Below are 236,781 nucleotides of genomic sequence, written 5' to 3' on the forward strand. Positions count from 1 at the left end.
ATTCCAATGTATGTGTACCATACGTCGGAATGAATAATATTCAAATCCTTTCTTCAAGATTATAGAATGAATCTAGCATAAGTTCTAGTCATATGTTTTACTTACGTTTATTCAGTATTAGTATTGGTTTAGTTGTTTTGTTTTTTTGAAATAGGCAAGTATAAAGCGTAGCATACACAAATAAAGCAATTTAAGGGTCAAATCTGATAACAAATACTTTTTGGGCCCACTGTAAGTTAAACCCACTCCATATAGTATTGTGGCATTATTTTTATGGAGCATTTCACTTGTTGAGCCGCGAAATTTGCAAACAAAATGAGCAAAATATTCATTGAGTCATTTAGCCGATCTTAAAATAAGCCGATCTTAAGCTAAAATAAGCCGAACTGCACTTAGAATTTGGACACATTATTTAATCTGGATAGCAATTTGTTGGGAAAATACACGTTAATCAGTGCTGACAGTTTCACCTCGATTCGTGCCCGTCTTCAAAATGTGCGATATGGAAGACGAGGAAAGAAATTAATCCTGCAGACTTACTTCGAAAACTGAGGGACTGGCCTGTCAACCCCAGCGGCATGTTGTTCAAACATCGAGCTATTGGTGCAGCGTCTTCAGTCGTTTTTCCAGTTTTCATTAATTTCAGCTTGATGAATGCCCAATTCTTTTCGATTGCGGACAATTGGGTGGATTAAAATCTTTGCGGACGAAACGAAAAAATCTTTATTATCACGGCACCACTATTTAGCACTTCCCAGTTGTATTGGCAGCTTGCCAAATCCAACCAGAACTTCAATAAGCCTTCTCCAGGCACTTCTGCTTATACAGCTTCGAGTCCATCGTTTTCTTGGGGATGAAAAGTTTGGTTTTGAGTCCGCGGCTACTAAGTTCTTGTCAGATCATCAGTTGCCGGGAAACAACCTCGTGCTGTAGCCAGATAAAACTTTTGTTCGGCAGCTTGCAGAAACGGATTTTACGTAGGTGTGTGAAGGTTTAAGAGGGGGGGGGGGGGAGCGTCTGGTGTAAAGTACTCAAACCGAAAGATATTTTGTTTTACGATTTTGAAGGTAAGGCAACAATGGATTTTTTGTATAATGTTAAGATCATAGCGTTCATTCGTTGTTCGACTTGCGCTCGGATAAGACGTGTGCTAGTGCTTTCGCAGTTGCCTTCCCCAGCTCTGTTTTTATTGTGTCCAGTGATCAGTGCAGTATCAAAGCCAGTTGTGATTGCTAGGCCTATGTTTCGAAAACAAAGTGTGTCGTGCTGGTATTGTTAGCCAGTCCCAACGGAGGTCATCGGCATGGAAGTGATAAGTACCAGTCTCTCTTCTACTATTATTTTCTGTTTTGCCCTTGATACATTCCGTTAGTGCTCTTTTTACCCTTCTTTGAGCGAAGTGCTGATCTCGCGCTAAAATGTCCCTCGATGGTCAGCCCACCGATGATAATATGGATGATGAAACATCCCCCGATAAGCCTCCTACCAAACCTCCTCGCCTAAAAGCATACCCAGAAAACTCGACGGGTCCATTGGTGGTCTACTTCCGGACCACAAATAAATCATTCGATATTTTGAAAATATCACGTGATCTGACAGAGTATTACTCGGCCGTGACCCAGATTACAAGGGTTCGCGCGAACAAGTTAAAAATTGTTGTTAGCGACCTCGCACAGGCAAACGGGATTGCTTCCTGTACCCGCTTTACGCAGCACTATAGGGTGTATGTACCGTGTGTGGATGTAGAGATCGACGGGGTCATAACCGAGGCGAGTTTGACATGCGAGGACATGCTGAAGTATGGGGCTGGCTGTTTTAAAAACCCCCTACTAAAGCCGGCGAAAATATTAGACTGCAAGAAATTGCACACGCTCGTTGGAGATAAAGAACCCTATATAACATCAGCCTCGCTTCGTGTGACTTTCGCCGGATCGTCCCTTTCAAATTACGTCCTTCTGGATAGGGTTCGCCTGTACGCCTGTTTGTACCGCGGGTAATGAACGGCAGCAACTGCAAACAGTTGGGCCACACAGCCACGATGTGGCAAGTGCGGTGGAGAGCATGAGGATGACTCTTGTGACAAAGACACTGAAAAGTGTGTTTACTGCGGGGGCCCTTCGCATGCTCTTAAATCATGCCCTGCGTACAAACAGCGCGGGGATAAAATTAAGCGCTCCCTCAAGCAACGCTCGAAGCGCTCTTATGCAGAAATGTTAAAGAATGCTTCGCCATCTGTCCTTTCCGAAAACTCCTTTGCTCGTTTGGTTCCTGTTGAGCAAGAATCTGATAATCCACAAGAGAGAACATCTTTTGTTAACCCGGGGGAGTCCAGGAAGCGGAGAAATCTTGCCTCCCCTAGACTACCTCGTAAGGGTCCCAAGGTGTCCTCCTCTGAGAGTGCGCCAAGCACATCTAATAAATCCCACGGAAGCGATACCTTAAAGCCGAAGCAATTTGCTCCCGGACTTGGAAATTTGAATTCTAACAAGGAGTACCCACCACTTCCAGGGACACCAAAAACCCCAAGTGTCCCCTTTTTCCAAACAGACACTCAGTCCTGTAGCGGACTAATGAAATTTTCTGAGCTCGTGGACTTAATTTTCACAGCTTTCAATATTACTCATCCACTTAAAAGCCTTCTGGTACGTTTCCTTCCCATAGTGCAAACATTTTTGAAGCAGTTGACTGCTAAATTGCCCCTCCTTGCAGCGATCGTATCCTTTGATTGCTAATTCATCGAACGTAGTCACCGATTCGATCACTGTGTTACAGTGGAATTGCAGAAGTATACTCCCGAAGATCTATTCCTTCAAAATTGTCCTAAACAGTTTAAAATGCGATGCCTTCGCCTTATGCGAAACTTGGTTAACTTCCGAAATAGATATCAACTTTCACGACTTTAATATAATCCGTCTGGATCGAGAAAACCCCAACGGAGGAGTACTTTTGGGGATTAAAAAGTGCTATTCTTTCAATCGAATTAACCTCCCTTCGACACTAGGCATTGAAGTTGTCGCTTGTCAAACAAAGACCTTGGCATTGCTTCCATCTACATTCCCCCTAGAGCGTCGGTAGGGAACCGAACGCTTTATAATATCACGGAATTCCTACCGGCACCGCGGCTAGTTCTAGGATACTTTAACTCGCACTGTACGGTATAGGGTGGTCTTCACGATGATAACAGATCAACATTAATCCAAAATCTTTGCGACAATTTCAACATGACCATCTTAAACACGGGAGAAATGACATGGATTCCTACACCACCAGCACGCGCAAGCGCGTTGGATTTATCTCTATGCTCGACTTCGCTACAGTTAGATTGCACGTGTAAGGTGATTCCTGATCCCCACGGTAGCGACCATTTGCCTATCGTAATTTCAATTGCCAACGGTTCAAGACCATCAGAAACAATCAATGTCTCATATGACCTCACACGGAACATTGATTGAAAGAGTTACGCGACCGCGATATCCGCTAAAATCGAATCCATTGAAGAACTTCCTCTGGAGGAGAGTACAGGTTGTTGGCTGGCTTGATTCTCGACAGTACGAATCAAGCTCAGACTAAACAAGTACCGGGCGCGAACACCCACGGAGATCTCCCACCCCTTGGTGGGACAAAGAGTGCTCAGAACTGTACGCGGAAAAGTCCACTGCGTATAAAGCCTTTCGGAACAACGGGTTACCCGATAGCTATCGACAATACGCGGTGCTAGAAAAGCGAATGAAGTGTTTGATGAAAGCCAAGAAACGTATTTATTGGCGCCGGTTCGTCGACGGGTTAACGAGAGAAACAGCGATGAAAACTCTTTGGGGTACGGCTCGACGTATGCGTAACCGAAACAGTATCAACGAGAACGTGGAATATTCAAACCGCTGGATATTCACCTTCGCCAAGAAGATGTGTCCGGACTCTGTCCCGGTACAGAAAACATGCCACGCCGCGTCTCCTCACGATACCGCGAACGAAACACCGTTTTCGATGGTGGAGTTCTCACTTGCCCTCTTATCGTGCAACAATAACGCCCCGGGGTTAGACAGAATCAAATTCAACTTGTTGAAGAATCTGCCTGATTCTGCGAAAAGGCGTTTGATGAATTTATTTAACAAGTTCCTTGAGGGTTACATTGTTCCTCATGACTGGAGGCAAGTGAAGGTCATCGCCATCGCAAAATCGGGAAAACCAACCTCCGACCACAACTCGCACCGACCGATTGCAATGCTTTCCTGTATCTGGAAGTTGTTCGAGAAAATGATCTTGTTTCGCCTCGACGATTGGGTCGAAGCAAATGGCTTACTGTCAGATACACAATTTGGCTCCGCAAAGGCAAAGGGACGAACGATTGCCTTGCGTTGCTCTCAACAGAAATTCAAATGGCCTATGCTAGTAAAAAGTAGATGGCATCAGTTTTCCTGGATATTAAGGGGGCTTTTGACTCAGTGTCTATCAATGTTCTTTCAGAGAAGCTGCATCAGCATGGTCTTTCGCCGATTTTAAATAACTTTTTGCTAAACCTGTTGTCTGAGAAGCATATGCATTTTTTGCATGGCGACTTAACAACATCGCGATTTAGCTACATGGGTCTTCCCCAGGGCTCATGTCTAAGTCCCCTACTCTACAATTTTTATGTGAATGACATTGACAATTGTCTTGCCAATTCATGCACGTTAAGGCAACTTGCAGACGACGGGGTGGTCTCTGTTACAGGGCCCAAAGCTGCCGATTTGCAAGGACCATTACAAGATACTTTGGACAATTTGTCTGCTTGGGCTCTTCAGCTGGGTCTCGAGTTCTCCACGGAGAAAACTGAGCTGGTCGTCTTTTTCAGGAAGCGTGAGCTTGCGCAACTCCAGCTTCTACTCATGGGTGTAACGATCAATCAGGTCTTCACATTTAAATATCTCGGGGTCTGGTTCGACTCTTAAGGTACCTGGGGATGTCACATTAGGTATCTGAAACAGAAATGCCAACAAAGGATAAATTTTCTCCGGACAATAACTGGAACATGGTGGAGTGCCCACCCAAGAGACCTGATCAGGTTATACCAAACAACGATATTGTCGGTGATGGAGTACGGGTGTTTCTGTTTCCGCTCCGCTGCGAACATACACTTCATCAAACTGGAGAGAATCCAGTATCGTTGCTTGCGCATTGCCTTGGGTTGCATGCAATCGACCCATCCGATGAGTCTCGAAGTGCTGGCGGGCGTTCTTCCGCTGAAAAATCGATTTTGGGAACTCTCCAAGGGCGTAGTAAGAAAATTTTTCGGGGGGGGGGATATGAAATTTTTTTGTACATGAAAAAATGTTCAAAAACATTCTGAGCAGGAAAAAATGTTCAAAACCAACAACTCAGGGAACGGGTTTGGGTAGTCAAGGTAGGAAAGCTAGCTGTTGGTCTAGAATTAATACTCTTCCCCTACGAGGACAATCTGGGCGGCAAACTTCATACTGTCTAATTTACTGAGCCCTTCAGTTTCCTTGTGCAATTCAGTACCACTTCCTCGTTGAGCTTCCGAGTGGTTCGCGAACTACTCGGTATAGTCCCCGACGATAGATATAGCCTACTCCGACGAAAAGTTCCCCGGCGAGAGAAGTTCGAAAGCTAGCCAACCAGCCAGGTGCTGCGGTCAGTTCGGCGATTCCGGTAGAGTAGGACATCCGGTTTGCTGGAGCCCCGGCGCGGCTGGTGGTGTATCGTCGCGATTTACGCGATCTCGTTCCCGGCGGTGAATCTGACTGTACGCTGACGGAGAGGTCCCAGACGAAAGAAGCTCTAGAAGAACTACAACTTCTTGAGCCCTTTGGTTCCGTGACTGGTACCTTTTAGCACCGCAACTCCTTTAAGCCCTTTAGTTCTCTTCTTGGGCCATTTAGCACTACTTCCTTGATGATCCGTTCAGCTCCTTGACTTGTTCGCGAACAACTCGGTCTATTCCCCGATGATGGACCTTACCTACTCCGACAGAAAATTCCCCGGCGAGAGAAGTTCTCCAGAGATCGAGCTACTCAGCTAGGTGCCGAGGTCAGTTCGGCGATTCTGATGAAGCAGGGTGTCCGGTGCACTGGTGCGTCGATGACCCGCGACTAGTGGTGTCTCGTCGCTGTCTACTCAGTCTAGTCCCCAGTGGTGAATCTAGCTTACGCTAACGGAGAGTTCTCTGGCGAAAAAAGTTCTCCCAATATCGATTCTTCTTTGGTTTTCGCTATTTTTCTACCGGAACAACCGGTGGGGTGCCGTGGTCGGTCTGACGAATCCGCATGGAGCGTGACGTCCGGTTCGCTGGCGTTTTGACGACTCATACTCGCTGCTCTGTTGCAGTCTACTCGACTAGTCCTCGGCGGTGAATCTAGCTTATTCCTGCGGAGAGTTCCCTGGCGGTGATTGCTCTCCCGAAACCGTTGTTCGATGTCCATTCCGTTGTAAGACTGCGGACCCCCATAGATAAACATCAATTTTATATGCTATCAATATGTTATTTTCAATTTGTTAGGAAACATGACTTGAAATTTCAATATGCACTCGGAAAATATATTTTTCTTCGCGGACTCCCAGCAATGACTTCGCGGGCCCCTAGGGGTCCGCGGACCCCAGGTTGAGAATCACTGATCTACATCATATCTCTGTTTACTGCGTTCCACGTCTTTACGTCGCTTGTCATTCTATAGGCTACATTATCCGGGTTGATGTCCAGTCCTCCCGTTTTAAGTAGCTCCCTGCACGTCACTTCAAACCTAGGACATTCAAAGACGTCAAACCTCGGACATTCAAAGACGCTCCGGTGTCTCCTCGACGATCTCACACTCCAAGCACAGTGTTGCCGTTGCGTACCCACACCGATGAAGATACTCCTTAAGCAGCCGTGGCTCGGTAGGACCTGTTTCAGATGGAAGGTCATCTCTCCGTGCTTTCTATTGACCCACGCCGACAGGTTTGGATGAGCCGGTAGGTCCACTTTCCTTTCTCCATATTGTCCCATTCCTGCTGCCACGTCACCATCGAATCGATTCTCATCATCTTCCTCACGTTTCTGGCGTTTCATTGTTTGTAGCACTTGATATCCTCCGTCAGGATAATGCAGATGGGGATCATCTCGGCGACAAGGCATACTGCCTCCGGTACGCAATCGCAACTCGTACGACCAGCAGTCGAAGCGTCCTGTTCAGCTTTTCGCGGTTTCATTGTCTCCATCACCGACACCTCCATTTCTTCAAGTGTCTCACCGTTGGTGACACATCGTCCACGAAACCAACGATTTTCACTTTCCTGGGAAGCCGCAGTGTTAAGACCTCATCGTACATCCCATTCCAAAGTGTTGGACAGAGAATGGAGCCCTGAGGAACACCCACTGTGACTCGCATTGCCTATTGCCCGTTTGTTCGTCTGGTACAGCTGTGCTCTACTCTGGCAGTAGCTCTTCAGGATCTGGATCATTCTTTTATGCCACGCTGCGGCATTGGTCTATTCGAGGCTGGATGGCTCGGTGACTTCCCACACTTTGGCAGCAACGTCAGTTTCTGCACCTTCCTCATTTCGGGGAGTACCATCGTCTAAAGACTTCAGCAGTAGCATCCTGAACATGTCCGAATATGCCAGGATTGCAGCTTTCAGCTCCACGGTTGGTATTCCATCCGGACCGGAGGTTTTCTTTGATTTTAGTCACATCGATGCTTCTTTGAGCTCGTCGTTAGTCACTTACCACTCGGCTGTGTTACCTCCTTCTTCTTCACCGCACGGTGTCGATGACCAGGTAGTTGAATCGTGATTCGAGAAGAGACCCTCAACGATTATCTTTAGCTTACCCGGGTATATTTCAGCTGGTGTCGACGGACCCTCGTCTTCGTCATGATGACTCAGTACGCGTCCCCCAGGGATTGGCGTTTATTTCTCAGCACAGCTACTTATGGCAATTGGCTTGCTAAGCTTGATCTCCCGTTTTAAAGAGTCCCTACCTTCTCTAAACGTTGCTTGCGCTCCTCTCTCACTCTCCGATCTTACGCTCTGAGCCCGCCTTCTGAATCTAAGACAAGCAGCGTGTAGCGTACTGAGCTACTCATTTAACCCATAAGCTGCACGCCGTCTACTGCATGGCCCTAGTTTTCGTGACATTGTAACGTCACAAGCCGTCACAATCCTTCTTGTTAGATCAGCCGCATCAACGTACTTGATTCCGTTGTTCGCCGAAGTAACTCAACAAAGAGGTTTTCGTTAAAGGCTTTCGTCTTACACTTTAGTTTGCGGCCCGTCCTTCTTCGTGCTGCAGCAGGGTTCCATTGGCCGATGCGGTAGCGAATCGCCTGGTGCTCTCTATGGGGATACTTCTCTCCAGTCCATGTTCGCCGTCAGTCAAGGACTACAGAATGTGATGAAATTTCTCTCGGTACCGATATCCGTTTCGTGAACCAATAAGCTCCCAGCTCCTCGCTTCGCCGCGATCTACTTGTTATAGTCCTCGGCGGTTGAGTAACTTTTGCAAATGAAACTTTGAGAATTTTATTTAAAATTTTAGGCATATTTTTGTTTAACATATTGAATTTTTTCAAAATTCTCCAAAATATTTCGAGGGGGGGGGGTTTCGTCCCCAAACCCTCCCCCCCCCCGCTACTACGCCACTGAAACTCTCATATCAATTGCTCATCCGATGCGACATCTTGAACCCGTTGGTGATTGAAAACTTCGAAAGGCTCGTCGAGCTTAATTCTCAAACCCGTTTTATGTCCTTGTATTTCGACTACATGGCACAGAGCATCAATCCTTCTTCGTATAATCCCAACCGTGTCCGTTTCCTAAATACTTCTGATTCTACTGTATTCTTCGACACATCCATGAAGGAAGAGATTCGTGGAATACTGGATCACATACTCCCACAAGTGATCTCCAATATATTTTATAATAAATTCCGAGAAGTCGATTGTGACAAAATGTTCTACACTGACGGATCAAATCTCGATGGGTCCACTAGCTTCGGTATCTTCAATAATACTATCACCGCTTCATTCAAGCTCAATGATCCCGCTTCAGTTTACGTCGCAGAATTAGCTGCTATTCAGTACACCCTTGGGATCATCGACACTCTGCCCACAGATCACTACTTCATCATCTCGGACAGCCTCAGCTCGATCGAGGCTCTTCGTGCGATGAAGCCTAAAAAACAATTCCCGTATTTTCTGGGGAAGATACGGGAGTCCTTGTATACGTTATTTGACAAATCTTACTAAATTACCTTTGTTTGGGTTCCCTCTCATTGCTCTATCCCGGAGAATGAAAAGGCCGACTCTTAAGCAAAGGTGGGCGCATTAGAAGGTGACATCTATGAAAGACCAATTTGATTCAACGAATTTTTCAGCATCTGTCGTCAGAGGACACGCAACAGTTGACAAACCTCGTGGAGCAATGAGGAACTTGGACGATGGTTACATTCTATTATCCCGAAGGTATCAACGAAGCCCTGGTTCAGGGGGATGGATGTGGGTCGGGACTTCATTCGTGTAATGTCCCAGCTCATGTCTAACCACTACACCTTGCATGCACATTTGCGTCGTATTGGGCTTGCGGAGAGTAGTCTGTGCGCGTGTGACGAGGGTTATCACGACATCGACCACGTTGTCTGGGTTTGTGCCGAGTATTGTGACGCCAGGTCTCTGCTAAAGGATTCCCTTCGGGCCCGAGGTAGACCACCCAATGTCCCAGTCCGGGATATGCTAGCAAATCGCGATCTCCCCTATATGTCCCTTATTTACAATTTCATTAAAACGATAAATATCCCAATTTAGCCCCTCTCTTTTATTTCTCATTTTTAGAAGTTCCCTGTCCTGCCTTGTGGGGCCGACCAGCACCAGAGTGCCATTATGTGACCACAGTCGTTCTTACTTGTACTTGTAGCGAGAGTGACCCGATTCCCCGTGGGCCCGATGAATTTCACCTATCAACCCAGTTCTTGACGTCATGGAAACCTGTGGCTCTAAGTCATGTCGCTGATCTCCCGTTTGCCTGAAAGTTTGCTCTTCTTTCTCTGTCATCAAGTCCTGTCCCTGACACAACTGCTGCTACACCGATGTTGTAAATAAATCAAATTTGTATTCTGTATTACTAGTTTTAAGATAGCTGTAAAATTTCTCATACACACTTGTTCCCCTTCCTGTATATCAAATTGTATTCTTAGTTCTAAGATAGCTGTAAAAAAACTTATGTTCTCTTGAGTATCAAACTGAATTCCTAGTTTTAAGATTGATGAAAATTTGCCTATAAAACACTATTGTTCCCACTCTTGTATATTGAATTGTATTTCTAGTTGTACGATAGCTGTAAATTTTTTCCTCTTTATATGAAAAACATGCTTTAACATTGTAAGCTCCTAGTTTTAAGATATCCAAAATGTTAAAAAAAAAGGAATCTGGCACCGCCAAGCTAACGCATTTGTGCCTAATAAATAAAAGAACTGAATAAAAAAAGAGCCACACATACGTGCCTTCCAAGAGTAGACGTCCAACCATTTCTAGGTCGAGGAGCGTCGCGACGAACACGATAACTTTTGATAAAATTGTCTGACACAGGAGATTCAATAAGATTTGTGAAGCTTAGATTTGTAGTTACTCGATGAATCAGAAAAATTAGAAAAAAGTTCGAGTTTTGGAAAATGGTTTCATGAAAACCGAAAAATCGTATATTTTACTGTAAAATTCGCTCACTTTTCTTGAAAACATTTATTCAGTTTTCTGTGGTTCAACGACAGGTTACACATATTGTACATTCTCACAAAAAATCAAGTCGATTCGTTGATTGGTTTTTGTGCTATTGGTTTCGAGAAAAACGCTACTAAAGGGTGTCCGCATCAAATTGCATCGCGGAAAAAAGCTGTAGAAAATGACCAATTGGGTATTTTCACTTGAAAAATTGGCTAGAAGTATTTTAGAACGTATTGTTTACACGGTATTTTTGTCGCTGTCAGTTTTTCGAAAACTGTTGCCGATAGATTGAAATCTGCGTATATTATAGCAAATGCGCACGAGAAATGCAAGGCTGTTTAAAACAAATGAACTTCAGCGTGGCCACCGAGATTGTGGGATACTATTCTAGAGGTTAAATACAAACAATTAAGCGGATATAAAAGAAGTCGAATATTTTTGCCCACTATACCAGACGCCCCCCTTAATTTTCTCATCTTCGATTTAGCACAACTTTTTACTGATCGTAGCAAGATGAAACTGTCACCACTGAAGCACTTGTATCTTCCAAAAAAATCGCTGTTAAAACTTTACAAGCTCGACCACTACAGGTGCTGCTACATAATTAATAGTGTATCCGAATTCTAAGTGCATTTAATATTAAATTAATTGTATCCTTAATTTGCTCTCAGCCAATTTGGTATCCTTATAGTCGTAAGCAAGTTTTACGAAGCAACTCGTATCAAATCATCAGCAGAAAACCACAATATCAGCATAAAATAAGCCGATACCATCTCCTTTACACTACACAACAACCAGAGCTAATCAAATCGTCAATCGCACCCTCACTGCCGCTTGCTAGAAAAATAAACGAACAAAAAGCATACGACACATAGCGGCGGGTTTTCGAACATTCCATACGTTGTTATCCACCTCTTTTCTATTAGTAGAATGACATATTTATGATCAATCTTGTTTATTGATTAGTTACATCAATAACAACATAATATTTGGATAAAACTACTTTAAATCTCTTTATAAAATGTTTGTTTGCGTTTGATTCACTTGTTATTTTGCGCTAATCACAATGGGTCTCCAAACCAGCAAGAAAGATGGTTCTGTTTTTTTCTGTGGTGTGTGATCAGTGTATCCTCAGTATATGTAAGAAACTGGCACGCCACACAGTGGCACCTCTCCATACAAAGTTGTGACAAAATAATAAAAATTGGATACTGATATAAGTTTCTGCTGATGGTTTAATACTCGGGGCAAACTGGAAAACGTTTTATATATGCTGCTATCAATACAGTTTTATAACGATCCGTAGAACCAGATTAATTGTATAACATGTGCATGCATGACAGGATTTGTACATCCACATTAAGACCGGTTTATTTTATGTTCGGCTAGGCGACTCAATGTTCATTTTCCTTTTTTTGCGAATTTCGCTGCTTAATAAGTGAAATGCTCCGTTAAAAGTGATATGTGGTACTGCATTCGTTGTCGGTTATTATCATACGTAACAATTGTAAGGTTATTGCGAAAATTCCACACAAAGAAACCTGGTTGGTTGAGGTTTGAAGATTTTATTATTTAAAGGGCATTCGCCTCAACTCTCTAATACTGATATTCCACGCGCAAATACCCTTTCACTGACATTTAACTTTTGAATTTTGCAACGTGTGTGTCTGGGTACATAATACGCACGTTTGAAATTTTCAAGATAGGACCACGATTCCATTTGCACAAACGCATCGCAAATGATTTATGTGAATGTAATGCAAGCGTGTGTACTGAGAAAAGGCGACGTATTCTTCCCACGCTTATCTTACAACCTAGTCGGGCTAAAAGTGTGACGCCGCCTCTGTCAATAATCGTAAGCAAAACACATATGACTAAAACTTTCGCTAAATTCATTCTATAGTTTTGAAGAAAGCCATAGATGTTTCAATATTTTCCACTCCAATGTACGTGTACCATTATATAGGGATTTTCTCCAGAAAGGCCAGAAATATCTGATAGCTGATTTTGATGCAACCATGCAAAAAATAGTTAAAATTGCAACATTAGAATTGCCAGCCTAAGTGTATTCTACTTCACTTTGGTTATGTCCCTGACATTACCTACTCATCTTTCTTTTAAATTTCACAGAAATTTGGCTTTAACCCATTATTGCCCAATCTACTATATATAGTAGGTGCTAAGAATAACTCCTATTACTAAGGGGAATGTCGTAGAACATGCATTATCAATGAGTTAATATTTTTTCTATACTCTTGCAGAATACGTTTAGAGAAGTTAGAGTTGTTAAACCGGTGATTATGTTTTGTTTTTATTCAATTTTCCCTTAAGGGGTTACACATTTTTGTCAGGATGAAATAAACCGTTTTTTTGTAAATTAGATATTCTGAAATTACATACGCTGAGGAAAATTTTTTCAAAATTTTATTAAGATCGGAATAGTGCACCTTGAGTTACAGCTATTCATAGACCGCTACCCATTGAGCACTCGTAAACGGTGCATGGTGTTTGATACACTGGACCTTTGACTCGCTGCACCGACATTCAAATTCGATTTTCTCGGAGTTGTATTTTGTTAAAAAGTTCATTCGAGGCGATCACGATATCTCAGGAACTAATTAATCGATCAATCTGAAATTTTCACTAGTTGTTTCTTATTATGTCAGTTGTGTACAAAAAGAATTTTACTCAAATGACCACATCATTTTTTTCCGATCGAAAAACTCAATTAGTGATGCGCATGAACAATAAGTTGGGCAATAATGGGTTAAACTATGAAGTCCCGTTCCAATTTTTTTTCAAAAATTTCTTCGCCAATCCCTGGGACCCCAAACTTTTGCAATTTTTTTTATTCTGCTTCCAATTTTTTTTATTTTGTTTTGCAGTGTTTTATGACAAAGGGGCAGTCCTAGCAGCACTCGCTCGCTCGGTCGAATAGTGCGGGCCAATCATGGCGCAGATAATTACTGCTTTCACAGAATTTATTATTTCAATTACATCTTACGGACTCGAATACAACTTAGATGCCAGTAGCGGATCCAGAGGGAGGGTCCTGGGGGCCGGACCCCATCCGAAGTTTTTTTGCTTGTTGAGAAATTTTAAAGTTTGTATTAATTTAAAACTCAAAATCTTTTCAAATCAAATTTAACCAACAAAACTTATATCCAACAAATAAGGTTATTAAGTATTACGAATTGTACAATGTTCATTTTAAAATTGAAATTTCAGCCCCCCCCCCTGGATCCGCCCCTGTTAGATGCATATATTTGCGATCAGATAGTGCAAAACACTAGAGATTTCATTCAGTACAGCAAAAGATATCGCATTCAAAGACTGGGAAATTTTTCGAGCAGAAATGTATGAAACCATTGGCGGATCCAGGGGACGGGTCTTGGGGGTCCGGACCCCCCCTCGAAAATTTTTAACTTCTTGAGAAATTTAAAAATAGTTTCTATTTTAAATTCATTCTAAGTTCAAAATCATTCCAAACCACATTCGATTACCAAAACTGATTTTAATTAAATGAGGGTATTACATATAACATATTGTACAATGGACATTTCAAAGTCGAAATTTTTGACCCCCTCCGAGATTTTTTTCTGGATCCTCTCCTGTATGAAACGTTAAAAGTATTCTTCTTCCAAAAACCTTTTTTGCAATTTTTTAGATTAACGATTACGAAATTCTTATGCCTTTTAATTATTTAACAAAAAATAACAAACTGTCTATTTTTCGTCCAAAATTTTTTTTAAAGAACCACCACTTAAATAGTAGCGAGTCAAGTATGTTGCTTAGCAAAAGACTTGAGATAGCATTTCTATGCCATCAGAATCGGGTAAGACGTGCATGCTATCATAAATAAACAGTAGGTTGTGGGTTTCGACAATTTGGATGAAAGAGAGAGGCAAATTTAATATCAAATAACCGAATTAACCCCTAATGCAACATTGTCTCGCGACACTACACTATTAGCAGAGTGACCGTCACACTATGTCACTAAATACGGTTATACACTTTCCTACCGTTATTAGAAGAATTTGAGAAAAGTGCAAATCGAAAGCTTACAATAAGCTTATATTATGTTTTTTTTTTCTCAACAGATGGAGCTTTGCCTTATGGCCAAGCTACGGTAAAGCTTATGGAACGAGAAAAGCTCCATAGCAGCTAACGTTGTTTAGGTATCATTCATTAAATACGTAATGCACTTTTGGTTGCCTTGGAAAGTAAGGGTAAAGCATTGTTTCATTTTGTGTTAAATGCTGGTGTGATATTTTAAACCTAGTGTGGACTGGATCAGGTTTCATTTTAGCTTGAAAGTTTTAGTTAACATTACAATGTTTTGTTTCTGTGGGCTCCGAATTTGTGGGAACTCGCACACTTTTTATATGCAACGGTGAAATCACACACGAATCAAGCAGCAAAAATCTCTAAGTGTTCTAATTTTCTGTGAACATTTTCATTCGTTTACCCATTGTGTGGTAGCGGAGAAACTTTGTATTGCATTTGATGGATACGTCCGAAGCTTTGGCTCCCGTTTAAACTGATTTTCAGCTCTTATGTAATACACGCAGAAAAGATTTTTAAACCAAAAATATATGTTATTGAATCCTATCATTTATTGTTTTCAACTTCAAACAACAAATATATTTCTTTATTGCAATGACAATAATTTTTTGCTTTTAATAAAAACATTTTTAATTTCAGTAATTTTGTTTTAATTTCAATAAAATATTTATTAAAAAATGGAACAATAACTTTTTTTATTGAAACTGTTGAAATTATCAACAGAAAAAGAGTGTTCCAGTTTTTGTTAATCCTCTTTAATTCGGTATGCGAGTTAGCTTATTTTTCCCAATCGATTATCAAATGTATGATCTTACGTTCCTTTCTGACTTCGAACATCGGTTACTGGATTAATATAGAGTCGTAATTCTGCGGCCGGAGACATAATATTCAGTTATACAAATCTTCTAAACTATTACGCTGAAGCTTACCGTTAAGAGAAGCTGTTCTAGATTGTGAATTCACGGCTACCTGGCGCAAATCGCGTTTCGTGTCAGCTGAAAGAACTGATCGAAAAATTGTACTGCACTAGACATAATTTTCTTATCACATCTTACCGTCAGCCAACCAAATAATGAATTAATAAATATCCGTTCTTCGGATCAAATAAATTTTAGAAAATAAGTTAGGAATAAGATTATTGTCGCATATGTTTCACACGTTGCTATTCTGTATTCTCTAATTCATTCTGTGCCTATGACGTCTATAGTTGAAGTTCATACGTCAGACAGTAATAGTGATGCGAGGGGTTCAACAACCGAGAGTTGTTAACAGAAACAATAAATAAACTTTATTGCATTCAATAAATTTATTTTATTTATTGCATTTAATACATATTTTTATTGAACCTACAAATCTTTTTTCTGCGTGTAAGCATATCCATTGTGTTGGCAGCAGTTATCAGGCTACTGCGCTATTTCGCAAAATTCCCCGCGGCAAATTGTAGCGTTAATTAATATCAAAATCTTTCTATCCATGGAAAGTGTTAAATATTGTTTATGGCCGATGCGGAATTTCCCCATGGGACGTGATAGAAAATAAACGACAAACAATTCACAATTTGTAAATAACTTATATTTCCACTTTCATATAAATAATAATCAAAAATACGTTTAGCATACACTTACACAATGTTTCATTATGCTTAACCTTATTGGTTGGTTTATGCTCCATAGCGCCCATCATGGGGTCGATTATCATTTTTGTTCGAACGTACTCATGTATGCTGCCGCCAATTTGATTATTTCTTCATTTGTTATATGCTGTTGGTTTTTCTTCTCTTTTATTGAATCCCTTTTCTGATGCCATTTAAAGTTTCTGGTGCTAATCTCTTCGCTAATAATGACTTGGATTTTTATTTTCTGGATGTTGACCGCGTCTGACGAAGTGCTTTTTTAACAGTGATACAGTTTGGTTGAAATACTTTTACTGTTTTTTTAATGTTTCATCCCCAAATGACTGAAGATTTTACAGCTTAGTTATGACTGTTGTTTGTATAAAAGTGTAAGATTGTGTGTTTTGGTATTCTCAAACACGGAGGGACATTAGTATGCTTTAGTTAGTTTAGAGCTTTTTGAACCGAAGTTACGATTCGTTTCAAATGATAACACATTTATTGTTTCGGGTCGAGGTTGCTGGATACTTTCAATTGGATTGGCTTGCTATTAGATGCATTAGTTGTTTTAATGTTAGATAAAGCTTTCTGTGTTTATTCTTTGTGTGGGATTAATTGGTAGGTTTGATGCTTAGGGATATCCCGTGGATCTTCTTGTTGGTTATTCTAGACACATAAGCATTTGTTTACAGGACGTGGTTGTGTTATAGCGTGTTTGGTAAAGTAACGCACTCTAAATTATTAGGAATTATTACGGCTGGCATAGTGCATTTGATATGAAAGTATGTCAAAAGTATACATTAGTCGCCAAAATGTTACCTATCTTAAAGCGTTGTTATTTAAATAGTATGAATTACACTTCAGGGAAATAATATTGTATTTATGATAAATCGTTGGAAACGGATTGTGAATTTTTTTTTATAGCAAAGAAATTGTGGCATAACTAGTTCAACTAGTAATATATTCATATTGTTCATTCGAAATTTTGAATGTAGCTTATTTAAAATAATTCTATTGGTTTAATATATGTTTAAGGGATAAAAAGCTATCGATAGCAGTATATTGAATTAATATTTGTCCGCTAATAAACTGCTTTTTACTGGCAATGGCCTATCCCTTCTGCAAGTTGAGTAATTGTATCTATCGATACGCTATTGTCACAAAGTCTTTCAAACATAAAATATCTAGTGCTGGAATCTTGAAATCGTAAAGGCTCTATTGCTCAAATTTGAAGAGTATTCATACTAATTATAATTTATGTATACGATTCTTACCGTTTGAATACAAAATGGAGTTATAAGCGATTTTGAGTTTTTTGCCACTTCCAACAAAGCAGTGAAACCGTATGCGGCCAGCACACACATAGATTCAACAAAGAATAGCATTTGGCGGCATAATTTCTAGCTGCAGCAACACTGCTCGTTTATTATTATAATAATAATTATTAGATTTCTTTACGTTTAAGATGAATTTGGCTTGAACTATTCAACAATAAGATGAAAAATAAATCTGATATGTGTTTAGTAAATTGTTTGCAATAGTTTGAAGTAGTAATTAAAAAAGGCAAATCGAAGAAAACTTTAACGACAGTGTATTTCCATAGAAGCTCGAATTGCTCGTAAAAAGCTCAACACTTTAAATAATGATTTAATTCAAACACACTGTCGCTATTAGGCAAAATGACATTACGAGGAAAGGCTGCTTGTGAATTCCGATTTGATGTATCCCGAAGTCGATGAGATCTGGATACTACTGTAAAGCTACTCTAAAATTATGTTTATGCCAAACGGTTGTGTAAAACGTGGAGCAATAATTTGTGCATATCTTGATGTTCCATAGGCGTCTTATTGATATTCATGTTATACAGACTTTATAAGACGAAATAAGATGAATTGCATTCCGATATACTGCGTTTGTTCATGTAGTAGGCCGGGTGTTCACCCATATCTATAACTAACAAAAATACAAAAGTAATTTCCTGTCAAACTTTATATCTGAACAACTTTATTTTGCCTTTCTAATGAATATATAAGTTGGACAGCTTTCCCTGGGACATACTTTGATATGCAAAAATTGGTGCATCTCATCTTGCTCAACATTTTTAGCTGGCCAAGTTAACTAAGTTTACGGCTAGCTAAACATCCGGAAAATTATTTAAAAATTGGCGAATCTTCTATGGCTGGGGCTTTTCAGCATGGTTAACACTTGAACGATTCTAAACCAAACCCTCGCCGAGCAGTTATTATTTTACTTGCAACCAAGTCCTAAACTTCCATCCTATTGTTGAGCACTATATTCAGCTCCTACTATAACCGATAATTTACAATGCTATTCTATGTACGATTGCTATATTTCACGAGTTACATTCCCATGTTACTTTCCTGCGACATCGCGATTTTAGTATTATTGGGTTAGTGTGTGAGAAAGTGTATTTTAGTGTAGTGTGGGTCCTACTGCGTTGCGCGAATTTATGTTTATAATTAATAACTGAAAACATACCCCATCCTAAACATGAATTTCAACAGCGGCACATCTAGATATGATGATAGATACGAGGGTATTTAAAGTAGTAATAGCCTGCTTCGGATTTACATGGCTGAATTTTTTTTCTAGTGTAAAACAAATGTAGACTAAAACTTCCCACGGTTAGTGTTATTGCCTTGTTTTTCCGTGTTGGATCATTTCGATTATTGTAAAGTGTAATATTTTTAACATTTCTTGTAAGGTTATGAGCCTTTTCGAAAGTTTGATTAACTCATATAGACTAAGCTAATATGACATACGAGTTAAATCTTCTTCAAATTCAAGGCAGTCAAGACGTCTAAAGCGTTTACATGTGTCATTTCAACTGTTTGGATTTTTTGTGTCTATTGTGCTAATTTAAGTTCTAGTTTAGATACATCGTCTAACTAGACACCCAGTTGGTGCTAGTTACTGACGAGATGAATTCGAATTACAAAAATCAAACTTAAAAAATATTTTTCGTTCAGAATTTTTCGGAAGCATCGAGTACTTTTAATTCAAGTGGTCTTATTGTGTGTAGTAATAATATGGAAAAATCGTCGTATCGGAAACTGCAGGACTCTTTTCGGAATATCTGGCAATACAGCTGACTATTAAATCCGGGACGTCTGACTACTTTTAATAATGAAGCTATTGTATGGAATATCTTAATTGGGTAACAAAATTCTCTACAACTGCAGCTATTTTAAATAGACACGTCCTTTATGAACAGATGAGTTGGGTAGCTAGATTTTTTTTTATTTTTTCTAGTATTTTTCATGTTAAAATGCATGTTTAGATAACTTACCATTAACAAAGTAAGTTAAGGAACACTTATTTGCTTTCGTTTGCTATTAGTGTTTCCAAAAATAAATAGATATGGGTGTTGCTAGTGCTATGTTGCATGCTATAGCGTTTTTAGAGCATGTGTCTCAAAATGGCGCTTGATTCTCGTGGGCTTAACACAGACTGACTGGAATTTTACATTTGAAAATGGAATTCGCATCGCTGGCAGTCGCTGTTCACATCAACGTTTTCAAATGGGAATGGGGGGAATAATAGGAACAGGGTGAATCTAGGCTCATTACCTTGTCTAATTCTAGGAGAATGTGAAAAGGTCGTGTATTACAACTATTGAGAGTAGAGAACTTCAGCTAGAGTGTGAACAAAATAAAGTTGACATATCCAAACGAGCAGAAATCCGATCTTTCCAAAAGAGCACAGCATCTTGTTTTAAAACTAATAGAATGAAGTATTGTGATCTTAATGGATAATATTTTCAATTTTTACGAACAATACCATCATTCCGTGTGTGCACTTGAGTGAACCTGAGTCCCTCGTTCAATTACCACATCTATTACGGCGGCGGCGAGAAGGCGGAACATGTGTGAGTTTTTTAGTACTTGAAAGCAAACCCTAGACGGCAAAAGAGGAATTCCACGAAGATCCGTCCGAAAATAATTAAAATCCTGACCGACCATCTTAGATTCTTATGAAACTTTACACGTTTCATCGGCATGGAAGAAGAAACAGTTTTCACAATCAGTAAGATTATTTTGACTCAAGAGCAACTTTTCAAAAGGGCGTAAAGATTTCTACGTACATTAATTTCAATTTTTTTGTTCGGTTACTGTGTTTTATACAGCAAAACTTTATGTACGAAAAATATATACGCTGAAATAAATGTTGTCATTTTTTACAAAAACAAAAATTTGTGCTAAAATTTAAATTGTAGAAAAACCCATTTTTCTAATTTTTTATATTTTGTCAACATAAATCTCAAGAGAAAATAAACATTTTGAATGTGATTGTATGAAGGAAAAAAAAGTTTTTCTAACAATAAATTTATACATTTTGAATTTCATACTAATTGACACACAAAATTGTAATTTTATTACAGAATATAATTCTAAGCCTCATTTTAAATCAAAATGTATTTAACAAAAATCTTCCAGAATGCGATAGTTTTCGAGATATTTGGAATTTTGTTTCAACAAAAACAGTTAATTTGTGTGATTATGCCTTTTTTAAAAGTTATTCGCGTTACCCCATCAAGAAATGTCAAATATCTAATGTTTATCGTTTTAAAGACGCAAAAGAAACTTTTTCAGTGTATTTGGATCATGGAGAAGATTTCAATAAAAAAGTTGTCCTAACGACAACTTTTGACATATTTTTATAATTCATACTATTTGCACTTAAAAATAAAATTTTCTTTTTGAATATGATGCTAAACGCTATTTTAAATCAAAATTCCAGTAATGGTTTACAATATCACCTTGATGTCAAAGAGAAAGTTACAGGAAATATTATGGGCCTTTTGAAAAACTTATTCATGTTGATGGAGAAACGCAAAATCATTCTGAAAAGGTCGTAATAAAACAAAAGAATTGTGTTTTTAAAACGAAATTTGAAATATCTCGATTTAAAATAGCGTTTAGAATCATATTCAAAAATAAAATTGTATTTTTGACTGCAAATAGTATGAATTATAAAAATATGTCAAAAGTTGTTGTTAGGAAAACTTTTTTGTTGAAAGCTTCTCCAAGATCCAAATACACTGAAAAAGTTTCTTTTCCGTCTTTAAAACGATAAACATTAGATTTTTGACATTTTATGATGGGGTAACGCGAATAACTTTTAAAAAGGGCATTAACACACGAATTAACTGTTTTTGTTGGCTCAAAATTCCAAATATCTCGAAAACTATAACATTTTGGAAAATTTTTGTTAAATACATTTTGATTTAAAATGAGACTTAGAATTATATTCTGTAATAAAATTATAGTTTTGTGTGTCAATTAGTATGAAATTTAAAAACATGTATAAAGTTGTTAGAAAAACTTTTTTACCGATAAGTTCTATATCATACAATCACATTCAAAATGTTTCGCTTGAGGTTTATGCTGACAAAATATAAAAAATTGTTTTTTTCTACAATTTAATTTTTAACATAAATTTTTGTTTTTGTGAAAAGCGACACATTTTTTTCAGTGTATATATTTTTCGTACATAAATATTCTCTGAACCTCGTTCTCAGAAAGTTTTGCTATATAACATACAGTAACCGAACAAAAAAATTTTGAAATTAATGCACGTACAAATCTTTGCGCCCTTTTGAAAAGTTGCTCTTGTATCAAAATATTGCAATTGTCACAGAAAATAATGGAGATTCATAAACCGAACACAACTTTAAAGTTTCGCTCGAATCGACGATGATCATATTTTGTGGTTGGCAGGTTTCTCATGGAATCCCTCAAAAGTAAAAATAAAACGATTAATGATCAATATAGTGATGGCGCAAAACCATTTTGAAAATATTGATTTTGAAGTATTTAAATGGGATTGACATATAGAAGCAGTCTTATCAATATTTTTATTGATAATATTCTTGTCCAGTGTTGGGTCCGGTGGTAAGCACCAGCGACGGGTCTTTAGACGAATGCCAATGAGTTAATATCTGCATGTTAAGGCAAACGTTACTAATTCTTCAACTACAGCTTGATCAATGCCTACGCGTTCAAAACATGATGTAAAACTCATCATTCGGCATGTAAGCGCACAGAACGGGAGGGAAGAATTGTTTCGTTCAGTTATTTGGGTAGCTTCCAATTAACGACCAACGCAGCCAGAGACATGGCTGGATGAATAGTCGGAAGCACACCTGGAGACACCCAGTATAATATCACGAAACTCGGATGAAAAATGTTAATGTTGTGAAACACCAAATGAAAATTGAAACCTTCGCCTTTTCTCATCGTTTCGATCTGCAATGTTATTTCACAATAGTTGATTTTCAATTGATGCAATATCCTGATGGATTTTTTTTTGTATTGTTTATAACTCTGCCCGAAAAGACAAATCGTGGACGTGTCCTTCACAAAGCAACAATCTTCAAGATTTGAAAAACATTCGTAAGCAGAACCATGGTACTGTTTGTACATACCAATAACTTGAGTTTTTTAATTATGAAATTATGTTGTTTCTCAGGAATCCATCTACCATGCTTCAAAAAACCGTGAAAATACTACCGCTTTACATTGGTGAAGTGTTGGTAAATCGATTGCCTTGTACGCAGGACAAATAAGTTTCACATTTAATTGTGCCACGATGACATTTTTCTTATCTACAAAGGATATCCGAAAAAACCGTGGAAAAGAGTTCCCGCCCGCACTGGCAAATTTCGATGGACACATATTGAGGTTAGCCTACTTTTCCTCGCCACTTATTTTTTTGTTAACTAGCGTTATCGAGCAAAAATTCATTGAACATAGGTTATCCAGCTCACTTGCACTGGAAAACTAAGAGAGGCCTTTTTCTGACTTCAATATGTCGACATATTGAAAATGAATGCTTTGGTTGGTGAATGAAATTTTATATACGAATGAACTGAAATTATTCGATTCTTTGTGTGAAGTAAATGAAAGAGGGAGGCTATGAAATTGGTTGTTGGTTGCGATAAGTTCACGGGAAAATACACATACAAAGTAGATATTTTGTCCCTCTAGGAGAGAAAAGTAGCACGCAAATTGTATTGCACACTTTTTAATAGTGAGATGAAAATGCACAAACTGGTCGAATCGAATTTTGCTGTACTTGTCTCTTAGTTTATTATAAATAAATGCATTGAATAGTCTTAGGCGATTCGACGTACTATTATCACATGTTACAGGAAATTGCGTTTGTGATAGTACAATTTGGTGTGAAATGCTCAATATGAAATATGTTATTTACGATACGCAGACTGCTAGAACGACATTTGTCTATCTTTGCTTAACCTTTACAGTACCAACCTAAAATTTTTCTGAAAATTTTGTTTAAATTTTGCTCTCATTTCGTCAATTTTTGACCGAATTGGATGGAACTGGCTTTAAAAGATCTGGAATTTAGTCTAGTTTCTATATACCGAGTAGTGTTCAAATCCGTGGACCGGTTCCGGAACTAATCCGAATTCCCTTGGGGTATATCCGGCATCCTAGTGGGGTGACGGACGAGTTTTGAAGAAACATCCCATAAATTTAAGTAATTGTATTTTGAAATGTGCTACTTATCACTATTTCCCATTGATCCTTCACAATAGACATGAATTGGACCAATCTTGGCCACCGGAGAACTGTTCCGGGAGAACCTAAGAAAATGTATATATTTTTCTATCATTCCAGCGATTTCGGTTCATAGCTTTATACGAAATGCGAAGTTCTTCCAATCATACGGTTCTACAGCTCCCTCAAGGCCATTCCGGCACCGGTTCCGTACGGATGGACATTTGACGCCATTTTGAAAACCAAGATGGCAGCTTCCGGTTACCACAAAATAGTGAAAACCACCATCAATATGGGTGTTATTTGAAAGAGAACGGCCAGCAAAAGCCGGAAATTGATAATGACGCCATTTTGAAAAGCAAAATGGCGATTTCCGGTTACCACAAAACAGTGAAAAGCATCATCAATATGGGTGTCATTCGAAAGGGAGTGGTCAATAGAAGACAGAAATTGATTTTTGACGCATTTTCAAAACCAAGATGGCGGCTTCCGGTTATCACAGTGCAGTGCAAACCGCCACCAATAATGGCGTCATTGTAAAGCGCTAGCGATCAGCAAAAGTCGGAAAATGATTTTTGACGCCAATTCGAAAACCAAAATGGCGGGTTCCTGTTCCAAAGAAACAGTGAAAACCGTCATCAATATGGGTGTCATTAGAAAAGAGATTGTCACTTGAAAACTAAGATGGTAGCTTCCGGTTACCACAAAACAGTGAAAACAACCATCAATATGGGTGTTATTTGAAGGAGGAAATTTATAATTGACGCCATTTTCAAAACCAAGATGGCGGTTTCCGGTTACCACAACAGTCAAAAGTATTGTCAATATGAGTGTCATTCAAAAGGGGGGGGGGGTCAATAGAAGACAGAAATTGATATTTTCGCCATTTTCTAAGCAAAGATAGCGGCTTCCGGTTTCCACAAGGCAGTGAAAACCACCGTCAGTAATGGTGTCATTGTAAAGCGGGTGGTCAGCAAAAGACGAAAATTGATTGTTTACGCCATTTTGAAAACCAAGATGGTGGCTTCCTGTTCCAAGGAAACAATGAAAACCATTGTCAGTATGGGTGGCATTTGAAACGGGGTGATCAGTAGAAGACGGGAATTGATGATTGACGCCATTTTGAAAACCAAAATAGCGGCTTCCGGTTTCCACAAAACAGTGAAGACTGTCATCAAGATGGAAGTCATTTGCGAGTGGATGGTCGGCAGATACGGATATTGATTGACGCCATTTTGGAAAGCAAGATGGTGGTACCACAAAATAGTCAAAATCATCATCGGTATGGGTTTTATTTAGAAATGAATGGTCACCCAAGCAGCAATTTTTCACACCAACAATAAGTATGTGCTGTTGTGACAGACAACTAAGTTTCTTCGTGACTCAAAAGGTACAGATTTGGACTAATTTTCAATATAGTTCAGCGAAACTTTTAAAACTTGCTCCCATTTCGTAGTCATTACTATGCGAGAATAACCGAATTAAATCATATTGTTGTCAATATGTTGAACGCAGATCTCAACAAGATTAGTTCATTCTAGCCGATGTTCACATGGACTGTCCATCGGCAATATTATTATAATAATAATTTTCGATTTGGACATGTGTATTTCCTCGTTCAATACTGCGGATCGTGATCGTGCGTTGCATTGGAGATGTATTTGTTGATTCACGCGTTCGTGGTTGGTGTCGGTGTCGGCTTCAAAGTGTGGTATACGTGCAGGTGTGTGGGGCTTCTTCGATGACTTAATCGTTTATGGAGTGATTGCTGGCCTCAATTAAAGCAGTGGATGATATCAAGAAGTTTTGACTCGTGAGCCGCTGCTGAATAATGTGCTGGGGGAACGACGGCGACTGAGATGCCACGGTTGCCTACTTTTTTCTTTACTTTGTAAGTAAGGGTTTTCCACTATTCGGGTTCTTGTTTGCACGGCGTACCCTTCTTTTCAGGGCGGCCTAGGTGTTTTTACAGAATTACGGATTTTCGTTTCACAACAAAAAAAGGTAAATAAACTAATAGATTTACCGACTTTTATTCCACCAAATCTCCTCTTTGCTGCACTCTGTCGATGAAGTTGATCAGCTGCTTCTGACGATGGCGGGAAGGCGGGCGGTTTCTTCCGACCGGCCGAGAACACAACGGCCGCGTTCTCCTGCTGGTGTCGTTGGCTGCGCCGGCAGCGGTCCTTGACTTTTAGCTAGGGATGTGAGCTTGGCTCCTTTGTTGGAACCTCCCTAGCGACGATGGCGAATTATCACCGGATCTACTCGCTCCCCGCGAGAGATCCCAGAAGTCACCGCAGTGTACTTCCCAGGGAGCACCTTTGGCCACCCTGCTTCGCTCTCCTTGAAGCTTAGCTGTGAAGCAGAGCTAGGCTTGTTCGGCTGATCCTTCACAGCGAGAGCGTAAAGGCGTCTTCTGGGTCCTTTATACTTAGCCGGGGAAGCGAGTTGCTCCTTGGCGCTTAGCTTCCTTTTCCGGCGACCCGACACCAAAACACTTGAGTACCCGAACCACGGGTCGGCACTTTTCGAACGGGATTGTCATCGTCGCACACGCGCACTTCACCGCACTGGTTATTGTGGCTGGAAACTGTCCCGGAAAAACAAAAAAACTCGGGGCGTCTGTTCGATGCCGTGGTCCGTCACTATCTAAAAACCTCGATGGCCGCCTTCTCCACGACACGAAAAAACAAACACCAACACCAAAAAACCGTACCGCCGCATAGCTATGTGTAGCATATCGTGCACACTTATTGCAGCAAGAGGAGAGCGGTTGCCTATCGAAGCCCTATGTTTCTTGTATACAAACATAAAACAAAAATTAGTACACCTATCTGATTACACAAAACCGTTCGACGATTGTAAGGACGTGACCCCTATCGGCCTACCTCTGAGTCGATTCCTAGTCCCACCAGGAGTACTTGCTCTAAATTTGAAGCAAATCGGACAAGTCTAGCTACCGGACCAACGTGCCTGAAGTTTGTATGGGATTTTTCGACAATTTATATGAAGAAAACCCACTAGCTCGCATTTTCACCGCTAGGTGGCACAGTATGCATCGAATTATGACTGTAAATGAAAATAAGAAATATAATTTAATTGTGTACAACTTTGTCGAAGACTGCTAGTCAATTCGGCTTTGTTAAAAGAAGTTATTAAACTTTTAGCGAAGTGGTGTCTGAGTCAGTTTTGCATGGGGCCTAGCAGTGCGTGGTAGTGTATCGGTACTAGGTTCTAACAAACTAAACATTTTTGTAGAATAATGGTTAGATTTAGCTGAATAGTATGTTCGGAAGAATTGCAATACATAATACGAGTTATGTCTTGGTTAGAAAATTTTAGTGCCACCTGTGACCGCATAGATGGCGCCAACACTAACTTTTCAACGGAGAGAGATAGAAATTAGGTGTCTTCTACAAATATCACCGGTTCTATTTACTATAGAATCCATTCGAAAAATGGTTTTTGAAGAAAATTGCTCAAGGAGCTTAACTTTTCGTGGCAGTGATGCCAACTATGCGATTTTTTTCAGTTAAATATTAAAAGTTTTTTTTCTTATAACAAATATTTTAATTTTGAAGATTCTAATGCCATCGTGTTCTGTAGATATTTTTACATAAAAAACACTTATAATGTCAATATAATTTGAGCACATCCTGAGATGCACTGTTTTGAAGGGAAGAACTCGAATTTTCTCATATAAAAATCCATTTTTATTGGCCAAAATTGAGAAAATCTTCAAACAGTCATAAAAATTGACCCTGATCTGCTAAAAAGCAACCAAAAACGTAATTTTTCATAATTTCTCGTCTACTTCACGATAAATTATGTGTGAACTTAGAATACTCAAGTTAGTTTTTTTTATAGTTGTGCGCCTGAGATTTTATATGGGAAATAGCGTTTTTTGCTTCAAAATATCGCTGATTTGCTATCTGGCTGAAAAAATCGGATAGTTGGCAGCACTGCCGCCAATAACTAATATATTTTCTAAACTCCTTGAACAATTTTCTTCAAAACCCATCTTACAGTTTGGTTCTAGAGTAAATAGAACCGGAAATATGTTCAAAAGGAAATGAAGGGTTTTGACAATTTGCCAAAACGGGGGGGGGGGAGGGGTGCTCCCATTGCCCGAGGGATGATTTAATAGACACAAAAATTTGGGTTTTATATATTGGCCCTAGATGAGCAATTCCTCCAAATTTGATTCAAATCCGTGAAGGTCGATTACACGTGCCTTGATCACAGCGCGTGGAATGACCCTTACATAGAATAGTCAGGAGTAGCCAGATTCTTGTTGCTAACATTTCGTGAACATTGCGCAGGATTTTCTCCCCACCTATTGAGGCTACTTTTTGTAACAATGGCTTGCATTGTAATTGGCTTATATGGTCTTGTTATTGGAAGCAAAAGCTTCCGTAGTACATGTAAGCGAAGTCACTTTCCGACCACGCAATTCCTTTTTGGCCCTTCGTACAGTAGCATGCTGAGTATGGTCAGAGAGTAATGCTTGAACACGTCATGCTTGTCGTGTAAAGATTGCTCAGTGCTATGGAGAGTGTTCCTGTTACAAACGTGGTAGTACCACCGCCACCACTACATCTACTGACCACCCCTTTCAAATGACACCCATACTTATGGTTTTCACTGTTGTTTGTAGTAACCGGAAGCCACCATATTGGTTTTCGAAAATGGCGTCAAAAATAACTTTATGACTACCCCTTTCTGATACCTATACTGATGATAGTTTTCGCTGTTTTGCAGTAACAGGAAACCGCAAACTTGGTTTTCAAAACTGCATAAACAATCAATTTCGTACTTCTTCTCACAAATCCCTTTCAAATAACACCTATAATGATGGTAGTTTTCACTGGTTTTTGGAAACCGGCAGCCGCCATCTTGGTTTTCAAAATGGCGTCAATCATCAATTTCCGTCTCCTGCTGACACACCCCTTTCAAATGACACCCATATTGATGACGGTTTTCACTGTTTCTTTGGATCATGAACCCGCCATTTTGGTTTTCGAATTGGCGTCAAAAACCAATTTCCGGCTTTTGCTGATCGCTAGCGCTTTACAATGACGCCATTATTGGTGGTGGTTTGCACTGCACTGTGACAACCGGAAACCGCCATCTTGGTTTTGAAAATGGCGTCAAAATCAATTTCTGTCTTCTATTGATCACTCCCTTTCGAATGACACCCATATTGATGATGCTTTTCACTGTTTTGTGGTAACCGGAAATCGCCATTTTGCTTTTCAAAATGGCGTCAATTATCAATTTCCGGCTTTTGCTGGCCGTTCTCTTTCAAATAACACCCATATTGATGGTGGTTTTCACTATTTTGTGGTAACCGGAAGCTGCCATCTTGGTTTTCGAAATGGCGTCAAATGTCCATCCGTACGGAACCGGTGCCGGAATGGCCTTGAGGGAGCTGTAGAACCGTATGATTGGAAGAACTTCGCATTTCGTATAAAGCTATGAACCGAAATCGCTGGAATGATAGAAAAATATATGTATTTTCTTAGGTTCTCCCGGAACAGTTCTCCGGTGGCCAAGATTGGTCCAATTCATGTCTATTGTGAAGGATCAATGGGAAATAGTCATATGTAGCACATTTCAAAATACAATTACTTAAATTTATGGGATGTTTCTTCAAAACTCGTTCGTCACCCCACTGGGATGCCGGATATACCCCAAGGGAATTCGGATTAGTTCCGGAACCGGTCCACGGATTTGAACACTACTCGGTATATAGAAACTGGACTAAATTCCAGATCTTTCAAAGCCAGTTCCATCCAATTCGGTCAAAAATTGACGAAATGAGAGCAAAATTTAAACAAAATTTTCAGAAAAATTTTAGCTTGGTACTGTAAAGGTTAAACTAGAAATCTTTCAATCAAAACTATTAAATTAGAAAAATCAGCCATGGAAATCACATGCAGGCATTTGATTTGTTCGGAAGATCAAACAATTTGACAAGTGTTTTGATCATATCGGCTCAAAAATCAAAAAAGTAACTCTTGCTTCTACTCTAAATCTTTTACGGGTATTTGTTGGTATATTCAATACGGACAGGAAAAAACTGCTTACACTATTCTTGAAAAACTGTAGTTGAATCAACTCGTAACAGTAACTGATGTAACTTTTTGATTTGACTTCCTCTAGCAATCAAAAACCCCTTGTTTTAAAGAACCACTATGAACAGGTTCTAGTCTATTCTACGATACAATTTATTTTATCGTTTCATATACCTAATATCTATTATAGTTTTGTTATTCGGTAGCAGCCAATAAGCTTCCATTTTGTTTATTTAAATTGGCAACTGACAAGTAAAACATTTACGAACTAAGTACCTCATCGTAGGGTTAAACTAACGCATAAGTTGATGCATTTCATACGTTCTTGAACAATATTTTAAATGTGTAACTTTTAGAATTACCTATGGGCTTTGGAGATCGTTTTCGTGGAATAGTGAATGAGGTGTTGGGCCTGGATATGAACTGAGGCTGTTTTCTAAGATTACTATTTGTGTAAATTTGTCGCGTTTTGTTACAATTTTATTATGTATTACTAACTACTTTGTTGTTTACTTTTCTTCAACATGGCCGCTTCTCCACAAAAACGAAAGCCATCACTTTTGAGTCCTTGTTACTAAACGATTGAAAATAGATCCTTAAAAGCAACTGTTTCATCATTAATCTAACGCTGTTTTATAGTGTTGTTGTTTGTGTTCTGCCCATTCGTCCAGAACTGGAAAACCAAAGCGTGCCCCTCTTTCGCACCCGGGCGTGTTATTCTAATGTTTATTCCTAATGTTTCAGTGTTTCCATTCTATTATGGTACAAGAAAAGCGTTTACCAGATAAATGCGTCGACTCTGTGTTACATCTTTTTGTCGCTATGAATTTGTTTAATTATTTTGTTTTATTTCTTGTTTTGTCTAGACGTAGCTAATATTGGTCTTTTTCGTGTTATTCAGATTATTACGATGACTCTCTGCTCCAGCAATATGGTAAAGTCTGTAGTGTTATTAGTGTGTGTTCATTTTGGTTTTCCTGAAGTGTTTGGAACAAAAATAATACGTTTGCTTCCTTGAATCATTTTCGTGTGTAAATATTATTTCATAATATACTTATTCGTGTCACATCGAAAGGTGGGATGTTTCGAAATTTTGTTATCGCGATGATTCGATTTGTTGAATTTTTTATAACATTAGTTATACTTTTAAAGTGTATAGATAAAGATAGTTTTGATGGGGTGGGATGTTTGTGGTTTTGTGATTAGTCATCGCATTTTGCACAAAAATGAGCCAAGCTTTGTTTTCATTCGACTTTGCTATTTAGATTACAACTGAACCGTATGTTGGCTTAAACTAATGCATGTTATCCTTCAAATACGCAATGCGGCAGACTAAATATCCAGTGTTTGCATGGCTACTGTGTTATACCAATAACCGGGGTAACTGAAGGAATAGGAGTATTTCACAGCCTACTGTGTACCATCGCTTCATTAGTAGTCGCGAGCGAAGTGGACAGCTTTGACTTACTCGACTTCATGTACGCTATAGAGGAGGTAATATTAAAAAAGAGATCGAGAAAAATGCAATTAAATGTAGTACTTCAGATACGTTTTTTTTCTATTTCAAGAAGGGTTTTCCATCAACACTGCACGATTCGGTGAATACATCTAGCTTGTTATACTTATTTTGTATGCACAACTTTTCCATCCGTATTGTTGAACCCCATCCAAGACTGTCGTTAATTTATATTCATCGCAATCGAAAGTACCCCCACGGTGGAAAGTTTTGTATAGGGACGAACTATGCTCGAGTGTCCTAGTTTTTGCAACATGCCGGCAGCATAGATAAGCACTCAGGCAGAAGAAGAAAAAAAACGAGACCGGAAAGGGAAAATTGTCATTCGAACAAAAAGTGAAAAGACACAAAAGTGCAACGTACTAAAATGCTTGGATGGCAGTTTGTCGGGCGCTATTGTTTGGCCCAATTATTACTCATTTAGATTGTGCACCATCAATATAGTGTAGTTTTTATCAGATCGATGTCGACATGCATCAAGTTACGTTAGGGTAACATGAAATTTGGTTACTAGTATTAAAGAGAGTAGATTTATTCGACCGTTCGACTTTTGTTTTAATTTTGTCAGTTCTTTTGTTTTGTCTCACAATTTGACACAATCCAATAATAAATAAAATTAATTCACGCTAAACACATAATCAAAATCTAGCACACTATCATACAACTGATACACAGTTTCGCTCGAAACGGTGCATCAGTAATTTTATTTGCTCCATAGTAGCCAGTAGCCAGGACATACATTTAATTTTGAGTGAAATTTTGTAATAACAGGCCTACTTTTTCTTTGTACCTAAAGTTGTTAAAAGTTTACTACATACACATTTTTATCATTGAAATGAGAGCTTATTTATAGCTCTGCTGATGCTTGTTGAAAAATAGGCTTTATTTACCTATAAGAGTGATTTTTGGATTGAAACCATTCCTTCAATCAGAATATATTGGCTTAAATGGCACGTTCCCCGTATGTAGTCGGGGAGTTGTGTCTGTAACTCGAAGCCACGCTTGAGCCATTAGATTACTCATACTTGGAACACCCGGCTTTCTTCTTGTTATGCATCATTCACTGCGTGTTTTAGGACGTTTAGCTCCTCTGCGTTCTTAAGCTGTGGACTTTTACTTGGATAGTTCAGCTTTAGTCACTAGTACATTGCTTTCTCTTTAATTTTTCTCTACAGATCCACTAGTACCGCACAGTGGGACGGAATCTTCGGAAAGGTTTCTTTATTTTTAAAATAGTTTTTATTAATGTTGGAAAATTTTGATTTAAGGGGTATATACGCAGATAAAAAAATAACTTCACAAGTTGTTGCCAAAATTGATAGTCATGTATGGAAAGTTTGTAGACAAAATGATTTTATGAAACATTGTTGAAGTAGGGAAATGGCTATCTGTTAAGCGAAAAAAGTTATTGAATGAAATTGAAGTACATGTCGGAATACCCCCTTAAAAAGTGTTTTTTCATTGTAACTTTTTTATTTGATTTTTTACAGTTTTTCGATGTTCTAGATAGCTGTAGATGCTTTTAAAACACACCTTTTTGCGGAATAGAACAACTCGCTATCTCTTCGTTTTTAGGATGTATGCCTGTTTTTTTTTTGTTTTTTTGGGGCTAACTTAAAGGGGCTGTGGTTTGTAGAGTAGCAGGTAGTAGCAGCTAAATTTATTTTTTTGTTCAGCAAGAAATACCCTATTGATACATATATAAATCATAGGGAGATCTAATGAGACCCTTGGAATAATGTGGGGTAAAATAGACTAGCGTTTCAATAAATTATTTGTATAAATAAATAAATAAATTATGAAAAATCAACTATTATGCGAAATTAATAAACATTTGAAATATTATAGTTCATTCCATATATTCCGACATTCAAAGTTAATTATTTGTTATTAACATGCTCATAAGTCATCAGTGTCCTGCCATATAGCTTCTTCGTCATTGGATGAACAGGGTATTAATATAACCGAGTATTTTAAGTAACGCAATACCTTGTTCATCCAGTGTGTGTTGCAAGCAACAATAGAATCGTTTTGGTTGCGTTTGGTTGCGCCGGCTCTTCACTTCACATCACTACTATGTCCTCGTGGATAGAGTTCGTCTACCTGTTCGCCTGTTTGTGTTGCAGGTAGTGAACGACATCAATTGCAAAACAAGTTTGAATACACAGCTACCTATTGTGGAAATAGGAAGCGATGCGGTAAATTCGGTGCACAGCATGAGAATAATATTTGCGGCAAAGATACTGAAAACCCATTTACAAGAGCGGACTCCCCATGATCATGTCTGGTATACAAGACATGCGGGAATAAAATTAAGGGCTCCCTTAAGGCATACTCGAAGCGGTCTTACAAACCATTGATCATTTGCGTAATTTGAATATTTGACACAATTCTCGACAAACATATGATTACGGCCTAAAAGCCAACTGTCAAAATTCTCTTTGAAAGGAAATTCCGGACAAATAGTTAATGGCCAAACACAGTTCGTAGCAGTTAATGAAAGAGAAAACTTTTCTCTTTTGTTTACTACCAACACCTGGGATTGGCGATCAACGGTTTGTCCGGAATTTCCACTCAAAGCGAATTTTGACAGTTGGCTTTTAGGCCCTAATCATATGTTTGTCGAGAATTTAGCAAAATCTTAACTTCGAAATGGTGACATATAATTGTGTCCCATTCAATTTTATACTAAAAATACGGTAAGCATATTCTTTTCGAATTGCAGTGATCTAAAATAAACGTTAAAATACTCGTCATTAATAATTTAAATTTAAAATTTAAATTTACGATTTAAAATTCGTAGTTCAAGAAACTCAATGCCATGTTCAATTAAAATCAAGTTTAAAAGTATGTCACTTTTAATGCTCTTATATGTCAGGTTCAGGATATCTAAATTTACATGATTGTTTTATTGAACTCTTTTCAAATTTTGTATAAAGCAGGATATTAAACTTACGAAGAATTCATTTTTATTTTATTTGCTTGATATTCTACAAATTATTATATATTTTTTCCAAAACTATTATATTTATTCCCAATGCAATGGTTGAACTCTCATAAACACCGAAAAATTTGTTTTATAAAATATCTCACCGAAATTCGTGTGGAGTTGTCTACCGTTCTTTTTATGAAAATTCCAGCCGTAAATCTGTTGAACTTAGCTTCGATTTGAATTAACAGTTCCAATTGATATCACGACACTCCGAATATGGTCTAGACGTTGTCCACTTATCTTTTTCCCACAAGGCTGTCTAATACTTAAGCGGGTAAATTATTCCCATTGTGAAATATAATCTTGAATCACAAGACTAAACATCTATCTTATGTTCTAGTGAGGTTTTCCACTGTAACTTTTTAACGGTAAGTCCCAATGACTTGGTGTTTTCGGCAAAGTTGTTAAACAATAGTTTCCAAGTTATATATATTATTTAATCCCAAAAATGTGTCATTTTGTTCTTAGAAGTTTCAAAAATTCACAAAATGCAATTTAAGGCACTAAAAACATTTGGGTTGAAATCTGTTTTGGGAAAATTTGGTACTGCAATAAAGTGGAACTTTTTCATTCAATTTTAGCTTTTCGTAAATGATACATTCTATTACTCTAATTATAATATTTGATTTTTGTAAGTACAATATACAGGATTCCACGGAATTGTACTATCAAGTGCCGTCTTAATTGAAAAAAAATAAATGTGTATCCTTAATCGCGAACATTAACCAGGTTTATGAAGGAATAAACTTGGTTAATGTTAGCTAAAATATTTCTAAATAAAAGTTGCTGCAACTGGAAACCATCAAAACAGAAAGTGAGAAAGTGCAGCAGTCTGTTTTTAATCAATTGAAGAAAATTGACTAAAAACAGATGTAATTGTTTTAGGAATACATCTGATTGATTTGAGAAGAAACGGTTTGATGGATCTTGAAGATGGCTGGGAATATTTTGGGTTACAACGAATAATTTTGGATTTACCAAAAAAAAAAAATTGCTTTGTTGTATCGTAACGACCAAAGTTGAATTTCTTTATATCGAGGTATGACTGTATATCGACAACAAATTTAACGTATGTAAATATGCTACACATTGTGAGACCATTAGGTGCTTGAGGAAGGATTTTCGTTTCAATGAAGTGATTAAAATTCAGCTAGGTTCAATAATCTGCGAGAACGACTCTAGGGTAACGCTCGACCATGCTAATAACCATATTTTCGAAAAAATGCATAAAAGATAATATCAAATCGATAGTTTATGTAGGCAGTGTTGATAGAACAAACCTACGTTGCAAAGCAAGCTTGAAAATATAGGTAGGAAAAACGAGCGAAATGAAAAGAAAATCGCTTGCTCAGCCTGGAATAGATTGTCACTTGTTAGAGTTTTCACTTTATATCAGATATTCACCTCATGGCAAACTTCCATGTAGTCTGGGTCGTGCATGATATCCTTGATCATATCTTTTAGCATCGTGTATCGCGGAAAGATTGGGTAGATTTTGGAATTCCCGTACTCAGACTGTGAACAGGATAGAAGGTTTTAGCATCTTTTGTTGAAATCTGTAGTCACGTATTAAATTTACCTTTAGTTCGCGGATTAGGTTTCTCAAACCGGTGTATTTTTTCAGCAAGCGATACAAATCATTGATCATTTGCGTGTTCTCCTGCTCAACCTGCGCGGTCGTCATCACTGTGAAAACAAACATTAGTAGCGACACCGTGGGAGAATAATAACAAATAAAAATCAACATGCATGAGCGATTTAATGATTTAACTTACTTTCCAGACGTTCCATTCGTTCTCGCTTCTCTGCCGCTTCTTCCGCAAGCTTGGCAGACGTCTTCACTCCTTCACCCGATTTTTGTGACTTTTCCATGATGCTGCATGCACGCAGAACGAAGGCAGGGACTGTTTCGAGCTTTTCTTGCTTGGGGATTTCCACTAGCGTCCAGTATTGAGTTTCCAAACGAATGACGTCCTACAGGGTGAAACAAGGGCAACGAGATGTCAAGTTTTAATTTTTAGATTCCATCTATCTGGCATTGCCGCCGGTGTGGTGCAGAGCGTTTCGTGCTAATTGAACGAGAACTGTTAAACAGTCTAAAGCTATTGCGAAACGGATGATGATTCTGCAAAGCTTTTAACGAAGCGGATACAAGACAATATTTTAGTTTCATCGCTGATAGTACTATGGTAGACGAGCCCTTATTCATCTCATTAGTCAGGATGTCGCACTGTTTCCTTGATAGCTCGGTCAACTGTCACTGGATTACGCTTAAAGAGGTTTTAACATCTTTGCTTCGTTACTAAGAAGTATTACAATAATCATCATTTTACCAGCTAATAAATAATATTCACACTCACAAAAACGCGACGTGAGACAGGACACAACACTTATTGGACAATAAGTGTTGTGTCCTGTCTCGCGTCGCGTTTTTGTGAGTGTGAATCGAGTCCTTACGTTGGCACAGCCCCAAAAACAAAAATAATATTCAGTTTCTTCTTTTTAATGATATAATTTATTTTCAGTCATTCATTTTATTCATTTCATCCAAATTATTAGTTCGACGCAATTTAATCCTCTACAGCATAAATTTTTGTTTTGCCTAAAAAGGTTATGATGCATTGATTTTGTAATGAGAAAACCAAAAAACATATTGCCACTTAACGAAAGTTACGGATTTTGTAATTATTCCTCAAAAATTATTAACATTGCCATTTGAAGGGGGAGGATTTTTCGCTAATAACTATAACTTTCAGTGAATGCACAACAAAATTTTACAGCTGCAGTGGAGTACTATCAGATTGCAACTTACTCTTTTTTTCATTTTCTCAGAAAATTTTCAAAATGTGAATATTTCCATACATTCACAAAATAATTTTTTTCTTCAAATCTTCAGATTTCAACATAGAAATTTCTGAGTATAATGATTTCGACGTACAAACAATGTGCATGTATGCTTGGTGGGAAAGTGGCGAAGAGATTTTCGTAGTAGTGGCACTAAACAATCGTGTTTTGTACATTCTACAATGAATAGCTTGTAGAGGAGCCCGGGGCTAGTTGGCGATTGGGGTAAGTTGGCAGAATCCCTTTTTCTCTGTTTCTATTGGACATATAGCGCTGCCCCTTTTTGTTTATCTCAAGTTATGTGAAACCCGTTATCCAATGTGGTTTTGTTGCAAAACGATTTGTTTGGTGGAAATTGTGGGTGATATTGTGTTTTCGAGCATACCAAGTAAATTTTCTAAATTTTAAATACTTTGCGTTATTTAGGGTAATTTGCAATCTATTTCCCGAATGATTATATTTTTCAATAGCGGCGAAAAGATCTTTCAGTATCCGTATAGATATTACATCTATTCACAAACAAAAGTTATTTTTTAAATGGTTTTTTATAAAATATGCGGTTGGGGTAAGTTGGCGGTGCCGCTCGCGGGGCAAGTTGGCGGTAGTATTTACGGTGCAAAAATAGTCATCAAAAATTTTTATTTCTGGAATTCACACCAAAGTAAGGAAATCTCTTTCTTGTGTATCTCGTCAATGCAGGAAACATTTACTTCGGCCAATCGCCTGAATAATTTCGAAAATTTGCTTTTGAATATGAATTACGCGTCAAAGTCAATATTCCGGGGTATTGAGAATGAAATATAATAGCGAATGTCGGTTAATATACAGTTTTCTTGAAAAAACATTCAGCACGTTCCAAAAAGACCCATGTAGTATTTGATTTTCCATTTGATTGCTTATTTTTTGGCGTATCCATACATACCGCCAACTTACCTTGGGGCCGGGGTAAGTTGGCGGGTTTTCCGCGTCACATATTTTTGTCTCTAAAAATCGAGACAATGCATCAAACTTTTTAATAAAATTCAGAGATGTTGCCCACAGTCTGTCCTTCCATGCCACGTGTTCTATTTTGCGAAATCTTCCTACATCAAAGCGGTAAAAAATGAAAACTGAAAACACCGCCAACTAGCCCCGGTCTCCGCTACTCCATCAAAAGGCGGGATTGGGTAGCAGACGGTTAATTTATTCTATTAATTGTATAACTTTTTTATTCTGTTTATTTTTTCTTATTTTTTATTCATTTTCAATTATTCTCATTTTGTTTATTTTATTGATGTCGCTATATTATTCATATTATTTATTTTCGTTATTTTACCTATTTTATTCTATCATTTATTTCATTCCTTTCACTCTTTCCATTTACTCCATTTATTGCATTCTTTTCATTCATGCGCAGTGTATCCCAATTCTAGTTGAGTACCTAAGTCGCATGAGTTCTGCAAACTAATGCACGATCCAACAATGATATGTATAACAAATGTCTCATCTCACTGCTAGGTGGATTAAGTAGGTTTTTGGTGTCAACTTTGCATTACAAAATTTTCTCCTTAGTTAGAGATGTAACAAAGCTGTATTGTTAACGTTAATGTTCTGACTAAAACTTCGTTATGTATGCACTTATGAGCTAGGTATCACTGAAATGGTTTGCTCTATGACTCAAAAGTAAACTGTCATAATTTGGATATAGGGTAATTTGGGGAGAGATGCCGAACATTTTTAAAAATCGACCCTGCGTCAAAGTAAACCATTCAATAATTGAAGAAATCATTTTTATCAATTGCGACAAGTTTTTAAAATACTGTGAAATGGTTTTTGTAATGAAAAAAAAATTCATCAAATTTCCATGAACATTTTACAAAAAAAGGTCACTGCGGGAGAGATGCCGCATGTGCGGGAGAGACGCCGCACCGTGGTCACGAACTGAAAAATGGTGAACAAAAGTATTTTTTGGTCTTTGGTCTTCAGCTGAGTTTCATGAAGTTTGATTACACCTATAAATTAGCTAGCACCTTCACTTTTCTTAAGGGGGTACTACCATTTCCAGAAACATTTAAGTTGGAGTAACTTAATTCAGGGCACTATTTATCTATATGCTTGTACGAGCGATATACATATCTATGTGTTGGTAGCAGTTCCTTAAAAGCACTGTTTGGCTGTTTCTCCTAATGAATTTATACAACTTAGGTTAGTTCTTGAAAGATTCGTCTTGAAAAAGCATCAATTCGTCGAAATTTTTATTTTTATCCCAAGATTGACATCACTACAAATAAATTCGTTTACTAAAATTAGTGCATGAAACTTTAAAGAATAAACCGAAGTAACAAATACTTAGATACATATCGCCCGTTTAAATATAAGGATAAATAGACTCATAATCCTATATGTCTCTGTGTTAGGTCCGTTAGTTTGTGGATATACCTTATTAAGAACCTATACCTGACGCAAACGATAATTTAATGACATTCCGAGGTGAAAAAAATACATTTTAGCTATGCATCCTCTTTCATTGATTGCGGCATCTCACCCGCAATTTTGATGCGGCATCTCTCCCAATTGTATGGGAGAGATGCCGCACGACGGCATTTTCCTCTAATATTATGGATGATCGTGCTCATGATCAGAATGCCTTCTAAAATGTCTCAACTATTCAACCGATACATGATTTACCAAAAAAAAATTGAACAATTTAAAAAAAAAAACGAAATTTTAATGTGGGGCTGAAAAATTTTCGGCACTCCGTGATGCAACTGAACGCACAAAATCATTTATAAAATTTTCGTGAGTAATTAAAAAGGATTATTTTACATCTCTAGAGTTATAATTCTTCGAAAGACAAACTCACAATATCATATTACCGTATAAAAGTGACCCCATATACGAGGTATAGATAGTGCGGAATCTCTCCTGACGCGGCATCTCTCCCGAAATTACCCTATAGTTTCATCAAACGTTCACAAGCAAAAACAGCCTTAGCGTGCACGCAAGAAGAATATTTATTTATTTTCTTTTGTTTTATCCTGTCCAAACTAGTCTTTCAAAGCTGAGTTGGGCACTTTCGAAGATGAATTTAATTGTAAAGTCAATGTGGTAAAAATTGCGACAAAAATGAAATGATGCAAGCCTTATAAAGAAGCCATTTATTCGAGTCCAGGTCGCAAAAAATCTTTCATTCATTATGTCCCATGTAGGGGTACTTTGTATTGAAGCCAAATCTACCTATCGAACATGTCAGCGGCTACTTAACCTTAGGGGAACCGGGGGCAAGTCCGACACCTTAAGCGCAATCATTTTTTCTAAAATACCGCGAAGCTCCAAAAACTGTATATTCTGTGCATAATCCTTGTTTAGATGGTTCTCAACAAGATATAATTTTTTCAGCTTTTCAAAAAAAAAAATGGATTCATTAAAAAATTATTGCTTGCCAAAAATGGAGAAAAATAACATTTTAAAAAGGCTGCGGGTAAGACCGACACCCCGAAGTGGCAAGAGCGACACTGTTAGCTTTCGTTTTGTCCATTTTTTTCATTAAAAATGTGTTGTGTAGGTGTGATAAAGTGTTATTATGTGTATATGAGTATGTGTGATGCAAATGCGTGCTTTCTGAAATTTCATCACGTAGCAAGAGGAAGAGCATACGAATGTGTGTTGTGAATAAATAATGTTCTACACTTGGTTTGTATTATGGTAAAGATTTTCCCCTTCAATCTTTCGGAACTCTGTTGATCAACAATCTGGCAGTCGATGGAAATCGTTCTTCAATATCATTTTAGAATCTCATATTTGATTATCCTTTTCCTTTCCTTTTATAACAAAACTATGAATCGCGCTCAATTTAATTTTTAATTTTTTAGTCGGTTTGAGACATTATTGACAAGGAATAAATGTAAATACCAGAGTTTCCGTGTATTTCAAATATTAAAATGTTGTTATAATAGTGTAATTGAATACCATAAACAACTCCCAGTCGTTCGCATTGAATCAAAAATGAACTCAACCATCTAAACAGCGTGTCAATCTTACCCCTCATAAAACTGTCGGTCTTACCCCAACAGTGCACATTTTTGTTAAATGCCCAATAAACAGTGTTGGAATACTCAAACTTATCCTCAACGCAGATAAATAATGATATGGAGAGTAGAATAGAATGTGCGGCAAAAATACTGGTGATTTTCAAAGCTTTTGTTCTGTTAAAATCTTAAAATGTTTCAACTAAAAATAACATATAAGTGCGCATCAACTTTCCTTTCGCATGTTTTGTTTATTTTGTGCCGTTGGTTAAATCTATATGGAATCTATGTGTCTCGAAAAGCTCAAATCAAATCATCGTACCGTAAAACGGGGTAACAATCAATTTTTCTACATTTTTTCGAATAATTTTCCTCAAATTAGGTAGATGTAACTGTTTGCATTTTTAAAACAAGTACTGGTACCCATAGCTTGGAAACGTCCAAATTGTTTGGTAATTTATTTCGTTTTACTATAAAAATAAAATGACTTTGTTGTAAATTTTGATCCGTTGTTTTCGGGGTAACTTTGATCAGCAAAATATGTCTATCGAAATAAGATATAACGCTCCAAATGTTGTATAAATTGCATATCTGCAAGCGATTTCATGGCCCTATATTGTGTCGTCTCGTAAGAAAAAATTTCCTGGAAGGATACGGCCGACTTTTATCAAACTTTTTCGGGAAAATAGTCGAAATAAAAGAGTTAGCAATAAAAATCACGGATTTTTAAAATAGATTATTGGACAAAAATATTTTCGGTTTCTAAAAAGGGTGATCAGTTCAGTTGAAGTTGTTTGATTTCATTAATATACAAGGAATTGTTTGAACAGATTGGAACGATGCATGAAAGTTGAATCATTTTAAATTTAAATTTGTTTTCATAAAAGGTACATCAAATGACAAAATAATCGTTGCCGGTAGATGCTGAACATGTTCAGAATATGGTTTGTATTTTGTTCCGATGATTGTGTTCAGGAATCAGAATATATTGGCTCAAATGGCACGTTCCCCGGACGTAGTTCAGAATATGGTTTGTATTTTGTTTCGATGATTGTGTTAGAGGGAATCATCTTATCATACGTTAATGAAAAAAGTCTCAATTGATCAAACTTACTCCGGTGATCAAAGATACCCCGTTTTACGGTAATAATGAAATCCTGTTATTGTATGATTCAAAATTTGATATTTGGGAAAAGTCGTGGGGTGTCGGGCGTACCCATGGTGACAGACTTGCCCACAGTTCCCCTACAAATTAAACAAATATTCTACTTTTGATGAATATGCGAGAAAAGTATTGGTATAGATAAAAATAGCAAGTCATATGTAGTAATTTTACAAATCACTACAATTCAATTTATTGTGTGATCTGGTCGAAGTCACTCAAAGTTACAGTGTAAACTGTGATTGCCAGAAAAAGAAAAACAGGCATCATTCTATGCAGTGTTGCGCATTCCTCTGTGCGGGTCTCTTAAAATATACAGACACATGGCACGTGCCGGTCAACTATCAAAGTTCAATTGTCATGCTACTGACATCTGTTTGTTGCGACCATAAGCGAATCTTTACGGTATACCGACGCGTGCAGAAAAGTTTTTGTGCTCTCTGACGATTGTTAAAATTTTCGAGTGATTTTCTCAATTGCTTTCTTTCTCTCTCTCTCTCTCACACACACACATCACACATCGATTTTTTACCGATTTTGAAAATGAATCTATTGTAAGTAGGACTCAAAAGTATTCTCTATAGTCTTCCGTTTATTAATGCAAATGAATTTCGTGTCATTTGTGCATTGGATGGATAAAAAATATAGTAAAGGGGTAAAACAAGAAATATCAAAAACGCTAATTAGGCGTCATTTGCATTCAAATGTTATCAATTAGGTAGTTCATGTCATTCCACCCCACTTACTAGCTACCACCTGTACCGATGGGTCCGAAAGCCCCGGCGGAAGTATCCGTGCTCCCAATTAATGTCACTTCGGGTTTGTGGAGGTGGCTGAACAGATTTTATCAAACTTAGTCTCAAATGAAAGATGTTTCATCCCCCTGCTATTATTTTCCTCTCGATCCGTTTCCGGAGTTACGAGGAATTTCCACGAGTTTCAATTTTGGTAATTTTAAACATGATCAGTTGGAGCTTGGTAAGTCTTGGAAAGATAAATAATAGCTTAATTGAATCTTTTAACTGTAGAAAGTTTAATCATGAAAAATAATTAGTTATAAGGAGCTACAGGAAACGTTTCCTACTTTACCCAACTTACCCCTAATACTTTCACTTCGTAAATACTTCCGAGCGCACTTTAGGTAATTTGAAGACTAATGCAACTGATTGAAACTTTTTTGCTGATCAAAATATGTAAAATAACGTCTTATTTATGAAAGTTATACCATCGGACTATGATAAATAATTGAGAAAATTCAAATGGCACATCTGATGAGTAGAATCAAATTGGTTCAATATCATCTCACTGTTAGGTGAATTAAACCAATATTTTCGTTCTTCTAAGTAGGTTTTGAGACCAAGTCTTCGCGATGAAAACATTTTGGAGTATTTAATTTAGATGTTTGATTTTTGGTGATAAAGTTTCAATGTTGACAGAATCAAATTGAAATATATTGCTTTATTATTTTTTTCAAGATTGCAGCAATATAGTTTATTCAGTCAATAAAATAAAGAGTGCACAGAAAAAAATATTTTGTTATTTTACATTTATTTTCATGCACATATTTGGAGCTTGTCGTGTTTTCTTCAACGAATTTTATTATATAATTTCACACGTTGATTGTAAATTACGGTTTCATTAAACATTGCACATTCATTGCACTTTAAGGTAATTTGGGGAGAGATGCCGCATATTTCTAAAAATCGATCCTGCATCAAAGTAAACCATTCAATAATTGATGAAATCATTTTTATTAATTGCGACAAGTTTCTAAAATACTGTGAAATGGTTTTTGTCATGAAAAAAAAAATCATCAAATTTCCACGAACATTTCACAAAAAAGGTCATTGCGGGAGAGATGCCGCATGTGCGGGTGAGACGCCGCACCATGGCCACGAACTGCAAAATGGTGAACAAAAGTATTTTTTTAGCTCTCCTTTATGTTTTTGTGATTAAGTTTCTTCAGCTGAGTTTCATGAAGTTTGGTTACACCTATAAATCGGCTAGCACCTTCACTTTTTTAAGGGGGTGCTACCATTTCTAGAAATATTTTTTTATTCAACATTTTAAAAATGTTTTTCTTTCGCAATCTTATGTAACGGTTAAGTTGGAGTAACTTAATTAAGGGTGCTATTTATCTATATATTTGTACGAGTGTTATATATCTATGTGTTGGTAGCGGTTCTTTAAAATCAGTGTTTGGCTGTTTCTCCCAACAATGAATTTATATAACTTAGGTTTGTTCATTTTGAAAAAGAATCAATTCGTTTTTATCGCAATACAGTAATGTTTCGATTATATCACTATGCGGTTATGTCAATACTCGTTTATATCACCCTCGATTATATCACGGTTTTGTCTCGATTATATCACGCTTTTTCAAAAACGGACAAGACACTACGTTTTGATCCAATTAAGCCACATGTTGTGTCCTGGTACTTTCAGGATTTTTTTACAATTGATTTGCTTATTTACAAGTAGGGTAATGAGCCTATTATTGGCTTTCGGATTATATATGATGAGGTCGGTCAAAAATCGATCTTTCATATTCGTTTATCTTAAAGTACAGATTCTTAAGAAAGTATCTGAAAATCGGTATGTTTATAGATGTTTAAGCAGTAGAAGCAAAGTTGTAGCGCAGTTCCTTTACATGAGCGTGGCGCGAAACTTTAAACGTGAATAATCTCTAAATCACGTTTTACCAAAAACTTTGTTGCAGTGAATAGGATTGCCGAAATATCTATCGACCGATTCCAATTTTAGTTTTAAATTCTTCGTAACTTATTTGCCGTGTCCTCAACGGGCCGTCTGGTATAACGAGTAAACAAATTGACTTCTTTTTATTCACTTAATTGTTATCCACAAGAAAATCTACCAAAAATAATGAGAAAACCAAAATACGCGATATGGTAGGTATGACGAGACATGCATTACTCTTGAATTAATGTGAATACTTTTCTTTTGAAAGGACAACATCAACAATTGGAGATGGGACTATCTCTATGGAAGTTGAAACAACGAAAACTGAATCGTAGTCTCTTCGAATAAACTGATTTTAATATTCAAGATATTTGTCCAAAACCTTAGCGTGCCAGATTCCTTCAAGTTTAGTTTTGGGTGGTTCAACAATTTTAAGAAACGGTACGGGATAGGTAAAGTGAAGCTGTGTGGAGAAAAATTATCTGCTGATGCCATACCGTTTGACCCAATGCGTTGAACAAAGATGGCAGACGCTGCTCTAATCAACGGTTTTAAATGGGTATTATGATAATATAAATATGGCAAAAATAGGCTCGTTACCCTACTATGATTGATTATTTTTTACTCTTTTTAACTTTTTATTACTATTTGTTTATATACATACATGGGTTAATGCTTGAATGTAATTTTTTGTTTTGTTTTGAATATATCATGCCTCAAATATATCACACTAAAATACAGACCGACCGTGATATAATCGAAACATTACTGTATTGATATCACTACAAATCAAGGCGTTCACGAAAATTAGTGCCTGAAACTTACTTAGAATAAACCGAAGCAATGTATAGATAAATAGACTCATAATCCTATATATTGCTGTGTTAGGTCCGTTAGTTTGTGGATATACCTTATTAAGCACCTATACTTGACGCAAAACGAGAGGTGAAAAAATACATTTTAGCTACGCATCCTCCTCCATCGAGTGCGGCATCTCACCCGCAATTTTAATGCGGCATCTCTCCCAATTGTAGGGGAGTGATGCCGCACGACGACATTTCTTCTGCAATCATGAATGACCGTGCTCGCGATCAGAATCTCTTCTAAAAGGTCCTAGCTATTCAACCGGTACATGATCTACGAAAAAAATCGACCACCTTAAAAAAACGAAATTTTAATGTGGTGCTGACAAATGTTCGGCATTCCGTGATTCAACTGGAAGCACAAAATCATTAATAAAATTTTCGTATGTTAATAATAAGGGTTATTTTACATCTCCAGTGTTGTATTTCTTCGAAAGACAATCACACAATATCATATTAATAATCGTATAACAGTGACCCCATATACGAGATATAGAGAGTGCGGCATCTATCCTGACGCGGCATCTCTCCCGAAATTACCCTTAAATATTTTTAATCCAATATTGCCGTAAAATAAATGACATGATGCATGCACTTGTAAAATTTTATTTTATTTAAGAGATTTATTTCGTATTTCTTTTGACAATTATGAACTGCTTCAGTTTCGATCTTCCTCTGAGCGCAGCTGATAACACGTTATCGCCCATCATCGCAAACGACGAATAATGCTTGTCAGGAATCGGTACTCCTCAATGATTTATTGGTTCTTGGTATCCTTACGCACATTGTCGTCACATCACAAGTGCCGAGTCCAGCATGCCATCCATGCTGGCTGTCCGTACCTTTCAAGGCTGCTTCTTTGCGGTGCCCTTTTTATCATCAAACAAATTAATCTTGGTCCAGAGCAATTTTAATATTTAATGATTACTTAGACTAAGTATTCATCGAACAATTATCAAATTTAATTACAATTTTGTTACTTATTCCTGAATTCGAAACCATCTTCAAATCATTAGTTGTTTAGTTTCCAACCTGTTGTAACTTCTGCCTTCAAATCAACAACAACGTTACGTCTCAATTGATGGATTGATTCATATGGTGGTTTCGACTAAAATAATGTAGTTTCAGACGTTTGTGACACAAACATGAAAATGACAGATTACAGAAACAGCAATTATTTAGCTGTACCAAAATAGAACTAATCTACTTCAGGTATATTACTTTTAATTTTGTTGTTATGCGATCGAGGGGGTTTCCGTGCGAGATTATGTATGATGATATATGAACTTCAAATTTAGGCTATTTTCAGCTTAAAAATTCTACAAGCAGTAATATTTAAATGCTTAAGCTGTTAACATAAGCACCATCCAAAAATTATAGTATCTGTGTAAAATGCTACATTTCATCAACAATTTCCCCGGTATTACTGAAACACTCCACAGTTTGTAAATTACCTTTATCATCAATTTCAGCATCGGATATCGGTTGAAAACATTCCGCTGGCTCTTGGAGTCTCCGTACTTGTTCATTAGGGTAACTAATGCCTTTTTCGCCGTGTCGTATGATTCTTCCAGTCGAATACGAACCGCTCGCAGCCGCTCGTTGGTTTCGATTAGCTCCTCACGGCTCATGCCACCTAAACAAATCGAAATAAAATCGAAACAAGGGAAACGGATGGTTAATCACTATTCCGTGCCTTGACGGAGCGTTCAGCGCCGAACGCTCCGTCACGCGGAGGGAAACACTAGACCTACTTGGCGATCCTTCATCTTTGACATCTTGCACGATCCGTCGTACACTTTGAGTGAATTTTCCAACCAAATTGGACGACGCTGAACCTGTGGAGTTATTTGGGGTTTCGCGCACCGTCCCACAGCACCGGTGTCGACATTGGGAGAGGGGAAGAACCAAAATGATTGAATGAACAAATTTTATACAGGGTATCATAAATCAATTATGCAATTTGATAGAAGGATGTAATAAAATTTTTCACTCATCAAAAATGCAATTTGCCATGCGATCGTTATACCAAGGATTTCGCGACTACATAGGCAACGAGATTAGTTAGATAATAAAGCTTAGCACGTCAGAATTCTAGCAATTTAAAAATAAATTATAAGCCAATAGATTGAATTGTTATACCACGCCTTGCGCGGTTGCTCTCATTTTGTATTTCTCTGTTTATACTGCGGCAACGTATCTGGTAGAATAGCAATTGATCAATTATTTTATACGTTTTCCAATAACCGTTGTCACTACAAGAAGGCTGTATCCGATACAACCCTCTATGCAAAACGGTCGTAAATTATTCGATGCAAACTTACTCATTTTACGACATATTTTATCTTTTCCATGCTGTAGTCCGTCATCTGTTGGAAGTCAATCGATACTCACCGTAATGCTTGGGGGAGTCTGGAAGAGTGCAAGAAGCAACAGTTTAATAGCTTGTCTATGGAATGCATCCAACGAGGAATTAACATTGAATTGCGGAAACGACCGAAAGGGTATTGTTTTCACGCTAACGCACTAATTGCGGTATGCAGCATTGGTTATAACTATGGCGCTCGATGCTGCTTGACTCATTGATGCATACCGCAGAAAGGATACACTTACTACTTGTCAATGTGTTTGGATTTTGTCTGTGTGTGGATTGTTGTGTGGCATGCACTCAGGGTTAAAGCTAGATGTGTATCGTTTTGGTGCAATGTAGTGCGGTGTTTCGTGCCTTTTTCTAGAATGTCAGAATTGATAACCCAAATTGTTGACCAGTTATTTTCTTTGTGAGGGATATACACTTCCCTGCCGAATAATTAATTACTGCTGATTCGAGACATCAAAATTTATATACGCATTAGGGTGGCAGTTATATTTAGAATGTTGGAATAGTAATCATTGCCGGTCAATGAGGATTTATGAGGTATTTATTTATTGTGCAATATTTGAAATTGAAAATTAACATGCGCTCCAAGACTATTGAAGTTTTATATGGGAAATACTTGTATTTTTTGCACGTATCGTATGGAAATGGATTCCTTTTTCCCAAATGCCAGAAAAAATTATCTTAAATTAAAATTAAAAATAACCGGAAATTGTGCATCCTCAAAAAAAATTTTTTTTTTCGTTTGTTTGAAACCCTGCATCATATGCTCGAAAACTACTAAGGTTTAAGTTATCAATTGCTTTGGAGCTCATGTAAAAATGGTCCAATTTCGGTCGAGTTTTGCACAAATTTTCATTCCGTCATTGATATTATTATTTACATGTATGTAAAAGTCATGTAGAATCACCACTGGTAACCTTTTTGACCTATTCTCCTATAGAAAGGCTATGCAATCACTCTGAAAATCGACTTTCCAAGCGAGGTCCGGAGGGTTGAGTTGCTTATACCATTCGACTCAGTTCGTCGAGTTCGGTAAATGTCTGTGTGTGCGTATTTTTTATAGTAAGGTTTAAAAAGTTTCAAAAGCCTGCCTGTAGTGTATTGGCACTGTATGGGACTCACAACTCACGTTTATGCCCAGCCACTAAAACACTGCTTACTCTTTTGACGCTCTTATTCACGAATCTACACCGAAGTATTAGTTTGTTGGGGGTTCTTTGTACTTTCGTCCCACCTCTTTCTTCTGCTCCGAGATAGGGAGCCTCTCTTGGTTCATGAAATGGCTCGACCTTTGAGCTTTGATTTAATTCGACTCTTCCATTGCTTGTTGTCTCCATCCATTACGTTGGCTCCTGTTTCCGTGAGTCATTCCGTTCTCGGCCTTATCACGATCAACTTGGATTGTCCCCGACGGTGGCTTAGCTATTCGACGCGGTCTACTCGGTGTAATCCCCGGCGATGGATCTAGCCTACTCAAGAGCTACCCGATAGGGTGTCGAGGTCGATCTAGCGATTCCTGTGAAGTCTGACGTCCGGTACACTGGTGCTCTGATGACTTGAACCCGGTGCTACATCGCGCAATACTCAACTGGTTTCCGGCGGTGAACCTAGTCTATACCGGTGTAGAGTTTCCCAGCGATGGATTTTCTCCCGATACCCGATTTGTGTTTTCACAATGGCGTTCTAGCCAATGGCGCTACTTTGTTAGTCTTTTCGCTACTTCCTCTGCAGCTCGGAGAGTACGCTCGTAACCACTCTGTTGACCGCATCCCATATATGCTTATCGTGGCATATATCTTCGATGATATTGTCAATTGTCATACCAGGCGAACTTCTTCAAACCGATGGCATTCGAAGAGCACGTATTTCGGTGTCTCCTACACGTTCACACACTCCGATTCAGGTACTTTCGGAAGTAACCGTGTCCGGACAAAACTGCGCCATATGGAAGTTCACCTTGCCATGCTTCCTGTGCACCCACACCGAAACATTTGGGATGAGTCGGTTAGTCCACCTTCCTTTCTCCACTTTGTCCCACTCTTGCTGCCACTTAGCCAACGAGTTCGTTATATCCAGTCTCATTGCATTTCGAGTGTTCCCCCACTGGTAGCGTTCCACGTCATCCCGCCAATGACGCATACCGCCTCTGGTGATAACGTTCTGTATGGGCTAGCGACACGAACAGCCACTAGGCGAAACGTGCTTGTCAACTTCGTCCGGTTCCGCTTTGAGTTCAGTGCAGCAGCGTAGGTCGGTACGCCATAGCACAGTATAGAGAATGACACTCGCGCCAGGAGATGTCTCGTGCTGCATCTTGCTCCTCCGATGTTCGGAATGATCTTTGCCAATACAGTAGTTGTCCTCGTAGGTTTCACGCATACATAGCCGACATGGTTATTGTAATTTAACCGATCATCGACTGTCACAGCCAGGTGCTTAAGCGAACCAGTTGCAACTTGACATTAGCCATCCAGGTTTCCAGGAGACCTATTATCTCTGCAGTCAACATCTCCACTTCCTCGAGGGTCTCGCCGGTTATAGGCAGGATAACGTCATCTGCAAACCCGGTGATCTCGACTCTCCTGGGTAGTTGCAGTGTTAAAACTCCGTTGTATATTATATTCCCGAGCGTTGATTATGCCCTGGGGTACTCTCACCGTGACCCTAATCGGCTTCTGCCTCATGTTCGTCTCGTAGACCTAAAAAGTAGCTTTTCAGAACCTTGTATAAATCGTCCGGGACTTGCATTCTGTGCAGCACTATGGCGATAGCCACTCTCTTGTTCTCCGCGCTCGCGATGACTGTGCTGATGGCTTCCACTATCGAGATCTCTTTACGGAATCCAAACTGCCTCTGCGATAGTCCAATCTCACTTTCAGCGTAGTTCGTCAGCCAGTTGAAGATGACCCTTTCCAGAAGTTTACCAAGAGTATCCTGCAGGCATTTAGATGCTGGATCTCCTGGTAGCTTCCTTAGTTTTAGAAGCAACATCAGCTTCTGGATTTTCCATGTATCCGGGAAGTAGTATTTATCCAGGCGTTTTTGTATAACTATCCTGAATGCGTCCGAAAACGCCAAGACAGGCAGCACGGAAGATGCTGAGTCTCGCGCTCCACCAATACGATCCATATATTATCTATAATCCATATTTTCGCAACGAGAATTCCGAATGAAAAGTTATAAGGATGACTGGAAATAGACTGTATTGTAATCGACTAAATCCACAGCTTTTACGCTATCGACAATAACATGATCACCTACATATCCAAGACACTTCACACTCTCTGCTATTTATTTCAATGCAAATGAACATTTTGAAATATCCACCTGTTTCATTTACGAATCGCATTCTCTGTTTAAAAGGCTAGAAAGCACATGTGACCTTATCTCAATTTATGCTGCAAAATACTGGACCTGAATTTTTTATTCTTTGCAAAATTCTATTTATTCGAATTCCGAGACCAAAAGACATATTTGAATTCCAAAACGAATCCAATGTTCCTGTTTCTTGAAAGAGATAATCATTAAAGTAGAAACGCCAGATGATCTTATACTTATCATTCAACTTATTTTATGAATTTGATTACTTTTTTCATTTTTACATTTCTTACAAAAGAAATGTATAGGATTCGCTCAAACTTTGAAAACTTTTTCCGAGGCCCGGAGGGCCGAGTCTCATATACCAATCGACTCAGCTCGACAAATTGAGACAATGTCTGTATGTGTGTGTATGTGTGTATGTATGTATGTACAAAATGTCATGTAATTATCTCAGCAATGGCTGAACCGATCTTAATGAAATTAGTTTCAAATGAAAGGCCTAACGTTCCCATTTGACACTATTATTTTTGATTTTCGATATGTTGTTTACTTTCTGAGATATGGGCGATTTTGTCAAAACGCGGCAGGTTTTTTGCAAATAACTTTCGAACAATACAATATTGTAATTGCCAATAAATTGCCAAAATCCGTGCACCAGCGGCGGAGATATTAAACATTTTGTATTTTTAGTCCTCGCTTACCAATTTCCACTAATTAAAAATGAGATTGTTTCATATAGAGTATTGCTTTACTGGTGTTTTTTTGGGGGCAAAGCTAAACCGATTTTGAATGTCGGGGTATGAAAACACATCTACGTGATTCAAGGAATTCGATGCTGAGAACATTTTGTGAATTACCTTTATAATAAATTAACTATTTCTCGAAAATCAATATATAAGTTCACTTCAAAGACAAAATAATGTGTTGATAAAGAAACAGTGAGTTCTAGTATTTATTCCTTGGATTAGGCATTGCGTTCAATCATGAGGTATATGTTGGGCGGTATATCAATACACAGATCAACAAGTAATTCACCTAGTAGTGAGATAAAAGATTTCTAATATAATTATACTGGTGGCGTCACCGAATGCAACTGTAACAAGCCCAAAAATCTAGCGAAAATTTAGCTCTTTTGCAAGATTTAGGTTATACTGGTTATGGCGCAAAAATTACTACTTACATTATTTATGATAAGAATGTAAGAAATCAATATATCATAATAATATACCTATAAAAATAATGTCACTGCATTAACCATCATTTGCCATTCCTCACACGCCCCCCCATCTCTCTCTATCCCTCTCTCTCTCTCTCTCTCTCTCTCTCTCTCTCTCTCTCTCTCTCTCTCTCTTTTCTCTCTCTCTCTCTCTGTCTCTCTTCTATCGCATCTATCTAGCTATTTCTGTATCCATTTCTAAGTTGCGTGATAAGATCTTCTGCCAATCTGAAATATTTATTAATTGTAATTGCGAAGGTTTGAGAAAACAAAACTATTTCTGTTGCTACATCAATTAAACTTTAATTCAATTGTATTCAAAGCCTGTATCTACACTATAATTAAGGAAATTCATGGCTATATCAGAAAAATATTTGGCTTAACTGGGAATATGAAAGTTTGACGATGGAAATTTTCAAAAGAGACATTCCACGTGCGATATTTAAACTCTTCGTATCTCTATTGAATTTTGAATGAAATATATGCTCAAAGACTGAAAGCTGAAGCCAGCAGGATTGGACTTGCCATCAACGTTTCGAAGACAAAATACATGAGAGGAAGAGGTTCTTGAGACGACAATGTGAACCTCCCACCCGAGTTCGGATTGATGGTGACGAAATCGAGATGGTCGACGAATTCGTGTATTTGGGCTCACTGGTAACCGACGACAATGATAACAGCAGAGAAATTCAGAAACGGATCTTAGTGGGAAATCGCGCCTACTTTGGACTCCAGAGGACGCTCCGGTCGAACAAAATTCGTTGCCGCACGAAGTTGATTATCTTCAAGACGCTGATTAGATCGGTGGTCCTCTACGCCACGAGACCTGGACTATGCTCGTGGAGGACTAACGCGCCCTTGGAGTTTTCGAACGAAAGGTGTTGCGTACCATCTATGGTGGCGTGCAGATGGAAGACAGAACGTGGCGCAGGCGAATGAACCATGAGTTGTATCAGCTGCACATTCGTTGTATTGGTACGAACTTTCATGAAAAATAACGGATCAAAGACCAAAAATATTCACAAATTATATCTAGGAAAAGAAGTCTCCCAAAGTACCCACTCTCGACGGGGGATGTAACTACAATGTGTCTTCTAACTTATCGTCGTCCATATTTGGATATACTGAGTAGTTTGAACCATTTCTTTTTCACAGTATTGGTCTGTATAGGACTTATTTATCCATATTTCCTGCACGAGAATTCCGAACGAAACAATATGAAAGCTATAAGGATGAATGGAAAGAGACTGCATTGCAATCAACTGAATGCACGGCTTTTATGCTATCGACATAGCCTAGACATTTCACACTATTTACTTCAATGCAAATGAAAACTTTGAAATATCTACCTGTCTCATTCACGAATCGCATTCTCCCTGTCGTTCTCTGTTCAAGGGGCTTGAAAGCACATGTGACCTTGTCTCACTTTACTATATTCAACTAGCTAATACCCATCGCGCGTTGCTGCGACACTCTGCGAAATAGGAGGAAAACACAATTTGTTCCAAAGCGCCATCTGGCGGGCAGATAATCTCCAACTAATAGCACACAAACACGCCCCATACCAAATAGCTACTGTGTGCAAATTTTTACGGAAATCGGTTAAGCCGTTTGGGAGTCTATAAATCATATACATACAAACTTTGACTTTTATATATATAGACTAGCTAATACCCATCGCGCGTTGCTGCGACACTCTGCGAAATAGGAGGAAAACACAATTTGTTCCAAAGCGCCATCTGGCGGGCAGATAAACTCCAACTAATAGCACACAAACACGCCCCATACCAAATACCTACTGTGTGCAAATTTTTACGGAAAGCGGTTAAGCCGTTTGGGAGTCTATAAATCATATACATACAAACTACAAACGCGCGTTGCTGCGATTTTCAACGAAATAGGAGGAAAACACAATTTGTTCCAAAGCGCCATCTGGCGGGCAGATAATGTCCAACTAATAGCACAAAAACACGCCCCATAACAAATAACTACTGTGTGTAAATTTTTACGGAAATCGGTTAAGCCGTTTCGGAGTCTATAAATCATATACATACAAACATTGACTTTTATATATAGATAGATAGATAGATAGATAGATAGATAGATAGATAGATAGATAGATAGATAGATAGATAGATAGATAGATAGATAGATAGATAGATAGATAGATAGATAGATAGATAGATAGATAGATAGATAGATAGATAGATAGATAGATAGATAGATAGATAGATAGATAGATAGATAGATAGATAGATAGATAGATAGATAGATAGATAGATAGATAGATAGATAGATAGATAGATAGATAGATAGATAGATAGATAGATAGATAGATAGATAGATAGATAGATAGATAGATAGATAGATAGATAGATAGATATATAATATATATAGATAGATAGATAGATAGATAGATAGATAGATTGCGCGTTAAAATACTGGACCAGTAAATTCAATTCTGTACATAAATCTTTTATTCAGGAATATGTGACCAAAAAGTAAACTTCGAATTCCAAAGCAAATTGAACGTTCCAGGTTCCTGATAACTAATTAAGGTCCAACAATAAAGTAGAAACACCAGATAATATTAAAACGACGCCGTCAAGTAAAGAAGCATGAAAACAAAAAGAATAGAACCAAAAAAATGAAAGCCATAGAAAGTCCATTGCATATTTATTAGCCTTTTCTCAGAAGATGGGATTTTCAAAAACATTTCAAAACTTTCTGTTGTAATGGTTCTCAAATTCGTACAATCCGGTTTAATAATTTTCTTTATTCAAACATGTTTTTAGCTTCAAATATATGACCATTTCATTTTAATTAAGTATTTCATTCCGCATCTTTTTATTCGTTTTGTTCATCTGCGTTCATTTTACTTATTTTATTCGTTTCATTCTTTGGATTCACTCTGATCAGTTTATTCTTTTTGTGCATTTTACTCATATTATTCATTGTTTTCATTGTATGCATTTTATTCATTTTGTTCAGTTTCTTCATTTTAATAATCCGACTGCTTTTTCAGCTTTAATCATTTCATCCAAATAATTTATTTGATTCAATTTATCTCTTTATATTAATTTATAACCTTTTACCATTGTTCAATTTTTCATTTTAATCAATGCATTTAATTCTGCTCATTTTCTTCTTTTTATTCATTTTATCACTTCAGCTCATTTCGTTTATTTGATTCGTTTGTTTTATTTATGCATTTCATTTATTTTTTACTTTATTCATTTTGTTCATCCATTCTTTTTATTCATTTGATCCATTTCATTAATTTGATTCATTGTATTCACTGGATGAATTAAATCAATTCGATTCATTTAATTAATTTGATTCATTTAATTAATTTGATTAATTTGATTCATGTGATTCATTGATTCATTGATTCATGTGATTCATTTGATTCATTTGATTCATATGATTCATTTGAATCATTTAATTCATTTGATTCATTTGATTCATTTGATTCGTGTGGTTCATTTGATTCATTTGATTCATTTGATTCATTTGATTCATTTGATTCATTTGATTCATTTGATTCATTTGATTCATTTGATTCATTTGATTCATTTGATTCATTTGATTCATTTGATTCATTTGATTCATTTGATTCATTTGATTCATTTGATTTATTTGATTCATTTGATTCATTTGATTCATTTGATTCATTTGATTCATTTGATTCATTTGATTCATTTGATTCATTTGATTCATTTGATTCATTTGATTCATTTGATTTATTTGATTCATTTGATTCATTTGATTCGTTTGATTCATTTGATTCATTTGATTCGTTTGATTCATTTGATTCATTTGATTCATTTGATTCATTTGATTCATTTGATTCATTTGATTCATTTGATTCATATGATTCATTTGATTCATTTGATTCATTTGATTCATTTGATTCATTTGAATCATTTGATTCGCTTGATTCGCTTGATTCATTTATTTTATTTGATTCATTTGATTCATTTCATTCATATCTTTATTTTTATGCATTTCATGTTCAGTCATTCGTTTTATTTCATTCAATTTGTTTGTATGAATCAATTTAATCTATTATTCTTATAACTATTTCTAAATATAATCTTAATTTTTATGTAATAACCTAATCTAATTTGATTCGTGTATATTATAATTTATGCATTTAAAAACCTATTGTTTCATTTTTTGCTTTACTTTTTTATTTCGGTCGTTTTGTTGATTTCTATAATTTATTCAGTTTATTCGAGATTTTATTCGTGCAAGACTAGAAACTGTTTTCATCCCACCTCTAGTTGGGTGCCTACTTCTCGTGAGTTCTGCAAACTAATCCAATAGTGAAATGTGTAAGAAATGTCTCATCTCACTGCTAGGTGGATTAAATCGGTTTTTCTCTATTATTTTTATTTTTATTTGTGCTATTGACTTTTCATAATTTATTCAGTTTATTCTTGGTTTTATTCGTGTGGGACTACCGTGTTCATCCCATCTCTAGTTGGGTGCCTACTTCGCATAAGTTCTGCAAACGAGTGAATCATTAAACACTGATATGTGTAAAAAATATTTCATCACTCTGTTAGGTGGATTAAGTCGGTTTCTTACTTTTTAACGACATTCGATTAGCTAAAGATTATTTAGTAGGGAAAGTTATGAAAATTTAGAACCATAGTGCCAAGTGACAGGAAGGATGTGAAATATACAGATCGGAAAACTAGAAGCGGCAGAGTCATTACGAACAGGCTTAAAATCTTACGGACTAATCTTTTTTCTTTCGCTGATTGAAATCGAGCTTAGGTAGAGTTGCTACAAAGCCCACAAGTTTACTAACATTTCTCACGGTAAAAGTAGCTTGAGCTACCTAAGCTCGACTGGTTTCCATCATGTGTGCATCATGTTGATAATAGTTTATATGGGAATATGATGTACGACCCCACTCTTTAACTCGTAACTCCGGAAGTCTGACTAGCAAAAAATCAATGGCAGCTAATAGGGGTGTTATGCCGTTTATTTGAAACTATCGGTCCAGCCATTCTGAGAATAGACAGTGACATTATAAAATACACACGCATGTTTTTTGCCGATCTGGACGAACTGAATTGAATGGCTCGGTTATAAAATCGATTTTCTTAGTGATTGCATATCCTTTTTATATGAGAAATAGATAATTGTGTTTTGTTAAATCTTTCGAAAACGGCTCGTAAGGAAATTATTGCGGCTGTTGGATTGCGATTCAATTAGTATGTGTCGTTCCTTGCTACTAGTAGATGCCATTATTTTTATTTCTGATGGTTGAAAAGTGACGTACACAAAAAAAAATTAAAACATCTCACTGTTCCAGATTATTCCCCGCCAATTTGCGCATCGAGTCGCAAATCTTGCAAAATTGCACACAACGACTAATGAATTCGTGCATTGTATGATATTTTTCGTTTTATTTACGAATTTATGACAAATTATTTGGATGCGGCCGCCTCCGTGTGGTCTGACTGCAGTATTTAGTCTGTTCAGTTGCGTACTAGTAGCTGGGGCTATTATTTTTATGCCTGATGGTTGGGAAATAACTTTAACGATTCTTTAACATCTGACTGAAACTCGAGCCGCAAATCTTGTATTTAATAAATTGTGAAATCAGTCATAGGCTGTGGTGGTGATGTTGCAATTTTACAAAGAACCACCGCACAGTGGGAAAAAAGTATCGAAAACGCGACTTTAGTCAATAGCGTGATAGATCGCTAAGTGCGTTTATCGAAAATATGTAAAAATGTCTGGGGAATCCATTGCATCGGTATTTAAAATGACTGAAAAATACACTTTCATGCTTGTTTTGCCCTAATTCCCCTTTTTGTTAGTGTTTATTTTTATAATGCGGGCTACCATAGTTAGTGATTTTTATGCAAAAAAGTCCAATGATTCTATAGAAGATAGTAGGATTGTCTACGTAAAACCTTTTAATTCGTTTTACCCCAATTCCCCCCAAAATTTGGGTTTTTAGTTCAACTTTATTCAATATCTTGAAAGCAGGCCTAATGTCGCTAATCAAAATTAGTGTTTCTTTTACAAAAAGGTTCAAGAATTCGAGAGAGGATAGATAGAATCATCGTACGGAACAAGTGAACCGTTTTACTCAATTTTCCTTAAACTCTAGACGGAAATTGAACATGGCAATATATTTAAGAATGAATCTAAATGCAGTTGAATAGTTGAATTGCTTATGTAAAAAGGTCCTGCGAATCGATTGGAGATAATCAGAATGTCGGCATGAAATGTGTGAACTCGTTTCACCCCGTTTTATTCCTATAATTTGAGTTTGAAGCCGAACCCAGTTTTACATTTAGGGAAGAGGTCAAATACGGCTCATCCAAAGTAGAAATTTTTATATAAAGACCGGGGAAATAATTGAAGATAGTTCGAACGACCGCAAGAAACATGTGTATCCGTTTTACATCAGTTCCTCTCAATACTCAACTATGAAGTTAAATCTAGCCCTTCATTTCAGAAAGAGGCTGATTAATTTTTATTCTTATATGAAAAGGTCCGGGGAATCGGTTGAAGATAACTAAAACGACCAATCATGTGTATCCGTTTTACCCCAGTTTCCAGAACTTTGAAGTTAATCCTTACTCCACATTTACGAAAAAGGCTGAGTGTGAGATATCAAAAGTAATCAAAACTAATTAACTCGAGAAATCGATTATAGATAGTTAAAATGGTCGTACGAATGTGATCACGTTATACTACAATTCTTATGAGAAGAAGTGTGTGTTTTCAGTTAAAACTGACTACATTTCAGATACAAGCTGAACGCGATATTTTGTACATAACAATTATTCCTTTTCATCAACTGCATTCAGCCTCTCTCCGAGAAGTACAGCCAGGTTGAATCCCACACTTGGGTTATGAGAGGTAGTTAGGGTAAAACGGGTACACATTTGCGGACATTTTAGCTACATTCAATTTGTTCCCTGGGCTATTTAACATAAAAAATACTTTTACTGTCTATGTCTGAGAAGTGGGGTAAATAGAATTTCACACTTTCATAAAGAAAAAAATGGGGTAAAACGAGCAAACACGTTTCAGGCTGTTATTTTAAGTATGTTGAATCGATTATCTGAACTGTGTTACTATTGGGATGTTATTGGTTGAATCACAGTTTCAACAGTTTCGGTGACTTTATTTAATTTTTATCAAGAAATCGTTCGTTACTGTGGTCCGTTTGTCTGTGATATTTTTGTACTTACAGAAACGGTTCGTTTTTTTGTTTAGTGTGTTTGTGTCCAACATATGTATTTTCGTAGTGGCGTCCAGTAGCTAATATTGTATATTGTAATTATTGTAGAATATTTTGAAACTTGTTGCATAAATAATATCTACTACTCACTGTCCATGTGTATATTTTTAGTAAACACACTGTAAAACTTCTCTAGTTTTACACCCAAAACGCGAACCGCATGAATTACATGTGAATAAGCATGATTCTAATGAGAATATTGCATTGCAACTAGTATAATGCATATAAAGCGATATTGGTCCGGGACAAAAATGCATTAAGGCTCAAGTTACCTCAAGGCTTAGTAGTATGCGTAAGAAAAATTGTGTTCAGCTTTCCCACCAGATTATCCATTTAAACCTTTTCAAAACTCTAAAAGAAGAATATCAGTCGATTTATTAGATCATCACGATTCAATTCATGCAAAATACCTGCTGGAAAAACCATCAGCTTAGCTGGATGGTGCTTTTGAAAAAGTGGCTGTGATTTTTTATCACACTACCACACCGAGCTGGGGTACGCACCACAACTGCGCAATGAAAAAACCACAGCCACTTTTTCAAAAGCACCGTTTAGCTAAGCCGATAGTTTTTCCAGCAGGTATTTTGCATGAATTGAATCATGATGATCTAATAAATCGACTGATATTCTTCTTTTAGAGTTTTAAAAAGGTTTAAATGGATAATCCGGTGTCAAAGCTGAACACAAATTTTCCTACCCACACTACCAAGCGTTCAATTCTAACACATGCTTAAAAAAGGTAACTTGAACCTTAATTTTACTAATACTGTGTGATGTTACATTTCTTGTCATGTTACTGGTCGTAGTACCATTGTGGTTGTGGAGCTATATTGAGTGTCAATTTCTGTTTGGTATGGTTCTCGTTATGTGTATACACAATTCATACACGTGTATGAATTACTCCAGTATAGATAATATTAAATCTTTCTGTGTCCGTCCGTTTGTTGATATTGTTTTGGCTGGTAATAAGACTTCTACGTACGGTAGTGCTTGTGGCTTGCAGTGTTTTTTCAAGAATTTTGGTGTTTTCTAGGTTGGCACTGTGGTTATATGTGATGCTGTGATCAATAAGTGTTGTTTTTCCTTGAGAGTGGTGTTTCTGTTTTGTTTTATCCTTGTTGTAAACGTTTGTCCCTGATATTGTAATGTGTCCAATGTCCGCATATTCTTGTTTTTAACTTGTTTCTCGTCATCCCAACATAGCATGCTGTACATGTGTCGCAGGAATGCTATCAATTACATTGCTGTGATGGACGGCTGGTTTTTTTTTATTCAATTCGCTTATTTGATAAGGCACGTTTGCGTTAGCTTAAAGGTGCCAATTTTGTTTTGTTTTGCATTTTAAATTACTTAAACTAGGGGATTACATATTGATTTTTTTTAATGAAACTAAGGAGATTTTATAGCTATCTTATACTATTCGCAAGGAGGTAATTTAATTTTCGCTAGATTAGGGGGGTTATTTAGTTTTTATGGCTATATGGTTTGACATTTTAAGCAGTGAGATTATTGGAGCAAATAATTTTTAACTAAGAGGGTCAATTTTACAACTATCTTAAAAGTAGGGATAACTAAAGGGCGCGATTGAATTTTGTAAAGATTCGGAGAGATTAATTATAGTTAGTTTTATGTGGTATTAGATTTGGGCATTTTCAACACGAAGATATCTGGTGGGGGGGTGGGTAGGGGCTATACTTCTGGGTGTAAGAGTCAGGGAAGGGAGGATGGACAGGGGGGAATTATGAAGTTTCAGTTTCAAGCATCGGGAGAACAACGGCATAGATTACAGGCTCGGATGGCCTTCATCAGGAAGAATGCAGAGGCAGAGGTTTCGATTTCGTAGTACGGCTCAGATGTGGATTGGCAACACTTCGAGTTGCGCGTGTGATGTTCGTACTATAGGTCCCGTGTTTGTTGGCTCATTCGACAGAGATGTTTTGTGACGCCTTGGTGTCGCATCATACCTTCGTGGGTGTATGGTACAGGTAGAAGAGAGCGTTTCTGAGAATGATAGGAAATAAGAAGGGGCAGTTAAATTTTTATATTGATGGTTTTAAGAAGGTGTAAACGAGGGACATATAGAGGACATCGTGGCTTGCCAGCACATCTCGAACCGGGACGTTGGTTGGTCTTCCTCGGGCCCGCAGAGTATCCATTAGCCGAGACCTGGCGGAACTGTACTCGGTGCACGCCCAGACAATGTGCTCGATGTCGTGGTAGCCGTCACGGCGACGCAGATACCGCAGATACCACTATCCACGAGCCCAATACGCCGGAGATGTGCATCCAGCGTATAATGGTTTTCCATGAGTCGGGACATCACTCGAATGAAGTCACGACCCACATCCATCCCCTTGCACCAAGGTTTCGTTGATACCTTGGGGACTATCGAATGTAGCCACCTTACCAGCTCCCCATTGCTCCACGAGTTTTGCCAGCTTTGAAGGGTTCTCTGATGAGTAAAACTGAAAAATTCGCTGAAGCAAATTGGTCTTTCATAAACATCAACTTCCAGGGCGCCCACCTTAGCTATGAATGGAGCAATGAGAAGGGACCCATACCAAGGTAATCTGGAAAGAGTTGTCAGATAAAGCACTCAGTAGCTCCCGTATTTCCCCAAAAAAATACGAGGAGTGCTTTCCATGTTTCATCGAGCGAATAGCGTCAATGGAACTGAGGCTATCCGAAACGATGAAGTAATGGCCTGCGGGTAATGTTTCAATGACTCCAAGGATATACTGAATGGCAGCTAGTTCTGCGGCGTAAACTGAAGCTGGGTCACTGAGTTTGTAGGAGACGGTGAACTTTTGATTGAAAATACCGAAGCCAGTGAACCCTTCGAAGTTTGATCCGTCAGTATAAAACATCTTAGAGCCCTCGACTTCTCGGAATTTATTATAAAAATGTTTGGAACCACTTGTGGGCGTATGTGGTTCGGAATTCCACAGATCTCGTCTTTCATGGATGTGTCGAAGAAAATAGTAGATTCAGAAGTATTTATGAAATGCACACGGTTTGGATTGTAAGAAGAAGGTTTAATATTCTGCGTCATGTAGTCAAAGTACAGGGACATGAAACGGGTCTGAGAATTGAGCTCAACAAGCCTTTCTAAATTTTCAATCACCACCGGTTTCAAGATATCGCATCGAATGAGTAATCGATATGAGAGTTCCCATCGTATGGGTCGACTGCATGCACCCTAAGGCGATACGCAAACAACGATACTTAATTCATTCGAGTTTGATGAAATGTATGTTCGCGGCGGAGCGAAAGCAGAAGCATCCGTATTCCATTACCGATAGTATCGTTGTTTGATACAACCTACACACCTATAAAAATAGTGTAAATTTACGTCTCCTGACCCTGACATATACGAGCATCAAAAATGACTTAGTTTTACGTTTGATTTTAATTTTACATGACGTTTAATTTCGTAAATCATGTAATTTTATTCCACATACAGCGTTTGTTCTGAATGGTAGGAAGTGTAATTTTATGTCATTGCGCATGTAAAGTATATGTTTCATGTAAAATTGAATGGAACACGGTAATGTTCCGTCATTTCGTAAATTACGGTTTGTTGAATTGTGTCATGTTTTCAATTACGTCAACGATAAAATTCAGATTTTTTTGGTGTGTAATTAGGTCTCCTGGGTGGGCACCCCATAACGTTCCGGTTATTGTACGAAGAAAGTTGATCCTTTGTTGGCATTTTTATTTCAGATACCTAATGTGGCATTCCCAAGTACCTTTCGAGTCGAATCAGACCCCCAAATATTTTACTGTGAAGACCTGAGCTATAGTTTGACCCATTAGTAGAAGCTGTAATTATGCTGGTTCACACCTCCTAGAAAATACAACTAGTTCAGTTTTCTCCGTGGAGAATTCGATACCCAGCTTAATAGCCCAAGCAGACAAATTGTCCAAGGTATTCTGCAATGGTCCTTGTAGATCGACAGCTTTGGATCCCGTAACAGACACCACGCCATCGTCTGCAAGTTGCCTTAACGTGCAGGAATTGTCAAGACATTCATCAATGTCGTTGACATAGAAATTGTATAACAGAGGGCTTAGACATGATGTCGTGATGTCGATAAGTCACCATGCGAAAAATACATGTGCTTTTCCGACAACAAGTTTAGTAAAAAGTTGTTTAAAGTTGCTGAAAGACCATGCTGGTGCAGCTTCTCTGAAAGAATGTTGATAGGGACCGTTCATAAACCACGTAGACCGAAATTTGAGAATTTTTAAACCCCCCCCCCCCCCCCCCTCCCCCCTAGTAGACCTTAGTAGACTTTTACCAACCCCCCTCCCCCTCACCAAAAGTCTACGTAGACTTTTAATTTTTTTTTATTCGCAGGAAATGTGAATTTAGCAAGAAGCACATTATAATGTTTAATTGAAAATAAGCGTTCAGATTTATTTCAAGCTTTTTAAATATTAAGAAAAAAAATTTCACATTGGTTTTTTGTCTATGATTGAACAAATCAATTAATATCGATTCAAGGTGCTTTCCAACGTTTGTGTAGCGGAATACTTCTTTTCAAGGTTAGTCACTCAAATATATGTAAAAAGATACATTGCTATAACTAGCTTAAATTTTGGCCGAAGTGCGACCTACACCAACAATGCAGAATTGCTAAAAACTTTTTGAGCCTTACTGGTGCATTCAAAATTGTTAAATTATAAGAAACAATTACAAATTAATACTGTCGATGTGTACTATCATCTAGACTAAAATAATAAACCAAACATGCACACAAATTTCACTTTTCGTGAACAAATTTCAATATTTCTAACTATGCTATATATCACGTTTGATCAGTCGTTTGATTGAAACACATAGATAATCTAAATTGCCTTATTTCATTAAGGGAACGAAGCTATTTAAATCTTCCCAAAAATATTTATATTTCTTATGTAATTAATAGCCGTATCATTAGAGTATTATCGCAAAGTATCAAAGTTTAACTCCGAATATTTTCGAAGATAAATATAGTAGAGCCGGTTTGCACAGAGTTGCATAGGGTCAAGACGTAAAATTTAATGGGTGTTTAAAGATTTTGAAATCAGTGTAAATGATTGCAAGAGAAACTGATTAACTCGAGTAAACACTTTGTTGTAGAAGTTTAACTACACTACTGCTTTAACCACCGAAATTATTAAATAAAAATAAAAAAAATAATCTACTTTTTGTTAAAAATCGGGTGTTTTGTTGTTACAATGCTTAACTTTGAACATTTTTTAACTTTTTATGGTTCATGCATTTAATGGTCCATGCATGTCTGTTAACTAGTGGTGCTTCAGATGATTTCACAGTCAAAATCTTCCGACGAGAGGAATTTTTGGCGATCGTCTTTGGAACTGTCATTTTGTATTATTCCCAGATCAAAACTATATCAAAAAATACGCAAGAAACAAAAACGTGTGAGGTTGTCCAAAAAAAAAATCGTGGGTTCTGGGTTGAGTGGTCGCTTAACGAGTAGTTACCTCAATAGTGTACTAGCTCTGAAGTTTCAGCATAAATACTGAATAGACCGATATTTTGAGTACAACTCTCTTTAAATCCCATTCATAATTAGTAATACGAGAATAACAAAAAATAAAAGTCTACGTAGACTTTTTCAAAGACCCCCCCTCCCCCCTCGTAGACAAACGTAGACTTTTGCCAGACCCCCCGTCCCCCCTATGAGTCTACGTGGTTTATGAACGGCCCCATAGTAATTGATTCAATAGCCCCATTTATATCTAGGAACACTGATGCCATCTGCTCTAGGGGATTAGAATGTAATGTATTTGCTAGCAAAGGCCATTTGAATTTCGGTTGAGAGCAACGCAAGACAATCGTTCGTTTCTTTGCCTTTGCGAAAGCCAAATTGTGTATCTGACAGTAAGCCATTTGCTTCAACCCAATTGTCGAGGCGGGATAGGATCATTTTCTCGAACACAGGATACAGGACAGTATTGCGATCGGTCGATACGAATTGTGATCGGAGACTGGTTTTCCTGGTTTTTGGATGGCGATGATTTTCACTTGTCTCCAATCCTGTGGGACAATGTTAGCCTCAAGAAACTTATTAAATAAGTTCAACAAGCGTCTCTTGGCAGAGTCTGGCAGATTCTTCAACAAGTTAAATTTGATTCTGTCGGGCCCTGGAGCTTTATTGTTACACGACCAGAGAGCAAGTGAGAACTCCACCATCGAAAAAGGTGTTTCGTTCGCGCTATCGTGATATCGTATATCTTCTGTGCCGGGGCGGAATCCGAACAAACCTTCTTGGCGAAATCGAATATCCAACGGTTTGAATATTCCACGCACTCATTAGTACTGTTTCGACGAACCGGCGCCAATAACCGCGTTTCTTGGCTTTTATCAAATTCTTTATTCGCTTGTCTAACGTCGCGTACTGTCGAAAACTAGTGGGTAACCCGTCGTTCCGGAAGGTCTTAAACGCGGCGGCCTTCTCCGTGTACACGTCAGAGCACTCCCACCAGGGATTGGGAGGACATTTTTGTATGTTCGCGCTGGGTACTAGCTTAGTCTGAGCTTGATTCGCGCTGTCGAGAATTAAGCCAGCCAAAAAGCTGTACTTTTCCTCTGGAGGAATCTCTTGGGTAGATTCGATGTTGTCGGATATCGCGGCCGCACAGCTCTTCCAATCGATATTTCGTGTGAGGTCATACGAAATATTGATTGATTCCAATGGTCTTGAGCTGTTGGTGGTCGAGACTACGATCGGCAGATGGTCGCAACCGTGGGGATCAGGGATTACCTTCCACGCGCAATCTAACTGTACCGAGGTCGAGCAAAGAGATAAATCTAATGCACTTGGGCGCGCTGGTGGGGGAGGGATCCGTGTCATTTCACCCGTGTTTAGAATTGTCATATTGAAGTTGTCGCAAATATTGTGAATTAAAGAAGAACAGTTATCATCATAAAGGTAACCCCATTCCGCACCGTGAGAGTTAAAGTCTCCTAAAAGAAGTCGCGGTGCAGGCAAGGATTCTATGATGTCATGTAGCCGAGTGTACCCAATCGGAGTGTTGCACAGTGGGACGGAATCGAAAAAAGCCGGACATTGATATTTGCGACGAACCTATTGGTTATGGCACTTTGAAGTCTTCGGAAAGGTTTCTTTATTTTTTAAGTAGTTTAATATAATGTTGGAAAATTTTTGTTTAAGGGGGTATATACGCAGATAAAAAATAACTTTGCAAGTTGTTGCCAAAATTGATAGTCATATATGGAAAGTTTGTAGACGAAATGATTTTATGAAACTTTGTTGAAGTAGCGAAATGGCTATCTGTTAAGCGAAAAAAGTTATTGGGTGAAATTGAAGTATATGTCGGAATACCCCCTTAAAAGTGTTTTTTCATTGTAACTTTTTTATTTGATTTTTTACAGTTTCTCGATGTTCTAGAAAGTTGTAGATGCTTTCAAAATACACCTTTTTGCGGAATAGATATACTCGCTATCTCTTCGTTTTTAGGGTGTATGTCTGTTTTTTGGTTTTTTTGGGCTAACTTTAAGGGGCTATGGTTTGTAAAGTAGCAGGTAGTAGCAGCTAAATTTAGGCACAAATCCCCGACTATGTACGGGGAACGTGCCATTTGAGCTAATATATTTTGATTCCTGATGCGAACAAAAAGGCTGAGGAATGGGGCATAACGGTTAACAAACGCACAAAAGAAGAAAAAAAATCCAAAACCTCGAGAGGTAGAGAATGTGCAAGATAACTTTGAACGCGGATTAGTACGATTCTTTATTTAACACTGACGGACTAGAAAAAAACACTTGTTTTTCGATACACCGCTCGTAAACGAATGATGGTCGGCTGGTATAGGATCCTTAAGTTTTGTGAAAAATTGTCCTACTGTTATGATGTTTCTATGTGCAAGTCATATGTGTTTGCATTCTTTTTTCAGATTTTTGTCGATTTGGTTCGACAGAAAAGGAATGTACGAATGAACGGTAAGTTATTTGCAGGTTTTCGTCATTGGATTGTGTGGGAGGTATACTGCGTGCGTGCATCCGATTGATGAGTCTTCTTCTAAGACTTTTTGAGTAGTTGTTTTGGCTCAATTGTTCATCTATGCGATATTTTTCATCTATGTTAGATTAGTTGAAAAATAGTTTTTGGCCATGTTTATTTTTTGGTGGAGTGGATGGAAAGAATTGTAGTCCAGCAAACTGCCGCTGGCTATTGATTTTATGTACCATTCAGATTAGGAAATGCTGCTTATTCGACAGGACAACCAACAATTCAAGTTCTGCAATTCTAGAACAGTTTAACATAAGAAAAACTAGTTTGGTGAGCCACTTTTAGCAATGATGCGTAAGATATATCTCTACATATACATTATGTGAAGAATTAGGATTAAACGGGTATAAACGTTTAATGCGGTCATTTTAACTATCTTCAATCGAGTCCCGGATTTTTGTTAACATAAGAACTGCTGCTTTTCATCAGCCGCATTCAGCCTGTTTCGGAGAAGCACAGCCAGGTTTAACTTTGCATTTGAATTATGGAAAGAATTGGAGTAAAACGGATACACAAGTTTCGAGCGATTATTCTATCTTCAATAGTTTCCCCTATTTTTTTTATATAAGAATTCCTACTTTTTTATCAGCCGCTTTCAGCCTCTTTCTGAAATGTTGAGTAAGGTATAACTCCACACTTGTATTAAGTAAAGAATAGGGGTAAAACGGATACAAACGTTTCATACGGTCACTCTTACTATCTTTGATCGATTCCCCAGATTTTCTTTATATAAGGATTACTACTCATCAGCCGCATTCAGCCTCTTTCCTGGAAGCACAGCCAGGTTTAACTTCATACTTGAGTAATGGGAAGAATTGGGGTAAAACGGGTATTCACGTTTCGTGCGGTGATTCCAACTATTTTCAATCGATTACCTGGTATTTTGTACATAAGAATTACTACTTTTCATCAGCCGCATTTAGCCTCATTCCAAGAAGTGCAGCCAGGTTTAACTTCATACTTGAGTTATCGGAGGAATTTGAGGTGTTTCACACATGTGTTGTCCGGTCATTCTAACTATATCGATTCGATTGCCTGGACTACTTACCACAAAAAAATATTTTTGATCGGCCGTTTATAGCCCGTTTTTGAAATGTTGAGTAAGGTATATCTCCAAAAATGTATTATGTGAAGAATAAGGATAAAACAGATACAAACATTTCGTGCGGTCATTCTTACTATCTTCAATCGATTCCTAGAATTTTTCCACATAGGAATTACTACATTCCATCAGCCCCATTCAGCCTCTTTTCGAGAAGCACATCCAGGTTTAACTTCACACTTGAGATATGGAAAGAGTTGAGGGTAAAACGGGTACACGCGTTTCGTGCGGTCATTCTTCAATCGATTCCCCTGAATTTTTGGCATACTACTTTTGTTCAACCGCATTCAGCCTCTTTCTAAAATGTCGAGCCAGGATTAGCTTTACACTTGAGTTATGGAAAGTATAGGGGTAAAACTGCTACACACGCTTCGGGCGATCAGTCTAATTTTATTCCAACGATAACCTGGACTTTTATACATAAAAATTACCACTTTTGATCAGCCGCATATAGCCATTCACCGAACTATAAAACCAGGATTAACCTCAGACTTTAGTTGTGCGGAGAATTGCGATGAAATGGGTGTATACCTTTCGTAAGATTATTCCCACTTTCGATCAAATCCGATTTGTTCACCATACCTACTGAGTGTCCGTCTTTCCCCCATTGTTGGCCACACACGAGAGTCAAATTTATAAATCGAAACATGGTATTTTTCACTATGATATATTCGTCACTAGTGGATAAAAATTTAGGTAAAAACTATGTTTTCGCCATTATTTTCTTTGTGCGAAAAAAGCACAAAACCTATAACAAAATTCGTTATTACTGACAGGACTAAGCTAGTGCCGGATTGACGCAAGTTTCAAAAAACGAAAACACTATTTGTGTACTTCTAGTCATGCGTGATGTTCAATTTTAATATTTTTTTTATTTTTTCTCTGGTATTTAGATTATGACGAGTAAGATAATAAATATTTTAAAGTGAACAAAACTGGTTGAATAATTTTCAACATAACCATAATTGATCTCTTTTCTAGTGTGATATCACTTGACTCTTTTGTAGTAAGATTCGTAACCTGGGGTTAGACTGTACGCACGTACTAATAAATCGCATCTGGAACCAGGTGTACTGAATGTTTTCCATAAATTAAACTAACTTCGAATCACATTAATAATTCAGGCATGCCACACGATTTACAAAAGGCACTCTAAACATTAACACGCATGAAAAGATGAACTGCGTTGCGCATTTGTTCACATTTTGATGTATTCCATGATATTGCATTACCGATTGTACCTTTCAAAACATTATATTTTATTTTTCAAGGCAAAATGGTGTGTGGAGCTATAGCAGTTACTGGAGTGATGTAGAATGCATTGAATGATGATTAATTGCAAGTTAGATTTAGGAAATTTAAGAATTAATTAATTGCAAGTTAGATTTAAGATTTAAGAAGTTTAACATATTTATAATAGTCATCAAAATAAAAAATAAATTAGGCTTTTAACATGAAAACTTTTTTTAAACCACGATTCAGTATGACTTTGACTGTCCCCTTAGGGAGTCCAGAGAGGCTAGTGACAAACAGCCTTGGACTGAGCGAAATGGAGACGGCTTCTTGAAACAGTTAAATACACTGAAGTTTAAAACGTGTAAAACCGCGTAAAATGATTTATGTGTACCTCACAGACCAATGTTGCATGGTGAACTGTTCAATATTTACACACACACGCTTATCGATACTATTTACATGGATTTTTCGTTATCGGATTGGAATAACTTTTAGATAATTTGAAATTTGTTCCATAAGCTTCGCCTTTAATATGAACTCTCATTTTTAGTATCAGCTTTATTAATTTTGGTTGAGTTTTTATGTAAAGATATATAGGAAAACATGCATAGAAACTATTTAGGGGTGGCTTGTTTTTGGAGATCAAAAGTGGATATCCACCGATTTGTGTATATTTGAATAGCTCACAATTTCACGTTGAATAATATCCCAAAATGGCGGAACTATGGATAATATGTATAATTGGCAAGAAAAGTGCAGATCGTCATACTTATTTAAAACAAACTAACCACAACAATTTTCAACTAACATAAGTTTCTCTCATATATGAATTTGAAAAAGAAAAAAAAACTAATTCATAGTCCGGTTTTTAATGACTTTTACTAAACTATGCAAAATAGTAAAAATGCAAGCAAGGTAACGATTTACGTTTATTCAATCCTACTGAATACTGAACGTTGGTTCAATTAAATCAGTAAATAACTTTTTTTTATATTTTTCGACCCTTCAGGCAGAAAATTTCCTTTATGACAATATCAATCTGTATATCCGAAAAATTTACTTGTAGTTTGTTATATGACAACAAAAGCTTATTCACAATAGCAATAAGGAGTTATAAACGTTAGGCCAATGTCACACAACTTGATGTAGTTGTTTTCTATGACATAATGGTGAAATTCTCTTCCAGATTTGATAAGTCAAAAATAATTAGTTCGATGATTTTCCAGTTCTAATTACCTCTACATAAAAACTCTATAAAATTATTAAGAGTAAAACAGAAGTAATAAAATGAGCATACATATTATAGGTTTAAGCTTATGTACCCCACTACCGTTCGAATTTTACAAACCGTGCCGGATATGGATACAAAAGGCATACGAATCGTTCAGGGAGAACTTCTGGATTTTGGAGAATAGTTGTCGAAATTAAATGAACAATGTACCAACATGTGCTTTTGATCAGTTCCAAAAGTGGTACTCCCACAGTACCTGTTGAAATGGATATAGAGTTATAATATGCATAAATCTGGAGAAAATTTTGATCAAGTCGTAAGTAAAATTGAAAGTCTCTCTTTCAATTATTATGATGTCACTATAACCTTTTGCACTAATTTTCCAATAATGAACAAAAGAGAAAGACCCCAAAGAGAATCTCATTATTACTTGCGACTTAACTTAATTTTCTCAAGAATATTCTAATTTGTTTGCTTGAACAATATTTTACAAAAAATCCAAATGTGTGCGCGTGTATTTCGGTGAGTTGAGTTAAAGAAATTGTTCGGTCTTACCAGCTATTTGATAAACATGTTGAGAAGTTTACCTGAAACTAAAAAAGAAGATATATATGTAGCAATCGTCCAACTGGTGAGGTAGCTTGAACCACATATATAATTAATCTACTAAAACCATGCTCACCACGAACTGATCTGATCTACTGATGAATCAACTTGCTAAATTGAATGAATTGCTAATGAAACAGTGAAGAATAATGTCATACCACTTTCGAACATGCATGTTAATAACGTATTTATTTAGTGGGAGTGCACCGCGTGTGTGAAAAATAAAACAAGTTGAAACTCGCCAACATTTAAATTTTAAGTGTAGTCAGTGTTATCATATACACATTTTCCCACTCACACCGCAGTCAAATGTGAAAACAACGGAACGACTATTACAAATTTCTGAATAACTGGAACGCGAGCACAGTTTACTGAGTGACAATATAAACTCTATATTGATGAGCTTGTTTAGAACCATCTATTCTGAAAATAAAACAAGTAATTTTCGACAAAATGAAATAAAGGTTATATATGAATGGTCCAAGTGTAAAGAAAAGCGACGAATTTGCGAGCGACTTGTGTATCGCGTGAATTGTATATGTAAATAATACATTTCTTACTCAAGGATACTAGTGTTTGCGCTATGAATAATAAGACAATCGAAATCCAAGTATGAAAAAGGAATTACCCGTGAGATCACACAGATGTCATTGATCCCCAAAAACAAATATATGGTGCTGTCATAGAATGTGTTGAAATATACTGTAGAAACGACAATTCTTATTTTTATTGTCCCAACTTTTCAAAAACGCTATTATCTCAAAAAATCAAATAAACTACATTGTTATTTTTAGGTGGGTCGATTACTCTTCATTATTTTACAGCACTATTTTCATAGGGGTATTACTAAATGTTTTAAGCGGTAACAATGTTGAAATTTATTGTGGGTTCCACTAGTATTTCTTCTACAACTTTTATGAAAAAGAAATATCATCAAATCATAATAATGGTAAAAGCAGCTTTCGAGAAAAACTAGGTACACGTTGTGATTTGATTCCAAATATTTGAACACCTCTGAAAAATAGTGATAACCCCTTATTTTGGCGGAGTAAGCAAAATGCCTTCGCTTTCTTGACTTCATGGGGGCACTTTTTATTGTAAAATTGTAACCGAACAGGAAGACTGTTGCGTACCAGTATGTAGATAGTATTATTGAATTTAATTATTGAAAATTTTTATTGCAATAAAATTATAAAAAAGGTTGGCGTAATAACATGACTAATCAATCAGAAGGCCGCAGCATATAATAATTCGCATCATTGTTCCTGTATATATAATTACACTGTAAAATGAATGCATCCATCGCATCTTTCTAAGATGTGCATTTAGCACCTTTTAATTGTCTGCACGTGCAAATGAAACGCATCTGACACCAGGCATAGTGAATGTTCCCCATAATTATAACTAACCTCGAGTCACATTCATTATTCAGGTATGTCACACGGTTTACAAAAGGCACTCTAAATAATAACACGCGTGAAAAGATGGTCTGCGTTGCGAGTTCTGATTGATCTGTTCTCGTTTTATGCATTTTGGGCAGCGTTGCCAATTTGACCTTTCACAATATTACAACAGGGCAAGGAGGTTTTCACGGATATTCCAGGTGCAATGTAGAATATACTGAATGCAATGATTTCTTTTTAAACATGTAGCTGAGCTGGACACGACATCTGAATGGTGGACGACAAACTGTTAAAAATAGTTCTCGAAACTAATTCGACAGGTATAAGGAGTAAAGTGGATGGACCAAGGTGAAGCGAACCTGAAAAGGTTGGCTGCAAACAGCTCTTGACCAAGCGAACTGGAGACGGATTTCAGATACAGCAAAGAACATCAAGAATTTAGACTGAATTTTCAACCATATTTGACGGCCCAGAGAATAAATAATTTCTGATAATCACCAGCCTCGCATCAGTATGCATTGAATCATAACGTTAGCCCCCAAAAAGGCAAGCTAAAATAGTGACTTCAAGAAGCGTCGTCTCGAAGACCCAATGAAATCAAAAGTCTCTTTTTTGTCGTTTTGTCAGTGAGAGAATCGAAAGCCCGAAAATGTTCGATACTTTGTATTTCAAATTTTAAGTTCATTGAAACTAGAAAACTGTAACTAGCTCGGCCTCTGAGACACCTTGCCTTTTCGAGGGTTAAATTTCTCATCGAAATGCTTTACTTGCCAGACATTCTGTACCTGTGGAGAGAGTTTTGAGGCATTTTCGTCACACAGGTGCCAAGTTTGCTAAATAGCTATTTATCATAAAAGGTTACAAGAGTAGCAAGGATTTCAATAAGGTTTGAAATTAGTTATACTTTACGTTTTGCCTTTCTCATATAGAATCGCTCCAAACATAGACTGTGTATGTATGTATGTATGTATGTGTGTATGAGGCAAAAACGTCACTTCTGTTTCTCAGAGACGGCTGGACCGATTTGCACAAACGTAGTCTCAAATGAAAGGTATTACCTTCCCATCGGCTACTATTTTTATTTACCGTATTTTGAGTGATGATCAATCCAAAGAGATGTAAAAGCTAACACCTTATCCATTTGAAAACAAAGATTTGGTGTGGATTATGGGCCAGTGGTATCATTGGTCCGTATTTCTTCGAAAATGAAGATGGGCGTAATGTTGCTGTCTCCCGTTATTGTGCCATTTTAACAGACTGGTTACTGCCGACCTTGAAGCCTGTAATCTTCACAACATTTGCTTCCAACAGGACGATGCCATCTGCCACACAAGCAATGTAATAATAGAATGTTTACGTGAGAAATTCGGCGAAAGTTTAATTTCTCGCCATGGACCTCTTAATTGACTGCCTAAATCATGCAGATTAAAAAAATGGCAAAGAATGATCTTTCGAGTGATAATAAAGATTTAGCGATTTAATTAATTTTTTAATTTTTTTTACTGGTTTAACCGTTGTCCAACAAAAAACACCTTTAACGGGCCAACGAGGGTACCCGAGTACCAAAAAATTGAAATGCTCATAACTATGTCTTCATTAAACCGATTTGGACACTTTTAAATGTTTTGGATTCAGGAACACGTACCGGATGAATGGATATGGTTCTTAGTAATCCGGATTTTCCGGAGTAATGTTCCAGTACTAGGGCATGATTTGAAATTTTTTTTTTGTCCTAGCAATATGAGTATAAAAACTCTTCAAATTGTCTCGGAAGTCTGTTATTTGTTGTTACAGGAACTTTTGGCAGTTTGAAAAATGGAATTAGAATAGAATAGCAATTCACGGCCCCACGGGTACCTGCTCCGGAATGTCTAATCACCGAATGGTTCCAAAACAACGAGATATAGCCTACTGAAGCCAAGAATTTTGATACCCTTATTGCTAGTATTCCATTGAAATTCACAAATGGTATCCCAGCACTGAAACATGGTTCCGGAAATCCGGATTACCGGGAACCGAATGAAGTAACCCAATTAATTTCTACTAAGTCTAAAAGTGTATGATTTCCCGAATCCAAAACACCAAAAAGTATTAAAATCGGGTAGAAATTACCTAAGTTATTATTATTTCAGTTTTGTGGGGGGTATGTCGGCCTGTGACGTAGTAAAAAAAATCAGGAGCACCTCCTCACTCCCGCTTACTATATCAACAATATTATTAGCCCAAAAACTTGACTTAGTGAAGTGTCACTAAGTTTCAATTTCCAGCTATGGATAAAATATTGGAATTTCATTAATTGAAACCTAAAAAGGTACCCGGGTACCGCGTGGGACACATAACGGTTAAAAAACCTCATGATGAATTAGTCTGTACATTCCCCTATTCGCCCAATTAAGGTTCAACTGAGAAAGCTTCGAATAGCAGCCATTTTGAAAAAAGAAAAAAGCAATTTTTTCACACCGTTGGGAAAATCTTCGTGAAATTTAATCAGCATTACTGTACCAACGCCCCGAATACGTTGATTAATTTTCATGAAGATTTTTCCAACGGTGTGAGAAAAAACTGCTTTTTCGTTTTCCGAAATGAGAACGCCACCTCAGTTCAACCTTAACACCATGGTAAAGTGTCAAAAATGAACGAAAAAATAAAATAAACTATAAAATAACTGATTGACAGCTTTCGGATGAAACTTTCTGTGAAATTTCCGCTACCATCGGGTTTCCTGAATCATCTTTCCAGTTTATTTTTTTAGTTTATTCGTATATTTGACATGGCTTAAGCGTTAGTTTTGCGGAGCCGTGGATATTTTATAAATTTTAAAGATATAAAAAATAAAAATAAAAGACAATTAATAGTGACTGTCCAATTCTATTCGCGCGACGGAAATATTCGCACTCTCGACTACTATATCTTTGTGTTTTTCATACCCCTCTCGTCATCGTCCGCGCCCGTGTCATCATCGAGGTTATTGCTTTGATGTGCGCGATCAGGTGTTCTTCATACCTACTTTCCCTTCTGGATCACGTGATTGCTTGAGCAGCAGCCCCAAATTTGGTAACCGTTTGTTGTTCAGATAATGATATTGGAAACTATGTGTTGGCATTTCTTTCTGTAGATGAGCTTTCCTCGATGGTTTCTGACCAGTGTTGCCCGTAATGTGCCCTCTGTTCAATGAACTTTCGGCTTGGATAAAAGACTAACTACTAAAGAACTGGCGTAACGTAGTAGGCGCTCGACAAGTTAAGAAATTAGTGTATCCAGATTCAACGAGAGCCAAAACACTAAAACGAAAAGAATCACAGGTATATTTACGCTACATTTTTCTGCTAAGTATTGTCTGAAAAAAATGGCAACAGTCAAGATGACATTTGTCGCTTCGATTAATTACGAGCCCGAGAGCTCGGAATATATTCTCTGCCTATTCATACTATGTACTACTTCTTAGAAAAGAGCGATACTTCGGAAAGTATCTTAAGACGCCTCACGAGGCATGGCATACCTGTCCAAAAACGAATCCTCATCTACATTAATAATATATTACCGGGTTGGGACGACTCAAACAAACAAATCGTTTCCAAGTACATTGGATTCGGGCAATTTGTAACATGTAGAGCAAACAGGGGCAGCCACAAAAGAGAACCTGAATAGTGGTCGCACTGGCAAAGTTTCCCCTAACAAAAAAACTGCGTCATTAAGTTAGTGTCATATTCTGATGAGACGAATTCGAAATGCAATTTTCCATAACTAATTTGGTTATAGGTTTTATGACTTTAAAGCGCAATGTGGTTTAAAACGATCTTCTGCTTTGTAGAGAAAAATAAGATTTTGTCTAACTTTTTCTCCATTAAGATGAAATACAGCATAATGCAAATTGCATTGGCTTGCTAAGCCAAACCAAGTTTAGACATTCATTCTCATCAGCTTAACCAGGACTTCTTTTCTTGCAGGACTGGGGGTTTGCTCTGTAACACAAATAGTGTTTTCGTTTTTGGAGCTAGCGTGAAACCGGCGCTAGCTCAGTCCTGTCACTAAATTAGTGACGGATTCTGATGATACAAAATCGAAGCGCAAATTCCATAACCAATTTAAAAGCCTTCTTGATTGCTGAAACTGCGGTCATGAGGGTGAATGGTTATATTTGTCGACGAAATCAATGTTATTATCGCGGTACAATTGTAACACCTTTCAGCTGTAGGATCAGTTTGCCTAATCTGATCAGAACTTCATCTTTCTGAGCCCTATTGAAAGATAGTACACATTTATCCACGTCTTAATATTAAGCTTCGAGACTATCGTTTTCTTAATGATGATGAAACGCTTGGTTTTTGCTAGATCAGCAATTTCCGGGAGAATTTATGGACGAAACAAATTTGAATTTGCTGGAGATATCACCCCGTACTGTGGCCAGTTACAAGTTTTGTCCTGGAACTTCCCGCATTACTTCAGAATTAGAGGTCCTGAAAGACGTGCACAGACAATAGATTTTCATTATACGTACCACAGTAGATACTGAAAATAATCCATTCTGACGCTATAAATAATATTGTTTCGAATGCCTGGAATGATCTAGCACAATTAACAATTCCGGCACAATATCTGTTTATCTGTTGGATTAATAAATAAAACAAAGATTCTAGGTAAATTGAGCATTGGCATCACTGATGACGACTAGGTATACACACCGACCGCAGATTTGGCTTCAGTTGGGAAAGACGTTGCCTGTTGTTATTGTTCTCCATCCGCAACGTAACCGTCGTTTGGTGAGTTAGTATGAATTTAAGTTCTTCTTTATTCTTTTTTGTGCTCAGTTTATGTGGCGCGAACGGAGATGAATGCTCGAACGCGACAGCTAGCAAGCAGCGTGCTCTGAAATCGCGTCCAGGAGTTGCCGCAATGACGGCATGACAGTGCGGTGTTCGCTGCGTTTGCTATGAATAGTGCCCGCACGGCGGTATTCTCGTTGGGTGAACTTGATTTTTACAGTCTGATATCGGCTTCTCACGCGCGGCACGACAACCTTGTCCACGGTCAGTGCCAAAACGGCTTGCCGGTTCGGTTGGTTCTGGCGATGGCAATATTGTTCTTGCTCAGATCACTATGCCATTTGACACTCCGGTTCCCTGTTGCAGCTAGAAATTTAAATGATTAAATAAAAAGAAAGGTTTTTTGAACTTTTGAGAAAATGAATATATTGGCGTATCACCTGGTCAATGGCTGTTGAGAGACTGTGTTACTTCAGAATTAGAATTTCAATATAAAATTTCAAAATTTATTCTGTGATATTGAAATTCTAATTAATGTATTCTTTTTCTGTAAACTCACGACATCAGAACTAGCAGATTTAATCTGCTAATTCTGATGTCATGATTTTGCAAAAAGGGTACTTGATTCGTTGTTCTTTTGTTCTGCGATTGTTGTTTTTCGAAAGGTCAGAGAATGTCAAGTGCTGATTTTATTTCATTTAATATGTACCATTCACGATAACTGAAGTTTTCAGCAGCTTATGAGGTGTTATATCAATATGATTCTAAGAGGGTAAGCTTAAATCCGTTCTTCGATTGCAGCTTATAATTAAGAACCTTATATTCTCACGTCCTCAACAAAATGTATTTTACGATTACGAACACTTTATACAGTTCAATGTTACTAATTGTTTCCCATGAGTGGATTGGCGTGAACTGTATTTATTCACCATTGTTCTGGCATCGATTGATGACTACGCACGATCATTGGATCACGACACGAGAACGATACTAGCTCAAAATTTAAATGCCCTCGTAGCATTAGGCAGTGGATAAAGTGTAAAATTGAAGGAAAACTAAACAAAGTAAGTGCACGGATGTTTATTTTCTTTGTGAGTCCATTGGTACACCGACACCCTTTCTAACCTCCATAAAACTCTAGGTCAAGGTCGACTAGGATGTATCAAATGCATATTAAGGACTATTCTTAAATTACGTAACGCTTTTAGGGTGAAGGTGGTACGACAAATTGGGGCATGTTGTGACGTATGGAGGAGGGGAGTAAGCAGGAACGTTACGTAACATGTTTTTACTGAAGAAAGAAAAAAGATATAAAAACCTTGGTTTCGTAATAGGAGGGGGGATAGAGAAATTTGTGATAAATTGTTACATGCGCGGAGGGGTGCGGGTCAATTCGCAAGCGATTCTTGCGTTAAGTAATTTATGAATGGTCTCTTATGCGATTACACGTTACATCCTTGAAATTACCCAAATGATTATTATTATTACAGTCGTTCAAAAGCCTCTTTTGTGGAATGAAATACTAACAGAACCATACACGCAGAAAAAAATTAGTAAAAATAAACAAATTTTGGTTTAAAATAACAATTTTGCCGTTTGATATAGTGACAAACAAGATTCAGATTTGATTTAATCAATACTGTTGGTTGAAATTACCAACAAATTCATTTGTTGGCTTTTCAGTAGTTTCAACAAATATTTCGTTTGAAACAACAAAATCATGATAAATTCAACCGAACAAACAAGCTCGAAGAAACAAAAACAAATCTTTTGGATTAACCAAAGAAGAGAACAACTCAAATTTAATTCAAATTAAACAAAGATTCTGTTGTTTAAAAAAAAGGGATCAGTTAGATGTAACAAATTTTATTTTGATTCAACAATGTTTCTATTTAAAATGTAAACAGAAGTATTTGTTGAACTAAACCAAATACATGCTTTCGAAAAACGCCCATTTCAGTTTGAAACAGTCATTCGCCACGTTTTAGATTCAACTAAACGTTTTGTTGATTCAAAAAGGTCTGATTCTTCTGCGTGTAATTAACAATAGTGAAAATAGTAATATATAGAATGGTTATGAATTCAAAAATATATGAATGCGCCATTTTGATAATATTTTCTAATCTCATATATCAATTTTTAATACTTTACTTTGAAGATTATTTGTACATCGACTCTAACATTCTAGTTATTTCTGTTCAATTGAGACACTCAGACTACATAGACGTGACGTAGTTGTATTCGTAAATTGATAACTTTTCTCTACCGGATGCACAGTTCTTAACGTAACATTTTACAGTTTAATCCGCAGGAGGTGTTTCACTGCACAATCAAACCATTGCACGCCTCTGGGAATTCCATATTCGTGCAAGAATCAATCCTGAGCCAGTTATAAGTAATAAGCAGGCAACACCTGAGAGGTCAACCGATCAGATGTCATTCGTTTCGTACGTTCGTACTCCTACTCACTTATACACCGTTTGAACGCTGTCACATGCCTGTGTAGATAACGGAAGATATTGTAATTCTCTCCAAACGAATCCGATTCGTCAGGGTTTGAGTTGTCAAGCTTTGCGAACCAGACACTGCGATTCCTGCTGTGGGCCAGTTGGAGAGAATCAGTTAAAAAAGCTAGTTTATAGAAATATATAAAAAGATTGTTTTAATTATGAAAAACACCTATCTTATTGTATCTATTGATGTGAAAATGATATCATATTTCGCATAATGAAAATATACCAAAATATACTAGGTGGGGTGCATCAAAATATATTTTTACAGTTCATCATCTACGAAATTTGAAATCGGTGCACAGTGACCAAATTGTGTAAATTCATGACTTTAATCATTTTGCGGCTAAACCATCAGCTTTTGAGTTTTGGTGGGTTCAGAAAAGTTAGACGGCCATGTTGCAAAATGAAGTGTAAGGACATTTTTGTATTATAACTTTTTACTGAAAGAAGATAGACAGTTTGGGTCTTCTGCAAAGTTGTAGAAAATGCGATTTCCAAGCAATTTGGTTGAAGAGATTTACTATCTAACTGAAGCAATTTCTTTGTTATGTGGTGTTTTTCTAAATAATTTTTAAAACTTTAAGAATAGCAATTGTCGTTTTCATTTCTCAACAACAATGTTCTGTACAATGTTTTCGATATTATAAAAAAGCACAACTTTGTTAAAAACTTCAAGACACTACGATATTATTGAAAGAGTTACAGCTGTTTTCTTGAATAAAAATGTAACACGTCTTAGTCAGTTTTCTCAGTTCTTAGTCAGTTGCAAAAATATACAGTTGAATGTACTATCAATCTTCTCAAAAATGGCTAAAATATTTTTCGCCATGTTTTAAAGTTTCCATCAGTAATATAAATACTTTTTTAAATAGTTTAAATACATTTTGTCTGTAAGGTCCACACAAAAATAAAAAACCTATTTTAATCCACCTAGCGGTGCAATTGTGCCTTTCTCAATCATGAATCACGAGAATGTGTGCGTTGTTTATATTCATTAAAAGCTTTTAAATGCATATATTACATTTTATTATTATACATCACATGACAACTATATACAGGAAAATAAATCATTATTCGAGTTCTAAAATTTTGAAAAAGAAAAAACAGCCACAGTAATATTGAACTGAAAAAAGGTGCGAAATCGTCAAAGTCCCAAAAAGTCGATTTTTATATAAAAAAAATTTCGAGATAACATAAAATCTCGACGTTTCATGCATTTTAAAGATGTTTGGCATCAAAAATACGAATTCGATTTCTGAAATTTCATGAGGTCCCCCCTTTGAAAAAAAATTTGAGTTCCGGCTTATATGGGAATTTCATATGTGACCGGACGGTTTAGTCTATATGTCCGGAACCATATAAGCGATCCGTATGAAATTTTATAGACATCTATGGGGATATTATAGCTATCATTTGGGACTAAGTTTGTGAAAATCGGCCCAACCATTTCAGGAAAACTGATGTGAGTTCGTAAATTTTGAAAGATGGCCGCTTTTCCCGGGCACTTCCGGAACCGTCTATGGTGGTCAATGTAGTCAACGAAAGTTTGGTTGGCCGTTGGTGACCTAGAACAGCAAATTTAAGTTGTTTGAGAGACATTTTAGCGAAATTTTTACCTTTTTTGCTTTCATCGGAGTATCGGTTTGAATCACAATTTGCTATGTGATCGCACGCCACAACCTGTAACTCCGGAACCGGAAGTCGGATCGGGATGAAATTAAATAGCCATTTACGGGGACGCAATACCTTTCATTTGAGGCCAAGTTTAGTCGAATCGGTCTAGCCATCTCCGAGAAACCGATGTGACTGTTATTCTGAATTTAGATACTTCCGCCGGGGCTTCCGGAACCGATGATGGTGGCCAATGTGGCCAAATAGACTTTGAATGGATGTTAGTGACCTAATACTACAAATCGAAGCAGTTGTGGTCATATTTTGGAAACAATTTCACCTTTATACATTCATTGCAGAATTTATTAAAATCGACATTTTCTGCGTGTTCGTACTCATCACCCTGTAATTCCGGAACCGGAAGTCGTATCCATTAGAAATTCAATAGCAGCCTATGGGAACGTTGCACCTTTCATTTGAGACTAAGTTTGTCAAAATCGGTTCAGCCATCTCTGAGAAAAATGAGTGACATTTTTGGTCACATACACACACACATACACACACACATACATACATACACACAGACATTTGCCGAACTCGACGAACTGAATCGAATGGTATATGTCACTCGGCCCTCCGGGCCTCCGTTAAAAAGTCGGTTTTCAGAGCAATTGCAATACCTTTCTATTGAGAAAGGCAAAAATGATGAAAAAAATAATTGGGAAGAAGTAGCGAAATGCGCTTATATTATTCATAAATTGCATTAGCGGAACCTCTAGATTATTTTTTAGAAAATTGATTTGTTCTACAAAAATGCCTCAAATATGCATATATTTCTTTCTAGGATCGAGCATAATGACTTTTCGAACATCTTTTTTTGAGACAGCCTATTGGACATTCTTGGTATTAGCTCATACAATAACGCGCATTCTGAGGTGAATCCGAAAAGTAGTAAGCACGATACATTAAGGCGTTTAATTTTTTTGACACTTGGTGACATCGAGTGCCATGTCTGGTAGGTATGTGCTTTAAAGGGACCTCCTCATCAGTGGTCCATAAAAAGGTACTTTTTTAGAAATCGCTTTGGACATGTAGATAACAAGAGAAACAAAACAAAAAACATTTTGAATAAACAAAATAAATAAAATGGAGATTTATAAACTATCTCGCACACCGCGGACAACTCAAGCTTCATACAAAATTCAGCCCGTATTTTTACCTGAAACAAAAAATTAAATACTTTCTTATTCGGAAGGCTTTTCTGCACAGAATAGACTATTATGATGATTATAAGATTTTATGGTCACCGCAACATGTTTATTTCATGGGATTGTTGACTTTCACCGAGAAAAGTCAACAAGTCCATGAAATATTATGATGATTGTAAGTTGAAATTTAAAATATTTTGATATTTTTAAGAAAGTTCTCGATTCTTCAACGTTTTTAGCAGTAAGTGCATTAGATAAGATTTTTTAATACACTTTTTTAATCAGTCTGTACACAATTAAATTATCTAAAACAGTGTTTTGTCAGGAGCGGATCCAGAAAAAAATTTCGGAGGGGGTCCAAAATTTCGATTTTGAAATGTTCATTATACAATACGTAATATGTAATACCCTCATTCAATTAAAATCAGTTTTGGTGGTGAAATTTGGTTTGAGATAATTTTGAATTTAATACGAATTTAAAATAAAAATTATTTTAAATTTTCCTAAGAAGTGAAAAAATTTCGGGGGGGGGGGGGGGTCCGGACCCCCAGGACCCTCCCCCTGGATCCGCCACTGGTTTTTGTAATCGTGCAAGTAATTTCGACGATCATGGGGATCGCACACTTTAAATTGGCTGGCAAAGCTGTATTGGTGTGCAACAGGAGGCAACACTATGCCGCCATTCACCTATGATACAGAAATACTTTCACGTAGCCCCCTGCGATGCTCCTACCATGGTACGAGTCGCCCTATGCTGTGTTTGCTTGAAGCTAGAGCTGGGTCGGGTTTTGGCACCAACCGCTGTCAGTTCATACATTTTGACAGGCGGTTTTAGTTAGAGCCTGATTCAGTTTCTTTTTTTGGTCGTATCCTGACAGGGAAGGGGAATAAACGACGCGCGTGTGAGCTGCTAGTGTATTTATTTTTTTTTTTTGCTTATTTTAGGCCGCTCAAATTTTCTTCATTTTCTCTTCATGAATCAATTCAATAGTTTCCTGATGTAGCTTCATTTTGTCTACGACTTTCGATTAAATTTTTCGCGATTATATTGTACTTTTCCTTTTGTTAGTAGTTACGCACAAGCTTATGCTCAAGTCAAACGAAAACCGAAAACTAAAAATAAAGAACGAAACTAAAAAATCTGAAAATGATCGTTTAGGTATAAATAAGAAGCAACACTCTCGATGGCTTTCTGTTCGGAGTTTAAGTTATCCGATGAAATTTTTCAGAAATTGATTGCACTTGACTTTCGTGCATATTGCTAAGATCGTATTGTCTACCAAGACATCTCCTGATCTTTTCCGTATCCTACTAACACAATTCATTTCCCGTGATGCTTGTGGAAATGCAGGGGTAGTCTCCGTCTCTATCAACAGCGAGTGCCGAACTAACATTCCTTTCTTTCCCCGGTAGCACAGCATTGGACGTGGCCGTCGTCGTTGTTGACTATTTTATGGAAATGTTAAGTCAGTGAAACATGCACATTATGAATGATTTGCTCCTCCCAAGTATTGGTTCATTGTGCATTTTCAATCACTCGGTCAATAACGAAGTGCGACTACGGGCAGTCTATCTAAGCTAAGTTAAGTTAATTGTGCACGGAATTTTGCAAAACATGGTTTTCTTAAAGTGGGTTTCAAAATTTACAGGCAAAAATCAAATTGGAGGAAACTTACAGGCATCAGTTATACTCTGGAATTTTGCAAGAATACTCTCTGATAGTAATTTTAATGATTGAAGCAAATAAAATAATCGATTTTTTTAAGCCAACTGATTAGGAGACTCCCTTAACTGAGCATATTTGTTGGGGATGCCCAATCATCGGACACCAGACTTGTTGAAAAGCTAAATTCTGCACTCAATAATCAGCAAAGTAGATAATCGTTTTCTTCGCAGTCTGATTTTGATTTACGTTTAACTTATTGTCAAACAAAAAGTTACATTTTGAATTGGTAGGCCAATTGGTGAGCTGTGTTAACGTATCATAAATCGAATTAATAAGAAGATTAAATGTCGGCGATTGCGGTCCGTCGCGATGCGGATGCTGGAAATTCAAAATTGCGCCGCATACCGCACCCGCACTCTATTTACCGCACGGTAATGCGATAAATGCGGTAAAAATAAATTATGACCCACCTAGATGGTGCGGCCAAAGTTTAGATAGTTCTTAACTGGAACGGGACATGCGGAGACGGTCTTCTTTTTCCCTCCCGATATTGATGTTATTTAGCAGCGAAAAATACGCTTGCAAAATCATTTCAAGCAAATGTCGATGCTAGTGCTGTGCCGGTGCGGTATTGATTTGGGCCGGTGAGGGGCAGATTTGTGCCGAAAATGATGGAGCTCAAACATGACATAAATTATGTTATCGTTTATGGTTTGTGTAAAACAACATTAACCTTAACTGTTGAGCAGAATAATTAAATGGCATTAAGCGTCCTTGCATTTTGCATATTTATTTCAGTGCATATATTTGTGTCAAAAACAAGAAAAATATATTTTCTAAAACAATTTGTATATAACCAGAATATTGTGCTACTACCCAGATACTGTCCATTTCAAGAAAATGATAGTCATCAATAATGGTCAGGGTCGTAATAACAGGCCATTTCCGGTCCGCGGTGACATTTACTTTTTTTTTCACTTTGCACGTCCCGTCCAAGGTTCTTAATAATTGATGGTATCTGTAATTCTACACTGATTAAATAAATTCGGAAATAGAACGAAAATGATTACACAATGCAGGAATTCATTTGTCGTTTTCTGCAACGAAGCATTTTTGTGAACTGTAAAAATTTTGTTTTGTTAATTTCACGCCCCAAAAATTTGGCGACTTGAAGAGCGCAAATTTTTGTAAATTTAAATATTTAGTGTTTGCATGAAATTTATCGTCGAGGACAAAACAATTTTTTGTGAATGAAACGAAATGATTCGTTATTTTACTAAATGTTTGTATATTGCACGAATACTTCGTCAGTCGCACGATTTCATTTTGTGCATCGAACAAAATATTTGTGTATAGCACGAATATTTCCTCAGTTGTACGATTTCATTTCATTCATCGAAGAACATATTCGTATATTTTTCCATTCGATCTTTTAGGATTGATGTTTGACAACATCGATTTTTTATATGAAACCGATCGGTCTAGTAAAAACGTTTTCATTTCAAAGTGCTCACCTCTATTGGGTACTAGAATGATTGTGATATTTTTTGTTGGTGGCATTTACGCAACATATTTATGAAACTTACATGCACTCTCGTACTAACTATTTTTGTGAATGAATATTATGGGGGTTATTTAGCAAAAACCGTGATTAGCGCAAAATAAATTTATTGAATTGATAACGAATTTATTTCCCTAATAGCAAGAATTGCTGTAAACATATTTCGTTGAAATGAGCATTTTGAAAAAAATCGATTTTATCAGATCGATCTTTTAAATGCAGAAAGAGGATGTTGTCAAACATCGATCCTAAAAGATCGGATAAAAAATTTACGAACATTTTGTTTGATAAACGAAATGGAATCGTGCGACTGACGAAATATTCGTGCTATACACAAACATTTAGTAAAATAACGAAACTTTTCGTTTGATTCATGAAAAATAGTTCCGTCTTCGGCGACAAATTGTGCAATGTAAATACACTAAATATGAATATTTACGAAAATTTTCGTTGCTCAAGTCGCCGTATTTTGAGGTCGTGAAATGATCGAACTCAACTATTTACAATGCACAAAATGCTCGTATCCCCGGAGGAACCTATTCGTAGTAGATTCACGAAAAAATTTGTTCAACGATAAGAGTTTTTTGTGCATAGTTATTTTGAGGATTTTTCGTAAAAAATCGTGCATTTTACGAAAAATGCTTATAAATATTCGAAAGACTTTCGTATATTTCATCAACAATTTGGAATTATAGACTGAACATCAAATATAGAAGTCCTATTATGATACGAACTAGGGTTGCCACCGCCAGCGTAATTTTACTGATTTGAAATCAAACCAATTATGATAGTATTTTGAAACACCTCCATCTCTTTTATTGTTTAATGCATTAAAAAGATAAGTATGCTCACAGAGAACAGACATCTATCTCGAGCGTTATAGTAGTGTAATTGAAAACGGCCTGTTCAAAGGTAATTGGGATATAACCAGCAGATGCGCAACTGTTGCCATATCGTTTAGTGGATGAGTTTGGCGGAATTGACATAGGGATTTCAAAACGGCCGACAAAATCATACCTCTAGTTGGGATATCCCAATATGTTGGGGTTATTAGTTAAAAGGACATTAAATAGTATCGTTGTATAGGTTGGTAGTCTCCGAATAGCAATATCGAATTCTTTTTTTTTTATTTCGATTATAGAGGTTTTAACCTTATGGTCATTCGCCTCTTCGGGTTAGAAAAATCTCTTATGAAAAATTTCTAACCCTATGTGCGGGGTCGGGACTCGAACCCAGGTGCGCTGCGTACAAGGCAATCGATTTACCAACTACGCCACGCCCACGCCCTATATCTAATTCTGTAACATAGCAATAACTCTGATTTGTGAAACTAATTGTCTGCATATTATGAAGAGGGAACACAGAAAGGTGTGTCTTAGTTCCATACGGCTTAGTATCTTGAAAAAAAAAATCAAAATGTGATTTCAACCCTCATCGATATTTTCTAAATAATTGATTGTATTATAACTTATTAAATAAATTTGCTACAAATATGGCTGTGATAGCCATCGTTATATTTCATTAATCGAAGCAACAATGTTAACTGGACAGCTGCACGTATAATTATTCGAACTATATGTTATAAACGGCAGAGAGGATGTGCGAATACATCCGAACCCCCTACACAGTTTCTGTCCCCTTGCGGTCGCCACCAGCCCACAGTCACAGCAGTACTGTTGCGCTAAAAGGCAACCTAGTAGGGGTGGGAAAACACGCTTATTTACATTTATTCCGGCTTGTTTATGCTGCCGATCTGCTTCGGACCAACTCAGTCTCAGAAGTATTGGCACTGCAAGAAGACGTAGTTTTTGGAAGCGCGCGCGTACAAACATTTGCGTAAGTCTGTTCTGTTTGTTGTTTAACTATCGATACAGGTTGGTCATGATCACGTTTTTTGATTGGTGAGGCTGGTGCTGACACGCGGAGTGATAGAACGCGGTTCTTGATAGAGCAGATACGCAGCCGAGCAACGCTGATAGGAATGTATGTGGTTTGTTATATTCGAACACAGTGATAGTGATAGTGGTTTTCGAAGCGCATATCGTTGAGCAATTGTTATGACCAACCAGTTCTGTTGGCTGCCCGGTGAAATCACCCATATTGTATTCGCTGACTGGCTAATTAACTAGAAGGATAGCTGGAGCTGAATATTTCATATAGAAAACTAGACTTCAAAATTTGCAGCTTAAATCACAGCACAATGCTTGCAAAGACCGGGAAACGTAAAGGAAGGAAATATGTATGGTTTTTATTTTCTGCTCCGAAAAGATGGAAAAACAATTCACGGACAGTAGACGTTCAGTTTTGTGCTCGATTTAACGGCCGTTTCTTGAATGATTTATAGCCGCGCAGACATTTGTCCCGGGCGAATGTGTAACGGATTTTAAGTGGTGTAGCGAGTTCTGTGTAGGTTCGGTAATAAATTCATTAATTATCTTCTTGGAGATTAATTCCAGCAATCGTTTTATTGAAAGCTTCCCCTGGGACGACTTTTTTCGACTGATGCCGCATCGTAAGATGTTTGGAGAGCAATATGGCCGATGAAACATTGACTGGGAAAATATTTATTTGAGTTAAAGGCGGCGAGTGTTATAGGTTTTGATTATTTAAATTGAACTGCTATATACACCGAATGTGCTCGAGTATCATATTGCCAAAATGAAAATGTAGTAGACGACGTGATATTCAAACGTCGTTGATGAGCGAGAGGATCCTACATCATTTCGAAGGCCGTATTTGAAAAAAAAATTTGGGCTCGTCTAATTGTTCCAGCTCGATTAAGTACGGGTCGAAAGAGGCTCATTATCTCTCAACAATCAACATTGATTAATTGGATTGAATTCACCAATATAGCTCACAATCATTTATATATGATTTCTTCGATCAAAACGCTCGCGGAGATTCTATAGCATGTAGAGCATTTTTTATCTGGAACTACATCAATCTATCAGCAAATTCGAATTTGAAAGGGAAATAATTCCTGGATAATGATGCGTAAAAGATTCAATTGTTTTTTTTTCTATGTAGCCTAGCCATGAACATGGTGCGCATAAGCCATATTCCCCATATTCGAACTTTCTATAATAGTTTGGAAATTAGTTCTATTAATGATCATGAAATTGATCACCTTTCCTGTTCAGAATGCATGTACCCCGTACCGTCCCGATTTAAAACGCTTGCTAACTAGTAAATTTGCTGGATTTGTATTCTAATACGATGTTCCCCAAGAAAATTTCGATTTTTTATCACCTTGGTTGCGGAATAGTAAAGATAAACAGTAGAAATATACCGAAATTAATTTGATACCAACATACTGTTCACACGTAAACTTCTAACTCTTGAATTTGTAATTTACAGTAAGCTGACTAAGGAAGTAAATATTCCAGCTACTATTATGCGCAAGATTTTCGATTCGAAGCATTTACTTCCATTTGTAAAGGAGAAGTATTATAACAGTAAATCGACCATGTTTCAGAAAACATAAAGTTCAAGTTCACCAATAAACACTTCACTGGAATCATAGTTTTTGGAGCGGTGGCCTCCAGTGGATTGAAAATACCACTGATTTATATCAAAGCATGTGTGAACCCTCCGCGTACCAGTAGAGATACCAACGTATGCGCTAGCCTACAGATTCCCATACATGCACTAATCTACTACCAATAAAAATGGAGTCGTATCCGACCTCATCGGGTCTGTGGAGGGTTGATGTTAATACTGAAATCTACATAAAAACGTTTGATTGCGAGCCACAAAATTGGGGAACAGCATTTCCTGCTCAACATATTCTAATTTCATTGTTTTAATTATTTAAGTTTCAGAAATCGGGTACAACGTCAATCACTTGAGAAACAATTGCTTCTAGTACCGCTATATGTCTTTTGATGATATCTAATTGCATCGAACAAAATCCATACGTTCTATGGCATTGTGTTTATTCTTATTGACATTTTCTAAACTTTCGCAGATCTTAAAGAACATGTATAAAATGTACACCGGTAACCTTAACATTACTGTTTACTCCATCGTTATCAATTTATGGCAAAAAAATTTAGCAGGATAAATTCGTTATTGTCAAAACACGGACAACAATTTAGGTTGACAATAAAGTGATTTTTTTACTTTTTAACGACATTCAATTAGCTAGAGATTACTGGGTAGGGAAAGTTATGAAAATTTTGAGCCATAGTACTCAAGTGAGAGCAAGGATGTGAAATATGCAGATCGGAAAATTAGAAGTGACAGGGTCATTAGAAACAGGCTTAAAATCTTACAGGCTAATCTTTCGTCTTCTGTTGGTAGGAGTAGGTAGGAGCTTAGGCAGCTTAACTACGTATCACTCAAGTCTACCTACATGTCTCCTGGCAAAGACAGACTTGTGCCCTTTTTACTGTGAGAACCGACAAAAGAGGAACCACGTAAGATCACTACTGAAAACCTGTCGACGATTAGCATCAATGAAATGCTGCTGTTCATCTCTGTTTGCTTTCGAATGACGGGATTGATTTTATCAGACCTTTGCCATTGCATTTACAGTGGTAGCGGGTTTGCTACAGTGTGTTAGGTTGTGGTTGTGTATACAGCGACTACCCACCGCTGCAAAAGTCCATTTTAGATTTCTTTTATATTGCTGCTAAGCTGACACATTACAGTAGGTTTTTGACAACGCGGAGATCTTAGGGCTAACCTATTTTTCCTAATGCTGCGATATCCTCTGCCCTATCAAGAAGTCGTCTACAGTTCATTCAGTCCATGGCCGTTTGTCGCCAGCATCACAGAGTACAAAGACATCTCAAGCCCCTTTCAACTTAGTCGATCCACCTTGCAAGCTGTGCAGGTCTCCTACTCGCACCAGTCCGCTTAACTTCGAGAACCATTTTTACCAGGGTTTCCTTCGCCTATTTGAATACATACCCAAATAAACGCAGCTAACCACATTTCACTGCGCGAATGATGGGAGTTCATCAAACAAATGTTGCAATTTTTGGTTCATACACCGTCTCCTCATGCAGATTGCACTTGATCATAAATGCACCTTATCAGAGATCGGTCGCAACACTTTCCGTTAAATACTTGTGACACACTTGCGTAGTCCATAGGATCTAATGAATGTTCTGTAGATGCTTAGCTTCGTGCGGTAGTGTTATTTATTCAACCGAAAAGTTTTGTGGGATCGCAAAGGGTGCATGGTTATCTGCCGGAATAGGTATCGTAATATCTCTCTGAATGTCATTTGTGATGTCAAATACACGAACTCATTCACCATAACGTTATCGTCGATATCAATTAAAAGGGGCGGGGGGTTGGTAAAGATTTCAGCATGAAAAAAACACTTTTTTTGCGAAGTTTTGTAGAATTTTGTCTGAAGCAAATTTATCAATACTTTTGTACATTATAGTGCATCATTTCAATAACATGCCTTAATTTTTATATGCAAAAATATCAACAAACGACTCGGTGACGAAGTTTTTTGTACAACGTCTCTGAAAAAAAGCATGATTTGCGGTGTTACCTGCCATTCAAAAACTACTTAACCGATTTCTTTCAAACTTTGCATATACATTCTGTGTTAAAAATACCTAATCTACGTTGAGTTTTCCAAATAATTTTTCATTTAAGGGGGTGTTTACTTATAGAATTTTTCGTGAAAAATAGTAATTTTATTTAAAACTAGCCCTTGCCCATCGCGCGTTGCTGCGACTTTCAACGAAATAGAAGAAAACACAATTTGTTCCTATGCGCCATCTGGCGGGCAGATAATCCCCAACCAATAGCACACAAACACGCTCCATAACAAATATCTACTACATTGTACAAAAAGCTTCGACACCGAGTCGTTTGTAGATATTATTGCATATAAAAATTACAGCATGTTATTGAAAGGATACACTATAATATACAAAAGTTTTGTGCAGTAAAGTAAATTTGCTTCACGCAAAGTTTTACAAAAATTCGCAAAAAAGTGTTTTCTTCACGCTGAAACCCTTACCTCACCTCTTAATGTTTTCGGTGAGGGGCGTACGTTTCTTACTTTGAATCTCTTGCTCTCATGTATTTCGTTTTTAACGTATTTACGATTTCGTTTTTCTTCAACTTTTCTTTGGATGTATGTCTCCACCATAGTCTTAAAACTATGTGCCACAATATCAACGCAAAGTCAAAACATTTTACCGTAACCTCTTCCGAGATTCAAAAGGTCTTGAGAATGTTCCTGATTTAAGATGGGCGAGGGAATCGGGAATCTAACAAAATAATCGACTCAGGAAAAAGATTGAATGAACCACGATTCTCTATAAAAGAAAAATTCTTCGGTTGAGCCACTTATTAAAATGTATAATTAAAACATTTAGAACGGGATGCATTTTGCAAAAGTTGCAGTTGCAATTGACTGACGGAGTGATTGATCATTATCGAAATCTTGAATACATTTCCCAATTTCTGCATGCATTTATCGATACCAGCGATACCGCCTCCCTCGTTTTTTCACATCCAAGCAGACTGAAGTTTCACGCAGAATCGAAGGCCTTCAGTTTAGAAGAAATATAAATTCATACACCGACAAAGCATTAAAAACAAAATTGATTCCATCTTGTACATTATAAGGCATAAGTGAACTGCGTAATCTATGTCTGGTGCGTTTTTGCTCGATAATCTTGCTCGGAGAAGTCGAATTTCAACTAATAATAACTGAGTGAATGCGCTGCACCGAACGAATGAAGGCCAAGGCGAACAAACAAAATACTCCCTTCAGCGCGAAGGACAGGAATTAAATTTCATTTCTCTGTATAAAATCATCCTATCAGCTTGAATCACATAACAATAAATAAGCGTGATTAATACATGAGCACTTATGGAATTAAAAAATCTTTTTCAAATCAAAATCAAAAACAAATATCTTTAATATTCCGGAATGAGTCACTGACTAGATCAAGAATCGATTCTTTGTTGTTAGTGAATTGGACACGATCCGTTCTCTGAAAGTGAAGGTTTTGCCCATATCTACCGCTGATACTCGTACGAAGCATATCACTCGATCCATTCTCGTTTTGATCAATCATGTCAGTATGTTCGAAAACACGTAAAACGCATTATGTACTATAGCTGATCCCAATCCAAAATCTTCGCAGATCTGGTGTTAGAAAGATGGCGTCGGTTAAGCGTGTTCCCAGGGTGATTCTTGCGATACTCTTAACATTTATTTATAGGATTACTGTGCCCTAATTTATCTTAGTTCCTGTATTCATCCCACCCATTTAAATACATTAGTTACAGCAGTGTCTACTATCTCTTTTCAACGCATTAGGTCAAATGGTAGGGTGAATAAGGGTGCGTTGAACTCGAGTTTTTGTTCCGCTCAAACGCGAGTTTTTTTTCCATTTTTCAAACCAGATTTTTTATGTTACTGCTTCTTCGAAACAGCTGCTGATATCTATTTTAGCGTAATCCAATCACTGGATGCCGAGTTACAATCAAAATAGTGGGACATCCTGACTAATGAGATGAATAAGAGCTCGTCTACACTATTATATTATTAGTTTCGCTATTTAGATGTTCGTATTACTACTTCCAGTTCAATAACTTTACACATGCTTCCATTAGCGTTTCTGCACATGTTGGCTTGTGGTACATAGCCGTTGAGCGAATAATTCACAATCTCGTAGAATTTCCTCGTGTCATTTTAGCGGTTTGGCTGCTCCATCGCCAGAAAGATAGTCCTGAAGGGACTTTCTTCGTAAGCATACCGAGCATCATCCTACTTACCTAACTCGTGGCACATAAACCAAGGTGGTTCGTATGTTGATCCACCCAACCTTAAGACTTGAAACGCTGAGCTGTTCAACCGTGGGTAGCACTGTTAATAGCTAATGCTACAATTTAACGGTTGAAATTCATCAAAAAATTCTTGTTTGGCAAGCGATCCGCAGATGTGATTAAATGATTCAGCTCTTCATCACATCTGAGACCGAAAATGGATATATGTACAATATGTATGCCTTCAAAAGCGACTTCTGGGCTTCTTTAAGTCTCTCTAACGCCCTCTTTTCAACGGGATTTGGATCTTCCACTATTCTCAGACTGACTTGAAAACTCATTTACGAGAAAAATGTATACGGGTAATTTATAACAAATTTATTTGCTGATTATTTTTTGACGTCTTAATAAATCTAGGATGTTCCCAGATAGGAATTTCTCCAGAATGGCTTGAATTGATACTAGATTACCCTGGGGTCTGCACAATAGAGTGGGACATGGTTATATGAAAAAAATAAAATATCGCTCCAAGCACCTTTTTGGGTTCCATTTGGGTCCTAGAATAACAATACAAATTCTAAGCTCGATCGGTGAAACTATATTTTTGCGCCCACGGTTTTAAGTTTACATGGGATTTCGTATGGGGGAATGGACTTTTACAAAATAATTCATCCAAGAGTCACCCTGCGCCTCCTAGAAATAATTCGATTTTTTCTAGAAAATTTATCAAGGAAACAAAGTCTCGAAGATCGCAAAACGATTTGACGATTGCGGAAAAAGTTATTGAGCAAAAATCGACTGTTGCTCAGAAGTTTAATGAAAATTTCAATTTTTTTAGCACCACTGCTACCGACGGTCGAATTATACACAGAATGTTTAACTTTCTCTAATTGTGTACAAAAGAAGCCTTAATATATCTCTCAAAACTCTTGGGAAGCGACCAAATAGTTCAAAATATTGATTTAGACGCGATAAAAGAAAGTCAAAACAAAATTACATATAATTGGACAGTCAAATGCAGTGGTGCTAGAAATAAAATTTAAATAACGATTTATTTTTAGGAGGTAACGAGCGACTTTTGGAGGAATTAGTTTGTTAAAGTCAATTTTCCCATACGAAATCCCATGTAAACTTTAAACAGCGGGAGCAAAAATATAGTTTCACTTACCGAGCTAAGAATTTGCACAGTTGTTCTAGGACACAAATGGAGCCCAAAAAGTTGCTCGGAGCAGGAATCTAATTTTTGTCTACTGCATGGATGCTTTTCATCGTAGCTCGTGATGCTTTTATCAGGCGGTTGATTATTGTCGGAAATCGAGGATATTCATTAACTCCCAATTCCGTCAAGCATGTTCTTATGATAAAAATGGTTTTGATGGGCCTAGGTTATTGGTGAAATATTCGAAACCTAACTGGTAACGGTCTTTTGCAGGAGTCATTAGTCAAAGAAATGAATTATCTTTTAGATAAATTGTTTTGCTCTAATCTTTGTGAATATCAGGTGGGACCATCTTCATTATCACAGCAGAATACGAAACCAGGCAATTTGCGCCGCCGGGCCTCCGCGGGTCAATTTAACCACTATGGCGAACATTCTACGCCACTATGTCCGTGATATTCACCAGGATTGTACTTGAAAACAATACGAGGTATAATTTTGCGAAATAAATGACGGGAACATGTCAAAAGTGATTCATAGTGCTCTCGAAATAGATATGTTTGCGTTCAATTATTATTGGAATGACTTGCTGTAAACATCAAACCACTTAGGATTGTTTTTGGACCTGAGCAAGTGGTCGGTGATATTTATGGCTAAAATTGATGGAGTGGAGCTTGATAAGATACAATCAATCGAACAACTGCATTTTCGAATGCTTTGTTAATTAATGGTACATCGCAATAAATTGCATTTGGTAGTGATAATTAATTGCATGGAGAACAAGCTGTATATCTCAGGCAATTTTGGTGTGACATTATTTATTAATGGTCTCTTTGCGGATAATTAAGGAAATTCTAGGAAAGTGAAAAAATATTTTTAGGCCGCAAAGCTTTTAATATTAAATGTTGAATGTATGTTCAAGTAAAAAAACAGACTATAGATGACGAAAAGAGTCCGTTACGACTGCAACGTACTTTAGATTTATTCATAAGCCAACTACCAGAATTTTCAGTTACTATTAAAGGGTAATAGCCGTTGGCTTTATTTAGAAAATTTCAAAGTTACTGAGTGCCGCCTAACAGCATAGGAAACTGTAATGTAGAAGACTTATGCTAAATCAGCAAGCCCATCATACCAAGGATAATTATGCGAGAAGAGTCTGCTGACGGTCACAGTAGCGAATGAATCATGCTTGTTCAAGGGGATATCAGGCTCGTAGTCGGTGCATTGGGGCTACTCTGTTGGATATCATGGAGACACGAGGCAAACGTGCAATAAACATTACTATAGCGAAGCTGAAGCACAGTGGTACTGTTCCATACAGATTAGTACCAAAAATATAAGAACTGATTTAGATTGCAGTGTGTTTTGATAAGTTGTTTTGTTTAGAATTCTTCTAAATGGCATTTTTTCCTTAGATAAAATATTTTACCCAATTTTCTCTTTATAGAGTGATATATTTTTTACAACTGGTAGATACTTGAATTCATTACGGCTATCTGTTTTGAAATCAATTGATTAATTTTTTTGATAATTTTTATTGTAATCAGTTGAAAGTGATCGTTGATTATATTTACTGGTTATGTCTATTAATAGAACTGGATTCTCGATACTAGTAAAACAATCAATTTTGCAGTAATGTGAATTTTCTATGTTCACTTATTTTTAAAAAATTTACTTCTGCTTCTTCATGAGGTTTAGCACAAGAAGGCTTGGATATCTTGACACTACTCAAAAGTCTGGCATAAAGTGTACCAAGTGATCCATGGGAGCCCAACTCGAAAATTATGGAATTGTGAATATAAATGCGAAACACAACTATGCATCTGCACAATAAACTCAAAACTTCTCTAATCAGTTGTCTGATTCTTAATATATATTTCTTTGAAGATTGAAGGCTTTGAAGGATTGTGTGTATTGATTTGTACTTACATCATTAAAATCACATGTTTCAAAAACCAGTTTTATCCGATTGTCGTGAAATTATGAAAAAATGACATTAAAACTAATATGAGTATTCAATATTTATCAATCAAAGACTTTTGCTTTCTGGGTTTTATCATTCACCGTGCCACTGTGTGACGACACTGCGCTTGCCGGCATGACCCTTGATTCCTCTGCACACAGCGTGAAGCACGTTATCACTGTAAAAGCCTTAAGCATTTATGTAGAAATACAGCTGCTATTCTGCAGTATTGCTTTGAATTGCACATTAGACTTATGCTTTGGGTTGACAAGGACAGTTTTCATCTCATTCGAGTTTGCCTACATTTAAGGGCATATTTAAATATAAATTATGAAAGCAAGTACCTAGATATCAGACGAAACCATGATTCTTAGCTTTAATGAATTTAGTTTGAAATTTATCTTATTCCTTACTGGGGATTGGCACAAGATTCGAAGCGATCAAACTGTTATTAAATAATAAATTTGTAATAATAATATTTATATTATGGTTTTGAGCCTAATTTGAACAAGTTAGTACTGTACTGAAGTACTGATGTATGGAGAACAACATTGAATGGTTTTAGCTAAAATTGTCCGCTTACAACTATTTTTTTCACAAATGGTTTTAAGTTGAAGTCCGTTTTCGTATTCCGGGGTGACTTTGATAACGTGCATGTTCACCCACATTAAGTTATTGATGTCAATGTTTTTCATTCAAATGTTTGTTTAAACTAATTCTGGAAAGATACTCATTGTTAAATGGATGTTAATTGGTATTATACAAAGTATTTCAATGTACTTTAAAATTCGGGTAACCAAAATTCGTATAATTTGTGTCCAACTAGAATAAAATATTTTCATAACCTTTAAAATTGCTAAAATTGTTTTATTTCAGTACTTTATCAATGTACAAAAAGTTTCATCAATTTTAACACGTTGGAATATTGAATAATAAAAAAAATGCGAATTTTAGCTTAAAATAATTTGAAATAATTGCCAACTAGTTTCACAAAAAATTGTATTTAAAATAAACAAACTCTTAAGAGTAAATTAGGCACATCCCACTTTAAAGGAAAATAAAAACTCGTTTGTAATTTATTACTCTTGCTCAAATCTTAGATTTATTTGTTTTATTAAAAATAGACACTTTACGATGCTTCGTAAAAATAAGGTAAAGTCAAATTTCGGTTTTTTGTAATTTTGTACCCGAAAAGCGAACAATTTTCTCAAAAAGTATAACAAATCAGTATTTTATAAGTTTAGAGTAAAAATCGTTTCAATTTAAAATAATTCGTTAATTTATTCTGGTTTAATAAGCGATCAACGAAAAAAGTTTCGAGTGATCAAAGTCACCCCGATGATCAAAGTCATCCCGGTTTACGGCACTTAAAAGCATACGGCATAATGTGACAATATTTGGAATATATCAACTCTTTTGAAGAATTTTTTTCAAAGGTTCAATGCTTTGATATTTTAAGAGTTTTTATTGATTTTTTATTGGATATCCAGCAATATTGATTGCAAGCGAATTGAAAAATTTGATCCCCCTACATAGATGAACCTATCTATAAGAAACTAAAACTCAAGGATATGTTATTGTCATTAACCCAGGTCTAAAGACTCAGTAGCATTCATTATTATCTCGAGAGTTACTGATCCAGGCTATTTACTGTTTTAAAAATGATTATTTATATTATGATTGTGTTATGTTGTCATTTAACATTTCCGTGCCATTTTTTAATAATGATAAAATTCGATTAAATTGACCTATTCGATCGGTCGTTGTAAAACTTTCAGGGAATAAAATAGAACATATTATCAAACATTTTATGTGTTGATTTTATTCAATTTCATAGCCATACCAAACCTTCTTCTTAGTACTACTTATAAGGTCTTGTATAATGTTTGGGCTAACTTGGTTTTGTGAGAAAATTCATGTTCCCTCATTTCTGATTCCGATTTCACTTCCTTACGAGGACGGAAATCGGAATCAGAAATGCCTGCCTGCTTCACGATGGCGCAGTATTTCTAAATTGGCCGCAATTCCGGTGCGTTCACTGGATAAAGATGCCTTGGCACGAAATTGACCTTCTTAGCATTGTACTACTTCAGAACATCTTTCGGCTAAACTCAGCTAGAGAAACGCTTTCCACAAAGTTTAGAACAGGAGTCTCGGAAGCTGCCGGAAATCTTCTGTCACATAAGTCTCGTCATCCATGACGAGACAACGCGGTTTCGATAATATTTACGTCTAGTTCTTCCGCGTACGCAATTTCACCACTGGATTCTGCCATTCATTGCAATGCGGTACCTTTTGGAGTTCGTAAGTGTGTAGTCCTTCGCATTTTTTGCATTTTGTATAGAATTTTTGCTTAAAAGCAGTTTCTTCGTCACGTCTCTCAGTGAACTATTGGGATTCCTCTTGAATGCTACGACGACCCGATTATGATCCTTACATTGTACGGCGATCCATTTTGATCATTTTTTTCTTCCTATCGACGCTCAAACGTTCGTTGTACTGTTTCAAAACACAACTTACGCTGATTGAATCATTTCCAGCTTCTTGCTAATGGCACGGTGAAAGAGATCCAGGTGATCTACGTACGTGCCCAAAATTTGTTTATGCCGCTTGCTTTCTTTCGACTCCGTTTTCGCAACGGCTTCAGAAGTGCTACTGAAACTTACACGATGTAAACATTAAACATTTAACTCATTTCACTCAATATTTCAATAGCAAATACCTAAGGGAAAAATATTAAAGAAACTTGAAAGTGGCGCACTTTGATTCCGTACACCCTTTACTTTGATGTTTCAGCAAGATAACGCAATACATTCCAGCAAGTCGATTAAGGTTTGGTTAGCCTAGGCGAAGATCTCGCTTTTATAGCCTGCCTTTTCTCCAGACCTTAACTTAAATGAAAATGTTTGGGTTCGCGATGTTTTAACAAGTCTATAAGCAGTATTCGTCAGTTGAATATCTCAGGAAAGCAATCAAGTCAGTGTAGTACAAGAGCGATGCAAGAAATCTTGAATATCTCAATGATTCAATGACGAAGCGAACGAGACTGGTATTGAAAAATGATGCTTTTATTAATTTATAAATATAGTGTTGATTATTTCTTGATAATTACTTGCCTGAAACAATAATTGGGGAAAAACGTATTTTTTGTAGTAAACGTATAAATGTTGAACACAGAAGTTTGGTGCAACTTTTTTAAATAAAAAAAGAAAAGTATTCCAAAAAATAGGATGAACATATGAATATGGGACACACTGAAGTACAAACGAGCAACACTCAACGTCGTATATAAAAATTGTGTGATATTTCAGTGATGGCTGTTCCAAATTAAAAAGTTCGCTTATCTTCAACAATGTTTAACGCCTTACGATGATTAGCGATGCAGTGTAAAATCTGCCTGAAATATTCAAAAACTTATGAATACATCATAAAGTGCAAAGAATGGCTTGCTGGTCTGGACAACAGAGTTCATATATAAAATATGTGTTAAATCCGCCTTATTCTTGTCCAATGTATTCGTCGTCCTCAAAAACCGTTTGCACACAGAAAAAAAAAATAATTTTGTAATTTTACATTTATTCCTATGTATTGAGAGCATAAAAATAGATGTAAAATTTCACATGTTTTCTTCAACGGATTTTGTTGTATTTTTACACTTGTACAGAAAAAAACCCATTTCTTTAGTTGAAAAATCATTGCATTTATATTTATTTTTATTCCAATATGGTTGAAAAATGCATGATGTATAACATCAAGTGTATAAAAGTGTAAAATGATATGTTTTTAATGCCTTAATTATGTTTATTGATATTAGTTTAATTTGCAACCACTTTTCGATTTAACAGATGTTAGTTTACAACCCTATTTGTTTACATGTCGTTAATTTTTTTTGGTGGATCTATGGGACCACATTACGACGTATTAAATTTTTCAGTAGAATGTTCATTATGGATATTGCAATACTTGAATAACTGGCGTCCAAAAGGGGATAACCCTTTTGTCATTTGAGCATCCAGTGGCGTAGCCAGGGGGAGTTTTGGGGGTTAAACCCCCCCCCCCCCCCAAACCAAAATTAATTGGATTGAAAAAATAATAATTGATACAGACGAATTTAATTTAATATTCCACAAAATATTTTTGGAAAAATATTCTCTGATCACTACATTGAGAACTGTGTTTAAAGCGTCATGAGAACTTTTGGAAAATTGTGGGAAGGGGATCTTGTAACTTATCTTTTAACCAAAATCCCATAGTTGTCAAATTACTTCAATGTAAAATAAAATAACTGTCTGAATTGTTATGAGCTCATTGTTGGAAAGATGCTTCAAAATATGGATTAGAGACAATTTTTCGAATGGGAATCTAAATTTGAATAGGTTGATTGCATATAAAACATAAGCTTGTTTACCGAAAACTTGCATACATTTCAACATTTGCTGAAAATGTATTTTTTTAGATTGTGTAGAGTTTAGACAACAATTCAATATAGTTAACAACAAGAATAACATTTCAGAAACTAGTTAAAAGCTGATGTAATTTTGTCTCTAGCAGGTCAGGATCGGTTTTATGAGCATTGGATTTTTGTTGTATTATCAACTATATGAATAGCCTCTTAGCAGGATGCAATGAATGGCGTACTAAAATTTTGTGTGCTACGTACTAGTACTGCAAGTTGTGAGGTTGACTAATGAATAAAAGTAAAATTAATGCTCGATAAATTTTTAACGGTGACGATCACATTCATTCGAAACTGCCAAATTTCGATGTTAAGTAACATTGAAGAATTTCAAAACGTAAAACTGTTCATCTGCTGATAGAATAATTTTGACGGTTAATCCTCCTAGAAGTAATCATAGAGAAGAATTACTCTTCAAGCAAATTTGAGTCGAGACTTAATGTCTCCAGCAAAGTTTTCGAAAGTGCTATTTCAAACAACTTTGTCAAAGACATAAATATCTCATATATTCAGAGTATCGAAATATAGTAGTAGAAAATCTTTACAACAAGCTATTCTGAAATTACTGTATTTGATAAATCACTTCTGCGGTAATTAAATAATAAATTCAAATTGCGTTCAAGGTGCCTTTGAAGCTTACAAAAAAAATAAGGGAACTGGATTTAAAACAAATAATTCCCAGATATTAAAAGGACTCAAAAACACAAAGAGTGATTTCATTTTCAGGAGCTAGCATCAATTCGGCGCTGGCTTAGTCCGCCCACCAAGTTAGTATCGGATTCTGATGAGATGAAGTCGAAACGCAAGTTTCAGTTCCATCCATCCATAATTTAGTTATAGGTTTTGTGTTCTCAACTCTCAATGATTGTTTCACACAATTTTATCCGTAGCGCAGAAAAAATAGTTTTCACCTAAATTTTTCTTCACTAAGGAGAAATATAGCAGGCCCAGTCCATTTAAATCCCTATATGTTGAATTCATGTAGCCTTCATATTTTCAACAAAATTGTTTGAAATGACATTATCAAAAACTTTGCTGAAGGTCATATTAATATTTTTGAAAAATTAATTCACCATAATTACCTCTATGAGAATTAATCACTAAAATTTCTATATCAAAGCAGGCGCTGTTTTATGTTGATAACTTACCGAAGTTGTCAAACCTTCAAAGTCTAGGATTATTATATTAGGTGATCTTGAACGTTGAAAATTTTTTAGATCATTTATCCCACTTTAAAAGATCGCAATTTTTGACTTCATTGACATTTTATACAAGAAAATAATCTATAGAGGTTTGAAAACTGTTCCATGTTGATCCTTCTTGTTTGTAAACTGGAATGACATCTGTTAGACTACTTATGTTTTTGAGTTTTCAATAATTTATCAAACTCATATTAAATTTTAGAATTTTTTCAAAAAAATTGCGATTCTCATCAAAACCCCCTCCAAACCAAATTTCTGGCTACGCCACTGTGAGCATCAAAGTTGAACATTCATCTAACTCCAGTACTATTTTTTTCCTATTTTTCACATCAGTTAAGTGGAGATAGTCTAAAGCAACATTTTCATGTCTCCGCTTGAGAACCACGGGTCTGAAGTGCAGTTCAAACCGCAATTATACATCAAGCCGCTCAGTCGATAACATATTTTATTTTTATTAGTTCTTCGTGGTTTTTCAGTGTTATGAGTACAATAGAATATTCCTTTCCGACAAGTTGCTCGAAAACTGATGAAATAGTCATCAAACAGCACTGCATAAATGTGTTGTAGATATTATTAATTTATGATTTATGAGAAAGGTTTGGATTGACGATCCGATCATGAAAGAAACTTTATTCCATGTACAACACCCCTTTGGAAGGGAACACGATTAGTAGAAGTTACTAAGTAAGGCTTGGTACATGATAAAGTGCTGACGGAATTGATTAGTCTCTGAAGATTAAACATAGCCGTTTTTTGCTCAAACCACTCACCAACAATAAGAAGTAATAGTTAGTTCTAAAGCTCGAGCTCCGGCTAGTTTGTATGACAGAATCATTATTTCTGCTCAAATTATCCAGGCACGATTAGCAGCGGCAGCTATGAACGGGATTCGACGGTTTTTTTTCTGTCAGTGACAAGCCTTGAAATACTTGATGCATAGCAAAATGCTACACTGATTGCATGTGATCAGCAGCTTAAACAATAGGATGACCTCCGCTGAATCACGTTCATCGTCTTGTGTTCGTACTTTGCATTTTAGGTCTCTTGATTTGGGTTTTTGGCGAAAACTTATGTGCTAATTAGGTAGGGTGGAGTAGGTGGGTACAATTTTCTATTCAACTGCACAAAAAGTAGATGGATGAGTTTTTCGAGTTTTACTAGTTGTTGCAGAACTGTGTAGCACATTTCAAAGCACCACGCGCGGTATGGGATTCTCGAAGCTTGTTTTAGATGTTCGAGCAATGATGACTTGACCCGCCTGTGCCGAAAATGAAAATGAGCATTGGACATTTGTTGAATTTTAGCGAATCCAACGCAGATCATATACAGTTTTATAACATTGATATGGTCTATTTTGTTTTGATTCGTCTATTCGTAAGCATATAGCATAAATTCGGAGGGATCAAGCTGATTGCAAAATCAAAGCGTTTATGCAAATCGTCGTTGATGTATGTGTTATAACCGCTAATTCAAAACTTGTTTAAGGATGAACAATTTCAAAATTTCAAACCGGTTTGTAAGGTAGAGGAAGTCGATTTTTTAGCTAGTAGAACTTTGGCTTTTAGAAATAAACCAAGATTTATTTGCACCACGATTGGAGGAAGCAAATAGATTTGTTGAGTCTGCTTAAAAATAAAATGTCTTGGAAGAGCGGTGATAGCCAAAATTCAATCGCAGTCAATATTGTATCATAAATTGTCGGTCTCTGTTTTATCCGATGGACCGTACCGTCATACTGAACGACACGTTTTGCTGGAGCAAGACGCTCAAGATTAAAGCAGGTGCTTTAATCTTGAGCGTTTTACTAACAGCTATGATCTAATCAGTTGAAGATTTGGCTGTGTTGGTGTGTTTCAAATTGATTAAAAGGGCGATTTACTTTGGTAGGTCCGAATAGCCTCGGATTCCCCTAAATAAGAGAGCTAATTCTTCTAAAACGGTTTGTTTGGCTAGATCCATGGTGATATTAGGACAATTTAAGTGCTTATTCCTTGCTAGGCGTTAGTTCCGTGGCAGCATTTCCCGATGGCTTTTAACTTCCCGGGATTCGGGAAATAAATAAGAAATTTCCTGGGAAATCCCAAGATCCCGGGAATACAAAAGAAAAATAAAAAAGTGAATTATTTTCTTGAAAACAAAAGATTAAATTGAAAAGTTTTCAAACCCGTTTTATTGCATGTACATCTGTCCTAAAAGCAGTTGTCAGAAAATATCGGTTTGTTGGACTACGCATCAACATCAATTATTTGATAGCACGTCACTTAGTTTACACAACATCTACTTTATTTGATGATTTTTTGGATATATGTATTACCTAATTTTGGTAATTACGATTACAGTTGGGACGATGTACTAAACTGCTGCTGCTGGAGTTACTATCTAAAATTGGAATTCGTATCAGAATATTTCGATGGAATGTGATCAACTTAATGCAACCTCCAACCAAATATTTCTGCAGATGTTCTAGAAACATTCCTTGTTTTAAATAGCATTTGCGTTAAGCATGATATCTCTAAACCATCCCAATTTTTTAAACAAACACTAATCGATTTTTTTTAAACGTAACGTGTTTTTCATAACTAATTTGTGTTTGCAAGTCCATTCATTCACGATTTATTTATTAAAATGAATTGTTGAAAGAACTGTTAATGTTGATCAATCGGCTCTTCGGTTGTAGAGATATTGCGCGCATCACTGCTACGCTATCAACATTCCTTAGAAGTGACTTGAGTAAGGCTTAGACTATGTATTTGAAAAAATCACGAAAAAATATCTGCGAGAATAAAGTCTATTGATCAGCAAAAAAGCATAATTTGCAATCACTACTCACTGCAAATGATTGCCGGTCCAGATGTTTCCTACAGAAGTTTTTTGCAGAAGCTTAGCCTCTCGGAATAAATTAAAAATCAATTTCCCGGGAATCGGGATTCGCGGGAATTCCAAAAAATCCCAGGGTTCCCGGGAAAAAAATCCCGGGATGGAATCTCTAGTGGCAGCAGTTAAACCAAGCAACTATTGAAATGCTTTGAGGAGTTAAGTAAATTTATAACGGTGACTCGCTTGATAGCTATTATTAAAATCTAATTCTCACAATATTGACAAAATATAGAACTAAGTATTTGTTGTTGGTTTTGACCCTTGTTCGTTTGTATTGTGGTTAATTTTTTCGGAGTTCTTTTCTCATAGCTCTTAGGCTAAATCTATAAGAAATGATGTGTTGCTTCAGACTGAGCTAACTAAAATTGTAAATGTATTTGCCAAGGAGTGGTAGCCAAGTTTGCCATTCAACCGTGCATGACAGATTGGGTTTAACGTTTCGAATTCTTCAGACCAGCGTATGGCAGCCATCTTGATCGCGATATAGACGTTAGGTTCAAGAATACAAACAATATTTCAATGTCAAATAAAGGTTTATAGTTTTTAGATCACGGGAGTTACAATAGTACGCAGTAACATTGTCCGGTTTAGATTTGCTCTGAACTTCTTGGTTGTGAGCAGTACAATATGCCTGATGTAATAAAACTGGTCAGATTCGACATCCAATTTCGAAGAAAGCCGCATCGTCGCTGTTGTGCTATCTTACGACAAACGCCATTTTGGGGTACACTGAGTTAGATATGCCACATTACTTGTCTGAAAAATCTCTACAAAATGACGTTTACAGAACTTCGACGTTCTGCTTGGTTACTGAGATATAGCGAGAAAGGTGCTGAGAAATTTGTAATTTTTTGCTTCTATTGACTGTGTCTGGAGATTGGCTCAAATTATCTTGATGTATAAGATGTTTTTATATGTAAAACTATCTGAGAAACACAAAATCATTTTCAAAACAAAAATGCACGAATTGTGAGAAAAATCCAATTTAAGTTTTAAACTGGATGCTATCATATTTGGCAACACTGTAACCAAAAATAACTATTTTTTCTAAATTCCCTGACTAATTTCCTTCAAAAAGCTTCTCATCGATTGTTTATAGACCAAATGAAGCCAAAGATTCAATGAAAGTTAATAATTGATTTTTTTTCTATGGAAAATTTTCCATGCACGATTATGACACGCCATACAAATTTTGTCGTCAATACACACCTATGACACGTGTGAGGGCGACTTTTGTTTACATTTATAGTAAAAATTCGCAACATAGTCAACTGATCTTCGTAATATTTGAGAGATTAATACAGAATAGATAGAAGCATCAATTGTCTTCTTCAAATGGTTTATATCATTTATAAGTTTCAAGATATTCAATCTCAAACTTTAAAAATCGTTTTTCTCGAAATGTGCAAAATGGCGTTTGTCATAAGATAGCACAACAGCGACGACATATTCTCTTCCAGTGAATACTCCATTTTGTCGAAGGTGGCAATTTTGAATCAATCGATATAATGTTGATTCTAAGCGCAATTCGCCTTGAGATTCTTGTTGTATCTTCGCTGTAGGAATAGAAAAAACGGCTCTTTGTATACTTTCCCTAGGTTGATTTTTTGATAATAATTCACAGACGTTTTGTACACTTGTTAATTAAGACCGGCTTGGGAAGACGTAGAAAATTAACTAAACGATTCATTTTAAATAACAATCTACCTATTTTCATTTTATACACAGCACCATTGGTTAACTTATAAGCCTGACTGCTGTTTACTCCAGCGCGGTATGTTTCATCCCAGTCGAGGTCACTGGATTTTCTAAGATGAAAAAGCCATCCTTCGTAAGGGAAGTGTTCACATTTTGACTATGCGTTTATCATTTGAACGTATAATCAGGTTTCGAATTTAACATATATGCTACAATGTAAAATTGAAATCATTATATTTCACGATTATAAGGTTTGTCTATACCTAATCAGAAAAAAAAAATTATTCTTAGTGACCAAAAGGATGGGGTCGTTCCATTTTAGGACGATAGGGCGAGGTTCAGCAATGTTTGAAGGATGACCTCTTTTAGGTCAAAAACAACATTATTGGTTCCGTGCAAGTGTAAGAGGTTCCAGGCATAGTGGAGAGCAGAATTTAGAGGGGTTTACTTTTGTAGATTTGTCCGTTGTATGGCCCAAAAGTGATGAGAACCCGAATCATTTTTCCACATCCGCAGAGTGCTTGCCATATCTAACAGATTTGTTTGTGGGCGTGTTTTGCTTGTCGCTGCAGTTCGGTCCCTTCCGAACTTTTTGTATACTTGTACTGCAAAAGACATCATTGGTTTTCCTTAAAATAAATAAAAAGTTGAACCGAAATGTTTCTGCGACGCTTGAATTGATTCAATGCCATCCTGACCTTTTTGCAATGCGTTTCATGCCGCTTGGTTGTTTGATGCATTTTGAAGGTTTTATAACATGGGATACGAATCAATGTGCGATTCCTATCTACTCTGCTACGTCATCAATATGAGGCATTGGGATATTGGTAAAATAATGCCAGTGTAAACTTAAAACTATAAATCACTTTCAATAAAAATTTCTGCCTTGTTTAGCAATGCAATGACGAGTTTCAAATATTCGAGTGTACCTTATTCGAACATAGGCGACAATAAAATATGCTTCAAATATTAATGTTCACAAGAAAAACACTAAAGTATAACTGCAGTGTTTAGCTTTTCAATACTGGCTGTGTACGGGTTAGAATAAAAAATAATAGAATAGAAAAAGTACCTTTTTCGAACATAGGCGTTAGTATGGAGTTATGTTCATCCCCAGTGCGGGGCCCCCAGCCCCAGTGTGTCACAGCGTAAAGACGGTACTGGTGCCATATACATGTTCTCGCGTACGAACTATATTGTAATGACCATATTGTAAGAATCGAGTTCCCCAATGTTTTCGAAATGATTGTAAAATATCAAAAATAAACTCGTATTTGGAGTAAGCGGAAATTTAATACAATGTGATGTTCCAAAAGAACAAAAGAATGTTTCGTAGACACCTTATTCTGAATGTTAAGTTCTGGTTGTAATTAAATACAATGGTGGTGTGATTCTACAGCAATTTGCTATGATGAATTTGACAGATCACTTTAAAAAGGTATAATCTAATTTGAATAATGCGTTTAATTGACATCTTTTGCATTAAATTTACTCAAAGTGTGACACGTGTAACGCAAAACAAGCATTGTTTCAATTTTTATAAATAAAATCCTACCTTTTCTTCGACTGTTCCGAAACATGCATAAAACATAAATTAATGAACAATACAGTATTATTAATCTCCAGAACTAGAAGATGGAGTTAAAAACGAATTCCTTTTCATTCACTCTACCACATGTGCATATATACCGTTCGAAATCAAAAAAACATATGATTATGATGATGATGTAGTGAACCCACCATCAGTGCAGGGCTACGCCAGTGGCTGCAGTTGCTTTTATCAGCAAAGCTAAATGTTGCTAGCAAACGATTTTCAATTTATCGCTGTAACCGATCGAATTCAAACAAACATATTGATATAAAATAATTTTCGTGGTTGAATTTGAATTCCAATTCTAAATGCGCCACAGAGCTGTCAACTTTTCATTCTCTTGACTTGATACATTCAAAAATTTAAAAATAGCTATTTTCGGCAAGCCGGCAGACAGTTCGTTATTGGGTTGTATTATACACCAGAGGGACGCAAGTTGGCAGGCACATTGACTCCAAAAGCGCTTGGTCTCTTATTTCTGTCATTCTATTTTTTACAGATTCCGCAACGATGCCTTCATCCCCGCTCTGGCCAGGTCACCACACTGTAGCTTTATTGCTGTGCAGTCTTTGCTTGCTTCTAACTTTCGTCCTGGGATTAAAAGAGCAGGAAATCGATCTCAAAGCTGCTGCTCACACCCGAAGAGCTGACGATAAATTTCCACGAGGTAAGTGTGAATCCAGACCGTGTCGGAAAGGTAGCCGACCATTAAGTATTACACGAACTAGCCCGCTCTTATGGCTTTTGTGTTGCGGTTTGTAGTTCTATACTAGGGTTACCAAATTGGCTGGGGGCAAATTAAGGACATTTTGAATCAAAACGCAGAGAACAGACATCCATGATCAAGCAAATCCTAAAAGCTGTGTACAAATTTGAACGAATCCAAACCAGAGGTATACTTATTACGGCCATTTTGAAATGTTTCTTGGAGTGCACTGGAACTGCACCATTTTTGCACTTTCTAGCAGAAGTGCAGAAAACTTGGTATATTCCATTGACACTTCTGCTATAAAGCGCAAAACCTGTGCACTCCAATATACCGGTGTCAACCAATCGAAAATCCCATCTGTAATCAACTGTCAATTCAGGCCAACTCACCCACACTGAGAAACAAAAATATGTAGAGTTTGAATATTTTATATTCCCGTCTCTTTTTTATACATTTTCTAGCCTATTAGTCTAGCAAGCATTCAATGAATGGTTATAACTAATATGTTCAATGCATACAAATTACAGCAGTAGAATAGAGTGGCAGATGGAAATTTTGTTTTATCAATGATTAAATAAAGTTCTCTGTGTGGGTGTGCTAAACGAAATGGTTCTAGTAGCGGTGATAATACCTCAAATACTTTTCTATAGGATTTAAATTTATAAACAACTTTTACACTCGAGCTGGACGTCTATTCTCTGTGATCAAATAGTAAAGCCTGATGCACTTAGAATTCGGAAACTTTATTAATTCTGTAGTATCACCTCTAGTGATAGGTTTTGGAAAGTTCTAACAACGAAATACACATCTTTCAGCGGTAAAGGTTTCGTTTTGATACGATCAGTTAATAGTTGTCCTAGACAGAAGACGAGAACAGAAAATTAATCTTGCATACACGACGAAAACCCTTTTCTGCAGGCTTTTCGCCGATAGTTTGCCCGTAAATTGATTATCTGGCAATAATTTGCAGCTCCAGACTCAAAAAAAGCTTTCCATCTAAAAAAACGATGGGCTCGAAGCGTTTTAGTCAAAGAGGACCTAGGGAAATGTATACTACTTTTCATTAGGGCTCGCAAAAACCCAATGATGGGCAAGTTTTCACTACAGCGCGGAAGGTGGTACGGAGGCACCGTGATAATAAAGTGGATTTTGTCCTCAAGAATATTAATCCACCCAATTGCTCGAAATTACGCATAATCGAAAAGCATTGGGAAATTTTCAAGCGGAAGTTTAAGAAAACTGGAAAGACGAATCAGGAAGCTGCACAAATAGCTCGTTGTTGGAACAACACGCCGCTGAGGTTGACAGGCCAGTGTCGGATTTTGGAAATGAGTGCGCAGGATTAGTTTTCTTTTATCGCTTTCCATCTAATACACATTTCTAAGTGTCGAGGCGAAACTTCCACCACTGAATCACATTTTTCAGATAAATCGCTGAAATTGTAAATTCGACCACTAGATGCGATGCTACAAAATAAATAATGTGTCCGAAGTATAGCATGTGTCCGAAGTATAGCAGTTCATTGTTGAGTAAATGAGTGTAAGTGTAAGTAATTTTATTGTCAACAGGCGCTGGACTCGGATAACCAATGAAAATGATGATTGAAAAGTTTCTTTCTCTAGGAGTTATATTGATCTGAGAAATTTCGAAATAATTCTAGGTTTGAGACTATCATGGTGGACATTAGGGGCAAAATAAAAGACGCTTCTCAAAATCTCCGAATTTAAGAACATGTCCTTTAAAATAAGTACGCTTGGTAACCCTATATAAACTATACCGATGTTCGGATAGTAGCGAAATCTGTTTCAGGTCGGTTTTTATCTAAATATTCAATGGGTTTGGGTGTAGCTGAAACCAAAATAATTAATTCATTGCAGGGTTATTTCTAATTAAAAAGTAATTGAGTTTCCAACATTGAATTTGGATTTGCACCACCATATCTTTATGCTTATTGGTGATGTTGTAGTGTTAGGTATTTCAAAATTTCGCAAATGGGTTCGGACAGTGAATCACCGCAAAATATGTTTTCATGGTTCTACCAATTCCGTTGGTCTCTTTTAACTCACAAGACATAAAGAATTGGTTTTCCATATTCAGGAGGGGAGGCTGTTGGAATGAGTAAGTGTACGTTAGCTTTTGGCCTAGATGTTTCCGGCGGCGAAATCCCTCCTTCGCTTCGATTTAATCTTCTTAGTCTGAATGTTGTCCGGATAAGAAAAAGGAATTAATTTGCTTCTGCTTTTCGGAGATTGGATTAGTGCGACATGGTAAATTTTAGAAGTAGCATCCTTAAGCCGGATTTGTAAAACATGTTTCAATCAGACTAATCGCTTTCGATTGCATCTGTATTATCTAAACTCAACGGTTTGTCAAATATTATTTAACAATTTGTCTAATTTATTTTAAATGTCTTTTGAAATACGATGACCAGATGATTAGAGTGCTAACGTGGGACGCTAATTTTTACATATAATTTGAAAAGAGTTTTGTGTAAAGCGTGTTCTTCTCTACTCAAAACTCTTTTCAAACATATATGGAAAAATATTAGTCTTACATTAATTTTCGATGATTCCATACCGAATCAAAAGTAATGTGAAAGATTCGTTTGTTTGGAAAACATATTTTCTGCACTAAGTACTTTTCAATGAAGCACAACATTGCTAATAATATTTTTACCAAATTCATCTTAGCCTATCGTTTAATGGTAGGACTCAACTTTGTAAAATTGAGTAATTCGAGCTTCAAGATAGTTAATACATACATGTGTGATATAATTCTTCAAATTAAATTAATGATTATAAGTCGCATGACATTTTTACAGTTTAAAACTAATATGACGTCTGGTCACTTTGTGACGCTTTTTAAAAGGAGGGGGTGAAAAAAATCATAGTCAAATCTATTTTATTGGCGATACAGAAAGTGTAAATTTCTATACAATTACTCGGCATTTAATAAAATATTTTCCTGAATTTTAATTGCCAGATATTGAAAAATGGGTGAGTAAGTGACAGTGAAACTTTGGGAGGCACCTCGAAAAAATACTGTGTACATCATAACTCAAAATCTCCTGGACCAATCTCTCTGAAATTTTGCACAGTTCTTCTTCACATCATTGCCAACTTTTTTATTACAAGTATTATTATTTTTAAAATAATAGTTTATCAATTTTTTTTTTGACAAAAAATCGGACTTCTGCTTTCAAAGCGCAACGAAAAATTCAGGAATAACTGTACAAAATTTCAAAACGATTGGTTCAGTAGATTTTCAGTTATGATGCACATCGTTAAACAAGTTTTCGTCTAGGCGCCTCCGTAGATTCACTGTTACTGTCACTTGTTCAATAAAGTTTTGACAAATTATTATTATGGTATTACTATATGGTATCGCCACAACAAACTTTTGAAAAAAAATGTGTTTCTTTTACCAAATTAACTATACTCTCTCCTTAATGCTTCCATGGAAGTGTCCTGAAACGGATTGTTTGTCCCAGTGAGGCCTAAGCTAATATGTTTCATCACTCACACTTTGATGCTCGTCTTACAATATAAGCGTAGTGCTCCTTGAACTCATTTTATCTTGCCTACATATGTCACACGGCGAAACTTTGGGCATCTCCTAGTTTTAATGAGCTGATTTACACAAAAACTTTTCCCATAATAGTAAAATGAAATAGAACATCATGTACCTAGTTATTAAATACAATGTTAAACGTATGCCACAAATTTCCCACCAACTAAACAGCATTTCCTTTGACCGTTCCGAATCTGAGTTCAAAATTGTGTTTCTTCTGAAATATTAGGAAGTCCCCAAAGTTACTGAATAGCGGTAAAATTTTACTGTTCTATCTAGACTCTTTTTTTGCTTACAGATGTGAAATTTGCTGGACTTGTTCTATCACGGAAACCACACGAGTCAGTATGGTCGAGCAAAAACAAACCAAATAAATCATCCTCCAAGAAGTACGTGGAGGGTAGCTGGGCTGATTTCCAATATGGAAAATCGCCCAAAGCAATATACGATAAAAAATATTTTGATTATCTGCCTGCGGAGGTGAAGGACTCGCCGGAGATTCCGTCTGATGTGAGTTTATCGGAACGAATTAACAGCAGGAGAATTCGCCGAAACACTGATGGGAAAGAACAGACTCGAACGAGAAGACAGGGTAAGTTTGTATGTATTTTTTTTTTTTGGTAGACGATTGCGAGCACTCGTACTATACGTGGTGTGTGCGTAATGTTTAATATCGAACGATTTCGATTTGCTATACTCATGAATCATTATCATTGTTTATTGAAAGGCATGTGGTACGTTCAACCAGTGACATCCTATTCCTACGATATACCCCAGTATATCTATCCGAACGATTGGAGGCTGCAGTACAATCCGTACGACTTGAATTATAGGCCAACTTTGCACAACCAATATTTACCACCTGTCACCCGAATACCCCCTCCAACAGCACCAACGACTAGTGCACCGGCTGGTCCGGCCATCGATATCGATCCGGGAATGAGAGGTTCGTTCAATGAAGATCAACAACCCTTTGCTTTCGATGTCGTGTATGATCCAAGCAGGGACACTAAATACAGGCTTATGAAGAGTAAGACTTGCGGTGTTAGAAAATGAGCTAATTTGAAGTTTGGTTTGTTTTTTCAGCTACTAAAAAGACGCCGATAGGGACCACTCCGAATAATTTCCGTGGTAAGTTAAAGGAAGAACAACAGTATTATTTTTGGAAGGTGTTTGGTTTTATACAACAAGTAAAATTTGGTTTTTGTAAAAGTCTCCAAGCGAGTTTTTATATTTCTTTATACTCGCATGAGTCAATTTTAGTTTTAAAGGCAAGCTAACTTTTAAAACATTTTTGCGAGGTTAATTTGCAATTATTTCAAACGATTTCAAGTTTAAATTTACAATATTTTTTATATATTCAATACTCCAATGTATTGAAATGGATAAAACTGTTTGTTAATTAATATTCTAATTGAACTTGAATTATAAGAATTTTGGTCGCTCGAATTTTGCAGTATATTGGAATACTTTGAACAATTCAGATTGATACCTATTTAACAATGAGTATCTTTCCAGAATCAAAGGATTAATAATGATAATAACAATCAGGCAATATTATGAGTATATTATGATAAATCACTCCGAAAAGTGATTAAAGTCACTCCGGTACACGGCATCATTAGAATTGATCGCTTCTAACAGATTTTCGCAGGTTCCGCTTATCGATGCCCTAATATTTCTCGACTAGGCGGAGCTCTGGCGTGTTGGAAGGGTTCTTGTCCGTCGGCAACACCTGCACGTTGTTGACGGAATACCGGAAGGTCATAACCTTTTCCTTAATGACAAAATGCCAAATCCGGCTAATATAGCAGGGAAAAATCGTGTCGCAGTAGACAGTAGACATCCCAAGTAACAATTGAAGTTTTATAGTACGCTACAAGTGCAATATTTTATGACATGCTATAAAACTATCATAAAACCTCAATTGTTACTAGGGATTAGTCAAGAGACTCGCTCACATACAGTTCTTGGCTTATTGTTCCGATTTTAATGAAAATGTCACTTTTTAAGCCACAGTTACAGATAGCCTCCAAATCAGATAATTTTTAGCGCTCTTCAACAGATTAGTTTGCTATAATATATGCAGAGTTAGGGAGATGTTAAAATCCCGACCAATTTTTAATGCCGATTTTACCCCTATTTTTAATCTTCCGACCAATTTTTAATGCCCGTTTTAGACCACTTCCCGTTGAATTTCTTAGCTGATATTTGGCCAAAGTTCATCTTAAATATTGCCGTGATGTCTTTTCATCATTCACCTGTTGGGAAGCGTTGGGGAATTAGTAAGGTTAGGTATAAGGAAAATAACAACACAGAAAACATAGACAATCCGCAAGTATTTGTCACTCCCAAGGGAATAAAATATACCCCCGAGGGATTATTGAGATAACAGAACGACAATACCCCGACGAGTCGGTTGTTAACTCGTAAGCTTGACCACCACGCGCCCCAGTGGATTTGAGTTTAATTTCAGCTGAGATCGTTGAGATTTTCTGAGTTGAAAAACCTTCCTTTGGAAGAGAAGTAATGCCGTTGGTCCTGGTCCATATTCTGATGTGCGGATTGCTAGGACCCAGTCACCTCTCTCGCGTCAGTGATTGGCACTCAGTGTGGACAGAAGCAGATGAAAAATGAACAAAAACGATAACATCCCTGAATAGATATTGTTTTTGAAATTCGTCTGATTTAGGTTTATAAGCTTTCTGCGTGACTTTTTGGAAGCCATAGTTCAATTTATAACCTTTTTCTCCAGAAATTTCAGAGATCGGTTGTCCATACTACAGAAATACTGCTTTATTCTCTCTGTATTGTCGATTGTGGAAATCTAGCCTAATCACAATATCAAAACTCTTCAAACATTTCTTGGAATTTCACGGAATGTAAAGGAATATCTTATTCTGATGAAGGCTGTATAGTTCGACATTAAAACGAAAGTACACCTGCTCGCCCACTTACCTCCACCAATTTCTGTTTCATCCAGGTACAACATTGCTCGTTATCCGGAGAGAGCCAAACAATACCTAAGTTTAACCCCACTGAAATTGGGGATGAAAGAGTTGGGAGGAATTGAAAGGAGATACCCGTGACCATCTTTTAACAGATCATCGTTCAGCGCAATCTTCAACGTCGCTTGCTCTACATAAGTATTGATACTCAAAAGCTCTATATAATGGGCCGAAGCATTGTTCGAGATAGGATTTTGCTTGTTTCTTGGATTGTTATCAAAATTTGTATCCATTTTAAAGGGATAAGAAGGAGCACGCTTCTTTCAGCTGTCATTATTCACACCTGATGGTGTAGGAAGTGACTCAAATACTATTCACGGAAAATTCGAAAAGGATAAATGATCTGTTTGCATTAACGGTTGGATAAAAAACAATGGGAATTTACATTCTAGCAAAGTCCACACGATTAAATCCTATTTTGTACTACCACTTATTGAAAATTGAATTATTACACAGTATTACCGCAAGAGAGTGTTACATCTAGACTTTTATTTAATCAAAGACGATGTACTTGTGATCAGATAACTACGGTTTGAGCTCATTGAGTACGAGCCAGATTGCTAACTCATGCGTAATAACGTCAGATCAGAGAGTTACACCTATCACCGAGCAAATGTTGGGCAATTTTCTACATTAAGTATATGCAGATTTGCGCTACTGAAGTATTCCATTAAGTCGGTGCCTTCCAATTTGATATATGAGCTGCCCCAAATTATGTGGTGGACATTTGCATCACTGGCGATTATGAGTGGAAACCCATTTTTGCCACAGTATGACACAAACCTTTTGAAAACATCAGAAAGTGATGATCCATTATACGTCAAATATGCCTAACAATAGATGTATTTCCTGCTACCCCGGTTGCACTTTAATAAATGTTTCACTATACGTACAGACCACCATGGAGGCGTGAAACCAAAAATCGAAAATTACCGGCATCAGCTCCAATTTAGTTCAATTCTATACTGATTGTTTTTACTTATTTATACTCTAGCGAAGAAAATTCTCAAATATCTCAGAAAAATATTTGATCGAACTGGATAATATGGATGCCTCAAGATTAAACTTATGAAAAAAAACGTACTAAGTGCGTTTTCTCAACTGCTGAATTTTGAATAAAATACCTTCAAACGGGGTAACTTGCAACACTTCAAAATGTATCTGTTCAGATGAATTTAACAACGCTAATAATAATGTTTCTAATTTAGCACTATAGCTGTCAAATATTAGCATATGTTTAACGATAATCATGTACTACCAGTCATTATTTTCGGTTTCTACAGCGCGACATAGTGATTTATTTCGAGATTTTTCAATAGAAATTAAGGATGATTTATTTCGAGATTTTTCAATAGAAATTAAGGTGGAATATCGTGCTCCACATTTGTATTTCTTGTCGTGCATATCATTTGTATCCAGTGGCGTAGCCAGAAATTTGGTTTGGAGGGGGTTTTGATGAACATCGCAAATTTTTTGAAAAAATGCTAAAATTTAATATGAGTTTGATAAATTATTGAAAACTCAAAAACATAAGTAGTCTAACAGATGTCATTTCAGTCTACAAACAAGAAGGATCAACATGGAACAGTTTTCAAACCTCTATAGATTATTTTCTTGTATAATATGTCAATGAAGTCAAAAATTGCGATCTTTTAAAGTGGGATAAATGATCTAAAAAATTTTCAACGTTCAAGATCACCTAATATAATAATCCTTGACTTTGAAGGTTTGACAACTTCGGGAAGTTATCAACATAAAACAGCGCCTGATTTGATATAGAAATTTTAGTGATTAACTCTCATAGAGGTAATTATGGTGAATTAATTTTTCAAAAATATTAAGAGACATGGTGCCTTCAGCAAAGTTTTTGATAATGTCATTTCAAACAATTTTGTTGAAAATATGAAGGTTACATGAATTCAACATATAGGGATTTAAATGGACTGGGCCTGCTATATTTCTTCTTAGTGAAGAAAAATTTAGGTGAAAACTATTTTTTTCTGCGCTACGGATAAAATTGTTTGAAAAAATCATTGCGAGTTGAGAACACAAAACCTATAACTAAATTATGGATGGATGGAATTGAAACTTGCGTTTCGACTTCATCTCATCAGAATCCGACACTAACTTGGTGGGCGGACTAAGCTTGCGCCGAATTGATGCTAGCTCCTGAAAATGGAATCACTCTTTGTGTTTTTGAGTCCTTTTAATATCTGGGAATTATTTGTTTTATATCCAGTTCCCTTATTTTTTTGTAAGCTTCAAAGGCACCTTGAACGCAATGTGAATTTATTATTTAATTACCGCAGAAGAGATTTATCAAATACAGTAATTTCAGAATAGCTTGTTGTAAAGGTTTTCTACTACTATATTTCGATACTCTGAATATGTGGGATATTTATGTCTTTGACAAAGTTGTTTGAAATAGCACTTTCGAAAAGTTTGCTGGAGACATTAAGTCTCGACCCAAATTTGGTTGAAGAGTAATTCTGGTCTATAATTACTTCTAGGAGGATTAACCGTCAAAATTATTCTATCAGCAGATGAACAGTTTTACGTTTTGAAATTCTTCAATGTTACTTAACATCGAAATTTGGCAGTTTCGAATGAATGTGATCGTGACCGTTAAAAATTTATCGAGCATTAATTTTACTTTTCTTTATTAGTCAACCTCACAACTTGTAGTACTAGTACGTAGCACACAAAATTTTAGTACGCCATTCATTGCATCCTGCTAAGAGGCTATTCATATAGTTGATAATACAACAAAAATCCAATGCTCATAAAACCGATCCTGACCTGCTAGAGACAAAATTACATCAGCTTTCAACTAGTTTCTGAAATGTTATTCTTGTTGTTAACCATATTGAATTGTTGTCTAAACTCTACACAATCTAAAAAAATACATTTTCAGCGAATGTTGAAATGTATGTAAGTTTTCGGTAAACAAGCTTATGTTTTATATGCAATCAACCTATTCAAATTTAGATTCCCATTCGAAAAATTGTCTCTAATCCATATTTTGAAGCATCTTTCCAAAAATGAGCTCATAATAATTCAGACAGTTATTTTATTTTACATTGAAGTAATTTGACAACTATGGGATTTTGGCTAAGAGATAAGTTACAAGATCCCCTTCCCATAATTTTCCAAAAGTTCTCATGACGCATTAAACACAGTTCTCAACGTAGTGATCAGAGAATATTTTTCCAAAAATATTTTGTGGAATATTAAATTAAATTCGTCAGCATCAATTTTTTTTCAATCCAATTAATTTTGGTTTGGGGGGGGGGGGGGGGTTTAACCCCCAAAACCCCCCCTGGCTACGCCACTGTTTGTATCTCTTGCGTACAGATGGAGTATACAATAGCAAACGTAACTGTTTGATACATGTTTGTGAAATGTATCTCAAATATACGAAAGATAACGATTTAACTATATTAACTACTCATGTGGGGTAAATGCAACAGTATGTTATCTTATTACTATTATTTCTTTAACCCTCTAGCAATACTAGAAAATGTTCAATTTCTATCTTCTGGATTATCTAGCATTTATAATAGTCCGATTGCAAGGAAAAAATAATTATTGACAGTGTATATGAATAGGTTTTATCTGTTTTCAATAATATTTTAGGACAACAAAGATGTAGTATAATTTAGTTTTCGTTGTTCACTGAAACTATCCCAGGCAGCACTGTTACAATGGAATCTAATCATGTTCATTTCGATAACCTCAGTTCTATGGATAATACTTGCTGCTATTAGTTCTGAAATGAAGGCTCCAGGATTAAACTTTCCTACTTTCAACGTCTGAAATCGCGCGCGCGTGTCAGAAAATCCTTTACCGAACCCCTGTACTTACTAACAAATATCCTTCTCCCGTGATACTTGTGGAGCGCGCAGTAATCTATACGGCCTTCAGCAAAAGCAAGTATCGGACTAACATTCCTTCCCTTTCCTTCCGCGATCTACGTTTGGGCCTGGCCGGCGCCGGTATTGATCAATAAACACTTTAGGATTGCCAGGAATTGCACATTGAAAGATGTGTTGTTGCTTCCAAGCATAATTATCTACATATTCCCAGTGCAACTTCAGCTAGTCCGATCGATAACGGAATAGCAGCCATGGGTGGTCGCACAAGCTCATGCTCAAATTATAGTACATTTGGTCAATGTACTACTGGGTACTGTACTAGGTAAACAAAACTATACTGCATTAGACTTCAAAGAAGTTCATGTGTTGTAAGGTACCGCATTTGCGGGGTTGCTTGCAACAGGCAAAATTTTGGGCCATCCTGAAAATGGGAATGATATTTTGATTTGATAAGTATCATTTAGTGTTTTTCATACTCCCATTAGCGCTTGTGCATGTTGAATATTATTCTAAAGTTTCAGCATTTTTAGTTAAACCGCTTTAAAGTTGAAGAGTGTTGCAAGTTACCCCACCCCGCTTGACGGTATGTCATTTTAATATTAATAATAACATCTTTCTAGTGAAAATTGTGAAAATGCATAAATATTGTGTCAGTATGGAGCTTTATGAAAAATAACCATACAAAGTCCTAAACTATCCAGAAATTCTTCCCGGAAAAAAAACTTAGTGAGCGAGGATTACGCTGAAAGTCTACGATTTGTACAGATAGTTGATCTGACTACATTTATGCCATACAAAATTACAGTGTAGCAACAAATGACACTGAGTAGTACTGAAAATCTCAAGATACTCTTTTAGATCAATGTGACCGAATATATTTCGTTTTCATGGTACTGGTTTATATAGGACTCATTAATCTGTATCTCTGGAACGAGATGAAAGGTAGTACCAAATTTTTATCGCAAATTACAAATATGAAGGAAATGTCCTACGCGAAAATTAACTGAATGCACATCACGCTTATAGTCCATCATTTATCATACAAAAATTGAATTAATCGCTAAAACAACCTGTACGCTTCACACTCCCTTGTATTTATGTCCATGCAAATGTATACCTGAAAATCTCTATCTGTCTTATTTGCGACTTGCATTCTCTATCTCTGTCACTCTCTGTTTGAGGGGTTAGAATGCACATGTGATTTTGTCCCAGTCAAATATTTCCAATTACGTGCTAAATGCTGTACCTCAAATTTCTTAAAAACAGTTCAAAAGTCCTAAATGCAGGGTTTTTCTGATTCTGTGAACGTTTCTAAACTTGGAAACGCTCTTCGCGAGTTTCGTACATTATTATCAACTCAAACAAGTTTGTTGCGAAAGAATTGCAGATAAAATATTTTTGGCTATCTGTTTGTATAGAATCTTCCCATATTGCAGACGGGCGGATATGGGATTATTCAAAGTTATTGGTCGTGCTTATTTCGAATTGATCAGATCCGGTTCAATTCTTTTGATTTTCATAAATTGCAGACAATCTACTGTTCTTTGTTTTCTTTAACTGTAAGCAGTTATAGTGTCGGGCTGGGAAAAATATTGAAAGCAGACTAGTATAGTAGTATTGTCAACATTCGTGTTCGTATAGGTTTAGTTTCTGTATGGAACTGGTACTTCACATTGCTGTTTGCAGTGTTTTGTTTGAGTCTTCCTGCCGCAAATTGTTGGTTCATGTATGGTACACAGTAAAGTTAACAAAAATCTTTACTAGACAAATATTCATTTTTTCTTATTCTCGTTTATATATACGGGTATGTTAGTCACTATTCATGCAAAAGATATTCGTATGCAAGATAGTAAACCCGGAATGGTTGATGATACCAATATTTGTTTATATTCAATACATTTAGTTATTTCCGTCTAATCAATAAAGCAACACAAGCAAATAGGTATTAAAAACAAATCAGGCTTAAATGTTTCACGTTGGCCTACAGAATCAGAGATTTGCAGCGCCAACCCATTAACATATAAAGAGAATACTATATCTCACTGTACAATATCGTCAACAATTTAACAAGCCGTACACCTACAAGCAACTCATCTAAAAATAACAAGCTCTACTCATGTTTGAAGTGCTGCTTATACCTAAGCGTCTATTCACGTTTACAGGAAGCGTAGCCCCGACGACGACAACTAGAACAACGGCTCGACCAGTTGTTTCCCGACCAACATTCACTTCCACTGGAACGACCCAGAGTGCATCATCTGGCGAACGGCCATCGATTCAGCACAACAGTGACGATGAATTTGACTGGTCTAATCTAGGTCTATCCGTCGATGGTATGTAGTACAAACTGAGAATCATGTGCGTTGCATGCGTTGGTGACACTTGAAGATATACTCATTCACTGGCTCGCTTTTCTGTTTTCTGTTATTCTTTATAGGTGGAATCGGAAATAGATTAGGTAAATAGATAGAATTAGTTTGCACTTACTTATTGCCGTGCACCATTAACTGTTAAGGCGGTGATCCAACACAATGTAATGCTTGCCTCAATTTGGCCCAGTGGCAGTGGCTAACCTGCATAAAAGTTGAGATGCACACGTAGAACGCTACTTAGCACTCGTCGTCAAACGTACTATGACTTATGTTTTTCCAAGGGAATCTATCAGCAGCATTTAAAAAAAATATACAAAACGACTAACAGTACCTTCCTCCTCAGGCTTCGGTGGTAATGGACAAAGTATCCCAAATCCAGGAAACAACTCGGTAACGGGTGGGACGGCGAACAGGAATTCTATCGGATCCAACAGGAATCGGCAGGCACCATCTAAATGTACCTGGGCCATTGCCAACTGCTGCAGTCATAACTCGGACAAAATTCGCTATTACTGCTTTGAACAGAATCAGTGCTTTGGTGCATTTTGGGGCGAAAATGTCTGCCTACGTCACTTCGAAGCAGCATTGAGAGAAATAGAGATCTACTACAATGTCTAATTTATCTGCTCAACATCAAACTTGATTTTCTTCGTTTAGAAATGTGGCCCGTCAACGACACACTTTCTACTGCTTTTTGTATAGCCGCTACAATGGATATTTCAATTCTGTTCTATGCAGATATATAAGAAAAATAAAAAATACAATCAATCAGTCTTCAATTCTACTTGTAAAACGGAACGCCGAAATTGATAATGAAATTCTTTTATGTAGTATAAATTCCAATGCAAATAAGTTAATATAAACCCGCAATTAATACCACCAGCTGGTTATTCTGCAATTTGATTATATTTAAATAAAAATGGCGCTTAATTGAAAGGAACTGGATATCAATTACAGCCAGAATTAGTCTAAAATATCAAAAGCCGATCTCGACCATCTCCGATTCCGGAACTTTTAACATGTCTTCTGTGTGGGAGACAAATATTCGCATGTGTTACGAACCTAATCTGAGCTTATAAAAGCCCAAAACGAGTCAGATCATTCGTAAATGGGAAGTGTAACGAAAATGAAATTCTTTCAACCATGTTTGATGTTAATATGCAAGCTCACGAAGTGGCAACTGCAGCCGGTTTCCCAATCATTTGTTAGGGTGCAATATTCATGTCTAGGAAGAGAATTGGTTTAAAAGTACTTTGTACATAAAGGAAACACACATACACTTCTCAAGTGTTTTCAAAACTATGTCGCCCTTTTCGAAATCAAATCATACATCTTAACCGAGCAACACAAATTTTTCCTGCCCATGTAACTATAAGTATTAAGCCATTGCACAATATTGGCTATAAACTGACACTAATATTGCATTAAATCCCCATTTTTGCATTAACAATATTTGAATCGCAAATGCATATAGGCACAGCCGAAATGTAGCATTATCGTCAGCAGATAAAACTGATATAACGCAAACATGCTTAAAGATTCTTTAAAGCATGAATGTTTTATTTTAGAGCATATAAAAAGTCAATATCATGTTAATGCTGTGGGTTTATTCGCAATGCATCTCCTCTTGGAAATTATATTCAACATAAAGGCCAGAATCGAATTGCATCTCGACAAAAGGTTCGTCCCAATTTATCCATACAACCGATAGTTTTCAAACTTTCAAGGAATAGAAAAAATTATATTGTTTCTCCTTTTCCATGTTTGTTTTATTCAATTTCATAGACATATCCAAATACACCTCCCATTTAAGGTTCAAGTTACCTTTTTTGAGCATGTGTTAGAATTGAACGCTTGGTAGTATGCGTAAGAAAAATTGTGTTCAGCTTTGACACCAGATTATCCATTTAAACTTTTTCAAAACTCTAAAAGAAGAATATCAGTCGATTTATTAGATCATCACGATTCAATTCTTGCAAAATACCTGCTGGAAAAACCATCGACTTAGCTAAATGGTGCTTTTGAAAAAGTGGCTGTGATTTCCGTGCCACCGTGCTGGGGTACGCAACACAACTGCGCAATGAAAAAACCACATCCAATTTTTCAAAAGCACCATTCAGCTAAGCCGATAGTTTGTTAGCAGGTATTTTGCATGAATTGAATCGTGATGATCTAACAAATCGACTGATATTCTTCTTTTAGAGTTTTGAAAAGGTTTAAATGGATAATCTGGTGGCAAAACTGAACACAATGTTTCCTACCCATACTACCCAGCGTTCAATTCTAACATATGCTCAAAAAGGTAACTTGAGCCTTAAGGTTCAAAGAACGTTCGGTGAGCGTCTACACGAATTGAACGTTTGATAGTATGCGTTGGAAAAAATGCGGTCAACTTTGTCACCGGTTTATCCATATAAAGCATTTTTTAATTCACTTCGTTTATTTGATAGGCACAAATGCGTTAGCTTGGCGGTGCCAAATTCTTTTGTTTTTACATTTTGGATATTTTAAAACTAGGAGGTTACAATGTTGAAATATTTTTTTTAAAGAGAAAAATTTTACAGCTATCTTAAGACTAGAAATAAGATTCTATATACAAGAGAGGGGGCAAAAGATTTTTTTTATGAAAAATTTTAAAACAAGGAATTCAATAGTAATAGTTTTTTAGGAAATATTTACAGTTATCTTAAAACTAACAATATAGTTTGGTCTACAAAAGGGGGAACAAATATTTTTGAAAAATTTCACACGTGTTTTAAAACTAGGGATAGGGTAAGGTGGGGCAAATCCGACCGTTGGGTAAACCCGACCCCCCTCTGTTACCGAAAATCAGAAGCACTACGCGAACTAATATCAATGTTGCCATGTAGAGCATCGAAAATAATCATAATGGTGGTATGACAGCATTTTATTAGTCTACGTTGAGATGCTCATACGACAAAAAGTGTGTTTTTACAACTTTAGATTTGACTTTTGTGCATCATTGACTACAGGATATTTCTGATTGTTAAAGTGATTGTATAATAAATGTAAGTGGATTTAAATTCTTTGATTTAAGTCCTACAAAGTGCATACATGAATTCAGTTCAACCTTTTTCATATATTTTTTAATTGCATCGTAATGAAAAATGACGCGTTGGGGCAAATCCGACCTCTAAATATTGGGGTAAATCTGACCGCTTTTTTGCTAAGAAAATTTTGATTTATCAAATTGAAATATATTTTTATTGTTATTATTTATTATTTTTATGCAAAATGGTACATAATTACAAACGAAAGAACGTGATGATTATAGTATTCGTCGAGCAATTGCTCCGATGCAAATGGGAATATCATTACGTGCTACTGCTCGTGATTTTAGCATTCCAAGATTGATATTGAACTCCATTTTCTTCATGTTACAATCCAATAACACAACATTCATTGATTTATCATTGAAAAACCATAAAATTTGAGTAGTATCTGCACTAAATCAACCAAAAACATAGGGGGTCGGATTTACCCCACCATTTTTGAGAACAGCAAAAATGAACATTTTTGTAAAACGCTTGTATCTCAAGATATTCCGAAGATGTAAATAAAATGATATATACAGAAAGTTGCCCAGGAGTTTAACCTTTAATTTGGTATATAAAACGACTTGATCCGTTGTAAAATGAGCATTTTACAGCCAAAACCTTTTACTAGGTCGGATTTGCCCCACCTTACCCTACAATTCACAGACTACTCTCCGCAAGCCCAATACGCCGCAATGTGCATCTAAGGTGTAGTGGTTGGACATCAGTCGGGACATTACACGAATAACATCCCGACCCACATCCATCCCCCTGAACCAAAGGTTGATACCTTTGGGATAATCGAATGTAGCCATCGTCCAAGCTCACCATTGCTCCACGAGGTTTGCCAACTGTTGAGTTGAAGCAGATTGGTCTTTCGTATATGTCACCATTTAATGCGCCCACCTTTGCTAAGGGACGATCCATAAATGACGTAGCATTTTTGAGTGCTTTTTAACACCCCCTCCCCCATCGTAGCATTTCGTCACAAACCTCTAAATACCCCCTGGTAAATACGTAGCTTGAATTCTCCCCCCTTGTCCCCTTAAAATTAAAAAAAATAAAAACGATGTTAGTTATTCTCCTTTAATACAGCTACGTAGCATGACATGACTTCCTACCCCCCCTGTCGCCACACATCATCACAAAATACAAAACTCCCCCCTCCCCCATATAATGCTACGTCATTTATGGATGTCCCTAATGAGTCGGCCTTTTCATTGCCCGGGATAGAGCAATGAGAGGGGACCCAAACAAAGGTAATCTGGTAAGATTTTTCAGATAACGTACACAAGGACTCCCGTATCTTCCCCAGGAAATATGGGAATTGCTTTTTGGGCTTCATCGCACGAAGAGCCTCGATAGAGCTGAGGCTGTCCGAAATGATGAAGTAGTGATCTGTGAAGCGGTGATAGAATTGTTGAAGATACCGAAGCCAGTGGACCCATCGAGATTTGATCCGTCAGTGTAGAACATTTTGTCACAGTCGACTTCTCGGAATTTATTATAAAATATATTGGGGATCACTTGCGGGCGTATATGGTCCGGGATTCCACGAATCTCTTCCTTCATGGATGTGTCGAAGAATCAGTAGGATCAGAAGTATCTAGGAAACGAACACGATTGGGAGTATACGAAGAAGGATTAATGCTCTGTGCCATGTAGTCGAAGTACAAGGCCATAAATCGGGTTTGAGAATTAAGCTCGACGAGCCTCTCGAAGTTTTCAATCACCAACGAGTTCAGAATGTCGCATCGGATGAGCAATCGATATGAGAGTTCCCAAAATCGATTTTTTAGCGGAAGAACGCCCGCCAGCATTTCGAGACTCATCGTATGGGTCGAGTGCATGCAACCCAAGGCAATGCGCAAGCAACGATACTGGATTCTCTCCAGTTTGATGAAGTGTATGTTCGCAGCGGAGCGGAAACAGGAACACCCGTACTCCATCACCGACAATATCGTTGTTTGGTATAACCTGATCAGGTCTCCTGGGTGGGCACCCTACCATGTTCCAGTTATTGTTTGAAGAAAATTGATCCTTTGTTGGCATTCATGTTTCAGATACCTAATGTGACATCCCAAGGTACCTTTAGAGTCGAACCAGACCCCGAGATATTTAAATGTGAAAACCTGATTGATCGTTGCACCCATTAATAGAAGTTGGAGTTGCGCCGGCTCACGCTTCCTAGAAAAAACAACCAACTCAGTTTTCTTCGTGGAGAACTCAATACCCAGCTGAAGAGCCCAAGCAGACAAATTGTCCAAGGTATTTTGTAACGGTCCTTGCAAGTCGGCAGCTTTGTGCGCTATAACAGAGTCCATCCCGTCGTCTGCAAGTTGCCTTAGCGTGCATGAATTGGAAAGACAATCGTCAATGTCATTCACGTAAAAATTGTAGAGCAGGGGACTAAGACATGAGCCATGTAGCTAAATCGCGATGTTGTTAAATCACCATGCGAAAAGTGCATGTGCTTTTCAGACAACAGATTTAGCAAAAAGTTATTTAAAATTGGTGAAAGACCATGCTGGTGTAACTTCTCTGACAAAATGTTGATAGAAACTGAGTCAAAAGCCCCCTTAATATCCAAGAAGACTGATGCCATCTGCTCTTTGTTAGCATAGGCCATTTGGATTTCTGTAGAAAGCAACGCAAGGCAATCGCCTTTGCGGAAGCCAAATTGTGTATCTGACAGTAAGCCATTTGCTTCAACCCAATTGTCGAGGCGAAACAAGATCATTTTCTCGAACAACTTCCGAATACAGGACAGCATTGCAATCGGCCGTTACGAGTTGTGGTCGGAGGCTGGTTTTCCTGGTTTTTGGATGGCGATGACCTTCACTTGTCTCCAGTCAGGAGGGACAATGTTACCCTCAAGAAACTTGTTAAATAAATTCAACAAGCGCCTTTTTGCAGTGTCAGGCAGATTCTTCAGCTAGTTGAATTTGATTTTGTCTAACCCTGGGGCGTTATTGTTGCATGATAAGAGAGCAAGTGAGAACTCCACCATCGAAAACGGTGTTTCGTTCCGGACAGATCTTCTTGGGGAAAGCGAATATCCAACGGTTTGAATATTTCACGTTCTCGTTGGTACTATTACGGTTACGCATACGTCGAGCCGTACCCCAAAGAGTGCTCATCGCTGTTTCTCTCGTCAACCCGTCGACGAACCGGCGCCAATAACTGCGTTTTTTGGCTTTCATTAGACTCTTCATTCTCCTTTCTAACGACGCGTACTGTTGATAGCTAGCGGATAACCCGTCTTCCCGGAAGGCCTTATATGCAGTGGACTTTTCCGCGTACAGCTCTGAGCACTCTTTATTCCACCACAGGGTGGGAGACCGTCCATGGGTATTTGCGCTGGGTACTGGTTTAGTCTGAGCTTGATTCGCACTGTCGAGAATCAAGCCAGCCAAAAACCTGTGCTCTTCCTCCGGAGGAAATTCTTGAGTGGATTCGATTTTAACGGATATCGCGGTCGCGTAACTCTTCCAATCAATGTTCCGTGTGAGGTCATACGAGACATTGATTGTTTCCGAAGGTCTTGAACCGTTATACTGATATTTATTTTTTGTTACGAGTTTTTCGTGAAAACCACGAAACGACTTTTGTTGGCTTATTACGAAACAGCTTCGTTCGGCAAACGAATTGTTCGCTGCTATATATGAATATCTTTATAATATTTACGAGCACCATTCGTCGAACCGTCAACGTCAACAGAGCTTCAATATGGAGTCATTGTTGCCATACGTCATATAATTGTTGATGATCACGACGGTCTCGGTCTGAATATTTAGTAGCCGTATCCGTGTCCGCCGGTTTCAGGAAGATTTTCTAAACCTCTTCCGCTTCTAGTTGATCCAGAATCTGGAGCAGTACGGATTCAGTTGAGCCATCGCAAACTCGATGGTTTTGTATGAATAATTTTGAGTTTTTCTCTACCGGAGCTATGTCAAAAGAATATGCTATTAAATACGAAAACTTCTCTTAGATGAACGAAATGAATTCGTGCGACCAACGGGATTGTTCGTAATATACATAGACGTTTATTAAAATAAACAAAACATTTCGTTTCATTCACGAAAATAATGTCGTTTTCAACGACAACATTCGTGCAATGTACACTAAATAAGTAAAATTCACGAAAACTTTCGTTCATCAAGCGACCATTTCTTCATATCACAATAAAATCGATTTTGCCAGATCTGTTTTTTAACTAAAAAAATCGGTGTTGTCAAACATCGATCCCAAAAGATCGAATGAAAAATTAAGAAGACAATAAATTCGAAAACTTTTCTAAGATGAACGAAATGAATTCGTGCAACCAACGAAGTCGTTCGTAATATACACAAACATTTATTGAAATAAACGAATGATTTCATTTCATTCTCGAAAAATAATGTCAACGATAACATTCGTGCCATGTACACTAGATAAGTAAAAGTTACTAAAACTTTTGTTCATCAAGCGTCCATTTCTTCACACCACAATCTTTCTAGTACTCAATAATGATGAGCAGGTTGAAATAGAATCGAATTTGCCAGATCGATCTTTTTAATTAATAAAAAATCGGTGCTGTCAAACATTGATCCTTCGTATGTGACAAACGAAATCGTTTGTAATATACATAAACGTTTATTAAAATACACGAAACATTTCGTTTCGTTCACGAAAAATAATGCCGTTTTCAACAATAACATGTAATGTACACTAAATATGTAAAATTTACGAAAACTTTCGTTCATCAAGCGGCCATTACTTCACACCACAATCTTTTTAGTCCTCAATAGAAGGGAGCAGGTTGAATTAAAATCGATTTTGCCAGATCGATCCTTTTAGTTAGTTGAAAAAATTGTTGTTGTCAAACATCGATCCTAAAATATCGATTGAAAAAATAATATGCTAATGAATACGAAAACTTTCCTAAGATGAACGAAACGAAAACGTGCGACCAACGAAATCGTTCTACATATGCATAAACATTTATTAAAATACATGAAACATTTCGTTTCGTTCACGAAAAATAATGTCGTTATCAACAATAACATTCGTGCAGTATACATTAAACGTGTAAAATTTACGAAAGATTTCGTTCACCAAGCGGCCATTCTTGTTCATGAAATGAACGAAACCTACTATTTAGAATGCACGAAAATACTTCGTTGCAGAAAACGACGAATGAATTCGTGTATTGTATGATCGATTTCATTATATTTACGAATTTATATTATCAGTGTAGCAATTTAAATCACGATAGGCAAATACCGTGGGGATCAGGGAACACCTTCCACCTGCAATCTAACTGTAGCGATGTCGAGCAAAGCGACAAATCCAACACGCTTGCGCGTGCTGGTGGTGTCGGAATCCGCGTCATTTCTCCCGTGTTTAAGATGGTCATGTTGAAATTGTCGCAAAGATCTTGGATTAATGTTGATCTATTATCATCATGAAGAAAGCCCCATACCGTACCGTGCGAGTTAAAGTCTCCCAGAACTAGCCGCGGTTCCGGTAAGGATTCCGTGATATTACAAAACGTTCGGTGCCCTACCGAGGCTCTAGGAGGAATGTAGATGGGAGCAATGATTAGAACTTGACAAGCGACAATTTCAATGCCTGGTGTCGAAGGGAGGTTAATTCGGTTGAAAGATCCCCAAAAGTACTCCTCCATAAGGGTTTTCTCGATCCAGACGGATTATATTAAAGTCGTGGAAGTTGAGATTTATATCGGAAGTTAACCAAGTTTCGCATAATGCGAAAGCATCACATTTTAAACTGTTTAGTAAAAATTTGAAGGAATCGAGGATACTTCTGCAATTCCACTGTAGGACAGTGATCGAATCAGTGACCTCGTTTGATGACTTAGCCATCGAAGGACACGATCGCTGCAAGGAGGGGCCATTTAGCAGTCAACTGTTTCAAAAATGTTTGCACCATAGGGAGAAAATGTATCAGAATGCTTTTAAGAGGATCAGTAACATTGAAAGCTGTGAAAATTAAGTCCACTATGTCAGAAAATTTCATTAGCCCGCTCCTGGACTGAGCATCTGTTTGAAAAAAGAGAACACTTGGGGTTTTTGGTGTCCCTGGAAGTGGTGGATACTCCTTGTTAGAATTAAAATTTCCAAGTCCTCGAGCAAATTGCTTCGGCTTTAGGAGGTAATCTAGGGGAGGCTAGATTTCTCCTCTTCCTGGACTCCCCTGGGTTAACCAAAGATGTTCCCTCTTGTGGGTCGTCAGATTCTTGCTCAACGCCAGCCAAAAGAGCAAAGGCATTTTCGGAAGGGACAGATGGCGAAGCATTCTTAAGAATTTCTGCATAAGAGCGTTTCGAGCGTTCCTTAAGGGAGCGCTTAATTTTATCCCCGCGCTGTTTGTACGCGGGGCATGATTTAAGATCATGCGGAAGGCTCCCACAGTAAATACACTTTTCAGTTTCTCCACCGCAAGTGTCATCCTCATGCTCTCCCACGCATTTGCCGCACCTTTTCTTATTTCCACAATATGTGGCTGTGTGGCCCAGCTGCTTGCAATTGCTGCAGTTCATTACCCGTGGTACAAACAGGTGAACAGGTAGACGAACCTTATCAAGGAGGACATAGTTGGGGAGGGAAGACCCGGAGAAAGTCACCCGAAGCGAGTCTGACAATGAATAAGTTGTCTTATTATTCTCAGTTTTTGCTGAATACAATTGCTTGCATTCCAGAATCTTCACATGTTGAAGTGAGGGGTCCTTAAAGCAACCAACTCCGTACTTCAACACGTCTTCGCACTTCAAACCCGGTTCGGCGACGACCCCGTCGATCTCCACTTCCAAACAATATATACGCCTTAAATTGCGTTGTAAAACGCTTGCTGCGAGCAATCTGGTTTGCCTGGTCGAGGTCATTCACTAATATGCGTATCTTATTAGCTCTAACACGTGTTATCTGAGCTACGGCCGGGTAGTTAGCAGTCAGCTCCCGTGAGATCTCTAAAATATTAAGCGATTTCGTGATGGGCCGGAAATAGACCACCCAGGGTCCATTTGAACTGGGTGGGTATGTTTTAATACGAGGAGGACTGGGGAAATCAGGGGAGGGAATAATTTCGGGTTTATCCGGTAAATCCATGGGAATATCATTCCCATCCAATGTTACTTCGCCCTCGGCCATTTAGGCATGAGGATAGCACGTGGTGTAAACGAGAGATGAAACTTATATTCAGGGGAAAGGGATCTAAGAAGTAGCGACCGATCGGGTGAAAGGGAAATGAAAAAAAGATACTTAGTTTATATAGCGGCTTGTCCGGTTATCCAATTATTCACTTCACCAATCTAGGCACCGGCGAACAAAGCCTGCCTCAAACAATGATTGACCTTCACAATGTATATATATATATATATATATATATATATATATATATATATATATATATATATATATATATATATATATATATATATATATATATATATATATATATATATATATGTATATATATATATATATATATATATATATATATATATATATATATATATATATATATATATATATATATATATATATATATATATATATATATATATATATATATATATATATATATATATATATATATATATATATATATATATATATATATATATATATATATATATATATATATATATATATATTGATTTACTCTATGCAATAAAACGATCTGCTTCGATCGAGAGCTCAGACGATTGTGATATAAAGCATTTATTAAACTGTAAAAGAAGAAAATCAGTCGATTTATTGGATTATCAGGATTCGAATCATGCAAAATAGTTGGTGGAAAAACAATTGAAAGGGTGGAAAGGTGCTTTTGAAAAAGTCGCGGTGATTTTTCGTCACACCCCCACACTGTCCCGGGGCATGTAATACAACTGCGTAGTGAAGAAACCACAGCCGCTTTCTCAAACGCACCATCCCGCCCAGAAAGCTTATACAAATCAACGTGCTATAGATTGTTACAATCAAATTATTATTTAAAATGAGAAAGCATGATGCGAAAGATTTTTATCATTTGCCCATAGCTAGAAATAAACCAAGAACATTCAATCTATTATTAACGTCAAAACGGCTAATTTTAGGCCAATTGTATCTCCCGAGAATTTAATGGATGCAATTTTTATATTTCACAGATTAATCTCCCTGTAAGCGGGATAGTTTCATTAGTTTTTATTTTATTTATTATACTGAGATGATGCCTTCAACAAATTTGTAGGTCTTACTTTTGCCAACAACTTTACAGAAGACACTAAATACCTATCTTGAATACTTTAAAGGGGCGTTTTGGTGTAAAGTGCTCAAACCGAATGTAATTTTGTTTTACGATTTGGAAGGCATGGCAACAATTGACCTCTTGTGATATATTAAGGTTAATTTCTACATTAATTATGTACGAAAAAATGCATTCGCGCAGATCCGCACATACGCGCATTCCAAGAATAGATGTCTAACCGATTCCACGTGGAGGAGCGCCATGGCGGTCATGAAAACTCTTGATAAAATTGTCTGAAACAGGAAAGTCAATAATATTTATAAAGCCTAGACTTGTAGTAATTCGACGAACTAAAACAGAAAGACAAGAGTTTAAATTCCAGAAAATGGAATCATAAAATCCGAAAAATCTCATATTTTAAAGTAAAATTAGCTTATTTTTCTTTTTCAGCTTTTTACTGGGAAGAAAATATTTCTTATTCAGGTTTCCGTGGTACATGGACTGGCTACACTTATTATGCAATATCTTAAAAAGAAATAAAGTAAATCCGTTTAAAAGTTTTTAAGTTATCGTGTCCGCAAATTTTAAAAAGGCAGTTTCAAAAACGATCGATCTGCGGGTGTGAGTAACACCGCCCATAAAAGTTAAGGGTAAGTTTGATAAAATGAGACTTTTCTGTAATATAGGATAAGATGGTTCCCTCTAACAAAATCATCAAAAAAACCAAACCATATTCTAAATATGTTCAACATCTATTAGTAATGATTATTTCGTCTTTTCATGTACTATTTATAAGTACAAATTCAAATTGAAAATGATATAACTCTCATACATCATTTCAATCTGTTCAAACAATACCTCGTATATTAATTAAATCAGTCAACTTCAACTAAACTGATATTTTTTAGAAACCGTGAATATGATTGTCTAAAAATTTATTTTAAAAATCAGATATTCTTGTTGTTAACTATTTCATTTCGAATATTTTCCTGAAAAAGTTTGATAAAAGCCAACTGTATCCTTCTAGGTAATTTCGTTGTCGTTCAAGACGTCACAAAATCGGGCCATGAAATTGCCTGCAGATATGCAATTTACAAAAAATTTCTGGCATTAGGCTATGCACGCTGACAAAGTCGACATAACTTTGACTTTTACTGTGAGCCGTGTTTACCAACACTGCCATTTAGCTGTGAAGCAATGTTGCTAAACACGGCTCACAGTAAAAGTCAAATTGATGTCGACTTTGTCAGCGTGCGCAGCCTAATTATCTCTTATTTCCATAGACATATTTTATTGATCAAAGTTACCCCAAAAGTAACGAATGAAAATTTACAACAAAGTAATTTTATTTTTATAGTAAAACAAAATACAATACCCAACTATTTGAACATTTTCAATCTATGAGTACCAGCACTTGTTTTAAAAATACAAACAGTTACAACTACTTGAAGTGAAGATAGTTGTTCGAAAAAAATTTAAAAAAAGTGATCAATGTTACCCCATTTTACGGTACTAACAATAGAGCGAATAAAAAACCGATTTTTCCACCTGCTACACCAGACGCTCCCTTTAAAAGTTATAGCATGTTGTTTGTGGATCACCCTTTGTCGCCTTTCTATTGTTGAATATAGCAACAATCCGTTTAAATAAGCCGAATTTTATTTCGCTTAAACGGAAAAGGATGATATCAGGACAATTTTTGTAGTTTAGAAATAACCACCGTTGTTGTCTGGTTGCATCTTGATCACTTATCGGTGCAAAACATTTCATTTGCGTGGGTTTTCTAACAGATATTTTCCAATTTATAACCATCGGATCGATCTGGAATATATCTCAGAAAATGAGAAATGAAATAAATAACCCCAAGCAGCGGCGTAGCCAAGGGGGAGGGGGTTAAGCCCCCCTCTTAAACTAAAATTAATAGGATTGAAGAAAAAATTGGTATTGACTGTTTTAATTTAATACTACAATAATAATTGTCTGATTAGTACATTGAGAACCTATTGTTTTAAGCACCATGAGGTCTTTTGAAAAATTGTGGGAATGGGACCCTGATCTGTAATTGATATATTCGTTGGGATCTCTTATTTGTAAAATTACATCAACATCAAATACCTGCATGAACACATTCCAATAGAAACCTATCCCGGAGTTCTGAAACTAATGATAATTCTCAGATTTCCAATTAGATTGAATTAACCTTTAGAGGGATTTAGTGATAGACGGTAAATTTTTCGAATGGGAAGCGAAGTTGGAATGCCACAGAACACACACAGAAATTCTCAACAAAACAACATCTGCTGAAAATATTTTTTGTTATCGAAAAGCGTACAGTTCTGACGTGAACTTTCGAAACCACCAAGCTCGGATGTATATTTTATTTTATTTTTATTTTATTTCTAAATATACGGTAATTACCATACAGACGTATTTTAATTTAATTTTTTCTTATTAATGACTTGTATCTATTCTTGGACACGTTATTTTTATTATTATTATTATTATTATTATTATTATTATTATTATTATTATTATTATTATTATTATTATTATTATTATTATTATTATTATTATTATTATTATTATTATTATTATTATTATTATTATTATTATTATTATTATTATTATTATTATTATTATTATTATTTTTCATCTGAGTTGGAAACACCGTTCCGTACGGTATAAACAGCGCGCATTCGGGAATTAAACACAGTGTTTTTTCGGTGTTTTTCGCGATATTCGCGGTTTATTTTTCGACAAAAAGACGAGTGAAGTTGTTCTCTAGTGGTGAATAGTGAAAGATTGACGCAAATCGGTGAAGAAACGGCTGAAAAAAGTGAATTTTTAGTTTTGCCCACGCGGTGCTATAGGTAAACAAACAGCCATCGCTGTGCCTACCCGCGTGGCTGCCCGGCCAGTTCATTCACTTGCTGTAGATGCCAGTCGTGAGAGTGACGGTGCCCTGAACGGGAGATATTTTTGAAGACGTAAAAAACGTGAAAAGTTTTGGAAAATTTGGAAAAAAAATTTTGACTTGTTATTTGGTGGTAGTTGAGTATAATACAGTGCGTATTAAAAAATTTGGACGTTACAGTGCGTACCAAAAAAGTTGGAACAATAAAAAGGGCGGAATCCATTAAGTGCGTTTTTTCTTGGCGAAATTCATTCAGTTCGCTTCTCTTGGCTGTGTAGAAGTGGAAAACAAGCAGTAGCGACACTGCTCACCTACAGTGTGTCCCAAAAGTGTGGGAACACTTCGAAAAAGTCGACGTTGAAGGGGCAAATAAGGTAAGATCTTTCCTTTTCTTCACCTTTTTGTCCATTTGGGGTTGGTATCGGGTGACCGTGCCACATAGCAGTTTCCAACGTCTGGTGGTGTGATCTAAGATGGCGGCCGCTAGTAGCGGTGACCCGGGAGGGTCAAGCAAAAGAAGATTACCGGAGTATATGGACCCGACGAACAAATTCGGCGAATTGACGTTTCTGCAGCTGACAGGTAAAGACGGTGTACCTTTGCCAAGAAACCCGTTTATCATTGGAAAATCGGTTGAGGTTGCCGCTGGAGGTCCAATCGAAGGTGCGAATACCGAAGCTCAAGGGACACGGTATACCCTTCGAGTTCGGAACCCCGCCCAAGTTGCTAAGTTGCAGAAAATGAACCAGCTCATTGACGGCACTGAAGTAGTGGTTGAAGCCCATCCGAATCTGAACGTAAGCAGATGCGTAATTTCCTGCTACGATCTGATTCATATGGAAGAGAAGGATGTTTTACAGGAAATCATAAGCCAGGGAGTGATTCGTGTACAGCGAATTACACGAAAGGAAGCCGAGAATAGAGTAAATACGCCAGCGCTAATATTGACCTTCTGCAAGACCACATACCCGGAATACATAAAGATCGGTTTGCTTCACGTTCCTACTCGCCCATACTTCCCGAACCCGATGCTTTGTTATGGATGCTTCAACTACGGCCATACACGCGTTCGATGTCCTGGTTCCCAGCGATGTTTTAACTGCTCGAAAGATAAACACGGCGAAGATAAATGCAAAGAAACGGCGTACTGTCGGAATTATGAAGGCGATCACCAACCAACTAGCCGCGAATGTCCTGTTTATAAAAAAGAAATGGAGGTCATAAAAATAAAAGTACGCGACAATCTAACATTCCCGGAAGCACGCAAACGAGCGGAACATCTAAGTAAAGGCAGCTATGCTCAGGCCACAGCACAACCGAATGAGATCCTTAGCAAGCTGAAAGAGTTGGAACTGGCAATGAAGAAGAAGGACGAAACGATCGCAAAACTTCTGGCGGAGACCAAACGAAAAGACGAAAAAATCGAGCAAATGTTGGCGTACATCCATCAGATGAAACAACAGTCCGCCAGCCAAGAAAAACCACAACACAACAAAGAACAGAAGCAAACGAGCCAACCAATCGGGCCTGTGACGAGATCCAGGAACAACTCACCAGCGATAACTACGGACTCAAAACGAGGAAGACCACAGAAACAACACACCCCGTTCAGCAAACCAACGACAACCTCACCGGATAACCTAAGCCCGCCACCAAAAAGAACCGCTGCCACTACCACCAACGAAACGATGGAATATTCAGATGATGAAATTGAGATTACCGAGACGCCTCCTAGCCAGCCTCTTCGATAATTCTCATTTTCATCAACGTTTGGATACCAACGACAACCCACGCACGAATACTGACCACGAGATAGATCGGTTTGGAAGAGAGGAAAGTGTAGTACTCCTTCCAACGCAAGCACAGCAGGATGAAGGAACTATCCGGGCCGTCATACCCCAACCCGTTGATAGTGAATTCACCTCTGTGGCCGATAGGGACACCGATTTCACCACTACAACTTGTAAACCAGCAGACCAAAAACCCACGATCGACAAACAGAAGGAGATCAGCAGAACTACACAAAGTCTATCCCCAGTGCCGACCGCAGTCGGTGTTCGTGAGCATAATAGTGTAGTTTGTACGACAGCGGTTGGCACTGTGGGGCTGGACCTTCCTCAGGTCAGTTCTAATAGCGTCAACCACCTCGCAGATACTGCTGTCCTTAACATTTTTACAGGTTTGACTGACAACGAAGAACATATCCATGCTTCACCTCCACCTCTGACTTCACCCGGAGAAGGTCCATCGAGAGACCCGCATCGAGACGATGTTACCAGTATGAATCCAAACGTGAGAAACCCGTACCGAGATGACTCAACTAGCAGCACGACTCTATTTTCGAAGCAGCAAACAACAAGAACTACACAAAGTCTTTCCCCAGTGCCGGTCGCTGTCGGCAGTTCTGGAAGCAATCGTGTAGTAGTTTCGACAGCGGCTGGCACTGTGGGGCTAGACGTCCCACAGGTCAGTCCCATTCCACCTCGCTCACGAACGGATTCTGTTGCGGTTTATCCCGTTACAGATGTGACCAGCACGCATCGAACGAATAACCGGTTTGGGGAAGAAGAGAAGAAAGTAGCTTCCCCACTTCATCACGAAGGGATCGACCGGGGGGAAGAGGACTGTCCCTACCTCCCGGATATACAGTCCTCGCAATTCTCCTCCTGGCTTTCCGCCGGTGAAGGCACATCACAACAGCAGCTCCAGAACACCGATCTACCAACCACGTCGAGGAACCCTATCGGCGAGCCAATACGATCTCGTAGACGTTCGCCATCAACATCGTCTTCGTCAGCGACAATCACCAGTCGCAATAGCAAAAGTTTCGCACTGCAGTGGAACATTCGGGGCCTCCGCTCCAATATCGATGAACTTAAGCAGCTGATCGCCCAACACGAGCCAAAACTGATAGCGTTACAGGAAACAAAAGTGGACAACCGAGTAGTTCCAGCAGACTTTATCGGTAACAACTATACTCTGCTGCTGAAAACTGGTAGCTGTCGATACTGGCAACAAGGAGTAGGTCTTGCCATTCGGGATGGTGTACCCTTCGAACGAATCGATGTCGACGACAATATACAGGCAATCGCAGTTCGGATCCAACTGCCACAACAAATGACGGTGGTATCGATCTACGTCCCTCCCAATACTCAACAGTGTCAAGAACAGCTGGGTGACTTCCTCGAAACGCTTCCACGTCCAGTGCTGGTACTAGGCGACTTTAACGCGCACCATATTTGCTGGGGTTCTACGAAATCTACCGCACTAGGCCACTTCATTGCCGAAAAAACGCTATCGGAACGATTACTCATCCTCAACGACGGATCGCACACTCGGATTGATCCAGCTACCGGTATTACTTCGGCTATTGACCTCTCGATCTGCTCAGAATCGGTGGCTTCGAAATTTGTTTGGCGAACACTTCCGGACACCCACAGCAGTGATCACTTTCCCATTCTCGTTTCCATTCCCGGACTGTCGACTATCCCAACGAAAAGACAGAAATGGATTTACGACCAAGCAGATTGGACAACCTACGAGCGACTGACCGCCAACGCTATTCGACCGGGCGTCGAAATATCAATCGACTGTTTCGTTGACCGGTTGATTAGAGCAGCAAATACCGCGATACCTCGCACTACCGGCAGAGTCGGTCCCAAAGCGGTTCCGTGGTGGTGTCCGGAGGTGAAAGCAGCTATCAAAAATCGGAGAAAAGCACTTAGAGCACTGAAGCGTATACCAGCAGAGGACCCACGAAAAGCGGATGCACTGAAAAGCTTCCAGGAATCACGGGCAGCAGCAAGAAAGTCTATCCATGACGCCAAGAAAAAATCATGGGAAGACTTCGTCGCGAAGATATCTCCAAGTTCAACTACGTCGGAGATGTGGCAGACAGTGAACACGTTGCGAGGGAAACGCCAACACCGCCCAACTGTCATCAAGCGGTCCAATGGTTACACGGATAAGCCAGAAGAAATAGCTGAAGAACTGGCGCAACACTACAGCGAAAGATCCGCAACCTCCAGCTATTCGTCGTTGTTCCAGAGGGAGAAAGAAAAGGCCGAACGAAACCGCATAAACTTCTCGCCAGATAGTGATGATATTTACAATTCGGACTTCACCCTGAATGAATTGCTGTGGGCACTCGACAGAGGAAGAAGTGGCTCTTCAGGACCGGACTGCATCGGCTATCCAATGCTTCAGCGACTGCCATTGTCTGTGAAAACTGCCATGTTGGAACTTTTCAACAGAACATGGCGCAGTGGCGTATTCCCACGCTGTTGGCGAACCGGAATCATCATACCAATTCCAAAGCCAAGCTCGGATGACGCGGGTCCAGCTGCATTCCGTCCAATCACGTTAACTAGTTGTATGGCGAAGGTGTTCGAACGAATTGTCAACCGACGGTTAACCACCGAACTAGAGTCGAACGGGCGTCTCGACAAACGACAACATGCCTTCAGATCTGGTCGGGGTACTGACACATACTTTGCGGAGTTGGAGAGGTCATTACCCGACCGTGACGAGCACTGTCTGATAGCGTCGCTAGACTTGGCCAAGGCGTACGACACCACCTGGAGATATGGCATCCTACGAACACTGCAGAAATGGCAAATACGTGGAAGGATGATAAACATTGTCAACAGTTTTCTGGCAGAGAGAACGTTCCAGGTCAACGTAGAGGGGCATTTGTCGCCAGCACATCCGCTGGAAAATGGTGTGCCGCAGGGCTCAGTGCTCTCTGTGACACTATTTCTCGTGGCTATCCAACCCATCTTCCGCGTGGTTCCAAACTCCGTACAAGTGTTGCTGTACGCCGATGATATTCTGCTTCTTGTGTGGGGGAAGAAAGACCAGTCGCTGCTCCGAAAACTTCAGGCCGCAGTAAAAGCCGTCGATAAATGGTCGAGAAGTGTTGGATTTACGATATCTGCGACGAAATCCAGCATCTTCTATTGCAGCCCTAACGTACGCCGTGAACCCATGCAGGCGATAAAGATAGATGGTGTAGCCGTTCCGACACAAACGCTGCTGAGAACTCTCGGTGTCAATCTCGACCGATCGCTCAACTTTAAAGCACATTGTAAATTGACGAAGAAGACATGTGAATCCAGGCTGCGTATCTTGAAGATGATCGGTGCCAAGTTGCCCCGTGGTCAACGCACTTCTTTACTGCAAATCGGGTCCGCAATTGTTACCTCGCGACTCCTCTACGGTATGGGACTTGTAAGCAGAGGAGGAGATGCCGTCATCCAAACGCTCGCTCCTACATACAACACGATGGTAAGGTTTGCATCCGGTGCATACGTCACGAGCCCAATCGTAGCCATTATGGCAGAAGCTGGAACCCTACCATTCGACCTACTCGTTCTTCAAAATATAGCCCGCTTGGCCATCCATACGTTGGGAAAAAGCAAGGATAATGCCGATCTCCCCCTGGTACATCGAGCATCCGAACGTCTGACAGAGGTGATCGGAATCCCTCTTCCAGATATTTGCACTCGTACACGTTTAGCTGCACGAAGATGGTACGAATCCAAGCCCCAGATCGTGTGGGACATAAAGAGACGTGTGAAAGCTGGTGACCCCTCGGAAATTGTTCGGCCTGCTTTTCAGGAGCTCCTAGCAGGTCGTTTCAACCGTTCAACTATCGTCTACACGGATGGCTCGAAAGACGACCATGCAGTAGGTGTGGGAGTGTATGGAGAATACTTCCAACAAGCGGTTGGTCTTCCATCGTCATGCAGCGTTTTCTCGGCAGAAGCGTTTGCAATCAAAACGGCGCTAGCAACACATAACACGGTCAGTGATTTGGTGGTTATGTCTGACTCGGCCAGTTGCTTATCGGCATTAGAAGCTGGCACATCGCAACACCCGTGGATTCAGCAGATTGAAAACATGTTACGAGGCCGTCCAATCAAGCTGTGCTGGATTCCGGGTCATGCTGGTATCCATGGCAACGAAGAGGCAGACCGCCTCGCTGGAGAAGCCAGAGGTAATGCCCCCTTGCAAATAGCCGTTCCGGGAGCAGACGCGAACAACCAAATGAAAACAGCTATCCGAAATCAGTGGTGCCGTCGATGGTCTGCGTCCACTGAAGTAAAACTTCGCGAAGTTAAATTCGACACAGGGAAGTGGACTGACCGCGAGAATTCGGCTGAACAGCGAGTACTTACCCGGCTTCGCATAGGGCATACCCGGCTAACACACGACTTTCTGCTAAAGAAAACTTCACCACCAGTGTGCGACTGCTGTGGGATCATTGTAGATGTCCGCCATGTGATCCTCCACTGCAGAAAATACGACGACGCTAGAAGGAAGCACGATATCGAGTCGACTAGTCTGCGAGCGGCTCTGCGCAACGATAGGAAAAATGAGGAGAGTATGGTAAAATTTCTCAAGGAAACTAACCTATTTAAAATGTTATAAAATTTTATTTTGATTTGTAACTGCATAACTGATAACTGCATTGTAAAATTTACAGATAAAATAATTTCTTCCGACACGAATGCACCCTTCCTTGGTGTAAAGTGTCGTTAATAAACAACAACAACAACAACAACGAGTGAAGTGGTTCTTAAGTGACTAACAGCGAAAAATTGGTGCAAATCGGCGAAGAAACGGCTGAAATAAGTGCATTTTAGTTTACCCACGCGGCAATAAAAACAAAACAAACAGCCATCGCTGTGGCTGCCAGTGCGGTCGCCCGGCTAGTTTCATTCACTGGCTGTGCCGGCTGCGTGTGTGACGGTGACGGTGGGCTGGAAGCAAGTTTTTTTTTTTCAAGTTGGAAAATTGACGAAAAGTTTAAAAAAAAGAAAAATATTTTTTTTTCTTGCTGTGATCTGCCGAAGAGAGTGGAAACGTAGAAGCGAACAAAAAGGTAGTTGCGATTCTGCTTACCTACAGTGTGTCCCAAAAGTGTGGGAACACTTCGAAAAAGTCGACGTTGAAGGGGCAAATAAGGTAAGATCTTTCCTTTTCTTCACCTTTATTGTCCATTTGGGGTTGGTATCGGGTGACCGTGCCACAGCGTATTCTCCAACGTCTGGTGGTGTGATTCAAAATGGCGGCCGCTAGTAGCGGTGACCCGGGAGGGTCGCGAACGAGAAGACTACCAGAGTACATGGACCCTACGAACAAATTCGGCGAATTGACGTTCCTGCAGTTAACCGGCAAAGACGGTGTACCATTGCCTAGAAACCCGTTCATCATCGGTAAATCGGTAGAGGTTGTCGCTGGAGGTCCAATTGAAGGTGCGAATACCGAAGCTCAAGGGACACGGTATACCCTTCGAGTTCGGAATCCTGCCCAAGTTGCTAAGTTGCAGAAAATGACCCAGCTCATTGACGGCACTGAAGTAGTGGTCGAAGCTCATCCGAATCTGAACGTAAGCAGATGCGTAATTTCCTGCTACGATCTGATTCATATGGAAGAGAAGGATGTTTTACAGGAAATCATAAGCCAGGGAGTGATTCGTGTACAGCGAATTACACGAAAGGAAGCCGAGAATAGAGTAAATACGCCAGCGCTAATATTGACCTTCTGCAAGACCACATACCCGGAATACGTGAAAATCGGTTTGCTTCGCGTCCCAACTCGCCCGTACTTCCCAAACCCGATGCTCTGTTATGGTTGCTTTAAATACGGCCATACGCGTGTTCGCTGTCCTGGCCCGCAACGTTGTCCCAACTGCTCTGGAGAACATCAAATCGAAGAAAAATGTCGAGCACCCCAGTTTTGCCTAAATTGTAAAGGAGATCACCAACCAACAAGCCGCCAATGTCCAAATTATAAAAAAGAAGTAGAGGTCATCAAAATAAAAATCCGCGACAATTTGACATTCCCGGAAGCGCGCAAACGAGCTGAACAGCAGAATCAAGGAAGTTACGCCCAGGCTGCAGCGCAATCAAACGAGATCCTAAATAAACTGAAAGAGTTGGAGCTGACAATGAAGAAGAAGGATGAGCAGATCGTTAAACTTCTGGCAGAGAACAAACGCAAAGACGAAAAAATAGAGCAAATGATGGCGTACATCAAACAACAATCCGCGAATCACGAAAAACCCCAGCACAGCAAAGAACAGAAGCAAACGAACCAGCCAACCGGGCCTGTAACGAGATCCAGAAACAACTCACCAGCGACTAATACTGATTCGAAACGAGGTAGACCGCAGAAACAACATACCCCGCTCAGCAAACCCACGACAACCTCACCGGATAACTTGAGCCCACCACCAAAAAGAACCGCTACCACTACCACCAACGAAACCATGGGTTATTCAGACGATGATATTGAGATTACCGAGACGCCTCCTAGCCAGCCTCTTCGATAATTCTCATTTTCATCAACGTCTGGATACCAACGACATCCCACGCACGAATATTGACTACGAGATGGATCGGTTTGGAAGAGAGGAAAGTGTAGTACTCCTTCCAACGCAAGCACAGCAGGATGAAGAAACTATCCGGGCCGTCATACCCCAACCCGTTGATAGTGAATTCACCTCTGTGGCCGATAGGAACACCGATTTTACCACTTCAACTAACAAAACTACAAACCAGAGCAACCCGATCGTCATCTACGAGAGAACGAGCATAACTACACAAAGTCTATCCCCAGTGCCGACCGCAGTCGGTGTTCGTGAGCATAATAGTGTAGTTTGTACGACAGCGGTTGGCACTGTGGGGCTGGACCTTCCCCAGGTCAGTTCCGAAGTTGTCAATCCCCCTGCAGGTACTGCTTGTTTTGATGTTCTTTCAGGTTTGAAAGACAACATCGACGATATGCTCCTTCGACATCACCACTTGCTATCGCCCGGAGAAGGCCCATCGAGATCATCACTTCGAGATAGAACAGCTGTAATAACGAAAACTACACAAAGTCTTTCCCCAGTGCCGGTCGCTGTCGGCAATTCTGGAAGTAATCGTGTAGTAGTTTCGACAGCGGCTGGCACTGTGGGGCTAGACGTCCCACAGGTCAGTCCATCTTCAATTTATCTCCGAACGAATTCTGTTTCGGCTTCTACCGTTACAGATGCGACCAGCAGTAACCGGTTTGGGGAAGAAGAGAAGAAAGTAGCTTCCCCACTTCATCATGAAGGGATCGACCGGGGGGAAGAGGACTGTCCCTACTTCCCAGATATACAGTCCTCGCAATTCTCCTCCTGGCTTTCCGCCGGCGAAGATACACCGCAACAACAGCAGAAGCATCAGAGCACCGATATCCCGGTTGAAATCAGCGCAACCACGTCCCGGTACCAACGAAACACACCGGCGAGAACCCGCAGGCAATCACCTTCGCTATCAACATCGTTTTCGTCAGCGACTTTCGCCAATCGAGACAGCAGATGCTTCGCCCTTCAATGGAACATTCGGGGCCTGCGAACCAACATCAGCGAGCTTAAACAGCTGATCTGCGAGTACGGACCGAGCCTGATAGCGCTTCAGGAAACAAAAGTTGACAACCGAGTAGTTGCAGCAGATTTCATCGGCAACAACTACACTCTTTTGCTGAAAACTGGGAGTTGTCGATACTGGCAACAAGGAGTAGGTCTTGCCATTCGGGATGGTGTTCCATTCGAACGAATTGATATCGACGACAGTATACAAGCTATCGCAGTTCGGATCCAACTGCCACAGCAAATGACGGTGGTGTCGATCTACGTCCCTCCCAATACTCAACAGTGTCAAGAACAGCTGAGTGACTTCCTCGAAAAGCTTCCACGTCCAGTGCTGGTACTAGGCGACTTTAACGCGCATCATATTTGCTGGGGTTCTACGAAATCTACCGCACTAGGCCACTTCATCGCCGAAAAAACGCTATCGGAAAGATTACTCATCCTCAACGACGGCTCGCACACTCGGATTGACCCAGCTACCGGTATCACCTCGGCTATTGACCTCTCGATCTGCTCCGAATCGGTGGCTGCGAAATTTGTTTGGCGAACACTTCCGGACACCCACAGCAGTGATCACTTTCCCATTCTCGTTTCCATTCCCGGACTGTCGACTATCCCAACGAAAAGACAGAAATGGATTTACGACCAAGCAGATTGGACAACCTACGAGCGATTGACCGCCAACGCTATTCGACCGGGAGTCGAAATATCAATCGACTGTTTCGTTGACCGGTTGATTAGAGCAGCAAACACCGCGATACCTCGCACTACCGGCAGAGTCGGTCCCAAAGCGGTTCCGTGGTGGTGTCCGGAGGTGAAAGCAGCTATCAAAAATCGGAGAAAAGCACTTAGAGCACTGAAGCGTATACCAGCAGAGGACCCACGAAAAGCGGATGCACTGAAAAGCTTCCAGGAATCACGGGCAGCAGCAAGAAAGTCTATCCATGACGCCAAGAAAAAATCATGGGAAGACTTCGTCGCGAAGATATCTCCAAGTTCAACTACGTCGGAGATGTGGCAGACAGTGAACACGTTGAGAGGGAAACGCCAACACCGCCCAACTGTCATCAAGCGGTCCAATGGTTACACGGATAAGCCAGAAGAAATAGCTGAAGAACTGGCGCAACACTACAGCGAAAGATCCGCAACCTCCAGCTATTCGTCGTTGTTCCAGAGGGAGAAAGAAAAGGCCGAACGAAACCGCATAAACTTCTCGCCAGATAGTGATGATATTTACAATTCGGACTTCACTCTGAATGAATTGCTGTGGGCACTCGACAGAGGAAGAAGTGGCTCTTCAGGACCGGACTGCATCGGCTATCCAATGCTTCAGCGACTGCCATTGTCTGTGAAAACTGCCATGTTGGAACTTTTCAACAGAACATGGCGCAGTGGCGTATTCCCACCCTGTTGGCGAACCGGAATCATCATACCAATTCCAAAGCCAAGCTCGGATGACGCGGGTCCAGCTGCATTCCGTCCAATCACGTTAACTAGTTGTATGGCGAAGGTGTTCGAACGAATTGTCAACCGACGGTTAACCACCGAACTAGAGTCGAACGGGCGTCTCGACAAACGACAACATGCCTTCAGATCTGGTCGGGGTACTGACACATACTTTGCGGAGTTGGAGAGGTCATTACCCGACCGTGACGAGCACTGTCTGATAGCGTCGCTAGACTTGGCCAAGGCGTACGACACCACCTGGAGATATGGCATCCTACGAACACTGCAGAAATGGCAAATACGTGGAAGGATGATAAACATTGTCAACAGTTTTCTGGCAGAGAGAACGTTCCAGGTCAACGTAGAGGGGCATTTGTCCCCAGCACATCCGCTGGAAAATGGTGTGCCGCAGGGCTCAGTGCTCTCTGTGACACTATTTCTCGTGGCTATCCAACCCATCTTCCGCGTGGTTCCAAACTCCGTACAAGTGTTGCTGTACGCCGATGATATTCTGCTTCTTGTGTGGGGGAAGAAAGACCAGTCGCTGCTCCGAAAACTTCAGGCCGCAGTAAAAGCCGTCGATAAATGGTCGAGAAGTGTTGGATTTACGATATCTGCGACGAAATCCAGCATCTTCTATTGCAGCCCTAACGTACGCCGTGAACCCATGCAGGCGATAAAGATAGATGGTGTAGCCGTTCCGACACAAACGCTGCTGAGAACTCTCGGTGTCAATCTCGACCGATCGCTCAACTTTAAAGCACATTGTAAATTGACGAAGAAGACATGTGAATCCAGGCTGCGTATCTTGAAGATGATCGGTGCCAAGTTGCCCCGTGGTCAACGCACTTCTTTACTGCAAATCGGGTCCGCAATTGTTACCTCGCGACTCCTCTACGGTATGGGACTTGTAAGCAGAGGAGGAGATGCCGTCATCCAAACGCTCGCTCCTACATACAATAGGATGGTAAGGTTTGCATCCGGTGCATACGTCACGAGCCCAATCGTAGCCATAATGGCAGAAGCTGGAACCCTACCATTCGACCTACTCGTTCTTCAAAATATAGCCCGGTTGGCCATCCATACGTTGGGAAAAAGCAAGGACAATGCCGATCTCCCACTGGTACATCGAGCATCCGAACGTCTGACAGAGGTGATCGGAATCCCTCTTCCAGCTATTTGCAATCGTACACGTTTAGCTGCACGAAGATGGTACGAACCCAAGCCCCAGATCGTGTGGGACATAAAGAGACGTGTGAAAGCTGGCGACCCCTCGGAAATTGTTCGGCCTGCTTTTCAGGAGCTCCTAGCAGGTCGTTTCAACCGTTCAACTATCGTCTACACGGATGGCTCGAAAGACGACAATGCAGTAGGTGTGGGAGTGTATGGAGAATACTTCCAACAATCGGTTGGTCTTCCATCGTCATGCAGCGTCTTCTCGGCAGAAGCGTTTGCAATCAAAACGGCGCTAGCAACACATAACACGGTCAGTGATTTGGTGGTTATGTCTGACTCGGCCAGTTGCTTATCGGCATTAGAAGCTGGCACATCGCAACACCCGTGGATTCAGCAGATTGAAAACATGCTACGAGGCCGTCCAATCAAGCTGTGCTGGATTCCGGGTCATGCTGGTATCCATGGAAACGAAGAGGCAGACCGCCTCGCAGGAGAAGCCAGGGGTAATGCCCCCTTGCAAATAGCCGTTCCGGCAGCAGACGCGAACAACCAAATGAAAACAGCTATCCGAAATCAGTGGTGCCGTCGATGGTCTGCGTCCACTGAAGTAAAACTTCGCGAAGTTAAATTCGACACAGAGAAGTGGACTGACCGCGAGAATTCGGCTGAACAGCGAGTACTTACCCGGCTTCGCATAGGGCATACCCGGCTAACACACGACTTTCTGCTAAAGAAAACTTCACCACCAGTATGCGACTGCTGTGGGATCATTGTAGATGTCCGCCATGTGATCCTCCACTGCAGAAAATACGACGACGCTAGAAGGAAGCACGATATCGAGTCGACTAGTCTGCGAGCGGCTCTGCGCAACGATAGGAAAAATGAGGAGAGTATGGTAAAATTTCTCAAGGAAACTAACCTATTTAAAATGTTATAAAATTTTATTTTGATTTGTAACTGCATAACTGATAACTGCATTGTAAAATTTACAGGTAAAATAATTTCTTCCGACACGAATGCACCCTTCCTTGGTGTAAAGTGTCGTTAATAAACAACAACAACAACAATTATTATTATTATTATTATTATTATTATTATTATTATTATTATTATTATTATTATTATTATTATTATTATTATTATTATTATTATTATTATTATTATTATTATTATTATTATTATTATTATTATTATTATTATTATTATTATTATTATTATTATTATTATTATTATTATTATTATTATTATTATTATTATTATTATTATTATTATTATTATTATTATTATTATTATTATTATTATTATTATTATTATTATTATTATTATTATTATTATTATTATTATTATTATTATTATTATTATTATTAACATTGTGTGGTTACGTAGAGCACGGGGCGGCACAGACAAACTAATACTGGACAAAAGATGTGGTTTAGTATCCTCGAAGAATTTTGTAACGTAAAGCAGCATAGGGAGAATGCTGACCTTCCCCTGGTTTGCCGAGCTTCCGAACGTTTGACAGAAATAGTCGGAACTGCTCTCCCAAACATCTACACCCGAACGCGACTATCTGATCGAAAGTGGTACGACCGCACACCCCAGATCCTTTGGGAAATCAAGAAGCGCGTAAAAGCTGGAGACCCCTCGGGTATTGTTCGTCCAGTTGTTCAAGAGCTCCTGACAAATCATCTCAGCCGTTCAACAATCGTCTACACAGATGGCTCGAAAGACGATACCGCAGTAGGCGCCGGAGTTTTTGGAGAACACTTCCAACAGTCACTTGGTCTTCCACAGCAATGCAGTGTCTTCTCGGCAGAGGCATTCGCAATAAAAACAGCGCTAACAACATTCAACACGGTCAGCGACTTAGTAATAATGTCCGATTCGGCCAGCTGTTTATCGGCAATCGAAGCCGGCACATCCCAGCACCCGTGGATCCAGGAAATTGAAAACCTGCTACGAAATCGTTCAATCAAGCTTTGCTGGATTCCAGGTCACGCTGGCATCCGTGGCAACGAGGAGGCAGACAGACTCGCTGGAGAAGCGAGAAACATTGCTCCGTTAGCTATATCTGTTCCGGGGGCAGACGCCGTCAAGCATATAAAAACAGCTATCCGAAACCAATGGTACCGTCGGTGGTCAGCGTCCACTGAAGTAAAACTTCGTGAAGTTAAATTCGACACAGTGAAGTGGACTGACCGCGAGAATTCGGCCGAACAGCGAGTTCTTACCCGGCTTCGAATAGGGCATACTCGGCTAACACACGACTTTCTGCTAAAGAAAACTTCACCACCAGTGTGCGACTGCTGTGGGATCGTTGTAGATGTCCGCCATGTGATCCTCCACTGCAGAAAGTACGACGACGTTAGAAGGAAGCACGACATCAAGTCGACTAGTCTGCGAGTGGCTCTGCGCAACGACAGGAAAAATGAGGAGAGTATAGTAAAATTCCTTAAGGAAACTAACCTATTTAAATTGCTATAAATGTATATTTTGATTTGTAACTGCATAACTGATAACTGCATTGTAAAATTAACGGGTAAAATATTTTCTTCCGACACGAATGCACCCTTCCTTGGTGTAAAGTGTCGTTAATAAACAACAACAACAACAACAGTAAAGCAGCATGTCATCTGATGAAAAAATTTGGCGTTAAATCCTCCTAGAAGTAATTATGAAGAACTTACTCTTAAAAAAACAAATTTAGTTTGAGACTTAATGTCTTCAGCAAAGTTTTAGAGATTTCCATTACACACTACTTCACTGAAGTAATGAATACACTTTATGTTCAGGGTATCAATATATTTTTGGCTATTCGTGAATGAAAAACTTTGTAGTAAGTTATTATGATATTACTGTTTATAATAAATCTCATCTGCTGTTTATTAATAATAAAATTCACATTTAATACAAGGCCTGAGTTTGTGAAGCTCACAATAAACAGTTATTTCAGAAAATGAATTTAAAAACATTTCACAAATATGCTGTATAGCTCGATATGCTCCCTTCATGCAGTACTCATACCTCCAACAAAGTTGATTTAAATGACAGTTTAAACAAATTTTCTAAAGACACGACGTCTGTTACTATATTTTTGCGGAATTAATTCTCCATAATTACTTTAAGGATGATAATCAATTACTCAAAATTTTGACGGCGCCGGTGGTTGAGTGGTAAGCGTGACCGCCACTCATTCCAGTTGGCCTGGGTTCGATTCCAGCCGAGGTCGTTGAGATTTTTCTGAGGTGAAAAATTTGCGGTCACGTCTTCCTTCGGAAGGGAAGTAAAGCCGTTGGTCCCCCGGTCCATGAGTTGATGGATCGATAATCTAGTCTAGATAGTAGAGTCATCTCTCTGGCGTCGGTAAAGAAGAAGTAGAATTCAACTTTTCTATACTTACTAACAAATTCCTCCTCCCGTGATACTTGAGTGAGTGCGCAGTAGTATATACGGCCTCTAGCAAAAGCAAGTATCGGACTAACAATTCCTTCCCCTTCCTTCCGGGATCTACATTCGGGCCTGGCCGGCGCCGGTATTGATCAATAAACACTTTAGGATTACCAGGAGTTGCACATTGAAAGATGTTTCGCTACTCCCAGGCATAATTATCTACTGATTCCCTGTGCAACTTCAGCTAGTCCAGATCGATAACGGAGTAGCAGCCAGGGGTGGTCGCACAAGCTCAAGCTCAATAATCAATTACTCAAAATTTTATATTATAATATGTTTATGTTTTATGTTGGAAAACTTGTTGGGGCGAGCCTAGCGTAGTCGATTGCTTTGTACACCATTCACATGTGTTTAATTCCCAACCTCGCCCATAGGATTAGAGATTTTTCTGACCAGAAAAAGAAGACGACTGACCCAGAGGTTAAAACCGCTACAATCGAAATGGAAAAAATGAGATTTTAAAACTTCAAAGATGATGGTTTCGGAATTATGTAATTTTGACAGTATGCTCCATTTTTAGCATCCCCACCAAACCCAATTTCGAACTATGCCACTGACCCCTAGTAAGTAGAATTTTTTTATAGTTTATATATGTTGCTGATCGAGAAAGTTTTGAAATTTTTATCATTTTGTATCATTACAAAAGGTTACTAATTTTTTTTTCAATAATCAGTATTTGTATATTATAAAGTATTCAAAAATTTTAAATGTGCTAATTGTAATGAACTGAGTAGTAATCTTCGCGCCACAGCGCAGTTTATTTTTCATCACTTGCGGTGAACTTAATGTCTTGCGAATTTCTGAGCTTTATGAAAATTATAGAATACACGCGAATTTATAGCATTCTTCATTGATTTAACCTTCCGGAAGTCAATGCTTCTGAACGAGAGCCACTGGTGCCCTAAAACGATTTCGCTAGATTTTCAGAGAAGTGTGCACCCCGTATATTAGCGCGAGTGCCGGATGGTTATCAAAGAGTTTCGCTAAAAAAATTGTTCCAGTAATGATTATGATTTTCCCTAACGAGTTTTGAGTTTTTTAATTTGTTCTCTGGCATTAGGATTAGCAATAATGGTTCAAATCGAAGATAATACTGGGAATTTCCAGATTGTTTGGTTCAATGGAAGTATTTAGCTCACTTTCTTATCACGTTACTGTCATATTTTGTTCATGAGTTTCCTATCGGATTGTACTGGCAAAGTAGTGAGATTTATGTGCATGATTTCAGGATTTTTGCCTCGATTTTTGCAATTTTTATACCCGTTATCGTGATATATCAGTCATGAGTAGACTGATTCATGTTCATGGTTTCAGGATTTTTAGGAGTAAAGCGACAATGTGAACGGAATCATAGAAGTGTGACTGATTCGGTTCCACTTTTCTGAACTATATCAACTCTGATTTGTGATTCTATATTTTTGGTGCTCGGCGCAGTTTTCGTTTTCTGTTCAGACATCACATTGAACCTTATCAAACGAATAACGATGTTCGAGCTCCAAATAGCTTTCCTATATATGCAGCTCATACCAGTTAATTATTGCTAGCAGCTGGGCAAGTATAACATTTCGTACAAAAGTACATAGAGTATAAATGATTCCTCGAATAATATTCCACATTTTGTTGAAAAAGTTCACGTAAAAATTTCATGATTATGTGTAGTTGCATGTAATTGAAAATGATCTGGGACATCTTCGAAACATCACAGGCATGCAATATAGATCGTGAATCATGTACCAGTTTATTAATCCATGATAAATATTTCATGATCATGAATTCAGATCATGAACAATATGTAATAAAGCATGCATCTGTTCACGTCGTAGAGTCGGGCTCTGAATAATATTCCTAAATCTGAATAAAATTACGAGTCGAGGGGTTATTACTCATAAAATGCCGGAATGTTTGGTGAAAAATTGCAATTATGCCATTTTATGCCCCCTTAATTGAAAAATTATCTTGAAAATTCAAACGTATGGGTTAGGTATTTTTTTTACATAGAATGTGTATGAAAAGTTTGAAATAAATTGGTTAAGTAGTATTTGAAAGGCAGTTAGCACCGCAAATCGATTTTTTCCCGAGACGTTCTACAAAAAGCTTCATCAGCAAGTCGCTTGTCCATATTTTTGCATAGAAAAATTACAGCATGTTATTGAAATGATACATTATAATGTTTTGCTACATTCATTTCACCAAAATTTCTAAAAAAAAATCGCAAAAAAGTGTTTTTTTCACGATGACACACCTATTATCTTCTGTAGCAAAAACACAATTCGCCGTATGCTTACAGCGTTCACCAAATCTTTAACTACCAGCTTTTAAGTTAACTCTAGAATACCGAAACTGCAAACATCTATGTGATAACGATAAAAGAAATGCTGAACTTATGAGCAACCAAACCCCTTACCACCACGAATTCACTCGCGTATAATTAAAATCGATTCTTCGAATTGTTCTACGTAGAAAAGTGCTCAAAATTTAAGCTCTCTCACTTTTTACACAATGGGAACGACCATAATCTCATTGCGGCGTTCGTTAACCATTGCCGCGAAATATGAAGGTAAACATTCTATCCCTGGAAGGGTTTTTCCGCAATTAAGACAATCTATTAAAAGTGTTTGAAGGAATATTGATCAATCAGACCTAATCTGCATCAGGGTGCGTTGGTATCCTCCAAATGCTGGACCAGTTGCAGAAGGAACAGTAGAGAAAATGAGAAGAAAAGCTTAATATTTGGGTCGGAATTCAATTGGCACAGAAAATGGGCTCAGGCATTTCTGGGTCGCTTTTTATAGCTGCCGTTTCTGCTTCGGTAATATTTATCGACAGCCGGGTAAAACCGAAATGATCAATGATAATCAAGACACCTGTATGAGCCCCATCTAAAATATATTTGAACGAAAAATTGTCAAGAGCTACAAAATTACACAGTTACTTTGAGTACCATAGCAGTTTTCCATTACGTATACATTTTACCTCGTATGCTACTCTGCTGATGCATATTCCTAGACCCTGTACAAATCCACGAAGATTTTTTAGAGTAAAAATCAATTGGTCGCAAAGGGCACAGCGGGAGAACGCATGCGCAATGCATGCGATGGTGTTGCCCTGATGTCAGTGAGACGAGATGACAACGGTGGACCAATTTACCTTTTTGCTCACGTGCACCCGAGGGTAGCTGAATGCGGCAACAGCAACAGCCGTAATTAGGTATCATTTTCTGTGACTCTACAGGAGAAAGTAATTGTACTGTGTGGAATTTGCACGGTTGACACGGCAAGTGTGTTGAAGTGGAAGAGCAAGGTCGTATGCGAGAGGGTGTGTCACCAACGGCATTAAAGCAGAGATAAAACGATTTGAATTTTTATGAATTGCAAACGAGGGAAGCTGAACCTGATTCGGAGCAACCGGTGAGATTGCATGGGGATCAAACATTGTTAAACTTTATTACGTTATTCGGGTCGTGATCCATATACATTTTTAACGACATTGACCCGTGTGGAAAGCCTAAGGCTCAATGATTATAAATTCATGAGTCAGTTATTTTAAATATGTCGATTTACAAAACTAATCTAAGTTGCGTCATGCGCATATTCGCAGAAATATTATCTTTCCGAATACAATGACAGGAGGGAGAAGATTGCCGTAGATTATAACAACCTGCGAGTAAAATGTTACAGTGAACAAACTTTGACGCTAAAAGTTCCAAATTTGATATCAATTTGTACTAGTCCGGCTCAACATATTCTTTCACAAAATGAATTTGTATTTTAAGAATTTAGTTAAATTCTCGCATAAATTTACTAATAAATACAAAATACAGTGAAAACCCGTTTTATCAACTCCAACTCCAGACTCCAATTAGTCTACTGCCGATTTTGTCAGCAACCAGACCTACCTACACAAGTAGCAATTCTGGTTTTATAGCACACTACAAGTACATTCTAAATCTTAGTAAAAGGGTTTCAAAAGTGCCATAAAACTTCAATTGTTACTAGGGTAATGGTTGTATACCCAAGCAGAATTTCTTGTTCTATAGCACACTACAAGTGCATTCTAGGTTTTAACAAGGGCTTCAAGAGTGCCATAAGCCTCAATTGTTACTAGGGTATGATTCGTCCATAAACTACGACAGGTTTTAAAGAAAGAGGATTATTTGGGATTGTTGTCAAAGATTATAGTACAAATTAAAAATGATCATATTATAAAATGAGTGAAATCTAGGTAACTCACATAACAATAAATCCCAATACAACAACGCTGTAGAAAATAACCCATTGGGTACTATCTCTTGAAAATTTGGGTAGAAGTAGTTTAGAGTGTATTGTTACTGCCAAACTCTGAACATCGAACGGAGAGAGAAATGCGGTCAGAATGGATGTTTTGTTAGTGATCAGGACCACAAGCGTGTAGTGAAAGTGTTTAAGGGGGGATAAGGGTTTCAGTGTGAAAAAACACTTTTATTGCGATTTTTTTAGAGCTTTGAGTGAAGCGAATTGGCCAAAACTTTTATGCATTATAATGTATCATTTCGTTAATAATTCTGTAATTTTTTCATGCAAAAATATCGACAAGCGACTCGATGAAGAGCTTGAGCTTGTGCGACCACCCCTGGCTGCTACTCCGTTATCGATTGGGACTAGCTGAAGTTGCACAGGGAATCAGTAGATAATTATGCTTGGGATTAGCGAAACATCTTTCAATGTGCAACTCCTGGTAATCCTAAAGTGTTTCTGATCAATACCGGCGCCGGCAAGGCCCGAACGTAGATCGCGGAAGAAAAGGGAAGGAATTGTTAGTCCGATACTTGCCTTTGCTAGAGGCCGTATATCATCGCTGTTGTGCTATCTTATGACAAGCGCCATTTTGCACATTTCGAGAAAAACGATTTTTAAAGTTTGAGATTGAATATCTCGAAACTTATAAATGGTATAAAAAATTCAAGGAAGGCAGTTGATGCTTCTGTCTATTCTGTGTTAAACATACAAATTTTACAAAGATCAGTTGACTATGTTGCGAGCTTTTAGTATCAATGTAAACAAAAGTCGCACTCACACGTGTCATAGATGTGTATTGATGACAAAATTTGTATAGCGTGTCATAATCGTGCATGGAAAATTTTCCATAGAAAAAAATCATCAACTATCAACTTTTATTCATATCTTTGGCTTCATTTGGTCTATAAACAATCAGTGAGATGCATTTTGAAGGAAATAAGTCAGGGAATCTAGCAAAAATAGTTATTTTTGGTTACAGTGTTGCCAAATATGCTATATTTCCAGTTTAAAATTTAAATTGCATTTTTTTTCACAATTCGCGCATTTTTGTTTTGAAAATGATTATGCCATTGTGTTTCTGAGATAGTTTTACATATAAAAACATCTTATTCATCAAGATAATTTGAGCCAATCCCACTACACAGTCATTTGAAGCAAAAAATTAAAAATTTCTCAGCGCATTTCTCGCTATATCTCAGTAACCATGCAGAAAGTCGAAATTCTGTAAACGCCACTTTGTAGAGATTGTTTAGACAAGTAATGTGGCATATCTAACTCAGTTTACCCCAAAATGGCGTTTGTCATAAGATAGCACAACAGCGACGATATACTACTGCGCACTCCACAAGTATCACGGGAGGAGGATATTTTTGTTAGTAGAGTATAGAAGTTGGATATACTTCTTCTTTACCGACGCCAGAGAGGTGATTCCACTACCTGTACTAGATATCGATCCACCAATTTCATGGACTGGGGACCAACGGTTTTACTTCCCTTCCGAAGGAAGACCTGACCACAGATTTTTTCACCTCAGAAAAATCTCAACGACCTCGGCTGGAATTGAACCCAGGCCAACTGGAATGAGTGGCGGTCACGCTTACCACTCAACCACCGGCGCCGTCTATCGACAAGCGACTCGATGAAGAAGCTTTTTACAGAGCGTCTATGTAAAAAACACGATTTGCGGTGTTAACTACTATTCAAAAACTACTTAACTGTTTTACTTCAAATTTTGCATACACATCCTATGAAAAAAAAACTTGACCCCTACGTTGAATTTTGAGATAATTCTTCAATTAATGGGGTTTCATACTCATTTGAAATAAAAATTGCCATTTTTCACGAAAAATTCCGCCATTTTTATGATTAAAAACCCCTAATAATCGAAAAATTGTCTCAAAAAATCAACGTAGAGGTTAGGTATTTCAAACATAGAATGTGTATGCAAAGTTTGAAATAAATCGGTTAAGTAGTTTTTGAATGGCAGTTAACACCGCAAAGCGTGATTTTTCCAGAGATGTTCTACAAAAAGTTTCGTCACCGAATCGCATGTTGATATTTTTGCATAAATATTTACAGCATGTTATTGAAATGTTACATTATAATGCACAAAAGTTGATCAATTCGTTTTAGTTTTAAGGGATTTGCGTCAAGCCGGCGCTAATCTATTCCGATAATAAGTTAGTGTCGGTTTCTGATGAGGCGAAACCGAAACCCAACTGAGTATGAAGCAAAAGAAACGGTTTTTCGCACTGAAACCCTGAAACGCTTAAAGGCATAAACATTTTTTTAATTTCTTGAAAATTGTTTCACAGCTTAAATACGCTTTGAGATGGTTTTCGCAATGTTATTTTAAAACTTCATTTCTCATTTAAGGGTCGAACGAAAACAAGTTAGTTAGTGGCAAGTTAGTTGAATGCTGAATTGATTGGTGCATTCAGTTTTTGTATATAAGACCCCATTTCCATGTTAGGTACCTTAGAGTGTAGAAAAATACAGAATAGTGAGGTGAGTGTTGAAAAACTGATCTTTACGGTTTGGATCACAAAATTTCGAAATAGTCGATTTTGAAGGCCCTGTATTTTCGAAAAAGTTTTACAATAGAATACAGCTCATCTTCTGATACAATTATTTTGGTGAAAAGTAAGTGAAGTAATTATGGAGAATTAACTCTTCAAAAAATAATTAGAGATTTGGCGTCATTAGCAAAGTTGTCATTATTTTTAGATTTAATGGTACAAAAAATCATCAAATGCTCTTTAAACCCGATCCTGACGTACTAAAGACAAAACGAAAAACGCCGTTTTTGATCATTTTCCATCTATTTTTCGAAATAAAACAATAGGGTGATAAGCCTATTTTCGCCATGTTTCTATTATCCCATTTGATGCCGTTGGTTAAAGCAGCGTCTGCCATCTTTGTTCAACGCATTGAGTCAAATGGTAGCGCAACAATAAGGGCACTCGGTACGGGTTTTCGTTGGCCTCAAACACGAGAGTTTCGCCGTTTTCAGCGCATTAGTGTTATTATCTTGGTTCTTAACAACGAAGCAAAGCTGTTGATGCCAATTTGTCAGCATTCCATTGATTGTAGGCCGAGTAATTAATGTATTAGTGAGGCACCCTCTTTAGTATGGTGAAAATAGGCACTTTACCCTATGTAGTCTAAGCACATTTGAACTGTTTATTTTTTGGAATAGTATTATTTTCGTTAAATTGCTAGAAATATCAAAGTTAATATAACAAAAACTTAAAAATCTCATACTCAATTTGCCGTAGCTATACACTTTCTTAAGTATAATTACGCCCCTGTATTCGGCTCAACTATTTGAAGTATTTTCCATACCTTTAAAATCTTGTAGATATTAAGTGTTGAAGAAAAACTAATGGCAAACACCAAAAATTACACTTTTTTCGAAGTTTTAATGGCTCTGCCGCTCTTATAATCCAAAATTTGTACAAACTAACTCACCAAACTTTTCCAGCAAAATAAAAAAAATCTAAGGCAGTTGAGGTGAACTTTAACAGGCATTAATTTGAAATTTTATCAAAAATTGGCCCATTTTCAAAAAATCAAATTTCGCCACCAATAGAGAGCATTTTAGCAAATTCACTCCGAAGACGAAAGTGGGCCTAATTTCCTAACGTTTCATTTAAGAAGTGAGCCCGATGACTATTTTAACATGATGTTATTTTGGGCCACCTTACCCGAGCAAACGAAAAGCCCATAATACCCCCATGGTCATGGGGTTTGACATGGGTGTTTGAAATGGGTTCAAACCATGAAAAAACCATCACCATGTTCCGGTAGATCCCATATAAAATACCACATGTTGGTGTATTTATGGGTTATTCAGACCATTTTATGGTGTCTTGGTGGTTGGGAATTTTGTCGCGGACCATGTGTAAGGTCTCTTCGAGGGGCTATATGGTGTTTGAACCCATGAGTATTTGCTCGGTATACCGCATATGTATAAAGTGCAGAGGGCTCCAAATCGTGACGAACGGCAAAATACGGTGGGAAAATCATGGGCTCGGAAACTGTACATCCAAATGCTGATGAAACCCCATTGTCTCATTTTTTTAATTCGATTATAGAGGTTTAAACCTTAAGGTCATTCGCCTCTTCGGGTTAGAAAAAATCTCTTATGAAAAATTTCTAACCCTATGTGCGGGGTCGGGACTCGAACCCAGGTGCGCTGCTTACAAGGCAATCGATTTACCAACTACGCTACGACCACCCCCCATTGTCTCATCATAGATGATGAGACTTGCGTCCAGGCTGACTTCCGGGGCTACTGTTCTTCACTTCCCAGCACAAGTTTGAAGTTCCGGAGGAAGCAAGGAAGCAGAAACTTTTAAAGTTTGCCAATAAATACATGATTTGGCAAGAGATCTGCTAATGTGGCAAATGGAGTGTGCCGTTTGCGACTACTGGGACTGTAAACGGGGAGATCAAGCTCAAGGAGTGTCTAGAGAAGTGTTTGTTTCCTCTGTTGAAGCAACACCAGGGCCCTACGATCTTCTGGCTAGATCTAGTTTCGTGCCATCGTTCAAATATTGTTCTGGAGTGGTACGAAGCCAACGGGGTCACTTTCATATCAAAGAACGGTGTAAGACGGCAGTATAATTGGAGCGTTCCATGGAAGTTTCCTCATAGCGAATCGCACGAAACATCTTTGCATACGTTCTAGTCAGTCAGTTTGAACGGCATGGTATCCACGCTTGCACAGCATACTCCAGAACATTTCTGGTAAAGGAACAGTAAAGTGATTTGCGTAGAAATCAGCAAAGCTGCGCTGTAAGGAGTCTATCATTCTGAAAGCTTTACCAGTTGTCGCAAAAGCTTAAATCTATAGTATAACACAAACATTCTTCTTTTAAAACAACTTAAAACTACTACAATAGCAAAAACTATTTTTTTGAAAGTTTTAGTGCGAAAGGGCACATAGCCTAACTTAAATTCAATATTTGTAATGCAAATTTTTGTAAAAAATTGAGATTTTATTTAAACCTGAAGAAAAATAAAGTAAACATTTACAAGAGAATTATAAGTCATTGATCTTTGGGGTTTTGTCGACGAGTGTTGTACACCATCGACGGTGTTGAGGGCATGCAGATCATCACAAGTTAGTGGTCTGAGTCCAAGTTCGCATCGCGGCAGGCGCGAACAGTTGAAATCGCAAAAAAATTTCCGCTGATTAAAACTAGGTTGTCATTGCAGGGAAGAATGCGCTTCGTGATAGCAATTCTCGGGAAGGCTGGGAAGTTCACGTTGACCGTTGTCGTTCGTAATGGAGTCCAAACTGTTCGGTTTGATTACTGGTTTGTACTGCTTGCTGATCTAGCTGGGTGGTCATGTCAGTTTAACATCCTGTCGCGATTAGCTATCATAGACACACTGTAGCGGCGCATTTTTCTCTTTCGCGGGTCTCACTTTGTGTGGACAGTGAACGTTGACGATACAGTAGTTGTTGAAACGGGCGTTTGGTTTCTCAATAAACACATTCTGTCGCTGTTACTTAATCAAGGATGGACGAATCTTGTCCAGCTCTATAAAGCCCAATCTAGTAGAATCTGGTCGCTCGTTTTTTCACACCTACTGTAACGCCAATGCTACGACTCCGAAGTTGCAGCTCCTCGTGCAAAATTCGATCGATCCCCTGGAAGCCAAGCAAATTACAATATAAATTTTCAGTAGCAGTTTTTTCGTCGCATGACTCAATTGTTCCGATCCGTACGTAAATCTGTTTCCAGGTGGCTTGTTGGACCAACACCAACCCTCTATATAGTCGGAGGCTTCTTATTTCGCTACTGCAGAAGGCGACGACATCTCACAGATTAACCATTGCTTCCAACAAAAACAAAATAGGCCAACAGGGAACCTGCGTACCCGTCTATTTAACTCATTCATGCCCATGTTGTTTGTGGACAACAACGTTTTTAAACAGCTATAACTTTTGAATGAGGCAAGATTTGCTCACAAAAACAAGTAAGGGTAATAACTGTAACTATTGCCTTTCATTTGAGTATTAACAGTTACAAGGACCAGCCTTAGAACTGAAGTTATTGCAATTAGTCTGATTGTATTCCAATGGAGCAGTGCTGCCAGGGACAGTTTACGTTGACGACTGAAAATTAATTTTTCACATATCTTCGTTATGTTGCAATATTATTGAAAACTGATAAAACTTATCAATTTACCATGTCTTTGGCTACGTTTTCTACGCAATTGGACCGTTGCAAATATTCTAGGAGAATTGTATTAAGCATAGGAGGGTAAAAAATAAGCACCTATCTTTATGAAAAAAGGCTTTTCATGTTTTTTTACCCCACCGTTTTTAAGAAAAAATAGTTTTGGAACCCTACATGCACGAGAAAAAAGTTGGGCATGAAAGGGTTAAAAGTCTACAGCTATGGCAATTTTTACCCGGATTGAGAATACATTTAGGTGCTCTGCATTCAGGAAATCGTTCACTTTTAGAATTAAACCAGACGAATGCATCTGGTTTCCGTTAATTCGGATTTCCGGAGGGGAGTACTGGGATACGATTTGCAACCTGAGGGCCATCACGCATTTTTCGCCGCAACACATTTTTTTCCTATATATGAAATAAATATTAGAAAGAAAGGAAAGAAACTAAAAAATAAACAAATAAAAAGCATTAAAGAGATCTTTTGTATAGTTTATACTGTGTAAATTAACATCGACTCGAAATTTCCTCGCTGCAAATTGTCGCAACATAACGCGGCAAGGCGTATGTATGTTTTGGCGGTTTACTACCCAGTAAACGACCAGTGGGCGATATCTGTCAATGAGTATCTTCCAGATTGTTGTCGAGTTGAATGGCGACGCCGAGCTTTGTCATAGGCTGGTATATCTGGGCGGTTGGGGTGTAGGAATTGATCCGATAGAACAGTGCGATCCCAGTACAGTTTGAAACGGTCACTTTCAAGAACAGCTACAGACAGGTTGTTTGACACAATCTCTGCCAAAAGACCATATGGCAGCGCTAATTGCTGGTGCCAAATCTTATCAACGCTATTGTGACGATTGGTGTAGGCTGCGATGGCTATTACGCAGCATCAGCAACCAGCCATAATGTGAAAAACATGTTCCGAATCATTTCGCCTTCGTCTATCTCGCAGCCTCCAGTGTCGACCAATCGGTCTGATAGTAGCTGAACAGATCGACTTTTCTGTAGGCCAAACGCCATGCCGATGTCGCCACTAATCCTTTCAACTAGTTTGATGACTATACCCAGTCATTCCTTCGAGTCAGCATTGATCTTGAGATCGTCCATATAGAAGGTATGGGTCACCTCTTCCTTCATACCTTATGTGATAGCCATGCCCATTTCGATTGAGTGTCCTACTGAGCGGGAATATCCTCCACAAGATGCGGAGCGTTCTAGACCGTGACACGTCTTTCCCACTTCTGAGGTGCAGTGTTGTTGTCCCCCACTCCATCGCCTACCGCAGGATCCTCACGGCTACTGGATAAACTTTATACATCTGCAATACTTTGGTAATGGACGAGTACGGTATGGAGTCATATGCATTCTTGTAATCGATATAGGCCATACTAAGGTTCCGTTGGTTACATAATGCTTGTCCAACAATGACTGAATCGATGACGGCCGTCATGTGTGTTTTTCTTGCATCCCTTCTGCTCCTCTGTCAGGAAGCTATTCTGTGAACGTGTCCACTGGAAAACAGACAGAGAAAGAATGACCGGCACGGTGAGAATGAAGAAACGGTGAAAATTCACCGTTTTATTGAAAACACTGAGAATAGATATGTCCTCAAGCAGGAATCGAACCTGCGATCTCCCAGTCTCTAGTTGAGTGCGTTAACCACTCCGCCATCGAGGAACTGTGATGATGTCATCACATATTCCCAACAGCATCGTGATCACCGCCGCAGCCTCCAATTCTTTCTAATTGACCTATCGAGATATTTATTATCACTGTTTTTTTATAATTCGTTTATTTGACACGGTTCATAGCGGTAGCTTAACGGAGCCGTGGATCTTTTATATGTTTACAAATGTAAAAGTAAAAATATAAACAAATATTATTATAATATTGCATCTCGTGCGCGCAATTTTTTTTTGCGAGCGGAGACCTTCTTTCGCGGGATTTGCTGACAATCTGCATCTGGGGGGTCATTTAATTCTTTTTTGTTTTTCACGTCCAGGTCGAAGCCGTCTTGGTGTCTGCGATCAGATGTTTTTCCCTGTTTCTTGCACTTATTATTGACCAGCGTAAATCCATCACTGTTATTGTTATCCTTGCCAAAGTTGTTTACAGTTGATTTTGCGGTACTGGATGCTTCTTTTGTGGTTGTCATTATGGTCTGTGCAACTGCTGCCACAAATTTGGCCACCGTTTGTGGTTCAGGAATTGGTATTGAAAACTCTGTTTTGGGTTGGTTTGCCGTAGATGAGTTGGCAATCGGTTGAGATGCGTCTTCCTCTGCATCTTCCGCGCAAGGTTGTCCACGATGAGCTGTCTGATTACAATACTTGCACGTAGGAGTTTGCCCCTCATGGGTGCATAGCGTAGTTTGCATAATTGTAGTTCCGTGAGTTTTGAGTTTTATTGTCAAGTAGGAGGGTACAGGCTTTTCAGCCCGCATCCTCACTACAAAAACGCCGTTAGGAGTACCCGGGAGGAAGTTTCTCCAAGTATCAGGTGTAACGGATTCTACTTCTCCGTATTGCGACATGCATTTTGCAATTGGCTCAGGAGGGGTACGAGGTGATAGGTCATATAACCTTACATCTATATAATCATTCTCAATATATAAGGGTATCTTAATTCCAACGTTGTCACTTTCAACCACGTGTTTTAAGTTTTTCTTCAAAACGAAACGCTCGGCTTGTGCTAACGTGTTGAATGATATTAACACTGCACTGCGAAGATGATGATACTGAACACTTCCGTAAGTCTAAGTTGCATTTTTACCTCCAGAAGGTATTCCACTTCACTAAAACTCGGTGGTTTTAAACAAAATTTAAAGTCAACGACCGCAGCGTTGGGTCGGAGTAGAGCTTTTTCGTCAACTTTACTCATGATGACAAGAATAATCCGATGTTTCCGTTGTTCTCGAGACAATGCACACTAGATCGAGAGGCCTGTTGTTCACTTGGCTCGATTGTACGTCTGACTGCGGCAGAAGTAGAAAGTAGACTGATTATCACTGTTTGCCCCATTACCTAACTCAGTCGCCGCCAGACTTTGGCAGTGGCTAGAAGCTATGGAGAAGGCATGTTGATGTCTGCCTCAAAGCCTATCGGCAGATGCTAACGACAAATCCAGTCGTTGATGGAATTTATACATTCCTTGTTTTGACGCATGACTTTGTTTTTTCCTTTTTCAAGGATTTTTATGAACGTGTTCACCGGAAAATAGAGAAAGAATGACCGGAACGGTGAGAATGAAGAAACGGTGAAAATTTACCATTTTATTGGAAACACTGAGAAAAGATATGTCCTCAAGCAGGAATCGAACCTGCGATCTCTTAGTCGTGCGTCAAAACAAGGAATGTATAAGCTATTCTGGCTACAGTGGGCCCATACGTATGTGGTGATGATGCTCATGATCTTGTGCAGACTTGCTAGACAGGTAATTGGTCTATGCTTTGGTTGAACGTATTGCTGTCCATGAGGAGGAGAATTATGGTACCAAGGGCGGTTAAATCCGGTAATAAGCTTGGTTCGCGTAACGCTCTATTGAAACATACAGCCATCGTGGATGTAAATTGGTCAGCTTCTTGTATCAAAAGTTTTGGACACCGTCTGGTCCAGGTGCCGCCCAATTTCTAAGGTACCGCGTAGTTTCGTGTACTTCTTTGGTTCTGAGGGAGACAGCTAACATCTCGTCAGTTTCTTCGCCTGCTTATCCCGTCTCGCGCTTAGCACGGTTGTCCTTCGTGATGTTATGCGGGGACCTTCCTAATACTGGACCAACAGCTGGTGACATCCGGTAGACCTTTACTGAAATCGGGTTTGTCGTGGCTGATTTGCTCGTAGAAGTGAAACGCCAACTTAGCCATTTTAATAAGGCACTATTACTGCATTAGAGTCGAGTTTTTCCGTCAGATGGTGAGCTCACAGCACGCGAAGCTTAGTAAGTACAATGATCGCAGCTATATGACGACATAATTTCGCCGATCTTTTGGCGTCTATGCACGCAGTCAGCCTTCCAATAGCGACACGTTTGTTCGAGATCGGACTCTCCAATCTCCGCTACCATGGGGGTACCGCCTTTTCCGGGTCGTCTCTAGGTATAAGTCGGTATCCTAAACATCTAACTGTTGCTACTGCAGCACACCTGCATAAATTCCAGGTGCATTGAAAGAACGATACCATTCAAGACCTGAAGTTTACAGGTCCACTTACAAGTAGGGTTCGTCGCGGTGCGGATGTGGGCGGTAAATGGATTGTCCGCACCGCAACCGCAGAAAAATAATAAAACCGCACCGCTTACCGCAACCGCACTATATTTACCGCACCGCACCGCGCGGTAATGCGGTAAATGCGGTAAATTTTATGTATTTTTAATAATAGTGTTGAAATTATTTGTATTTGTATAATCATATATAATAAAATGTTATTCTTATTCACACGAAATTTAACTTTAAGAGACTCCTCAGAATGTAATGTTTATGAAAAAATCAACTTTTAAGACAAACATTATACATTCAAAAACGTTCTACTGCAGTAATAGGAAAACTTTTATTTTAGCAACCCTTCAGTTAACTAAAACCTGTTTTAATCCACCTTGCGGTGCAATTGTGCCTTTCTCATTTCTCTAAACTATGGCACGGAGGCTTTTTATGTTCAACATAATTGTGGAAATGTCCATTACATTCTTAGTACACTTTGCACTTATACACAATGGCATGCCAGCAACGAACTTGATGAGCTACGTGTCGACGGTGAAACACTTGAAACAAAAAAAATATCATACTCCATTAGCCTAATCAGCATTAGATCAATGTTATCTGCTTGCTAACTCATTTTGTCATGCGGGGGTAGGTATGTGAGGAGGGCGAAAGTCCCATGAACGAACGACTCCCCAGCTTAAATTGGTATGCTTTGTGATTTAGTGGTGGTTTAAAGATGATGGGGTTGAAAGGGAGGGGTATGAGGGCTGGATGGGGTGGTCTGAGGGGTGATTTAAGGAGATTTTTAATGGAGGGGAGTGAACAGTAGAGAGGGGGGGGGGTGTAACCCCTCTCCGTAAACCATCAACTACGCCCCTGTTAAAATCCAGAAACCTTACGCGAGTCGAAAAAAAAATTTGGCCGGGATTAGGTTGCCGTTTTTCAGAGTGATTGCATAACCTTTCTATATGAAAAAGGCAAAAAATGAAATAAAAATGTAATAAGAAATGAAGTTGCATTTTTTTTTCTTTAAATTTTCATATTTTCAATATTTTTAATATATGAAAATGAAATGGATGTTTCCCGCATTTACGTGGTAAAAGCCACCTTTCATACATTTCACCAAAAAAAATTAAAGTTGAAATTCCATTACTTCTATGTAGTAGCGCATATATTCCAATACATTGAATTAAAAAATTACATCCAATCAGGAGTCCGGTCTCAACCGGTACAGAATTATTGAACATTAGAAAAACTGCAAAAATGTATGATTTGTATCATACAGCAGAAATGCTATTAAAAATAAAGGGGTTATATGGAAAAAATATCACAAAACTCTAACTTCCGTATTTTTCGAGAAACAGATGTATTCTCATTCAAATACTAAAATTGCGCCCTTTAAAAATGTGTGAACTGTAATTTTCTAAAGGCTAGTTCGAAAGTTCTAGCATTTAATGTATTTTCCTCTAATATTTTCCCAAAGAGCCAATGGCAAAAACTTCAATTGAAGTGGACGGGAATCAAACTATGTGGTATTTGGCATCTGAGCTAACTTTCACATTGTCACAATATGAAGGAAGCTTTGAGAATTACAAAAAATGCAATGCCCTACACTATAAAAACACTAACTTCGCATAACTTTACCTCAAAAAAGGTACAAAATAGTCTTAACTGAAAAATATAAGGACTTAATTTGGTAGAAAATTATCGTAAATTTGAATGGAGGTACGCGAAAAAAAGATCTGTGGCATACTTTTTGAGAAAGAGTCCAATAAAATTGACTGCAGATTCGTTTGATTTGATGAAGATAATTATATTCTATGGGTTGTGTTTAAGTCCCAGCATAATTAGTTCATCTCTAATTCCTTTAAATTATTCAAAATTCACAGTTGAAAAATTGATATCGAAAACGATTCATAATTCTACGATTTCCAACAGGAATCGGGAGAACTGATGCACTTTTAAATTGGATTTAAGAGTACAAATTTATTGTTTTTAATGATCTAATAATTTTGTCTCTATTTGGATCCTGCATTTTATGTGTTTGAAATGGTTAGTTTGTGAAGTTTTACTTAGAAGTATAAAATAACTAGTGTCCAAAATATGTCGTAAAAATAATAGCGTCAAATTATTTCGGATACAGCTAGATTTTTTTTCGTAATAGCAGTCTGCTTATCAATTTAAAATAACCAAAATGTGAGAAATCGAGGAGCGATAAGTCGAATATTTATTTATTTCGATTTTTTCTCCAATCATTAGCAAGTCAATGGAAATTATGCCAATTCAAAGTTTTTTTTATGTTTCTCTATTATAGGGTGAAATATAAAAATCGAGCGTTCAGACAGAGGGGTTTTCCTAACAATGCCATTGTTAAGCATTTGCTAAGGAAATAAATCTAGTTGCGTCCTTCTCAAATGGTTAAAGTCCTAATTTTGATTTACTTTTTAATGCAAACGTGAGACTATCAATTATTTTTTTTGCGGTACGGTTGCGGTAAAACCGCGCGGTACAAGCTCTTTCCCGCACCGCATCTGCGGGAAAAAGTGTCTCACCGCACCGCAGATTTTGCGGTGCGGGTGCGGTAAATACCGCAACCGCGACGAACCCTACTTACAAGAATGCTGAATCCGTGTCGCGATACTGCACAACAGTTTCGTCCATATTGAAGATCGCGTAGTAGCTGCCGATCAAGGGCAGCTACTGGCAATGACTCTCTTTTTTCCTTTTTATTAACTACTAAGAGTGAGTCCATTTTGCCTATTCTGGTTGCAGTTGAAAATCTAAATAGTGAACTTGCGCCTTTCGATGTTTATCCTGTTTTCAGCGTGCGCAACTAAAGTGCAACTGGTGTAACTGATGGGCAAGTCGATTCTCTAATACAATAATGCGCACAAGATGCGCATTAGTTGCCCACTCTGTAAATAGGGTAAAAACGAAAGGCGTAAGTTCAATATTTCGATTTTCAACTGCTACGGTGAAGGAAGAAAGTTTAGAAGAGCGTTGAACCGTCATATGAGCAAGCTTAGTTTCCCGACGACTTAACCCACTGTCTTCTACACCAGGAGTCAGAACCGTCTCGCTCTTCCTTGAGTACTATGGCTCTTAGCATTAAAAATACTTTATATCTTCCAGTCCCTTGCGAATTAAATATCGTTGCAAAATAAAAAGTTTAAATATAAGGTAAATTTAATAAAAAAATGCCCCACCCCCCTCACATGCAATTTTTACGACTCTGCTCGGTACCTTGTCCGGAAAGACCATTCCGGGGTTGATTTATCAAATAATCCCATAATCATGAGGTACAGTCTTCTGAGTCAATTCCATTTATTTTGACACCCATACTCCATTGAAATTCACAAATAATATCCCTGAATTGGAATATACCAACAGAAACCCGATTTACCAGGAACCAGATGCTTTTTTACAGATTCCAAACGTGGTTGAATTCCTGAATCCAAAACATCCAATAGTATCCAAGCCAAATAAAAATGACATAGAATGCATTTTATTCATTTGATTCCGAATTGATAAAAAGACAAACGAAATTCCGTGCAGGCTATTTTTTACTATATATATATTTTTCTTCTAGTATAATAACCTTTCCAATGAATCATTTATAAGTGCAATATATGTTTTATTGAAAAAATGACTGAAAAGGGTGTCATTCTGCAAGATTATAAATTGTTTATGAAACATTTTGAGCTTGAGCTTGAGCTTGTGCGACCACCCCTGGCTGCTACTCTGTTATCGATCTGGACTAGCTGAAGTTGCACAGGGGAGCAGTAGATAATTTTGCTCGGGAGTAGCGAAACATCCTTCAATGTGCAACTCCTGGTATTCCTAAAGTGTTTACTGATCAATACCGGCACTGGCCAGGCCCGAACGTAAATCGCGGAAGGAAAGGGAAGGATTTGTTAGTAAGGGAGAGAGGGTAACAGTGGATCAGCAGGAACTATGAAACATTCGCAATAAAGTCATAATGCATGATCAGAATCGTCTCATTCCCTCATATTTCCCGATTTCTAATTCTTTACACGTGTTGCTATATTTTGGAAGAGATCTGATAACTGTATCTCTTTTAATGGATATTTGTTTGTTTTGTGATAGCCAGAGTAAATTTGCAATGAAAAACATTATTCCATCTTTATGAGTTACCATTCATTGAATAAATGTTTAGCCTATTGCTATTAGCATATTTTATGCTCAACATTTGCCGCGAACAAAGTTTTTTGGTAACTTCTCATGGTTCTGTGTAATTTCACAATTTTCATGAATAGACCCGTTGGGTAACTGTGGAACGATGGCCTATGGGGAACAGTGATTTTTTGTTGTTTTTGTGGTCTGTCTCAAAATGTGAACGGGTTCCGATTTTCCACAGTAAATACTACTCATATAGTGCAAAATTAGTAAATTTGGGAAAGTTTTGTAGAAATTGTCTCTTATCTCAGGATTGCAGCTATTATGCATATATGGTGGTTCGATGTTACGCGATGATATAGTGGATTCTTTCGTAAACAAACGATTTTCGACTCAATATAACTTTAATTCAAAGCGTTGGGATCATTCTTCGTCAAAACAAAAGAATAAAATTTATAAGTAGAATATTTCACTATAGACGACATCGTGTTTCAAAGTTCCTACCCATGGGGCACACTGATACATTTTACCACCGACTGTTTATTATCCAAAAAATGTTATTTCCCGTGAATTTTACCAGCTGGAAAAAATATATTTATTAGTTAACAACAGAGTATCACTGTTGGTTACACAAATAGCAAGTATTATCATCAAAATTAAATTGTAGAAAAAATGTGTTTCATTGTTACCCTCTCTCCCCTAAGTATAGAAGTTGGATTCTACTTCTGCTTTACAGCTTTACTTCCCTTGCGAAGAAAAACTCAACAATCTCGGCTGGGATTGAACCCAGGCCAACTGGAATGACTGGCGGTCACGCTTACCCTTCAACCACCGGCGCGGTCTATAAATTGTTTATGAAAAATCTGCTAAATTGAATTCGTGGCGACGCTACCGAGTTTCGGAGAATCTTAAATTCAAACATAATATTTCGAGAAAATCTCATTTTGTACTATAATTCATAAAAACAATACAGTGGAAAAAATAGATAAATTTCAAAGTAATTTTTCTTCTTCTTTTGAAACAATTTTCAATAACATACGCAGAAAACTGCATAGCTAGGTTAGTCAAAAGTGTGTAAGAAGGCGGCAAATTTAATTTTTTGTTCCGAGCGAGAAAAAGCCTTGCGCAGCTACTGCTTCCACAGTGGGAATGTAAATTTATCAGGGATTTTAAGCTTTTACTACAACTAAACAACTTATCCTTATAATATGTTAAGGAAAGTTGTTGTGCTTTGCAAAGCCGTTCTTTCCATTTAAACAGAAACTTGGGTGGTTGTAGTTTTAATAAAATTTGAAAGGGAACTTTTTAATGGTTCGAGAAAGAGCCTTACCATCTTCGATGAAGTTGTAGAACAACACATATTAGAAAAAATTTCTGAAGACATTCAAGCTCTTTTATACTTTCCATTCCACGACAAATCCAAATGTAAGCTCTAGGGTGTTTCTTAAAAAAATTATTTTATTTCTAGAACTTTTGTAGTTTTTATTTTACACTGAAATACCCTTTGGACAACTTTAAAATAATTTTAGGGCGCATAACTTGTTCTTATACACCAGCTACTGAACTTTTTTCGTTTTAAAGTAATGAGAACTTTACATAAAAAATATAGCTTCAGAGGTTCCGTATATTGAGACAAACTATTCTTCTTCAAAATATATGAAAATATCTAAGTCATTTTAATAAAAACTCAAAAAGTGCGAAGTTATATAAATAAAACCATTTTTTAAAATACACTCCAATTTTTTCCGTAAATTTCTGATAAAATGAAAAATACTAGAGGTAGAGCTCCAGTGTCTTCGAAAAAGTTTTTTAAAATTTTATTTTCAACAAAAGTTGCAAAAAAGCTGAGATTCGGCTGAAAAAATGAAGTGTGCTTGGACCACTTACAGACACTTTCCAATCTTGACGAACTGAGTCGAATGGTATATAAGGGGTCGTACACAAATGACGTAGCTTTTTTTCGGCGATTTTTGACTCCTCCCTCCCCCCTCGTAGCATTTGGTCACAAAATTCTAACCTCCCCCTCGTAAATGACGTAGCATTTACCTACTCCCTGCCCCTCGCACCATGCAAAGCGGCCGGGCGATGAAAAAAATACATATGGTTTTCAATTATTTTAAATACATGTCCTTTCGAAATATTTGACGACTTTCATCAACATGTTCATTATAACAGAAAATTGCGTGCAAAGTAAGCCCATTTCATGACAAATATAGTGTTGATAGTTTTGTTCTAAATTTTATATGTCAAGGGGAGCATGGAGAGAAGTTCTCTCAGTTCACAATCCTACAGCTGCCAATAATTTTAAGAAGCATACGTTAATCTAAATTACTAAATTTTGTTTGGTTGAATCCGAAGTGAAAATTTAATTCAGCTTCCAAACTAAGTCTACTAGTTATCTACATTAGCTAACTAATGTAGCAAGTTAAATCCGCATACAAAATCTTTTCGTATTTTTGCGAACTTGTAATTCTGCGAATCGTAAAATTTACCGCATGAAAAACCGCATCAAAAGTAACTTGTTTGAATTTAAATTTATTTCTCTTGAGAATGGAGGATCATTAAATTGTTTTCAACAATGGGTTTTAAACTTAATGCTACGTCGCACAACTTCAGACCCTACCCTCCCCCTCGTCACACTTCGTTACAAATCCCTACCCCCCAAAATGCTACGTCATTTATGCACGGCCCCTAACACTTGTCCCTCAAGTCCTCGGTTGAAAAGTCATGTTTCAGCATCATTGCTCAGTCTTACTTTATATGAGAAAGGCAAAAAAATATCATGCTTTTAATGAACCGATTAAACTTCATAAAATAATTTTGAACATTGAACATATATGAAAATAAAGGAACTGTTTTAGTTACGTAGTTACGTGAGCTGCAATGTCAGCACCAACCAAAAATACCAATAACAGCACATGGCTTAACGATACTATCGTAAATAATTTGTTAGGTGCATGTTTGAAAAAAAAGATATCATCAAAATTGAAACAAATTCGCTGACTTTTTTGGAACGATAGTTACTGCAGAAGTTTTGCAGAGGATTTAGAACGCTTCGCACTTATTAACAAAGTAGTAAGGTAGGCCAAAGATTAGAAGTAAAAAGATTGATATATTTTTTTTTGCATTAGCTAAGGGGCCGTGCATAAATGACGTAGCATTTTGGGGGATAGGGAGGGTATACCAAATTTGAGAACGAAGTGTGACGAGGGGGAGGGTAGGGTCTGAAGTTGTGCGACGTAGCATTAAGTTTAAAACCCATTGTTTAGAGAAAACAATTTAATGATCCTCCATTCCCAAGAGAAATAAATTTAAATTCAAACAAGTTACTTTTGATGCGGTTTTTCATGAGGTAAATTTTACGATTCGCAGAATTACAAGTTTGCAAAAATACGAAAAGATTTTGTATGCGGATTTAACTTGCTACATTAGTTAGCTAATGTAGCTAACTAGTAGACTTAGTTTGGAAGCTGAATTAAATTTTCACTTCGGATTCAACCAAACAAAATTTAGTAATTTAAATTAACGTATGCTTCTTAAAATTATTGGCAGCTGTAGGATTGTGAACTGAGAGAACTTCTCTCCATGCTCCCCTTGACATATAAAATTTAGAACAAAACTATCAACACTATATTTGTCATGAAATGGGCTTACTTTGCACGCAATTTTCTGTTATAATGAAAATGTTCATGAAAGTCGTCAAACATTTCGAAAGGACATGTATTTAAAATAATTGAAAACCATATGTATTTTTTTCATCGCCCGGCCGCTTTGCATGGTACGAGGGGGAGGGGGTAGGTAAATGCTACGTTATTTACGAGGGGGAGGTTAGAATTTTGTGACCAAATGCTACGAGGGGGGAGGGAGGAGTCAAAAATCGCCGAAAAAAAGCTACGTCATTTGTGTACGGCCCCTAAAACAAATCCAATATTTTTTTAGCTCATAAGCAGGCAGAGAACTTGACTAGTATTCACATGACACCGCAAACAATAGCTTCCGGTTCCAAGCAAATATTAAATCGATTTCCCACTTGCTTAGACGGATTTTCCCTCAATATAAATATGGTAATATGCATCAATGACCTTATCCTAACTAATTAGAATCACCTTCATAAAAGTCCTTGTCAATCCTTGCAGTTCAGATCTTTGACCGACCTGAACGTACGACGACAAGCCTATGAGAACTGCACCGCTTTGCCCTTGCAGAACCAAGGTATATGCTATCTCTATTTGATTCCCATATCAGCAACTGGGCTCCAATCTAGATTGGATAAGAATTAATTTAAAGCAATGGTAAAATCTACGATGTATGTTTTGGACGAACCAAATACTTTTTCCAGCGCTCACAGTAAACTTTTAACGTACATCCACTGTTGCCAAATTGGTACAATCAATTGAGGGTACCTACCTTGTAGCTGTGCTCAAACACTTAAACAAAAAACGGTATTAATTTATAATACAAAAGTATATGTTATACACGACTTTGAAATCATTGAATGAAGCCTTTTTTACTGGAAAATATGTTAATTATGAGGGATAATAAAATGATATTAATTAATGTTGCCCGGCTGCAAGCAGTTTTCATATAAATTCAGGTGTAAATAAAGTATCAAAACGGAACAATGTTAAAGAATTTTAACCGAACCTTTTTCCGCAAAGGAGAGAATTTTCGTGCCGCCGAAAAGATTCTGCTTCTCACTGTCGGAATGCGTTGGCAGTTTGTACTTCATCTTCTTGGGGAAGAAATTATGCTGCTTTTCTAGACCACCGCCGCCGGTGCCAATGTCGGTCGCCTCGAAGAAAGTGTCGACGAAGGAATTTGAGAAATCTTTTGATAGATTCGCTTGCAAATATTTACTGTAGTAGTGCTTCTCAGCATAAGTGTTTCCAATATTTATCTTGTTACCGTACACGCGGTCTAGTGCTTCAAACACGTATTCATTCTTGGAAACGCGTGTAATGTTGGGTCTTTCCCGCAGGCCCAGTTTGTGGAGAATGTGATACTTGATAGTTTGCAAGAGAATTATTTCGATGGATGAGCCGATCTTTTGTACCACCGTATTCTCGGTGTCACGTCCTGGCTCGGAACGGTAAAAGCTCTTGCGAGAGTGGGCCAGCTTACGGTTGTAAAACTCCGTGATTACGTCGGTTACAAGATAGATGGTACTAAGAATAGTCTGTGAGTGGGAGGGGAGGGCCTCGTTCTCCAATCCAAATTCGTATATCTTTCGATTCGTTGAAAGCAAATTATTAAGACTACATCGTTTTGGTCGGGACTCACGCTTCGCTCTGGAATTTAGCACACCCTGCAGGTAGAATGATTCCAACTCCCTCTGAATTTCACACAATCGATACAGGATAAACTTATCTAGACAGCTAAACTTGATTGTATCAGTCCAAGATTGATTATTATCAGTCGAGCAGTGGCTTCGTAAATACTGCACTAAAGCGCTTGAGATATGATTGACGATACTGGAAATGTTTCCCGATTTGTTGAAGTAACCACCGAAGCTTTCGTCCGTTATGTCTAGACTCCAGACACATCCATCCGCTAGTGACTCATCAGAGTATGAAATTTCGAATGATTCTCTGCCTGAGCTTCCGTTCGAAGTGAGCTCGTTGCTAGTAGTTGTAAATAAACTTATCATAATCTCATAGGAAACATTTTGGGTATCACTTGAATCGACCATGGCAAAACAGCGAAAACAATCAATGCTCGAAGCGGTCATCGAAACACGGCTCATCAGAACAAGCCATAGAAGGGATGTGGCTCGTGTTCGCATACTGGTCCAGTTGTTTTGCAATTCCTTCTCTAGATTGTGCGTGCGGAAAAAGGGTAAACCATTAGGCTATGTTAGGGTGTCTCAATTATCAGATTTGTGACGTTCAATCTATTGAATCTCGTTCAATAGAACTATAGTTTTAGTAATATATAAGAATTTTTATTACATTCAACACTTTTCATAATTCATCACTATTTCGGCTTGGGTACATGAGCTAGGTTTCAAACATAACACTACACTGTATTCAGAAAAACATCGATTTTCAAACCGATTACAATGATTTTATTCATTTATAGCTATTATTTGCATCGATCCCATTCACATGATTTTGTTAGTATACTCTGATAAAATTCAATATATAGAATCTATTGATTTCTATCATGACTTTCGTAACTTGCAGCAGCACATAAAGGTTATATGTCATATATAAATTTCATGTGAAAACTATTGAAATTGATGTATGACAGATTGTGGCGTACATTCAATTTGTAATGATTTGTCACATAAAAACTCGTTTCGTAGCAGATTTCTAATCTAATGTTTGGATTTTTTATCAGTATAGAATATAAAAAAAAAATAGTGCACCAGCCAGTCGAATAAAAACTTTGTTGAGATATGCATAAATAATGTTGAATCGTCTCTGAAAATATGCCCATTCAGCATTTGTTCGCTTCGGTAAATAAAATACATTTTCCATTTTGTCAGATAGCGCCATTTATGGTGGCATGCATACAATCGAACGAAAAACGTATAATTCTGTCATTGTTTGTTCACTTTCAAATCCATTTCAAGGCTGATCCAAATGCATGAACTGTACAAATTACTTCCAACGAAAGGATTCGCTACAGCCGAATATGTAAGTACCCCATGGCACATGTTTTGTTTTCACATGTGTCGAGTGTTGATGTTGCCCTCAGTGCACCAAGATATAAGAGGATATAAGTAGGTGAGCTGTGCATATGTAGGCTGAAAAGGATTTGCAAATGACGGTAATGATGGCTGGGCGACGACGGTGTCTAGTAATGCACACTTTGTCACGCCACAATCAACGTTTATTTAACAGAAGCACTTGGAAAAGCAGGCCGGAAAATGCAAACACTGCCTGAAGCATCATGATTTGGAAATAATGGAATGGCAACAAGTTCAACATTATCCATTTCCATCCGAACAGAAGGGAATCGAGTGCCAACAGGAGAACGCTGGCCTGGTGGTGGGAAATGTTATTTTGGGACAGTTTCACGCTTGGTTAGAATCATTGGACATTGAAAAATCAATAATAACGAGTCAACTGTGTAATATGTTGAAATTTAGTAGTAAATTTAAATCAATTGAAATTGCCGTTGTGGCTCTAAGTGATGTTAATCATGAATTAACAACAAGTTATGTAAAGTCGTTAGGAATGTTGGAATGAGCCTAATTTGGCATTATTAAGGAATGTGCAGCACTATTTTATTAATAACTGGAATGGAATGCCTATAAATTGATTTTTAAACATTATCCTCGTTCCAAGTAGTGTAATGTGCCTATTTTCTAGTTAGAATAGCGTCCGCAATCATAGTTCAATGCATTGGCTTTAATAGTAGGGCGATAATTAGGGTAATCGTTTTGAGTTTCTTGTTTTTAGAATGGTTCTTGAGAGCGGAACACTGTTGCCGTTTCTTTCCGATAATCATATTCTTGATTTATTTGGTCATAAAAAGTGTCGGTTTGATTCTTACTCACAGCAGCGACAAATTTAGCTAACATCAAAAACATCATTAGTTTCGAACTTCGGATAAACGGAGATGTGTTTCAGTAATTGAGTTCCTTTCAATTATCATTTAACAAAATTCGCATAAAAATGTATTGAAAATATTCAGCCTTATAAGCAGAAGACACTGTTTCTGTCGTCGTTTGTCGTTACCATCATTCGCCATCGCTCATAATTTCATCAACGGCAAAAGGAAATGATTGATGATACATCTATACCAATTTTCCACACCATTTTCCCCCGATCCCAGCGTTCCAAATTAATAATTCATGCATCGTTTGGGATCCTTTCAATGTTTGAAATATTGCCTAGTTTTCCCGCATCGTTCGCTTGTGAACCGCAGTTTTTTCTCTTTTGATGAGTGACAGTGTACAGCAGATAATGTTACATCAGCTGCAAGAGGGACTTTGAAGTGTTGGCACCTTTGTGTGTTTGTTTGTCTTCATGTGTCAAGCTTAAAACAGTTATATTGGAATTGTGACTCCTGCATACGTGTAAACTGTGTGTATTCCAATGCAAACATGTACGAGAAACTACAACATATCAGATGAAAAACGTAGACTACATCTAGGGGAACGCTATCGGGTTATCCTACCTCCAGCATCCGACGATCTCTGTGATATTCCGCGCTTCATTTCGTGTTTGCCCATAACCTTTGTACTGTCCGATGAGGAACGGCCAGCTGTTGGTATGTTTGAAGAGGCGGATGAGGCGGAAGTTGATTGTGTCGGCTGTCCGGGTTGCTGCTGATGCGTCTGCTGGATCTGTTGCAGATGCTGACTGTGACGACGTTGCTGTTGTTGGTGTGATGAGTTCAATTGAGCACTTGGTTCGGTTGGATGTCTAATTTTTGGACGAAACCCCTTGTTAGGGTATGACGGGTACTATCGTCCAGCAATACGGATCCAGTCACGGCTCAGATCATTGTTGTTGTACCAGATACCTGTGGGGTAATTTATATAAATACCTGTTAGATTTTGGTCACTCATGAATGCTTTGAATAATAATATTAGGTACAAAGCGCTTATTAAGAAATTGAGTGCTATGGTTAAACCACTGTAAACCTCGAACAAATACAGTGTTGGACAAAACAATAAGATTACTATACAAAATGCAAAATTTATCATTTTCAATTCTTCTTCCATTGATTGTCGAGTTATGTTTGTGCAAATTAATTCATTTGTTATTGCGTTTCATGAATAACATAAGAAATGAACATTTTCGCAGTTTTTACATTAAACTTCATTAAAAAGAAACTATATTTGGACTTCGAAAATTTACCGATAGAACAATAAGGCCAGTACACAGCAGTACTGTAACATTTAAATCATGTTAATGATCCAGTCTGAAGATTATATCATTAGTATTTGGTTAGCAATTATATCTTGGATGCTTCTAGATGGTTGATCGCCCTTCTTGTATCTTTTCACTATCTTTCTCTTTCTCTTTCTTAAGTGGTTTTTCAGGATCAAGTTATTTTTTAACAACCTGTTCAAAGTTTTTTTGGATATAGATCCCGTAATCTGAAGCTATTTTTCGGAGGTTTACAAACGACTACCAATCATTGCCAGTTGGCTGCTATGGATAACCCATCAGTTTTGCTACGAGTGTATCAGTGTGGCGTATGACTATGTTCGTACTCTCCAGGAAGCACCTCGTTGTCAGCATCGATCGCAGAAGTAATTTCGGAGAACTGTCGACGAATGCACAACGTGTACGCGGCTTATTACTTATGTGTGGGCTGAAACTGAGAATAAATCGTACTGTATGTATTGCCCATATGCGGATTTCGCGAGCACATCAATTGGGGAAGTAGTTTAGGAATGGATGAAGATTCAGCCCGGTTGCAGCATTCTTGAATATTTGTGAAACTTATGGAAAAGGTTTACCAAAAGGCGTCTCCTAGTGCACACATTGTCAAGTCTTCTAGCACGAACTGTGTGGGTGCTTACCGTATTTCCGAATGTTTTCTGAGTGCTATGACTATCATTTATGGATAAGATTACACACAGCAAGTAATGAGTTTTGCATGCAATTTAAAATGTGAAGAAAGCATCACGTTTGACTCTTAAAAGATACCGGGTTATTATAGAATTGATATAAGCTGTATAATAGAAAACTCGTAAGTAACTTGTCTGAAGAAAGTGGATGCCTAATATGGCTCACGATGGAAAATCATAGTCGCAGAACGCAGTACCTGACTAGGAAGATAGATTAACGAGTTCCTCAAGCACCGACACTGAAGCGGACGTCCTGCCAAAAGAAAATATCTACAAGGTGGTCTAGATGGAACATATAGGCAAACAAAACGAAATATCCGACTGTCAAGTTTGTTCATCAAGGATGTACCGTAAACCGGGGTGACTTTGATCATCGGGGTGACTTTGATCACTCGAAACTTTTTTCGTAGATCGCTTATTAAACCAGAATAGTCTACCGAATCATTTTAATTTGAAATGATTTTTACTCTAAACTTATAAAATACTGATTTTTTATACTTTTTGAGTATATTGTTCGGTTTTTGGGTACAAAAACTACAAAAAACTGAAATTTGATTTTACCTTTTTTTACGAAGCTTCGTAACGTGTCTATTTTTTATAAAACAAATAAATCTAAGATATGAGCAAGAGTAATAAATTACAAGCAAGTTTTTATTTTCCTTTACATTAGGATGTGCCAAATTTAATTTTAAGAGTTTGTTTATTTTAAATACACTTTTTGTCAAACTAGTTAGCAATTATTTCAAATTATTTTAAGCTAAAATTCGCAACATTTTTTTAAGGTTTTCAATATTCCAACGTGTTAATATGGATGAAACTTTTTGTACATTGATAAAGCACAGAAATAATTTTTTTTAGCAGTTTTAAATATTTTCAGAATCTTTTATGTTAGTTGGACACAAATTATACGAATTTTGGTTACTCGAATTTTACAGTAGATTGAAATACTTTTTATAATACCAATTAACATCTATTTAACAATGAGTATCTTTTCAGAATTAGTTTAAACAAACATTTGAATGAAAAACATTGACATCAATAACTTAATGTGGGTGAACATGCAGGTTATCAAAGTCACCCCGGACTACGAAAACGGACTTCAACTTGACATCATTTTTGGAAAAATAGCTGTAAGCGGACTATTTTAGGTAAAACCATACAATCTTGTTCTCCATACATCAGTACATGGTTTAAAAATATTAAACTTGAAAAGAATGTATTGCGTCTAAAAATATGTAATGATTACTTCGAAAAGTGATCAATGTCACCCCGGTTTACGGTACCAGATAATGGAGGAGGAGTTTCCGGTGATAATCCATTTTTATATACCATGAAACTTATTATTTCACTCTCACCCCAAAAGCATATCCCATTTCCTTCCCTACTAACAAAATCAAACATCCGCAATACCTATGGATATTGTGTAAGTTCCTCGTATCTTCTTAAGTACCGTAAACCGGGGTGACATTGATCACTTTTCGAAGTAATCATTACTTATTTTTAGACGCAACACATTTTTTTCCAGTTTAATATTTTTAAAACATATACTGATGTATGGAGAACAAGATTGGATGGTTTTGCCTAAAATTGTCCGCTTACAGCGATTTTTCCAAAAATGAATTCAAGTTGAAGCCCGTTTTCGAATTCCGGGGTGACTTTGATAACGCGCATGTTCACCCACATTAAGTAATTGATGTCAATGTTTTTCATTCAAATGTTTGTTAAAACTATTACTGGAAAGACACTCATTGTCAAATAGATGTTAATTGGTATTATTCAAAGTATTTCAATGTACTATAAAATTCGAGTAACCAAAATTCGTATAATTTGTGTACAACTAGAATAAAAGGTTCTGAAAACCTTTAAAACTGTCAAAATTGTTTTATTTCAGTATTTTATCAATGTACAAATAGTTTCATCCATTTTAACACGTTGGAATATTGAACAATAAAAAAAATGTTGCGAATTTTAGCTTTAAATAATTGGAAATAATTGCCAACTAGTTTCACAAAAAATTGTATTTAAAGTAAACTCTTAAAAGTAAATTTGGAACATCCCACTCTAAAGAAAAATAAAAACTCGCTTGTAATTTATTACCCTTGCCCAAATCTGACATTTATTTGTTTTATAAAAAAAATAGACACGTTACGAAGCTTCGTCAAAACAAATTTCGGTTTTTTGTGGTTTTTGTATCCAAAACCGAACAATATACTCAAAAATTATAACAAATCAGTATTTTATAAGTTTAGAGTAAAAATCACTTCAAATTAAAATGATTCGATAGACTATTCTGGTTTAATAAGCGATCTACGAAAAAAGTTACGAGTGATCAAAGTCACCCCGATGATCAAAGTCACCCCGGTTTACGGTATGCATTCAACTAATATTTTCTTGCCTCCAGCGATCGTAAGGACATGGCCAGGTGTGCAGTGAACTATACTATCGTATAAATTTCACTATATCAGCTAATTATGATGAGTGCGATTGTTTTTGCTATGCTAGTCACTTTGTTACGTAGATGTTATTATTATCCAACATTTTTTTAACGGTTTGAGCGATCTCTTCTAGTCTCGTATAAACTGCATCTTGTACAGGCAAACCGGCCTCATTTGTCCCCTCTTTAACCCTCAAAAAGGCACGCGGGTCTCAGAAGCCCGGCACGTTACAATTTTTTAGTTATAAAAAAATGTGTGTGCAGTATAAGCTTGGGCATGGAAAGTTTAATAAATAGCTTTTAGATCTATAACAAAAATAAAGAATTGTGAAATTTTCATCTATTCTATCTAATTGAATTTTTTAAATGCACAAAAAGGCAAACCGGGCCTAGCAGGCCCGGTGTGCATGCAATATTTACTAGAAATACCACGGTTTTATACATTAATATTTATCTGAAGAAAAAAAAAACATTTTGATGAGCTCATCTCCATATTAGCAGGTATTTTTTCAAAATATAATTAATTTTATCTTTTTACTTTTTTTATAAGAAAACATAGCATTCGATAATCACATGTGTCATATTTTTGTGTAAATACTTTCATTTCACTCACTGTGGTCCACTTGACAATTATTTGGATCCAACATAACCTAACTTTGTCGTTATTGTCTGTTTTTGTTGTCTATTCTTGGTGTTATAGTTGTCGTAATTATTCAAATTGTAGCAACAAAAAATTGAAATGGCTACAAGACGATCTGCCCATGTTTTCAATCGCCTCAAGGAATATGAAATAATGGAAGAAATTCGAGAAAATTCAACAGCTGACAATGCCGAATCTGATTTGCAAAGTGAGGAAGAAGATGCGAATGATATTGCTTCCGACGATGAATCTGATGCAGACTGGTAAGAAGAATCTAAATATGTACTCCGGTTATGCATCAGAAGAAATTAATACCAACCCAGAAACATTTGTTGGTCGTGATCATACGAAACGGAGCTCAGAACCAATCGACGGTCGATGTCATCCTACGAATACTCACCTTTTGAGAAAAAAATCACCTTTTTACATCCATCGCCTTATACACTGAAATCGGGATTTGGTGCGTGTTCGTACTCATCATCCTGTAATTTCGGAACCGGAAGTCGGATCAATTAGAAATTCAACAGCAGCCAATGGGAACGCTGTAACTTTCATTTGAAACCAAGTTTGTAAAAATCGGTAAAGACTTCGCTGAGAAAAGTATAACATTATCTTAGAAACTTGGTAAGTTCCCCGTAAGATAAGAACCGTCATAGCTGACCAATGTGGTCGAAGCGCCTTCGATGGGTCATTGATGATCTAGACATGCAAAGTCAAGCAATGTTTCACACATTTTAATATATAAAGGGCGAACACGAAATTATTACGACACCGAAAATGTCATGCCAATTTTCTTATAATGTTTAAAATCAAACCAAAATTTTAGGGTAGTTTTATACATATATTTACTTCAAAAATCAAAAGAAAAGTTAATCGATGGAGCCTTGAGTGTAAAATTGAACGCATTTTCGCTTGATCAAAGTCTTTACAGTATCATCCGGTACCAGTTTCTCAGTTTTTTTTTCCATTTTCTTAACATGTCCTTCTCGTCTTTGACTGTCTTCTTGCTCTTCCGAAGTTCCCGCTTCATCATTGCCCAGTACTGCTCCACCGGGCGCAGCTCCGGACAGTTTGGCGGATTCATGTCCTTTGGAAAAAAAAATGGACAGAATTGGCTTCATACCACTCCAGGACACTTTTAGAATAGTGGCATGATGCCAAATCTGGCCAAAATAGCGGAGCTCGCTCGTGCTGCTGCAAGAACGGCAAAAGGCGCTTCTCGAGGCACTCAGATTTGTAGATCTCGCCATTTACTGTGCCCTTTGTCACGAAAGGCTTACTCCTCAGTCCGCAAGAGCAGATGGCCTGCCAAATGAGATATTTGGAGGCGAACTTCGACATTTTCTTCTACTTAAATTTGTCGTCCATATAGAACTTGCTCTTGCCGGCGAAAAACTCCAACCCCGGAGTTTGCTTAAAATCGGCTTTTATATACGTTTCGTCGTCCATCACACAGCAGCCATATTTTGTCAGCATCTTCTCGTAGAGCTTCCGTGCCCGAGTTTTAGCCGTCGATTGTTGCCACTCATCGCGGTTTGGGAAGTTCTGTACCTTGTATGTATGTAGTCCAGCTCTCTTCTTTGCATTCTGGACGTAGCTCTGCGACATGCCGATCTTTTTAGCCAAATCACGACTTGAGACGTTGGGATTTGCTTTAATCATCCGCTTCACCTTTCCCTCCGTCTTTTTGTTCTCCGGTCCCGGTTTTCTTCCAGCTCCTTTGCCGTGGTCCAACGTCAACCGCTCCTGGAACCGCTTCAACACTCTGGAGACGGTTGAATGGTGAATTTTCAACATTTTTCCCAACTGCCGGTGCGACAGGTCAGGAAATTCCAGGTGTTTTGGAAGAATTTGTTCTCTCGACTCGCGTTGGTTCACCTCCATTTTCGTTGAATCGAAAAACACGACTTCGAGTTTGACAGCATGTAAACAATACACATCAATGAGAAAGTGTGCAAAATTTGGTTGATTTTTACCCAATGGTAAAAAAGTAATGCCCTGTTGAATGTGTCGCAATAATTTCATGTTCGCCCATTATTGCATCATTTGGACATCATGGTGGTACCAGTTTATATGGGAATTTGCTGTGTGATCGTACTCTTCAACCCGTAATTCCAGAACCAAAACTCGGATTAATAAAAAATGAATATCGACCGATGGGAAGGTTGTACCTTTCATTTGAGACTTAATTTGTGCAAATCGGTCCAGCCATCTCTGAGAAAAATCGGTGAGATTGTTTGCCACATACATACATCCATACATACATACACACACATACAGGCATTTTACGATTACTAAGTCGGTTTTCATGGTCATGGGTTCATGAGGGTCAATCATTTACACATCATCTGTTCATAGATTTCAAGACGGCCTACGATTCAGTGAAACGAAATGAATTATGGCAAATTATGCTAGAACATGGTTTTCCGACGAAACTAATACGACTGATTCGTGTAACGCTGGATGGATCGAAATCAAGTGTAAGGGTTGAAATTTCGACATCTTTCGTAACCTTGGTGGGATTGAAGCAGGGTCAAATCTACTGTTTAACATAGCGCTCGAGGGAGCGATTAGGAGAGCTGGTGTGCAGATAAGCAGTACCAACATCGCACAATGGCACATGCTCCTGGGCTTTGCGGACGAGATCGATAATATCGGGATCGACCGACGGGCCGTGGAGGAGGCATTTGCGCCTTATAAGAGGGATACAGTGAGAATTGGACTCATGATTAATATCGGCAAACAAAATACATGTTCGTTGTAAAACCACGTTGGTCCAGTAGTGGAAGTGGTAGTGTAGTGGTGCTGGATGGTAAAATATTTGAAATGGTCTATGAATTTGTGTACCTTGGAACTCTAGTGACGTGCGATAACGATGTTACCCCCGAGGTGAAAAGGCTTATTGCAGCTGCACATAGACTTATTACGAACTTTGTAACCAGCTTAAGCCCTGCAGTATGCGAACAAAGACGATATTCGCTCTATATACGACCCTGATTCTCCCGGTGGCTTCATACGGTCACGAAGCATGGACGTTAAAGGAAGTCGACCGTAGAGCATTCGGAGTATTCGAGCGTAAGGTGGTGCGACCAATACTCGGAGGTAAGTAGAGGATGAAATCTGGCGGCGCCGCATGAACCATAGCCATCCGTTATACCAGATATAAGGGATGTATATTGTGAAGCTGATAAAACACGGCAGACTGCGGTGGGCTGGACACGTGGTCCGAATGCCGGATGAGCGTCAAACGAAGACAATATTCAACAGGGAACTTGGAACAGGCCGTCGGCTTCGTGGCAGGCCGCTTACACGATGGCTTTATACGGTTGAAGAGGACCTGAGAGCGACTGGAAGCGATTGGCCGATCCTGGGCCGAGTCTAGTGGAGGAGGATACTCCATTCGGCGTAGGCGCATCGAGGAGCAGCTGTAGTCCATCAAGTATCAATTAAGTTTGTTTGGATGTATTGTCACTAATATTCAGCTTTTTGAGCCTCGAATCAAATCCAACAAAACCTAATTACCCAAGCAGCACGGTATGTTGATAAGTTGTTTTTACAACACCAATGTCAAACATTAATTTGTGAAAATATTACTGTAGCAAGCGTTATTCAACTATTATGCAATTAAAAAAGCGCAAGGGGTGGAGCTTATAGGCAACATGTTCATTTGTTCCGAATGAAGTACCAAGAATCCTAATAACAACAAAGATTGCTGCAATAATGCTAGCGATTGCTTTGAAAACAACTTTGTCGAAAGGAAATGAAACTTAATGTGTTTCATGAAATTGTTATGCAAACAAAGCATAGATATTGTGTTCACATTCAAATATGACAATATCATTAATGTGGGTGAAAATGTATAACCAATAAAAATGAATCGAGTAATTTTTGAAAATACTTTGATATTTTTAAAGGGCCTTAAAACGTTGATATAAACTCAATAAATTTTATACTTATTTTGTTAATTATTTATCATACGCAAAGCACTGTGTTCAAATATGCTTTTTTCGAAGGTAAATCAAAAATTTGAAGCATATTATTGATGAAAATTTTGGGTTCCGATCAAAAAATCTATACATATTAACTGTTCGTCAGCAACTTTTATCGAGAAAGAATTCATTCTATCAATGAATATGGCGGTTGTTTTTATTTCTACTATGTTACAAACAGAAGTTGAGTAAAAGTTTTATAAGTGTATCCATAATCAAATTTGCTGACAAGTTGAATAATAATGTCATCTCCAATTTTCGCGATGATGCTTGCAACAAAATTGTTTTAGCTGTGCAGTAGTCACAAACACAATGCAAAAAACATCAATAATATGTGTCAAAGTTGATTGTTTCAGAAAACATTAGCACTACAAATGAATAACTAAGGTGTAACGTGCAGCAGCTGTGTTTCACACATGCAACAGTCATGTTTTTTGCAATTCTGTTGTCATTGTAATGCAACATATAACTTTTATTGTTTTTCTAGAACATGTTGCAAGTGCTGCTTGGGTATGTTACCCCTTTGTCCCATCTGACCATAGGATGTTCTGTACTTTTTGTTTAATTTTCGCAACCAGCCCCTTTCATTTGCTCCTTGGCGAACTGGAATCGAGTTTCCAGATATCTACTGGTCTAGTAGGACTTCGCGTTGGGCTCCTACCACAGGTTTATTCCCAACAAGCCTCCTCTGGAGAGTTCTGTGGGACACTGATTATATCTGCTCATCCTTGATCTTCGATGCTAGTTCAAATGTATCTATACTGGAAAGTCGTTTGATAGGCGTATCTTCAATTGCGGAAATTTTTCTGAACGTTTTGTCACCACACATGGTTTTGGATCACTACAGACATTGAAGACATGTTATCGGTCTTTTTAGAAGACGGAGAACAATATCTAGCTGGATTTTTTTCTCTTTTATCAGTGCTTTTAACAACATCTGTCACTTCTTCGAAAGTGATATCTTGGCCCCTTTTGTCTAAAAGCTTGCAACAAATTCATTGAAAACATATTTTTTATGCTTCCCCTAAGTTACAATAGTATTTTAACTACAAAATTTAGGGCAACAACTGAATTCCGTTTAGATTACAAATATGGTTCTATTTTTATATTGGGGTGTTTTGTTGACATCCCCGTTAAAATGTAAATTTCATCATCCTTACATTACTTTTCATGCCACAAAGAAGTTGGAAGCGCTCATTGATACGTCAGTGTTAGCGGTCGCCGCTAGACGACAGTCTTAATCATAACGTGGAGGTCTGTAGAGCAACAAGAAATTTTGACAACGCGGTGATCTTATTGTATTGTCCCTAATTGTTGAAAAAGTGCTTTATACGTCTTTAAAACGATAAACGATAGATTGTTGACATTTTATGATAGGGAAACGCGAATAACTTTTAAAATGACATAGGGCAAATGATCTTGAGTGGGACAATTTGTAGTTTTTGGTGCAGTATCGTCAACACATATCTCGATTTCGGAATACAATTAGAACAATATTTTAGCGTATCAGATGACAGGTAAAACTAATTTGGAAATACCGTTTTAATTCATCTAGTGGTGCAATTGTGCCTATCTCATTTATCCAAACTACGATTCCATGGCTGGGTATGTTTAATATAATGGTGGAAATGTCTATTACATATTCAGTGCGATTTACACATACGTACAATGAATCGAGAGCTTCGAACTTGAGTTTCTATGTGTCGACGCTGAAACACTTGACATCAGCGGCGGATCCAGGAGGAGGGTTCGGGAGTTAGGAACCCACCAAAAATTTTCAACTTGTTAAGAAATTTTAAATTAGTTTCTCAACTCAAAATCATTTTAATCCAAATTTTTCACTGGTTTTTCAGACCCACTAGGAAAATTTATTCTGGAGGAACTAGAAAATTTTATTCAGGTAGGGAGGTGCATGATGACGGAAGTGCGGTTTAGGAAAAGGTGGTGAGTGATGTGGGGGGAGAGGGAGTACCCCTAACCGTATTACCCTAATTACGCCCCTGTTAAAATACAGAAAACCTATACAAGTAAAAAAAATTAAGTTGACGATGTTCAGAGTGATTGTATAACCTTTCTATAGGAGAAAATGTAAATTGGTGTGTGTCTGCACTCTTAAACCCGTAACTCCGGAACCGGAACTCGGAATTTAATTAAATTCAACAGCACCCTATGGGAACGTTGTACCTTTCATTTGGGACTAAGTTTGATGAAATCAAACTTACGCACAACTACATACGCACACACACAGACGTTTGTCTAATTCGACGAACTGAGTCGGATGACATATGACAGACGGCCCTCCGGACCGGGATTAATTTGGCGATGTTCAAAGTGATTGCATAACCTTTCTATAGGAGAAAGGCAAAAGGTTCAAATTTAAATTAAACTGTGATTGGAACCAGAATAACAGTTTTACTGACTGAAGAATATTGAACATGAGTGGGATGTGCTTATCTTGAATGGAACTAAAAATAATTTTGATTAGGACTATAATTTCTGGCCTCTTTAAAAGTTTTACCATGTTTCAGATGTGATAGTGGTATATTCTATCAAAACATGCCAAAATCTATAACCCCCGAATTTAGATTTTTTCATAACAAAATGCTACCAAAAATGGCTCCTCTAGGAGAGAATAGCTGAAACTATTGATCTCAATCATGATTATTTGTAGTGCGATTTAACATCAAAAACTATAACTATACTTTATTTAAAATGTAATTCTTGGCATTTTCCGTAGTATTTTCAATCTATTCAAATGAAAATGTACTGGTGTTTGCTCACATTAGCATATATACAACTCAAATTTTCGAACTATTGTCTACTTGGGTACATAGGAAGCATGGAGAGGTGAACTTCCATCTGACGCAGTTTTTGTCCGGGCATGGATGCTTCCGGAAATACCTACATCGGTGGCGAAGGGACCAACAAAGTAACGACGTTGGTTAGAACGCCGCAGTAGAACCACAAATAGGGTTTCGGGAGAAATTCCGCCGCCGGGAAACTCACCGACGGTGTAGATTGGGTCCACCGCCGGAGACCAGTTGAGTAGTACGCGATGTAGCACCGGGCTCGGGTCGTCGGGGCGCCAGCGAACCGGACGTCAGGCTCCACCGGAATCGCCGGACCGACTGCTGGCTGGCCGTTGAGTAGGCTAGGTCCACCGCCGGGGACTAGACCAAGTAGACGAGGCGAGGAGCTTAATGGCTCACAGAAACGACATCTGTATCAGGAGCGGTCTGCCGCCGGGGAATTCACGATAGGGCTGATTCGGCGCCGTGGACTACCCGACAGAATCGTGACGAAAAGGGGAGCTAATTGGCTCACGAAACAAACACCGGTAACGAAAGAAATTCCGTTGTCGGGGAACTCTCAATCGGAGCAGGATAAGCGGTAAAGCTGGAAGATTTTAGTAGAGCTAAATGGCTCAAGAAAGCGGGTATCGGTGTCGGGGGAAATTCCTCCATCGGGGAACCATAGGTCGGAATAGGATGAGTTCACTGTTGAGCACTATCCAAGCGGATCGTGATGAGGCCGGGAGCTGAATGACTCACGGAAACATGAGCTGAATGGCTCAGGGAATCAGCCCCTAAACGGCTCACCACAGGGACGAGAAATAAACGGCGACGTAATGGATGGAGACAAGAAGCAGGAGAGGAACCGAGAGTTAAATCAAAGCTCATAGGTCGTGTCACTCCATGAACCATGCGAGGCTCCGAGATAGAGCAGCAGAAAGAGGTGCGACGAAAGCGCAACGAACCCCCCACGAAGTAATACGATGACGTAGTTCCGTGGGTGGTTAGGCACGAACTGAATCGAATGGTGTATGACACTCGGCCCTCCGGGCTTCGATTAAAAAGTCGATTTTTACAGTGATTGCATAGCCTTTCTTTATATGAGAAAGGCAAAAACCGATTTCAAATCATCTGACTGAAGCTCGTTCCTGATTGGTTCCCGCTAATTCCATGAACCAAGCCGCAAATCTGGTCAGAAAGAATTGTCATTTCAGTCGGTTTCAGCAAGTCCACTTGTCAGATGTCAACACCGGGAGAGAAGGTGATTATTAGGATTCATCTCCGTGGATTAATTTGTGCAGCTCTGTGTTAGAAAGCAGGAACAATTGGAACAAAAATCTCCCGCCCGGAGAATACTTTCTTCGGCAAACAAATTAGCCCTTATCAGCGCTATCTTTCCATTAGAAAGAATTAAATTGGAAAATCTTTTCTTTCGCCAACTATTAATGTGACTACGACTAACGTTTCAAAATAGAAGCCCCATTTCAAAATTTCGAAAAAAAAGCGCGTTTTGAAAGTTTGTAACTTTTATTGTACTTAACCAAAATACACAATGTTTAAACCAATCAGAAAAATAATCAGGAATCTTGTATAAGATTTGTACGTATGTATATTTTGCATGAATAAAGAAAAAAATAAAGGGTTGTGTACAAGAAAGGACCACGATGACATTAAAAATGCGACCATTTTTGTGAGCCAGCCATATTATTCGTGGATACATCCTGTAATGCCATCGACTTATTTAGGACTACATACAAAAGGTAACAAATCATATCCTCTACGGAATCTACTACACAATTGTTTTGATTATTTTCCAACAAATCGCGCAAAAATCTGTTTGTTCTGTACAGCACCGCGCAAATAATTGACGTTGGAAAACAAATCGGCAACTTCAATTGCCAAAAACTTAGAAACGATCGAAGCATTTTTCCGTCAATGCCACTTTTCTGGCTCGAATTTTTGTAGGTATTTTCTTGCTTCCGTCCAATTGGTCAATTTATTTGTTTTATCGCACATTTTTCGGATATTATTATAGAAAATAACTAACCCGATAAGACGGATGTTATTTTCCAAAGCACGAAATGGAAATTTCATTTGTAATTCTTCTGAGAACGATTTTGTGGTCCTAATAAGGACAGTTTGTTGTGAATATTATTTCGACGTTTCCTTGCCATTAATAATGCGACTTCTGTACACGTCTAGTGATGGAGGCAATTTTGAGAGTGCCTTTGTTTTATGCTGCTAACGGGGAGTATTCCTTCCAGGAACTAACGAAGCGGGTCGCCGGCGACAAGCGAACTGATTTCAACGATGATCAAATGTAAACTGAAAACATTTTCCTATAGACAATTAGTTTTACCTATCTCAGATGTGGTTCATCGTCAAAAGGGCGGCGCCAACAAGTAAACCACAAATCAAAGCACGGCTAAATAATGATTTTACAAAATCATTTCTATCAATATTTACGGTAATCGTATCCTCTACGGAATCTGCTACACAATTGTTATGATTATTTCCCAAACCACGCAAGAATCTGTTTGTTCCGTACAGTACAGCGGCAATTATTGGCTGTTTGTTTATGAGAATCATTTAGGTACCGTAAACCGGGGTGACTTTGATCATCGGGGTGACTTCGATCACTCGACACTTTTTTCTTAGATCGCTTATTAAACCAGAATAGTCTACCGAATCATTTTAATTTGAAATGATTTTTACTTAAAACTTATAAAATATTGATTTGTTATACATTTTGAGTATATTGTTCGGTTTTTGTGTACAAAAACTACAAAAAAACGAAATTTGACTTTACCTGATTTTTACGAAGCTTCGTAAAGTGTCTATTTTTATAAAACAAATAAATCTCAGATTTGAGCAAGAGTAATAAATTACAAGCGAGTTTTTATTTTCCTTTAGATTGGGATATGTTTAATTTAATTTTAAGAGTTTGTTTATTTTTAATACATTTTTTGTGAAACTAGTTGGCAATTATTTCAAATTATTTTAAGTTAAAATTCACAACATTTTTTTTATTGTTCAATATTCCAACGTGTTAAAATGGATGACACTTTTTGTACATTGATAAAACACTGAAACAAAACAATTTTAGTAGTTTTAAAGGTTTTCAGAATTTTTCATTCAAGTTGAAAAAAGTTAAACGAATTTTGGTTACTCGAATTTTACAGTACATTGAAATACTTTGTATAATACTAATTAACATCTATTTAACAATAAGTATCCCTCCAGAATTAGTTTAAACAATCTCTGGAATGAAAAACATTGACATCAATAACTTAATGTGGGTGAACATGCAGGTTATCAAAGTCACTCGGAACACGAAAACGGACTTCAAATCATTTTTGAAAAAATAGCTGTGAACATACAATTTTAGATAAAACCATCCAATCTTGTTCTCCATACATCAGTACATGTTTTAAAAATATTAAACTTGAAAAAAATGTGTTGCGTCGAAAAACATGTAATGATTACTTCAAAAAGTGATCAATGTCATCCCGGTTTACGGTACATACGTCCGTACACTATTCGTCGACCATCAAGTATCGAATGATAAGGCAAAAAGGAAATTCAGCACATAGATTTATAACTTTTCCTTGTTTGATTGACCTCTTAAATGCTCTGTATTTACGGCTCTGCTCGGACAAGTCGCCTCGTGTATGCACATTTCCCCCTTTTTCGTGAAATTTTTCAATTTCGATTCAATCGATTCTCAATAGAATACTTATATAGTACATCAATTTTATTAACAGCTATATTCAAGTCAAGGTGTTTCTGAATCGAGTGGTGTATAAATTATTGAGATCCATCAACTAATTGCGAAGTTATAACCGTACAAACCTTACATAGTTTCGTTACATAGGAGCTTTTCAAAATTTAGAATGACACCCAGCCCCAGATAGTGGAGTATGACTTTTTAATGTCAAAAGATCAGCATGTAATGTCTGAGAACCGAAGTGTTATGAAGTTTCATTTAAAAATTCTTGCAATATAATTAATTTGGGCCTGGTCTTTGGTTTGTTTTATCGTGGGAGGAAAATTTCGTTCATTTCCGATAGCGGCGAATTTCTCACAGGGTAACAATTCCTGTTCCGTAGAATTTGGCTCCTCAACGTCTCCAGGTGTTGAGGTACTTTCGCGGATGGTTTTTGTTGCTGACTGCTTGCGAATGGTCTGTTTGGTACGGGCTATGGCGCGAAAATTTCTGCTATTCTGGTGTACAACGATTGATGAGAAAACCGACCGACCAATATTTAGTATAGTAGCGCGAATCCGCACTACTATTACTCTCTTGCTCGCTCGTTTTCGTTCCTTTTCTATCCTTTCTGTTACTAATACTAGCATAACCTAAACGAATACGCGTCTTTACCCCTCCAACCATTAAGTGGGCAGTTTTGTCAAACGCATTTTCAGCTTTTCATCAATAAATTTTCAACAATATTTTCAAAGAATGTTCCAGATTGGAAAAGAAGAAAAATAGTTGACGATGGAAATAATAAATTTTAATTTCTTGACCATAATTATCATAACGAATCATTTCCCATTCAAACGTGATAACGTTCAATAGCATTAGATTTGAATTAACGCCCCGAAATCTAGTCACGACACTCTGGTTATGTCGCAGACATTACCCACCCATATTTTTTAACTAACTCGAAAAATAATTTCAAATTTTACCACTCTACTCATCACTAGCAGACTGAGCAATGACTGATGTGTGCGGGGACCGTCTGAGGTAGATCAGTGCGTTGCGTCTTCCGTTCAAATGTTCAAAAAAACTTGACAAAGATAATATTGTTAGTGTTTTTTGCCCTGGAGATGAAGACCTTCGAAACGCAGGTGGTAGACGCAATACAATATTATTGTAAGACACCCGTGACCAAACGCCATCTTTCTTTAATTGATCCAGCAATTTAATATTTTCATTATACGATGCAGAAAGAAAACATAAACGGTTTATAACACTACAGCTACACCAATCATGTCAACCCATGGACAACAGTTCAATCCGGAAATAGAAAGCAGAAGTCAGCAACATCCAACGAGAATCGAATCCATCATTTTCTACTTCACTCCGGTTATGTCTCTGACATTACCCACCCATCTTTTTAAAATTTTGGATTTTGTGAAAAATGACACATTTTTTCCGTGTATATTTTTTTTCGTAAAGAAGTATTCATTTCCTGCAACTCGTTCTCAACTAGTTTTGTTTTATAAAATGCGATAATCGAACATATTTTTAAAAAAATGCTACATGAGGAAATTTTTACGCCCTTTTGAAAAATTGCTATTCCTATTGACTGTGGAAAATGTTTAGTCCTCCATGCCAGTGAAACGTGTAAAGTTTTATCGGAATCTAAGATGGTCGGTCACGATTTTAAAGATTTTCAGATGGATCTTCGTAGAATTCCCCAAGTGCATAAATAAGTGGAAGAACATATACATTCCAATACTGAGTTAAACCGTACTTTCAGTCGGTATAGTTGTAATAGTATGAGTAGTTTATTATCTAACTACATGACTAAGTCAGTCTTTTTTTCATCCAATCTATTGGGGTTGTTTGGCGAGATTGGCAACTCCAAAATGACTACAAAATACGAAAATTATATTCAATGGCAAATTTGAAGTAAGTACGCAAGTAGACGGATTTGATTGAATTGATTGATCATAATTGTCCTCGTTTATTTATTGAGTCAAAATATCTCAAGCGGGCCACCCAAAGTAGGTAAAATTACAATTTTGATGTAAAATTCAATTTTTCGGCAGTATTTGGCATTGTAATCAATTCCAGATGGGCTCCGGGGAAAAATAACCATTATATTTAAATTTAATTTTTAGCCTGTTTTGCTAATTTTGAGGTGCTGAGTTCATTTTTAATATTAAAAGTCATAAAATAATAGTTTCACTTTTCCATACAGCGTCATCGAACCTTTCTTATGACTATGACCCAGTTGAGATTTTTCTGAGTTGGAAAAATCTATGGTTACGTCTTCTTTCGAAGGGGAAGTAAAGCCGTTGGTCCCCGGTCCATGAGTTGATGGGTCGATATCTAGTCCAGATAGTGGAGTCACCTCTCTGGCGTCGGTCTTTGGATTCGTAGTGGAAATAGGCCGATGGAAAATAATTATATCATGAAGAAGAATTGCACCCCTATGGTTACAAACAAATATTTTGCTACCGTGATGCTTGTGGAGCGCGCAGTAGTGTATACGGCCTTTAGCAAAAGCTAGTATCGGACTAACATTCCTTCCCTTCGCTGATTTCAAGTGTTTCGGCGTCGACACATATCATCTCAAGGTGATGGCTGTTGATCCATTGTATGCACATATGTGCAAATCGTACTGAATATGTAGGGAAATGTGTTCGGTTGTCGGCACACTTTTGTTTTTGGCTTACAACATTACTCCAAATGAACAATATATATGGGAATAAGCATGCCAATGGTAATCTAGAGGCCTTAGCTAATAACTTATTGAAGAATTTTTTTTGTCAACTTAAAAAAAGTTTTTAACAATTTAGTAAAATAATAATTTCTTACCATTTTGAAAAATGTGGTCGGTTGTCGGCATCCAAAAAAAATTTACTAAACATGGAAAAATATGAATGATGATCATCACGATTCAAAGGGAAAAGGAAATTTATTCATTTCAACAACCATCAAAGGCATTATGAACATCATTCTTCATCAGAATCACAATATGTGTATGTGGAAAACTACCCCATAGAAAATTTGATACTTATAAATTTCCCAGTCGACCGTCGAAATCGAGGTCGACAGATTAATTAACGGGTTTCGTCGGTGAACAATTTTCGTCACCATATTAATCGCTAGATTTAATCTGTGTGAATCTGGTATATACAGTGCTACGTAGCGGCGAAAACACGACCAGGTGGGCTTTCTTCGTGTAAATGTAAAACGCTTAACCGGAAGTTGCCTTCCTGGTTTTCAGAATGGTGCCAAAGATCGATCTCTGGTATCTATTCGTAAAGCCCACTCCAAAATACCGATTTTAATAAATAAATAAATTTTAGTAACCTTTTTGAAAACTGATCAAAAAAAATTTGTGGCGAACATTTTGGTGGCATTTAATGTTGAATTACAAAATAGTATAAATTCACATCGTAAATATTCAATGCGCATACTTTTTCGATCGATGTACTTCTTTCTGTAACACTAAGCAAATCATCAAAAAAAACTTTTAAGTAGAATATCACTTGTTCAAAAAAATATATTGGTTGTAGAACAAAGCATTGCGATTCTATTTATGCAAAATACCTACTGGAAAAACCATCAGCTTAGCTGAACGGTGCTTTTGAAAAAGTGGCTGTGATTTTTTGTCACACTACCATACCGTGCTGGTGTACGCAACACAACTGCGCAATGAAAAAACCACCGCCACTTTTTCAAAAGCACCATTCAGCCGATGGTTTTTCCAGCAGGTATTTTGCATGAATTAAATCGTGATGATCTAATAAATCGACTGATTTTCTTCTTTTAGAGCTTTGAAAAGGTTTAAATGGATAATCTGTTGGCAAAGCTGAACACAATTTTTCCTACGCATACTACCAAGCGTTCAATTCTAACACATGCTCAAAAAAGGTAACTTGAACCTTAATATGAATGGATGGCGTTTTGGTCACGGATTTCATATGACAATAAATCTATTTCATCTAACACCAAAGTTTCGCCTTCATCTTCAGGGCAAAAAACGGTTACAGTGTTATTGTCAAGTTATTTTGGACATTTAAACAGGAATCACAACACACAAATCTAAAACAGAAGGACTTCGCGCATACCCCAAGCAAACTGAGCAATGTTTCAAAATGGAGGCTTAATACGGTAAGCTTTGCGTGACAAAGAAACGTTTGAAGCAGTGCAAATTGAATATTTTTGGTATGGAAAATGTTTGGAACATTGATATCGACTTCTGTGTTGAGATTCAACATGGCAAACCTGAATCAATCAAAAAATTCCGTTTTTTTAATGACAAATATGATGAGCTGTCATTTTTAAATCCAAGATGATGAACCAAAATTCAAAATGACAAACTTTTGTGATGATTTATCGTGAAACTTTGCAATATATGAATTCTTAACCGAAATTGTTTCTAGATGCCTAAATGTGCACGATGTTTAAATCCAAAATGACGGACCTAAATATAATAAAATTTCTTTAACAAAGCTATGTATTATTGAGACGTAAATCGTTTGTTTTCGAAGGAAATCATTATATCATCGTATAACATCGGACCACCGTATATGCATATAAGCTGCATTCTTGAAAAAAGAGATAATTTCCACAAAAATTGCTCAAATCAACAAATTTTGCACTAGGTGAGTAGTTTTTACTGTGGAAAATAGGATTTCATTCGCTTTTTAAGATAGATCACAAAAACAAAGAAATTTTCACTGTTCCCTGTACAGTTACCCAATGGATCTATTTATAAAAATTATCAAATTACACAGAACCATGACAAGTTATCAAAAAACTTTGATCGCGGCAAATGTTGAGGATAGAATTTGCTATAAATAGTAATAAACTAAACATTTATTCGACGAACGAAAACTCATAAAAATGGAATAATGTTTTTCATTGAATTTTTACTCTGTCTGTTACAAAACAAGCGAATATCCATTAAAAGAGATCAGAGAGTTATCAGAATTCTTCCAAAACATAGCAACACGTGTAATGAATTAGAAATCATGAAATATGAGTGAATGAGACGATTATGTTCATGCATTATGAGTATATTGCGAATGCTTCATAGTCCCTGCAGTTCCACCGTTACCCTCTCTCCACTACACCAATAATGTCATGGTACTATCAGTTACCATTTCTAACACATCCTCCCCTTTCCCCCTTCCTCTTTTTGGTTTGTGGCAACTGCCACGACACACATAACTTGCTATTTCTTTATCCATTTATAAGTTGTGTCATAATATGTTCTACTCATCTGAAATATTTATTAATTTTCAATCCAATTTGATGAGCGCAGTTTCTGTAGCCACTGAAATAATATGATAAAATATATCTGGGCAAATAAAACTTTTGTAGTTGTTACAAAATTTGCGCAATATTGAGAAAACTATAACTAATTTATGTTCAACCCTGCTTTTCTCTGAATATGATTCCCTTCGAAACGTTGCACATCATTAGGCATGTTATAAAAAATCAAAAACTATATCAATTCCAACTTAATTCAATTCTGTATTGAACGTTTATATACTATAATTTAGAAAATCCTTGGGTATCTTAGAAAAATATTTTACTTAACTCAGTGGCGTAGTCAGAAATTTGGTTTGGGGTTGATTTTTCGAAAATACTTCAATATAATGTAAATTTGATAAAATATTGAAAGTTCACAAACAAAAACAGTTCAGCGGTTACCATTCCATTCTAAAAATAAGAAAAAAACAAAGAATACCTTCAATATCTTCATAGAGTTTTAAAATGGAATATATCTTACGGTTAACATCACAAAATTTCGAAACCATCAACTTCGAAGGTTGGTCATCAAATAGTGAATACTTCCCAGGGTTCACAAGCTCCTATCTCATGCTTTCCTGTGCGTCTATTGATGACATTTAATCTGTATCCCGGCATCGACTGGGTACTACCGTCTTCTGCAGTAGAAGCGAAATGAGAAGGTGCGAGTGGGCATGTGCGCTATAATCCTATCGTAGACAGAACTGAATACGTGAAGTGGCAAAGAAACGCAGCGCGGCTGTCCGAGGAGACAGGAGGTTGTGTCAAACTCAACAAGCCGCCCGGAAAACACCAAGTTGCGAAGAATCAGGAGGACAAGGCAGATCGGAATAATCGATCAAAGCCCACGTAACGAAAAAGGACTACGATTGGAAATTTGGCATATCGAACTGTAAGTCTTTTTGCTTCCCTTCCTACACAATGAGCTGAAAACTGGCAACTTCAAAGCATTGTAGGAACTTTGCTTGGCACGACAGAATGTATGAAAAAGCGGGCATCGCGCGGTTACATTCTATTAGAGCGGCGGCACAACAAATTAGTTGGGAATCAGTTTTGAAGAGCTGGGCAAGATGCACCAACACGTAATTAAGTACCAGACGATCAGAGAAAGGAGGTGTGTGGATCAAAGGTCTTTTCTACAACTACAGGATCGTTAACGTGCACTGCCCTCACGAAGCGTAACCCGAGAACGAGAAATATACCCTTTACGCGCATTTGGAGCCCGCGGCAGAATGTGAAGTTCCTCATCAGCGACATGAACCTTACCCCTGAGATCACCTGATTAACAAATTTAGAACCAAATCGACCACGTTCTAATGAACGGAAAAATTTTCTCCAACATCACAAATGTGCGCACCTTCCACAGTGCGAATATAAATTCGAAATCGCCTACAGGAAGATAGCCGATGGAGCATCTGTATAGAGTTCTATGCAAACGATTTCACCCACACTACTTGGGGGTTTGTTTTCCTCCAGCTGTCATATAAAAACTGTCAGCCAATTTAAACATTTGAATTAGCTCTCGTAAAGTATTTATAATAGTGTTGAAATGCTCTATGTCGCTGTAAAACTTATTCGGGGGACGTACAATTTCCGTTGGTCATATTCCATCATGAAAAAAATCCGACCGAAAAGTGATTTTCGATTTGTTTTCCTCCATCTATGACAGGTGGAGGAAAACAAACCGTTTAACACACTAATACAGTTACAGATTGTCAAGTACTCTATAGAGTTATGAAAATTCTACGAGCAGGTAAATCGCTCAAGCAAAGGCTATGTGCCACAGGCTGACATATGAAGAGATACTAATGGAGACCTTCTCAACCGAGTGCGAGCTGATCGATAAGTGTATTATGACGAAGATCGAAATAGCAGTAGACGACGAGAGTATCGCAAGAATCAGTCTGGGGACATGCGCGGCCGACGACAGATTCCCAGCGCAAGATCCACCGAAGATTCATGAGGTGATCGAAGGGTTGAGGACTGATAAAGCCGCTGGCAATGATCAACTGCCATGTGAGCTGCTAAAACACGGAAGAGAGGCGTTGTGTAGAGCACTCCCCTGGGTGGTTTTAAAGATCTGGGAGAAACAGATTTTACTGGAAGATTGGATGGAGGAAGTAGTATGTCCCATCTTTAAAAAGGGTGTTAAGCGGGATTGCTGCAAATAGTTATCGAGCAATTATATTGCTGGATCACCCTTAGTAAGCGAGATCGTTGAGAAAACTAGCATATAATGCCCAAATACGGATTTCAGGACCAGCGAAAATAGATCGAGTGATATGTGATGAGTATTAGAAATACTTTTGAGTCCTTTTGAAACTCGGAAAGGGCTACGGTAAGATGTGATAATAAGAGCTAAGATTGACACGGTTTTCCGGAAGTCTGCTCAGCTTTTTAGCTTCGCCGGTAACGTCAGTATTGTGCCACACATTCTGGAGACGATGGTGGGAACGTACATCCGACTGACGGTACGACACCGATTGAAGTTAATCTTCTACAAATCGCTCATTGGACCGGTTAAGAAACCTGGAGCATGCTGGCGGGAGATCAACGTGTTCTTAGTGATTTTGAGTGCAACGTGTTGAGAACGATTAGTTTCTAGAGCAATGTTACCGAGTTGTTCACCATTCTGAAAACATGCAGCCGCCCAAATTTCGCTCAGCGAACAATGGGTGGTTCTCCAAGCTACTGTTGCAATTCGTTGTTCATACGCCGTTTTCGCATTCCGTCATTCATATGCATCCCATCGTAGTACTTCCAAAATTATTATTTAAATATTAAAAATTAAATACTTTTTTATATTAAATTGGTCACCACCAATCATCAGATTCAATTAATTTTGGATTGGGAGGGTGTTTGACCCCCCCCCCTGGCTACGCCGCTGACTTAACTAGATAATATAGAATTAAAATAGAATTGAAATAATTGAAGATGAAAAATTTTGCAAGACACGTTCCACGTGCGTTTTTTAACTCTTCATATCTCCATTGAATTTTGAATAAAACATATGATCAAATATTTCATATTAAACTAGGAATATTTGTTTTGTGACGATATTGCAAACGCATATCCATTGGTATGAACTTTTATGAAAAATGACGGATCAAAGTTAAAAAGTATCCACAAATTAGAGCCGGGAGAAAAAGTCTCGCGAAGAACCCCTGAATTCTCTATAGGAGATGCAAGTATAATGTTTCAAATATTGTGGATTGGCATGCAGTCCTCTGGTACAAATAAAACAGAAATTTTAACTTCTTATCCGACGTTTCGACTCAATGTATTTATCCTTCTTCTGGAAATCATAGAGTTTTGTATATTGTTAATCTCTGTTGTATTTCATCGATCGTTCGTCTAGTTTTTGTCCCAATTATGCACATTTGTTTTAAATAGACGACGCCGGTGGTTGAGAGGTAAGCGAGACGGCCATTCATTCCAATTGGCCTGGGTTCAATTCCAGCCGAGGTCGTTAAGATTTTTCTGAGATGAAAAAATCTGTGGTCACGTATTCCTTCGGAAGGGAAATAAAGCCGTTGGTCCCCGGTCCACGAGTTGATGTATCGATATTCAGTCCAGATAGTAGAATTGCAGTCGTATATACGGCCTCTGGCAAAAGCAAGTATTGGACTAACCATTCCTTACCTTTCCTTCTGCTATCTATGTTCGGGCCTGGCCGGCGCCGGTATTGGTCAAACTTTAGGATTACCAGAAGTTGCACATTTAAAGATATTTCGCTACTCCCAAGCATAATTATCTACTGATTCCCTGTGCAACTTCAGCTAGTCCAGATCGATAACGGAGTAGCAGCCAGGGGTGGTCGCACAAGCTCAAGCTCATTATGCATTATGGTTCTACGGCATTAATGCCTATCGAAGCCAGAGAGACGACTTCGCCATCTGAATTCTAGAAATTAGCCCATCAACACATGGATCTGGACCAGTGGCTTTAAATTCCCTTCCGAATGTAGATGTGATGTTTGTCACGTCAGAAAATCCTAACGACCTCGGCTGGGAATGAATCCACTGGGGTGAGTAGCAGTCACGTCTACCACTCAACCACCGAAGACACCGCTTCCATGTTAATTTTTAATAAAGACCATAGAATAACGTAGCATATAATTGTCCGAGAAAAATTCAAAATGCGTCATCGTAAACAGTACTATCGACCACGCGGCTCCTCTGTTTCATGCTGAGTGTGTTTTCTGTTTCATTAGAAAAGTTGCCCCGATTATCACACTACACCGGTTTTAAACCCAGCATTGAAAATCAACAGTATAATAAACTTGCACCCGACGTACTTGATCTCTTGTATACTATATGTTGATGTTGTTTTTACTGGTAAAAGTTTTGTGAAGTGATTTCAACAAACACAGAAACAGGTTCATCGATAATAATAAACAATATTTCCCAAACTCCTAATACCATACCACATGGCACCATGCAAAACTGTAATATTGACGGTCTCCTACTGAGAAATGTCAATTTCAGTTTCAGTGGGTACCCATTTTTCTAAGAAAATGATAACGCTTTTCAATCTCCGAGAGAGCACCTTCCACCCTCAAGCAAATGAAGAGCGCAAACAAGTGCAATAAAAACTGGAACTTTTTTGTTGTTTTCCTTCGGCGAACTGCTAATGGGGACGAGACAATGCACAGACTCAATATGTCATTGCCATTTCCCAATCCTCCAGCTTCGGCATCGTGTGCCCAGACTTGCTACTCCGGAAGTAATACTGAGAGCGATGGAGTTACGAGATTCGCTCGCTTGAGAGACCCAAATCCTGTTTGGTCCATCCACGCTGCGGCGCTTCGCGTCTTGAAATATATTGAGCGAATTGGCGACAGAGAGCGAGAAAGAGAAAGAAAGTTGGGTTGTCTGGCAAGTTGGATGTCAAAGCCATCGGATGGAATGAAAATTGCAGTCATAAAAAACGTTTTTTTTGCATCCATGTGCTAAAGTTGTATCACTCCTGAAAATTATTTATTGCATATACGTTAACATGTTACTACAGTAGCGTGTGTGCGAGAGAACATCAAGTCCTTTTTTAAATCGATGAAAGAGCACAGGATAACAGTGACTGTGATTCGATGCAAATTTTCCTCATTATTTTAAAATCTTTAATGTAAAACTTACTGATCATTATTGCAAATACTGTATGGTAAAATCCTCTTTTTTACGCCTCGAGTTAGTCTACCTGAAACAAGACGCACACACTCGCGGTACCACTATTAAAACCGGAAAATACAGGGATTTATAGATTTTTTCGATAACTTATAGAGCTTGTCTTCACGCGTCGCTATTTTTCGCCAACTTGGCTGGGCACAAATTCACTAACAAAATGCTGTAGGCTTATGAACAATGCAATGAGACGAAAAATCTTATCGATAATAAGCACTCACACACACGCGATATCAAACGAAAACGGTATCCGGTGATCGACGGAAATATATTGACCCGAATCAATTACGGACTCTGTGAGACTACACCCGTTTGTTGGGAAAATATTGCCACTTCTGCTTAGAGTAAAGCAGGCTTTACCAACTGGATTTTATGATCCTTTGTGTAGCACAGAGATCCTTGGGCGAGGTTCCAGTGTAATCTCCGTGACTGTACAAACTCAACTGAAAATGGATGCTGTGGAAAGCTGAGATTTCCCAAATTCAGGATAATGGAGAGCAAAACTTTTCTCACCATACTCTGGTTTGGGGCTGACTCGCAGTGCTGATCTTTTCTCTTTCTCTTCATCTACAACATTTACGTTCTTTTATGCTGTTTATGGCTTTCCCATACGAAAGGCTTGGTGTTATTCCAACCACGCTACTGGCAGGAAAATGTGGCAAACGCGTGATGAGACCTAGCAGCGGAAATTATCTACCGGTGCATTTGGGTAATAATTTAAGTTGAAAACAGTGGGTGGAACTACTCCACAGTGCAATCTTTGGAATTGAAAGAAAATCTATGCAAATCTGCTTACATCGTGGTGCCAAATCAATAAGTCTCTCAACACTAAAAATCATATGCTCCTCGCCATACAACAAAAAATGATTCTATAAAATTTATGTACTATGGATACATATTTTCATGTCCTATTAGGAGGAACTAGAATCATAATAAAAACGCGATGAATTATCCTACAATGAGATAATACCTCTCTTATAACAATAATTGCGCTAAGCTCCAATCTAGTTAATACCGCCACATCTTATTATTCTTGATTTTATGCATGAGCTTAATTCAGTTTAAGAGACTAACAGCTTAATTTTCAATATTCTATTTGTCCGCATAGGGTAGAAGAAATATTTTTCGCCAATCAAAAATATTTGTGTAGAAAAACTCATTAAAATTCAATATAATCAGATGCCACACGGAAAAAAATATTCGCAAATTGGTGAATAAACTGCCGTGAATTCTGGAACAATCACATGTTTACGTTGCGCAAACTGAACCATGAACAAATTCTAAATTCTAATTGTTTTCTAATTTTCCTTCAGTAAGCCATGCATAACATGTTTACTAGTGAAGATTTTTTTTTGTTTTTTTGAACTTCAGTCACGGTTTCCGACATGCCATTACAAAACCGATTTGCATAACGTGAACTAGTTTCTAGGTACATTATTCAAAATCTGACTATACAACATGAAATTATTCACGATTTTTTACATCTTTTTGTCTGGTTTTCGTAGTTGTGAATTAGCTAAAAAAATGAAATTCTTCCATGAACTATGTAACGAAACTCGAAAAATTTTCTTATTCATGATTCCTAATATATTAGTTGAGAAACAATATCCGTTCTCCTGCAATAGTTTACAAACTAACAAAATATAATTCATGGATGAGTGAACTGGTTCATGATTCCTAGTGAATTACTCATGCTCGTGAAATACTTCGCAATGTCATCAAATATTATTCATGCGTTCATGAACTTATTCATGATTGCTCATATATTGTTCACAACTCACCAATCGTACTGGTAAAATAGTTCACAAAATAATTAAATATTATTCAAGTATCTGTAAACTGATTCGTGATTCCTAGTATATTATTTACGAGTTGTACTTGTGAAATAGTTCACAAAATTCTAAAATATTCATGGATTCGTGAACTGGTTCATGATTCCTTATATATGAGAACTTGAAATGCTATGTGTCGACCTGATACACTTGAAAGCAGCGGTGGATCCCGGAGATGGGTCCGGACCCCGCCAAAAAATTTCAAATTGTTAAGAAATCTTAAATTAGTTTAAATTTTAAAGTAGTTTTAATTTCAAAATCATTTCAAAACAAATTTTTACAGCTTTTTATTGAATGCGGTTATTGCGTATCGTGTTACGTAATGTGTTTATTTCGAAATCGAAATTTCAGACCCATTAGGAAATTTTATTCTTCCTTGCTTGAAGCAAAAATATAGGTATAATATTGGGGGGATGGGGTGGTTGTGTTTCGGCAAACTAATTTGATCATGCTGGGATGTATGTGTATGTGAAGGGAATGAATAACCCCAACCGAACCACCCCCAATCTATTATGGTATACTCACTAGGTGAAGGTGATTGGAACGAAAAAGGGGTGTGTGGATGAGTTGGGGTCTTGGTTAAGGGGGGGGGGGGTATTTTATGGGAGGGGATTTTGTGGGGGGGGGGGATTAGGGAAGGGTAGTAATGTGTGGTAGGTAACCCCTCACCGCATACCCTTAACTACGCCATTGGTAAAACACAGAACCCTATATAAGTCAAAAAAATTAGGTTGCCGATGTTCAGAGTGATTGCATAACCTATCTATATGAGAAAGACAAAAAGGCAAAAAATGTGCCAGTCCATTTTGAAGACATTTGACATAAAAAATGCAAATTTGATTTTGAAATTTTCCATTATTATAGCCCCCCTCACCCCCCCCCCCCGCCTTGAGGTTTTTTTCAGTTCCTGCTTATATGGAATCAATAACCGTCGTAGGTGGCTAATGTGGTCAAAGCGACACGTTCAACGATATTTTAATAGCTCTTGCCTTTACATGGTACTAGTGCACGAATGAGGAAAATTCGATGATCGTTTTTTTATAATTAATAAATTTATTTAGGCCCAAATGCGGTAGCTCGACGAGGCCGATTGTTTGTTTTTTTTTACAATAAATAAAAAAACAGCTATGTAAAATTTTTGGTCTCGTTCAGGCGCAGCTTTCTGCTGCGTGTTGAGATCCTTTTTCTAGGGGGCGAAATATTGCCAGTGTTGTCCACTGCAATTTGAGGTTCGATCCGTTTGTCTTCTTTCGCGTTGTCGTTCATGTTCATGTCCTCATCCGTACTACTTTCCTGCTACTCGCGGTCAGATGTTCCAGCTTGTGTCTTACTCTTATCGGTCGTTATGGTATGTTCGTATTTTTCGGCATTCGTTTCGTTGTTGTTGTTACTGGTTGTTGGTGCTTGATCCGGAGATGTTGGTTTTGCAGCTGTTAGTGGTTTAGCGTAAGATGGTTGTGTGCTGATTTCAGTTGGATTTGAGTTTTCCTTAACAGTTTCTAAGCAAGATTTTCCGAGGTGCAGCTTCTTCGTGCAGAACTGGCACGTAGGAATTTGCCCTGGGTACGTGACTAGTGATGTCTGTTGAATGAGAGCATCGTCCCTTCCTAACACTGTGAAGCTTAAGTAAGAGGGAATTGGCTTGGTCACACGCATTCTCACCACACGAACACCGTTAGGGATGCCCGGGAAGAAATTCCTCCATGTATCATGTGTAACGGAGTCTACTTCTCCGTATTTTTGCAAGCAGTTTTTAATCGCACCGTCAGGGGTACGCGTAGCCAAATCATGGGCCCGAACTTCTACAGCGCCGTTCTCGATGTATACGGGAATGCTATATTTAACATTGCCGCATTCGGCGGTGTGCTGCATGTTGTTTCGCGAGGCGAATGACTTGGTTAATGTTGTTGAACGAAATCAGCACGCAATGTTTGATATGATGCATTTGTAGGGTTTTCACTTCAGCCAGATTGAGTTCCATCTGCACTTTTAATAACTGTTCCACTTCCCGAATGGCTGGTCTTACGGGGCATTTTGAAAAATCAACAGCGACACAGTTCGGTCGCATCTGGTTTGCTTTTTGCTGGGCACCGTCACTCATCACTATATCGCACAGTAGGTATAGGCTATTGTTATATGGACTGCTTGTGTGATAGGCACCGATTGATTTTTAGGTAGAATTGACTGTTTCACTTGCGCGGGACGATTTTTTGCTTCTGCTCAGGGCGAGATGGGAAGATAAACTGTCGATGATCGTTGTTATTGAACCAAATAAAACGATCAGAGTAACGGAGACGCTTGGTAACATGTTGCAATAGTAATGCATGTAACCGAACAAAGACGACTTTTTAATAAGTTCAATGTAATTCTGTTTTGGTCTAGGGCTTTATTGTTGTATGATAAGAGCGCAAGTGAAAACTCTACAATTGAAAACGGTGTTTCGTTCGCGGTATCGTTAGCAGACACAGCGCGGTAGGTCCTCTATACAGTGAAATGGTCTCAAAGACCTTAAAATGATCTCAAAAACCCATAAATACCACAAGATATTAGTTTCATATAAAAGCAGTTTAGCTTTTTGTTAAATGTTCATGAAACATAATTTAATGAAATTAAAAAAAAGAAAAAAGGAATCAGCATACTTTTTAAAAGGAAGGCCTATTTGCTTGAAAAAGACATTTTCAGGGGGTTCAAGTTCAGCATCCGGTTGAAAGCAATATCTGGTACGGGGGAGGTAGGTAAAGCAATAAGCTTGCATAGTATATGGCCGGCAGGGAATCGACGACTTTAATGACATCCTAAAACTGCCACGATAGCACTCAGCCGAGCATCGGGTGGTCCTCCTCGGATACCCGGGATTCCTTCACCGTTTTAGATTGAAATTTCGAGTGATGTCGTGATAACCATCCCCACAAACGTAGATAACGCTTTCCACAAGTCCAATACGCCTATGAAACGCATCTAATTTACAATGATTTGTATTGATCCGGGGCAAAACACGAATGAAATTCCGTCCCACAGCCAACCCCTTAAATCGAGGTTTCGTCGACACCTTCCCAACTGTAGAGTGTAACCGGTGTAACCGTTGCTTCACGAGGTCTGTCAAGTTCCTCTGGCAGGAGATACAGTTTTTCTCTTTCTGTGTTATACGAATTTCTGACGTAGTGGACCATTTTTTTCTTCGCAAATTGTGTGAATCAAATGATCGTGTCCCATTTTAACTTAATATGGCTCGCCACATACGTTAACATCACAACAAGCTTGCAGGGATGTACTGCACCTTAGAGCAAATAAAGAGAAGAATAAAAAACGCTCTTAGTACTTTTCATGTGAACTACCGCTCTTCTCTTTCACAATAAACCTCTTCACTCCGATATGTGTTGCTCCCATACGTGCATTCTACTCCATGGCTGCACACCTCAAAGAGTAGAAATAAAGAGGCTCTTTAGTGTGAATCTTGGAAGCACGGAAGCAGAGAAGGCAACCAAAAACATTTTAAAAACATTCTTCCTATCAAACTTTATCTGAATTGTAGTTTGATTCGCCTTCCTACCTGCTTGTCAGTAAGGGGAGGCACAAGAAAGTGGCTCTTCAACGTGACTCTTTGAACGAAATTGTGCAGCTCTCGGTGCACAAATCTTACTCTTTTTCGTTTTCAATTTTCTCTTTGTGCGATCGTTCTGTACTTCGCAGTGTTTTTGTGCTTCTCTTTTTTCATCGGTGTATTTTGCTCTTTGTGCCACATTGTGTGAGCAGATAGCAAGCCTGCTTGCTTGGTGTCCTCTTGTTTTTGTGCTATATATGTTGGAAATGAAAGGTACAGTTGGGTGATCAACAATGGTTAGAATAGCACAAATCAATCTCCACCATAAACCTATAGCAACTATGAATTTATCTCGACTTAAGTAGGAAGGTAGCATTGGTTCAAGAACCGCACTTCCATAAACGAAACATCTTTATTGGAACGTTACTTAACACTACCTTCAATGCTTACAACAAGACAGGCATGACTATCCCATGTGAAATGCCTTGTGCTTGCATTCTTGCAAATCGGAGCTCACAGCTCGCGATATCTGTGCAATTATAGTTATACTGACTGTCGGTAACATAGGCAAAAGTATATCTACCGCATAACGAATGATTCTTCTGATGATTTCAAATGCGTTGTATTAAATTATAGTAGAAATGGGCAGTGATGCAAATGCTCATAACATCATTTAGGGCAGCTCAGATATCAATCTGAGAGGCTCTGAACTGACGGAGTACATATATAGTACAAATCTCCATATTCTGAATGTTAGAAACTGCCTAACTTTTGCAAGGTCTGGGAGAGAGGAGGTGTTAGATATAAAGCTTTGCTCTGAAAGAATTTGGCATAAGCTGGGAAATCAGGAGGTTCCAAATGAAACTGAACGTCTCTATCCGGTTTTAAATGACTTGGATGACGTCGTGGATACGATAAATTCACTCATAATAGCATCCTACGAAGAAGCTTTTCCACTTCGTAGTGTTAAATCGACCAGAAGAACCCCTTGGTGGGTAGTGATTTCCAAAAATATCCTACATTTTTTTTGAACTTCCACTGTGGCGTGCTGATCAAGGCTTTAACCGGCCACTGCAAACTTAACATCACATGGCAATTATTCAGCGCTGAGTCTTTTTCATGTGATCTTTGTGAATCCGACTACGGATCCTCTTATCGTCGTATGCCCAGCAGTAGTGCAATTGCGATTTCTAGTTTTCGGCCTTCCTTACATAGACGAAACCATGTTTGGACGACTGAAACTCCGAGACATAATTAAGTTCCTTATCCACTGTGGTAAAGAGCTTTAGGCTTATTCACAGACGATTTGAACTACTTGTGAATTTAACTTACCTGCTGTTTATTTGTGTGCTGTCCTTTTTCCCACCCTTCCGATGCTACTTCCTCCCTTCTCCTTACCCTTTCCTTCCGCTCTCGAAATGATGAGAAGACACGATAAGGTATAAATGTCCGACTACATACGGGAAACGTGCCATTTGAGCCAATATATTCTATCCGACTCTGAGTGATAATTTGAACCATTAATAGCTATAGCTTCTATTGCGCTGGTTCACCCTTCCTTGAAAATACGACTAGCTCTATTTTCTCCGTAGAGAAGTTGATACCTAGCTTAATAGCCTTATAACATAAGCATCGTAGTATCGTTTACTCTCCACCGCTAGGCGGACGATCACTCATTCTCGACTGTTTGCGTTCCTCACTATTCCAACGCTGTCGAAGCTTGGTGACCAGAACTTCGAATATTGTGCAGATCGTTCCATATTCTCTTTGTAGGTTCATCGTTTTTTTTTTTTCTCGCCGTGCATTTTGGTGTGGAACATCCCTGCAGAGCTCTCCTGCTTTCGATTCTTTCTAGTTTCCGGGTGTTGGAGAAATCGAAGCAATGTCTTTCTTGCAGTATGCGCTGTGCTAAACCGGACGCCCCTTGTTGTGCTTCGCGTAGTTCTTATGCTCCGCTACTCTCGTTTCTAGTCTTCTTCCCGTTTGTCCTATTTACGCATTGCCATCATCTATTCAATACAAAATCGAAGTTAAGTTCTCTGACTGTAAAAATTGTCCAGCGCCTATTGAAACAGTCAAAAAGATATTACGAACTAACCCTTACCGTTACTGACTCGTTCGCAAAATTCTGAAAGATCGTGTTTATAGATACTATAATAGCCTACAGCAAAAAAACAATGCCACTGCATATATGACATATGTGGCTGTGCCATACGTCCCGGAATTTTCTCTAAGCTGACGAACCCGATCCCACCAGGGAAACAGAAGAATGCGGTGTATTCGATTCCACGTGCAAAAAGGTGTAAAAATAACGAATGGACTGCTACACTGACGGCAGGAAAACTGGTGCTGGTGTTTGCTGTCATGAAATGAGATTGGAACAGTCTCACTCGCTAGGTAGATACTGTTAAGTTACTTCAAGCTGAAATGTTATTATATGATTATGTGCGGGGTACAATCGGCCCTTCAACAGAGTTTATCCGGCGGCGTTATAAACTTCTGCTCTGATAGTCATGCTTCAATCAAGGCCTTCGGACAAAGCACGGTACAAGTGATTGTGTGACGAATTCAAAGAGAAGAACAGTTAAAGCAACTGTTCGAGATAGAACTTGACTGTCTTCGGTGAAGTTGTAGAACGACACATTTCAGACAAATTTTCTGAAGACACGTTAGCTCTATCTTTAATGCTTTACTTTACACGAGATATACAACTATAAGCTTTAGAATTTTCTTTAAACAACGGTTTTATTTTTATATTTTTTGTAGATTTTATTTTATACTTAAGTACCCTTCGGACAACTTAAAAATTATTTGAGGGCGCACAATTTGCTTTAAAATACCAACTACTAAACTTTTTTCGTTTCAGTTTAGTAAAAAAGAAATAAACAATGTTTTGTCATTGACGGCACCAGTGGTTTAGTGGTAAGCGTAACCGCCACCCATCCCAGCTGGTCTGGGTTCAATCCCAGCAAAGGTCGTTGAGATTTTCTGAGATTTCCTTCGAAAGGGAAGTAAAAAGTCTTTGGTCCCCGGTCCATGAGTTTATAGTTCGATATCTAGTCCAGATAGTGGAGACACCTCTCTGGCGTCGATCATGAAAAAGTAGAATCCTACTTCTATACTTACTAACAAATATTCTCCTCCTGTGATCGTACTAGCATTCCTTCCCTTTGCTTCAACGATCTACGTTCGGGCCTGGCCTGTGCCGGTATTGATCAATAAACACCTTAGAATCAGGAATTGCACATTGAAAGATGTTTCGCTACTCCCAAGCATAATTATCAACATATTCCCAGTGCAACTTCAGCTAGTTCAGATCGATAACGGACTAGCAGCCAGAAGTGGTCACACAAGCCTAATCTCAAGCTCAAGCTCCAGAAATAAACAATGTTTTGTCATTGTCCCCATTTTGTTATCCTACACTACACCAAAGGGGCTGAACAAAACGGGTCTTTATTGTAGTAAAATAATAGATGATCTGATGACATCCTATATAATTCCTATGCAGATCTACCATAATCGTCTGTTAGGATCACATTTTGGGAACAAAATGTTTCCCGTCCTAGTTTTCTCTACTTCATTATGTTTTTCAAATGATCGAACATTTGAGATTTCGAAAGTATGCCAAAAAGCAATAAAGGATTATAAAAAAAGTTTTTTTTTCTTGGTCGCATGTCTACAACAATATTGTTTGATGTATAATTGTGTATAAATTGTTAATGAAACAAACTTTTATTCATTGCTTTTCCCGAGTAAAGAAGGAACATTATGACAATGATATCATGATTTTGTAACCTGATATTGCTGCTATTGCATGTAAAAGTGTCCAAGTTTTAGCATAGTGTATCTAAAACGAATAATTTAAAAAAAGTCATTTGCGATTGATTATTGATTTTTTATGAAATCTGTGCACATTTGTGACACGTCATACACATTTTATCATCAATGTAAACTTATAACACGTGTGCGAGCGCTTGTCATAAGAGAATATTCTTTATTGTGCTTAGGAATTTGAATTAAAAATTTCGTTTTTATGAGCTTTATCTATTGCGTCAAAAAATAACCCAATATGCGCCCGTTAATGAAACTTGAAGTTTTTCATCGAATATATCTTGAGAAAATTTTCAATAGGACGTAAGTAACATTGAGAGCCTCTCTTTGTTTACTTTCTCTTTCGTTTATTACGACGTCATTACAACACTTTGCACTAATTTTCCAGTACATATCGAAAGCCAACGGTTTTTACTAGAATATTATGCAAAGAGTAGAGTAGTAAATGTTGAAATGGCCGAGTAATGAACAGAAGAGAAAAACTCCAAAGAGAATCTCTCATTGTTACTTACGTCCTATTGAAAATTTTCTCTAGATATCTATTTGACAGCAATAAACACAGCTTTATTATTAATCCTATACCAACTACAATGCATCAGCCCACAGTGTGCCAAACCTACAAACTAATTTCTTTTCAGGATATTCTCTGTCTCTCACGCTCGCTTTTCAATTTGCGTAAAATTTTATTCGCACGATGCCTTTTATGCTCTTATTTAGCTTAACTACCCATCGTTGCGAACTTTCGGAAGAGAGTCCGGTGGATCAACTAGAACCACCAACAGTAACAGAGAGCAGGCACAGAAAGCACCAGGAAAGTGATCCGGCGAGTGTGGAAAGTCGTCTACGGGTAGGTAAATGTTGGGTGATCCATTTAGCGTTGGTTTAAATGCAAAGCAGCATCAGTGTTAGCACCGAGCAATTTCTTTGCTTTGCACTTTATTCATGGTAAAAATACATTCATACCTGATGATATAGGAAGCGGGAGAAAAATATCAAAATTATTATCTGCAATTGAACGGCTTCAACCCTCTCGGTTGTATTATAAATGACATATATCTACTAACTGACTCATGTACGACTGAATACTTATGTGTAGCATTTTCGTGTCCTAGCGGAACTGTTTGGATTATGTAACATTTTCATTGCACCATGAATTTGGTGAACAAAAGCGCACTGTTGACCTGTTGCTGCAGGATAATAGACCGCGATAAGTGCAATGAAATTTCATCTCTACCAGACGACAGATTTACAATAGGCAGGATATTTTGATTTGTTTTTCATACGTCAGAAATAGTAAATACAGGGTGGGTGATATGAAGCATTACTAGCTTCAACCTGGTACATCCGTCAAACTGCTCATGTGAGCTACGTCAACTCTTTAATGTAGATACCATATTCTAGTATGCTATGTCGATTATCAACCAAAAGTATTGATGCTTCAAATAAATCAATCAAAAAAGTTATTTCTAATATTATTCATGGCATTTAAAGCTGGACTCCATTAAAGTGCGATTTTTCTTATAAAAGTGCGCTTTTACATTGAATCGTTTTCGTGTATGAGGCGCACTTATTCATCGTTGGATAATACATAATGTAAAAGCGCAGTTCTATTTGCGTTTCCGCACTTTCAATCGCACTTATTATGTGCGCAATGCGCAATAGATAGAGCGCAGATTTTGTTGCGTTTGGCCGAACGTTGTCAATTTCCGAACATCATGATTTATAATTGATAAAAATCTAGATTAAACAGCTCGTAAACTCTAAAATGGCCATGTTTGTCTAACTGAATTTGAACCTTCGATTGGTCACCAGAAAGCAATCTCTAAAACACAAATAAAGGAATGGGCAGTTGCTTCTGCTGATAGAGGATCCTCATATGCTGTCGCGAAAAAAAATCACCAAAATTAAAAGGTCATGGTACCACAGATCATAATTGAAACACTTTTGAAATAAATCAATTTTCAAAAAAATATCAAGGAGGTCCAAAAAAATCGATTTATGAAAAAATGGCCATTGTTAGTGAACCCTCGGGTTCAAGCGCACCTCTTAAACTAGTATAGCCTAAAAGAGGAGGTAACATATAATCAATATTGTTTACTATTACTATTTTGCTGTATTTATTTTATATTTTTTATCGCTATTACTATTTTTTCATTTTTTTCCGCTATTACTATTTTGCTGAATTCATTTTATATAAGAAGAACCACGTTCGACGCCCTAACCTCAACGCAGTACCAGTGTTCACCAGATAAAACCTGGAACTATAAACACTTTAGAATTTGGTTAGAAAACTAGGTGTGACTAAACGTAAGTCAGCTCATATATTCGTATGGAATTGCCTAAACTATATAAATATTATATTATACAGAAATTCAAAATACACCGCAAACTTCGAACGAATAGCCGGATTTGGAAATTCAACAGCTATTTTTGAGCAAAACTGTCGTATGTATATAAGCGCAACTTTGTCAAGGCCCAATTATTTTTTAAATATCTTTTTATTTTTCTGTGGATCTTAGAAGATAAATTGATTTAAAAGTGTTCATATCATTGATGGATCCACTTAAACATAGCGAAAAAGTAACAATAATATTGTTTCTGAAAACTAGGATGCGTTGTAAAAAATTTTGCCATTACTAAAATCTTAGTGTTTTTTGTAAAATTCGATCGAGGAAGCAGGAATCAGGAATCAGAACCTATTGGTTTCATTGGCATTATTCGGTGTTTTGTGCATCGCCACATTGTCTCGTCACTTTGTTGACGCGAAAGAGAACAAAGATAAAAGGAAAGGGTAGGAAAATGGAAAACGACAACTCAATACAATCACAACACAAAACAGTGGGTATACAGCCTGGATCCTTCACTTCCAAATGTATAATGAACCGTATCGATGAAGCCTCCAACTCTTTACAACACTGGGTTAGCAACAATAACATATCCTTGGGTTCAAACTCGCTTTACATAAGTACATCTATGTATGGAGAAACGAAAATCCGGATACGCAGTTACAATACTGCATGTCAGTTACATGTCAAATAATATGAGCTTCCGTAATCGGATTCACAAAGATCACACGAATAATACTCAGAACGCTGTATAGTAGATATGTGATAATTTAGTTTGCAATGTCCAGTCAATACCCTGTCCAAGATACTGAAATTGTGTTTGAAAAAATAGAGCAAATAAGCGATCGAGCGACTGAGTGTGATACTATTGTCGTGGTTGGAGATTATAACATACCTCACCTGAACTGGATATAAGGCAATGATAGAGGTGCTTTTCTACTCAGTAATGCAACATCTGAACGAGAAGTATCTTTTGATGAATTTACTATCGCAACTATATTCAAAGCATCGAAAGCAACATTCAACGTGATCCTAAATCCTGCTGGTCGTTCGTCAAATGTCGTAGGAGCCCCTTAATGTTCGCTATAAAGGAAGTTCGGCTGCTACGTCAACGGATGCCGCAAACATGTTCTAGACGTTCTTCCAAAGCGTGTTAAATAATAACTCACCACCTTTGTTAGTATCGGAGCTGAGCCGTTGCACAATCTGTATTTATCTCGTATTATTTTCTCTCGTAAGGATGTTCAAGTCAAGTTGCAGCCTTTAGATGCGTCCAAGGGAGCGGAACCCGATAATTTATCACCATCGTTTGTCCAAAGCTGTGCGGACTCTTTCGCATTGCCAGTGTCCGTTATTTTCAATCGATCATTGACTGACGCTGTTTTCTCTAGTTACTGGAAATCTGCTGCTATCAGACCTGTTCACAATAATGGTAGTGTTCATGATTGCTTCTTATCTCACAGGACGAAGAGCTTTTGTTCGATTCGGCGATACACTTTCTACGCCTTTTGATATCTGTTCTGGTGTGCTTCAGGGCAGTTATCTTGGACCATCCCTCTTCATTTTATTTATAAACGATCTTGGTACGCTTTTGAAATCTCCGAAATCTATTTTTACTGATGATTTGAAATTCTACCGACTGATTAAATCTTCGGGGGATTGTAAATGACTTTAGCTGGACATTGATGCTTTGTTAACTTGGTGCACCATCAACGGAATGGAGGTTAAGAAACATGCAGCGTGATTACATTCACTCGGATCCTATCGCCGAACATGTTCAACTATAACATCCCGGCAGACAACGTACACCACAACTTCGTCGTCAAAGATTTGGGAGTTTATTTTGACAGCAAGTTAACTTTCTCCGAGCATGTAGCAACTACTACCGCCAAAGCTTTCTGCCAGGCCCGTAGCCAGGAGTTTATTTCGGGAGGGGCTTAAAAAATTATTGTATAAAGCTTTTTTATTTCGATTATACAGGTTTTAACCTTATGGTTATTCGCCTCTTTTTGGGTTAGAAAATTTCTTTAGAAAAATTTCTAACCCTACATGTGCGGGATTGATGAACGAACCGTGATGAGCTGCGTAAAAGGTAATCAATTTACCAACTACGCTTTACCCGCCCCTGCATAAAGCTTTTAGTTCTAATTACTTCATATTGTCACTAGAAACTAAACGAAATTTTGAAAAGTTCTTAATGAAAACAAAGCCAAATCTAAGACAATCCATGTTCTTTGTCGCAAGAAAGGCTATAGTACATCAACGAATTATTGATGTTTAATTTGATTTTTATTATTTATTTTTATTCACAAGTTACAATTTACTCTCGTTGCAACAATGGATATTCTAGAGTTCTCAGTATTTATGCGCTAACCGAATATGACAATCCTTGACGGTGCTGGAAAACGCAAGGTGTTCTAAGCTACACGTTTAAAAGGTGTAGATGACGCTAAATCGAAATGAGTAGAAAAATATCCATAAAATGTTCGATCGAAGAGAATGTCGAAATTTGCACAAAATCTTCTGATTTAGCAAACGAATTGTAGATGGTTCAACTTCTATTTTCTTGATCTGGCGTCCTGTAACTATTACCAGTTCTAAATCATCATGCTAACATAATTTTTTGGCATACCCCAGTTAGGAAGGAGGATCTTTGGTGATCAATAGGATCAAAATATATGGGTCATTCCACGTCTGATTTACAATCAAAATTTTAATTCCTTCCAATTTTTTTTCTTGCATTCATTAGTTAAAGTTATTGACACGCATTTTTTATTTTGGCTGAATATGATTTTTTTTCAAGTTATTAGTTTTTGAACTTTTGAAGTTTATAACATTGAACATTTTTCAATCACTTATAACTCGGAAACGATTCGATATATGGAAAAAAATATTAAATAAAAAAGTTGTGAGCTTACTGAAAAAATAGCAATTTCTTTTTGTTATACAACTTATGAAATTTGCAATTGTTTGAAACAAATTGAATTTTTTAAAGTTGGACCAATTTTTTACTTATTATTTTCTTTAAATATTAAAAATCATGTTAAAATAATTGTGCAAAAATTTGGGAGTGGATATCAAAATACTTTGCGAGATATTACAATTATAAACTTAAAACAAGGCAATTTTACACCAAACGCCTAGTGAGAGGCCTATTGTAATTGAAATATCTCGTAAAATACTTCGAATTTCTTTCTGAAATTTGTACACAATCTTCTCGATATAATTATAAATTATTTGAAAAAGCTAAAAAGATTTTTTTGGCTCCACCCTGAAAAAAAATTTGTTACTAATATTTGCATAATACATAAATTATTTAACAAAAACAAATATTACAAAAAAAATCCGCCGAGATCTTCCAAAAACGCAGCTTTTATTATTTAATGCTTTTTTCCAGAAATCTACTAGTTTCTCAGTTATGAGGGAATAAAAAATGTCCAATTCTATTAAATTTATAAAACTTTTAAAAATCACTATATTATTAAAAGTCGATATTTGTACGTATGTGATTTATGGACTCCCAAACGGCTTAACCAATTGCCGTAAAAATTTATGCATAGTAGGAATTTGTTATGGAGCGTGTTTGTGTGCTATTGGTGGGGATTATCTGCCTACAAGAAGGCGCTTCGGAACAAATTATGGTTTCCTCCTATTTCGTTGAAAGTCGCATCAACGTGCGATGGGTATTAGCTAGTACTTTATAAAGTTCAAAAACTCATAACTTGAAAAAAAAAAGTCAAATTCAGCCAAAGTAAAAAAATCGTGTCTATAATTTTCAGCTAAAGAGTGCAAAAAAATTGAAGGGAACTAAAATTATAGTTGTAAATCGTGGAATGACTCGCATTCTGCAAATTTAAGACTTTTTTGGGGGTATTCTCATGTTAAAAGCAAATATTTTCTAAAGTCCCCCGAAATCAAATTTATTTTGATTACATAACTATATTAAGAAGATTATGTGAAAACTTCAGAATGGAACTCGAAGTGTTACGAGTCATTTCAGTTATAACAGGCCTTTCGCTGGGCGTTTAGTGTAAAATTGCCATGTTTTATGTTTATAATTGTAATATCTCGCAAAGAATTCCACTGCCAAATTTTTACACAATCTTTTTAACACGATTTTAATACTCAAAGAAAATAATAAATAAAAAATTTGGTCCAGCCTTAAAAAAATTCAATTTGTTTCAAGTAATTGCACATTTCATAAGTTATATAACAAAAAAATTGTGATATTTTTTGGTAAGCTTATTTGAAAACGCAACTTTTTTATTTAATATTTTTTTCCATATATCGAGTCGTTTCCGAGTTATCAGTGATTGAAAAATGTTCAATTTCATAGACTTCAAAAGTTCAAAAGCGAATAACTTGAAAAAAATATAATATTTAGCCAAACCAAAAAATACGTGTCAATTATTTTTAGCTAAAGAATGTAAGAAAACAGTTTGGAAGATGCTTGATGTTTATATTAAGCGCACATTGCTCTAATCTATTACAGAAATTCAATTTGCGTATGATTTAACTAACTTTCTTTATTCAGGCCAATATCTAGCATAAAATGAGTTTTGTTAGATACCATTACTAGCGATAAATGTTAATTTTGGGACAGTTTTTGTACTCAGTTTTCTATGAAACTTCTAATTTTTTATTATACAATTCGTTTACTTGAGTCGGTTCAATGCATTAGCTAAATGAAGCCTTGAGTCTTTAATATATTTCCACGATATAAACAATGAAAATGATAAAACGCTAATGGTTGTCCAACAGATCTCGTGCGATTGACCTGTTTACTGATTGAGAAATATTTTTCATAACCAACCGCGTCTTGGTGGTCGTTCATATCTATCTTGTACACTTCCGTATTATTATCGTGGTAACTGCCATGGACATGGCAGTTCGCGAATATCTGATTTCATTTCTGTTTTGTCCCCTTACGGGCCACCAGTGTCGACTTCCTCAATGATGATGCTGACTGTTAATTTTGAGATACTAGACGCAGTTTTTGCCGTCAATATTATATGAACAGCAGCCACAAATTTGGCAATTGTTTGTTTTTCAGGTAATCGTATTGGAGACTATGGATGTGCAAAGATGTAACGTGTATGATGATATTATCGCATTGCGTTTTGTGCGTGCAGGGTCAGCTAGGACGAAATCCTAGCTGACCCTACCCGTCTAAATCCTAGATGTGTCCTTTATAATAAATTACATTTTTTCCAAATGTGACAGGAATCTTTTAATGGCCACGGTTCAAAGAAGTTAAGTTTGTTTATTGGGGCTTTAACCTCCTGGTCGTTCGCCCGCGGTTCAAGTAAGAGGTATCAGATCTTGTAGACGAACATTGATTTTCTCATCATCCATATATATGAGAATCAACCACGTATTACAAGTTGCAAAATGACTGGTTTCGCCTAGGCTAATTTGTTGAGTAACATAAGTACTGAATGCCTGACAAGGTAGAACTCGTTAAAGGCGATGTTCGTAAGCATAACCTCTATTTTCACCTTCAGCAAATATTTCCCATCATGAAATTCGGTTATGCAAAAATTCCAGAAGTCAATAGCCTCCACGTTTGGCTGGACCACCACTTCTTGCTTCTACGATTCAATCATCCGACGGATCACCCCAGCAAGAATTAAAGTAACAGTTTCTTTTGTTCTTCCGACGAGTCACATAATATGAAAGGAAGGTTGTTATCAGACTCGGCATACTGAGTAGATATCGTGACCGATGTCTTCGGTGGCTCGAAATAGCAATCTTCCTCACCATTCTCCCATTAATTTGTTGAAACCAAGCAAGATACAATTTTTTTACGAGTTACCGAAAAACATGTTGCTTCTTAAATTTATTTTTGAAAAGTTTCGGGGGGGGGCTTTAGCCCCCTAGCCCCCCCTCTGGCTACGTGCCTGCTTTCTGCATGTTAGGATTTTTAAGGCAAAACACTCGGTCGTTCCAGAAGGTGTACAGTTTGAAAACGCTTTAATGCTCGCTTGTACGCAGCATCTTGGAGTATGCCGTTCCTGTTTGGGCTCCTTATCACGGTGTCTACATTAACAACATTGAGAGGGTGCAGAAATGCTTCATAAGATATGCGCTTTTTACCTTGGACCGACCCAGTTCGTTGCCTACGCTTGCTGACAGTAGGATCAAACATCAGCGAATGCTATTTTCGACATACTGGACGGGGACATTGAAAGCAGCCAACTATTGGGACGAATTAATTTTAAGAGCGACTGGTATCTTCATCAGTCTTGAGCAATGCTGATTTCGGCAAGGAATTTTGTATCCAAACGGATACGAGTGAAGCTGGGGTTCTCACACAAGATTACGGTGCTGTAGAGCAGGGTTACCATATTCACAGATTTTTCTGTAATGTCACAGATTTTTTTCACAATTTTTGATCACAGATTCTTTTTCACAGATGACAGATTTTTGGCGTTTTGATGAAAATTTCACAGATTTTCACAGATTTTTGGAAATATTGTGATTTTTCACAGATTTTTTGGAAATTTATCACAGATTTTCACAGATTTTTTTTTCCTGTTTTAGTCATCACAGATGGTAAAAAGATTTTTTTTGACTCGATAATTTTGTAGATTTCCAAATAGACGTTTATTTCCGTCACCGAAAGCCCTTGCGATACTCGCTTCGAGTGGAAAATGATTTTCTGCGCACCGAAGTTTCAAATATTCTTCAACAGTACCACCACGATTTCATCCAGCCTTCGATAAAATCCTTGTGCGGTTCTGTCAAAGATTCTACTGGCCCAATAAGGCAATAGATATACGGCGGTACGTTTAACAGTGTAGGATATGCAAGGAAGTCAAAGCATCTTCCGTCCCTGTTACACCTGCCATTGGAAACATGAAAATTGCCAGCCGCCCTTGGCAAATCGTATCAACCGATTTCATTGGGCCCCTCCCCGCACTCGTCGCAGTAGTCGGCACATTTTGGTAGTTTGTGACTTCTTTTAAAATGGGATATGGTTCCGCCTGTGGGAAATATCAATGTGCAGTGCTAGTAACGACTTCTTCCATTGCATCCTTCTCTTGCGAACTGACGGAATCATCGAAAAACAATAAAAAAACGGCGATCGGAAAGAGTGTGGTATCAAATCATAGTGCGTGTTCACGCCGAAGTGAACATAGTATCGGAAAATTATTTTGACCGCTAAAATCGACACCAGCTGACAGTGTGCCAAATCGAATAATTTCCCACCCGCGGCACAGATGAATTTCTTCTCCAATTTCGGTCAGCTGGCACACACGTAAAACGAAGGCAAGCTAATATCATTGCTGTTCAGCTGATTGCTGCTGGTCTTTCCAACAATGACTTTTGCAGTCCGGTGGTTTCTACGCAAATTCGTTGCCGTAGCAGCACCGACTGAAGAGGATCGCACACACTCGGGGCGATCATCATCTTTACCCGTCAGCCCATACCATGCCTGTGGGACCGGACGGGTAGTACAAAGTTTATCGCCGATCAAGACAGTCCAGCAGAACTGACTGTGCGTCACACTCGCCGTGCATACGTCGCACGACCGCTTCCCCACAGACCGGGACTTAGAATAGTTTGAAACAGTGAAATTTAAATATAACTTCTTGTAAATTGTGCAAATAAACGTTATTTTGTAAGTAAGAACTTTTAGTGTTGTGCGGACTGAAAGTTGTCCAAAGCAGGCGGAAACGAACGCCCTTTTGCTGGCCTGTGCGGGGCCAGCCAAGTTTATTTTGTTTCGGGTGCTGTTCGTCCGCTTTGTGTTTTGTGTTTCACTGTTTCCCGGGCTTGAGTATCGGCCAGATCCCGGCGTAAACATGGTCCTTCGAGCCGGATAGACTCTCAAGTCCGCAGGATGGCGCTCCATTTACCGCAAGCCAAGCGGTCCGCTGCAAAACGCGCGCAACGATCGTGCTTTTGTTTTCGCGAGCGCCATCGCGATCTACCCGGTCTGTGGGAGAAAATGCAATGGAGACTGCACCCATTTTCCAATACTGCGAAGACGCGGATCGAGATTACTTTCGCTGCTGATTTGGAGAATCGGCGGCCAGCTGGACAGCTATGCAACAAATCTGCCAGCTGTAGGACGCGTTTTCCATCGCATCATCGACGGAAGTGGGTGAGTGCAGTTCCATTCAAGTGTGTGAATAAATCGGTGCGTCTGGTAGTCTTTTTTCTTGCCGTTGACGAAGAAACACAATTCACGAAAGTTACACACCGACCGCGCTGTAACAGTAGGTCCAAGCAGGACCGATTCCTGGCCACAACACGTCCCGCTTTCGCTGCGATTCTTCGGGACGAGCACCGTTGTGAGCCATTTACGTCATCACATATTAGTGAGCACCCTACGACGAAGACTACCAGCCCGATTCACACTCGAAACGAGCCATAGTGTGGCATCAGATGCCAAATCCCACGTCATCAATTCGCGGCAAACCGATGGCCGCTTCATCTAGTGCAGCACAGAACTCCGTTCTTCGTATGTGTCGCCAACAGACAATCGAAACGGCGCGTGATCGTGTTTTCCCTACATAAGCCTGCACTAGATTTGCTCTACCGGCATTAGAGCTGTATCGTACCCCGTACACACACACTAGGCACATTAAGGATCTCTGGTGGCCAAAATGCGCACAACGTCAACCCACATATACGCACGATTCGTTCTTCCTGGAAGCAATTGGCTTCACTTTTCCCGTCAAAGACGACCGAAGGACGATTCTCATACACACACAACTACACACGGATGTCGAGTCACTTTCCGACCTGGGAAGCAACCAAGTGCTTCATATTTCACCGTTGGTGTTTTCTGGTCCCACCAAAGGGCGATTTGGTGGATTTATGATCGCGTATTCGCCAGAAATCATGCAACCGGAAAGTGACATTCGCCAAATTTACCACGTCATCCGTCAGCTCACCCGATACTGGATCAACTTTCCGTGGGATTCTGTTCCTCAACGCACTCCTTGTGGTTGGACCGGAGGAATCCATCTTTTTGCGTGTAATCCGTCCACGGATGTACGGATTGCACCACAAAGTTGATCACATCGCATCACTACACGCAGTAAGATACGACGAAGCGGTTTTGTCACCACCATCAACGAAGCCAAAGCAGCAAACACACCCGCCGGACGAGATCCCGGCCCTCACTCAGGGTATAGAGTCGCCAGACGAGATCCTGGCCCAAGCTCGGGGGAATCGAGCAGTTCCTGAAGCATCTGTAAAGAGCACAAGCCTCGCCGGGCGGGTTCTCGGAACCCCCCGGCTGTGACTTGACAATAGTTAAGTACAATTTTTTCGCTCAGCAGCAACGATGTTTGCGTACAGATTTTCTATTCTTTCAGTTTTTCATCGTGATCGTTAACCGCACTATGGTCTGTACGCACATCCATCCGGACAGAATTTCGGACCGTTTTATCACTCATGCACACATCGCCGTATCAACGAAGCTCTGCGATCACCAATCCGACAGAATATCGGACTACACCGTCTATGAGCATCATCCCGACAGAATATCGGTATGAAATCACTTACCATCACCACGAACGTTTGTGACGTCACGGGATCACCACTCCAGTAGCAGACTGGACCGCACAGTAGTTTTCTGTGATCGCCGTCGACGAGTCACCATCGCCTAGCAACACTATCTCCGGACAGTTTCCGGCCCGTACTACGTCATCGCAAGAAACAGACAATACAACGTCATCACAGCTACACCGCTAGTCCATACCAACTAGCGGAATCGTCAACGCTACCAACTCTATCGTAGTTCGACCCATCTCACAGGCCTAAGCAACTACTGATTGAATTTCCTTGATAATTCAAGGCGGGGAGAATGTTCACGCCGAAGTGAACATAGTATCGGAAAATTATTTTGACCGCTAAAATCGACACCAGCTGACAGTGTGCCAAATCGAATAATTTCCCACCCGCGGCACAGATGAATTTCTTCTCCAATTTCGGTCAGCTGGCACACACGTAAAACGAAGGCAAGCTAATATCATTGCTGTTCAGCTGATTGCTGCTGGTCTTTCCAACAATGACTTTTGCAGTCCGGTGGTTTCTACGCAAATTCGTTGCCGTAGCAGCACCGACTGAAGAGGATCGCACACACTCGGGGCGATCATCATCTTTACCCGTCAGCCCATACCATGCCTGTGGGACCGGACGGGTAGTACAAAGTTTATCGCCGATCAAGACAGTCCAGCAGAACTGACTGTGCGTCACACTCGCCGTGCATACGTCGCACGACCGCTTCCCCACAGACCGGGACTTAGAATAGTTTGAAACAGTGAAATTTAAATATAACTTCTTGTAAATTGTGTAAATAAACGTTATTTTGTAAGTAAGAACTTTTAGTGTTGTGCGGACTGAAAGTTGTCCAAAGCAGGCGGAAACGAACGCCCTTTTGCTGGCCTGTGCGGGGCCAGCCAAGTTTATTTTGTTTCGGGTGCTGTTCGTCCGCTTTGTGTTTTGTGTTTCACTGTTTCCCGGGCTTGAGTATCGGCCAGATCCCGGCGTAAACAGTGCGTATTAAACCGAAATAAAATCAATGCAATTCTCTGACATATCAACTCGACATCAGTTGTTTCAGTCTGTAACTTTACTTCCATTGTTCACTCGTCGACTGGATTCACACCATACTTCATCACGCACGGGCACGAGTACTCAGAAGTTAGCACCGCTCATCTACTTACCCTTCTCGATGTAAAGTTGACTTCGGAAGAGATGGAAGAAAGACCATCGAAAATATTGAAGCTTACAACGCTTGCCAGCATCGATATAACTTACGGGACCGCCAATTTTCCAAAATTTTTGTGAACGACCAGCTGATATAGCGCAGAAACAAGAAACGGTCGGCCAAGAATTGTAATGACAAATAAGGCCGGCAATTCCTTGGCAAATCCACCTAACAGTGTAAATTTTTTTTCTTCTAATATTTATTCAAAAACTTAACCTAAATGAAATCATTGTGATTGGTGGCTATAGTAGCATTTGTAGGACGATTTTCTAACGTATTTTATTATATTTGTGCATTGGGGACAATACATAAACTACATTGTTTTATTGATGATCATTCCAAAGCTTGTTATGTTATTGTCTTAAAGCAAAATGTAATATTTCTAAAGGAGACGACATTTAACTGAATACTACAGAAACTGCTGATTATTATGCATGCATTCAATTTTACAGTCTCAAGTCTGTTCGTCATTGTGTATGTATGTTTTGTTCAAAGATTGAGGTGCGGATGTAAATGACCGCCCAGAGAAAATATTTGTGCCGATGTAGATGAAAAATTACTAGAGGAATCTTATTATCTTGGTACGTAGTTAATTAAATTAAAAATTAAAAATCAGTTATAAACAAAAGCATTTAAAAACTACTGTAAGCTACTGTATACTGAAGAAAAGTATCTAACGTTAACATTCCTCGATGACTCTTTGTTCCTCATCCACAAGTTCTACCGCTGCAGCGCTGGTTTGAAAATGCGAGGAGGGAGGGAGGTGAGGGTTTGTCATCGAAAATATATGATTACTGCAAACGGTAAACAATTTACGAAACTGATAAGAAATCTTAGCAGTCGATCAAGTTAAATAAGACTTATAGTTGCTTATGTTTGATAAAAAGCAGAAAATTATGTGAAAACCACAATTTTCACATTGCCCTCAAACCACCGGTCAGACGCGGTTGGATCCACCTGCGATGGACTGACAATAGCCGATAGTTTCGAATGCTTTCATTCTTTTATCTTAATTTGATAACTTTTTCAATTGCGAAATAGTATAAATCATAAATCAAACATTTACCTTTATTTTTCAAAGCAAAATAATATGACTTCTTTATTTCGATATTTCCAAGCGTTAGAGTAGTAAGAATAGGTCATTAGCAACGTTTCCTAGTATAATAATACTTCATTGATTGTATGGTTCAATTTCAGTAGAAACTGTTTCCTATTACCTGATTTAGTAGGAAAAATCGTGTAATAATGTTTGACTGTGTGTCACAATTTTAGACCAAAGTTTTTAGTTATCATTTCAATGGTACAAGATGTAGAAAATATTGAAGAATGTTTAAAAAATAAAGTTTGATTAAAAAGTTAGATTTTTTTTTCTTTATTTTGTCCAACTTTTTGTTCTAGCCACTCCATAGTGCGTCGCCAGTTTTAAGTCGACGTACAGTGGCACGACGAGTGACAAAACCCCAAAAATCAATGTCTTGTAATTCTTTGGTAAATATTTATTTTATGTTTCTCCCAGGTTCAATAAAATTATCTCAAAGCTTTACGATAATCGGAAGAAAAATGAACTGTTCGTACCGACGAACTTCAAATAGTGATATGTCATGAACTACCGACCAATTGAGAGTAGTTATAAGTTATTTGAAATGAAGAATGAATATGCTAAACTCTAGATGTGAACTTTTTGTGCAGATATCATTTACGTTTGTTCTGCAAGGAAATTGAGAAATTCAATGTCATATTTGTAATTCATCTTTTTACGTTTTACAATTTTTGAGATGGTCTTATATGGCTCACTGGCTCCAAATTTGGTGTAGTTTCAAGATATGTAGGCCCCATCTTGCGCCGAAATTGTTATATCTATGTTTTTGAAAATATTCATATGGAGACGCCCTGTAGCGCATAAATCTTCTTACAAATTGGCTATCCAAACAACAACATATTACTGAAAATTTAGTGATTTTTACTAGTTTTGTCAACCATTTCTGTTATCCAATGTGATTGGCTAATATTATTAACGTGTATATTAACCCTTTAACGACCAACGCCTTCAAATGGATTTACATAAAAGTAGTCGCAAAAAGAGTTATAGAATTTCAAAACTGATAGCAGAAATGGATTCAGCTGTTCAAAATTAGTTGAAGTCCAAGTTTTTAGCCACATAAATCAATTTTTATAATTTGGCCACAACTTTGTATGGAGAGGTCAAACTGTGCGACGTTACACTCTAAGTGTAAATGGGGTAACTCTGCGTAACTTTATCTAGTTTTCTCTTGCTGATTGGGAGACTATAATAAGTTCGCAGCGAGTACCATTTCACAAAAGTAATAGACTTTCCGACTATTGAAGAGAATCCGGAAAAGCAAATCACTCTTATTCTTGAATACGAAGAATGTGATATTCGTTCGAAAGCGATTCGAACGAATAGTAAGCCCATTTGATTTTGCTGCCGTAAACGGGAATACAAACCACTTTCGAACGAACTCGCATTCGTCGTAAACAAGAATAAGGGTGAATATTCCAAGCAAATATTGTACCAAGGTTTCAGAGAAAAAAATTGCCCAAAATTGACTCCACCTATGTAACAAATTGTCACAAATTTCTCTATCCCCCCTCCCCTATTACGTAACAAATTCTTAGAAATATTTTTTTGTTCAATAAAAACATGTTACGTAACGATCTAGCTTACTCCCCCTCACCCATATGTCACAACATGTCACAACTTGTCGTACCCCATCCCCCCCTAAACGCGTTACGTTATTTATGAATGGTCCCATAATTTCTACTGTTAAAACATCTGCTATCACTGAAGTAATCAATGAACTGATATTGGGTAGCTATTGTCATCAAAAGAAATATAGTTGCACGAGTAGTAGAACAACAAGACGTATAACTATGCTGAATACAAGGGTGATACTTAGTACAAAAACAACACATTGCCATCTGGGAATTGTCGGGATCGAAAAAAGCCGAGTAGGCCCTTTTAGAGAAAACACCACGAGGATTGGCAACACGTCCGAGCTGTAAAAGACGAGGAACTTTGTATAAGGTCGATGAACAGAACGCGTGCGAGTGATTCACGACTGAATAAAGAACCTTACATTGGCGACGGAGGATAAAAACATAATAGCGTGAGCGGTAATTTTAAAAATTTTCACCCAAGTGAGAAATTTTGGTTTTTACCAAATTTTCCTCCTTAGGGTGAAATATAGCATAATTTTAAAAGGAAAACGGTGAATTTGGGACGAATTCTACTACCGTATTGTGGCGTCGATTGGAGTTTTAACAGCGTTCAAAGTGGGGCTCGGTCTCCGCTTTACCAACGGCTTCAGATGAGAGGTTCGGAAAAGGGATTGAAATGCTACTAGAACTGACGAGTTTTTTTTTCCTGCCTTGTTGCCAATTCCCCTAGCATTTTTCTGTGAGATAGAATTGGAATAAAAAAACTGATTGAAGCGTAAACGTATACATATTAATGATAAAGCACAATTAGAGACGAAAGAGATCATAGTGGTTGTGTAAATAATTGTGTTAATATCGATTTATAACTTGGCAAAAGTACGGTTGGGTTTTGTACCACGGAATTGGTTGTGTACCAGTATGTTGATAAACAAGAAGGTTATGTACCGTTTCGGAAAATGATTGCTTTAGTAGCAGTAGATGAGAATTCCGATTATTTTATAACATTGGTTGTGTACCAGTATTAGAAAAAAGAAGAAGGTTGTTCGAGAGTGGACTGTAACTTGGTGATTATAGGCGAACCGACGAACTCCGCGAATTTTCCACCACGTAATTCGGAAACCGGATAGAAACACTTGCGTTTAGTTTTAATAATGTATTTTCGTCTAATTACATGTGTTACTCTTGCTTAAATTTGCTTCACTCAAAAAAAACTATTCTTCGACTGCATGTCTTAACACGACGAAAGTACGATACCTTATGCCATTTATCCTCCAATACAGGTAGCATTTTTCTTCCCTTTCGCGCGCTTCGTTTGCGTTGCGTTTGTTACGCTGACGTAGCGCAGCGGTGCGTGTTGCCATATTATCTAGGCAGGCTGTGTTTAAAAGTTACACACAAAATATTCATTCGTGACGTTTAAACGGCCAGAACATCCTCCCCCGCGAGAAGCTGGTTGTCCAATATCGGTAAAGGAGCCAGCTTGTGAATTGGGCGCTTCAAGATACCGACCCTGGTTCGGACATCGACAACACGGATCAATCCATCCGATCCTGAGTAAGTTTTTTCTACTCTTCCTAGTTTCCAATGCTACGGTGGTAAGTTGTCGTCTCGAATGATTACCACCATTCCAGCTTTAATGTTCTCCTTTCTCTTGTCCCATTTTTGTCGTATCTGCATCTCCTGCAGATATTCTAGAGACCAGCGTTTCCAGAACTCCTCACGCAAATGCTGGACATACTGCCACCTGGAAAGCCGATTGACAGGAATTCCGTCGTAGCTTGGCTCCGGAATAGCAACTAAAGGTCTGTCGATCATGAAATGTCCCGGAGTCAAGGGTTCAAGCTCTGATGGGTCGTCGGAGGCCGCATATAATGGCCGAGAATTTAGCTGAGCCTCAATCTGGCAGAGTAATGTCGAAAGTTCAGACATTGTAAGTAGGCATGAATTCAAATTTCTTTTCAAGATTGCCTTCATGCTTTTAACCCCTGCCTCCCAAATTCCTCCCATGTGTGGTGCATTTGGAGGAATCATTTTCCATTCAATCTGTCGGGATTGACAGAATTCTTCTAAATTCAAATTGGTGGTTCGATCCTTAAAAAGGCGGTGCAGTTCGATCAAGTCGTTGCGGGCTCCGATAAAGTTTGTCCCGTTATCGGAAAATATTTGCTCAGGGACGCCACGACGAGAGACAAATCGCAACAATGCGGCAATAAATGCATCAGCAGACAGGTCTTCAACCAGTTCCAGGTGAATTCCCTTAGTAACCAAACACACAAATACGCTCACATATCCCTTTACAGGTGCTACCTTTCTACCAGTCTGCTTAATTAACATAGGACCTGCAAAGTCGACGCCCACCTTGGTGAAAGCGGGAGCTTTGTCGCATCTTGCTAACGGCAGGTCCCCCATGAATTGGCTTGCACACGGAGGTTTTAATTTGAAACACCGCACGCAATTTCTTGTCACCTTACGTACAGCAGAGCGAGCTCCCAAAATCCAAAAATGACGACGAAGCTGGGCTAGAAGAGCCGACGGTCCAATGTGTAGGTTCTCACGATGTACAGCTTCAATTAATCGTTTCACAATCACATCATCCTTTGGTAAGACCCACTGATGCTTCACGCCGTAGGCAGATTTGAATGCCGAAGACGCCCGCCGACACGAATCATTCCATCGTCCATAAAAGGGTTCAACATAGAAAATCTCTTGCAGTACTCACCGGACTCAATGATGGCTGCTTCCTTACCAAAATGTTGCAATTGAACCACCCGAACAATCACCTTCAAGGAGTGGCGCATTTCAAACACAGTTAGGAACCGCTGTATGATTCGCTTCTTCTTCGCCTTTTCCTTCGCGTTCCAGCAAAATCGTAAAACGTAGGCAAGGATTCGCTGGAGCTTCCTGAACGACTCGAACTTCTGGAAAATCGGTAACGGCTCCGATTTCATTGTCGTAGAAACAATAGTGGATCGCCGCAACTCAGGTACATCGTCATCGGACAGCGGTTCTGGATCAACCACCTGATATTCTTCATTGCGCAGGAACAACGGTCCATTCCACCAAAGGTCGTTGTTCTCAAGACCATCAGCAGTTTGAACATATTTCCATTTGAATTTCATTCCTGTCGCAGTAATTTCACTAATTCGATTGCGTACAAACACTTCTAAATGGTCCGGATTCTTAGCTAGCCATGCTAGCACTACTTGACTATCCGACCATAGTGTAATGTCACGAAAAGACAGTTCTAATGCTGAAATCACTGCTCTCACCAATCTGTGCAGCAAAAGCGCAGCTAGAAGCTCCTTTCTTGGAATGGTCAACACTGTCTTCGGAATAATCTTCGACTTGGCACACAGCAATCGTACTACCGTAGCTTGACCAGACACGATTGACCAGAAATACACGCAAGCCCCGTATGCCTTCATACTTGCGTCACCAAATCCATGAAGCTCGAAAGCAGCAGCTCCAGTCACTATCACATGACGAGGGATGCGAAGGCGTGTAATACCACACAATGCACTAAGAAAATAATCAAATTTCTTCCTCAAATCACCCGTGAGCTCTTCATCCCATTCCACTTCTTCTTTCCAGATATTCTTCATTAGAAGTTTGCCGACAACGATAACTGGTGCCACAAGTCCCAACGGATCAAACATTCTCAATACCAGTGAGAGCGCTTGTCGCTTGGTTATGTCCCTTTCACTCACTACTGGAAGGGAGATGTACTGGAGAACGTCCAAATCAGGGTTCCACATTAGCCCTAATGTTTTGATTACCTCACTTGTTCCGCTTTCATCAATACTGACCAGTTCGTCCCGGTCCTTTTCCAGAATACGCTCCAGCAGTACCGGATTGTTTGATGCCCATTTGTGCAAATGAAATCCACCAGCTTGAAGGAGATGAATCAACTGAACCTGAGCTTCACTTGCTTCATCCAACTTGTTGAATCCGAACAACGCGTTATCGACATAAAAACTGTTCTTCACTATATCTGCAGCTAGCGGGTACTTGGAGCTTTCGTCGATAGCCAGCTGCAAGAGTGCCCGCGTTGCTAAAAACGGGGCAGAAGCCGTGCCGTAGGTGACAGTTGTCAGCTCTAGGACGCGAAGGAGATCGGAAGGATTTTTCCTCCAGAATATACGAGATAGCGGCGTATGCCGCCGATCGACTAAGATTTGCCTATACATTTTGGCTACATCAGTAGCCAACACATGAAGCGGAATACGGAATCGAAGTGAGATGGACTGTAAATCGCTCTGGATGATAGCACCAATCTTCATTACGTCGTTGAGCGATCGACCAGATACCTTAGCGGACGCATCGAACACTACACGACACTTAGTAGTGGTATTTGAAGGTCGCAGAACAGCATGATGTGGTAAGTACCACTTAATGGTGTCTACTGGATCCTTGTTTACATCAACTTCTTCACAGTGGCCAAGACTCTCGTACTCGTCCATAAATTCGTGGTACTGCTTCATCAAGTCCGGATACCGTAACAATTTTCGTTCCAATCCATGGAACCTTTTTAATGCCATCGACCTAGAATCTCCCAGCTCGCTGACGGACTCCTTCAGAGGCAGCTGGACTATGTATCGCCCGGACGCATCTCTACGATGGGTAACCTTAAAATGCTCTTCACACTCATCCTCATCATTGCACGATTTATCAGCACTAGCAACATCTTCGACTTCCCAAAATCGTTGAATGGACTGGCTTAAATCGTCCATCGTGATTGTATGCGAGTGAACTGCTCCATCTGATGCCGCACCATCATTATATACGCCACCAACAACCCAGCCAAATTGGGTCTCGCGCAAAATGGGTAGACCCTCAGCCAACATAATCTCACCAGGTAGCAACAACTTCAGGAACCATTCGTTACCCAAGAGCTTATCCACTTTGCTAGGATGCAAGAACTTCGGGTCAGCCAATTGAACAGCAACGGGAATCTCTAATGCACTGTTCATAGCCGACGTAGGGAGATCTGCAGTGACCTTGTCGGTGACAAGGCATTTGATTTTTGCGTGGAAATCAGCGTACCTTGAAGACAGATGCACCACACAATCACTAGCGGATTCTATTTTCGCGCTATTGACTCCGAACAACGTGACCTTTGAAGCATTCAGCATCAATCCCAGCATATCAGCCGCTGAATGTGAAATCAAATTTACTTGGGAACCACTGTCCAATAATATTCTACACGGGTGGGGCTTGTAGTTTTTATCAAAAACATCCACTACCGCCGTGAGCAACAGCACTTACTGCGAATGAGTAGCCAAGTTGTTGCATGTTGCTACTGTCGGAACCGTTGCTGATGGTGCATTCTCTTGCTCTATTACAGGTGGTTCCGGAGCCACCTTAGGTTTGTCCTCTGCGTGCAACAGGCTATGGTGCCGACGCTTTCACTTCTGGCACGATTTGTCCGACGAACAGTCGATACTTCGATGGCCTCTTCTTAGGCAGTTGAAGCAAACGTTTCTCTCACGTACCTTCACCAATCTTTGCGGAACCGGTAGAGATTTGAAATCAGCGCAGTTATGATTTGCGTGTACCTTACCACAGAAATCGCACTTTATTTCCGTGTCGTTCGACGAAACCGTTGCATGTACCTTTTGACCCGGCGGTTTGCTAGGTGCATAAGCAGATTTAACGGGAATTGTAGCCTTCTGGTAGCTGATTTCAATTCTCTCCAGAATGAAAGTCTGTTCCTTCAGGAACGCCAGCATTTTTTTGTATTCGGGGAGCTCTCCATGATTAACCGATGACTCCCACAGATGACGAACGTCAGAGTGCAACGCTGCGGCCAAAAGCTGAATCACGAAATCCTCTCCAACACCTTCGAACTGTCGTTCAAGAAATTTCAGGCCTTCGACATGTTTGCTGCATTCATCCACCAGATTGCGTAGCTCCAAATGACTCTTCTTAATCATGCGCTTAAGATTCAGCAGACCGTGAATGTGGGAATCAATGGCATGACGCTTGTTCTCGTACCGCTCTTCCAGGATTTGCCACGCATGGGCATAGTTGCCCTCATTGATTGTTTTTGCATCAATAATACCAGCTGCACTACCGACCAGAGCTTTCTCCAGATGGTATAGCTTGACAGCTGGTGGATCTGGACCTCTGTCCACGAGGTCCTTGAACATGGCCTTGAATTTTGGCCAGCTTTCGTACCGACCATCGAATATGGGAATCGGCATGCGAAGCGGTTGGTGAATTACAACTGGTGCTTGCTGGTTATTGCCATTCCTTGTGAGCTCTGTGGTAGCAGCAGCAGCCGCCGCGGTTGCGTTGATCCTGGTGAGCTGTTCCTCCAACATAATAGAAACATTATCGT

The 236,781-nt window shown here is 38.2% G+C and overlaps 3 protein-coding genes across 11 annotated transcripts; 1 reads left to right on the forward strand and 2 right to left on the reverse strand.

Annotated features, from left to right (window-relative positions):
- Window positions 1-29,794: 29,794 nt before the first annotated feature.
- LOC131677859 (uncharacterized) lies at window positions 29,795-205,912 on the reverse strand. 4 transcript variants are annotated; one of them, XM_058957932.1, is made up of 9 exons: window positions 205,440-205,912; window positions 180,050-180,397; window positions 48,468-48,485; window positions 47,828-47,911; window positions 47,528-47,709; window positions 36,273-36,471; window positions 36,077-36,183; window positions 35,902-36,012; window positions 29,795-31,472 (listed from the first exon to the last, which is right to left on the reverse strand). In XM_058957932.1, exons 2-9 carry the CDS (start codon window positions 180,102-180,104, stop codon window positions 31,464-31,466), a joined length of 765 nt encoding a protein of 254 aa, XP_058813915.1. In that variant the 5' UTR covers window positions 180,105-180,397; window positions 205,440-205,912; the 3' UTR covers window positions 29,795-31,463. The 4 variants fall into 4 exon arrangements, 2 of the variants coding, with proteins under 2 accessions (XP_058813915.1, XP_058813914.1); XM_058957931.1 differs by having other exon boundaries at window positions 47,828-48,485; XR_009303441.1 differs by lacking the exons at window positions 29,795-31,472; window positions 35,902-36,012; window positions 36,077-36,183; window positions 36,273-36,471; window positions 47,528-47,709 and adding an exon at window positions 176,029-177,733 and having other exon boundaries at window positions 47,837-47,911.
- On the forward strand, window positions 88,959-124,391 carry LOC131677857 (uncharacterized). Of its 6 annotated transcripts, none has more exons than XM_058957929.1 (8): window positions 88,959-89,194; window positions 110,412-110,579; window positions 114,490-114,783; window positions 114,919-115,137; window positions 115,278-115,322; window positions 123,237-123,407; window positions 123,512-123,532; window positions 123,790-124,391. In XM_058957929.1, the coding sequence occupies exons 2-8, from the start codon at window positions 110,423-110,425 to the stop codon at window positions 124,062-124,064; spliced, it is 1,182 nt and encodes a 393-aa protein (XP_058813912.1). In that variant the 5' UTR covers window positions 88,959-89,194; window positions 110,412-110,422; the 3' UTR covers window positions 124,065-124,391. The 6 variants fall into 6 exon arrangements, with proteins under 6 accessions (XP_058813912.1, XP_058813908.1, XP_058813911.1 ...); XM_058957925.1 differs by having other exon boundaries at window positions 88,960-89,047; window positions 114,919-115,221; XM_058957924.1 differs by having other exon boundaries at window positions 88,961-89,194; window positions 114,919-115,221.
- Window positions 205,913-232,028: 26,116 nt separating the features above from the next.
- Window positions 232,029-232,850, reverse strand: LOC131696061 (uncharacterized). Its single transcript, XM_058984593.1, has one exon. It carries the CDS (start codon window positions 232,848-232,850, stop codon window positions 232,029-232,031), a length of 822 nt encoding a protein of 273 aa, XP_058840576.1.
- Between the last annotated feature and the right edge of the window lie 3,931 nt (window positions 232,851-236,781).

This window comes from Topomyia yanbarensis, chromosome 1, assembly GCF_030247195.1.
Source record: "Topomyia yanbarensis strain Yona2022 chromosome 1, ASM3024719v1, whole genome shotgun sequence".
Lineage (NCBI taxonomy): Eukaryota > Metazoa > Arthropoda > Insecta > Diptera > Culicidae > Topomyia > Topomyia yanbarensis.

Coding starts and splice junctions, on each gene's coding strand:
- LOC131677859 (XM_058957931.1), bottom strand. CDS start 48,020: ATGATACCCTGTATAAAATTTGTTCATTCAATCATTTTGGTTCTTCCC. Junction 36,184..36,272: donor ACGAATGGAACGTCTGGAAA/GTAAGTTAAATC, acceptor TTGTTTTCACAG/TGATGACGACCGCGCAGGTT. Junction 36,013..36,076: donor ACCTAATCCGCGAACTAAAG/GTAAATTTAATA, acceptor TCCTGTTCACAG/TCTGAGTACGGGAATTCCAA.
- LOC131677857 (XM_058957925.1), top strand. CDS start 110,423: ATGCCTTCATCCCCGCTCTGGCCAGGTCACCACACTGTAGCTTTATTG. Junction 110,580..114,489: donor TGACGATAAATTTCCACGAG/GTAAGTGTGAAT, acceptor TTTTGCTTACAG/ATGTGAAATTTGCTGGACTT. Junction 123,533..123,789: donor TGGAATCGGAAATAGATTAG/GTAAATAGATAG, acceptor CTTCCTCCTCAG/GCTTCGGTGGTAATGGACAA.
- LOC131696061 (XM_058984593.1), bottom strand. CDS start 232,850: ATGGGGGACCTGCCGTTAGCAAGATGCGACAAAGCTCCCGCTTTCACC.